Genomic DNA, 288,358 nt, shown 5'->3' with positions numbered 1-288,358 from the left:
AGATATGGAGATAAGCTATGGTCACTGTGAGGTGAAGGAGAGTCTCCCACAACAGGTTATAGTGATGTGCAGAGCTGTTCACCTGGCAAAATGGCCAGAGGGGTGCAAAGAGTTCATTTGCATTTCATTATTTCACTTCTTCTCGTCATTCAGCTCCTCATTCCCTTTGCCATTCATTTGTTTAAATCACATTTGTTTTGTTGTTTGTTCATTAATGTTACATCCACGACTTTACTAAGGGGCATGAATCTGCCATCGGCAGTTTCTCTTATTCCAATCTTAAATTCAATTCACCACTTTCCACACCATTTGCATTTTAAAAAAAGCTTCTCATGAACATTTCACAGCATTTAAGTGTACATTTGTCCTAATATTTTTGTATGCAGTGTAATAATTTTATTCAGATTTGCCTAATATACAAATTTTAAAGCGATTTCCCCTAATAGAATACATTTTAAAGTAGTGTTCATTAGTATAATGTGGTGTGTGTGTAATAGAATCATATAACAGTAGAGCTGGAAGGTACCCCAGGGGTCATCTAGTCCAACCCCCTGCAATACAGGAATTATAGCTAAAGCATCCCTGACAAATGGTCACCCAGCCTCGGTCTAAAAATCAGATATTCACAGCAAAGGAACAAAACAACAACAACAAAAAGGTTAGGTAAAGGTAAAGGGACCCCTGACCATTAGGTCCAGTCGTGGCCGACTCTGGGGTTGCGGCGCTCATCTAGCTTTATTGGCCAAGGGAGCCGGCATACAGCTTCTGGGTCATGTGACCAGCATGACGAAGCCGCTTCTAGGGAACCAGAGCAGCGCACGGAAACACCGTTTACCTTCCCGCCGGAGCGGTACCTATTTATCTACTTGCACTTTGACGTGCTTTCAAACTGCTAGGTTGGCAAGTCCTAGGCTCTGTGGTTTAACCCACAGCACCACCTGCGTCCCTAACAACCTTAATAAATAACAGGCAAAAAAGAGAGATATTCTTGAGCATGTGCAGTTTCAACAAAACATATATACACACACAAAACATTTTGCCAACCTTGATAGAGGAAAAAGTGTCCTTTTGTTAAAGCACAACTTCTTTGGGAATTTTAACTTCAAACAGCTGTGTTTGATTATTTTATGGTTGTATTGGCTGATTCAATTTATATTTTAGTTTGGTATAATGATTACTGTATATTAATAAATAATAGAAAAGTCTCATTTACTTCAAGCGAAATAACCTCTGAGTAAAACATAACAAGGACAACCAATTGTGTTTTCTTCTGTAAAGGCACTGCACTTTGGGAGGGGATGAAATTACGTGCACATAGGGGAAAGTGCTTAACCAAACATGCCCTAGAATCTTCCCCTGTCTAACATCAGGCTAGCTGCAACCAGCCTCTGCTGCTTTGGGAGCCCAAGTCACAGGAGGGTGTGGTCAGCATTTTTCCCCCCTTACCAATTAGCAACTTAGGAGTGCTGCCTACCAAGTGCAGAAGGCTTTGAACTGCCTCCACAGTTTCCTTTCTAACTTTATTTAGCAATGTCCAATTTACTTCTCCCACCACCACCTTAATAAAAGTTGGAAGTCCAATTTACTTCTCCCACCACCACCTTAATAAAAGTTGGAAGTCTGGGAGTCCTGCTGGCTTGAAGTGTGTACCTGCAGTCCCACCATGTTGGTGGTGTTGGGTGGGGCCAGCAAACACTGAACCTCCTGTCTATTCTCACAGATTTATTGATCATGTAGTGGACTTGTCCAAACACACCTACAGAGAAAGATCTATGGACATACAATTGTATACCCTTAATCATAGCAAATGACCAACTGAAGAACTGAGGTCAAGGTGGTTCTGCTGCCAAGTTTCTGGTTCCTCCTTTGTGTACATTTGCTTGCCGTGTTTCTGCCCTCTGAACAATTCTGAAATGTTTTGCGTTTGGAGAATAAGATCGATAGAAAAGGCATCCCAACCAAAATTTTCTCAGAATTGCCCACAGAAAGACTTCAAAGCATCTCGCATCTTGATTATATTGTCATCCTACTGGAATAATTTATCTCTCTCTTTCGGTCCTTGAGCTTGCCTCATAACACAGGCATATTTCAATGTCAAGTTTATTGGGACAGTCTCTCTCTCTCTCTCTCTCTCTCTCTCTCTGTGTGTGTGTGTGTTTTAAATTTGTGAAAAATTACCCAGAGAGAAAGGAAAGTCTAAATGCCAACGAGACCTAATGCACCTATATAAGAGCAATATTTGCATAAGATGAAGACAAACAGTCTTATATTTGAAGAATTGGATCTGCCATATAGGCAAAGTTAGGAAACCTGCTTGATGCACAAATAACATTTTCCTCCAGAAAAGAAAAATTGAAAAGTGGACACCAGTATCATTCATAAATCTTCAGGGACCAGAACTCAGATGCCTCTTCATCAGGTGAGGGAGGCAAGGACTCTGAACTTGAAAGGAAAGGGCATGCTAGTAGCAGAAACATGAACCAAGGATGTGGCACTGCCGTCTTCTGACTCAGAAGACTCCACTTCACTCCAGAAGACTTAGGAAGCTCTGAGGTCCCCCACCCAGAGCCATGGCTAGCTCACAGATACTGCTAGCAGTTGGGCTGCGCCTGCTGCTGCTGCTGCTGCTGTATGAGGGCTCAGTTTCAGCTCAATCCTTCCCAGAGTAACTTCAGAGTCCTGGCCCGAGTTTGGGACGTGCCTTGCTGCACTGCAGAGCAGGACTGAAACCATGGCTGAAATAATTCTGCACATCCAAGTACATTAATACAATACATATTTATTTATTTTACCTGCTTGTTTTATTTCATAAAGTAATAAGGAAGGAGGAAGCCCATGGCTAATTCAGTTCTGCCTGCAGATGCAGTACCCTTGAGAGAAATGCCTTTGCTGTACCTGTTCACCCCTCTGCTGTCATTTGGGAGAAGATTTCTGACAGTGGGTGATAGCTGAGAGGTCTCCAGGGGAAAGGGGGGGAACTGCTGTGGGCAGAGGGTAATTCAGACAGAAATGATTCACGGTTTTCCCTTGATTTCCCTCCCATCCCCTGAGAACTCAATTGTTTCCATGTTAATCTGAGGAAAATAGAGAGAACTCGCCTGTTTCTATTCAGCAAATATCTACTCCATTAGGTTTCCAACTGCCATCCAAATGCTTTTTGTTTACCCAAGCTTCTGGCAGTATTTAATGTGGACATTTTCATGGACGACCCGTTTTATTGCTGTGATTTGGTTTTTATATGTGGCAATAAGATTTTCTGATTATTTTATTTTATAGCTTTCGTTAGTCAGTGTGCTATCGTGAGGACAAACCAGTCAATAGATATGAACTAAATATTTATTTCAAAACCAGTGATCCATCTAGTCCAGCATCCTTTTCACACAGTGGCCAAACAGTTGCCTGTGGGAAACCAGCAAGCAGGATTATAGCACAAGAGCGCTCTCCCCTTCTATAGTTTCCAGCAACTCGTATTCAGAAACATTGCTGCCTCAGGCCTCCTCCCACTGTTGCCTGTGACCCTCCCCACTCATAGGTATGTTTGGAAGTTTCCCCAGAAGTTTCCCATGAGAGAATGTGGCCCTCAAGTGGAAGAAAGTTCCCCACACTTGTTCTACACCTTTTACAAGACCTGCGAGTACTGCCCAACAAGCCAAGCAGTAGCTCCAAAAGCAGGGCCGGCTCTACTGTTAAGCTGAGTGAAGCAACTGCCTCAGGCAGCATATGGGACAGTGACATGGTGCTAGTGGACTATGTCACACTGCTTGTCCTCCACCCACTAAGCTCAGCTGCTGCTCTGTCCCATGGGGGAGGATGCTGCCACACAGCATTGAAATAAGAATGAACTCTCAGTCCCGTCAGCTTCTGAACACTGGATGGGTGGGGATGCCATCTTGTTAGTCGTCTCGGGCAGCAAAATGTCTTAGGTTAGCCCTGTCCAGAAGGGCAATTTGGCTCCCATAAACGGCATAGGTAGAAAGGGCTAACTCCATATGGATGGATGGTGACAGAATTTTTTCGAGATTCGACGACCGACATAAAGAATTACCAACAAGACCGGCGGAGAGGGACTGAAAGAGACTTGAAAGCCTCGGACGTGAGGAACCCAGGCTAAGAACTGATATTTTGGACATGTATTGGGAAGGGACGAAACCGGGGATGGGAGGGAGGGAAGAATAGAATTGTAAAAACACTCAAGACCTTTGGGCTTAGTTAATATGACTCTTATTTAAGACAAATTGGGAAATCAATGGAAGAGAACTTGAGTCCAACTTAGAAAAAATTTACTTTTCTTTATAAAAGAGGCAATTTTAAGATGATCAAGAAGAGAAATACCAATTTGCTGACACAATTTTGGGAATTGGGATGCATGAAGGGGGGTGGGGGGAAGTCAGGGAACAAGGTTAGGAAAGTAGGATTTTCTGAAATTATACATGTTTTTGTCTTTTTTGTGTGTATTTGTCTCTATAAAAGGTGAAAAACCAATAAAAATTTCTAAAAAAAAAAAAAGGGCTAACTCCAGCCCCTTCCCTCAGCACCAGGACTCCAATCCCAATCAGGTTCCCTTAAAAAAAAAAACTACATCTAGCCCATAAAACAACAACTACTACTGCTACTACTGCTACTACTGTGGGACTCCTGCTGCCTTATCAGCTTGTGTTCTCAAGTCAAAAGAAAACTGTTTATGCAAAACAAATGCACAGGCTACATAAGGGAGTGAATTCCCATGAGAATTCTTTCTCATTCTGTATGGGAGAGTGAATTCTCAGTGCCACTGAAGGAAAACAACTTTCCAATCCCCGAGAAAGAAAATAAAAATTAGGTACAGAGTAGTGGCATCCCTGACAATGAGATAAACTTCAAATGTACTCTGTATTTTCTTTCCCCTTTACCAGACCTGTGTAAATGCCTGGGTGAATGCAAGGCCTCTGAGGGCCCACTCCAGCTGACACTGGTTTATTATTATTACTAGTAGTAGTAGTAGTAATAATAATAATAGTATCATCATCATTATCACCATTTCTATATTGCTTTATATTTTTACCAAAAAAAATCTCAAAGCAGTTTGAAACACTTAGTGCCTTTTAGACCTTTTCTGGCCAGGGGACCACATGCCCTCCTGGGGAAATCTTGAGACTACATACCACTTGTGGACAGCACTACAGGTTGGGTGTGCAAGGTTTAAGCTAGTGGCCAATAGCTTCAGCAGGACACAGAGTATTCCAGGGGACACACACACACTCTTTCACTACTCCATTCTCCACCTCCCCACCTCGAGGGACCAACCATCCTGTTTTATGTGGGATTGGGCTTTACTTCTAGGCAGTGCTTTTTTCTGGGGGTACATGTACCCCTAAAGTTTTGTGAATCTAAGTTTGGCCTCATTGAGGGGCAGTATTTCAATAGGAGTAGGAAAATGAGAGTACAGTGGTACCCCGCAAGACGAATGCCTCGCAAGACGGAAAACCCACAAGACGAAAGGGTTTTCTGTTTTGGAGGCGCTTCGCAAGACGAATTTCCCTATGGGCTTGCATCGCAAGACGAAAGCCCATAGGGAAATGCTGGCGGTCGGGAGCAAAGACTTTCGCCCACAGCCGGCCTTCAGAAGAGGACCTCTTCTGAAGGCCGGCGGGGGGCAAAAGTCTTTGCTCCCCCCGCCTGCCTTCCCCCCCCCCGCCTGCCCCGGGCGATCTTAAAATGCTGGCGGGCGGGAGCGAAGCGTTCGCTGCCGACCCCCAGCATTTTAAAATCTCCAAGGGACAGCAGAGAAGTCTCTGTCCCGGGGAGATTTTAAAATGCTGGGGGTCGGGAGCGAAGCGTTAGCTGCCGACCCCCAGCATTTTAAAATCTCCCCCTGTCCCGGGAAGGTTTTAAAATGCTGGGGGTCGGGAGCGAAGCGTTAGCTGCCGACCCCCAGCATTTTAAAATCTCCCCGTGTCCCGGGGAGGTTTTAAAATGCTGGGGGTTGGGAGCGAAGCGCTGCCGAACCCCAGCATTTTAAAATCTCCCTGTGTCCCGGGAAGGTTTTAAAATGCTGGGGGTCGGCAGCGCTTCGCTCCCGACCCCCAGCATTTTAAAACGCTGTTCCGAAGGGGGGGCGGGGACACCTGCCCCAGCCGCCCCACTTCGGAAAGCTGTTCCGAAGTGGGGAGGGGGGGCGGGGACACCTGCCCCAGCCGCCCCTCTTCGGAAAGCTGTTCCGAAGTGGGGAGGGGGGGCGGGGACACCTGCCCCAGCCGCCCCACTTCGGAAAGCTGTTCCGAAGTGGGGAGGGGGGGCGGGGACACCTTCTGAAGGCGGGCAGGGGGCGAAAGTCTTTGTCCCCCCTGCCTGCCTTCCCAGGGGCTTTTAAATCGCCCCGGACAGCGGAGAAGTCCTCCGCTGTCCGGGGCAATTTTAAAATGCCGCCGGCCAGCATTTTAAGATCGCCCCGGACAGCGGAGAAGTCCTCCGCTGTCCCAGGGTTTTTTAAAATGCTGGGGGTGGAAAGAAAAGCCCTTGTCCCCCCCCCAGCCTTCAGAAGAGGTCCGAGGACAGACTGTCCCCGGACCTGGTCTGAAGGCGGTTTCCCTAGGAACGCATTAATTGATTTTCAATGCATTCCTATGGGAAACCGTGCATCGCAAGACGAAAAAACCGCAAGACGAAGAGACTTGCGGAACGAATTAATTTCGTCTTGCGAGGCACCACTGTACCCCAAACATTTTTTTAGGAAAAAAGCACGGCTTCTAGGAATATTCAAGGTAGTCTCAGAAGGCTCATCCAAAGCAGCTGACAATTGAAATCAATAAACTATAAAAGAAACAATAAAAATAACAATACAAAACCTAAAAACAAAAGCTAAACATAATTGCATGTCTGCTTTCGAAAAGGATCAAATATGAACTAACAAAATGCTGAAGTAAAATGTAATGGGATGCCAAATGCAGGCATCAAATTGACAATGAATATTTTATTTATGTCTATTTTGAAATGTATAAAATAAAAAAATTCCTTCCAGTAGCACCTTAAAGACCAACTAAGTTAGTTCTTGGTATGAGCTTTCGTGTGCATGCACACTTCTTCAGATACCTGCATGCACACGAAAGCTCATACCAAGAACTAACTTAGTTGGTCTTTAAGGTGCTACTGGAAGGAATTTTTTTATTTTGACTATGGCAGACCAACACGGCTACCTATCTGTAATTGAAATGTATAGACCATTGACTTTATCAAACAGATCCCAGGGTGATGCACAATAATAAAAATGCAACATACCATCTTTAAAATAATTAAATTTGAATATTTAGGCAACATCTGGTCAACATTCAAAATGTTTTATTTATAAGATTTGTATCGTTGATTTTAATTATTGTAAGCTGTCATCAGTGCTATTTGAGCTCCACGGGTGTTAGTTTATGGGAATAAGGAGTGGCATAATCAAAGTCAAAATGTCCCATTCCCTCACACACACCAGCCCCCCGAAACACACTGGCAAACATTTTCCTACCAACTTGTGTGCATCCATCATTATCATATAAGAGTAGCTAATTATTATTCTTCAAAAGCAATGGAATTGCTGACTAAAGCATTTGGCTCAGACGTTCCTAGAGGAGAACATAGGATATTAAATCAGATGCAACCTGAAATGCGGCTCCATATGTAAATTGGACAAAGATGGGTTACTCCACAAATTTCCATAGTGTGCAGCTTTGAGAGAGGAAGCCTCTCTTACGAACTGGAAACAAATCATTCTTTTTTGGCAGACCGCTTCTACATGGGCTGTCAGTAATAATTCTCTGGTTGGAGTTTGGATGAAACTGGCTTCACATTCAGGCTTAGTGATTTTATTAATGCTGAATACAAAAAGGCTGGGATACAGGCATTTGTATTCAGTGGTGCCTTTGCCTTTGCCGTTGCCTTTGGAGAAAAGCGCTTCTGTTGGCACAAATCCTAGGCGGAAGGCCTCTCCCTGAGACCCTGGAGTAGGCCTGGCTTCAGCATCTGACATAGTGAGGGATTTGCCAGAGCCCACAATGACTGACACACTGCATATCCCCCACAAACTCACTGCTGCTGTGGATGGAGAAATCTGTCAGTTTTGCTGCTCCAAGGTTCTCGTTTTTCCAGTTCTCCACATATACGCAACAATTTACTTTTTTTAAAATCCTCACAAAAATTTACCATTGTGAATTTCTCTTGGTGGCTTCACGTGATGGCAGTGGGGCTGACTTGGGATCCAATAGATCCCAAGCTGTCTCAACGCTTTTTATGATGGAGGACCGCTGTAGCCACCCCCAACGACACGTTCTCAAGATGGAGGGGGAGGGAACAGCTGCAGTCACCTGCGGTTCCTGCGCAATGTTTGCCATCTTGCCAAAGGTTGCAGGCAGCTTTACCTGCAGCAATTGCATGTTGATTGCCCTCTTAAAAGACAAAGTCCAGTAACTGGAGGAACGTGTAGCTACGCTCCAAAGAATTAGAGAGCTGGAGCTCTTCTTGGAAGCAACAGAGAACACCATCTCCACCAAGGAGGAGACAGGGGACTCCCCTGAGAAGGAGGCTAGTTCACCAACACAGGAGCCAGATATATGGAGAAATGTTACTCAAAGAAGTAGGAGGCCCAGGGTTCGCTCTGATTGTTTAGAAATACACAATCGCTTTGAGGTCCTCTCCCCTAGCATGGAAGACGAAGAGCAGACTCCATTTGAGGATCTCTCCCTCATTACAGTCGATCAGGTATATGAAGACGAGCAGCAAAGTCAGTCCTCAGGGAATGTGCAGGCGACCTTGGAACGGACAGCTCACGGAAGAACCCCGACCAAACCTAAGAGGAGGCGTGTAGTGGTGATAGGGGATTCCCTACTGAGGGGAACAGAAGCAGTGATCTGTGGGCCTGACAAGATGTCTCGGGAAGTGTGCTGTCTCCCCGGGGCTAAGATCCAAGATGTAACTGAACGACTGCAAGGAATCATAAAACCCACTGACAAATACCCCTTCCTCTTGGTTCATGTGGGAACCAATGACACTGCAAGCAATAGCCTCCAGAAGATCAAAAGAGACTACGAGGCTCTTGGCAGAAAATTGAAGCAACTAAATGCACAAATTGTCATCTCATCTGTCCTCCCAGTTGAACGACGTGGCCCAGGGAGAGAGGGGAAAATAGTGGAAGTGAACAGCTGGCTTCGCAAATGGTGTAAACAGGAACGGTTTGGATTCTTAGATCACAGACTGCAGTTTCTTGAAGATGGACTTCTGGCAAGCGATGGGCTGCACCTCACAACGGTTGGGAGGAATGTTTTTGCCAAAAATCTCAGAAACCTCATCAGGAGGGCTTTAAACTGACTAATGTAGGGGAGGGAGACCGTGCTCCTGAAGGTAGGAGTCTATCAATTGAGTGGTTTATCTTTTTTAAAAAATGAAATAATAAAGGTAAAATTCATAAATCTGAAGGGCCTATGAAGGGTCACATCTATTATTCCCTAAAGTCCTGCCTGAATAAAAGTCTTTCTAACACATGGCAAAAACAGCCAGCTATTGGTGTAGGCTGCATATCAAAGGAGGCATTTCCCATCAACTGGATGCCTGCAGTGGCAGAGCACCCCTTCCCCTGTGGATCATGGCCACTGTCTCTAACTTCCTTTAAAAACATAGACAACAAAAGAGAGTTATACAGTTAGCATCTCAACAAGAGTGGTTACTGGACCAGAAGGGGAGAAGAAAAACTTGGCTGTACCAGTAGATAATCATATATATGGATTTGGCCTGGTTGCCGTGTCCTTTTGCTGACTGTGAGCCTTTTTGAGGATATCCATTATTGCTAACAACCAGCAATGTATAGTGATTTATTAGACTTAACATCAGAACAGAACGACACTAGGTGGTTTCCAAGAGCTTAATTTAATCATCTTCTTTTTTGTTCTGCATTCTGCATTTACATCAGGAAACAGGCAATGTCTTCCTTGGGAGCTGGATGTGAGGAAAGTATTGCAAGAAAACTGATTTTCTTATCACTGTCGAATTACGATTTCTTTAAAAGATTCTGAAAATATGCCAGGTGCTGTTCAAAAGTTAAATGCAGAAGAAGGTAGCTGCAGACTCACAATGTGAAAAGGCATGAGACAAGAACAGAAAGCCCTTGAAGGGGTAAATGAAACTAAACAAACCAAACTGTAAGCAAGAGATGGATCAAAGAAGTCAAACTGTAAGCTCTATCCATGCTTCAGTCCCAAAATTGCCTGCAAGCAATTTTTCTCAATATAATGCATTTTTGTACATCGTTTTCATTAGCACATACATTTTTCATGCACTTAGTATATGCATTTATGTACACATTATTAGTTGGATAACTGCACTGCAAAAACTGGAAAAGTGCAAATTTCGAAGAAAGACCGTGTTTCGGTTTTCATATTGATTCAGAAAGTGTGAGTGAGTAACACATGACAAGGACTTATTGAGAATCCTGTGTGTGCTGCCTTCCCACATAGGAAGAAAGAAGGAATATAAATACATAGTCAGAGCATAAGGTAAGAAAATACTGCATATCAAAGAAGGCAGAAACTTTTCAAGGCAATTACAGAATGCCCCAATGCCAATGCGAAGAACTTTTCTTTACATATAATTGTGATATATTTTAAACCTGTACATTTTTGCTTTTTGAGAAAATCTCCTGAACTCAGAAGAATCCAGTTCCACTTCAGTTACTTACCGACTCAAGAAGACTGTCAGGTTTATCGAGAAATGTGATCAGTACAGTGGAGGGGAGATTCAGAATGAGAAGCAGAATATGAATACAGTTGGGTAAGCAGCATCTCACTATGAAGAACACAGGGAAAGAAGCAGCTGCAGTTAATCTTTGATGGAAGAAACTGATCTCTGGAATTGCTCAAACATACTAATAATGTTGCTAATTACCAGCTTAGATATATTAAAGAGATGTTTGCAATAATGCTCTCCCTCTCATTAGTCTAACTCAAGGCAGACCTTTTCAATCTTCTCACTGCCCTTTGAGCCATAATTTCTCTCCTTTGATATAATGATCATATTCAAATGTGTATTAAACTCCAGGCATTTAAACTGTGTGTGTTTGTTGTACTTTGACTTCACAATTCAGGCTCCACTAAACAGGTTTCTTTACCTGCCTATATTTCATTAAATAACACTTGCCCTAAACTTCAATCTTGACATACAAAAATTCTCCTCTCTCTCTCTCTCTCTCTCTCTATATATATATATATAACTAACAAAATCAGCTATGAATTCTAGGATGCATTCCATATTGTATGTTAAATGTATTTAAAAAATAAAACTTTTAAATGTCCTGTGATTCTGTGATCACGGTGCTATAGTTTGAAGACAATAATAAATTATGGATTTCAGAGTGGAGATTTTCTTTATTCAATCTGGTGCATCAATACAGGAACAGAACATTCTTTAAATCTTACATAACCAAAGTGGGGGGGGGGATAATAAATACAAGCTGCTTTTGCTGTAATGAACCTGTCATTACCTTTGCTTTTCAGACAGTTACAGCAGTTACAAATTTGAATTTGTCACAGGCTGTGTTAACTGTATAGATGCAATCCATCAAATGACATGTAAATCTCCCTTGAATAATGTGATATTCCTTATTATGAGGCAGCTGTTTTTTTATAACTCAGTTTCTCCGAAACAACACATTACTGGATATAAAGGGATTATGGATCACATCCTGATCATGCCATTTTGTCATTTGTAGGATTCCACCCTATTGCAGTGTTGTTGCTTGCATGTAACAACAACAAACCATGCCTTGGGATGGTTTTGTCTCTATTTTACCAAGCCAAGAAAAGAAGAAAAACATAGATAGGGCATATTCCTTCTGATATCTGGGGGATGCAAAACATGGTCACCCTTGTTTTGGGAAAGGAAACAATTAGTTCAGTTTAGCTGGCATTTTTATGAGACAATAACCCTTACTTGCACTTCGCAAATCAGTATGTGAATTGAAACACAATTATCATTCAAAATTCACACTTCCCTACAGATCTGGAACAAAAAAATAAAGTGTACAAAAAATAACATATAATATAGCATGCACCAAAATGCATATGTCTGTAAACGTAACCCAAAACCAGATTCAGGAGAATCTGTTTGCAAAAATGTGCATAGTAGGCAAAATTACACACTATACTGTATATTTATATATTAATAAATGTGTGTGGAAATGCCTATGAATTTCCAAGCAGATTTTTTAAAAAACTGAGATGGAAATGGGATTAACTAAGAGTGGGAAAATTAGAAATTGAAAAGAGCCAAACTTGATATATACATCTAGCTCTACCCCTTGTTATCATCCAGCATTGGTGGAGAAGTGGCAGCAGAGCCAAATAATTCTAATTATTTCTGCATCCTCCGCCCTGCTGAGTTCTATGGTGGCAACACTGAGACAAATCAGGGAGACGAATGCAGCTTAGAGTGCCTCCCTTGAAAAGTTTATAAGCAGAAACACAGAATGAGGGCAGAGTGTGGTTGGTGGGACAGTGCCCCATTCGCCCCAGTGGATGAGTCTCCACAACTGCCATGGATGGGCAGAGGTGCTTGTGGGACCTGACCATAGTGCATCTTGACTTGGGAGGTGCAATTTGATTCCCTGCCTCAGGTAGAAGAAAGTCTTGGGCCAGCCTTGGTCATAAACATGTGTAGAGTAGTGAGCAAAGACTGCTAAAGTAAACCAAGCTTCTTGGGGCGAGGGGGGATGATGCCCTAAGATACCCTTGTTTTCTAAGGGACCGTCTACCTTGCATCCACAGTTTGCACATTCCTGGTTCTACAGCAGCCCCTGTTAGTTACCATGGCAACCTCCACACTGCCATCCTTAATCTCTCTTTGGTACTAAGAACAGCTTCAGAATTATATCGGCATGTTGTAGCTCAATCCTGAGACTCTGGGGAACTTGGAGGGAGGAGAGGGGAGCAATTTAATCATTATATCCAGGGCAGTTGTTGTTCTGAGGAGTGATAGGCACTATTGTTCCCTTGTCAGTAGGGAAGTGTTCCAAGCGAAGTTCTTTTTCAGGCAGAGATAAAAACATTTGTATTGTTGTTGTTAGGAACATAGCGCTTAAAGTGGAAACACTGAGAAGCAATTCTCCCCAAAGCAGTGGCCAAGAGCCCTGTGGGCTCCAATGAGGAATATGGTGGGGGCAAAGTGTGAGAGCCCCCTCCCTTTGCATCATAGTCCCAATCCAGATCAGAAGGTTCCCTCTGTTGGTGCTTATTTGTCATACTCAAAGTAGGCACACTGAAATTAGAGGTGTGAGCGTTTGTGTTGGGGGGGTGAGGTTTAGAGGGCAAGACTAGTTTTGATGGGCTTAAGTTATAGGAGGTCTCTGCATTTCCGTATCATATGTGGAAATGTGTGGAATAAATATGTGGGAAAAGCTTCTGGGAAATGATCTATAATGAATTAAAGAAAAAGTTTAAAATAATTTTTCTTTAAAAAAAACAGAAGCTTTTTTACTTGGACTGATAGGAACTGAACTCCCCAAAGAACAGAAGAAAATATTTATGTATGCTACAACAGCTGCCCGAATATTGTTAGCCCAAAGATGGAAGAAAGAAAAGATACCGACGAAAGAAGAATGGCAAATCAAGCTACTGGCCTATGCAGAAATGAATAATTATCGGCAAAGCTCAGAGACTATGACAATGAGAAGTTTGAAAAAGAGTATTGTTTACGTACAAAAATACTGTAAACAGGTTGATACATTGGCAGGGTTTTAACTAGCAGAACTTGCAACTAGCAGAAAATTAGATAAAATTAAGGGAAATGGCTATGCAGAAGAACTTGGTTAATATAAGGAACCAGAAGAGGGTATGGAGGGAAGTCCAGAGATTTAAAGAATCTCAAAGAGAAGGTTTGTGAAAAGGCATTTGTATAAATTTAGATCTGGTAGAAATGTGAGCTAATTACTGTTTTTATTTGTAAAAATGTAACTGTGAAAAACTAATAAAAATTATTTACAACAAAAAAAAACCAACACCAGGGAGTCCATGGTACTTAGCTAATTGGGAACCATTAACTTCTATGGGGTGGGTGTGTTCCCCTTTGCTCTAGTTCTTCAAGCAGAGGCTGGGCAGTCAACTGTTGGAACAGGTTTTTAGGAAGTAAACAGCAATTGCAGTTGACTATGCAACAGATTAATGTTCTGCATTTATAGTTTCAGTTTCAGTCTCTTTTTTAGCTGCTTATGATTCATTTACAAATAGCAGCAGCAGCATTCCAGATGGCCTCCACACTACATATTTTCCAGAAATAGACAATTGCAGAAACTACAAGAACTACCCTAGTAAAGCCATCAGAGTAAGCTTTTGGGACATCTGGAACAGAATTTTAAATGAATTTAAATCCTCCCAGCCAATTAAAAAAACCCAAAAACTAGTTCTGCAGGTATTCCCACACACCTAAAGCCAGAAACAATAACAGAAATCTAGTGTTCAGAAGTTGATGGGAAAGATTAAGGCAAATGCAGAATCAGTAACAGAATTAGTCCATTTGCCTTGGGTGATTTATGGGTCATAGTCAGCTTGAAAGCCAGAATTCTTGTGAACTGGCATGGGTTAACAAAAAGAAGAAGGGGGGGCACTGCCAGGAAAATATTGATCAACTGTCCACATGATATTTGAGGAGATCACATCTTTAATTAGACTGGATTATGAGTCTTACCCTTTGGCAGAGCAGAGGCTCTTATCATGCTATGATTTATCTTGTCAGTCCTTGGAAGATATGATACGAAGGCACCAAGTACAGAGAGTAATAAGGAACTGCAGTCCAAACAGGTGTCATTTCATTTCCTTAGAATTCTATGGCCCATAAGTCATCTGGGGCAAATAGACTAAATCCCATTTAATGGTTCTCTATTATTATTTCAGACATAGGAAGCTGCCTTATACCGAGTCGGACCTTCAGTTGATCTAGCTAACTATCATCTGCACCACACCAGCCTGTGGCCTTCCAAATGGTTCTGGACTGCAGTTCCTGTGACTTTATTAATTAATGGTATTTACAGACTGCTTAACATACATGGTCCCTAAGAAGTAAATGCCACTGACTGTTGCCCCATGCCAGCTGGTGGTGTCGTAGAAATTATATAAAGTAAAATAAAATTAAAAGTTGAAATGTGTGTGAGGAAAGCTGAGCAGGTGACAGTTGCAATTTGAAGGTTGTGCTTGCAAGAAAACGATGAGAGAAGGATGGAACGACAAGAACACAGGAGCTGCTGCAATTACTGTTAAGGACAAAGGAAAGAGGGAAAGATATGACGGTTGCTCTGCCTTGAGAGCAAGGAAGCACTGCCATATATGGGTCAGGGCAAACGTCAGTCTGCAGAAAACCCGATTGATGTTTGTTCCAATTCAGAGGTAAACAGCAGGTTTTCCCAGAGGGAAGCCACAGGACACGCAGAAGTGTGAATGAACCATTCAATGGACCAAGAGTCTGACTCATTAGAAAGCAGCTGACTGTGTTCAAAACTGCATATTTGGAGCTGCAGCATAACAACAACAACAACAACAACAACAACAACAACAACAACAACAACAACAACAACAACTTTGTATTATTTATACCCCGCTCATCCGGCTGGGTTTTCCCAGCTACTCAGGGCGGCTTCCAACAAAAGATTAAAAATACATTAAAACCTCAGTCATTAAAAATTTCCCTAAACAGGGCTACCTTCAGATGTCTTCTAAACATCAGATAGTTGTTTATTTCTTTGACATCTGATTGAAGGGCGTTCCACAGGCACCACTGCCGAGAAGGCCCTCTGCCTGGTTTCCTGTAACTATGTTTCTCTCAGTGAGGTAACCGCTAGAAGGCCCTCAGAGCTGGACCTCAGTGTCCGGGCAGAATGATGGGGGTGGAGATGCTATCATGGGATGCTATCATGGTTTCCTTGGTCTTTGAAGACACAACCGTTGGCTGAAGTAGCACACCTCAGCAATACCTTTTCTACCCAACAGCCACACCATGTGCGATCACAGATATACTGCAATGGACTTCCACTAGACCAGAAGGCACACTGGCACATGCTAACCAGCCCCAGAAAAGACCACTGCAGTAGCTGAGAGGAAATATTGGTCCTAGCTTACTTGCTCCTGTCCTGCAGCAGCTATAGCTGCATATCCCAAGTGACTAGCTAATTGCACCTCTGCAATAAACCAGCATCCTAGAGAAGAGCATCAAGGTCTTCTATTCTTCCATCAGACCCTGTTCATAATAGTAGCATAGCATTAAACTAAAGCAAAGGAGAGAACAGTTAAAAATCAATAAGCGAGGAGAGAAAAAGAATGCACTGTGAACTCTCCAGGATTAGAGAATTAAATGGTGGAATTCCTGAAAGAATGACATCCTGGAGGCCAATTTTTATAAGAGCTTGGACACATAAGTGAATAACGAGAATATCCAGAAAGACTTAATAAACAACTATCCTCTACTGTCTTGGCACTTACTTCTTGTTATTTTTTTCATATGCATCTTATTTATTGCATGTCACTACTCCTGCATACCAAAGCAGCTCCTGCACATAATTTTCCACTCCAATTTATCATCCTTGGCCGCAATATTGCTTTGTGGCAACTGCACCAGCTAACGTTTTAGTTTCTGGGCCTAATTTAACACACTTTTTGAATCATTAAGCCCCTCCTGGGCTTTATTTCTCTTTGCACATACAATTCGGTTTGAAAACAACAACCATGTCTTCTCTTAGGTATGTAGAACTGGTGTCTGAAAAGTGAGGTTATCTGTCTCCAATAATCTAATATGTTCAAAAATGCTCCTCTGCAAGCTGCTTCATCACTCTCATTCCTTATATTTATTTATTTCGGCAGTTTGTATGCCATTTAAATACTGCCGTTTCTTAGCAGTGTATGGGACACTCAGTACAATGAAACTGAAAATGAGTTAAAGCTATAAAATCAGAAATCAAAAACCTTCTGGAGTCAAGAAAAAGTATTCGGTAAGCACCAGAAGATCAACTCTATGCAAGAGGTGGTTTGATGCAGGCAAAGCTTGATCTGGTCAGAAGCCCCACATTCCAATATAAAGCTGTTTAAAATGCATTCATCTTCCAGCTCTATTCTCTGTAAAGTGTAATCTTTTGTAAGGAAAGAACACCAAAGTTCATCTTCTAAACCAGTGGCCCTCCATATGTTGTTAGATTCCAACTCCCATTGTCCTTGACTATCGGCCATGTTGGCTGGGGTTGATGGGAGCTGAAATCCAACAGCCTCTGACCATGCTGCCTACCCCTCTCCTCAGATGGGAAAATCTGTTTCTTAGCCCAGGCCACTGGCCAACCAAAACCCTATGGGTGGTGAGTGACCTCTCAGGCTGTGACCTGACACATGCACGGCAAGGTCACCTGCGGACACACCAAGCGCTTCATTTTCACCCAACAGCCTTGCTAGAGAAGTCAGGCAAATGCATGTCATAAGAGAATCAAAGATTCATTTTGTCCCTGCTGGAATGGAATGCAGCGTTCTTTTCAAACATCCATCATCAGGAAACTCTTCTGGCATTCTTTAGCCATTTCTGCAGCCAGATTTGTTATTCAGTAGCTGTCTGATCCCACCCAGTATGAGAGCCAGACACTTACTTAGTTCACGGTTCAGAAGGAAAAACACAAGCTCAGCTCTCTGGCATTGTTTGAAATGAATGCAACTTCCCAAGGGAACCGGAATGTGTGCTTGAAAGTCTATCTGTTTTTATTTAAAAGAAGAGGAAGAAGAGCCTAAACATGGCTTCTTTGCTATTTTTGATTCATTCTTGAGAACTTTAATGCATGTTTTATTTCCACTCGGAGTATCTGGCCCTGTCACCCCTGGGCTGGAATTGGAAACTGGTCCCAATATTGATTCTCCCAAAGAGGAAGAAGAACCAGTAACTGATGGCGTATGTATAAAATCTCTCCATATATGTGCCAGAGTTAAGAGGCATAATCTGGAGAAAATATAGCATGTCTAATTCATGTTGAGATCAGTGTTTAACTGTTCCACTAAGACCTGGTTCAGTTATCATGGAGGCTAATCGCTAAACCATGAATGGTGATCAGCAGCAACCCACAATTATACATATTCCTAATGTTTTTGGGGGGCTCCCCGGAATATGTTGTAAGTCTTATCCTCCTTTAACTTCCATTCAGTGATTTTGCCTAAAGGGGAACCAGTAAATTTGCTTTGTATAGGCCAGCATTTCAGTGGCAACTCCAGAATGATACTCAAGTTTGTGATTGCTTCATCTCTCAGCTTGCCAGCTCAGGTTTACAATGTCAGCTCAAGAACTGCCTTGCCTGCAGTCAGATTGGCCCAAAAGTAGGTCAGGGTATGACAAGCTGTTTTCTGAGTAGCCTACTGTTTCTCCCTCTGCTCTTCCAAATTTCTCCCGTTTGAAAATGAACGTGGCCTAGATCAATCATTTCAAAGAACAGGCACCATGCACACAAACAAACAAACCCAATTTGGTAATCAAATGGATTTGGATATATTTAAATAAACATACTGCAAACGTAGGTAGTCTCTTGCATAAAAGATATAATTTATTATTATTATTATTATTATTATTATTATTATTATTATTATTATTATTAATACCCCGCCCATCTGGCTGGGTTTCCCCAGCTACTCTGGGCGGCTTCCAACAAAATATTAAAATACAATAATCTGTCAAACATTAAAAGCTTCCCTCAACAGGGCTGCCTTCAGATGTCTTCTAAAAGTCTGGTAATCTTCCAAGCATAATGGCACGCACTCCTTGTTTTTCATTCCCTGGAATTGGGTAGCCAACATGGTGCCCTCTAGATGTTGTGGGGTGAAATCTCATCGGCCCCAGTCCACACTGCCGGGGGTGGGGTGGAATCTGTAGTCCTAAATATCTGGAGGGCACCACCATGGCTACCCCTGCTCTAGAACATTTCTCACACAGTGGGCCAGGACCCATAAGTGGACCTCAGCACCGCATCCCAGCTGCTGGCTATGTAGTACATCCCTTTGTTACTCCAAAACTAGTAATGGGACAGAGGGGAAGAGGATAAAATGAGGAGAAACCTGTTCATTGAAGACTTGACTGTGTTTTTTTAAGGGTGCTGAGAGTGGTTAGGAGAACCCTATTCCCATCACAGTGCTACAGTTCTGATAACAATCATTCCCAAGTAAACTCTGGGAATTGTTGCCTGCCAACAACTCCCTCAGCTTCCCCCACACCTTACAATGCAGTACCCATCGAAATCTCTGTGTGGAAAGTAGTATCACAGTGACAGGTTTTTGTCTATTCTACAATTCCACATGAGTGCGGGGAAAGTGGTAATTAATCCGAATTCATAATTTTTGGGGGGTGGGGAGACATGGCTTATTTATATGTTTTATATACCACCTGATATAACAAAGTCTCTAAGTTGTTCATACCAAATTTCAATAAATAAAAACACAAGGGGGAAAAGTTATCTCAAAATGCTATACTGAATTTGTGTTTCAGAAATACTGGAAACACAAAAAACAAGAGGATCAGCTTTCATTCTCTGCCACCAGTCTCAACAGTTTCTAATGCTTATGAGTTTATTCAACTATGTTATTGTGCTTGCGGAAGGATTAGCAAGTGGATTTCCCCCCCTCCCTCCCACTGTGCACTATGGGCCTCTGGGCTGGGGACCCTCGCAACACATTTAGGGGAGGAGGGGCGGTCATTCCATTACACAAGGAGAAACAGAATGATCTGCTTAGCGCTATGTTGAACACAACCCTATGGCTGCAAAACAGACTCAAATGAGTTTAAATGTAGAGCTGCCATTGAATTATGGGATGCACTGGAACCCGATAGAACCAAATTCCAAATTCCATATCTGATCTGAAATAGATCTGGTTTGGGCCCCGAGGTAATTCTAAGCTATTTTGCATAAATATACAGTGGTACCGCGGGTTAAGTACTTAATTCGTTCTGGAGGTCCGTTCTTAACCTGAAACTGTTCTTAACCTGAAGCACCACTTTAGCTAATGGGGCCTCCTACTGCTGCCGCATTGTTGTTGTTTAGTCGTTTAGTCGTGTCCGACTCTTCGTGACCCCATGGACCAGAGCACGCCAGGCACTTCTGTCTTCCACTGCCTCCCGCAGTTTGATCAAACTCATGCTGGTAGCTTCAAGAACACCATCCAACCATCTCATTCTCTGTCGTCCCCTTCTCCTTGTGCCCTCCATCTTTCCCAACATCAGGGTCTTTTCCAGGGAGTCTTCTCTTCTCATGAGGTGGCCAAAGTATTGGAGCCTCAGCTTCACGATCTGTCCTTCCAGTGAGCGCTCAGGGCTGATTTCCTTCAGAATGGAGAGGTTTGATCTTCTTGCAGTCCATGGGACTCTCCAGAGTCTCCTCCAGCACCATAATTCAAAAGCATCAATTCTTCGGCGATCAGCCTTCTTTATGGTCCAGCTCTCACTTCCATACATCACTACTGGGAAAACCATGGCTTTTACTATACGGACCTTTGTTGGCAAGGTGATGTCTCTGCTTTTTAAGATGTTGTCTAGGTTTGCCATCGCCTTTCTCCCAAGGAGCAGGCGTCTTTTAATTTCGTGACTGCTGCCGCATTGCCAGAGCACAATTTCTGTTCTCATCCTGAAGCAAAGTTCTTAACCCGAGGTACTATTTCTGGGTTAGCGGAGTCTGTAACCTGAAGCGTATGTAACCTGAAGCGTATGTAACCTGAGGTACCACTGTAACTTCATTAAAATGATGCTTGTATATGGGAGCTTTATAAGTTACTGCCAAAATTTCCCATTCCTTAACACCCTGGACTTATCTGTTATTGATTGCAACAACCATCAAGCCATCTTCCCAGCAAGACATTGGGGACTTGTTGCAAGCACTTTGAACAGTGTAAAACTACTTTCTGCAATATGTTTATTTAAATACCTAGTTGTTCATGACCTCCTACGGAAGTTGCTTTCTGTTCACTCCCATCTGTGTACAATGTTTTTGAAAAGACATTTCCTTTTATTATTTGTTTAGGATCTTAAACAGAAACCAAAGCAAAACAGAAGACCAAAAAAATCTGATGAGGAGAGATGTATTTTTCTTCGGTATCAAAGAGCCATCTGGTAATTCACAAAATGCAAACAGAGTTACTAGATGTGTGTGAACCCCTGGAGTGAAGGCAGGAACAAGCAGGAATTGTCTTACATCAAGGATTTTATTTTTGTTTGTTTGTTTGTTCTGGAATGCATAATTTTTATGATAGCTTTTTTAAAATCTTTGATCTTTTTCCCTGTGCTCTTTCACATCACTGATTTATGTTAAACCTAACTGTTTTGTCGCAAGAACAGCAAAAAATAAATGCAAAATCTGGCTCATATATCATTTGCTATGTCCTTTGAAATCCTTCAGTTAACCCTTGTGTGTTGGGAATGTAAATGTAAAGAAGTGGTTGGCACAACAAATCATGTTTGGTGGACATGTAAAAAGATGAGGGATTTTTGGGAAGTAATCTATAACGAATTTAAAAAGATGTTTTAAAATCTCATTCCCCCAAAAGCCCAAAGCATTCCTCTTAGGGATCATTGGGAATGAAATTCCAAGAGACTTTATGAAAGTATTTATGTATGCCACCAGGGCAGCAAGTCTTGATTGCCCAGAATTGGAAAATGGAGACCTTACCGACAAAGAAAAACTGGTTGGTCAAATTAATGGAGTATGTGTAATTGGACAAGCTGACAGGTCACATAAGAGATCAAGCAATAAAAAAATTGAAAAATGATTGGAACATATTCAAACAATATTTGAAAGACCATTACGAAGAATTAAAATTTTTGACCAGTTTAGAATAACTCCTGTAAGAAAGAAAGAAAGAAAGAAAGAAGAATGAATGAATAAATAAATAAATATAACTATCTCTCTCTCTCTCTCTCTCTCTCTCTCTGTGTGTGTGTGTGTGTGTGTGTGTGTGTGTGTGTGTGTAGGAACTCGGTTACTGAATAAATGGCTGTGTTAGGAGGGGCAGTCAATTAAGTAAAACTGAGGACCCAAGTAAGAAGGGGAAGGAAGTCAAATTAAAGAGGATCCCAAATTAATCAAACAAACAAATATGTATTTTTGTGGGTATTTCTTTTATTAAGTTTTAAAAATATATGTTTAATTACAGGAAAATTAAGTTGTTACAATGTGATATGATGAATGTATGTCTAAAGAAACCAGAAACCAATAAATATGAACGGGGGGAGGGGGACATTTCCCCTAACACAATACATTGTTTATATGCTACTTTCATTAACGTATGCATCTTTATGCACACTTTCCCCTGATATACACATTTTATAACCTAAACATTTTTGTACATATTTTGTGTTTGGAGAACAGTGCTGCAAAGAGAAAAGGGAATTTCAAAGGCTAGCTACATTTCAGTTTGTGTCCTGTTCCCGGAAGTGTACCTTAAGTATGCACACAGACTCCTCGCTTCCCTACAGCCTGAACATGAAGATTCCATCATGGCTGGCAAATAGCCCTTGACAGACATATCTGTTCTCATACAAAGGTCTGTGTTCGAATGCATCCTTGAGGATGAAAGGCAGCACACATGAGCTTAAAATATGAAAACTCTGTTTTCTTTGAATGGTTTCCTCTCTCAATCTCTCTCTCTCTCTCTCTCTCTCTCTCTCTCTCTCTCTCCTTTCTCACTTTCTTTTTCCAAAAGAAATACGCCTGTCACAGCCCTGACTGGCTTATTACTTAGTAAATCGTCCAGGATTCTTTCCGGCTCACTTTGAGTTATATGTTTATCTCACTGAGCAGCTGCCAAGAGTTATGTTTATGGCATAGGTTGCACTGATTGTAGAGTTTCCGAAAGCAATAAAACATCGAAGGTGGTTTATTTATTCTCACAAATTACAACCAGTCATATTAATAGGGCAATATAATTTTGTCATCATGCATCCCATTCATTTCCTATTTCATCTTAGACAGGAAGAGAAGTAAACATTTTTCAAAGGCTACTTTCTATACATAAAAAAAGAAAAGGAACACAACTATCTAATGAAAGGGTAAGCCTAGGACTCATTCATATGATGCAGAGCTAGATTTGTGAGTGTATGGCTGTTCTTTATTTCCTGCCTTGTTTCATTATTAACCTATGCAACATCTTTCCAGGAATCCTGTGAACTATCTGGGTTATACCTTGACTTCAGTAGGTATACATTCTTCTCCTGTGATGAAGAGGCTTCAATTTATTTATATTCATGGCATTAAAGAAAAATTGGGTGTGATTTACGGCACAGTTGAAAACAAGTTTAATATGAGACCAGCCCTGGAGTGGAGGGGGACCTCAGGAAAGTGACTCTCAGGGGCCCCTCCTTCATCAAAACACCCCACCCTAAACAGGGATGATTTGCCCGTCAGCAGTGTCAGACAACTGAGAACCACCATTTAAATTTCCCATAATGCTTCAGAGCAATGCAAAATTGGTCATGCCAAAACACAGTAGGGAATTAAAAATGGTGGTAAGGATATTCACAGCTGTAGGAAAACTTTTGAACCAGGGTGGGGAACTTTTGTCAGACAGCAAGCTGGATGCCTGGGTCTCTCAACCCTTGCAGCTCATTTTGACCAGTGGACTAATCAGAACTGTGGGAATCTTCAGGGACGCAGGAGAGGATATATTGTTTAATAATAATAAAGTCCCTTTACTTAGCAGAGTGCAGTCCCCTTTTAAATACATAGCGCAGTGTTTCCCAACCTTTTTTGGGCAAAGGCACACTTGTTTCATGAAAAAAATCTCGAGGCACACCACCATTACAGCCCCGTGACGTCAGCGCGCAGCGTCACGCCGGGAGGAACATGAATTGCTAGCAAATTACATAATCACCTCCTTGAGGGCTGGCTCATCTTCTCCGAAGGCAGAACCCCATTAATTAACAGCACAGACTCACACCATAGCCAAGACGAGGGGGGAAAACCTGTCATGCACAGTCATGCACATGTGGGGGCTAAATGAGGACGAAGACCGGGCAGAGAGCAGGGTTCAAATCACCCCACCTGGCCAGGACAATCCCTGGGTGCTCCCTTGGGCCACTCGCCTGACCCACCTCGCAGGGCTGTTGTTGCGAGGATAACACAGGGAGAACCACGCGCGCCCCCAGGAGCTCCTTGGAGGAGAAAGCGGGCGATGAATGCAATGCACGAAATATATGAGAGGCAACCAGGTTTTGCAGGTGAGGGGGCCCCGCCAGCCTCCGCTTCCAACACCCGGCGCAACGACGCCGAAGTTTCCCCCCGGGCTCGGCTCGGGGAGCAGCGCTGCTCCCCCCCAGCTCCCCTTCGCCCTCCCGGCTCTCTCTGCCGCCCACTGGGGACCCCCCTCACCTGCCAAGTCCGGAGCGCCGGTGGAAGTTGCATGCATGCATGCAGGGCGCTGCGTTGCCATTGCATTGCACTGCACTCCATGCAACGCCTGCACGCATGCATTGCCTTGCACGCCCGCCAAGGGGTCTCCCCGCAGTCCGATGCGTCCCCTCCGGCGCGGATGCAGCATTGCAAAAATAACACCCCCCCCCGATGCATCCCTACCTGGGGGGCAACCTCCGCCGCTCCGCCTCCGCGGGGATCCCCGGGCTCCATCCTGCCGCCCGATCTCCGCGGGGGCACAGGCAGGCTGCGCGGGGTCTGCGCGGAAGAGCCCCTGCCCGCCCGGCCGCCGCCGCCACGCTCATTCCATGGCCGGGAGAAGAGCGCTTCAAACAAAACGCCCGGCCCGCCAGGCCACACTGGGAAACGTAGTTTGCACACCCCGCGCGGGCGCGGAGCCCAAGGGCGAGGGGACTACGGATCCCGGCAGCCCCCGCGCCGGGGACGGAGGGGGAGAGGCCGGGTGCAGGGATGGAGGGACGGGTGGGCAAGCGAGTGAGTGAGTGGCAGCCGCCAAGCCTTGGCCAAGAGCCAGGAAGGGCCTCCCCGGAGGAGGAGGAGGAGGGAGGCGCAGAGCGGGAGGGAGGGAGGGAACCCCAGGGGTCATCTAGTGACGGCGCCCCAATCGAAAATTTGACTTTTAAAAAAAAATCTTTCGAATTTTTTAATTTTTCCCGCGGCACACCAGGCAACATCTCGCGGCACACTAGTGTGCCGCGGAACAGTGGTTGGGAAACACTGACATAGCGGTTAGCTTGTTGCAGGCTAGTTTTAGCCTCTCAATATAAGATTCCTGGTAATTTCCTTATATCCCTCTTAAAAAGAATAGAAGAAGAATAAAAAGAATTTACTCACATTCAGTTCACAGATGGATCCCTGAAGGCAGACTTAGGTTACAAAAGTATATACATGTGGAATCTAACCCATAAGGAGATAGTTCCTTTGTCCCTTATTGGCTGAAAACCAACAGGGTATCTCTAGCTGAAGAGATGTTGCTTCTTTGATGAATGGAGTCAGAAAGAGAAGGAGGACTGTGTGCCTGGTCCTTTTGTCACCTGGACAGGTAAGGCGGGAGCCCACCTCTAGACACATGCAGAGGAAGTTTGTCCCAGCCCAGGAAGTTTTCTACTGGCTGGAGCAAACATCCCCTTTCATGTTCAGTCTAGGAATGTCGTACTTGACCGCTATCTGTGTTTTACATTCAACAAGAATGATGTCAGGTAAAGAAGTGAGTGGCAACAATCAGCTCCTCATCAGCACTTGCAAAGGCACAACACTTTGATTTCAGCTGATCAATGGGGCCAGCAAGCAGAGGCGGATTTAGGGAAACGTGACCGGTTTGGTTGCACTGGTCATGGAACCTTGCGGGCGCTACCAGGGATGACATAACTATTGTTAGAATGGAGAATGAGAGGCTGGGGGGGGGAGGATTTTGGCATTGCACAGGGTACCATTGAAATTTGAGACCTCGGGGCTTAAAACTGCCTCAAACCCTATATATATATACAAAACCAGAAAGGTGTATGTAAGATTGCAGTGTAACTTAAGTCCCACTGATTTCAATGAAACCAAAGTGCAAATAACTGAGGTTAAAACCAACCCATTAGTCTAATAAAAGTATCTACAAAATCCACAAATGGCAAATACCATATTGAAAGAGGCATTTCCTATGCTGTGAGACACTATTTATAGTTCTGTTCAAACAATAAAGTAGATCTAAGAAACTTGTATTTATTTGTTAATGTCTTCCCAGTGAAAATCTAAAGGATGGGGGTTTTTTTGGCAGAGTCTTACAAATAATAAAATGTCATTTACAATATAGTCATTAATTAAAAAATTAAAAGGCTCAAGTTACATGAGGACAACCCCACACAATCCAAGTGCCCTTTTTCGTTGTTAAATTCTGAAGGCAGGGTAGAGCGCCATATTACTAATGTTTCGCTGTGTTTTAGGCAAGGCTAAGTAAATAAATAAAACAATCTACGGCACTTTAAATGTGTATTTTGTATTTTTATGTTGTAAACCGCCATGTGATCTTCAAATGAAGGGTTGTATATAAATTTAATATAAATAGATAGATAGACAGATAGACAGAGGGGTTAGGGTGGCTGCACTGACCTGACTTCCCAGAATGTCAGTTGCTGCTGCTTCCCAGAAGGGAGAGTGAAAAGGGCAAGGATGAAAGAAGGTTGGCTCCAAGCACCAACCTCCCCACTCCTTGCCCCTTCCCACACTCACTCCCAGTAAGCAGGAGCTACTGCACTGCCGGAGGGACGCGGGTGGCGCTGTGGGCTAAAGCCTCAGCGCCTAGGGCTTGCCGATCGAAAGGTCGGCGGTTCGAATCCCCGCGGCGGGGTGCGCTCCCGCTGCTCGGTCCCAGCGCCTGCCAACCTAGCAGTTCGAAAGCACCCCCGGGGGCAAGTAGATAAATAGGTACCGCTTGCCAGCGGGAAGGTAAACGGCGTTCCGTGTGCGGCTCTGGCTCGCCAGAGCAGCGTTGTCACGCTGGCCACGTGACCCGGAAGTGTCTCCGGACAGCGCTGGCCCCCGGCCTCTAGATGTGAGATGGGCGCACAAACCCCAGAGTCTGTCAAGACTGGCCCGTTTGGGCAGGGGTACCTTTACCTTTACCTTTTACTGCACTGCCAGGAGGTCAGGTAAGCACTGCGGGCCCCACCACCACCTTCCACTACTGGACTCACTTAAAGCAGGTTAAATACCGTATTTTTCTGTGTATAAGACTAGGTTTCTTTAAGGAAAAATTAGGTTTAAAATTGGGGCTCGTCTTATACACGGGTAGTGCTGAGGGGTGTTTTCTTAATTTGGAGTCCCCCAGAATAGGGGGTGTCTTATACATGGGGGCATCTTATACACGGAAAAATATGGTATGTTGTTTTCTGCACACTTTCATATTCAGATTTGAACTCCTTGAGTATACTTTCTGTTCATTCTAGTCCCCCACAAAGGTGCCAAGGGCAGGAAAATATGCACACACAATTTCCTCTAACAGGCGGGCTTTCTGGGAACCGAATCATAATAAATAAACTTTAATTACTATTAGAAACATTACAGAGAGCGAAAATTTAGCAACATGCGGAGGAACGCATAGTGGTACAAATGATCTGTAATTGAGACTCAAGAAGATATCAAAGCTTCATGAGATGATTTCAATATGCTACTTACACGCTGGCCTGAACACTGGCATTTTGAAGATAATGGTCCCGTTTATAGCCATGTTCCTCCACCCCCAGGCAATGTTTTCCTTTTAGATTTCTGTATTTGTACAGAGCCGAGGTCACATACGGCAGATTCATAATTACAAAATTCATAATTCTAAGCCATAGAGCCGTTGAGTGCTATTTTCTCCCTAGAGCGCCAACTACCAAGTTGATTAAATGGTCATTCCTTTAATTAAAGCAAGGCTTAGCAATCTACTTCAGTATATCCTGATGAAATGTACAGCTTTGCGAGAAGCAAAGCGGGGAGAAACAGAAAAGAAGGAAGGTCTGACTCAGTAGCCGCTCCTATCTATCCCTGTCTCCCTCGGCCTGAAAAGCGAGATGAGCACCGCACCCCATAGTCACCTGTGACTGGACTTAACCATCCAGGAGTCGTTTACCTTTTACCTTTTTTACTACCTTTCCCCACCCCCTGAGTGCTCAGAGGTGGATGGGATTGAAAGGCCTGGACATATGTCTTTCTAAACTTTGAAATTCATGCCATTGTGTTAAAAAATAAAATATATCACAATAGCAAGGCTAAGGGACCTTTCCCAACCCAATGGCCAGATCTCTTGTGGGCAACCATCCGGGAGGCCACATCCCAGTGATGGATAGGGCCAGAGGCAAAATTGGATGGAGCAACAGGTGTGATTCTTCTCTATGTACAGCAGGCCATACCTCAACTACACAAAGCCAGAGGTTTTAGATACTCCCTACACACACACCCCTTTGTATCCTCCAACCAGGGAAGCAAAAGGAACTATGCTGAAAGACCAGCTGCTGCAGTCTCCTCCTTCAACTGTCATCTATAGCAGCCATTCCATCTGGCTGCTGGAGAATGTGGGTAGGAGAGAGATAAGACTGCAGGGCCTCGATACTGGCTTTGGTAGAAGACCAGCAAATGTTGACTCTTGTCCAATTTTAGTCCATTCTTGTTGTTCCTACAAGATCTCTTTAACTAAGAATTATTGCCAGAGCTGGCTTTGTTCCTACTCCCTGTCTCTTTTCCTTTTGTGTTGTGTCTCTTAGACTATGACCCTGAAGGCAAGGACTGTCTTTTCATTAGTATTTGTAAGCCTGTCTCTGGGAACCTTTTTTATTTTTAGGATAAAATGTCAAATTGTCCTCATAGTTGAAGGATACAATTCATCCAGAGCAAAGTACTCCAGGAAAGCAGGAAGCAGGGCCATTTTGGCATAGGAACAGGAGCATATCTTGGGGGGGACAGAGAGAGAAGCCTGGGGGGCTGCATTCAGCCCCCAGGCCTGAGATCCCCCATAAATGATCATTTATTTATGCAAGTGTAACTTTCTAATTTTCCTGCTGATTTTCACACCAATGCAATGCTAAATTCTATTCAGGATAAACCACTTGTTATCATGGAGTTTGGTGAGCAAATTAAAGTCAGTCAGGATTACGACACACCCTTCCATTAGATGCCATGACCTTCCCCTGAAGGAATGTCACAGAGTCCCTCTAATGTATGACATTGTGGTGGCATCCCATGAGGACCTGCAGATGATTCATAAAAAGCTTATGTTTTCCAACCTAAATGTACTGCTCCACACCACATGTGCTACCTTCGCTGGACGCTCAAGACTTGAGTCCTTCTGACTGGAGGGATCACTGATGCTGCCTTGCCTCTTAAACTGTTGTGCAAGAAGGCTCTTTAGAAATCCTTATCAGACCAAGCAGCTTGTTTTAAGATATATGTTCCAAACAATAAATGAGCTAGCTTGCAGGCCATTTTGGCAGATGTTTCACAGAGCAAGCAGCTTCATGCTAGCCTTGTGCTGTCTCCATTGACTCAGACTACGAAGGTCATGGCAGATGGCTAGTCCTGAACACCCAATATCCTCTTCCAAGTAAACATTTTTCCCTATGAAACCCACAATAATGCTCCAGGAAGGAAATCCTGTAGGATTTCTCTGCAGCAAGACTTCCCCAAGGACAATGTGGGGGCGTCAAAGCACTAAAGAGAACTAGTTCAAACAGGAACTGTGAATCTGAAACAATACACCAAAGAGACCAGCACAGCAGGAGGTTGGCAGGGGCAAGCAGTGGGGGTGGGGAGAAAGATGAACTTTCCTAGGTAAAGAAAAAGACTCTTCCTTCTTACTGTCTTGTAGAACATATTTCAGAAATTCAAGACGTAACTATGAAGACTATTATACAAAGGCTATGCTTCCTCTGGAGAACTATATAATTCAAATTGATTTAACAATTGCATTTTAGGAGAACATTCAAAGGAGCTGCAAGTTTTCCACCACAGTAATTCCGAAGATTGAAGTCTACTGAGTTTATAGCTTTCTATTCAATTCAACAGGATCTTTCCAAATAGACAGATTGTTACTTACAGCCCTTTTTACAACTTTCCTGCAAACAAGTCTGGCAAGCTTTGCTTTAAAGCAACGTTTAAGGTTGTTGTACAACCACTTTGAGGTTATTTACAACCAAGCGGTGTATAAATTTTATGAAATAAATAAATGAATAACATCCATTCCTTTCAAGCAATGCTTTAGGGGATCGCACCCACAATGCAAGCGTCATTCAAAATAAAGGAATGAGTTCAAATCTCATATGAAATAAATAATGCAAAGTGGCACAGAGTTCCCCATAAATCGTGTCCTCCTCACAGAGAGCATGTTTTGCAGTGAGATCATCAGGACTGACCTCACTGCTTGCATGGGTGGGAGTGATTGGATAGCCACAACAACCCGATTTGTGGTCTCTCGGTTGCTGGGGTAAATCTGGCCATGGGATTGTTCATGCATTAACCAAGGGACCTATATATACCGCTGCACGTTGCATTGAGATTCCTCTTTTCACCTCATGCATCGGATCACCCGCCCTCCCTCCCTATATTTAGGATTCATTATGACCTTGCTATGCCATCGTGGGTCGTCTGTTTTGGGGACAGGGGCTCAATAGGAATTTTCCCATTTGGCTGATTGGCTGGTGCTACTTGGGTTTCACCTGCCGCGTAGCAAATCATCACAACTTTGTAAGGTTTGGCAGTTAGGCATTGGTTCAATGTGGAGTTGAGGGGAGGTTGTCACACCTGCCCCTCCAATGCACAAAAGGGTATTCTGTTAAAGGAATCCAGGGGCTCACCTTGCTTTTGTCCGATCCCCTTCCAGGGGTTAGGGCCACGCCAGAGCCCCTGGGAACATTTGGGATGAGCTTGAGACTGTGTCTGGTCTAATTCTCCCCCACGATGTTTACCTGTACAGTGGTACCTCGGGTTACATACGCTTCAGGTTACATACGCTTCAGGTTACATAAGTTTCAGGTTACACACTCCGCTAACCCAGAAATAGTGCTTCAGGTTAAGAACTTTGCTTCAGGATAAGAACAGAAATCGTGCTCCGGCGGCGCAGCAGCAGCAAGAGGCCCCATTAGCTAAAGTGGTGCTTCAGGTTAAGAACAGTTTCAGGTTAAGAACGGACCTCCAGAACGAATTAAGCACTTAATCTGAGGTACCACTGTACTGACTTCTGCCGCTGTCCAGTCGTCAGTGCTGCCCTGCCAAGGTCAAATGCAGCTAGTCGGGAACCAATGCCTAAGCAAACCACTCACGATCTGTAATCAATAAAGTTGTGGCCAAAATTACACCAATAACCTTAAATGAAATTCTGTGTCAATTGTGTCTTTATTTATTGGGGGAGGTCTTGGGATCTTAACATGCAACAGTTGTGGCAAATTCCCTCAGCAAAGATGGAAGTGAGGTAACATGACCAGGTCTGGGCGATTTAAACTTAGATACTCCCAGTTAAAAAAAACTATGAATTCAGAAACTTTATGAGTGTGGTAGCACTTACTGTAATTCAGCAACAAGGACTTGTTGTTGTTGGGGTCATGTGACTACTTATTTTATGAAGTGGAAATAATTGAAAGATGAGGCATGATGGAAACAAAATTGGAATTTTATTAACAAGCACTAAGAGATAAAGTTTTCTGCTTTCGCTAGTAAAAGGACAGTACTTTGTTTCAGTCATAACTTCTTTTACAGATGTACTTTTAACTTTCCGTTATAAGACTATTTCTAATAAATCCAATTCCTTCCAGCGGTTTTACGTTGCCACTGAAATGCTTCTATCTCTTTTCTGGGATCTCCTCCTTTCCCTAGGGAAAAATAAACCTGTTGGTAAAGGTAAAAAGGTAAAGCCCCGAACCACCACCCAGCTACTTCCATAGCCAGGCCCTCTCAGAAAGTTAAACTCAAATTCTACTTTTTTGCTCTCCGCTCCCTCCTGATTGGTTGTTTTATTCAAGTGTCCATACAGTGGAACCTCGTGTTATGGACGGGATCTGTTCCGGAGGCCCGTCCATAACATGGAACTGACGCAAGCCAAAGCACCGCGTCTGCACATGCATGCGGCGTGATTTAGCACTTCTGCGCATGTGTGAGTGGCGAAACCCAGAAGTAACACATTCCGGGTTGCCGTGGGATACAACACGAAAACACATAACCTGAAGCGGACACAACATGAGGTATGACTGTACTTGGCAACAGGGTCTCCAGGAGGATGAGCCAAGCTCTGTCTGTCCTACCAGCCAGCACTTCTGCTTAGCCTCTTATACCAGGCTTGGAGCAAAGGTCTAATCTCCTTGACTCAACCCACATCTGCCTTTATATAGCCAGCAGACTCTTAGGTGAGATCCTGGCCCCTTGTGAGATTTCATCGGATGACCCAAGTTCTAGAATTAAGAGAAAATGAATAAAATGTCTCCCCATCAATTTCCCCCACACCATGCATAATTTTATACCTCTCTAACATGTCTCCACTTATGGAAGGTTATAAAATCATGCCTAAAAAAAAGTTTCACTTTTTTTTACAGTCTGAAATCATTGCCAGCTGATATCTGACTAGTTTATACCCCATGTTTCCTCCAATGAGCTCAAGGCCAAATACATGTTTCTTCCTCCATTCCTAGAAATTGATGAATCTGTCCATGTGGGTTCTCTACATTTTCCATTTTTCCAATCTTAATCTGTTTCCCACTTTTCCACAGTAATTAATGAAATAGCGTGTGTGTTTTAAATCCTCATGAAAATTGGTTAGAATTTTAATGCAAATTTATCCTAATAAACATGTATTTTAATGCAGTTTTGACTAATGTGCACATTTCTGGAAAAAAATTCATTCGGACGTGTGTATTTCCCCTAATACATAGGTTTGTCTGCAATTTTGCCTAAAATATGCATTTTCCCCAATATATGAATTTTTGTTCATATTGCTTGGTTAGAGAACTACACTGCAAAATTCAGTTTTTAAAAGGTTTTATTTTAATTGTGAATATTTATTTCAATGTTTTGATGAAATTGTTTCATTGTGCATTTTAATTATGAATGCTGTTTTGTAACTGGCTTGGTACTTGTAAAGTGCCTAGAAGTGGTAATTAATTAGCAATTACGCCACAAAAATAATAATCATGGTTGATGGGCAATATCAAGGCACTTGCTCTCCCTTCTTACGTTTTTTTATTCTTAAGTTTGATTTGGATTGGAGAGCTCTTCAAATAGAAGGCTGTCTTCCATGAAATATGACATGTGGCCACTCTGGCTTCACACATCCCCAATAGAGCAGAGCTATTGCCTCATCCCTCAGGTCCTGGAGATATTTTGGATGGCCTTATTCTCCATCAGAAGAGAAGCAGGTAGCCTCAAAATCTTTTCCCATACTGAGCAGAGCCACTTCCCCACGCGATCGTTTATTCAAGTATTACACCAGTGCACTCTAGTCAATTACAGGACTTCAGGCAACTATCAAAAGTTTGGGTTTTTTTAAAAAAACTTTCTTGGGGCTAAGACTTAATGCATTTCAAGCAAGGGGAAGCAAGAGAATGACATGAACTTGGCTTGGGGCTTTGACTTGTGTCAGCTGCTGCAGACTAGACTGTCACTGATTATATATATTTTTGTTTCCATTGCGTTATTCTGAGTGTTCATGGCTACATTCCTCGGTTCTTTGCCAGACTTCCTCCTCTAAATCTGGCAATTTTCCAGCAATACAATGTGGTACTTTCTGGTTTATCTGCCAAGACTGGTCAAGAACTGTTTCTGTGGGCATTATTTATTTATCAAAGCACCCATTCAGTGAAAACATCATTCATCACCATTCATATATCATTCTTGCATTTTCAAAGCTCTTTCACATACACTATCTCACAAGAACCTTATCTATTAAGAACCTTCCATACAGACTCCCATGGATGTTAAGAATGGTAGAGAGGGCCCTATTGGTAGTTCCACCACCCCTGGAGGTTCAGGAGAAGTGGAAGCACAGGAGAGGGCCTTCTCTGTGACAGCCTGTAAACTGTGGCCTTCCCTCTCCCATAAAGGTGTGTCTAGTACCCTCATGATATAGTTTCCATCCTTTTCTGAAGATGCACCTCTTACCAAGGCCCTTCGCATCTGAGATACATGTTCTTAGGACTTCGTATTTTAAATGGTTTAAACTGATTTTAATGTTGTATTTTAACATAGTTGAAACCTACCCTGGGAACTTGTGGTGAAGAGTGGCTAAGAAATTTAATAAATAAATAGAGTTGTAGCCAACAAAGTTATACTTAGAGTAGACACACTGAAATTAATGAGCAAAGATAGCTTAGCTTCACTGATTTCTGTGTGTTCTGGTAGTGCCACTCCGAGTAAACCCATTAAAATTGATAAATTAACTTATTCAGGTTCATCAGTTTCAATGGGTCGACTTTGAGTAGAACTTCATTGAATATAACCCATTATTAGTGCTGTTATTCTAGGAGGAATCATAACTTGATAGTAGGTTTATCTACAGGGCTGACACCATCTGCACTGTTGTTTTTTGTAACATTAGAAGACTGATTTTGATCGCAAAATAAACTAAGGAGATTGCTTAACAAAACGTCAGAAATTGGATCAGGAATATTCTCTCCCTGTTCCCATCACATTTTGTTCACGGCACCTCAATAAAGCAAAGGTGATATCCTGCAAGGCTGCCAGGGGGAGAAAGGCCAAATCTATCTTCCAGAATAAAACTCTGCAAGAACAGATTACCTCATTTGACGACTGACTGAGCTCAGAGACTGCCACTGCTCCCAGTGGATGGAGTTGTAGCTACCCTGTGACAGCAAACATCCTGTTTTGCAAATTTCAGCCACCTGGCCTGCCACTTTTGAGTGCTTAATGTTGCACTGTCGTACGATACAGCTTCTCCAGATGGCTAAATCTCTTTCATCTTTCCAGTTGTTAATGACAGATGTTTTGGCAGGAGGAGGGGAGTCACTAATCCTGCTAAATCTGTGTTTTGGTGAAATGTGTATAACCTATCCCGTTGTCATAAAGGATCTAAAAGATTGAAGTGTACCATCACTGTCCAGGGGGCAGCACTAGTAAGGGCTCTGGGTCCTGATCCTTGCCTGAACCTCCTATAAAATTGCATTATAAAATCTACTTGAGCTGATTGATAGCCTTTCTTTTAAAAACAGTGGCACGTCACTACAACTTTGCTGCACAGGAAAAAAAACACAATTCCCTCCTCAAGGAATTGGCTTTTATGCAGTCAGTCAGAGTATATGTTTCAAAACATTATTCATGTTAGCAACAACCATATCCAAAGCTGGAGTGTGTTCTTAAGGTTCCAAATTTACTCCACAGCTTTTCTCATGGTGTGTGTGTGTGTGTGTGTGTGTGTGTGTGTGTGAATGACCTCAGGGTTGGCAGAATCAAGTGAAATGGAGATAACAAATCGCTGTTCCCCTTTCGTGAAATATCCAGTATTGCGAAATTGTTGTTAGACTGACCTAAATAGATAAGATGTAAATTTGTAGCACAGGAGGTCAAATGAATACTGGCGCCAATATGTCAGGTATGAAGCAATCTCCTTTTCACTTCTGTTGGGAAAAGGCTGGAGCAGGGCCTTGGGTCGGCATGCTTAAAGGCAGGCTTGAGAATATGGGGGTGATATGTGCACTCCTATTATTAGTCTGATTCATTGCGGTTAGTAAAGGACTCGCCTGTTACGTGTGCAAAGGAGTCCTCTGAGGAAGTGGGGTTCGATTCTTTTGCTCAGGGCCAGACTACACTTGGTGTGAAACCAGGGGCAGCCAACATGCTGCCCTCCAGGTGTGTTGCTGCCCTACAGCTCCCTTCATCCCTGACCATTAACCATCCTGAATAGAACTTAAGGGAGTTGTAATTCACAACATCTGGAGAGTGGCAGGTTAGCTTAGGGTTACCAGGTGTCCCTGTTTCCTTGGGACAGACCCCGGATTTGCAAATAAGTACCCGGACAAATTCTATCCCCGGAATGTCCCCAGGAAACACAGCAACAGCAGTCTCAGCAGCCCGGAGCAGTTGGCTCTGGCTGGCTTCAGGAGCTTCTCGGAAGTCCCCATATGATGGTGGTGCAGGGGCTCTAAGATGCAGCTTCCGGGCTGCCTCCACCTTCCCTGACAACTAAGCTGTGAACGGAGGCTTCATGCTGCCTATCAGAGCTTGTGTGCAAGCAGGAGGGGGCAGGCATCTCTCAGTTAGGCAACGGGAAGCCTCGGTTCCCAGCTGAGGGATCTCCGCCTCCTCCTGCTTGCACGCAAATAGGAATGCAATTGGGGCTGCTCCGATGGAAAGGGAGGCATTGCGCTGCCTGAGCCTCACCACCGCTGCTGCTCTCGGCCCTCCTTCTCCGCCTTCCATACCTGACCCACCGTGCACCGCTTCCTCACCACCACCAAAGAACCAACAACTCAGGGGCTGCCCAGGCTCATGGAGAAAGGAGATAGAAGCCTCAGAGGAAGGGAAAACATGGCGGTTGAGGTCAAGGCAGTAGCCGCCCCTCTGCCACCGCCATCACTGCAGCATCAACGTCCTGAACTTACTTTATTTATTTATTTATAGTGTCCCCGGATTTATTGGAAAACATCTGGTAACCTTAGGTTAGCTACCAGCTCTCTGTCAAACCGTTGGCTTGCGTGGGCTAGACCTTCTCTCCCTGGTGCACCAGTTATTTATTTTATTTGCTGGAAGCTTTTTGCCGTTGGGAAAGCTCAAAATGATGCAGCCCCACCATCGGTCTGAAGTAGCATGCTCTCCACTCCACCAACTCTTGATTCTACCACTTCAGTTCAATGTTTGTATGGAGCAGGAAATTAGAAAGCTAATGAAGCCATCTCTAAGCAAATTGCAACGACTGCTTTAAGGCAAAAACAGAAGCTGGACACAATACTTCCAGTCAAACAAAATGCAGAAATTGCCTTCAAGATGATTTGGACATAGAGTCGGCCCTATCATTAGCCCAGGTGAAGTGCCCTACCTTAGATGGTGGATTCTAGAGTATTGTCCAAGGGCAGGAAAGGGGCAATTATGTAGCTGTTGTTATATTTTTAGCTCTAAGTAGATTCAGAATTTCAGTTTTCTCTCCCAAGTGTACAAAGATTTCTTGGTTCCTTTCTTTTGGGGTATTATTAACAACTAGACTTACATATTTTAAATGACAATTGTAATTACAATTTAATAACATTTATATTAATAAAAGTATGAAAAGAGTTTAAACAACTATTATTTATTATCTTTCATATTTGTGATAAAAAGCATATATCACTATCCATAAAAAGCAGTATGTTTTACAACAATCATACATTAAACCATACAATGAAAACCATATTAAAAAAAAACTATTACAGAAAGGAAATTTCTTAATTGCCAGCATAAACTTAGTGGCATAGAAATGTTTTCAACAGGCATTTACAGATTAAAAGAGAAGGCGCCTATCCCATTAAAGATATAAAAGATAGCAAGCAACATTTGAATATTATTTGTTTACTGCTCAATCCAACCTGCTCTGAGTAGATCCACCAGTGGTAATGGGCATGACAAACTGAGTTTCATTCATTTCGGTGAGTCTACTCTGAGTAGGAGTTAGTTGGCTACAACTCATCAAACCCTGCCCTACTCCCTCCCTTAGGCCTTGAAATAAAATTTTATTGATAGCTTATTGTTGTATTTTTATTGCGATGTCATTTTTCATATTTGGAATTACTGCATTTGCTTTAGTTTCATATTATTGGGAGCTTTGGGGCTTCCTTTTGAAAGAAAAAGCAATGTACAAAAAGGCAAAATGCAATGAAATGAAAGCATCACCTACTGGATGTTCACAATCACATTTATTTGAGGTGTTTACCTAGAAATCTCCAGGCTGAATCTCCAAGCTGTTTAAATCACTCCAGTTGCAGAATGCCTCCTGATCACTCAGGGGAAAGAAAATCCTTCTCCCAGTTTGGGGATTCCATTCCCTTTCCAATTTAGGGATTAGATTTGGCACGCTTCTTTTTCCTCCCAGCCGGCCCTCCCCCACCCCAGCAGCAGAGCGCAGTAATATTTGGATAGAGAACATTCTGTTCTCTGCCACATACAAAACGTTACAGAAATGGGAACGAGAGCTTGCAGAACACAAGGCAGGGCCTCAGCCAAGGGCCATCCTGCTTCCCAGGAGAGGGCTACAAAGTCTGCTAAAATCAACAACGGGCAAAGACGGTTCCTTGTAATATCAGTTACATATCTCTAAGCAATTTTTTCAGGAGGATCCTGTGTCCCTTGTGAATGCACAAAACATGCTCAAGCACAATCTGCAATTTAGCCTCATTTCGTCTGCCACCACAGCCTTATGTCAAATGGGCTTGCAGCCTAGATTAAGTTTCCCTGCCCCTAGCTTCCAGGCCCAGGTGAAGCGTCTCCTGTCCCCCTCTCCCATCCCTTCTGTCAAAATTTAACATGGAGATGGCCCTAAGGAATGGCAGCTGCTCAGAATGCGTTGGGCTGCAACATTTCATGACACTTTTGGGCTGCAGTATTTCCCACTAATATTATTATTTCCTTCATGAATCAAGTGGGAAATAACCAGAGCATGTACCACTCTGGGGAGACAGGGTGCGGGCAGGTAGGGTCTCAGCCTGCGTACCAGATGGAGCTGGTGGACACAGAATTAAGCTGTGCTTCCATGGGTGGCTGAGAGTCCAAAATGATGCCAAGGCTTTGCACCTAGTATTTTAGTGGTACACTTGCACCATTCAAGACCAGGGAGTCCCCCATGTCTGCCCGCCCCGTGTCCCTCAGAAACAGTGCTTCTGTTTTGTAGGGATTCAACCTCAATCTGTTAACCACAATCCTTAACAAACTCCAGCTCCCAGGATTATTTGGAGGGAAATGTTTAAAATGTGCTTTATATGTATGGTGTCGTCACAGCTTCCCCTCTTTTTCTTAAAAAAATAATAATAGTCAAGAAAGTTGCATTTCAAAATACTTTCTTCTTCCTGTGACAATGCCTTTAACATTCGACTCAAAGTACCTTTTCTCTCTATTGCCTAGACTCATTATTGCTTAGAATGTCAAACAGACCAGGATGGTAAATTAACACCTGTACAGCAATGCCTTACAAGCAGTCAGCAATTTCCAACCTAGTTTCCTAAAGTGGAGGTAGTGATCCAATATTCTGGAAAATGAAGAGTGAAATGGGTTGAAAAGTCCCTTCTGTACCAGCCAACAGGCTTCTCCGACACGTTGTTGGGTAAAATAAAGAGTTTGCGCATCTCTGGAGAGCTTGCTACAAACTGGATGATACACAATTAAGTAAAATTGCTGCTGTTATTGATTGCTTGGGGCTAATTATTCTCTAAGGAGAACGGGAGATTTGTTATCTTATCTGTTCTGTTAGTTTTCACTGCTATGATTGCTCCTGACATGAGCTGCTTTCTTTCCAAAAGACTTCCTTTGTTAAATGTACTTCATGTGAACAGGGGGAGGTGGAAATCAGAACTTCTCCCAGATTAAATGAACCAACAGCTGGTTCACGTATACATATAAAGTGTCTTCACTCCTTCTTTATTTGCATTCATGGAGAGTCATAGGGGTGTCCATTCCAACCCCGATCTCGCTGCCCCAACCAATAATAATAATAATAATAATAATAATAATAATAATAATAATAATAATAATAATAATTTATTTATATATACATACATACCCAGCCCATCTGGCTGGGTTCCCTAGCTACTCTGGGCGGCTCCCAACAGAATATTAAAAATAGAATCAAACATTAAAAACTTCCCTAAACAGGGCTGCCTTCAGATGTCTTCGAAAAGTCAGACAGTTATTTATTTCCTTGACATCTGGTGGGAGGGTGTTCCACAGGGCGGGCTTCACCACCGAGAAGGCCCTCTGCCTGGTTCCCTGTAACCTCACTTCTCACAGTGAGGGAACCACCAGAAGGCCTTCAGCCCTGGATCTCTGTGTCCGAACTGAATGATGTGGGTGGAGATGCTCCTTCAGGTATACTGGGCCGAGGCCATTTAGGGCTTTAAAGGTCAGCATCAACACTTTGAATTTTGTTCGGAAACGTACTGGGAGCCAATGTAGGTCTTTCAGGACCGGTGTTATATGGTCTCAGCAGCGATTGAATAGGAGAGTCTAAAGGGGATCTGCAAGCACATTCAGCTGAACACATTGACAATCCTCACCTGAACCTTGACAAGGTCCTGATTGTGGCAAAAATTGCAAGTGTATTAAAGGGTGCCTCTGGACTGTTACTGTTTTACAGAGAATTATTCATACTTTAGGTTTGCACAATTCAAGTGGATTAATGCCCTCTGTCACCTTGACACAACAAATCCACTTTTAAAAAATAAACAGACTTTTGTTGTGCTGGGGAAATGCACCGCAAAGCATGGGATGAACAAATGACTAAGGGGAAGATCTATCAACACCCCACAAGCAAATCAAGATGAATGTGGGATGAACGCTCATTGCTGTATAACTGCCACATAAACAAATCAGAACAAATGTTCAAGGATGACTAGATATCATTTAACCCAGGCATAGGCAAACTCGGCCCTCCAGAAGTTTGGCGACTACAATTCCCATCAACCCTGACCACTGGTCCTGTTAGCTAGGGATCATGGGAGTTGTAGTCCCAAAACAGCTATGCCTATGCCTGATTTACCCTCTGCATAAGCTTGATGCAAGCAAATTGGGGGGGATGCTCAATAAATAGGTCGTCTGGAGGAGCCCCAAGTCCAATGTGCTTACAACCCCACTTCAGACCTTCTTGCTGAATGCCAGGAGGTTAGAGTGGACAGAACAAGGCCAACACACACACAGCTCTGCACCCCTCCATGGCTACAAATTCACCGGAGGAGAGCTATATATGATCATTCAACACTTCATTATGCAATATTTAGGAGTATAAGAAGATCCCTAGGCCTATCTAGTCTGTTCTCACAGAGGCCAACCAGATGTCTATGAGATGCCTGCAAGCAGGAACTTATCGCAACAGCAGACTCTCTCCTCCAAGGTACCAACACTTCTTGGTATGCACAGTGCATTGATTACTTTAAAGAGTACCATATTTGAGGTGAAAAAGGTTGATGCCAGTGTTATTTTTGGCTGACATCAGACATGACATTTGACAAGTGACGGAGACCATTTAATAGCATTCCCACTGCTCTGTAAACAAATTACATTATTTTACTTAGATGTAGAAGAGCTGTGGCAAAACTGGTTCTGCAGGATTTCAAGGTGGTTCAGCCTGAATGGGGAAAAACCAGCTTTGGGAGTTGCCTATTGACTAGCACCCATGCATTGCAAACTCACGTTCCCCATCTCCCAATCCCCAAAGTAATTTCCAGGTCTTTTAAAAATATCGTATTTTTTGCTCTATAAGACTCACTTTTTCCCTCCTAAAAAGTAAGGGGAAATGTGTGTGCGTCTTATGGAGCGAATGCAGGATGTGCAGCTATCACAGAAGCCAGAACAGCAAGAGGGATTGCTGCTTTCACTGCGCAGCGATCCCTCTTGCTGTTCTGGCTTCTGAGATTCAGAATATTTTTTTTCTTGTTTTCCTCCTCCAAAAACTAGGTGCGTCTTGTGGTCTGGTGCGTCTTATAGAGCGAAAAATACAGTACTTCCAAACACTTTACCCTCGGTCTTCAGCTCTCTCTGTCTCCCTGCTGGGGATGGACAGATCACTTTATTTCTAGCCCATGCCAATTTTCCAATGTTCAATTATCAATTACCCATTTCCATGCTTTGACAAAATATGTGTTTTTGTAAACACCCGCCCCCCCCACACACACTACTCATGTTTCTACACATTGGATCATCAAAGAGTATTTCTGTACACATTATCATCTAAACTGTGCATTTTGGCACACATTTTGTTAATTTTTTTGAGCTGAGAACCATGTAACAAAATGCAACGACTGCAGGGTAATTGTGTTCCAATCCGTGTGCAAATCAGGTTGTTTTCCTTAAAAATACAAACTGGTTGAAATCATTGAACATCGCTACTCCCTGCTTAGGAACCAGGACACCCACAGCCCTATTTGGAGATTTCAGGGTCTGAAACTGCGGTCTTCTGCAAGCAAATAGAATGTCTCACTGAACTATGGTCCTCCCCCTTCAGACTCTCTTGGCTGGTTGGGGCGATGCTAAACCATGTCCCCACCCCTGCATTTCCCTGGTGTGGTTTTGGTACAAGTTTACATCAACTCATTTACAATGTCATCGGATTACAGAACTAGAAGAAATCTCAGTTGCCATCTAATTCCCTGAGGAGAAATCCTGGTTTCTAAATGGAATGAGGTTCAACCTGTTCAAACAAGATTGGAAATCTGGCTTGCAAAGCATCAAAACCAGCAAAATACAAACAAGAATAAAATTAAAAACAATCTCTATACAGACATAAAAAGGCACAGATCCACCGACATAAAAAGGCACAGATGGACATATAACCTAGGAAAAAAGCAACCTAAAATCAATATAGAACGAGCCCCTACTCGCCCATCCCCACCAAAGAGCCTACATATATCAGAGACCTAATATACATTAACATTAACTAAGTAGTTATCAAATTTTGATTCCCCCCTCCCCCCCCCGGCACCCCAGGGGACAAACATCAAAATATTAAAGCATTAAATACAAATTAAAATAATAAAAGCATATTTAAGACATTTAAAAACTTTTAAATGTCTAAAAATGTTTAAAAGCAATCACATAATTCAGTTACTTATGTGAGAATTATGTGGGATTATTTGGTAATACTTCTCTCTGAGTAAGTTCAAGGTAGTGGTGGTGGTGCTTGTTTAACAATGAGATGTTTCATCCCTGGAAGAAATTTTGGAATTATTAGGTGGGATCAGACTAGTCCATTTAACTTAATTTAGCTGAGACATGACAATGGTTTTAACCAGGAAATATGGAGGTATAACAGCTGAAACTCCTTTCAAATTACCCATAATAAAATGTATCTCCCATTGTTCTTCTACTAAAATTTATCTAATGCTATTAAACTCATTGAAAAAGGATGATCATTTTAAGGAGATATGTGGAAAATATATAGTACAATTTATTTTACGGGATTAATGGGTCGAGATGTGGAAAAATATTCTATCTTCTAGACTGAGCCCTGCATAACTGAAGGAAAACTTCCACAAAATATATCAATAGTATCTAACGTCTCACAGCATTTGCAAAAATTATAAAACAAACTATGATGTATTTGATTATCTTTGGCCTTCTCAGCAGAAATCTTTGATATATTTTGGACCTGCCCAGTTATTAATCAGTTTTGGAGGAAATTAACTGGCAAATTATTGAGATTAACATAGTCTTTCTCACCAGCTGACCCTACAGCAATTTTATTATGTTATATGAGGGTGATAGTGACAGAATCTGATTTAAAATGAACAATTAATGTACTAAATGTAGCTCATGTCTGCATTGCAATTTCCTGGATGAACACTGTCCCACATTTTAATTTTATTTCATATTATTTCATAAGATTTATATACTGCTTGGTTTTTTTTAAAAAACACCTTGATGTGGTTAACAAAATAACAAAACAATAAAATTATCAGTAAAAGCAGTTAAAACAGCTATTTAAAACATTCTAATAATAATTAAGATCAGTGATAGGCTAAGAACAGATTAAAACTCATGTAAATCTTCTACATATATTTCATTTCATAAATTTTATATATCACTCCTCTGGAAAAAAAAGCACATTATTTCCAAATAAACTTATTTTTTGAGGGCTCAAAAGGAAGTGAATGTTGACACTTGCAGGTTTTTGGAAATGTGGGTTTTATTCACTGCATTCTGGAATGAAAGAGAAACAGAGAATGGACATTGACATATCCTTCCTGTCAGTTTGCATTTCTTAGTGCAGAAAGTATTGGTCCAATGTGTAGAGCTCTTTCCTATTCTGATTAATTCAAGAGGGTTCTGGAAGCTACTGGAAGCTTCTCATATGAAATAAGCTTCTTGATTGTTTGGGTTATACCTTCAGAGAAGCTGAACTGGCTTGAACTGGTTCTCTTATCTCTTCCAATTAACTATAAATATAAACCAGAAGAAGCCTGGGTTTTACTATCTCTTTCTATCTCTCTTCCTTCTGGTGTGGTGTTCTATACATAGTATGGTTAGTGTTAAGGTTTAGTCTTGTTATAAGTTTATAAGGTTTTGTAAGTGCTGCAACTGGATTTCTATCCTGATTGTATTAGATTTGTGACCATTATGCTCATTTGCCTTCAGTTGCAAGTAAAGCTCTGCTGGATGAAGTACAATTGCCTCCTCTGGCGCTGGCACGTCACTTCCATCCCTAACAGCGGTTTTCCGGGGTCTCGGAGAAGGATCCCTTTTCCAGCAACTATTTTGAGATATTGAGGTTTGAAATGGGCCCCTTCAGTATGCAAAGTGTAGACCCTACCACTGAGCCATGAGCCCTCCCTTAAATGTGGCAAAACACAGTTAAATGCAGTTTCTGCAAAGGCTCCAGCATCTGTCTCCTGACCACTGTGTCTGTTGGGAAAGGGCTGTGACTCAGTGGCAGAGCATCTGCTTGCATGGAGAAGGTCCTGGGTTCAATCCCCAGCATCCCCAGGCAAGGCTGGGGAAGATTCCTGCCTGGGCAGCTATTGCAATGAGACAATCCCAAGAAAGGATTAAGCAGCTTCCTAAGACTGTAAATCAATTACACATCCATATATTCTTCAAGACATCTTCTTAGCTCCTTCAAGCCACACCAGAAACATTCCTTAAATTGCCCTATCCATTAAACTTTGTTTCTTGATGGTAGCAATTGTATTAATTATAGCTGAATTGCAGGCAGGGGATATCGTGGGCCCTTACAGCCAAATGCAATTGAGAGTTATCAGTTTGGCCTTCTGTGTGCTTGCACAGCTAGAGAAGAGTAAATCCAGGCATGCTAGGAGCAGTGGCTGGCAGACCTCCAGCAGCTAGCTTCAGATTCTGTAACATCTCAGCAGTTCTGCCAATATCACCAGAGTCCTGAAGAGAGCGGCCTTAAAGGGGCAGGGCAAAATTTTAGACTCAGATCTTGGATTCAAATACAGAAATCATTCCCAAACCTTTGCAGTTCACAGAGGAGCACCTGGATATCACGTTGTTCTCTGCAAAACTCCAAGAAAAATGGTGGTTGTTGTTGATTTATTGCCCACCAATCTCCCTAAGATTCCAGGGCAGGACACAACAATTTAAAATACATTAAATGTAGTTTATGCCATCATTCAAACTTGGGACAATATTAACAGATAGCAATTAAGGGTTATATTGCAGTCTACATATCTAAAGAAATGATAATGATTATCATAATTGCAATAATAAAAACTATATTTATTTAATCACACTAGCAAGGACAAAAGATAAATAAAAATAACAAAATGAGCCTAATTATGAAATTTAATGTGATGATTGAGCCTGTTGGCTTTAGTAAAGACCCTTGATATCAGGTGTGATAGCTGTCAACTAAATGTGCTAAACTGGGTTTCTGTACTCTGTTTTTGTGGAGATTGTAGCTAGAAAATCCAGTATCATGCAGAACTGGGGAAAGGCCGCCATTACTTGATTTCTGACAAGAACCCATAGGTGCATGGAGGAGTTCTGTTCTGCAGAAGCACAGTTGGGGAAGCACTGAAAGACAGCAAAGTGCTTCCACGTGGCTGTTTACTGTGGTCTCGATTTATTTAGCTCGTCAGATTGTCCACAGAAATGGTAAACCAGGGAACAAAAGGTGGGATGGGATGGAATTTTGATACAGGCAATGTTGTACGGATACTATGAAAAACTTGCAAGCATGAACAAGCACCAGCATAGAAGCAGAGTTGAAAGGGATCCTTCCTGGTGATCATCTTGCCCCACCCCTGCAATGATAGATGGCAATAAAGTGTTATGTGGAGGCACAGAGAAAGGGAGAGAGCAAGATTAGTACCAATGAATTACTTGTGGTTACTTTTATATTGCTTTTATTTTATAAGCTGCCTTGAGAGAGTTTTACTCTTGGAAACACAGATAGCTGTCATATGCCAAATCAGACCCAAAGTCCATCTAGATCACTATTTTCTATGACAGGGGTCAGCAACCTAAGGCCCATGGGCTGGAAGCAGCCCACAGAGGTCATTTGACTGGCCCACGAGCTGCCCCCGAACTGAGCTGCCTGCTCGCACACTGCGCTAAATCAGTGTAGCGCGGCATCTGGACTTGCTTCTGCAGCGCCGGAAATCGCATCTGCACATGCACAGACACCGGCAATTGCAGGTGACGTGCTCATGCACGCATGCGATTCGGCCCATGGAGGGATATTTGAAGGACTGATCCAGCCCAGGCAACCTTGCTGACCCCTGTTCTATGACTAGCAGGAGCTCTCCAAGGTTTCAGGAAGGGACCATTCATAGCCCTACCTGAAGATGTTGGGGATTGAAATTGGGACCTAGTTTTAAAAATAAACTCAGGGGGTCTTAAGTCTATCCTAAGCAAACAAAGACCAGCTATATCTTTCATTCTATTGTTTCTTCTGCAGAGGAAGCGGTTTTCTGTGGGACTATTATGATCTGGACATTTTCTTTAATAATTTGTCAATAATTTGCTGTACTTGAGGCGATCGTTTTGTTTTGCTGATTGCCTTGTGTTTTCCAAGGGAAATGACTTCATTCAATAATTCACTCTATTCCCAATGTTCAGGCTGTGAGTACTGTGGAAAAAAGCCCCACCCACATGCAAGAGGGAGGTGTCAGCAGGCTGAGGAGAATGCCAAGGTTTACCCTGGGCCAGTCTCTCTACCACCTTGGCCCTCCCCTTCTCCCTATCAGCTAGCAGCAGCACCCTCATGTTGGGAATCCTGGTAAGCAGCACTGCTGCACTCTGCCAGCTGCTACTGAACACGGGAAACTTCCCAACGCCATAACATTTTGATGCAAGTCCCTCTTGTAAATAAACAAATCCTGTACAGTGCTGCAAATCATCCTTTATGCTTACTTTAGTTACAGATAGGTAGCCGTGTTGGTCTGCCATAGTCAAAATAAAAAAATTCCTTCCAGTAGCACCTTAAAGACCAACTAAGTTAGTTCTTGGTATGAGCTTTCGTGTGCATGCACACTTCTTGAGATACACTGAAACAGAAGTTGCCAGATCCTTCTATATAGTGAGAAGGTGGGGAGGGGTATTACTCAGAAGGGTGGTGGGAATGGGAGATTGGCAGATAGCTGAGATGAGCCTGTTGACGACTCTTAACGACTGCAATAGGTCTTACAGGAAAAGGCAAGGGGTGAGAAGGTGAAAAATGGCTTAGTCATGTATAATGAGATAAGAATCCAATGTCTCTGTTCAGACCAGGTCTCTCCATGGTTTTGAGTTTGGTAATGAGTTGCAATTCAGCAGCTTCTCTTTCCAGTCTATTTCTGAAATTCCTTTGTAGTAAAACAGCTACTTTGAGATCTTGTATAGAATGTCCTGGGAGATTGAAGTGTTCTCCTACTGGTTTCTCTGTTTTGTGATTTTTGATGTCAGATTTATGTCCGTTTATTCTTTGGCGTAAGGTTTGGCCTGTTTGTCCAATATAGAGAGCTGAAGGACACTGTTGGCATTTGATGGCATACACAATGTTAGACGATGAGCAATTAAATAGTCCCGAGATGGTATGTGTGATGTTGTTGGGGCCAGTAATGGTGTTGTCCGGGTGTATGTGGCAGCAAAGTTGGCATCTGGGTTTATTGCAGGCTCTGGTGCCAGTGTCCGTGTTAAGTCTGGTTGTAGTATTATTGTGGGTTAGGAGTTGTTTAAGATTAGGTGGCTGTCTGTAGGCAATGAAAGGTCTTCCTCCCAGAGCTTGAGAAAGAGAACTGTCATTGTCCAGGAGAGGTTGTAGATCTCTGATGATGCGTTGTACTGTTTTAACTTGGGAGCTGTATGTGATGACTAGAGGTGTTCTGTTGTTTTCTTTTTTGGGTCTGTCTTGCAGCAAGTTCTCTCTGGGTATCAGTCTGGCTCTGTTGATCTGTTGTCTAACTTCATCTGCTGGGTATTTTAGTTCTAAAAAGGTTTGCTGTAGATCTCTTAGGTGAGAGTCTCTGTGTGTAGAATTGGAACAGATGCGGCTGTAACGTAGTGCCTGGCTATATACAATGGACTGTTTGGTATGTTTGGGATGGTAGCTAGAGGCATGTAGATATGTTTGTCGGTCAGTTGGTTTACGGTATAAGGTGGTGTCTATGCGCCCATCCTGTATTTTTATAGTAGTGTCCAAAAAATGTATTTCTTGTATAGATTGATTCATTGTTAGGTTGATTGTGGGGTGAAAATCATTAAATTTCTGGTGAAAGGTGTCCAGGGTCTGTTGACCATGTGTCCAGATGATAAAAAATACCGTCAATGTACCGCAGGTACAAGAGAGGTTTGAGTGGGTAGGAGTTTAGGAAACGTTGTTCTAAATCTGCCATGAAGATGTTGGCATACTGTGGGGCCATGCGGGTGCCCATTGCTGTGCTGCTGATCTGAAGGAACAGGTCATCACCGAATTTGAAGTTGTTGTGGGTAAGGACAAATTGGCAGAGTTTGGTGGCAAGGTCCGCTGTGGTTTTATCTGAAATGGTGTTCCTTATAGCTTGTAAACCATCGTTGTATGGGATGTTGGTATACAGAGATTACTTTAGGTCTTTAACTACACTTCTCCCCCCACCCCAAGCATAGGGGAATAGATGGAATATTCAGCAAAGGAATTCCCAGTGGCTGATTTTTAAAGATGCTCCAAGTTTCGGTTGCTTCCAGGTTCCCTCCACCCCATAGTTCAACGACAGCACTTTCCTTTATGCTCTGCAAAAGGGCTTTCCAGAGTCCTCTGACTACTGGAAACAGAATGGTGGGAAGAGATCTGCAGTGGAGAATCTTTGGTCCTTCAGATATTGCTGAACATCAACTCCCATCAGCCCTAACAATCCTGATACACAGCAGGGAATAATGAGAGTTGTTGTTCAGCAACATCTCTGGGGCAGGGGGGCAAAGGTTCCCCACACCTGAACTAAATTGATTTTGGTCTCACCCACCTGGTTCATCCTTATGTTCTTATCCATGGTTCATCCATGACATTTTCTGCCACAGGAGACAGTCATATTTGGTTGATCTTCCCCACTTAATCATCTGATGGGATTGCTAGCAAAGAGTGAAACCTGACACAGAGTACTTTCCTCATCATATAATTCAATTTTAATATGAATTCATTCTTCCACCATCGTTAACAGTTAACATGTCCCATTTCTTCCCAGTTCTAATTTACCATCTGAGGACTTCATTACTGACTCTCTCTTTTTTAGATGCCTTGAAAAAATGAGCTGGTGTTCAAGAAGATAAGAGGCAATATCTCACATTACAGATCAGCTGTGTGCTCTTACAGATGAGATTCTGGCACTAGAAATATTAAACTGTTGTTGTTTGGCAAAGGCTTAGCCATAGGCTGCAGCTGCACTGTGTTTGAAAACCAAATTGATTGGCAGCACACTATATAATTGAGCTTGTTTTCTACTGCTAGGTGAGGGAATATTTTCTCCCTTTATTTTGAGGTTTCTACTTACAAGCAACCAGATCTGCAAGCTGGTTAAACTGAAATTTTTGGCTTTAAACACATGCATACATATTTCACTGTCTACATTTATCAAAGTTTTATACCCTGCTTTTCCATTCCCTAAAACAGAGATAGGAAGCCTGTGGCCCTCCAGATATTGTGGGACTGGAACTCCACTGATCCTTGAACATGCTGGCTGTGATTGATAGCAATTGTCATCCAACCACAAATGCCAACCCCCTAGCTCCCAATCTTCTCTTGCAAAATCTGCTTTTTAAAATGCTTCTTGTTTGTTTTTAACTGCTGTTGGTCTCACAGATTGAGCAGCAATATTCAAGAGATGCTATATAGCATCATCGGACAAGCTTGTATCAAATCTCCAAATCATGTTGATGACTTCCAGCAAATTGTAACAGAACACAGGCCTTATTTGATAACATCTACAATTAATAACTACACACAATCAACATACCATGGCTGGTTTGACGGTCAATGCAAAGCAAAAGTTCTGGCTAAGGGATTGCATGAGAATCCATTGAAAATTTGATCAAAGGTAGATTGGAATACAAGAGTCTGCTCAAAAACAGTAGAGCTGAATATACAAAAATCCAGCAGCAGGAACTGGGACTAGCAGTAATGGAGCAGGGGGGAATACAAATTATGGGAACTAGTGGCTGGGGTTTAAATGAAGTGAGATCATCATTCTTGCCTCTGGTTGGGTTATGTAAAAAGTTCTTCAATTTACGTTGGTGGTCAATCTGGGCAGTCATATGTACCAGCAGTGTGTGTGGATTTCTCAAACCTACCTGAATGGCCACTAGTCTCCTGTAATGAGACAATGGCCTTTATTTCTTACATGAAATCAAATAAAGCTCCTGGAGAAGATATGCTTCTGCCTGAGCTCTATAAGGAATGCATAGAATGGTGAACACCAATCCTGGTAGGCTTATTTACCTAAACAACACAGACTATAAGAGATATTTCAAATTGGTAACATTGACTGCAGACTTCTGCTATTGATCCAAGAACTATGCAGCAACATAGAAATGAGGGTCAGAGTAGGTTTAAATGGTGGTATGACTGATGCTTTTAAAACATCATGAGAAGTGAAGCAAACTTACTCACTTGGAAGTGTCATATGGAGGCAGTGAAAGTCAAAGCACAGAAAACCACAGGGCATTGATGAAATTCTGTTGCAATAAGGGAGGATAGCTGATTGAACCTACTCTAAAGATATTTGGTGGCTAAGTGCTTACTCAAATGCTCTGTGGTGTTGAAATCTGGGGCTCTATTTGAATTCCATTAAAGTTTTGGAAAGTGTGCAGAATAATCTTTTCCCCCCAGAAGCTATACACTCTACCATCAGGAATATCAGCAGCTCTTCCTTCGTTCAGAATCCAGGTAGCCAACAATTCAGGCAAGAGTCAACTGCACTCAGTTAAAGTATATTTTGAAAATAGATACTATGGCTATTGAGCATTTTTCTGCACTGTGCTATATGGAATTGGGCAATAACCTAACATACCAGTTTTGTATACAGTGGTACCTCGGGTTACATACGCTTCAGGTTACATATGCTTCAGGTTACAGACTCTGCTAACCCAGAAATAGTACCTCGGGTTAAAAACTTTGCTTCAGGATGAGAACAGAAATCACGTGGCAGCAGTGGGAGGCCCCATTAGGTAAAGTGGTGCTTCAGGTTAAGAACAGTTTCAAGTTAAGAACAGACCTCCGGAACGAATTAAGTACTTAACCCGAGGTACCACTGTAGTTAACAAGCAATCACTTCTCTGTAAGAATGTGGCCTCCATCTGTGCTGCTACCAGGAAATGGATTATTAATAGCTTAAACAAAATATCTTAATTTGCTCCTCAAAATAATGATAGCAAGACCAAGTCTAGGTCTTTAATCACTGTAATATTCAGGATTTTAGAAATCATGTGGAAGACATCATCCCAAAACTTCCTTACAGGCTAACACTTTAAGCAAAATATCAACCATCCTCAAATGTGACCTGTGTGTTTCATTCAGGTGGTCCAGGAAAGATTGTGTGTCATGAACTGGCAGGACAGCAGTTTAAAAAAACACATGGAAGTTTATTAGTGTTTAAGTGTGCATAATGCAGTTTGTATGCAATTTTGCCTAATATATACATTTCCCCCTTAACAGAATAAATTTTGTATGATATATACACTAATATAAGGATTTATAATGCACACCCTAGTAAATGCAATTTTATACACATCGCTTGAATAGAAAATTATATTGGAGAAGTTCATGTTTGAAAGGATGGCTGCGTTTCAGTACATGTATTATTTTGGAGAGTTCAAATTTGTTAGGTCCTTGTTTAAATGTAAACTAAATCAGATTTCTCTCCCATCCCTATCCCTGACCAATGCAGAATAAAACGGGATGATCAGGCTATATGCTATTGCAAACAGGAAGATGGGCTGCACGGACCTTAGGTCTTGCCCAGCAGTTCTCTTCTGATGTTCTCAGCATTTCAGAAAACTGCCAGAGAGGTCAGACGCTTTCCACGTTCTGTGTATTTGCTGTGACCAATAGGATTGTGAGCTCCCTGCTCTCAGTCTCACACGTCTGGCATCTCAGTACAACATTAGCGGCAAGGGGGCTATAGAACAGGTGGAGAATCAATAAGGACCCGCTGAAAGTTATTTGCAGATGCTGGGGGGAATGGGAAACCACAGCAAGAAATGGCACATACTACTTATTCAATAATAAAAGGACCCTGCTGGAAAAGGAAGAGGAAGCATTTTCTGCAAAGCCTCCAGGTTTTCATGGGGAAGGGATTGTGGGAGCTAACAGCAGCACCAGTTTCCACAGCAGCTACTCAAACATTCCAGCAGGTTTGAAACGGCAAAATTCTGAAGATAAAGAAATTAAGGGAAGGGTCACCATATATCCTACTTTTTGTCCATGTGTTTTATGAATCTACTGCAGCTTCTAAGTTATACTCAGAGTAGTTCCATAGAAATTAATGGACCTAACTGAGCAGGTCTAACATAGGATTAGGGATGGACAATTTTTATTTCTCTCAATTTTTCTTTTTCCCAGTTCTTAAGATTTCTGCATCAGCTTGTGATTGTCCCCACCAAAAAAAAAAAAAACAAAAAAAAGTTCTTGTTAAAATTTGCCAGTATTTTTGTGCAAATTTCTCCTAATATATAAATTATTGCAAGCAGATTTCCCTAATATAATGCATTATGTATCTCTCTATAAAATTTTAACTTATATATACTTTTTATGCACACTTTCCCCTAGTAAGTCACATGATGGACTGTGTGAAAGTTGCTACAGATTTACCAGTGAGTACCTTAGCTAGCAGAGAGAATGCATAGCTATAATGACTCATTCTTCTCATCAAAACCATGCCTGTTCCCTGCAAATGCTCATTTAGCTAAAAGCCACTTTTTGATTCTGGGTTTGTTCAGCTCCATTCTACTCAGGGACTAGCTGGAGCTATTTTTGTTGCTTAATCACCTGCGTTCCTATAGTTGCATAATCAATCTGTGTAGACGGAGATTTGCTAGATGACTGAACAAATGGAAAGAGTTCAGGCAAGTGTATGGGTTTGTAAACACAGCCCAAGAGCAGGCTTGGTTCAGAAAGAAAGAAAAAAGTGGTCACTGGGAGGAGGAAATAGCCACGGAGTGGAACTCACAAAAACACACAGGAAACAAAATCTGAAAGCAAAGGAGAGATTCAAATAAAAGTGATTTTCTCGTTCATTTACCACAATGGACAGAGAAAAGCATCCTCTAACACACTGGTAATATGCTACAGATGAAAATATTCCCACCCTGCATGCACATACAATGTATGGGTAAATTTTGCCTTTTTATTAACATGTGTAGGTGTTGTGTTTTATGATTATTTTATGCTGTTAGGGACATTATTCTTTGTGTAAGAACATCTTCCATCAAGGTTGCCCAGGGACTGCAAAGCTGAGGGGCAGCATGCTTCTACCTCAATCACAAAACTAGGACACCCCTTGCTTCTCAGGAAACCCATGAGGGAAGAGGGAAGACCATGGTGTAACTCAGACCCTCCAAGTGTTCCTATTTTCCAGGGACGACCCTGATTTAAAGAAGCCGTCCCTGTTTCTGATTTGATTCCAGAATGTCCCACTTTTCCTTTAGGATGTCCCTATTTTCATTGGAGAAATGCTGGAGGGTTGTCTGAAGGCAATCCTGTAGAGGGAAGGGCTTTTTAATGTTTAATGTTGTATTATGTTGGAAGCTGCCCAGAGTATCTGGGGCAATCCAGTAAAATTGTGTGGAATATAAATAGTAAAATTATCATTATGGACTGGGATGTCCCTATGCTCATTGGAGAAATGTTGGAGGGTATGGTAACTTCTCCCGTATCAAAGGCAGGAGGATTCTGAATTCCAACTGCTGGGTATCATCATTGGGAGAAGGTTATTGAGCTCATGTCCTGCTTGTTGGCTTACCACAGGCAATTGGTTGGTCACATTGAGAACAGCATGCTAGTCTAGATGGACCTTTGTTCTGATCCAATATGACTGTTCTTAAGCTGTGAGTGTAAGACAATCAGCAGAGGTAACTTACTTACTTACTTACTTACTTACTTACTTACTTACTTTATTACATTTATATTCCACCTTTGCTCCAAGTACTTCAAGGTGTAAATCACGTCTCACTGATATCATACCCTCCAACATTTCTCTGATGAGCATAGGGACGTCCCATTCCATAATTATAATTTTACTATTTATACCCCATACATCTTACTGGATCGCCCCAGCCATTAAACATTAAAAAAAAGAACTTTCCTGTACAGGATTGCCTTCAGATGGCTCAGAGGTTGGATAACTCCATAGAATTCCAACATTTCTCCAATGAAAATAGGGACATCCTAAGGAAAAGAAGGACATTCCAGGATCAAATCAGAATCTGGGACGGCTTCTCTAAATTAGGGATGTCCCTAAAAATAAGGACACTTGGAGGGTCTGTTATCTTCATGATGCCATGTTAAATCCATTTTATTTTGGAAAGCTTGTAGAAATGAGGCCCAATTGCCCATCTAGTCTAGCATTACATTTTCAAAGTGGCCAATCAGATGCCTCAATGGGAAACCCACAAGCAGGACCCAAACACAAAAACACTCTCCCTTTATGCAGTTTCTAGCAACTTATAAGGATTGCTGCCTTCAAATGTGGAGGCAGCATATAGCCATGTTGGCTAGCAGCCATTGAGAGCCTTGTCCCTCATGAATTTGTCTGATCTTCTTTTAAAGCAGCCCAAGTTGACAGCCATCCCTGCCTCTTGTGAGAGTAGATTCCATAATTTAACTCCGCATTGTGTGAAGTACCATTTTCGTCTGTCCTGAGTCTTCCAACATTCAGCTTCATTTGATGTCCCCGTGTTGTAGGGCTATGAGTAAAGAAGAAAAGCTTCTCTCTGTCCACCTTCTCCACTCCATGCATCAAGCTGTACACCACTATCATGTCGTCTTTTACTTGCCTTTTCTCTAAATAAAAATTGCCCAAAGGAAGATGCTTTTACCATCTTGTCGCTGCTGCACTATACATGCAGAGCCCCTTCCCCAAGTGACATTATGCCTGTTTTGAAAGCTGAAGGAGTGGACAGGAACATGGGGGCAGCAGAGCAGACCCCCCAAACCCAATCAACACAGCAACTGTTACAATATCGTTTTCCCCAACCAAGATGGCTCCATTTATAAAGCTGAAACCTTCAATTAAGTGTAATGTGCTAAACCCAGCAATTCAGGAGAGACATAAAATTGTATAGACCAAATCTAACCACCCAGGAGAATTCATAAAGCTAATTATCCCTTGTTGTTCACAGCTCAGATTTGATCTAAATGCAAAATATTTATACAGAAATGTTTTTTTTTTCACTTAGCACTCTTTATGCTAGCTATCTGATTTTGCCAAACTTATTGCTTCTGTGTCATGCAGTACTTTAAAAAAATAAATACAAAAAGACATATCATTTATAAAAATATTGGAGTTGCTTGGGGGGCAGAGAAACTGGGGGGGGACAAAGAAACTGGTGGTTAACGATAGCAGGCGAATACTTCTTTGTGCATATTTCACTGAAAAAGGCAGCTTTATTATGACATATGATGGGAAACAGACAACACAATTTTGATTTTGGCTTTGATTGTATTTACAATTTTGTGTCTATATGCCAAATATTGTCTTTGAGTAATGTACAGGGAGAAGAATGGTCACAATGTGCTGTTTGTTTCTGGAGAGAATATGGAACGGGACATGAAATCTTAAATGTAAGGGGAACTAGGGACTGAAGCATAGAAAGGCAGGGGAAGAGCTGTGGCATAGTGGTAGGGCATCTGCTTTGCATGCAGAAGGTCCCCGGTTCAATCCCCAGTATCTCCAAGAAGAGCTGGGAGTGAACCTGACCTGAAATCCTGAAGAACAAGATGGACCAAGGGTCCAACATGGTATATATTCTAGTTGGGATGGTGATGGTGATTTGGTTGGTTGTTCATTGGAACAGGAAAGAGGATGTACGTAGGTTAAAGAACACCCCCCCCCCACAACCCAAAACCAACAGCAGTGATACCATCTTATTCCCCACACAACCAAATGAATAGAACAGATTTAGCTTAGCACTGAGAAGATGAGAGAGAAAAAGATGTTATATTTGCATCATACTTATTGATCTGCTCAGGTGACCAGTTCATCTGAATGAGAAGCATGAGAAAATAGTGAAGAAGTAGGGATATATTTTAATATAAGCCGATTTTGGTTGCAAATCCAAGCAAGTTTAAATCCCACTGTAAGGTTGCAAGCAGACTAACTGTATTCAGGAGTGATGCAGTAGAGAAGCGCTTGATGAGATGAGGGGCTTTCAGAAGTACATTTTGGCAGATTATTCAGAAGTGCCATCAGGAATGTCTCAAAGTCATTTTCTCTGCCATTTTCCTCATCAGCAACCACAAATCCCCATCATTCATATCAGTTCTCAGGTAAAATTATGCCTTCAGTCACTTTCTTGAGGTGCAAAAAGCTAATTTCTGTGAGCAAGCACAGTGGTGGCTAATGTAAGTGCCTCCCCCCACCCCCCACCCCAATTGGGTCAGTCTCACTGTGGTAACGGCACTCTTGTAGGTATAGGGTAGTTATTCAAATGCTTTATAAGTGTGGGTGTTCTGTTCAGGAAAGTTTTTGGTTGTGAGGGGAGGAAGGTGGTGTCACTGCTGTTGGTTTTAGATTGCATTTTTATATGTACCGTATTTTTCGCACCATAGGACGCAGCATAGTGAAGCAGCAGGAGGCGCTGCACAGAGAGGGGGAGAACTTACCCCCTCTTGTTTTCCCACTCTAAAACAAGGTGCCGTTCAGGCGGCTACCTTGGAAGCCTGGAGAGCGAGAGGGGTCAGTGTGCACTGACCCCTCTCACTCTCCAGGCTTCAGGTTCCTTTCGACCTGCTCTTTGGGGCTGGCGGGGGGAAGCCCACCACCAGCCCCAAAGAGCAGGTCAGGGAGCAGCGGAAAAGTGCAGCGGAGAGGCTCCTGCCATAGCCGTGTGTCACCTCTCCAGCCGGGAGAGGGTCGCGGGGGGCTGCTTTAGCCCCGCGCGCACTCTCCCGGCTGGAGAGGTGACGCGGGGCTGTAGAGGCTCCTGCCATAGCCGCGCGTCACCTCTCCAGCCGGGAGAGCGTGCGCGGGGCTATGGAGTCTTCGCTCCATAGGACGCACACACATTTCCCCTTCATTTTTGAAGGGGAAAAAGTGTGTCCTATAGAGTGAAAAATACGGTAAATTTACTGCTGTATTTTTTCATTACCCCATTATTTCATTATGGCAGGAGCCTCAATAGCCGCACGTCACCTCTCCAGCCGGGAGAGGGTTGCGGGGGGCTGCTTTACCCCGCACACGCTCTCCCGGCTGGAGAGGTGACTCGCGGCTATGGCAGGATCCTCTATAGCCGCGCGTCACCTCTCCAGCCGGGAGAGGGTCACGGGGGGCTGCTTTAGCCCCGCACACGCGCTATCCCGGCTGGAGAGGTGACATGGGGCTGTAGAGGTTCCTGCCATAGCCACGCGTCACCTCTCCAGCCGGGAGAGGGTCGCAGGGCTATGGCGTCTTCGCTCCATAGGACGCACACACATTTCCCCTTCATTTTTGAAGGGGAAAAAGTGTGTCCTATAGAGCGAAAAATACGGTATTTATTTTGTTTGTAGTGGGGTTTTTATGTTGCGTTTATATTGTTATGTTATTTTTTTGCCAATTCTTAGACCACAATTTAAGACACGCATAGCATGGGCAAGGTGGCAGTACACAACCAGTCAGAATGTTTACTGTAAGTAATCAGACGAATGGGTAAGCCAAGGATTAGGATGCTTCGAAGACCATCTGCTGCTTTATAAACCTACCAAGGCCTTTGGAGATCATTGATATGACTGTTTTTACATTGTATGTTGTATTTTATTTTACATTTTGTGTATCACTATGGCAACCTTTGAGCTCTTGTACTGATGTACTCAGGGTGACGGTGAAGGATTTGGAATTTCAGTCACTTTCTCTTGGGCTTTTGGTTGCAAAAGATAGAATATAAAGGGGTTGCTTTTTCCTTTAAGGGCTCTTGTGCATAGGAGGGTCAGAAGATCATATGGAGGTTAAAAGTTCAGTGGGATGTTTTGCTCAGGGAGTTGTTCACAGGACAGTCAAAAGTTTAAGAGGGGATGTTATGCTGAGGAAATTTTGCACAGGAGGGTCCAAAGGTTCATCCTAGGCACCTAGAAATTAAAGAGAAAGAGAAACTAAACCAACACTCTCCTCTCCTTCTGAATCACTAAAAAGTTAGAAAGGAGAGAGTGTGCAAATACTCTATATGTCAAGCTAGAAAAAAGTGGAATAGGTGGAAGGTTGTGGAGTCAGAAGTTTTAAGGAAAAAAGTTGGAATAGTGGAGGGCACTGGCACTGCAGGAAGAAGGAACCAGGAGAAGGTCGTGAAGTGATCCAGAAGCTAAACTTAGCAAAGTGAATGGATAAATATTGGTTTGGTCAGGAAAATAATCTAGTAAAGGTATAACTAGATATGTTTATTTTAAAAATTGCTCTTATGGGTAGCAATTTCCTTGAAAACTGTGTAACGTGTTGTCTTTCTAAATCCCTAAGTAAAAAACTCATGTCTTTGCGAGAGAGGGGATTTAGTCTAAGGCCTTGTTATGCACCCCACACCTATGCACCATATGACTCTACTCACTATTGGGAGTAGGTTGGGTCACTTAAAGACCAGAAGGTTAAAGGGCTCTTTAGTGGAAGCAGCCAGAGAAAAATTAACATATTCACTTGGCAGTGGTGAAGTTAATAAGAAGGAGGTGTTGGTTTGACTGGTTTGCTTGCCTCCCTTCTCTCTTATGATGCACTGTGTAATTACAGTGACTAACAGCATAGGTGTAAACAGTAATAATGAAATACTCAGCTGATGGGTATACGCATGCAAGGCTGTGTATTTTGTATATTGACCACCATGCTTCTTGATCTTTCTTTTCTGCCAAGTGTGTGGAGCCAGTTTCTAAAACTCACTTAAAGATGAATCACCCAGCAGTCACAGAAGGATGAGCTTGCATTAGTCATAAACAAACACAATGGTGTAATTACAAAAAGACATCTAGGGTGAGCAGGAGGAGGAATGAGAGCATGAAATACAGTTATTTTTGTCAGCAAAAACAGTGCACATACATTAAATCAAATTAACGTCAACATTCATAGCCAGCAGAGGGAGCCTGGACAAGTGCTTAACACCCTGAGAAAAAAATTAATAAAAATAAACTTTTTAAAAATGCAAATACCTTCCCCGCCCCTTTGCACATGTCAGGTGCTTTGCTGCCTCCTGTGATTTAGAATTACTTGGTACATCAAATGCTTCATGCCATTGGGAGTTCAATGCCTCTTCCTAGTGTTACTTTTCTTTTTTCTTTTTAAATGATATTTATTAAAGTTTCAGAAAAGATTACAAAAATAAGAAAAAGGAAAAAAGGAAATACAAAATACAGAAAAATAAAAACAATTAAAAACAAATGAATCTTTCCATGTCTTGTCTTTCATTTACTTGTTTCCCTGACCTCCTCACACCTCCCTTTTTTGTATTCCAGTTCAGTTAGTTAATTCAGCAAATCCTTTCCCTCTTTGTTTTTATCTTAATCCTTTATCTTAATATATTATAACTTTAGATTCTCACCTGTTAACAATCCATTTTTACATACTCCTTTGTAACATTGCTGCTAAAACCACTTAACTTCATTCCGACATCATTCTAACATTCATTAATTTTGCAGTATTTCTGTAAATAGTCTTTAAATTTCTTCCAATCTTCTTCCACCGACTCTTCTCCCTGGTCTCGGATTCTGCCAGTCATTTCCGCCAGTTCCATATAGTCCATCACCTTCATCTGCCATTCTTCCAGGGTGGGTAGATCTTGTGTCTTCCAATACTTTGCAATAAGTATTCTTGCTGCTGTTGTAGCATACATAAAGAAAGTTCTATCCTTCCCTAGTGTTACTTTTCTATGAATGCTTCTGTTGAGCTTTGGAAACATAGCTTGATTTAACAGATCAAAATGTCAGTAGACCGGCATAAAGGCTTCTTGCTTTGCTCAGCCCACATTAAATGCAAAGGAATCTCAGGCCACCTCCTCCCAGCATTTGAAATCCCATGGTCCCAAACATGTGGTTGGGCATTGGACCCACACATATTACCCTCCGTTGTGAGAATGGTGTAACATGTAGCTTGATACATATGTGATTACCTCCATGCATATATCTGGCCAATCCATGTAATCTCTCCATTCCACATACTGAGAAGGGAGAATAATGAGATTTATATGATACATGCTTACTTATGTATGTGCATATGTTCCCTGTAATATTTATGCTGTACTTTCCCCAGCTGCATATCAGACAAGTGCTGCTTCTGTTGTCTTCTCAGCACCGGTTGAAGTTCTTGCTTTTGCTACAAGTCTTTTAATTGGATATGGTTACACTTAGATGCCTCCCAAATCTCCAAGCGGTGGAGAGAGTTCAGGGGCACCAGGCACGCTTATCAGGGTCTGTGTTTCTTTTTGGATACTGAGGCACAGCAGAGACTGTGGTGTCTTTATGATGTATGGTTTATTTACACATATACACAACCTAAGTCTAGAGGGGAAGAGGGCAAAGTGTTCACATCCCAAGAGGGTCCTGTTCCTTCCATTCCTGCAGCTTAGATACCAAGAGACCACAAACATTGTGTCTCTGCAGCATAAAACACTCTGCAGCATAAAACAGAATGCCCGCCTTCTGCTCTGGCCCCTCTCTCTCAGACTTGCAAAACTGACACTTTTTCCTGCTCATTTTCATCAGGCAAACTGAAATCCTACACCCTTTAAATCCTTCTGTATCTTCCCACTAACACACAGCTGGAAGAGGGGTTCCTTGTCTTGCATAGTCTTTGCCTTCCTAATGGACTCATCTTATTTCCCTCTCTTTCCAGGGAAGTCCTGGAGTTTGTAGTTATGTGAGGGGAACAAGGGTCTCCCCAATAACTCCCAGCACCCAAGGTTATTTGGGGGAAGCCAGGAGTGCTGAAGTGTTGTCAGAGAGCTTTAAATGTATAATGTCCCTAAACCATGGGTAGGCAAACTAAGGCCCGGAGGCCAGATCCGGCCCAATCGCCTTCTAAATCCGGCCCGCGGACGGTCCGGGAATCAGCATGTTTTTACATGAGTAGAATGTGCCCTTTTATTTAAAATGCATCTCTGGGTTATTTGTGGGGCATAAAAATTCATTCATTATTTTATTTTTTTCAAAATATAGTCTGACCCCCCACAAGATCTGAGGGACAGTGGACCGGCCCCCTACTGAAAAAGTTTGCTGACCCCTGCCCTAAACTGTTTAGTAATATCTGTTTCTATGTTGCTATTTTTATCTACCATAGAATCGTAGAATTGTAGAGTTGGAAAGGGACCACAAGGGTCATGTAGTCCAACCCCTGCAATGGAAGAATCTTTCACCCAACGAGGGGCTCGAACCCACAAGCCTGAGATTAAGAGTCTTGGGCTCTACCAACTAAGCTACCATGTCAGCACCTCTTTCTTAAAAACCTAAAGCAGGATGCTGACATGATAGAAAGGACATAATTCTAAGTCAGAGGTTGTTGGACTACAGCTCCCACCAGCCTTTAAACTATAACTCCCATCTCCCCTCACCATTGGGTGCTATAACTGGGGCTGATGGGAGTTGGAGTCCAGCAACATTTGGCAGGTCACAGGTTCCCTAGTCCTAGTTTAACACTTTGACTGGATCATGTTCTATATTTCCTTATTTCAGTCACTTTATCTGATCTTCTAAGAACCTACAACAGCATTTACTATTAATTCAGGGCTACAAGAGACAGTTAAGAGTTTGATGCCTTCCTTCATGTACTACTATTCTCTTCCGCAGTGGCAAAGCATCAGAGCTGTTCACCCTGAACTGCAAGAAGCCACCATTCTGTTAATGTTCTTTGAAGCAAGGAAGGCAATCCTTACTTTGCTTTCTGTTTATTTGCTGATCACAAGTATCGATTGACAGTTTCTATTTATATAGAGGGTTTGCCAGTTAACTGCAATCCACTTCTAACACCATCCTAGCTTAAGCTAGAGAATAGCTCAATCCATCCAAACATTGGAAATTTGTTTCTATTTGTAATAGCAGTAAATTTCAAGAGCTCTGATTCAAGCTATGGCTGTTAAGAGCATTTTATGCATTGCTATGTTTAGGACAAGAGTAGGCAAAAGGTAAATCAGGATCAACTGGGAGATCACTGAATGATCAGCCACAGGGTTTCTGACTCCCAATTGATTTCCCATATCGGAAATTAAACTTTTTCATCCTTGAGCAGTAGTAAATGTACATTTCTGGGTTTTTTAAGGATTTTATAACAGATTCCATTAGATTCTTACAACATATTACAGCATCAAACGCAACATTATATTCAGCCATTGCCCTGAAGATGGAGTTTATGCAACACATCAAAAATAATGTCCAAATAACAAGTTTTTATCCCAGATAAGCATTTGTATAGAAGTTTATATACAGTTTATGCTAAACAAAAAAATTTCTAATGTGAGAGGAGTCCTCTGTTTTCATTTTTAGCCATGTACATAATAAAGCTGTATCAGTCAGCTGCAAAAGAATCTCTGCTTCAAACCTTGTGCAAATTTTATTTTATTAGTCAATTTTTCTATAAGTGCTATTTTCAATATTTTATTGTATCAGATTGTCAAAGAAGCATCCTCCATATTCTTGCAGTATCTTGTGATTATGAGCCTGGCTGCTTGTAAAAGACAGCATTAAGTTACAGTTCAAACTCCTAATAAATTATCTTCCATGAAAAGACTTAGCAGTGCCAGCTCTGGACAGGTAGAGGCTTTTTGTCTGGTAATTGCTTTTATTTCAACAAATAGTTCCTCCAAGAACTGGGCCATTTTCACATGTGTCCATCACATAAGTTGAATAAAGCTTAGCATTCCATATTCTCTCTAGCAGTTCAGCAAATAGGAGGCAGCAAAACGGGCCAAGCATATAGGTGTGAGATACCATCTGTGCAATGTTTTAAGTGTGACCTTTCATTGAGGTTGTGACAGATTTAGAAGGAAATTTCTCCCACACTCAAGTCCAGACCTCTTCATTGATAGCAATCTGCCAATCAGCTTCTCACATCTGCTTTAGACCAGTATCCAGTCTGTTAAGATTGGTATGCTATGCAGTCTAGACACTAGACCCTGTTCTATATTTTGGGAGTCCAACAAAAATTCAAAACGGGCAAAGTCTCTCAGTGCCTGTTCTGTGGTGTGGGTTTGGCATATAACATTTTCACTTTGGCACCATATCAACCAAGGGATTCTACATTCCTTAAGTTAGGATTTGCACATATTCCTTGGGTGTAGTTGGGGTAGAAGAAAGAAGTTTCTTCTGGCTGCACAGATGCCATTGTTAGGAAAGGTTTGGCTTCCTGGACCATAGTCTCCATTTCCTTGAGGAAGGACTTCTGGCAAGAGATTTGCTGTACCTCACAGCGGTTGACAAGGATGTGTTTGCTAAGAGTCTCACGAACCTGATCATGAGAGCTTTAAACTAAATCCTGAGGGGGAAGGAGACTATATTATGAATCACAAAGGAACACCTTGTATTGGGAATAATAACTTAATTGATGCACAGGAAACTGAGGTGGTGCTACAGAAACCTGCTAAAGGGCTGGAAACTACAAGAAGGAAGCAGCAAAAGGGAATGACTCGTGGATTTGCTTGTCTCTATACTAATGCACAGAGTATGGGAAACAAGCAAGATGAATTTAAGCTCTTAGTACAGGATGGCAAATATGGTCTAACAGGCATTACTGAAACCTGGCGGGATGAGACTCATGACTGGGATGACAGCTCCATGGGTTCTTCATCAGGTAATAACCCAGAGAGCCCCCTCAAGGAGATATTCCCCATCAGATTCAGGGAGTCTTGGCTGCTCCTGAAGGTCTACAATCTGTGGTCAGATCTCTGACGGCTCCATGTTTGTCAAAAAGTCAGGACTAGGCATGACAAAGTATTGAGAATCATTGGATAAAAAGCACCTTTTGTATTTTCCATAATATGCCAGTGGCTTTAACAGGTACTGAGATTTTTTCTGAACAAGTGGTGAAATTCATTAAGGGAGCTTAGAATGTGAGCAACTTGCCCTGAGAGCAACTGACAATGTATTATGACAAGAATGGCATTTCAATAGATAAATTATTAGCCTGTTAAAGGTTACAGCCTGTCCTAATGACCCATGATTAACAGTCTGCCTCACACTATTATTTAGAGCACTGAAGGAATAAGGTTTGCAAAAGGCTTTCGGCAATAAAAGTGCTGTATAAATGATGACAGTAAAGACAAATTTTGAAAGCAATTAGAATGAACTGTTACTTCCCTGCCACTTAAGCTCCAATCCTTTACATACACATTTACCTGGAAGTAAATCCCACTGAACACGGTGGCAACCTCTGATGTGTAACCAGGGCATGCCGGGACATGCCAGGGTGGGCTTGCATAGATGCTTCACCTTCTTTCCAGGCTAAGTGCTCCTGCATTCCCACAAATGTCCGAACATAAGTAATACCAAACATATGGAAAGGAAGTCCATTCTTGTTCCTGGCTTCAGAGGAGGCATTTCTTCATGCTTGATGAAACTGATAGAAGCGCATGCTACTCATCAACAATGTTCTCTCCCAATTAAAATATAAAAGCAAATACCAATCTCTAAACTGCAAATGCTTTCCTCTTGAATTATCAGCAGTAAAATATTGTAGCAAACTAAATAACACAAGATGTACAAATAGTCCCATTAAGTAGTCTCAGAGGTGATGTGTAAATAAGATTATTTTTTTAAATTTCTCATCAAGATTCTGCATGCTTCAGTCCAGCTAATTTGTATCAACTTGGTAGCAGTGGAAATTTAATTAAAGAGATCAATAAATCATGATTTTTTTTTCTTTTTGCAGTGCAAACTTAACTTTAAAAGCTCATTGCAGTCTGAAGCTTCCGCTTGCCGCCAAAGCTGCAGGGGAGTAATGTAGAGACAATATTCTCTTATGCATTTCAGAACGCAGCCTAAGAAGATATGAATGAGGAAATGAAGATAGCCTACTTGTCCCTGTGACCGTGGGACTCGGCGGGCACCCTTAGCACCCCCCCAACCCTCAAGGGAACCCACTAACAGGCTCCAAAGCGAAGAGGGGGAAGTGGCGCAGTGCTGTGAGTCAATTGCTTTTTCCATGGAGCGAAGCCGCATAGCTGTTGCTGGAGAGCGCTGCCTTTTTCCTGGGACAATTTGGCATCTAAAATAATCACCCGTGAGTACTTAAACACTGAACAATTGGTCTGCAAATAAGAACTGGCGATTTGAAAGGAATTGGACTTAAAAATTCACCTTAATTTGGTACTGAAACGGGAAGGTCTAAACAGGAAGTCAGCCTTCCGTTTCCTGGTAAGCCGGAAGAAAGCAAAGATAACGTACACTAGAGCTTAGAAAATCACTTTTAAAGGATCGGTTTTCACCATTTAAAATCGTTGAACCCCCCTTCGGTAGCAAAAGAAGAAGGGGGGTCTTTTTTGGACTGTTTAAACCTGCAGAAGTGAGTTTAAAGTAAAGTAACTTTCCACCATCCTGACCCTGGAGCGGGATGTCAGAATTGACGTTTTGAAGCTCATTGACCAGAGACAAATGTTTTTGACAGATAGTTAAAAGAAGAGTAACATTGTGATTCCACTGTTTCCTTTTGCATTTTAAAGGAACAAATATTGACAAAATATCTTAAAAAAAGAAACTTTGTTGCTATTGTGCTTAAAAGAAAGAACAACCAGAAGTTTTCCCCCTAGAGGGGGACTGTGAAACTGTAACCAATTCTAGGGAGCTTGCAGCTGCCACAGATTACAACTGTGGGAAAGGACTTGTGACCTTGCAGGACAATGTTTTCAGAAGCACTGTTGGGTGCTTTCTGTAAAATAAATGCCCTATTGGATCAGTTAAGTCAGAAGACGGATTTGATGTCTAATGCAGCCAGAGCATTTGAACAGGTAGTGGGAAATTATATGGAGCCCACCCAGGAACTTAAACAGGAGTGTGTCCTGACAGAGCAGATGAGAGAAGAGGATGTTGCAGAATCTTGGGCGCCAGAAATGGAGGGACTTTTGGCCCAGCAGGAAAATGAGCCTTTGGATTTGACAAATGCACTTGGGAAAAGCCAGATTTAGAAAGACAATGTTTGGGTTGATTTGGAAATGGGGGGTTGGACTGACCCCCCTATGCAGGGATGTTTGGACTTTCCGAGTCTGGCAATGGGCCGTCAGAGGTTTGGAGCTGTTGGGACTTCCAATTTTGGAGAGAATTTGAAACATGTCTTAAAATACCACATGGAGTCTAGTCTGGACTATGGGAAAGGGGCTGATTTGTTGAAAAGGGTCAAAAACACTACTAAGCTGGAGTTCCCACGAGTGAAAGGAAAATATGAAGAAGAGCTGTGGAAGGGACATGGAAGAGATTTGAAGGCCTCGGATATAAGATCACCAGGTTAATGTGCCAGACTAATGGGATAAAAAGGACTGACAATCCCGGGACCGGGGGGAGGGGACGCTGGAAGAAGATTGGATTGTTTTTATTTTATTTTTTATCATTAGAAATGTTTTATGAACGTTGGAAAAATGTTGAAATGAAATTACTTGGCTCTTGTAAAAATGTTTAAAGAATTAGGTAAAAAGGTAATGGTTATGAGAAGCTGGTAAAAATAAGATTTAAGTCTTAAGCTTTAAGGTTTTTTATAAGATAAGATGAAAATAGAGTAAGGTAATGTATTGACAGAATATTATGAATTATGGAAAGGATTTGCTGTGACAATTATTAATCAAGATACAAGAGATGGGAGGAGGAGGAGGAGGAGGAGGTCATGGAAAGAAAGTAATGAAAGTGGAGAATTTGAAAATGATGGTTTTATTTTTTATTTTTCCTTTTCTGTTTTTGTCTTTTTTCTTTGTAATTTTGTCTTTTTTCTTTGTAATTTTAAAAAATTCTTTTTTATTTTTCTGTTTTTGTCTTTTTTTCTTTGTAATTTTTTAAAAAAAATTTTTTTTTAATAAATATCATTTTTTTAAAAAAAAATGAAGATAGCCTGCTTGTAAAAAAAATACACACTCTGGACTAAAAGAATATCAGGATCTAAATATAGAGAAACTTAGCATACAAGTTAGACAACATTACTTCACCATAACACCTAGGAATACACCTTTAAACTGCAGTAGACAGTTGTATCCAGCTAACTTTTACTTAGAGTGGACCCACTGAAATTAATGGACCTAAGTTAATTATAAGGGGACGCGGGTGGCGCTGTGGGCTAAAGCCTCAGCGCCTAGGGCTTGCCGATTGAAAGGTCGGCAGTTCGAATCCCCGCGGCGGGGTGCGCTCCCGCTGCTCGGTCCCAGCGCCTGCCAACCTAGCAGTTCGAAAGCACCCCCGGGGGCAAGTAGATAAATAGGTACCGCTTACCAGCGGGAAGGTAAACGGCGTTCCGTGTGCGGCTCTGGCTCGCCAGAGCAGCGTTGTCACGCTGGCCACGTGACCCGGAAGTGTCTTCGGACAGCGCTGGCCCCCGGCCAATAAATGTGAGATGGGCGCACAAACCCCAGAGTCTGTCAAGACTGGCCTGTTCAGGCAGGGGTACCTTTACCTTTACCTTTAAGTTAATTATGTTTCTTAGTTTCAATGGGCCAACTCTGAGTATGACTGACACTGGATGGATGCAGTCCAAGGGTTTCATTCCTGTTATTTTTTTAAAGTAAGGTGGGGAATATTTTTTGGCCTTTTGAGCAAAGTTCCAGAGACTACTTGCTAGTCATGGGCAGAGACAGAGACAAAAAGTGGGTGGAGTAACAAATGTTAATTTTGCCTTTGTACATTACACTAGTTTCCACTCACATCAATGCAGATAAGCAAGAGGCATCATCAGAGTTCAATTACTCATTTCAGGTAGGCCAAAACACTCTAGTGGAGTGTAAGAAACAGAGCCACTAGTGGCTGTGGCTGGGCAAGAAGTCTGCCCTGGGAGTACTCTGAGGACCAGCTAGACAGGATTGAAGGATCACTATGACCCCCTGAGTAGTGGCCTTGCAACGGGGGTTGTGAGGGAGTGGTTCGTCCAGGGTGCCATGTCTGGGGAGGTGACAAGAAGGCACGCCGCAGTGGCTCGTGATGGCATGAGCAGCCATTGTGCCACCACAGCTGCATGTGGAGGATCCTCCATTCGCAGCTGCAGCTGCAAGCAGAGGATCCCAGTGGCACTGGCAAACCGCTATGTACAGCACATGTGTGGCATCACAGGCATGCACTGTATGTAAAAATGACGCATGTGTTGTACATAGCGGTTTGCCACCGGCAGCGCTTGAGCGCCGTATGGATGGCAGTGGGATCCCTCCGTCGCTGCTACAGCCGCATGTAGAGGATCCTCCATTCGCAACTGTAGTGGCACCAGAGGGATGCCGGCACCGTCTGTACAGCGCTGGAGCAGCAGCGCTGGCAAACCGCTATGTACAGCGCATGTGCGGTGTCGCTATGTACAGCGCATGCGTCGTACATAGCGACACCGCACACTCGCCCTATGTAGTGGCGCCCCTCCCCAGGTGTCATGATGCCTTCGTTCGCCCCTGCCCCTGAGTTCCCCACCCCGGGTTTAAAGATGCGCTCAAGGCTGGTTTTAGAGTTGAGGGTTCTCTTGTCCATGTGCCAGCCAGTGAGACCCAAGGGACAGCTGTGCAGCCACCATCTTGGTTTCCCTACCCCCCCCAAAAAAAAAATGCCCTACAAATTCTGTTGTGCTGGTGTAAGGTAAAGGTACCCCTGCCGTACGGGCCAGTCGTGTCCGACTCTGGGGTTGCGCGCTCATCTCGCTCAAGAGGCCAGGAGCCAGCGCTGTCTGGAGACACTTCCGGGTCACGTGGCCAGCGTGACTAAGCGGCATCTGGCGAGCCAGCACCAGCGCCGCACACAGAAACGCCGTTTACCTTCCCACTATAAAGCGGTACCTATTTATCTACTTCCACTTAGGGGTGCTTTCGAACTGCTAGGTGGGCAGGAGCTGGGACCGAACGACGGGAGCTCACCCCGTCGTGGGGATTCGAACCGCCGACCTTGCGATCAGCAAGTCCTAGGCACTGAGGTTTTACCCACAGCGCCACCCGCGTCTCGCTATTGTGGGTAAAAAGCATGGCAACTCACAGCCACTATGTTTCTGTGGTGACCACCATTTCTTCTTGCCCAGAGTGCACTGGGTTGATAGGGCAATAGTACATAGGGAAAACTAATATTGATCCATAGTCACTGGAAGTCTAGAACAGAGGTTCAGGCAGTAGTGGGAGCCAGCAGGTGTCACCATCATCCATGAACTTTGCAGCTCCTGAAGATACAGGATGGTGAAGCTGGGGAAATATATCTCATGCTGTCTATAAAGACTTATCTCTACAGTTACCAGCCACTACTGAAAATTGATATTTTAATCACAGGAATCTTACCTTTCTTCAGTTTATTCGAAACGAAGTACCCCTGTGTCCAGTGGTGCTTCCCTCCCAGGTAAATGTGCAGAGCATTGTAGTCCATGCTGGGGTGTGGGTGTGCATATGTGTATCCCTCAAGGCTTTGCATCCTGATAATAACATTGGCCACACTCCAGACAAAAATGAAACAGTGCCTTTAAAAAAACACCCTACTGATGCTTTTTACGGTAAGTGAGCAGCACACAGCAGTTTTACAGAGTGATGTATTTCCTTTTTATCACGATAGGCAGCCAAGTTTCATGTGATCTTATTTTCAACTGCAAAATTACTTCCTGTAGTGACTTCAACTGCTCAAAAAAAAAAAATTGCAAAGAGCCCAGCTCTGCAGGAAACAGTCTTGCCCTATTTCAATATTTTCTCATTATACAACTTGCTTCCATCCAGATTTCCCCTCCCCCTTCCATTTCCAAACTCTGAAAACTTTATGTGGTTAATGTACAGTAAAGTTTTTCTTTTTTCCCTTTCATGCTTTTTAAAATAATAATACCCAATCTCTTCAAAGAGAGCTTTTATCATACCTGATGAATATTTACACTATCTTTTCCAACATCAGCAATAACAAAATCAGGCAACAATTTCTGGTAGCTTCAGCAGATCTAATGAAATTGAATCATAGAATCATAGAGTTGGAAGAGACCACAAGGGCCATCGAGTCCAACCCCCTGCCAAGCAGGAAACACCATCAGAGCACTCCTGACATATGGTTGTCAAGCCTCTGCTTAAAGACCTCCAAAGTAGGAGACTCCACCACACTCCTTGGCAGCAAATTCCACTGTCAAACAGCTCTTACTGTCAGGAAGTTCTTCCTAATGTTTAGGTGGAATCTTCTTTCTTGTAGTTTGGATCCATTGCTCCGTGTCCGCTTCTCTGGAGCAGCAGAAAACAACCTTTCTCCCTCCTCTATGTGACATCCTTTTATATATTTGAACATGGCTATCATATCACCCCTTAACCTCCTCTTCTCCAGGCTAAACATGCCCAGCTCCCTTAGCCGTTCCTCATAAGGCATCGTTTCCCGGCCTTGGACCATTTTGGTTGCCCTCCTCTGGACACGTTCCACTTTGTCAGTGTCCTTCTTGAACTGTGGTGCCCAGAACTGGACACAGTACTCCAGGTGAGGTCTGACCAGAGCAGAATACAGTGGCACTATTACTTCCCTTGATCTAGATGCTATACTCCTATTGATGCAGCCCAGAATTGCATTGGCTTTTTTAGCTGCCGCGTCACACTGTTGGCTCATGTCAAGTTTGTGGTCAATCAAGACTCCTAGATCCTTTTCACATGTACTGCTCTCAAGCCAGGTGTCCCCCATCTTGTATTTGTACCTCTCATATATTTTTTTGCCCAAGTGCAATACTTTACATTTCTCCCTGTTAAAATTCATCTTGTTTGTTTTGGCCCAGTTCTCTAATCTGTCAAGGTCGTTTTGAAGTGTGATCCTGTCCTATGGGGTGTTAGCCACCCCTCCCAGTTTGGTGTCATCTGCAAATTTGATCAGGATGCCCTTGAATCCATCATCCAAGTCGTTGATAAAGATGTTGAATAAGACCGGGCCCAAGACAGAACCCTGTGGCACCCCACTAGTCACTCTTCTCCAGGATGAAGAAGAACCATTGATGAGCACACTTTGGGTTCGGTCAGTCAGCCAGTTACAAATCCACTGAGTAGTAGCATAGTCAAGACTGCATTTTACCAGCTTCTTTACAAGAATATCATGGGGCACCTTGTCAAATGCCTTGCTGAAATCAAGTTAGGCTATATTCACTGCGTTCCCTTCATCTACCAGGCTTGTAATTCTGTCAAAAAACGAGATCAGGTTAGTCTGACATGACTTATTTTTCAGAAATCCATGCTGACTATTGGTGATCACAGCATTCCTTTCTAGGTGCTCACAGACTGTTTGCTTAATGATCTGCTCCAGAATCTTCCCTAGTATTGATGTCAGACTGACTGGGCGGTAATTATTTGGGTCCTCTCTTTTCTCCTTTTTGAAAATAGGGACAACATTTGCCCTCCTCCAGTCTGCCGGGACTTGGCCTGTTCTCCAGGAATTCTCAAAGTTGACTGCCAGTGGTTCTGAGATCACATCTGCCAGTTCTCTTAACTGCCAGATGCAGTTCATCTGGCCCTGGAGACTTGAATACATCTAAACTAGCCAAGTATTCTTGTACTATCTCCTTAGTTATTCTGGGCTGTGTTTCCTTTGCTGAATCAATTGCTCCAAATTCTTCAGGTCGGGCATTGTTTTCTTTATCGGAGAAGACTGAGGCAAAGAAGGCATTGAGGAGTTCAGCCCTTTCTGTGTCCCCTGTTTGCATTTCACCATCTTCTCCTCTGAGTGACCCCACTGTTTCTTTGTTCTTCCTTTTGCTACGAACATACCCATAAAAGCCTTTTTTGTTGCTATTAACCTCTCTAGCAAGCCTGAGTTCATTCTGTGCTTTAGCTTTTCTGACTTTGTGTCTACACGTGCTGGCTATTTGTTTGAATTCCTCTTTGGTGGTTTCCCCCCTTTTCCATTTTTTGTACACATCCTTTTTTAATCTTAACTCAGTTAAATTGAGGTTCGTGTGAAAACGAAATTTGGATTTTCTACTCTCATAGAGGCCAACCTATTCATTCCAACAGTTTTATAAAATAAACACACTATACACTAGTGACCTTTTTCAACTAGAAGCTTTTTATTAGCTGTATTACATATAGCAGGTGTGGGAGGGAAGAACACGTCCAAAAAAATTTATAACCATGCTAGTATTTTTTATCATATAAATTCAGCTGTTTGAGGAAAGACCAGGAATGGGCGAATCTGTCAATTTGCATTTCTCTCGATTGCTCATTTTTAAAGTTTTCAGTTGAGTTCTTCATATTTCCAAATCAGTTTGTGATTATTTTTTTAAAAGTCCTCGTGAAAATTTATCAGCATTTTGGTGAACATTTCTCCTAATCTGTATATGTTGTATGCAAGTTTCCCTAATATACACACCTTTGCAATACAGTTTTCCCAATAGGGCGTATTTTCTGTTATTTTCACAAATTTTATTATGCAGATTTCACTTTAACCTATGCATATTTTTGTACATAGGGACGCAGGTGGCGCTGTGGGTAAAAGCCTCAGCGCCTAGGGCTTGCCGATCGAAAGGTCGGCGGTTCGAATCCCTGCGGCGGGGTGCGCTCCTGTCGTTCGGTCCCAGCGCCTGCCAACCTAGCAGTTCGAAAGCACCTCCGGGTGCAAGTAGATAAATAGGGACCGCTTTCTAGCGGGAAGGTAAACGGCGTTTCCGTGTGCGGCTCTGGCTCGCCAGAGCAGCGATGTCACGCTGGCCACGTGACCCGGAAGTGTCTTCGGACAGCGCTGGCCCACGGCCTCTTGAGTGAGATGGGCGCACAACCCTAGAGTCTGGCAAGACTGGCCCGTACGGGCAGGGGTACCTTTACCTTTACCTTTATTTTTGTACATGTCACTTTACTGGAGAACTGCATTGCAAAATTCAGAGAAATTTGAATTTTAGTGTGAAAGAAGGCTATGTTTCATTTTACATATTGTTTCTGAATATGCAAGTTAGGTAGGTATGTCTTTAAATGCAAACTGAATCAAATTTCTCCCCCATCCCTAATTCAATTCTCTGTAAAATCTTGCTAGTATTTTTTTTTATCAGATATATTCAGATGATTCTATTTAGGAAGAGATTCAGAGATGCCATATATGCAAACAAATCTTATGAGAGTCCAATAAAAGCAGTTTCAAGCACAATAGAATACAGGGTCCCCTTAACAGCAAAAGTTATATTTAGACCAGATTGACTTTGGAAGCTACCTACTTGGTAGACCAGTTCCCACAAGAGGTTATGACAGTGGTAGCTTTATTAAAGTTTGGTCAATATGGCTTAAAACACTGTTTCATTACAGAGAAATAATAATAATGTCTAATAATAATAATAATAATAATAATAATAATAATAATAATAATAATAATAACCACTCTTTATCTTATTTGAAAGCATGCTAAAAACAGAAGGATTGAGGGATTTGTAGATCCTACATGGAGAATAGTCAAGGTGTTAAAAAAAAACACCCATCTGTTCTTTAAAAATAAGAAATAAAGTTTTTACTGATCAAACCCTAAACTCTGTACCAAGAAATGTTGAATTCTGCATAAATTATGTCATTTCACAAACTTTGCTTCTATATGGACACTATTATTATTATTATTATTATTATTATTATTATTATTATTATTAATTTTAAAATTTGTATGGTACTTCTAAATGCCTTGCATACACTATACATATATTTGTATTTATTTAAAGAAGGTCTGTAGCTCAGCAGTAGAGCATGTGATTCGAATGCACAAAGTCCCAATTTCAATCTCCGGCATCTTTAGGTAGGGCTGGGAGAGAGAACCATGTCTGAAACCCTGGCGCTGCTACAAGTCAATGTAGACAATATTGTTACACTCATATATTTGTATGTACATATTCCTACACTTCAGGCCTTCCTTCATTTAAATATCCAATAAATGCCGCCATCTCTGCAATCCAGCCTGTGTGCAGGATTGGAGCCCTAGACGCTGCCCCTTTTAGCATATTTTAACTCAAAGTAAGTTGGCACAATAAGACCAATTGTTTATTTTCTCTCATTTGTGGCATCAAGATGTAATTACATTACAAGCAAAAAAAAAAAAAGGATTCACCCTCCCTTTTTTCCGCCATAATGGCAAACTCCATCTGGAATTGAAAAATCAGCTGTGTTTTTCCTTTTGCTTGAGAAACATCACTAACGATAAAGATTGTTCATTTGCAACTTGCGTTTCACAAAATCTGTATTCTTGAGGGAGAACAGAAGCCAGCTAGGCCTCCCAGAACAGTGAAAGTAAACTTATTGAGGTGACATTCAGTAAAAGAACTGCATTATACCACAGATAAGATGCACAAATTATATATACAGACACACACATACATCCAAATAAGCTAGTGAAGTGAAATGTCAAGCTTAAATTAAACACTCAATAAGTTCTAAAAGTCTGTTTGAGACCTGGGGCATAATTTCTTGTATACCCTTTGAAGAAAGCACAGATTTGGCTCACTAGGCACAGCATCCCTGGGACAGAGAGGAAGATCCAAGGAACACCAAAGTAGGCGAAAAATGACATGAATTCAAGAACCAAAAGCCGGGAGAAATAAAACTGGCTTGGCATGGAGCTGAAAAGCCAGCAGTGGTGCCAGGTGAGCCTTGTCCTGGTACCTGCATCACCCCTAAATCAGGCTTGAAAGAAGCACTGCGTTGCAGCCAATGGAATCAGTTGGGGTGTAGGATTGCAGTGTGTGTGTGTGTGTGTGTGTGTGTGTGTGTGTGGTGCTCACAACAGTTTCTCCAGTTTGCAGATATTGGCCACCTGCGGCCCAGGACAATCTGTGGCCATTGGGTAAGAAGGTCATGTCAAGGAATGAGCTGTATTATACATTTGGTGAAGTGAATCCATCAATCCATTCATGTCATTGCATTTATGAATTGCCAGAAGGAGCCCAATGTAATATACAATATAAGATAAAACAAAAACATAATCATGGGGTGTATCCAGCTTAGTCCCACTCAGAACAGACCCACTAGAACTAATGAACCTAAGTGGGTAATGTCCATTTACTTCAGTAGGCCTGCTCTACACAGAAATAGCACTGGATACCACCCTGTATATTTATAAAATAACAAAATCATTAAAACACAAGAGAGCACTTACTGCTCTTGGTCTCAGCAGGAAATGTAATGATTTATTTTTATCTGATGATGCTTATACTTCATTTTGTTAGTATCTTTGGGCATCTCTATGTTGGAAATGCAGGTTATAAGCCTACTTATAAAAAAACAAAATAACACAGTGTCTTTCCTAACTAATAGGTTTGTATATTGCACTGAAAATGCTCCATTAGTAATCATATAAAATATTTGTTTCACAGGCACCTAAACTGCACCTTATTTGCTATGATCAAAACACATAGGACACAAACCATGAACAGCTAATGATTTGCTGTATTATTCTCCCTCCAGTCTATGAAATCCTTTCGGGAGTTTGTGATTAATTTGTGATGGAGGACTGGGAATATGACTAACATGCAAAGCTATAAATTGCATCAAAATAAAAGGAGATAGCTGTAATGTTGTGAGGGGGTTACAATTGGGTATTCGCTGCAAAAATATGACAAGTTAAGTGTCTATTAGCCACTAATGTCATCATGAATAAAGGATGTTTCGCAATATATTGTGAAGGCATAGATTTAAACAGAAGTAGTCTGACATGAGAGGTTTTATTTTAATAAGAGTATTCTAGTTTCCACAATAAAAGAATGAATGATATATTATTTAGTGTGGTGCAGTGGTTAGAGTGTTGGACTACGACCTGAGAGACTGGGACCTGAGAATCATAGAATTGTAGAGTTGGAAGGGACCTTGGGAGTCATCTTGTTCAACCTCCTGCAATGCAGGCATCTCAGCTAAAGCATCCATGACAGATGGCCATCCAACTTCTGCTTAGAAACCTCCAAGGAAGGAGAGTCCACCACCTTCCAAAGGAGTCCTTTCCACTCTTGAACAGCTCTTACTATCAGAAAGTTCTTCCTGATGTTTAGTGGGAATCTCCTTTCTTGTAACTTGAATCAATTGGTTTGAGTCCTACCCTCTGGAGCAGGAGAAAACCACCTTGCTCCATCCTCCATATGACAACCTGTTAGATATTTTTAGGTCGCTATCATAGCTTCTCTGTCTCCTCTTATCCAGGCTAAACTAACCCAGTTCCCTCAACCATAAGGCATAGTTTACAGACCCTTGATCATCTCAGTCATCACATGTTCCAGCTTGTCAATATCCTTCTTAAATTTTGGTGCCCAGAACTGGACACAGTACTCCAGGTGTGGTCTGACCAAGGCAGAATAGTGTAGTACCATGACTTCCCTTGATAGAGACACTATACTTCTGTTGAAGCAGCCTAGAATAGCATTAGCTTTTTTGCTGCTGCATTACACTGTTGACTCGTGATAAGCTTGTGGTCTACTAAGACTCCTAGATCCTTTTCACATGTTAGAGTTTATCATGGAAAGTTGTGGTATAAAGGTCAAAAGAAAGATACAAAAGACACAGTTGGTCGATTTATGTGCCTGTACTTGGTCTGTGGTTTTGGTGTGCTTTAGTGACTCATAAGAACATCAGAAGAGACTTATTGAATCAGGCCCAAAGCCTATCCAGTTCAGCAAACTGTTCTCAGAGTGGCTAGCCAGCTGCCTCTGGGATGTCTGCAAGCAGGAAGTGAGTGAAGCAGCACTCCTCACCACCGCCTTTGACTCCCAGCAGCTAGGTATTCAGAGGCTTACAGCCATTGCGGCCAGTAACCTTTGATAGTCTTATCCTCCATGGATTTGTCTACTCCTCCCTGAGATGAGGCATTCTCTGTGGTGGTACCCTGGCTACAGAACTCCTCCAAGGGAAATCAGACAGTCCTCCTCTTAACCTGCATTCAGGAAACATTCGACTTTTCTTCTTATTTTATTAGAATGCAAAATCAAGCATAGAACAAAATAATCACAGAAAGTAGGTAGGAAATATCAAAGCAGAGAGGAAACGGGAGTGGGTGGAGAGACATCCATAATACAGTCCAGTCCTTTAAAATATATTTTTATCCAGGCTCCTGGTCTACAGTTTATGAAGGTTTTACACTGCTGGTTTTTAATAGCTGCCTGCAACATGTTATAATGTTGTCATACATTGTTTTTGTCTGATTTTATCATTGGGAGCTGCTCTGAGTTCCTTAGGGACGGAAGGGTAGGTTATAAATTTGAAATACTAATATCATAGACTAGGAATGAATGAATCTGTCCATTTCAATTCTTCTTACTTCCTTATTTTTCCAATCTTTGGTTCAGATCTCCACATTTCTGCATGTCGTCATGAAAATTCATCAGCATTGTCCTAATATAAACAATTTGAATGCGGTTTTACCTAATACACATTTCTGCACATTTTCCTTAATTTTGCATGTTATTTTCATTAATATACACATTTTAAAGCACACTTTAACAAATTTGTACACAAATTTAGAGAAATGCAAATTTTGAAGCATGTGTTTCAGTTCACATGTGGGAAGTGCAAATTAGGCCAATTCAACTTTAAATGCAGTTTGAATAAAAAATTCCTCCCAGTGTCTGCTCAATGAAAATATTGTGGCCTGTCCCAGTTGCTCCAGGGTAGGCGCCAATTTTGCCCTGAATTGCATCACTCACATAAATGTATACACATGTAGAGAACGTTCAAACAAACTCGATTCCCACCAGTCACCTGCAAGAGAGTGTTGAGGAAAATCTGTTTCTAGATTTTTTGCTAGGAAAAGACACATCCATTTGTGTGCATAGGTCAATCAACCACAACTTGACTGCAGTGAAGAAGTAATCCACAGTTTATATTCTTGAGCACGAGATTGGAAAGCAGTTTCTTGCCAGTAAAGTCCCTCACTTAATTTAGCTTTTTTTTCCCCCATCAGGAAGCATTTCTGGAAAAGGAGTGGCAATTGATGGAGACATTCCATTGTTGTTGCCTCTATAAATTCTTCTCTGAGGGCCAGCACAGGCAATCACAGAAGAGACAAAAGGTGCAGTATGTGCGAGTGAAGGTGAAACAAAGAATTGGACTATCTGAAAGTGCGACAGCCCCCTCTTCACAATTCTTGTGGTATGTTTGTATTTCAGAATCTCTGTCCCCAGTAAATGGAAAATCTATAGATAGAAAATTTATTGTGGGTTCAGGGCTCAGCTCCGAGCTGAAAAGAGGAGGATGTGGAATGCATATGGGAAGGCCAGTGCTGGTGCATGGTGCTTGATAGAGTAGCAGCATGGAAGCAGGTAATTCTCTTACTGGACTGGGATCTTTTAATTTCCAAGTGAGTTCGAAAGAGCCCTTGGCAGGTTTCCATCCAATGGGCCCTGAGTCATTCTTACAGCCATCATAGTTTCCCCAAAGTTCAAAGAAGTTCCATCTTTCTAGGGCACTGTAAATTCTTATTATTTTTTTAAAAAACAAAACAAAACACTATGGTGGCTGTCACAAAAACATGGCAGAACTGAGGCAACAACCTTCTATAACTGAACATGCTGAGAGCCTTCTCTGAAGATTCTATTCACTTTAAAGATACAGTAGTGCATATACATATGGGGTGTGTTCACAAAGGGGACTGCGGAATAAGAGAAGAGGATTCATGTAAGTGGGGAGTGGTCCCTGTGCAACTGGGTGTTTAAAAAGGAAGGAGGGGGCAGGGGGAGTGCAAAGGGGGCTGCACAATAGGAGAAAGGAGAAAGTATGGAAATGGGGGTGAAGTGTATCCACCCAGGGAACTCTGAGCTGTCCATAACTTGTGAGGTTAAGGTGACATTCCTATGTAAAAATGTAATGAGAGCTCACCAGACTGGGGTGGAATCTAGACACATATTTAAAAAGGCTGTGAAGATGCATTTTTTTTAAAAAAAAGGTTTGGAAAAATATATTGAATTTGCCATAGCTCACCATCACCACCTACTGTCACATTTGTATAATGCACTTTACAACACACTTAAAATGTTTTATTTGCAGATCTATAGCTGAGTCCTAGGTATACTTCGTGTTTTCAGTTGTGTGTGTCATTGTCTAATTATGATCAAAAGTGACCAGGAGTAGCTGAAAGCTATGGTTTCCTCTTTATGAATTCTTGCTCTTATTGACTTCTTTCCCTCTCACTTTTCTAGCTGCCATTCTGAGATTTGTACAAAGTATGGCTGAGAGAGTTAGAGAGATCAGAATGATTCACATCTCAAGTGCCCTTGCACATAACTCGTCACACCACCACTCCTTTTAATTACTATTTGCTGTTTGTGTCTGCACAGACAATCTCCACCCACAAGCAGTAATTTGACCCCTTGCATTTCATGTGCAGACGTGTCATTACTGGTGCAAAACTTTCAGTAGGTGTCCATGGGGAAGAATTTATGAAAAACATCTCAACCAGTTTTACCGGGCCAGTAAAGGTCAATGGGTTGCTTATCCCAGTGTCCAGCATCTAAAATGTATATCTGCTTTTGGCACAGAATTTCTTCATATGAGGCATATGATACTAGTGGTGTAGCAGCCAAATTTCTTCCTGGCTTTTGAGGTTCTCAATTATTCAGTCTTGTTTCTGGAGCCAGTTTTTGTTTCTGAATTTTGTTACAAAATGCATGTTCAGCTTGTTATAGATTTAAATGCCTTCCATTCCCCTCTGATTCCTTCCTCCCCCCATTACATTACCTAGGCACATACATACAATGGCAAAACATTCCCCCCCTTAAAAAAATATTAATATGATTTGTACACCTGATTGCATCAAGATTATTTCTGTGAGTTGGGGCAGTGTCAAATGTTAGTTCTACTCAGAGTAGACCCATTTAAATTAATGGCTAGGATGAACTGAGGCCCATGAATTTTAATGGGTCTATGACTCTGAGTTGAATGGAATTGGCCCAAACCCTTATTTCCCATTAGCTGCTAGATTAGCAAATGGAATGAGTAAAAGTACAAAGAAATTGTGGACAGTGGTACCTCGGGATGCAAACGGCATCCGTTCCAGAGCCCCATTCACATCCTGAATAGAACTTAAGATGCGACGGCACGTCTGCGCATGCGTGGGTCGCATTTTGCCGCTTCCGTGCATCATTTTGAGCGTCTGTGCAAGCAGCGAAACCTGGAAGTAATGCGCTCCATTACTTCCGGGTAGCCGCGGAGCGCAACCTGAAAGCGCTCAACCTGAAGCACATTCAACCCGAGGTATGACCGTATTGGGTTTTAAAATTTATTTATTTTTCTTTGCATAAAAGGTATAATTTTTTAAAAAGTGAAGAAAAGAAGAAAGACTATAGTACAGTGGTACCTCAGGTTAAAGATGCTTCAGGTTACAGACGCTTCAGGTTACAGACTCCGCTAACCTAGAAATAGTACCTTGGGTTAAGATCTTTGCTTCAGGATGAGAACAGAAATCGCGCAGCGGCAGTATGGCGGCAGGGGGAGGCCCCATTGCTAAAGTGGTACCTCAGGTTAAGAACAGTTTCAGGTTAAGAACGGATCTCCAGAACGAATAAAGTTCTTAACCCGAGGTACCATTGTATATCACTATAACTACTGCTATCAGTTAACAATTACATTTTTTTAACCTACTGTATATTGTATAAATGAGTTCCAAATTGCATTATCCTTCTCCATGCAAAGTCTACATCTATAAGCAATCCGCTCATAAATGGCAAGTGTAGACAGGTCTTCAATCCACGGAATAAATGGAGCCGTATATTGATCTTTCCAATGCAGCAATATCAGTCTCTTGGCCACTGTAAGGGCATGGAGAATCTATTTATGTTGTCCAGTTGTCAAATTCCATGTAGTAGGTATATAGTTCAAAAGCATATTATCCTCTGTAGATTTTACATTTATCCGCACAGTACAGTCATAATTATATAATCCACTACTTCCTCCCAAAACTTACTAAGTATGGGACATTTTAAAGACATGCTTTCAAGAAGCATTATCCCTATTCATGAGATTTAAGGGTTTTCCTATTGAATGGGGTTATGTTATCGAATAAGATCCTATCAACGCAGGAGGAAAAATTGGGATTTTATTTATTTATTTAATGGCATGTGTATGTTGGTAATGTGGCAGGTGGAGGGAAGGTGCAATTGATCTGAACACTGCAGCACACTGCATGCTCCAATTCCAGAATTAATTTCAAAAATTCTCAGAGTTAAACCAGAATTCAGAAGGAGAAGAATGCAAGTAGAGTAAACTCATAGTACAAAAAATGAACAAAATGGATGAACCCCTTTCATCCCTATCTGACACCAATGGAGGAAATGGCAGGATTATTAAGGATGACAAGAAATGGATAAAATATGGGACACTTGAACTCTAGCTGTTTTGGTCCTCCTGCTATACCATGAATCTGGCTCAAAGTACATTCAACAGATTGTTGCTCCTGGCTTCTAGATGAAGAGTACACTTACCCATTCTTAGTCCATAAACAATAAGTATTTGTGGTCCCCATTACAATAATTGTCAGCCTTTTTTATCACATGCATTCTGAGAATGCAGAGTACATATTTTCCCTGCAGCAAAACCAACTGAAGTGAAAGCTGCACCATTGGCACATTCTCGAAGTGAAACTTGGCTGCAAGGCACAAAATTAGTCATTGAAAATTACCTTAAAATATAGGCAAAGGATTGTTAGGTCATTGAACTACTGTATTTATGCGAATCTAATGTGCCATAGAATCTAATGCGCACCTCCATTTTCAAAACCTTGAAACCAAAAAAAAGGATTTGCTATGTCAGTGGTGTTTTTCAAGCTTGCAATCGAATCTAATGAGCCATCAAATCTAATGTGCACCTTAATTTTTGTGACATAATTTGGCCCAAAAATGTGTGCATTACGTTTGAGTAAATATGGTATATACTGTTGGTTAAAGGAAGAGTTGCTTTCCATCCTAGAATGAAATCTGAAAGACATACGGTATGTAATGTTGAACACAGTAAGACGAAGCAGTTTACTTGGCAGAGACTGCAAACTATTATTATCGAGTCTGGACCTTCCTTTTCAGTTTGCTGTAGTCCACATTGAATGAATATAATCTGGTACTAGTTTTGGGGTCTCACCTTGATCCACATGGGGAGGGGTAAGAAATTTGGTTCAGTTTGCAATTAAAGACAGACCTACCTAACACACACTTCCTAAAGCATTATGTGAACTGAAAAACAACCATCAGCTCTCCAGCCAAACAATGTGTGCAAAAAATGCACCTACTGGCTTACAAAACTGCAATTTAGTAGGTGAAATTGTTTGCATATTATACAAAACTGCATACAAAACTGTAATGTAGGAGACATTTTCACAAAAAATACTGATTAATTTTCATAAGGACTTTTAAAAAAAAATCACAACTTGATGTGAAAATGTGGACTGAACTTCAAACTGGAAAATTTAGAAACATTGACAGTCTCATCCATCCCTAGTTCCAAGGTTCCAGGTTGCTCTTTTGTCTCCTAGGAGATCTCAGAGTAGCAACAAGCAAGGTCAAAATAGGAACTATCAAGGCACTTTGTATGCAGGCCTGCACCAGTTTCTCCAGCTCCAAGAAATATTGAAAAGGGGAAGCCAAGCTTTTTCACCTGGCTGAGTACAAGATGGAAGTAAGGGGGGGGCAGAAGATGCAATTATCAACCTTTCCTCCTCCCTCCTTCAATAATAATAATAATAATAATAATAATAATAATAATAATAATAATAATAATAATAATAATAATTGTTTTACCCACCCAGGACAGGTTACATTTAAACACAATATTAAAAACAGTTTAAAACCATTTGCAATCACAAAAATATGGTGAGTCCTTATTTACAGCCTTCACCAAAAAATGGTCACAGAGCAGTTTGCAAAAAAATAGGGAAACATAATAAGCAAAGCATTATAAGGATTCTTATAAATTGCATAATTTATAAGCCTCCCTGCTGCCTTGCCCTGCCCTGCCCCATCTTCATCCAGATAAACGACAGCAATGCTAGCTTCTGGAAGGAGGCTCCATTGTTCTGCCCCCACCATACCAGCCACTACAGCCTATGATATCTTTTTTATGAAGCAATTCCACACATCCAGGGAAGTTCTAGAATCCTCAAGACACCATATAACTCAAGAATTCACAATGAAGCAGAAGTGTGGATGTGTGAAACTGTGTTGTACTGAATCAAGCCACAGAACCATCTAGCCAAATGCTGTTAACTTTGGTAGCAACTCTCATCCATACTACCAGATTCCTTTTAAAAGCCAGGGAATTAAATCTTACACATGCAAACATGTGCTTTGCCATTGAGCTATGGTTCTTTCTCATATTAATCTCACAACTTGGATTTTTGCGTGAAAGAGCTATTGGTCATCCTGCACAGCTTCCAAATCCAAAATGACAAAATAGGAAATTTTATGTATGTGATGTGCAAAATACTGATTTGAGTAATGGGAAACCATATTGCTTTGCCACCCTTAAACTTCTGCAAATGAGTAACTCTCAGCCAGAGATGCGCTTTCGTAGTTGCCTGCACTCGTCTCCTGGCCACAATCAGGTGACAACAGTGAGTCAGCATTCTTCTTTCCAGTTAACTCTGATCAGGAACGGAGTGTAAGATGACAAGGCTGGCAAGGCATTTCCCTTTAACATATTTTCTCTTTGCAGACTAAGAGCAGTGCTGTGTGGAATGCCCATTGCAGGGACGCTGAGAGGAAATTCCAGAGCTATGCTGCTATAACCCATTCCCTTCTCAAGAATGATTAAATATGCATTGTCAAAGCGTATGATCCTCTGCTGTGGCACTCTGCTAGAAAACTCATATTGATTGGTTTCAAAAAAGAGCCATCTCCTGCCTGAGTCATAACTTCTTATCTGGAAACTATGGTTCCTAATATCAGTCATAAGAGCAGAAGTGGTATAGTGCTTAACGTACTAAGTTGGACTGGGTCAAATTTTTGAGGATGTGGTAAACTGGATCGCTTGTCAATTCCATTCATGCTCTCTAGAGCAGAGATGGAGAACTTGTGTCCCTCCAGATGTTGACTGCACCCCCACCCCCAGTGCTGTCCATAGACCATGCTGGCTGTGACTGAAGGGAGATGGAGTCCTACTGGAAAAATCCTACCATATGTAAGAGGGCAACTTTGCATTTAACCTACTGTCTGATTGCCACAGCAGTTAATATCTGGGAGAAATCTATGGGGTGTCAAGATCCAGGTTTTCATCACATCGAGCACCTAAACCTTTTAGTGACTCTGTGAGATGAATCCATTGGGGTGTGCAAAATCAGGGGCAGGGCTAACAGACATAGTCCCCTTCTCCCTCCGTGTATGCAGGGCTCTATTATGTAACCTGTTTACTGAGCCTTTATCCTGATTCGCTTGATAATTAATATGCCTCTGAATCACCAGTGGTCTTTTAATAATTGATTTGTTATTATTCTATTAAATAGATAACAAACAAGACTAGCAGGGTATTCCAACAAATTCAACAAAAGGTGGGGGAACCAACTGAGCACGGCCAGGTAAAAGGTAAGGAGATGAAAGATATCCATAAAAATATCAGAAGAAATTTGAACAAAAGAGGCAATACGGCAGTATTCCAAGACATAAACAGTGGGTCAACAACTTGTACAGTCAAAAACACTGAGCATTTGTTCCAATTTGTCAGGACGTTATACGGCAATGGGCATTCATCCTGCCTAGGGTGCTCAAGCATCTTCCCATTATTAATTTGTTCATCCTACTTTTCAGCGCATTTCCCCATCCTCGTCCTTGCTGCACAAACTCTGATTCTATTTGAAGTGCATTTGTTGCACTACAGAAACCGAGCACTTTAAATCCATTTTATGGAGCAAACCTAAATTTTGAATCCTTCCTGTAAAATACTAACAGATTGGATGTGCCCATTGTCTATTCATCAAGGTTAACTTGTAAAGATGGCTGAAGAAATGATGGGATGTATTTACTTACCTTGCTTGCTTGCTTACTTACTTACTTATGGCATTTATATCCCAACTTTTCCTCCAAGGAGCTCAAGGCACCATACATTGTTCTTCCCCTCTTCATTTAATCCCCACAACCACCCTGTGAGGCAGGTTGGGCAGAGAGGCAGTGAATGGCCCAAAGTCACCAAGGTCAATGGGGGGGGAGGGATCCCCTGAATGTGCACTAGGCGCCACAATGTAAGGGCCCCTCCAGAGCGCTACTTATTAGTTTTTTGGTGCATTCTGCAACATGTCATTGACACAATAATAGTGCACTAGTGATGAATTTATACTGGACCATACACACATCGTTCTATTTTATTAGCTGTTCTGTGATGCTTACCCAATGTTACTGCATTATTGCCATCGGGAGGCGCACTCTTATACCATAGCACAACAAACACGAGACAAAAAATAAACCGGAACATTTGTGATAGAAAAGGATACGGGATTTGAGCAGGCGGTTACAGGGCATGCAATGACCGGAAGCAAAGCCGTTTGCCTGCCCTGGAACCTTTGCAGAGCCAAATAGTGTTGCAAGCAGGATCGTGTCTAACCACCTGACACCATCATAAGCCCAAATCATAATGAATAAAAAGGGTGTGTTAGAGAGGCACCACTCTAATATGTCTTCAAGGATGTCACCAACAAAACACTGGGGGAAATAGAGTTGGGAGGAATGTTTAGCCAAACTATTTCACAGAGCTATAATGAACGAGCTGATCTCTTTATGTTCAAGTTAGAGTAGCAGGATGATCTATGGATAGGTTTTATGAGAAATGCAATCCATTTGTTTTGCACTGCAATGCTCAGAATGAGGACTGTGTTACTGCAAACTGGCAATATAAGATTGTATAATTTATCTTCTTGTTTTTGCTTGGTTTTCTTTCTTTCTTCTGTGTAATTTAAATTTGAAAAATAAGGGAGGGAGGAAAAGAAAGTACGTATTGAGCGGGGGTCATGGAGTCCCAATTTTCTGGCTGCTGGATGATCCATAATGTCAAACACATCCCAACACATTTCTAAATATTTGTCCCCAGATGTGTCCTGGATTAATTTATTGGATCGTGGCTCCAGCAACAGCCAAGACAAAATAGCTATTGAACCATAGTTTTATGATTAAATAAATAAAAGGCATACTGGAGTGGAAAACAGAGCAATAAGAATTAAAGGTGTTTACTCAGCTCTTAGCAATAAAACAACTCTAATAACTTTTCAGTGTTCAGTTGCCTATACAGAATGCTTGGTAAATTCTGCTCTTCTAATAGAGACCACAATTTTGAGAGATGGTAAGCTTAAAAATAAAATAAAATGCATGGTACCATTTCCAAAGTGCCATTTGCATTATTGATAGTATTATCAAATACTGCACAGCAAAAGATTTACAAATCTGTGCAGTTAATGCAGAACAAACATTTCCTATCCACATGAGTATAGATACTTGTGAGTTTCACTTGTGAGTTTCTCAAGTTTCTCGTTTTAACTAAAGACTTGGTCTGTTCAGAGACAAAATATAAAGAATATCAGGTTCTATTCTTAACAGCACAAAGCACAGGGTTAGCCTTAGCCTAACACAGCCTTGGCACCTGTCAAGGCTTCTACTTTCAGTATGTCATATCGCACTAATGCGAATTTAGAGGAGTTGAGAAGAGATGGAAATGAGCAGGATTAGGCAAAACCAGTTCCCTTCATTCAACTTAATTAAGGTGGCAGTGTTGGGTAAGCAATCCTATGGCTAGAAAGCCACAGACCCCAATCCACAGCACCCAAATCATCCTCATCTCAGGAGAGGAGATAGAAAATACTGGAAATGTCTTGTAGGAAAGACCTATCTTTATTTTACCTTGCTCCCTTCCACTGGAACCAATAGGGTTTACATCTGACTAGACGTGCATAGGATTGTTCTGTTGTTTAATGAGTTTTGTGTCTTCACAACTACCCTTTGGAATCCCCCCCCCCCTGAATAATAGACAGGTACAGTCTTTGTTGGGGTGCGGCTGGCGCTGTGGGTTAAACCACAGAGCCTAGGACTTGCCGATCAGAAGGTCGGCGGTTCGAATCCCCACAATGGGGTAAGCTCCCGTTGCTCGGTCCCTGCTCGTGCCAACCTAGCAGTTCGAAAGCACACCAAAGTGCAAGTAGATAAATAGGAACCGCTCCGGCGGGAAGGTAAACGGCATTTCCGTGTACTGCTCTGGTTTGCCAGAAGTGGCTTAGTCATGCTGGCCACATGACCTGGAAGCTGTACATCGGCTCCCTCGGCCAATAAAGCGAGATGAGCGTCGCAACCCCAGAGTCGGCCATGACTGGACCTAATGGTCAGGGGTCCCTTTACCTTTACTTTACAGTCTTTGTTGTCTCTTCACTGCCTACTGAAGGCCTTTCTTTTCCAACAAACCTTGAGTATTAGAACTGTTTTTAGGTGTTTAAATCATTTCATTGCTTGCTTGTTTGCTCTCCTGGACATCTTTGAGATAAAGAGTGGCATATAAAGTTTAACAACAACAACACATCATTATTACTCCAATTTATAAAACACTTTTCGTTCAACATTTATATTTAAAGGATGGCATCCAATGTTAGTCATACCCAGAGTACACCCACTGGATTTAATGGACATGACTACCTTAAATGTATTAATATCTATGGGTCCACCCTTGACTGTGACTAACACTAGCTACAACTCAACTACATCTGCCTTACAAAGCAAAGCAAGCAGCCACAGTTCAGTAAGCAATTTAAACTATCTGAAACATAATGAAAATGCAGTCAGCAGTCCTGTAATTACACTATAAAACTTAATAAAATATTTATACTAAAACAGCAGAGGACAAACATTAATATTCTATTTGAATATGTGAGTTTTCAAAATTCATTTGAACATGGGAAGACATGAAGCCTCACAGGTCAGCCCAAGGAGCGAATTCCCAAGTCTGGGTGCTACCACCCAAAGGACTCTGCCCCTTGAAAATAAAAGTCCTACTCACTTTATTTGTGTATGAAGGGAAGGGAGTGCTCATTATGGGAACATACTGGTTGAGAAACTGAAAGGAACTGAAAAGTACAAGGAGAATCTTGCTCCAGTATCTAAGAAGGCAATGTTCTAAACTTGTTCCTTAATGATCAGGGTACTACACTATGTTCTGAGAGCTGGATTTTTTAAAACAGTAAACCATAGTCATATCTCTAACATTATGGTTCCATGTGTGGTGAGTGAGTTGGGTGATGTATGTGTATCAGTGAAAGGCTGGTCGACCAGGGCAAATGGTGTTATCTATATAAAATAAATTTTGATGATATGCAAAGTAGTAGAGTAGCTTACAGCTAGGAAGCTAAATAACTCTTTTAGGTGATTGATAGTTTCTTTGTAAAGACTATACAATGTCCAGACTCTTTATATTCAAAAGAACTTTACTTTCATAAGCATATAACTAAGAAGAATATATTTACAATCTCATGCTTATTCAAACATGGGTACATTCTCAGTTGAATTGTAGACTGAAGTCTACTTACTTAGTCTTACAAACAAAATTGTGTTGAGACTTGCACCAAAGTTTTACCTAACTCAGGGCTTACTGAGAGCTCCTGCACAGGTTTCTCCCTATTAATGTTTAGGGATCTTCCGCTATCTGTTTCACATCAGACAGATCACATTGACACCATACCATCCTCAGCAGTATCCTGAGCAGCCTCTCTTAGGAACCATTCTCCCTCACACACATAGAGAGAAGAGAAAGCAGATAAAAACAACAGTTACTGGAATAACAGTCACAATAGAATGGAATGCCTCTCTCATGTGACTCAACAGTCAGCCAATCATATGAGAGCCATTGCCTGAGGGGGGGACGACCCTATGTTTAAAGTACACAGTAATTTAATATAAATAAATCTTCACATTTCAGGAACTTAAATCATTATCCTTAACTTGTCTGTCATTGGCTCAGGCTCTACCTACTGTTGGCCTCCCTCCCTTCTGCCCTTTTGGTCACAATGGGCTCCAATCACCAGTGGAGTGCATATATGATCGATCTTGTTTTTAAGGAATGAAATTGCATGCAAGATGCTTTCCAACACTTGAAAGTGACACAGTAGATGGACTTTACAGGCATAAAAGCAACACAACCTTATTTTTATTTATTTTTTCCACAAGGAGAAAGGGAAGAGTGGGAAATATTTTATAGATTTTGACACAACACCATTATCAGAATGGGTAAACTTTTGAGACTGTGAGAAGACATACCAACAATCTACATCCCTAAATAAAGATCCAGGTATGAAGATGCTGAATCAGATCATTGGTCCCATAACTAAATATTTTGTCGAGTGGCAGAAGCTCTCAAAGCTTTCAGGCAGGGGGTCTCTCCCAACCCTAACAGGAGATGCTTGGGACTTTCTGCCTCCAGGACAGGTGGCTCTTCCACTAAGCTATGGTGGAGGACTGAGTTTTCATCCCCTAGCAACAGAATAAGTCAATAACTAGGAGGGGAGCAAGAGCAACCACAGAAAAGTACAGAGACAACCAGTCTGCACGGCTACATTCATCTCTGGTACATGTTTAAGAAACAAACTTCCCCATACATTTACCACTTGGTAAGTTGAGATGTCTTCACCCCATGTCTCATTACTTGATGAATGCATGTCCAAATACATGAACTGCTTTCACTGGAAAGCATCAGTGCTGATATGAGGTGGCATGAAATTTCTGTCCCCTGTGGTATTTGATTGGCAATGACTCAGTCACACGTGCAACTTGCCATCACCTAATGTTGCAGTCATGAAATGATAGGAAGGTAGTTGTGAAAACTCAACAAAGCTGCTATATAAAATGTTGGTGATGTATTCTATTGGAAAACTGTCTAGAGTGGGAGCCATGTTAGCCTGTTGCAGTAAAAATAAAAAAAAGGTCTTGCGGCATCTTAAATGTATTATGGCATGGGTGCTTAATCAACAGACAAGATCAGAGGGCTAATGCTTTACTGTGAAAATGCGGATTAATTTCACTGCTTCCTACTAGGGAGTAAGTGAGAAACAACATTCTGCTTGGCATAGCATTACCTCTGAACTGGAAAGTGTGACTTGTGTGAACCAACCCTGATCTTGGCTTTCTGTTTGTGGCTTGTTTTAGTGAATCCAACTGCAATCTCCAGTTTGAATGTAATACTAAAGACTGTAGTTGGTTGTGCTCACTAGCGGCAAGCAACAGGGGAAGTGATCAGCACATTCACAGCAATCCGTCAACCGCGGTTTATTGTGACACATTACAGTGATCAACATGCGCTTGGGGTCGCAGGTTGTGTTGTGTATATGGCTGGTCTACTGAGGCCCATCCAAGCTGCCAAAAGATGTTTCTACTCCCACCCTACCCCTTGCATCTATAAGCAGGTGGATGGGATGTCTTTGGGACAGGTTGAATTTGAGACTGGGAGGCAACTGGAAGGAGAGGGAACCAAAGAACCTGTCAAAACCCTAACCCCCCCAGACAAATCTGATCTGAGTTGGTCCTTAAGATGATGGCGATGTCCTCCTTTTGGAAGGTAGGAAGTCACATGACACAGTCAGGCCTCTGGCTCAGATGGCCTAACAGTGACGGGCAGGATGGCTCTCCAGGGTTTCGGCCGAGGTTGGGGATGGAACCTGCGTGCAAAGCAGATGCTCTACCCTGTGAGCCCTTTCCCCTTGGTCAGCCAGGACCTCTGGCGGGTCCCTTTGGAGGAACAGACAAACGTGTGTGCAGCTGCGGCGGCAAAAGGTGCAGGGACTTTTGCTCGTTGGGGGGTTTGCCATGCGGAGGGATCATCAGCCTTCCCTTTTCTGTCCTCCCCGCCCTTGTGCCGCTTCACTAGGGTGGGTAGTGGGGGGGGGGAGTTCCTGAAGGCGCAGACACCCGCGCGCAAGCACACACACACACACGACTCCTTCACACGCATGCAGAGCGCCGCTCTCTTGCCGCTCCACGGCTGCCACTGCTGCTGCCGCCGCCGCTCTTGCTGGTTACGCCAGCCCGCCCGCCCGCCTGCCGCCCGCCCGCCTGCCTGCCTCTCGCCGTCTCCCCTCGCCTCCGATTCTGCGCACACAGCCTGTCATTCTGCACAGCACAGTTTTTTCGCTCCGCTCGGAGAGCGAGTGGTGGAGAGAGAAAACACACACACACACACGGAGGGAGAGCAGCTCAGGAGCCCGGCGAGAGAGCGAGGCGCCCGAGTCCCGCAGCCCAGCATGGCTTCGGGGGACCTTTACGAGGTACGGCGCCGGAGCGGTTGTCCGGGGCTTGGCCGGAGGGCAGCCGGCGAAAGGAGGCGGGCAGGCAAGCAGGCAGGCAGGGAGGAAGAGAAGGAAGGAAAGGAGGAAGGAAAGAGGGAGGGAGGGAGAGAAGGAGGGACGCCCCGGCCAAGGAGGCTGCGGGGGCTTGTTTGGCCAAGGCGTCTTTTCCGCGCGGGGTCTTTCTCTCGGGGGGCGCCGGGGGGTCTCCTTCCCCCCCCCCTCTGGAGTTCCTGGAGGAACTGGGAGGAAATGGCCAAGGTGGAGAGGAGGCGGAGGGGGGTGGCAGATCTGCTGCTGCTGCTGCTGGCGGGAGGGATGGATGAAGCGCTCCCTCCCTGCTTTCTCTTTCGAGACCCCCCCCCCCGCCACTTTCCACGGGGTATGAGTTGAGTAGGCCTTAGAGGAGAGTTAGCGGGCCAGGGGGAGGGGGCACCCCAGCCGGACAGCCCCCGGGGCGGAAAGTCCAGGTAAAGTCCTCTGGACTGCTCCTCCTCCTCCACCGCCCTCGGAACCCAACCCGGTAACAGGAAGGAGAGAGGAGAGAGGGTTGCGCCCCGGCATGCGGCGGCGCAAAGTCTTGGCAAAGAGGGAGGCGCTGCCTGTTTTTCTTTCTCTCGGGGGCTTCCCAGGCTTGCCCCCAGGGGGCGGATGTAAGCCACGGGGGAGGGGCTTGGTGAGGAGGAGCTGGAGCCTCTGGTGGACACCAGTGCATGCTGGGGGATATTGGGGGGGGGAAGGTGCACTCAAGGATGCTGGGGTTGGGAGGTGGGCTGTCAAAGTTTGGTGGGGTCTTGAGAGAGGAGGTCTTTGGGGAGGCAGGTGCTCCTGGATTGGGTTAGCCTGGAGGTCTTCAAGTGAATCTTCAAGTCTTCTGAAGAAAGTCACTGATTCTGTGCCGGTTTACTAGTTTATCATACAGCACTGAAGTGCAAAAGGAGAGAGGGATTTGCCCTCTGCCCACCATGTTAACTTGAGTAGATCCTATTAGATTGTTCCATGTGGATTAGAGGATGCTGCCTGTGTTTGTCCCATGATTTTGGACTAGAGGATGTAAGTGCAGGAAGTAGTACGCCAACTATCTGGTTGGTCAGAGGTCAGAGGTGCTGAATTGGGGCATGGGCAACCCAATGGAAACTCTGGATGACCATCTTTGGATCTCACTCCATGTCAGAATTTTAATGGATGGACTACACTTTGTACCAAAGCCTCTCCATCCAAAGTGCCACCAAACCTCTACCTCAGATGACACAGGGTTGTATCTAACTAAGTTCTACTCAATTGACCCATTGAAACTGAAGGGTCTGTTAGTCAGTCCATTCATTTCGGTTGGTCTACTCTATGGGATACAACCCATAGGGAGTTGCTTTATTTTGATTCATACCAGTTGTTGACACCATCTAGCTCACTATTGTCTACACCAGTGTTCCCAGATGTGGTTGAGCTACCATCTCCCTTGAACATTGGCTAAGGTGGGCTGGGGGTGATGGGAATTGCAGTCCCTCAATAATAGAAGATCCAAGGTTGAAAAACACCGGCTGGCCATAGCTCTCCGGGGCTTCAGGAAGGGAATGCTCCCAGACCTACCTGGAGATGTTGGAAATTGAAGTTGGAATCTTTTACATGGAAAACAAGTGCTCTACCTCAAAGCTACAGCCCTTCCCCAATCTAAATCAAGCAAATTTAATCTCATAATGTACAGGTACACCGAACTTGATATTGTGTAGCTAGCAACAGCTAGCAACCATCAAGGCTACCAATGGAACAAGTCTGGAAATAATAAAACCAGTTTGTTAGAGTTTGACACATAACATGCCTGAGATTTAAATCGGTTCCGATATTGGGTTTACCTGTGGGGCATCTTATGTTCTGATAGCTGTTTTAGACACCACAAAGAAGTGGCAGCAGATGTTCCATAATACAGTCTTGACTTGAGCAATATAGAATGTCCTAGAAGATTCCCTCTTTTTAAAAATAATGCTCACCCTCCACATAAAGATTATTCAGACAATTAGCAGACTTGTTTGCAGCCAATTAATCGATTAATTAACCAATTCAATGGATTAATTAGCTAATTCAAATTAATGTTAAAGTCTTAATGGTGATTAATCCCAACTGGAAGTTTGGAGCCTCTTTTCCTAGAACTCCCTTATTGATAATGTGTTTATAATAAAATGTATGAGTGGTATGTTAATGCCTGTAATATTTTGAAGGTAGTTGATGATGTTACTAGTCTCTCTGGTCTGTAAGACATACAAATTATACTTTCTTTGGAAAAATAATATGTGGCAGAGGTGACAACTAATATTAAACACAATGGTTGCAATTCAGGAAACCATGTATCCCACAGTAGATCTTGGTCAGGCTCCGCCAAGAAGGTCGGTGAACCATTCCCTAGTTGGCTTTGGGAAATATGTAACTGCAATTCCAGAAGTCAAATCACCAGATCATATCTATTGCCTGAATAAAGAAGTGTATATTAATTATCTCCAGCAATGCTGATTTCATACGCGTTAGTGCTGCTTAAAGGCCATTTGTAACACCAGATTTTTAAGCAGTGACTGCTGAACCAGAGTTATTTGCACCAATGAAGCTAAGTTTGTGGTATTGATGGCTATTTTTAATGTGGTGGTTTTTAACTTTGAAGGCCAAACTTTTGCTGGATCAAGTTTAGATGCTTGTCTTGAATTACAGCTTTGTGCTCAACCTTTGAGGATTATTAGGATGAGCACTCTGAGAGGAAGGGCAGACAACAAACGTTAGAAAATGGAACAAATGGATTTTTGTACCTCCTGCTCTCCTTATTTGTTTTCTCTATGGAGCAAGCATAGCTACAAGTTGCTTTATCTTTTGTTGGTGTTTTATGGATGATTTAAAGGCACAGGTGTTCAGATATGGATAGAAGAGTCTGGATGCATCTTTAGCATCTGAGTGCCCTTGAGGAGCAATTAAAGTTTTGACCCTTTGTGGTACAACTTGATTTCTTCTGGAGCAAACAGAATCTCTCAAGGTGACATCAGCTACTCAGAAGTCTGCTCCGATTTATATTGATGCCTTTAGCTTTGCTTGAAGCTTGCATAGGTTTGAGTTTGTAGCCTGCCAGGGAGCTTATTGCATCGGTTTTCTCTCTTCTCCAACTCCACCATTGTTGGTGAAATTCTGCCTATTGATTACTTGCTTGGTTTAATGTGCTTGCTTGGTTTATTGATATAAATATTTGTTTTGTGCTGGGTGAACTTTATTGCAAATGTTTACATTTATTTCATACTCTGGAAACATTTCAGCATGAATACGCACATGGGTGCTAAAAGAAAGCATTCATCCTTCTCCATGAAGCTGGCATTGCATTCATATAGACGTTATTGCTATTCCTACTTTTATTCAGAAATATTCTGAAAATATGTGCACTTCAGGATTGTGCCTGAGAAGATAGGTTGTTGATTATCTTACATTCTTCATGGGACATACAAATAAATATACCAAGCGGAATTTCTACAGGTAACACTATTATACTATTGTAGTGAACAACATTCTGGGGAATGGTTGTAGCTCAGTGATAGAGCATCTGCTCTGCTGACAGAAGTTCCAGGTTCAACCCTTAACATCTCGAGAGAAAGGGCCAGGAGTAATCCCCATCTGAAACCTTGGGCAGCTGTTGCCAGTCACTGTAGACCAGCTTTTACCAGCCTGATGTTCTAGAGATGATCTAGAGATGTTTTCAACACCAGCTCTCATCAGCTCTGGCTGATGGGACTTGTAATCTAAGACATGGAAGGGACCAGGTTGACAAGTTCTGGTATAAACTGAGCTGGATGGATCAATGACCTGACTCTGTAAGGCAGCTGTTACAGGATACTCAGCCAAAATCATCTTAACATCCCAAGTACCTTTACAGTGTTTGACGATCTACCAGAATTGTGGATAGGCAGCTTTGCATATTATTGATTATTGGTTTTTAGGTTGCCTTTTCCCTCAATGGTTGCTTTTACATTAAGTAATATGGAGAACACCTGCATCAATTGTTTGCAAGCATAACTAAAACTTATATTCAGATGGATAACATCAGACCATCACCTGTATGTTGGGCAAACTCTTTGCTTATAGCAAGTGTCGGAAACCTTTGGTTGTCCAGATGCTGCTGAACTACAGCTCCCATTAGTCCCAACCAACATGGCCAGGGAAGATGGGGCACTCTGACGACATCAAACTCTGCGTTTTAAGTAGCTGGGTATCTTTATTTTAACATGTTATACTGGAGAAATGTTTTCACATGTCCTTTTGGTTAGTAATGTCCTTATGATGCCCTGTTTAATATTGGAGATTGTGCTTACAGGCTTTTGCTGAAGTGTGGTATAGATGATAGTCATGATGCTGATGCTGATGATTAGTTTTGTCATAGCCGTAATCTGTAAAGTTTGTAAAATTACTTTGCTACCTATGATTACGGTCTCAGTGATCAAAGAGTCATGACTAAATGGAGCACTTTCAGCATCTGCAGTTCATAATTCATGTTGACTTTTTTGTGGCCTATGTATGAGTTCTCAGGAAAATCAGTAAGAGGAGAAATAGCAAGAGATGCCAAGATTGAATTAGAGTGGCGCAAGATAGGGTTTTGTTGTTGTTTAGTCGTTTAGTCGTGTCTGACTCTTCGTGACCCCATGGACCAGAGCACGCCAGACACTTCTGTCTTCCACTGCCTCCCACAGTTTGGTCAGACTCATGTTTGTAGCTTCGAGAACGCTGTCCAACCATCTCGTCCTCTGTTGTCCCCTTCTTCTTGTGCCCTCCATCTTTTCCAACATCAGGGTCTTTCCCAGGGAGTCTTCTCTTCTCATGAGGTGGCCAAAGTATTGGAGCCTCAGCTTCATGATCTGTCCTTCCAGTGAGCACTCAGGGCTGATTTCCTGAAGAATGGATACGTTTGATCTTCTTGCAGTCCATGGGACTCTCAAGAGTCTCCTCCAGCACCATAATTCAAAAGCATCAATTCTTCAGCGATCAGCCTTCTTTATGGTCCAGCTCTCACTTCCATACATCACTACTGGGAAAACCATGACTTTAACTATACGGACCTTCGTTGGTAAGGTGATGTCTCTGCTTTTTAAGATGCTGTCTAGGTTTGCCATCGCCTTTCTCCCAAGGAGCAGGGGTCTTTTATTTTCGTGACTCCTGTCACCATCTGCAGTGATCATGGAGCCCAAGAAAGTAAAATCTCTCACTGCCTCCATTTCTTCCCCTTCAATTTGCCAGGAGGTGGTGGGACCAGTGGCCATGATCTTCATTTTTTTGATGTTGAGCTTCAGACCATATTTTGCGCTCTCCTCTTTCACCCTCATTAAAAGGTTCTTTAATTCCTCCTCACTTTCTGCCATCAAGGTTGTGTCATCTGCATATCTGAGGTTGTTGATATTTCTTCCGGCAATCTTAATTCCGGCTTGGGATTCATCCAGCCCAACCTTTCACATGATGAATTCTGCATATAAGTTAAATAATCAGGGAGACAACATACAGCCTTGTACTCGTTTCCCAATTTTGAACCTAGTGGTTATTTAATTCATTTATGAATCGCTTCCTGGAAATGATTTCACAATATAATTTTTACAAATTCTTTGGAATAATGTCTCAAAACAGTTAAAACAACTGCATATATATATATATATATATATATATATATATATTCAAATCCAGTATTGATCAAACTGGGAGAAAAATCTCCTCTTAGAGATTTTGTTGAAAGAACCAAGTATTGCTTTCTATTCACTATCCAATGGCCATGTAGCAAATGTGGGGAAGGGCTGTAGCTCAGTGGTTGAAGAAAGTCCCTGCTTCTGTTCTCAGCTTTTCCAGCTAGAAGTGAGAGAAAACCCTGCCTGGAACTCTGGGGAGCAACTGCTAGTCAGGGTAGATAGTACTGACCTAGCTGGACCAATGGTCTGACTACCTATATAAGGCCGCTTCCCATGTTCCTAAATGCATGTGAAGATGACACTTGTAGTAGATAATAGCTGCTACCCCTCCATTAATAGGTGTGGAACTTGTGAAGTTATGCCGTCTACCCTTCCATTCAATAGAAATGGCACATGTTGGACAAATCCAGTTTTTGAGCCTGTGCCAGTAAGTGCTGCTATTGCATACTCTCCAACTAAAATTGTTCTTATTCATTTGAAAGGGGGGGGGGGAATTAAGCACACGCTTAACTTCACAGCTGAAATCAGTGGAACACAATAGCGCTTGATGTTGAATGGATTGTGCCCCGTGCTTTTAATCTTTCCGACTTTATGATATCATGTTTACATCTTTTGAGAGTTGTGTATAGAATTAATGAAAATGCATGGTAAGTTTAAACATATAAAATGACAAATTAGTCACAGCATTTTATGTATATATATTTTTTCTGATGATGTGAAATGTGGTTTACTGTACTACAATTTAAAAATTGTGAGCTATTTGTCATTTAGAATGAGTTTACTTAGGTAACTTGAAATACAGTCCTGAGTTTTCACATCTTAGAAATTTAGCCATTGGCCTTTTTAAAAAAGCAAGTTTAAATCTGCAGAAAGCAGAAAACATAACTTAGGTGTCTAATTAAGACACCTAATGTTCAATTAAGGAATTAAGTCAATATTGTTAATTTAAGTGTTATTTTCAGGGCCAAGTATGGCAGGCTTGTTCTGAGTTTGGTTAGCCCCAAACTCTTTACTGTATTTTGCAGACATTTTCAGCCCTGCTCCCCCTTCAACTATTTCTTGGCAATTCCTTTGTGACTGTCTGCCTCTTGATTTGTATTACTGCCTGTCAATCTGTCTCTCATTTGGATTCATTTCCTCATGTAGCCAAATCACTGAATCAGTACCCTCATTCTCAGCTGACTTCATTTGCCCTCACTTAACATTGTCAGTTTCATATCTCATTGGTCATACCGAGTAATGATGTCATCTTATTCACCAATATGGTTGACTAGAGTTGCCTATGTAACTAAACCAGAAGGAAACAAAGAAGTAAACAGAAGGTGGGATAAAATGGCATTGAAGTAACAGGTGGGGAAGGCACTAGGATAAAACCAGATTGGATAAATGTGCATATTCTGACTTACAGTCAAAGAGTTTTGATGGGTAGGGCTTGATGTGGGGAAGCTATTTCTAAAACTCATTTATTCTGGGACCAAAAAAAACAACCCTGAAAAAAGAAATTATTCATTACAGCCCAAATTCAGGAGCCCCACACAGACCACAACTTCTTGCCTATCAGACTTTGAGTTCTTCTAATGCTAGAAAACTGGTTCTAACCTGAAACCAGCCTTGCTGTTCAGTCCAAAGGTCCATTTATTCCAGCATCCTTTTCCCCATAATGGCCAACGAGATGCCAAGCAGCAAAGACATAAGCAGGGTCTTCTCTCAGCCCTCCCTGGAGATCCAGAGGCTTGAATCTGGGACCTTCTGCATGCAAAGCAGAATTGTGGCCTCCTTAAGAGTAAGAGTGGTTTGACGCTGGAACAAGGTCTGCCACAGGAGGCGCTGGGCTCTCATTCTCTGGGAGCATTTCAGCAGAGGCTGGGCAGTCTATGGTAAGGGATGCTGGCTGCTGCAATGGTCCATTCCAGCTCTGATTCTATGAAAAGCACCAATTTATGAAATTCCCGCACAGAACCCTGGGCAGACAGAGCAAAAGAAAAAGAGAGCAGTATAAATTTCACCATCGGAAAGTTCCTTACACTGTGTTCCACAGACACTGTAACACAGCAGTCTGTGGTTTTTTCCCTACATGTACAGTTTGAGCAAAAGCCCAGTTTTATTTTCTGTGTTTTGTTTCAATAAAAGAGCTGATCCCTAAGTTTTTCCTAGGAATATGAGAAAGCGTTTCTACAGTTGCTCCAAATGGCTGTTAAAGGAACAATGGGCTGATTCAAAAATACATATATTTTTTGTCAACACAAGCAGTCAAATGTCTTCTCCTGTTATGCACTTGTGTGAGAAAAAGTAAATGTCTAATGATAAATATGGCTCGTCGAAATTTCTGTGACTGCAGCTGCCAGAGAGGGCAGAATCATAGCAATGATCATATGTTTCCCTATCCAGGACCATACATTACATTTATTTGCAGAAATGCATGGTTGACGGGAATGTGGATTGTTCACATGGTCAGGAAAGGCATTGTGTGAACTAACCTGTAGGCATTTAAAATAACTATGGCTTAGTTCCAAAGAATTGTGAGCGGAAGGAGAAAACACATTAGTGTTGTTCTGTGAGCTCTTGCAGAAGCGATGTTGGAGACTTCTCACATGGCAGTGCCCTAATGTGTCAGAGTTTGCACTGTTTCAGTGTAAGAAACAGAGAATCAGGAAAATGCAGACTGAAGTGTTTATATACCAACCATGTGAAAGTCTCAGGGTTGGATCTGCACAATACCTTAACACAAGAATTTGCACCAACGGAAGTACACCTCTTTGATTTGGGGGTGCTTTGGTCAGGAAACTGCTGTTCAGCTAAGCTGGAAATCATTCGTAAAGTGTAACAGATCTCTTGCTAGCGATGGCTATTGGAAGGCGGCACTATTGGAAATTCTCACTAATTTCCATTTAGAAAATAATTGCTATGTCTTTTCAGTTTCTTGGTGAGGGGCAGAGTAGAAGGAATTGTGCCCAGTCCCAGCTACGGTATCATTTTTTTTAGTTTCTCCATTCTTTAGTTTTTCTGTGCAATCTCTCTCTTCTGTCCTAGGGGGAAATTAAAAATAGCTTCTCAATGTGAACCAGGAAGTCACCTGTCCAGACAACAGGATGGTTCTTTCTAGTGTGTGTGTGTGTGTGTGTGTGTGTGTGTGTGAGAGAGAGAGAGAGAGAGAGAGAGAGAGAGAGAGAGAGAGAGATATCCTGCTCCAGCCACTCTGTTCTGTTCTTCTATCCCACCTGACAGTTGTTTTCCTTCTCAAGTTTTGTCACTGATATATTTTTGGGCTGTTTTGGGGGGGTCTTTCCCCTCTTAAGTTTTCCTGAAAATTTTTTATGTGTTTATTTACTTGTTTGTATCTCAGGATTACCTTAAGAGTGCTTTTAGTTCTCTTATGTGCATTTGTGGTGTGGTTTTGAATGTATAATTATCACAAGAGTGGGAAGACTTGAATCTAGAACATAGATGACGGCAAAGCTAAGAGCTTTTGAATCGCACTGATTTCAATGGAAGCCCCTACTCAACACCCTTACTGAAAAGAGAGGAAATTGAAGGTAGATCATGCCCAGTGTCATTGAACAAATCAAATGAAACTACTGATGACATTAAGTATCCCCATGAAACCCAAATGAAATACTTGTCAATGATATCCGTCAGAGCGTTTGAACACTCTGTTTTCATCCCATGGAAATACTGTAATCCTTTAAATACTGCTGGTGGTTACTACTGACTGCAGTCAGTAAAAAGGCCCCAGAATGGGCAGGGAGGGGCTGAGTCGTCACAGGGTATCTACTGCTGTCATGTGACAGCATCAGGCTCCATCTGGGAGCCCAGGAAGCCTGTGCAAACAGTTTTTCTGCCCCCACTTCTACCTTGGCTAGCGGCCCCAACAGTGACCCCCTAGCTCCCTTAAGCCCCGCTTGGCAGCAACCAGCACCAGCATTGCACACTTAAGCCATTAATTAAGCAAGCCAATAATTAAGCAAGCGATCCTGGAGAATGTGATGTCATAAGATAGTTGAAGCTAAGCAAATTGTGTCCCTGGTCAGTGCCTGGATGAGCGACTGGTTCCTAGGAGTGTATGTAGGGAAGGTTGTTGTACGTATAATAGATAAATAAGTGATAGGAGGAGGGCATAACCTTCCACAGTTTAATTTTTACAGTTCAGGCAGCTGTTAAGCATGTTGATACAGAGACCTTAGTGATTTTGATGACAAACAGAATTAGTATATACGCTCATAAGTAGTAAATTCCAGCATTGTTTATTGACACTCATTAAAAACCCTTGTTGACTTGGGATATCCTTATGCATTCTCCACATTGTGCTCTGCTCTAGCATGTAAAGGATAATGAACAGTTCAACCTTAAAAGCTCTTCATCAACAAAAGCCCTATTAAAGTTAAATACGGCCTCTGTGAATAGAGGTGCTTGACGATCTCAGAACCAGGCTTAAAACAGAAATGAAGTTCTCGAAGAAATGCATCTCAGCAAGATCAAAGCTAGGGCTGCGATGGATTGCGGAAGTGAAAACAGTGGGAGGAACTGCCTTTTGCAGTCCCAATTTCAAATCTTGCAGTTTTGGCTGGGCAGAATTATATCTGCTCACGTTTTAGCAGGTTGTAGCCACGCATCAGTTTGTTAAATAAATGATATCCTGAGTCCTTTTGGGCACATGTGCTTTGCTTGCTGCCTCACTCCACTATGGCTTTTGTAGCTTAAAGCTATATAAACAGTCATTTTCACATATGCACAGTTTGCTTGTTCCATAATAACTTACCATTGGCAAAAGCACGGCAAATTTTGGAACAGCCGCTAGAATTTCTGGAGCGGAATCCAGTAGTGGCAAGACCCAATCCATTCTGAAAGGTCCTTTATTTTCTCCGCCTCCCCTTCTTTCCCAGACAATCTGTTTTAATCATAGATTGATTTTTAATGTAAAGTGGTCAATTGCTTATAGTGTGTGCCGTATGGAACAGAATCTTGCACAGTTATCCTGTGTTTCAGAAAATGCTGCTACTTGCAAAGGGGCAGGCAGACGTCTATGTGTACCAGACACATCACTACCCCATGAAAAGATATTTAAGTTTTTAAAATATTTATGTTTTATTAAGGTGATTGCAATTAAAAGAAACAAAGTGATACAGAACAAACAACAGCAAAGATACATATAAAAGTGAAAATACACACAAACATACAAAGGCAAAAGCGATATACAATATTCCCATACATTCTTGTATACATTGTTATAGTGTTATTGTCCTAATGCTTACGTAAATGTTAATAGCCTACTACTTTTTGTATACACTCATTCCAAATGTTACCGTATTTATCCGTACAGAGTCTGTGCCTGTAAGCAGTCTGTTCATAAAGTATGAGTGATGTCATATTGTCAGTCCATTGATTGAAGGGTATCATACCTTTATTTTTCCAATTCCTCTTGGCTACCATGAGAGCACGGAAAATCCATTTCCATTGTCCTGTTGATAAGAAAATATATTTAAGTTGCTGATATTACTGTGAAGAAGCTACATAACTGGGTTATGGCAGATGGAGTGGGGACCTCCACAGTACTAGAGCCTCTCCGCCAGCAGAATCCAGGACACTCCATTGAAAGAGGCAACCATCAGCAGAACAGAAAGGGAAGCAATTCTGTGGATTCCCTCTCTGCCGCAGCCCCAAATTGCCTAATAAATCTGCTCTACAGGACCAAAATTGGGCTAGCTTTCTTTAAAGGAGTGGTGGTATTTGCTTTTAAAATACACTATTTTACACTTTTCATGTTTGAGAAGAATGTTTGTTCTCCCTCCCTCCCCCCCCCAAAATCTATCTATCTCAGATAGATAGATAGATAGATAGATAGATAGATAGATGATAGGGTTGGCGATACTTGTTAAAATGTTTAGGTGAAAACACAGAGAAGATTATTTTAACCACGATATAGGGCCCATGCCTTTGTTGGACTCTTATAAACTTGTGATGAGTTATCCACTTGGTGGAGGAGCTTCTGTCTATGAAATAAATGGGGGAAGGGGAGCATCTTTCAGAAAATTTGTGCGCTTCAGAAGCAGGTACAACTCATGGAGACCAGAACCACTGAAAGAGCAAGCATGAATCACTGGTTCCTGCCTCTCCCCCCACTTTTTTTTTTAACATATAACCTTCAAATAGAGACATATGAATATGTTGATTTCGGTTTCTCTCCCTTTCTGATTTTCTGAATGTTCAGAACTTCCCTATCAGTTTGTAGAATGTTTTTTTAAGCCCTCATGAAAATTAATCTGCATTTTAGTGCAAATTTATCCCGTTTTTGTATATACTTTCCCCTTAATTTTTCCAAAGCAATTTCTCCTCTTATTAGGAATTTCAACACCATTTTCACCCACATATGCATTTTTAGGCACACTTTAGCCTAGTATGTACAGTGGAGCCTCACAAGACGAAAAGAATCCATTCTGTGATTCTCTTCGTCTAGCGGTTTTTTCGTCTTGCGAAGCAAGCCCATTGAAGGATTAGCGCTTTTAGCGGCTTTTAGCGGCTTATCTGCTGATCGGATCAGCTGATAAGCGCCTTAGCGGCTTAGAAAAAGGGGGGGGAACCAGCAGGAACTCGCAAGACATTGTCGTCTTGCGATGCAAGCCCATAGGAAATTTGTTTTGCGAAGCACCTCCAAAACGGAAAACTCTTTCGTCTAGCGAGTTTTCCGTCTTGTGAGGCATTAGTCTTGTGGGGCATCACTGTACATTTTTGTGCATGCTATGTGTCTGGATTGTATAGCATTGCAAAATTTGGAAAAGTACACATTTTTAATGTTGGCTGCATTTTGGTTTATGTATTGTTTTCAGTGTAGGTCAGTCTTTAAATGTGTCTTAGGTAAGGTTTTCTTTAAATATGAACTGAACTGAACCCCACCCTCCCCAAATCCCTGTCTGTAAAGCTGCTCTTATTAGCACTGTTACAGGTTGTAGTTGATGCTGCTGCTGCTGCTGCTGCTGCTGGCATCCGTCTCTCTTGGGTGACAATGGAAGAGTTCGCCTTTGGGGGTGAAGTCAAACCGTTGGAGAATTACAGCGCCTGCTGTGACAAGGAGAGAATGAAATGAGAGACGTGTTTTATTGCAGATATAGCAGATGAAGGCGTCCGGTTTTGCTGCTACAGGTGCACCATGGCGTTTTTTCTCTCCACTCTCCTTCCAGCAGTCATTCCTCCTCTGGTCACTGCTGTAGATACAGCAGTGAATTAATTAAAAGTAAATGAATTTCAGTCAGAGTCTGGGGCATCCTGAATAGGGAGCAAGGGCATGAAGTCAGCGTTACCATAACCAACCCAGTATGTCCTCGGTTGCATCTCTTTGCTTTATCCCATACAAATGAATGGCTGCTGTATTCCCCTGTGGTGCAAAATGCAGTACTGTACTGCCCTTAGGGATAGCGGCAAATGACTCACTCAGCACTGCTGCTGATTAATCCCTTCAGGTGCTGTGTGGGATGTGTACAGAGAAGACCTTTCTCCCAGCACAGGAAAGGTGGAGTAACGGTTTCTGCCCGAGGACCACATTCCATTTTGAGCCGCCTTCCAAAGGCCATGTGCTTGTGTTGGCTGGGACCAGAGGCACACGTAGGCAGAGCAATGGGCACAAACGTCCCCCTTAATAGAATAAGCTGGTTTCTACACTCACTCGGACACCCCTCTTTATCCTTCATCCAGACAAGCAAGAGGTGTTATCAGAGTTGACACATACTAGCCAGGCAAACCTATTCAAGGAGGGCCATTGAGGGGTGAGGCCTGGAGAGAGTTCAGAAGGCCAGAGAAGACGTTCAGAGAGGGTGCAGCTTGCCCCCAGATCTGAGTTTCCCCACCCTTGCTCTGCAGAAACACGCATGGCCTGTCATAATGCAGGGCAACTTCCTAATTACATTATAAAAAGCAGAATAATGCAGTGTGTTTCCGGATAGTGACTGCTGACAACCTGGAGAAGCAGACGAAAATTCCACTTGCCTTCATATGCCTTAGCCTCCCAGATTGAATTAGATTAACAACAATATGTGTCTTTCAAGAAGACTGACATAACTGAACTGCAATAATGTAATTACCAGGTAGTACAGGTTGTTTTTTTTACAAAGACACAGCCAATTTTATCGGTGTCAGAAGTAAAGAAAGTGTTAACTGCTGTTTATTGTGCTGGAGTTTTGGAGGGGAAGTAAAGGAATAACTGCAGTAATCTAACCTCTGTTGTGTGACTTGCTAGCCCATTACTGTCAAATGTGTTGGGGGGGTTACAAAATATGGAACATGAAGGTGTTTCTAGGGTGTGACTCAGGAACTATCCTTTATGACGTGTCAGAGTTACCTGTGAGAGCACACCTTGGTGTTCTGTGCAGGGATGGGGAACCTTTTTCGGTTTGAGGCTCACATTACTTCATGAGCAACCTTCCAGAGTCTGTAAGCCAGTGGTGGGCAGGTCCGTAGACAGAAGTGGGTGGAGCAACAAATGTGATTCTTAGCTTTGTAGAGTCAGTGCCTGCAATAATGCCTCTAGGGCTTAGAGTCTAAGGTATATGGACTGCTAAGGAACTGGCTGTGGGTTAAACCACAGAGCCTAGGACTTGCCAATCAGAAGGTCGGCAGTTCGAATCCCCGCAACAGGGTGAGCTCCCATTGCTCGGTCCCTGCTCCTGCCAACCTAGCAGTTTGAAAGCACGTCAAAGTGCTAGTAGATAAATAGGTACCGCTCCGGCGGGAAGGTAAACAGCGTTTCCGTGCGCTGCTCTGGTTCGCCAGAAGCTGCTTAGTCATGCTGGTCACATGACCCAGAAGCTGTACGCCGGCTCCCTCGGCCAGTAAAGCGAGATGAGCGCCGCAACCCCAGAGTCAGTCACGACTGGACCTAATGGTCAGGGGTTCCTTTACCTTTACCTTTAAGGAACTGGCACCTGCTGAACCACTCTATCCATGTTTACTGCAGGAATCGGATTCATTCACTTCCTCTGACCCCTAAAGTAGCAGCCATATGAATGTGCTATATTACTGATTCCATTCAAACATCACAGCGAGCCATGGTTTTTTCTCTCTTGTCCATACCCAGTTGTTGAGAGAATTTGATAAGGATAGAAGACAGACACAAAAGTGATATTGTTATGCTCTAGACTTGCCTAGCCAGCTGGAATTTCCCTGAAATAGATTATACAACTTTCGCAGAGGCAAGTCATAGTAGTAATGAGGACTTTCAGCTATTCTGACATACGCTGGAGGTGTAACTCTGTTCCAAGTAGAACATCCAATAAATGTTTGACTTGTCCTGCTAACAACCTCACAGCTCAGAAGGTGGAGGGGAAGGTTCAGGAGTCCTGCTATCCTGACCAATAAGGCTGAGGGAGTGAAAGTGGCAGGAACCTTGGGGGAAAGTGACAGTATCATCTTGGAATTTGTGATAGGAAGAGATGTGAGAACCTAAGCATAATAAGAGTTTAGGGAAGCAGATTGAAAGGAGTTCAAGGAAATGTTGAGTACGAATTCATAGCTTGAAATTCTGAAGGAGAATGAAGGTTGATGATGTTTGGGAGAGTTTAAAAAGTGAAATTCATTCATTCATTCATTCATTCATTTAATAACCTGAATCTTCCTCCAAAAGAGCCCAGGGCAGTAAACATGTCCATACTAAAACAATGCAGTTAAAATGTCTAAAAACAGTTAAAAACTCCTAAAAGCAATCACTAAACACAATCCAATAATTTCAAGGTTGCCACGGACAGAACTTTTAGCCATCAAATGGCTGGGCAAACTAGAATGTCTTAAATTTCTCCTAAAAGCTAATATTTAATTATTTATTTGGGGGGGGGGTTATATACTGTAATACATAAAAACAACCATACACATATACAATAAAAACCGTTAAGAAAAAACTAAAACAGAGTTCAACTAACTACTGTAGAAAGATATTGATAATAGGGAGGGAGACTGGCGCATCTTGCTAAGGAGGACGTTCCACAAACAGGGAACCACCACAGAGAAGGACCTATCACAGGTCACAGCCAAGCAAGCAACTGCTGGGGCAGTACCACAAACAGAGATACCGAAGGCACAATTACAAACCGTTTCCATGCCCAGTGCGGCTGCACAAGGAGCTCTCTGATGAGCTGAGACTTGGAAACAGGCTTTTGGGACTCTTCCCCACGCCACTTCCCTAGCCACTCACCCTCCTCCCAGGCCATGCCCCTCACTGGCTCTGCTTCACACACCCTTCAGTGTTTTTGCCTGGCTGGAGATAGCTCAGCATGTAGAGCATGAGACTCTTAATCTCAGGGCCATGGGTTCAAGCCCCATGTTGGGCAAAAAGATTCCTGCATTGCATGGGGTTGGACCAGATGACCCTTGTGGTTTCTTCCAACTCTATGATTCTATATATGTATATATATCATTGAATTCTAATAATGGCTCTTTTTTCACCTGCATGGAGGATATGTGGGTGTGGGTAGAAAATAGCCTACTGTAAAATTTACATTTGTTGCTCTGCCTGCTTTTGCCATTGGCCCCTCCCACCATTGACATGTCGCCTGGATGGTTGCCCAGGAGGGGATACAGTCCTCAGGCTGAAAATGGTCCCCCATCCTTCCTTTAAAAAGACATGCATAGGAGATGTATATAGTCAACAATGAGACTAGAATACTTCTATTCTAGTCCCAGAATGAGCTGAGACTTAGATTAGATGCTAAAAACAAGGAGGACTTCTATAGTTATGTTTGGAGCAAGAACAAGAAGGAAGGGTTAGGTCTGTTGCTTGGAGAAGATGATGAAGCCTTAACAGGTGATGCAGAGAAGGTGGAAACTACTCAACTCCTATTTTGTCTTGGTCTTCTCCCACAAGGGGAATTGGGTTCAACCTGGGAAGTGTAGAACAAATGATATCAGGAGGGGCTTGCATCCCAGAATAGGTATGGTGATGGTTAGACACACCTTAAATGAGTTCAAATCTCCAGGGCCAAATGAATTACACCCTGGAGTGCTGAAGGGAGAGGCAGAAACTATTTCAGAACTGCTTATTGTAATCTTCAGTAATTCTTGGAGAAGAGGTGAAGTGCCAGATGACTGGAGGTGGGCAAATGTGGCCCCTGTTTTCAGAAAGTGAAGAAACTACAGAGCAGTCAGACTGCTGTTAATATTAGGCAGAATTCTAGCACAGTTTTATTAAGACTGTCAGCATCTAAGAAAGACTGCACTGCTTACGATTATTTTATTTATTAATTAATTTCTTCCTATGAACTACCCTGAAGCGATTTACAATATAATATCATATATAAAACAGTTGCACGCACGCACACATTTCATAAAATTATACACCACTTGATTGTATAAACAAACAAACCCTGAAAGTTGCTTTAAAAATTCATATTTAAAAACGTGAGTGAGATTTAAACAACAGCAGCACATACATAAAATAAATTCAAATCCAAGAGAGATACCAACTAGGATAAAGATTACTAGAAGCCAGCATGAGTTTATCAGTAGTGCATCATGTCAGAACAATCTTCTTTGATAGACTCTGATAGATCTACTGGTAGACAGGGAGCACCATGGGTTGTACACAGCTAAGTTTTATTCAGTGTTGACCCATTGCTAATGATGTCCATTAAAATAAATGGGTGTACTTTGGTTTTGACTAGCATTAGGTCTGACCCCATGGACATTGTATAGCTTGATTTCAGAAAAGCAGTTGACAATGGAACCCAAGATACCCTTATTGATAACTTGGTATAATGTGGGCTGTGAATGCTGGTTTTGAGAGCCCCAAACAATTTGTACTTATGATGTCATAAGTACAAGTTGATGACTTCAGTGGGGACGTGAGCTGTGCCATAAGCATATAATTACCTCAGACATGCTCAGACATGTCCTGCCCCAAACAATCGTAAAATTCAAATGTAATCAGGATCAACTCCTTTTTTTCATCAAAGAATTGATTGTGACGACTAACTGCTGTGTGTGGAAAAAATGTTCCATTGTCCATTCATTAGCCTTTTAGCAGCCTAGCGTTTTTTGGTTTTCTATAGTTCTCTCTCTCTCTCTCTCTCTCTCTCTCTCTCTCTCTCTCTTGCTTTGTCTCTCTGTCTCTCATTATCCCATGTATGGGGGGAGAAAACACTTCATAATCTATTGTATGACATAAGCATCTTGGTGGTGTCAGCCTTTTTGAATAAAGAATGAATTGTTCTTAATTGTGAAGAGCACAAGAAGCATCAAAGGTTAATATCCAGCCATCTCAATGCATGAAAACACTGGTGGAGCAATGGAAATGCAAGGAACTATTCACATCTGAATAGAGATTCCTGAGAAATCTCTATGTGGGACAAGAAGCTACAGTTAGAACTGGATATGGAACATCTGATTGGTTCAAAATTGGGAAAGGAGTACGGCAAGGCTGTATATTGTCTCCCTGCTTATTTAACTTATATGCAGAATTCATCATGCGAAAGGCTGGGCTGCATGAATCCCAAGCCGGAGTTAAGATCGCCAGAAGAAACATCAACAACCTCAGATATGCAGATGGCACAACCTTGATGGCAGAAAGTGAGGAGGAATTAAAGAACCTTTTAATGAGGGTGAAAGTGGAGAGCGCAAAATATGGTCTGAAGCTCAACATCAAAAAAACGAAGATCATGGCCACTGGGCCCATCACCTCCTGGCAAATAGAAGGGGAAGAAATGGAGGCAGTGAGAGATTTTACTTTCTTGGGCTCCATGATCAGTGCAGATGGTGACAGCAGTCACGAAATTAAAAGACGCCTGCTTCTTGGGAGAAAGGCGATGGTAAACCTAGACAGCACCTTAAAAAGCAGAGACATCACCTTGCCAACAAAGGTCCATATAGTTAAAGCCATGGTTTTCCCAGTAGTGATGTATGGAAGTGAGAGCTGGACCATAAAGAAGGCTGATCGCCGAAGAATTGATGCTTTTGAATTATGGTGCTGGAGGAGACTCTTGAGAGTCCCATGGACTGCAAGAAGATCAAACCTATCCATTCTTCAGGAAATCAGCCCTAAGTGCTCACTGGAAGGACAGATCGTGAAGCTGAGGCTTCAGGAAATCAGCACACGGAGAAGGGGACGACAGAGGACGAGATGGTTGGACGGTGTTCTCGAAGCTACAAACATGAGTCTGACCAAACTGCGGGAGGCAGTGGAAGACAGGACTGCCTGGCGTGCTCTGGTCCATGGGGTCACAAAGAGTCAGACATGACTAAATGACTAAACAACAACATTCACATCTGTGTTGGTTTTACATAAATTAAAATAGCCCCTTACTTCAGTCTCCCCAAAGGAAGCTGTTATTTCAGAACAGTATTATTGTAACAATTTTTTGTTCATTACACAAGCCTTACCCAGTAGGTTGGTTTCATACATGCATCTTTTCTGTTATCCCTTACCAGTTGTAGCATGTAGGAACAGCAAAATGTTGCAGGTTCTTCAGGTAGTTTCATCCTCTCTGCCTCCCGGTTTTCTGTTTGTCCACCCCTTAGAATCAGCCTGAATTCCACGACTTCTGAACACGCTCAGTCTTCATTCGGCTGGGTTTCTTTGGGGTGGGGGCTCCCTTGTTTTTCCTTTTAAAAAATCACTTCTGTACCTCCCCTTTTGGAACACTTACTCAGTACACTTCCAAAGGCTTCACAGAAATGTGTTTTTCATGGGAGAGAGAGATGGTGGTATTCTACAGGTGTTCTGTGCAGGCATGTTTTACCAAGGTGCTGGCAAGCTGGGTGGAAGAACAAGCCCTGCTGAGGGATGGGGCCTACAGAGAAGGGATATGGCTAGGGAGAGTCCCATGGACCAGATCAAGAGGCCCAGAAGACTGCATTTGTCCCCCGGGCCTGACCCCATCCCTACATAAAGTATCCATGACAGAAAAGCGAGTACGATTGCAAACATCATACTTTTGCAACCTTTATACTTTGGATGGAACACCGGTGTAATATTAGGTGCCCAGTGGGTGGCAGGGACTCCCCGCTGCTCCTGCATCCAGCATGCGGAGAGTGTTGCCTCTTTGCAGGTGTATGAATCATGGCCAAGTAAGCAAGCATGCCAGAATTCACAAAGGCGGAAGTGGAAAGAGGCAGATCGAGAAATCTCTCATACAGGACCACATACGGGATTCATTCCAGAAGAGTTGCATTGTTAAACTGGAGCAGCAGGAGCAGGCGTCCAACCCCCAACCCACATACAACACAGAGAGTGCTGGAGCGCATTGGAAACTAGTATGAAATACAAGCATGGATGTTTTATAGATACAAAGTACAGGGTTTGAATAGACATTGGCAACTACTAAGCCTAATGTTCACAGGTTTTAATTTGTGCATTGTCAGGAGCTTTCTAGGACTCGAGAACCAGAGCTCTCAGTTCTGTGCACAGCTGTCTCTGCCCCACCCCTATCCCTGCTTGCTTTGCATCAACAGAATGTCATATTAATCCTGAAACTCAGAAAAGAAAGAGCCCTAGAAGTGTACTCTCAGACTCGTAAGTACCGTATTTTTCCGTGTATAAGATGTCCCCATATATAAGACAACCCCCTTTTTTAAAAACTCAAAATTAAGAAATTAAGTTGTTCAGCTTTTTTGGGGGGGGGATCACTTCCACCAATTGCTCACCTGCCTGCCCGCCACTGCCAATCGCTTGTCACAGCCATGGCCAATCGCACACCTGGTTGCATCCGCCAATTGCCTGCCTGCTCACCGCCACCAACAGCCCACCCACCCACTTGCCGCAGCTGCCAATCACCTTCCTGCCTGGCCACAACTGCCAATCGCCTGCCCAATTGCCACAGCCAATCACCAGCAGGCCTTGCCGCAGCCACCAATCACCCGCCCAATCGATGCTGCCAATCGCCTGCTTGCTTCTGCCATTAATCGCACGTCCCCCCACTCTGCATTCACTATCAGTGTATAAGACGACACCCAGTTTTTGTCTAAAAAAATTTTTTAGCAAAAAGCATCATCTTATACATGGAAAAATGTGGTAATATATGAAAAAAGTGAATGGCTAAAGATAGATAGAATTGACCCTGTTTATTTAAACATTTCAGCATGGGGTGCCCCATCCATAATGTTGGGGAAATAGCCATAGACTTTCATACATGATTCGAAACAGCAAATCAGCAATCTTGAAGAAAGCACCTCCAACTATTTGTTTCAAAACATTGGAACTCTGAAAGCCACAATCTCTCTGACTTGGAAATATATCCTATTGCTAATGGTCTTGGTGGACCACTTGATGATTTTTCTGCCCCTTGTAGCAAATAAAATGTGTTGTGCTAGGTGCTATATGATTTTTAATTGTATGTTCATTGCTTCTTTTATTTCTTATATTGTATTTTATTTTAGTACAATTTGAACTCCTTTCCACAGAATTAAAATTGTAATACAATAAAAGACAATATAAGAAATTAGAGAAGCAATTAAATGCAATTAAAAATCAATGTGAACATTTGATGTGCCATCTCCCATCTTCAACAACAGATCCACAGACATGCTGTGGATTACATAAATGAAGCTCACGGACCACTGGTGGTCCGCAGACCACAGTTTGGGAGCCCTAGTTGGAAGCAGTAAATCTGGGAATATTAGAAAGAAAAAAGAAGTTTTGGAATATAGACTCAAGACTCTTAACAGGTCATGAACGTAATCTGGAACTATATACACAGTCTTTGATTTTCACTTTTTAGAAAAATGTTTAGCTTATGCCAGACTCCTTTAGAATTTTTCCATCTTAAGTGTTCTTAATGGGATTGGATGAAGCTGTCTTGATTTGATTAATGTCTCTTTTATATCTGTTGACCAGCATCCCCACCATCTCCATTATGCACAGATCCTAAAAATGTCACACTTTTAGCATTTTTTAAAAAAAATTGAAGTACCTATTAGGTGTTCAGAGGGCTGTTTTTTTCTTTTTTAAGCTGCTTGGAGAAGCTATTATTAGTACAGTATGGCACCCAGTAAGTAAAATGCCTTTTAAATACTCCAGAAAGGAGCCATAAAACTTAATGTACAGCCCTTCTGGAGAATTGTACAGAGAAAGAAAGATGGATGCCTTCTTGTACCTATTGGCCGGCCATCTTTTTTCCTGTACAGTGGTCCTTGTAGCCTCCCATATTTTTTTCTCTATATAATTCCCCAGGAAGTGACTTTTCATTATGACATATTGCATTTTTATGACAGAAGCATTTTTAAAATGCACCACACTACTTATTAGCTGCTTGACTGTTACAAGAGAGAAAATGTGAATAATTTTGAATATTTCACGCTGGCCCAACTCAAATAGAAGTAAGGAGTACATACCACCTAACACTAGGGAAAAGCTCTGTCAAAATCTCTCCTCAAACAGACATTTAATGTAAATCTCTAAGAAAGCTTCTATAAACTCATTTTTTATTATATTTGACATCATTGTGACTTAATCACATTTATAGCCCAGCAAGTAAACTATGTTAGAGATGCAGTACAATAAATGCAGACATGTTTTCTTGACTTGTCCTAAGATAAATTATAGGATAATGTGATAAGAGAAATGGAAGCAATAACAGGATATATACTCTCAACAGATCCATTAGTTATTTTACTTGGTGTGTTAAAGATCTGGCCTTAACAGATGATAGAGAAATGGTCTCGAACTTGTTCATGGCTTCTTGCTTGACTATTTGTCATAACTGGAAAAAGATAAGAACTCTGACACTTGAAGACTGAGTAACCGAACTATGGGATGTAGTAAATAACATAAAATGGACTAATATGGTCAGTCAAAGAGGAAAGAGAGCCTTATGACCATTTTGTTGAGGAATGAAACATAATCATAATGTATTGGTATGCAGTAACATACAAGAAAATATTAATCCACTTATGTGGATAGATATCTTGTGAAGTATCTGTTGTGTGAATGTTCATATTCCTTCTAGTTGAGATGTTCGTTTGCCATATTATTAATGGATTGTTATAATTTACAACCTTCAAATTATCATTAAATAGTCCTAATATATATTTGATTAAAAAATCCTTATCTGGAACACTGCAATGCCCCTTCTAGAAACCTTTAAGCATCATTGGTTTACTGAGGAGCTCCGGAAAATGAAGCGGGATCTCAGACGGCTAGAGCGAGTATGGCGACGGACTCGTGACGGAGCCTCAAGAACATCTTATAGGACGCTTATGAAAGCCTATGAGATAGCTATGAAAGCTGCTAAGAAATCTTACTTTGCAGCTTCCATTGCATCCGCTAGCTCTCGCCCGGCACAACTTTTTAGAATAATTAGGTCAATAACGTCCTTAGGAGGACAACCAAATTTAAGCACAAATTCGACCCACAGCTGTGAGGCATTCGCGAGCTTTTTTGCGGAGAAAGTCCTGTTGCTCCGCCGTGACCTCCCTGCCAATTTAGATACAGTAACTGAACTGGAGGCCCCTCGACTGACTTCAGGTCCAGTGTTGGACCATTTTGATCGGATACTCCCTACTGATGTGGATAGATTCCTCCAAGTTGGTAGGCCCACCACCTGCCTCCTTGATCCGTGCCCGTCTTGGCTGATTAGGGAGTGTCCAGATGTTGCGCAGACCCCCCTGGTTGAAATTATCAATTTGTCCCTTGACACGGGGACATTCCCAGGGGAACTGAAGGAAGCAGTGGTGCGTCCACTCTTAAAGAAAACTTCATTAGATCCCTTAGAACTATCCAATTACCGCCCAGTTTCAAATCTTCCATACCTGGGTAAGGTAATTGAGAGAGCGGTTGCTGAACAGCTTGGTAGGTTTCTGGAGGAAACATCGGCATTAGATCCATTTCAGTCCGGTTTCCGTCCTGGTTTTGGGATGGAGACGGCTCTGGTTGCCCTAACAGATGATATCCGTAGACAACTGGATCGAGGCAGGTCAGGGCTGCTGATCCTTTTAGATTTGTGGGGATACAGGGCATAGCCCGTAACTGGTTGTGCTCTTTTATCTCTGGTCGGGAACAGAGGGTGGCACTAGGGAGGGAAATGTCGTCACGCCACTCCTTGGTGTGTGGAGTGCCGCAGGGCGCAATTCTCTCCCCGATGCTTTTTAACATCTTTATGCGCCCCCTTGCCCAGATTATCCGGAGCTTTGGGCTGGGCTGTCACCAATATGCTGATGACACTCAGCTCTATCTGCTGATGGATGGCCACACTGACTCGGCCCCGGACACACTGACCAGATGCTTGGAAGCTGTGGCTGGATGGTTTCGTGGGAGCCGATTGAAATTAAATCCTTTGAAGACAGAGGTCCTATGGCTGGGTCGGGATGGTATGGGGATGAGGGACCAACTCCCTTCTCTTGAGGGGGCCCAGTTAGTGCCATTGCCTTCCGTTAAGAGTTTGGGTGTAATCCTTGACGCCTCCCTTTCCATGGAGGCGCAAGTTACAGCAACAGCCAAGGTGACATTTTTCCACCTTCGCCGCATCAAGCAGTTGGTCCCTTACCTTTCCCGCCCCGACCTGGCCACAGTGATCCATGCGACAGTCATCTCCAGGCTTGAGTACTGTAATTCGCTCTATGCGGGGCTGCCCTTGAAGCTGTCCCAGAAACTCCAGCGGGTACAGAATGCTGCAGCGAGGCTCCTCACGAGGTCTCTGCCATGGGAGCATATTCATCCAGTGCTTTACAAGCTGCACTGGCTCCCGGTGGAGTACAGGGTCAGATTTAAGGTGCTGCTTTTGACCTTTAAAGCCCTTCACGGCCTAGGACCCTCGTACCTACGGGACCGCCTCGCCTGGTATGCCCCACGGAGAGCCTCAAGGTCCATAAATAACAACACCCTAGTGGTCCCAGGCCCTAAGGAAGTTAGATTAGCTTCAACCAGAGTCAGGGCCTTTTCAGCACTGGCCCCAACTTGGTGGAACGCTCTGTCTCATGAGACCAGGGCCCTGCAGGATCTGATTTCTTTCCGCAGGGCCTGTAAGACAGAGTTGTTCCGCCTGGCCTTTGGCTTGGAGCCAATTTGATTCCCTCCCCCCCATTTTCTTTTTTCTTTTCCTTCTCCTGCAATGAGGCTACATTTTAATATTTTAATGTTCCATTATTTTAATGTTGTATTTTATTTTTGTTTTTAAGTTGTAATCATTCATCTTGTTTTTATTATTGCTTGTAAGCTGCTCTGAGCCCGGCCTTGGCTGGTGAGGGCGGGGTATAAATAAAAAATTATTATTATTATTATTATTATTGCAAGATGGTGTCTTCCTGGCGTGTGAAACTGGCATAAGTGCTATATGCACAGCGAAGCAAGGAAGGCACTTCATAAAAAAAAAAGATTCTTTGGGATATGATCACACTTGTGAGAGGTGAGTAATGGGACTCACAAGAGAATTTCTTCTAGGAAAAGTGCACTTTTACATCCTAAGTGTCTGAAGACACCAAAGTAACTTGAAGGGCAACATCCAATTCAGACTGGAACATCTTTGGAAAGATCTCTCCAAACTGAGCATCAGAGTAGAGAGAAAAATGGCATCTGCTGGATTCACTTCTATGGAATTGGCTTCAGGACTAATCTGCCTTGGTGGAAAATATATTCCATAGTAGAATACAAAGGTCATAGGTATACCAAACATATAAAATAATCATGAATGTTGCTAAAGAAACTCATATTTGGGGGGGGGGGTGCCAGCTATGAGATTGTTTAGTCATATGAATCACAAATGGCCTCCAGGCAGAAGTGAAGTCGCCTTAATAACGGATATTGGAAAACATTTCACGAAGCAGTTTTTCTAAATAAAACTGTGCCTATAAACTATAAACTTGTGTGCTCTGGGAATAGTCCGAACCCTCCATTTTCCTAATGAGGTTTCATCAAGCTTCATGAAACACTCATCCTATGAATGCTATACCTCAACAAGAATGGAGAAAGACCATTTGGAAGCTACACAACCCATTCCTTCTTAGCAGTCTCCTTCCTTGTCTCTTGTCCTCTTCTCATGCACCACCCTTAGTGAAGAAATGGCTTGTCTTATTGGATTCTGTTCTACATAGCTTTTTAAATGATGCATCAAATCGTAGCATAATGTTGAGTTCTGCTTCACTTCTGGTAAGGAAGCATCTATGGACTTCAACACAAAATATTATGGAAAGCTCCGGTATAAAATCAGATGTGACTTGTCTAGACATGTATCAATTCAGCCTTCAACTCCCAGATGGAAAGGAGGATGGGACCGATGGATAGATACCTGTATACATACATACTATATAGATTTATCCTTCTGAATACCAGTTGCTGAGTGGCAGCATAGAAGTCCTGTTGCCCTCATCTCAGAAGCATTCGGTTGATCATGGGAAAGAAAATGTTAGACTAGATGGACCTTTCATCTGATCCAGCAGGAATCTTAAATGCTTGGGTATGGATTGCAGTGGTCCAAACACACGTCCCGCTCCATGTGATGACCACACATGTTCAGGGAAGGGACCACAGCTTCATGGTAGAGTACATGTTTTGCATGCAGAGTGGGGCTCAGGTTCAATTTCCAGTTAAATGGTCACATGGCAGGACATGTGGAAAACCTCTACCTGTGAATCTGGAGGGCTGATGACAACTGAAATACACAATTTGTTGAGACTGGTGTGAGACCACTTCTGATGGTTTAAATGTAAAGTAATTGTGATTAGAAGAATCAGGTGTGTTTAGGCACATTTACTGGGCCATGTCAAAGTTGTAACAAGTGCTTGGGCCCCTTCCTATATAAGCTTAAATTGTTCTTTTTGTCTTTGATGCAATGCTGTGCCTTCCATCTATGCATTACTGTCACTGCTTCTTTCTGTGCTGTGTTTACAATCACACACAGAGGGAGGGAGGGAGGGAGGGACTAGTGCCACTTACTTTTTGCTGGAAAATGATGTGCTGGTATGGGATCATAAATTCCATGCATAATTGCAGAGTCACCTAATCCTGGAGCATTCTTTGCCTCAGCAAAAGAAAACTTTCATTTCACTTATGACCTTACAGTAGTTGCCACACCTTCTGGATCCTGTTCACTGTTGGTCTATAGATGCAGGGCAGACAAAAAAAAAGGTATTACTTCACACAGCACATACTTAATGGAATTTGCTCCTGCAGAAGGCAGTGGTGGCCACCGACTTGGGTGGCTTTAAAATAGGATTGGACAAATTCATGGAGGATAAGGCTATCAATGGCTATTAACCCTGCTGGCCATGCTCTTCTTCCACGCTCAGAGGCAGTATTCTTCTGAATACCATTTGCTGGAAACCACAGAAGTGGAGAGTGCTTTTGCACATAGGCATCTGTGAGAACAGGGTACTGGACTAAATGGGCCACTAGCCTGATCCAGCGGGGTCTTAAGAATGTTCTTATGTTGGATCCCAGCTAGCTCTGTGGTCCAAAGGCACAGGATTCAGAAAACTATCTAAAGCAGGTCTACCTCTAGGTATGGTGATGCTTCCTACATAAGAAGAGACTTTCAGGATCAGACCAACAATCCATGTAGTCCAGACTCCTGTGTCCTATAGTGGCTAACATGGTAACCTCAGGAAAGCCCACAAGCAGGGCACGAAGACAATTGCCTTCCCCTGTTGTTGTCCCCCAACAAGGCTGGAAATGGTGGCCCTCCAGATTTGTTGGACACCAACTCCCATCAGCCCTAGCAGCCTGGCCAATAGTTAGGGAGTTGGAATCCAGTATCTGGGCTACAGGTTAGCCACCTCTGTTTCTATGAGACATACTCTCTCTAAACATGGAGGTTCAATTTAGCAATCATGATTAGTAGCCATTGATAGTATCATCTTCCATGAGTTTGTCTAATCTACCTTTGAAGCCATCTAATCTTGCTGTTGCAACTGTTGTAGGGAACCCCTACAATATATTCCATTTTCATACTAAAAGCATTGCCCACAAAAACCCAGTGAGGCCCTTTTACTTCTCCTCAACTTTTAAAGCACCTAGCATGAAAAAACCCTTAACCCTTAATTTGTCAAGTTTCTTTCTTGAGGCATTTATCTCATATACAGTGGTACCTCGGGCTACATACGCTTCAGGTTACACACTCCGCTAACCCAGAAATAGTACCTCGGGTTAAGAACTTTGCTTCAGGATGAGAACAGAAATCGTGCTCCAGTGGCGCGGCGGCAGCAGGAGGCCCCATTAACTAAAGTGGGGCTTCAGGTTAAGAACAGTTTCAGGTTAGGAATGATCTCTGGAAAGAATTAAGTACTTAACCTGAGGTACCACTGTATGTCATTTCCATACAGAAAACAATAGCAGATATTAAGCAACTCCTTTTTTAACTGCCCCAAAATGTGCAGGAAAACCGCAGCAGCTATCTTTCTGAAATTTGGCTGGATTCCCCTCAAAAGGGGAATGTCTATAAATTCCAGCTGATTCTGCCAAAAAAGTTATAAATGGTTCATTAAAAAAAAATCTTTAAAGGTGCCCAGCACAAAATCCCTAGACCTGTTTTCCATAATTTGGCAGGCTTTATTCACCCTGAGGAGCTACTATGCATGCAAATGTCATCCGGTTCTGTCAAAAGGAAGAAAAGTTATAGGTATCATTAGTGTTACCCATAGTAGTGAATTGGGGAAGAAACAACACTTCATTTTTTCCAAGTCAAAATTTGGACCTAAACCAAAGCAGGCAGCCTCCACAGTGCTTCAGACTAAATTTGGCTCCAGATTAGAATCTTGAGATCAGTGAACACCTTTACCATGTACTGTCATACTATTGGTCCATCTGCCTCAGTATTGTCTAGACTGACCATCAGGAGGATTCCTAATAGTGGGAAGGCTTCAGCTGAACACACTGAGAAGCCGCATTCAGACCTTTCCTCTCAATGCAGGAAGGTCAGGGTGGAGCAGCCATAGATGAGGACACTGAGGGTTGGATCAGCATGTCTGCGCCTGCTATTCCTACATACTCTATGCCTACACTCATTCAAAGAACTCATGAATAATGCTCACAATTTTTAAAGCATCGTACCAGTTTATCTATTTTTACGGGAAGGTGAATATTGATTTTATATATCTGTATAGTAACTGAAATCAGAGAAGTGCCTGGCATTTTAAAATTCAGAAGGCTTTCCCTGAAATGTGGCCCAGCCATTTAATGTAACAATAACTGTAAAATTGTAGAAATGGTTTTGTTCCCTTTAGTTTCCCTGCATTTTATATTTTATCTTATTTTATTTTATTGTACAGCACTTCAGTAACTTTTGGTTGTGGAGAAGCTTCTAAACCTGCAAATAAATAGTAACAGACGAAAAATCAAGAATTGTTCAAACCATTTTGTGAGGTCTGGTGCTATCTGATAGACTTGACAGCAACGAACTCAGTTGAAGAAGCATGTTAGATTGGCATTCTATATACCAGGAGTAGGGACCTTTTTTGGTCCAATGGGCCATATCTTTCTCTCCTCGTGTGAACCAACCCACCTGTCAATCATATGATGACATAATATCAGGTAGATTGTCCCAACCACCTATCAAAGTTGGCCCATAGGGATGAAAAGCTATTGCCCAAGCAGAATTGAACACCCTGTGCATTGCTTGATGTGTGGAAAGTTCAATCCTGCTTTCTGCAAGTTTGGACACACCAACTGGTTCCCTGCAGGACCTCACTGACTTGTCCAAAACCAACAGAGCAAATATATTTGGATGCTTTTAAATGACTCAAGAGATGCAAATGAGTAAAGCTCCACCAGCTGAGAAATGTTTACTTACATTCCCCATGATCCAAATTAGTCCTCTGGAAGAGGCAGGGAGAAATAATGTATGTGTAGCATTACATATGATGCCATGTTAAATAAAATCCTAACCTTCCAAGCCTTGTTAAGTTCCTTTCAACAAGGACTCGGGAAGAGCTTTGCAAGTTTAAACCTCATTAATAAATTAAGTCTCCTCATTTCCACAAGGTGAGCAAAGTGTAAATAAGGAGCATTTCCAGAATATTAAGTCTTCCGAAACGTTTCAGCATAAGCCTGGTGAACTTCCTTCCTTTAAATAACTGTTTGTACTGGAGACAAGTGTGTGCGTTTTCAGAGTAACAAACTCTCTATTAAATTAAGCATGACTATGAGGCTTATTTTGGGAGTCTCGGGTTATGCATGCTTCGCGCTTGAACTTAGAGCTGCATATTTTTTATTTAAAAAATTGTGATCGTTAACTTTTTTCCTCTTTTAAATGTGAAATCGGCTGCACCAGTGTAAAGGAGGAAAAATACCCCAGTGGACAGGATTGGAATGCCAACACGTCAAAGCCGAGCATTAGGGAGAAATTGAGCTACTGATGATGATGGGAAGAGTCACCACAGAATGATTTTCTGCATCAAATCACACAGTTTCCTCATAGGGCATCACAGCTGTAGAACATCTTCCCTGTAGAACAGGGGTGGGTAATCTCAGGCCAAATGTGACCCAGGGACTTTCCCCTCAGCCCTCACCAACTCTTCTCTGTGCCTTCCTTGGATGTTGTTGCCTGACTAGAACGTTTCCTTGCTCTCTGGCATTCTCTTGCTTCCCTGGATGGAAGGGAGACTGAGTGTGTAGAAACTAGCCTACTGTGGAAAGATAAAATTGGCATTTGATGCTCTGTTCACTTTGGCCCTCCCCACCAATGGCATGTGGCCCCCCAGAAGATTATCCAAAAAGGAAGGTCGGGCTCAAATAGTTATACAGTTTTGTACAAGGACAACGTAGCGCCAACTTTGCTGTCTTCTCAGCACCAAGTCAAAACATTTCTGTTTGTGTAGACATTTTAGATGTTATGTCTGCCCTGTTGTGTTTCACTGCTTCTTAAAATTGCTTTGACTATATACTATGGATTTTAGTTCTTGGTTCCATTTATTTTGGTCTTATTTTGCATACTGGCCTGATACCTAACTGTTAAACTCTGATCACCTCAGCCTGGCTGGGGATAATGAAAGTTGAAGTCTAGCAACGTATGGATTAACTAGACTGGATGCTTTCAATCTCTTTACAGAGGAGAAGAGCAGTAAGGGAAATATGGGAGCCAACAGCAGACTTTGGTTCATTTACGGAGTGCAGGGATAGCCAACATAGTACCCTGCAGATGTTTTGAACTACAGCTCCCATCAGCTCCAACCATTATGACCAATGGGCAGACATCAATAATAGAATCATAGAAGTGTAGAGTTACAGAGTGAGTCCTTTAAAAGAGGCCTCATGGATACAGAGTACACATGTTCCACGGGGCCTCTTTAAAAAGACTCTCCCTGTAGAAGGGACACCAAGGGTCATCTAATCAAACCACCAGCAATGCAGGAACCACAGCTAAAGAATGCCTGACAAATGGCCATCCAACCTCTGTTTAAAAAAAAAACCAGTGAAAGAGAATCCACCCCTTTCCAAGGTAGTCCATTCCAGTGTTGAATAGCTCTTACCATCATAACCACTGCGGGAGGCAGTGGAAGACAGAAGTGCTTGGCATGCTCTGGTCCATGGGGTCACGAAGAGTCGGACACGACTAAACGACAACAACATCATAACCTTATTCCTAATGGTTAGTCAGAATCTTCTTTCTTGTAATTTGAATCCGTTTGTTCAGATCCTATACCCTCTGGAACAGCAGAAAACAAGCTTGCTCAATATTCCATGTGACAGCCCTCCAGATATTTGAAGATGGCTTTCATATCAAATCTCACTCTTCTCTTCTTCAGTCTAAAACCAGCTCCTTCAACGGTTCCTCGTAAGGCTTGGTTTCCAGATCCTTTATCACATGGTGGGACCAAAATATCTAAATGGTACCATGTCATGCTGCACCATGATTTTGTCTTATGCGCCAGTGGAATTATAAGTGGCTGTTTCCTGTGTTACATGCTGTGTCAGCCATATTTGCAAGTTAAGACATAGCATGCTAAGAACAAAAGAAGTGTTTTCACATCACTGTGAGACTGCTTTAGGTGCAGCAGAGATGAAAGGAAAAGGAAATTGTATGCATTCTCCAATTTAAATTAACAAAAATGGGGAATATAATAATGATTTGGTTTATATGTGTCAGTTCCAACTGAAAGGAGAATGGATGGGGAAATGGAAAACTAAATGACTAGTTTCTTCCTTTTCAGAATTGAAAATATATTTTGATTAATCTCTAGTAGCCAGATAATACATTTTTTCTTATTAGCAGAAACTCCCTCAAATGTACTTTGAGATGCTGTAGAACGTAAAAGGAGGTTATTACCAGACTATGAAAGTAGCAAAATACTCACAGATTTTCAAAGCTAGAATAGTGGAAATGAAACTGCTTCTTCGAAGATAATTATGGGTTGATCATTGGAGTGCACTATGAAGAAAAGGGTTAGGTTCATCTCTTGATGATAATCATGTTCTCAGGCTGTATTATGATATTTTCATTGAACCCCATACATGGCGGGCTTGGCACTTGTTCATTCAGCAATCCTACATTGTGGGAGCTACTGCTTTTAGTCAGTAATACTGAGTTTCAGTGGCACTGCTCTCTGTAGCAGTGGTTGTATACCCATGTGCACTCATTCATCCATTTTATTTGTTTGCCACTTTTCCAGACAAAAAAACATACTCAAAGCATCTTACCACAAAGGAAACAGGAATATATTTCACCCAAAACACTACAAAAACAATTTCCTAACATTGCAAAACAATAACATAGTAACAATTTCATAATTAAATAGCACAACAAAAGCAAACATAATAACATACAAAAAACCCCACATTTCAGTATTATAAATATAACAAGAACACTGTACTTAAACAGCAAGCAGCATCCAGTAGCAAAAAAAACTAGGGAGTTTCTCAGTTTCACCTTAGTCCTGGAAACGCCCCTTCCATGATTTTGCCCAGCATCCCTTGCAAGGCTTCCAAGGGCAAGGGGTGGGGTAGCTGAAAACACTCACCTGCCCGCCATGATGTTGCATAAGCCTGCATCAAGGATAGAGCATCTTTTTAAGCCTGAGGGCCACATACTCTTGCAGGGGTCAATCATCTAGGGGCCGCATGATAAGCGTGGATGCGGCCAGATGCGAAAGTGAGTGTCGCAACTGTGGGACTAATAATAATGAATAATAATAATTTTATTATTTATATCCCAGCCACTCTGATTGGCTTATAGCACATAAAAATGGTAAAATATTAGACATTAAAAATGTACTGATACAGGGTTGCCTTCAGATGTCTTCTAAAAGTCAGATAGTTGTTTATTTCCTTGACATCTGATGGGAGGGTGTTTCACAGGGCGGGTGCCGCTACTGAGAAGGCCCTCTGCCTGGTTCCCTGGAACCTCACTTCTTGCAGTGAGGTGAGGGAACCGCCAGAAGGCCTTAGGAGCTGGGCCTCCGAGACAGAGCTGAACAATGGTGGTGGAGACGCTCCTTCAGGTACACTGGGCCAAGGCTGTTTAGGGCTTTAAAGGTCAGCACCAACACTTTGAATTGTGCTCAGAAACGTACTGGGAGCCAGTGTAGGTCTTCCAGGACCGGTGTTATATGGTCTTGGCAGCCACTCTCAGTCACCAGTCTAGCTGCCACATTCTGGATTAGTTGTAGTTTCCGGGTCACCTTCAACGGTAGCCCCTCATAGAGCGCATTGCAGTAGTCCAAGCGGGAAATAACTAAAGCATGCACCACTGGCGAGACAGTCTGGGGGCAGGTAGGGTCTCAGCCTGCATACCAGATGGAGCTGGCAGACAGCTGCCCTGGACACAGAATTGACCTTCACCTTCTTGGAAAGCTGTGAATCCAAAATGACTCTTATCTTTCTACAATAGGCTGCATTGCACCCATGCAAACAGAGGTTTCTGAAGTGTATCTGAAGAAGTGTGCATACACACGAAAGCTCATACCAAGAACTAACTTAGTTGGTCTTTAAGGTGCTACTGGAAGGAATTTTTTTATCAGAGGTTTCTGTACATGTGCACAACTCTCTCTCCAGGTACGAAAGAGGCATTGATTCAATGAAGCATTCAGGGAGGGGATGGACAAGGACCAATGAGGAAGGTTGTCTCTAGGAATGGGCTACAGAGAGTCCTGAGGGCCAGAGCACAGCTCTTGGCCCTTGAGCCTGAGGTTTCTCACTCCTGACCCACAGAGATAAGGTTTTAATGCTCACTCATAGCAATCCTAAAAGGAAGTCAGCCAGGTTTTTATAACTGTCAACCCATCAATAAGACGGAATAGAAAATATGAAATCACAGCTTCCATTATAACCAATCATTCTTATTTAAATGACAAGCTGAGAACTAGCAATCATAGCAGGGCTATTAGAACATTCAGATAGTATGTGAACTGTTTGATAATAAATTTATTGTTCACATCATGGAAGATACTCAGAGCTGTGCTTTTTTTGTGGCAGTACACAACGGTATGCAGTACCAGCAATTTTTGGCGGGGAAGGAGACAGGAGGGCTTTCAGGCCCTCTCAGAGCACTGGGCCTCCTTCCCTAAGCTGGGCAAATGGCTCAGGGAAGGAGGCACAATCCCATGTCCTGGTTGGACAGCATGACCCTGTGGTGAAAATAGGCATGTGCAGTTAGGGTCTGTGAGTACAGAAAAAGGTGTGGTGTTACAGCAAGTCATTTAATGCATTATGCATTATACCAGGATTATACCATGCAATATAACTATATACGCAGATCTTAATGAAGTTCTATTAAAACATGTAATTATTTTATGTGTAATTGTTTTTCCTAGCCTCAAGGAAATTTTGTGCCCAGGGCAACAGCATGACCAGGGGTAGCCAATGTGGTGCCCTTCAGTTGCTGGACCACAACTCCCATTAGTCGCAGTCAGTGTGGTCAGTTGTCAAGGATGATGGGAGTTGTAGTCCAGCAGTATTTGAAGGGCACCATGTTGGACACTCCTAGGTTACACAGGCAGAAAATCTGCCGTCTAAAATCTTTTGACAGTAGAACATTAAAACAGGCCAAGAAAATGGCTCTATTTTATGTAAGCATCTTAAAAATAAAACAGATATGCCTTACATATATTGGAAGAAGCCTAAATCATATCCAACCATCACTAAAAATAAATAAAACTTAAAGAGAAAAGAAACAAAATCCAGTGGATTCAGGATCCTGGGCTTGCCTCTTGACAGTCCTTTGATATGCCAGCCTCGATTTTTGACAGCACAGATAAATCTCAATTAGTCACCACTGCCATCTGTAACTAACACATACTTCCTCAACAAAAAACTCTGAAGTGGAGTCCTCAAAGGGAATTTACGAGCATGGGCAGCTTCATATTTGCCAAGTTTTGGTGATGACCGCACATGACTGGGTTAAATGGTGGGGCGGAGAGTGGATTTCTCTAGAAGCGTGAAAGGCTTGCTTGCTTCCCACACCCTTCCAATATTTTTAATATGTTTTGTGTTTTTCTTATTTTTTTTGCAGAATGTGCAAGCATTACAGTCTGGCTCTCTTAAAAAAATTAAATTCCACAGAGAAGTGGACAAAATTAAAATGCACTAACATCAAACTACAAAAATGGTGTTAAGCTACAGAAGTGGGCAGACTTTAAACTCTGGCCTAGTCATGTGTCGATGACTAGCTGAGTTAAAATTTCCAGCCACCTTGTACACATCTGGGCATATGTTGTTTTATTTTTCACTTTTTCTAAGGAAAGCCTTTCAAGGAGGATGCATTCAGGAACTGTGCTGTGGTTGTTATACTTGGTTAATCATTGAATTGCACAAGCAGCAGTGTGTTCTTAACTTCTAGGTATTCAGGCACTTTCTCTCATAGCCATAAAGGACAGAGCGGAATTGACTTTTATACCCATCTCAGTGAGGCTGTTAGACATTTTGCAGCTGCCTGCATCATTTAAGGCACAGGACACATGCAAACTGGATTCGTCCAGACAACATGGCGAAAGCATGCTTTTGCTGTCAGGAGAGGGATGCGGGTGGCGTTGTAGTCTAAACCACTGAGCCTCTTGGGCTTGCTGATCGGAAGGTTGGCAGTTTGAATCCACACAACGGGGTGAGCTCCTGTTGCTCTGTCCCACCTCCTGCCTCCCTAGCAGTTTGAAAGCACGCCAATCAAGTAGATAAATAGGTACTGTTGTGGCAGGAAAGTAAACGGCGTTTCTGTGCACTCTGGTTTCCGTCACAGTGTTCCGCTGTGCCAGAAGTGGTTAAGTCATGCTGGCCACATGACCTGGAAAGCTGTGGACAAACGTCGGCTCCCTTGGCCTGAAAGCGAGATGAGCGCCGCAACCCCATAGTCGCCTTTGACTGGACTTAACCGTCCAGGGGTCCTTTACCTTTACCTCTTTACCTTTGCTGTCAGGAATAAGCACCCTGTCTATTTTCATTTACTTATTTCTTTGAAAATTTATGCTCCGCTTTTTGAAGAAGTTCCTCCACAAAGCAGTTTACAATCCAGTCAAAAAAACCAACTCCCACTTGCTAACAAAAGATAAAAATAGGAAACGCCCCATTGCAATAAAAACCAGCACAAAAAGTGGAATATTGAAATACAGTAAGAGTATTAAGCATACAAACATAGGAAGAGGCCTGCCTATTGTGACTGTCACAATAATATTTCTAAGAAGGGTAGCCTTGTCTCTGCTCTTGCAGCAAAAACAATGGAGTCTTGTGGTGTGTTAGTCCCCATCTGCACTATACACTTAAAACTGATTCATAGCACTTTAAACAGGCGTGGCTTCCTGCAAAGCATCCTGGGAACTGTAGGTTGTTCAAGGTGCTGAGTGTTATTAGGAGACCCCTATTCCCCTCACAGAGCTGCAATTCCTTGCAAATAGGTTTTTAAACCATTCTGTGGGGAGAATAGGGGTCTCCTGACAACTCTCAGCACCCTTAACAACCTACGGTTCCCAGGATGCTTTGGAAAACCATGACTATTTAAAGCGGCATAGTACAGCAATAAATGTACAGTGGTACCTCGGGTTAAGTACTTAATTCGTTCCGGAGGTCTGTTCTTAAGCTGAAACTGTTCTTAACCTGAAGCACCACTTTAGCTAATGGGGCCTCCTGCTGCTGCCATGCCACCGGAGCACGATTTTTATTCTCATCCTGAAGCAAAGTTCTTAACCTGAGGCACTATTTCTGGGTTAGCGGAGTCTGTAACCTGAAGCGTATGTAACCCGAGGTACCATTGTATAGTGCAGATGGGGCATTGCACATTTAATGTGGCATCATTTCGTCAGCTGCATGAAGGAAAGCTTTGGCAGTTCTGTGAAGGAGAAAATGGTAAGGTGAGTATTGAATGGCAATGAAATGCATAAAATTAAAGTCAGTGATCATTAGAACACTGCTTAACATACATTTAAGCTGGATGACAGACGGGCTAAAAACACAGGCACAGTCAGTACAGGATTCCTCTTTCTAAGGCAGGGAAAGAATGTGATCCATTAAGTGCACTCTCTCAGAATACACTGAGAGAGATGGCCGTTGGGTTGAATGACAACGTGCTCTCATTTTAGAAATTCTCTTTGAATACTGTAGAATTTCTGTGTTGCTTTTTTGCCCTTTATCGCCCAGAGAGAGCCCACTGTAGAGTTTCTAAGATTAGATCCTGTCACACTGTGACAGCGGAATCATATGTTCTACTAAAGTCGGTTTCATGGGCAAAAATAGGGCATCTGTTAAAGGGATTGCAGTCAGTATATAAAATGTATAACTTGGTTGGGTATTTTAGGTAGCAGCCATCTCATTTTATTAGGTGGTAGAAGGTTGAAGGTAGAATCCAGTGCTAGTCCTACTCAGAGTTGACCCACTGAGTTAATGGACATGACCTGCTTAGGTACATTAATTGTAATGAGTCTACTGCCGGAAGGACTTGGTTGGATACAATTCTAAGGGTAGAATCCTAACTTCACTTTCATGGGACTGAGGCCCATTCAATTCAGTAGGACTTACTTGGCTAGGACTACTTTTCTCATATTTTCATATGCCACAGGAAAGAAATACGGAGTTGGAATAAATTTATTGATTGTTATTGAATACTTTCATAATAGAACAGCTTTTCAAAATGCAGTTTTCTTTTTCGTTCATCTAAATTAGTTACTTGTATTTTACAAAGAGAAATATTATTATGTTATTATCTGTGGCTAGAATAATTTACAGGCACCCTCCCACTTACGTGGAAATTGTGTAAAGTGGAGGAGAGCGAGATATTCATGTGCACCGCCAAAGCAGCTACTTTCCCTCTCTCAGAGCTGCTGCCCAGCACACCTTTCCTCACCCCAAGCCTTCCTTCCAATCCCTCCTGGGCAGTGTCCCTGAGTGACTTCTGAGCTGAAGTTTGATTTCCTCCTCCCCTTCCCATTTGACCCAGCTGCTCTCATTGCCCTTGACTTCCCCGATCAGCTCAGCTAAATTATTTATTATTATTATTTTATTTATTAGATTTATACGCTCACACTCTTCCCCCACCACTCATTTTCTCCTCCGCACCCCGATCCCACCTTGTTTGGAGTTGGATTCGCTCCTCTCCTGCTGACCCAGGGCACTGTGGCTAATGGGGCACTGGGTCGCTCATCCTCTAGGCTGCACACAAGAGGCAGTTTATGACCCAGCGGCTCAGCAGGCAAGCACTGATCCCATGTGCTCCTGTCCTTTCCCCCTGCCTGCCTACTGTCTGAAGCTGAGTGGCATAGTAGCGGTGGCCCAGGCAGGGCACACGGGTGGCGGGGGCACTGCTTTCCCACTCACACCTTGAGTTTGGCACTGAGGATGAGCTGGCATGTGTGTGTGAACATGCGCCGCACAGTGCCGGGAGTGGAGATCTGAGCCGCAGATAGGAGTGGCCAATTGATTTGTTTATTTATTGTCCAGAACCACACATACATGTGGTCATGCAGAAGTCGAATATGTGCCAGGGTTAGAATAGTAGTTTGAAATGTTTATGCAAACCCTGGAATACAGTGGTGCCTCGCAAGACGAAAAGAATTCGTTCCGCGAGTCTTTTCGTCTTGCGATGTTTTTCGTCTTGTGAAGCACGGTCCGTCGCAACTGCGCCTCTTCAAGCGGCTTTATAAAAAAAGTGCAAGATGTTTTCATCTTGCGAAGCAAGCCCAGAGGGAAATTCGTCTAGCGAAGCAATGCAAAAACGGAAAACCCTTTCGTCTAGCGAGTTTTTCGTCTTGCAAGGCATTCGTCTTGCGGGGCACCACTGTATTTGACTTCTAAAACAATCTCTTCCTCCAGAACCTGGCAACTGATCGTCAGGTCTTCCATGGTTGGTTGATTAATTGACTAGAGGTCCTTTTAATTTTACTAAAATGGATGCCCACATTTTCATCGGCCAGCAGATTTCAATTAAAGAAGTGTCGTTTTTTAAATACATATATAAATGATTGGCTTTTGTAAAACATTAAAATATATAACACAACAGCCCTAATCTCTTCCGCCTCTCCAGTAACTGGTATCAGGTTATACATTAACATGAGTGCTTCTTACCTATTCATATAGATTATCCATACGTCCATCATATAAGGTCCGGGGGAACAGCAGAAAAACTGTCTTATCTGTCACAGGCAAGTCGTTCCCAGAGAAGAGTGTAGTCCAGGCCATAGTATTTATGATGACCTTATTTGCAACAGTGCTTTGGAGAATATATCCTTAAGACCAGTATCATTTGTATAATAAATAAATAGCACTTGGTTTTCATTCCTTTTATCGCTTTTAAATTATGAGTTATTTTCTCAGTGATCACCAATCACCCAAACATTTTTGTGCCATAAATCCCGGGGGATAGTCTTTGTAAGGCCTTCCAGGCTTGAAATACAATTGAGCAGCTACTAAGAGAAGAGTCAATACATCCTTTGTCTTTCTATCGGCATTAGGCCTTCAAAGCACTATTGGGGTGAATAATCCATGGGCTCCCAAATTATTTTGGATATTTCCAAGGACACAAGTCCCCCAAATGTCTAAATTACTGGGCCATGACTGATAACAAGTCCCCTTAGTACTGCCAACATCATGGATGAACCATGGACAATGTGAACTGGCATCTGATACCACCAATGTACCACTTTTAAGGTGTTTTCTGTTGTATAAGCAGAGGCGGAATTTACCTGAGCCAAAAGCCATAATCTTTTCCATTGTGTCTCAATGGTGTAATTCTTCCAAAATCTCCATTTGGAAACACCATCTTCTCTGTATATGAGAGAGGATGGGGAATGCATTTTCCAACATGAAGCCAAGTGCAGCCCTTATCACCTAATAGCAGAGAAATCTAACCTTTTTTACAACTTGGCTTTTCTCTCTTATGTAAATTAATGTAGATTGCATTGAACAATCAGTTATCTCAACTGCACATAAGCAATTGATCAAGATTTATTTAAACAGGTACATATATTAAGAAAAAATGTACACTAAAATGCACATGAGTTTTCCTGCAGACCTTTTTTTCACAAACCACCCTGGAAATGGGACAAACTGATCTTAAGACAGGAAGAGTTAAAACTGAAGGAAAGAACCGCCAAAAGATTTGTTCTTCTCTACTCAGTGGTAAATACCATTGAATTCAGTGGGACTTGCTCCTTGGTGAGGGTTTTATCCAGCCAAGTCCTAGTCATAGCAGACCCATTGGAATGACTGAACTTAAGTTAGTCGCACCCAGTTACTTCAGTGGATCTGCTCTGTGTAGGGCTAGCATTGAATACAACCCTGCAGTCTGAAATATTTTATATAATAATAATAATAATAATAATAATAATAATTTATTATTTATACCCCGCCCATCTGGCTGGGTTTCCCCAGCCACTCTGGGCGGCTTCCAACTGAATATTAAAAACAGTACAGCATCAAACATTAAAAACTTCCCTAAAGAGGGCTTGTTCCCTTGTTCCAGCTTACCTTTTTTTTCTCTCCACTTAGGTTGAGAGGATCGTAGACAAAAGGAAAAACAAAAAGGGTAAATGGGAATATCTTATACGTTGGAAAGGCTATGGGAGCAATGAAGACACCTGGGAGCCAGAACATCACTTGTTGCACTGTGAGGAATTTATCGATGAATTCAACGGACTGCATGTCACGCGAGAAAAGCGAGCAAAGCACGGGAAGCAAGCCAGCACGCCAAAGTTTTTACGCGAGAGCAGAGCGTCGTCCCTCGACAAAATACCACATAGGCCATCTGACTCTGGGAAGAGCAAAGGGCTGCCCCATAAACGGAAGCGCATGGCCCCCTCATTTCAAAAGCCAAAAAAGGGTTACGCGGCCAAGCCAGCCCCTTCAGGAGACAGGGCTGCTAAAACAGTCTCTTACCGGACTACTCCCAGCGGCTTGCAGATTATGCCATTGAAAAAGCCACACAACGGCTTACAGAATGGAGATGCCGGTTATGAAAAGGATTCTAGACATTTTGGGAACGGCCCCCCAAAGCCAGACTTGGATTTAAATGAACATGAAGCGGAACCTGATTTGCCTGGAGTGTTGGATGTGAATAATGAGCCACCCGTCATGAATGGAATTGGTAGGTGATGTTTGTTTTAAGCATTAATTATTGTCATTATTTTATTTGCACAAAATCATGCCACGTGTATTAGATATGTTATATGTCTGCATATGTAGCATGTTACAATATTGACATGCTAGCATAAATGCAGGCAGAAAAATCTACATGTTATTAATACATTGCTTCATGGTGTAATCCTATGCTTTCGTATGCAAAAATATGTCCCATTGAATTTTACAGGCCTTTCTCCCAGGTTAGTTTGTATAGCAGAGTAAGCCACAGGTTGTTGGACTACAACTCCCATCAGCCCCGCCGAGCATGACCAATGGTCAAAGGTGCTGGGAGCTGTAGTCCAGCAATTGGCAAGCGTCACATTGGCAGTCCCTGGTGTATAGCATTGCCACCTAAATATTTCAGTATGGTATCACCTTAATCCAGTCATATGGACAATGTTTTCTATCCCTTTCCTTTGGAAGATATGTCAGACTGTCCCTTATCCTGTCTTCCTGATTTAAAGCAGCAGCATTTTAACTATTTATTTATATTTTGGTACTTTATATAGCGCTCAATCACAATTATCTCTTAAGTGGTGCACAAGTAACCCAATACAACAAAAATAAAAGTCAATGAAAACACTAAATTCAGGCGTCTGTTTTTCAGCTAGCCTGGAACACCCAAGAGCCTTGAAACAATATTTTAGTATTTTCCATCATCATTGGGGATCACCTTGGCATGTCCATAAATGTGCAAAATTGGAAGCTTAATGACCATCAGTCCTAATGCCTAGTGCTCTTGAAATCTATGTTATGCATATATGATGATGCTCTTTTTATTACTGTTATATGTTCCAATTAGTTCTATTTATGTCCCTTTGCATTGTATGCACAGGTGAGAAGCAGTATTCCTAAATCCCTTCAATTTTCTTCTCTAGGCCACACAATCTCACTATCTTCACAGCCTCCTTATATGGGAGTCTTCTCTGACCTCCAACTATTTTTGCTAATCATTTCTTGAGCCTTTTGTCTTTCTATTATATCCTTCCAGAGATTATGAGATCAGGGCTGAGCACACTGTTCCAATGAAGGATGTCAATGCAATATGTGAGATTCAGTGTGTAGAGTCTTTCATCATCCACCATCTCTCTGTGTCTTTAACGCTTGTAGTGCTCACTCAGCAGATGTTTTGAAATGGCCAGGGCAATCTTCTGCTAGAGTTTCATTTCAGACTAAGCAGTTTCTTGTTTCTTGCTTCATGCCTCAGACTGCCTTGCCAAGGCCCTTTTTAGGGCACAGAGTGACCTAGAGGCTGAATATTCATATGGTCCTCCTGTTTCTTCCCATTGCATCTGCCTTCCTTCCTTCCTTCCTTCCTTCCTTCCAAAAATGTATGTATGCCATACTTCATGGCAAAATTCTCTGAAAGCAGGGTTTCCTCAAAACGGACATATCATATTTTGAAAATAGGGTCAGGACAAACATGTCTTCTCTACTCAAGGCTACGGATGGGGGAGGAGTTTGACTCAGTTATCTATTCAAGGTGAACTTAACCTAATTCACACTTTCCCAAACCACACACAAACGGAAACAGGGCCATCCTTCGAAATTCACATTGCTCCAAATTTTGCAATGGCAGGCCAGATGATGTGTAAGGAAATCCGCACACTGAGGTAAAGTGTGCATATGTTGCTGAAAATAAGATGCCAGATTGTATTATATTAGGGGGGATCGTTTTGCAAAAAAAATAATAAATGTGCATATTGGGGAAAATTTACACTAAAATACTGGTGAATTTTCATGAGGCCTTTTTTTAAAAAAAGTGTGGTGTGGGAATGTGGAGAACTGAATTTAAGACTTGGAAAATGAGGAACAGAAAGAAACAGAAATGGACAGGTTTACCCATCCCTATACAAAGCTGAATAGCCAGGCAAAATGCTTTGCCAAGGGATGTTTCGAGTGTCTTGTGTTGGTGACATTCCCCCTCCCCGTTTGTTGGTGTGTGTTGGTTTTATTGTTTTTTCAAATTACTTTTCTCATATAGTACATAGGAACATAGGGAGTTGCCTTATACCAAGTCAAGCCACTGGTCCCTCTAAGTCAGTATTGTTTACAGCGACTGGCAGTGGCTCACCAGCGTATGACACCTGGGACCTTCTTCGTGCGAAGCAGATGCTACACCACTGAGCCCTTCCCTGAGTTAGCTAGATGTATATCTGCGTGGCTTTTGGGCACACTGACTGACAAAACCCTTACAAAGTGTATTTGGATGGAAGGTACCCCACTTCCACACCACTCCCTGCCCTGCTGCCTTGCTATATTGCACCACTGCCTTCATTTAAGCCTGTACACTTCCATCGCTGTCACCTGCAGCAGCAAAAGGAAGCTGAATTCCTTCATCACTACATCTCTGAGCCTTGGGCTCACCTCTTCTGCAAAGTCTTTGCTTATGAGGTTCGGATGCCAGCCAGTGTTGTTTCGCGCTGGGCAACCATGCACACACACACACACACACACAAACAACACACACACTGCAGCAAAGCTGAGAGAGCAGAGATGAGGCAGTCAGAATGCAGTGGGGGATGGAGAGAAGCAAGAGAGGAAAGGAAGAACTGACTGTGGACCACAGGTTAAAATAATGGGAGTGGGGTGGTTGATACTATAACCATCATGGTAATCAGATTAGAATCATTACAGTATAAGCCCTTTAAAGAAAAATGGAATCCTTTCTGTCAATGCTGTTGCCAAAATGACAGTGACTAGGAAGAGTTGTTTTTTAAAACATTTATTAAATTAGCATTAAGGCACAGGTAGCCCATGTGGTGGCCTCCACATGTTACTGGACTACAACTCCCATCATTCCTGACCATTGGCCTTGCTGGCTGAGGCTGATGGGAGTTGGAGTCCAAGAGAGCTAGAGGGCCTCACATTGTAGCACTATAACACTCTTCCATTTAAGCTGTGTTCCATTTATTTATTTATTTATTTATTTATTTATTTATTTATTTATTTAAAAACACAATTTTAGCTGTAGATGTGTTTCGGTGCTAATTAAAATATTGATTAAAACATCAACAGGGTGATAAAATAGCCCCCACCACAAAGTTTACACTAAATCTTCACTGAGCTTCAAGTGGCCACTCAGCTGAATTGGGCCACATCACACTCACAGGCATAGACAGCATCCTGGGGAGAACAAAGGGCAAAAGTACAATATCCCTGATAGTGTGGAAAGCCAGTTGCAATTCTAGCTTATGATTTTTGCATTTATTGCATTTATATCCTGTCTTTTTCTCTGAGGAGCTCTAGGCAATGTCCATGATTCTCCTCCGGCCGGCAATACTGTGAGGTAGAATAGGCTGAGAGGCAGTGACTGGTCCAAGTGAGCTTCATGGTCCAATGGGGGTTTGAACCTTGGTCTCCCAGGTCGTAGTCCGACAGCCTTACCTCTACACCATGCTGGCTCAGCAGGAGTACAGTGATTGTTTGCATTAGGAGAAACCCATCTCAAGAATCTGGTGTTCCCACCACAGAGAAAGCAACACGAAAACCCTCGAGTGCTTTATGTAGGGCAAATGGGACCTGCAGTGTGGCGTACTCCTGCCCTAGCCCCCTTAGGACATTGATATTCCATTCCCACCCATATATTTTTCACTTGTGGTCACTAGGCGTTGGCCTCATCCAACAGTCTCTTCTTACATTCACAAGTTCTTAAGGCAGTGAAGAGGAACGTGACACAGGTTGTATGACCCAGGTTGCTGTGCGGATGAAATGGGGAGGGGAGAGAATCAGGCATACCACCTTCCGTTCTGAGGAGGAAAATACGTAGCAATAAAAACAATGAGTAAACAAATTAAATAGTTGCCCGTCAAGCTACAACTGGAAACTCTTAGTTCAAGTGGCAAGCTAGCTCTCCCAGTGTCTTGCTATCAGCCAGCAGATGTCAACACTTACCCAGGGTGGGAAAGTCACCCAGCCCACATCAACCAAGCCCTTGATAACACAGAGAACATCTGTTGCGGTTTCACTGAACCCACATGAGCATTCCATCATCTTCCATTGGTGCTTGCTGTCTTCTTTTGTCAGGTTTCTTGACAGCATTATTAAAATCAAAAAGCAATCCCTTATATTTTCCTTTCTCTCTCCGTCTCTATTGATCTAATTCTCTGCACCGTTTGCTAAAGATTGCCCTTTTCATTTAGCTTTACACTGAGTCTTCTGTTTTTTTATTTTTACCAACAGACTCCAGGGATAATCTTTAATTGCAATGCTAGTTTTACTCCTAAGGAAGTCAATGTTTGTCCAGCTAATATCACAGCTAATAAAATTCTACTGTGCTTCTTAAGTTTGAAAGGGTGTGCCTTGTAGGTTAACCATTTTTGTGTCTTTTAAGTACCCTGAAAAAGGCTGCAGACAGAAGGGGAAGACGATGAGTGTGGACAGTTTTTAAATGCAAATTTGAAAGCAAAGTTTTGTGCACTCTGCCTCTTGGAGTGAGAAAATGCTCCAGTGGCAACCATTATACAAGAGACCCCCTTCCAAAGTTCAATTTTGAGATGTGCTTGTGCTGGGTGGATTCAGCCTCAACTGGTGCCTCCCACCTTCCCAACCATTTTTTAAAGATTGCAGGTATTTTCAGGGATCCCAGTCACCCCCTTCTCCTGATATGGACTCCTGGACTGTGCCTTGTGGCCTCTCTGAAGCTGTAGAATCCATGATGCTCCACAGCAGAGGTGTAGAACCTCAGGCCTGGGGGGCCAAATGTGGCCCATGAAACTGGTCCCTGGATCTCTCCTGGGGCCATCCCTCTCGCTGCCCCTGCATCACATTCTCCTTGAGCGTTTTTGCCTGGCTGAACTGTGCCCTTGAACTCTTACCATGCCTCTTCCCTGCCTGGATGGAGGAAGAAAGGCATTTGTGAGTGTTTCTATAGTCTACTGTACAAAGGTAAAAATGTGCATCCATTGCCCACTTTAGCATCTGGCCGCCAGCAGGTTGCCCAGGTGGCCCTCTTGCTGAAAATCCCCCTACGTCCTCCCAGCATTGTCCACCCTCCACCAACACCACCACAGCAGATTTATGCTATTAGCTTTAAAGGTAAAGGGACCCCTGACCATTAGGTCCAGTCGTGACCGACTCTGGGGTTACGGCGCTCATCTCACTTTATTGGCCAAGGGAGCCAGCGTTTGTCCGCAGACAGCTTCCGGGTCATGTGGCCAGCATAACTAAGCCGCTTCTGGTGAACCAGAGCAGCGCATGGTAACGTCGTTTACCTTCCCGCTGGAGCGGTACCTATTTATCTACTTGCACTTTGATGTGCTTTCGAACTGCTAGGTTGGCAGGAGCTGGGACCGAGCAACAGGAGCTCACCCTGTCGTGGGGATTCGAACCGCCGACCTTCTGATCGGCAAGCCCTAGGCTCTGTGGTTTAACCCACAGCGCCACCCGCATCCCTGCTATTAGCTTTAGCCTTCCTTTAAACTCTGCATTAGGAAAAGTTTTGCACAGCAGTCAAAGGTTAGAAGGGAAAGGGGAAGGTGATGATGAGCCTTATTACTTCCCCTACACCAGAGACATAAAACCACCCCATTCTTTCCGTGCTGCAACCTGATACATCTCATCAAATTGCCACTGTCGTGTCATTTTGTGAGAGGTCCAGGAAGCCTGTGTGAGGTTTAGGGCTGCTGCTAGAGTAGGCAGATTAGTGTGTGTGTGTGTGTGTGTGTGTGTGTGTGTGTGTGTGCATAAAATAGCAAAGCACATGCCTGCATCGGATCCCATTACACACCACCATCTCTTCTCTGCTCCTTTTTTGTTTTCTCGCAAATGTGGCAAGAGCTCTCCTGTGGACCAGCCATTGGTTGCCTTTCCCTCTCTCCGCAGAGAGGCTTCGCTTTGCTTGGGGGACCTGCTGTGAGGTTAACAGCCTCTTTTGTCACCTCTTCAACTCGCTTGCTAGGTGCTCTCTTTGAACAAATGAAGAAACAACAAATAATGATGATAACCTGATGGATGAGAGGGTTTATGTTGTGTTAGATTTCCCTGAAGGATTAATCCCCTGCCCTCTTCCCTTACCATCTGCACCTTCAGCAGCTGTTGCTTATTCCTCAATAGCATATAAATTTTCCAGCCCAAGTCTGCCTTCATCCACTGCCCAGGCACTTGCATGTGATTTTTCAGAGTTCCCTGTCCAGACCTACTTGAACCTGCTTAGATCTAATTCCTAACAGACACATGGCATTCTTTTGACCCTGAGCATGATCAATCCTTGTTGGGAGGTTGCTTTTTCGGCAAGGGGGAGAGGTTGCCCCTTTAGATCCCCCCCCCCACTAAAGGTAATTTGTACTTCTGCAAACCTGGGGGTTGCCTCAAGCATTCTGATGATAACTCTCTGTTGTTTCTTACTGGCTCCATTTTGGTTACAATCTGGTCACAGCACTTGCCAGGTGGCTCCACTATTAGAGGGAGTGATTATTATTTGAAGATTTGCCTAGTGTATTTGGAGAAAGAAAAATTATACTCCCTGAGTGGGCTTTAACTGGTGTGCTGGAATAAGATCTGGGAAGACCCTTTGCCCTCGAGGGAGACAGTTCTCAAAACATGGTGAGCAATCTTCAAACAATAATAAATGGTTGTTTTCAAGCAGCAGTCTATGGTTTTGCTTCTCCTTGTTTTGGGCTTTTGGATTGCTACATTTACTTCCACCTGCAGCTCTCCTCCTCTTCAATGCATCCACTGACATGGGAGGTTTCAGTATATATAGAGATCAGTTGGTCCATCTGACTCAGTCCTGTCTATTCCAGTGGGGCCATAACACAGTGGTAAAGCGTTGGCCTTGCATGCAGAACCTTGCATCACAGGTTCAAATCCCAGCATTTCCAGCTAAAAATTGGAAAAATTGTTTGGAGGGGGGCCATAAATAAAACAATACAAATATTTGGCATTTGTCTGTTTTGAGACCATTAGATTGTGTCTTAATGTGTAAAAATAGTATCGGTGTATTAATATCCCTAATTATGAAGAAGGCAATAGGTGAAATATGTAAGGTGAATATTGTTACCATAAAGCACCAATGCTGCAGCAAGCAAAGGCTCCAGCAGCTCAGTCAGCTGCTTGTGGCTGGAAAGCCAGACAGGATGTTTGTGACTGTTGCCATGGAAACAAAGGGGCAGTCCATTCTGTACTGAGCACCGGATGTTAGCTCAGTGTGTGTGTCATATGACCCGTACTGGAAGTACATGGGTGGAGTTTCTTCTTGCTGTTGTCGAGTGCAGACATGTTTCTCTGTACTGATATGAGAGACAGAAATAAAAGATGTAAATAGTTTTCTGTCTGCTTCTTTCCCCTCCTGGGGGACACCAAAGGGGAGAGACGAAGAACGGTGTGTTCCTCTCACACATCTGAGATGAATCGCCGGGACCTCGCCTGCTTATCAGCAGAGTGGAGACGCGGGGAGGTCGACAGGAATATCTGCCGGTGCCTACGCTGTGGCACATTCCTCTGACCCAGGCAGAATTCCAACAGTGGTAGCAGAGGATGGTTGCTGTCCATCGGACATCTGGATGAGAGGCTGGTGAATTGTCCTCCTCTGCTCCATGGAAGCCTGAAGTGAGAGGCTGATTCTCTGCAGCCAGAAGCTGACCAGAAGAAGCTGACAGCCAAGCCGATGCTCAAGGTATGAGACTTTTAAGGGCTTAGAAGTGTGAATGCAGAATGGTTCATTCTCTGCTTCACGGAGAAGCGTGCGTGGGAAAGCAGCTCCAACTTAGAAGAGGCCTGCATACCAGGCATTTTTGTGGTTTCCTGTCCAAGGAAAGGAATGCGCTGTTGCTAGGCAACGTCCTTCAGAAGGCTGTGCCTCAGAGAGGAGAAATGGAAAGTTACTCGAGAGGGCTGGAAAGTCAGTCTATGCTTCAGAGAAGCGAAAGCAAAGTTTTGTTATGACTAGGTCCTCACGAACTGCTGGAAGGGACTTTCCAACGCAGCCAGTGTCAGAGTTGCCAGGTGTCAAGAAAGTAAACAAGCCAGCTATTGGATTTTAGAGGCTTGTGTTTTAAGAGTCAATGCAAGGACTCAAAATGGATGCCAAGAAGGGGGGAGGTTTGCCTTCTCCACCCCTCCTGACCAATGACAATTATTCATCTTGGTCTGTAAAGATGAAGGCCCTGCTGCAGAATCAGAGACTGTTTGAGGTGATTGAGAATCCCATCCCAGCAGCACCAACGCGTGCTTGGGAGTCACAGAATGTGAAGGCTAGAACTGCTATAATTCTGTGTGTCTCAGATGAGCAGCTTGTGCATATACAGCATTTGGAATTTGCGCAAGAGGTTTGGAACGCGCTGCGTACAACGCATCAGAGAGATGCTGGTTCTTCAGCGTTGCTGTATTTTGAGAAGTTGACCAATCTGAGATTAGCGCCTGATGGAGATGTTCAAGCGCACCTGACAGAGATGAAGTACCTGCGTCAACAGATGGTGGAACGCAATTTCGTCTACAGGAGGAAGTGTTTTGCTTCATGATGATAAACAGCCTGAACCGCACCTACAAGGTTGTTGCCAGTCAGCTTGGTTCGCTACCTGCTCAGGATCTGACCGCGGAAAGAGTGTCTGCCGTCGTCCTGAACGAACACGACAGACTTGCTGCACTGGAAGTGAAAGACAGAGGGAGGCAAGAACAGAGTTCAAATCTTCCCACTGCTGATGCTACTGGAGAGCATGCCGTAGCATTGAGTGCCGTCCGATGCTACAATTGTGGACAGACTGGGCATCTACAGCGAAACTGTAAGAAGCCGCGACAGTCAAAAGGAGCCAAGAACAGCTCTACGAAGCCTGAGGCGTCAAGCAAAAGCCGTACCAAGTGCCAGGTGAAACCTGCAAAGGCTATGATGGCGAAAGGAACCACGCCAGATGTTGGGAACGCATTCATAATCGATACGGGCGCCACGAAGCATCTCTGCCCACACAGAGAACTGTTTTCGACGTTGAAGAAGCAAAGCTTCACTGTGAAACAAGCCAACGGTCAAGAACTGGAAGCGACCGGAATTGGAACTGTGTATCTTGAGAGTCTGAACTTGACTATAAGCGATGTTTACCTGGTTCCAGAACTGAGATTTAATTTGCTGAGTGTGTCGCAGATTGCGAAGAAGGGACTAAAACTGTACTATGATGCTAAAAGATGCAAGATCTACAAAGATGGAGAACTGTTTCTTACTGCTAAAGAGAAAGATGGACTGTATTTGTTGACTTTTGATCAAAGTGATTACATGAAATGTAATACTTCTGATTCTAACGAAATTTCTCTTGCAGGTGTGACCAGAGTGAGCACCAAGAAGGTGTCTAAGAAGGTCCACAGAGCTTTTCAGCGGGTGTATGCTGATGTGATTGGTCCTTTAGAACCATCTAGAGGCGGAGCAAAATATTACCTTGTGTGTGTTGATTGTTACACTAATTATTCTTGGGTTTATATGATGAAGAAACCGCAGGAAACTTTAGAAAAGTTTCAGGAGTTTTGTGACAAGGTTAAAAGTATGCATGATGTTAACATTGATTGTCTTTTCACAGATGACAAGCCAGTTTTTCTTTTACAGGATTTCCAGAGGTTCCTGGATGAGAAAGGGATAAGACACATACTTGCTACTTCCGAAGAAGCGTGGAAGAAATGTGTCTGTGTTAGGGTGAACAAAGAATTGCAAAAGGGGATGCATGCACAATTGCTGAGTTCACATTTGCCACATGATTATTGGGCCGAATCTTTAGCGTCCTATCTTCATGTGTGGTTGAGGAAAGTCTCAACAGAGTTGGGATGTTCTCCTTTTGAGAAGCTGTTTAATAGAAAACCTTCTGTTGCCTATTTTAAGGTTTTCGGGTCTCATGTGAGAACAGAAGCTCCAAGTGGGGTAAAGAATGCCAGAGGCATCTTTGTGGGTTATGAAAAAGGTCTCTACAGAGTAATTTTGTCTGAATCTGGTCAGGTGATTCTCACAAAATTTCTAGAAAGTGCTCCTGAACGGGAGAGAGTGATTGTTCAAACTTTTTCCACAGATGATTCTGATGATGATGATGATGAGTTTGATCTTATTGAGTTCAGTGGTACTGATGATGACAGCGATAGCTCAGACAGCTCAGTTGTCACAGTCATTGAGAGGAAATCTCAAATAATGACTAAACCCTCAGAAGAGGAGGATAAACCACTGATTAAGCTTAGTACTGGTTCTCCAGAGTGTTCAGAGGCTGAACCAGAAAGCAGAGAAGAGCAGCAGCTCTTACGAAGGTCTGAGAGAGCAACAAAGGGTGTACCACCCAAGAGGTATTCAAAGGAGTTTGCTAACCTAGCATATGTTGCTGTTGTAAACGATCAAGGACAGATTGAAGCTGTGTCTGAGTCAGAGACAAAGGCACAACAGAGCGTTGTTAACCAAGGAAATGTGAAGTCACACAACCAGAGAGGTACATTGGTAAAACCAGTGGCGGGTAGTTCCAAGGGTGGAACTGAAACAACAGGGGAATGTTATAAGTATAACAACTGTTTGTTTTCTTCTCTGGATGACGCTTTGCTCGCAGCACGCATTGATACTTTAGGGGGAGTATGTTACCATAAAGCACCAATGCTGCAGCAAGCAAAGGCTCCAGCAGCTCAGTCAGCTGCTTGTGGCTGGAAAGCCAGACAGGATGTTTGTGACTGTTGCCATGGAAACAAAGGGGCAGTCCATTCTGTACTGAGCACCGGATGTTAGCTCAGTGTGTGTGTCATATGACCCGTACTGGAAGTACATGGGTGGAGTTTCTTCTTGCTGTTGTCGAGTGCAGACATGTTTCTCTGTACTGATATGAGAGACAGAAATAAAAGATGTAAATAGTTTTCTGTCTGCTTCTTTCCCCTCCTGGGGGACACCAAAGGGGAGAGACGAAGAACGGTGTGTTCCTCTCACACATCTGAGATGAATCGCCGGGACCTCGCCTGCTTATCAGCAGAGTGGAGACGCGGGGAGGTCGACAGGAATATCTGCCGGTGCCTACGCTGTGGCACATTCCTCTGACCCAGGCAGAATTCCAATGTCTGGAATATGTTTATAGAGGCCTCACTGTGTGGTAGGATTAGCTGTCCAATCACAGACTCTATTAACTTTTTTTTCCTCCAACACCCTCAAAAGTACATAATCCAGACCCTAGTGACATTAATTGAAAGACTTCTCTTGCCTCTGGTTACTCCCTGAGAGACTAATTTACCTTAAACTCCCATGGCAGTCCACCAGCACTTTCACTAAGCAAAGATGAAGCCAATCTACAAAACTCAGATCCAGGTCCCAGCTGTACATCTTTTGATTCTGATTGAAATTACACCAGGCTGTCTGGAGCCAAGAAACAACTTTGTTCATTGCAATTCATATATAAGGGAAACAAGAGGAAAGTTTGGATTTGAAAAACATTTATTTGGTTGATTTAAACCCCTTACAAGCAATGAATAGATACAGTGGATTATATCCAATGTGAGTTCTGCTCAGAGTAGATCCACTGAAATTAATAGATATAGCTAACTTATGTCCATTAACTTTAATGGGTCTACTCTGAGTTTTTTTAAAAAAATAGTTAAATGCAGTCCGATACATTGAACAGTGCAAACATTAAAAACCCAACTGGGGATGAACTATTAAAACAGCAGCAACAAACATGAAGCCAAATAAAGCCATCAATAAAAAGCAGAATGGATTTAAAAGGGGGGGGGGAGTTCAAAGCAATGGAGGAAGTTGGACTAGATAACCCTTGTGAACCCTTCCTATTCTACAGTTATATAATTCTATGATTCTAAAATTCACTTAAAAGACAACAGTGAGGGGCCCATTCACACTTCCCAAATAAGGGAAGTCCACAGCAGATAAGGCCCTGTTTTTGTTCCCCTCCAGTCTCATGGTCCTTGGGCCTGGGCAGCTTCATATGCTTAGAAATGCTCAGTCTTTCCTGTCTAGGAATGGAAGAGAAATATACAAATTTCGAAGAATAGTTGTGTTTCACTTTGTGTATTGGTTCGAGGAATTATGAATTAAGCACATTCACATTAAAATACAAATGAAATTGAATTTCTCCTCCACCCCTCGTTACTTATTAGCCGCCTCAAGCTTTTTTTGAAAAGCCAGAATATACAAAATATATATTTTTTGAAAAGCCAGACAAAACAAAAATCCAGTCCAAATCAAACATGTGAACAGCATGATCCTACTGAGAAATCAGTGTCACTGAGTTCACCGGGGTTTGCTCCTAAGGAAAGGAGCATGGGGTTGCAGACTGAAGTCCTAGTGATTTCAGTACATTTAAGCACACACCTTGCTCTTCCCTTTAGCTAGCGCAGTGGTAGGTAACCTCAGACCTGCCAGGTCTGATGATCTGACCCTTGAGGTTCTCATCAGGCCACACTGTTCACAGGCACTGCTCTATGCCTTCTGAGTTCACTTTTTACTGTCTGGCATGCATCTCTGAATTCTTTCTTGTCTGGATGGTGGATGGAAAAGATACTGGGAGTGAGCATTGAAAGCCCTGGTTTCTGTGTAGCCTTACTGCACAAAGGTAGAACCCACATCCGTTGATCTGCCTACTTTTGCCCCAGGCAAAATGCTCACTTTGTCTCTGGCCTCACCTGCCAGAAAGTTGCCTGCAAGAGAAGGCAGCCTGTGGCCTGGAAATGGTTCCCCGTGACTGAACTAGAGCATATTGAGACAAAATATGTTTCACTAAGTATGTACTTTTTTTTTTTAAGGGGCTGAGTTTACTTTCAAGGAAGGCAATAGTATCCATTGGCTTTTGTTGGAGAAACTCTAGCAGTTGCCACTGTTCAACTCCATCCTTTAAAGCAGAATAAGAGCAATTCAACCAAATGAAGAAGGCATCATATGAAGCTGAAGTGCATCAAATATGTACTTCTTGGGGAGAAAGGGGCCATGGCTTAGTGGTACAGCATTTGCTTTGCTTGCAGAAGGTCACAGGTTCAATCCCTAGCATCTCCAGGTGGGCTGAGAAAGATTCCCTGTCTGAAACCCTGGGAAGCCCATGGTCAGTCATTGCATAAAATATTGTGCTAGGTGGACCAGTAGACTGGCAACTTCCTATGTTCCTGTGCTTGTCTCTTGGGGGATTCCTAGAGATAATGACATGTGTCTCTTCTGACTCTTTGCCTTTTGAAAGGTTCTTCTCTGGCAAATGGAGGCCTGAATCTTCATAGCACTGTGAAAAGGAAGCTGGAAGGGGAGAAAGATTACGTCTTTGATAAGAGACTCAGGTACAGCGTGCGTCAAAACGAGAGCAACTGTCGGTTCAGAGACATTGTAGTACGCAAAGAAGATGGATTCACGCACATCCTCCTCTCCAGTCAAACCTCAGATAACAATGCACTGACTCCAGAGGTATGCAGGTGAACATCAAAGCAAAGGGGAGAGGCCCTGTAAAGTGGGAGGGTGATAGTAGCTAGAAAGCTAAAGTCAATCTTAACCTGAGTTTACCGTTGTCCCCTCATCACCCATGAAGAAGCTCCCATTTCGGACTTCCTCTGTTGATGCTTGCAATATTTTTTAAATGAAAGAATAGAATCAGAGGCTGCAGATCTGTAGTCCGTACACAACATTTTTATTTTCCTCAGGGTTTGAATGGAGGCCACAGGAACTTAAATGATGCTTGCATTATGAGTTGATGACTCCCCAACCCCATCATGTTCACATGGCGGCCAGTTGTGTGGGGTGGTGGTTCCTGATTGCATTCCCAAATGGCAAGATATTGATGCTTACTGGTGGGGAAGGACCATAGCTCAGTAGCAGAGCACAGACTTTGGATGCCAAAGGTCCCAGGATCAATCCTTGACATCCCCAGTAGGTCTGGGAATGTCCCCTTTCTGAAACCTTGTAGAACTGCTGCCAATCCATGTAGACCATGCCGAGCTTGATGGACCAATGATTTGATGGTACAAAGCACCTTCCTATGTTCCTTCATCATCTCTCAAGATATTAGAACTTTTGACCATTCTGCAGGGTGAAATAAGTATCAAGAGCTTCCTGCTTCATTTTTTATTATTATTAATTTTTATTCCAAAAAAAACCTATGGGTAGAAAGGTCACCTCAGAGTTAACTGTATCGTGTCACAAAAATACAAAGCTGGGTACAGGAGGTACAATTCATAAAAATCTGGAGATTATTATAATGCTTTAAAAATTCCACTGGAATGACTCCTATTCCCATGGTTTGCCTACAGCCCTGATTACTGATCAGATGAGCCCCTAATCAAGGATCACTTCCCCCAAGCTCCACTTCACATTCTGAAATAGCACAATGTCCTTTGGGGCTTTGTTTTCTGAAGGCGGTGGCTTCTGCTGCTTTATCCTCAATTAATTAAAGGTGCCTCAGAACCTGGTAATTGCATTTCCATTCTTTGCACGGGTTTAAAGCAAAAACAAACCCAGAGCAAATGTTTTGCCTAGCAGAAGACACAAGCTACTGCAATGTAATGTGCTATCAGATTTGTTTCTTCCGACATTCAAGGGGGCAAACAGCAGTTTGAGGGGCACACTTTTATGAAGGCATTTGTCTCTGTTTCTTGTTTTTTTTCTGGTGCTTCAGAGGTTGTTGGACTACAACTCCCATCATCTTTGGTCATTGTCCATGCTCTCTGGAGCTAATGGGACTGGATTCCAACAGCAAGTTCCTCACCCCAGTTTCTTAGGTATTCTCTTCATTGCCCCAGTCCATGACCACTTGTAAACATCAGCTTTCTTAACAATACCTTTAGAAATGGCTTTGAAAATACCGTATTTTTCGCTCGATAACACGCACGCGACCATAACACACATGTAGTTTTTAGAGGAGGAAAACAAGAAAAAAAATATTCTAAATGAAACAGTGGATGTATGATTTTTGTGGTTCATGCTGTGGCCACAGACATGTGATCTGACGGTGAGTTTGGGGTAGCCCAATGCAAAAATACTGAGGATCCATGTGGATCCATGTTTGTAACCATGTTTTTGCACCACTGCAGCCCCAGGTAACAGTGGGTGCGTGATTTTTTTGGTGCAAACTGTAGCCATGGACATGCTGTGTGATCTGATGGTGAATTTGGGGTGACCCAGTGCAAAAATCCTGAGGATCTATGTGGATCTGTGCTTTGTAACCACGTTTTAAGTGGGGAGGGAAGGAAAAGGACTCAAGGGACAAGGAGCACGCATGGAGCAGGCTCTGCTTCTCTCCCTCCCCCCCCCCTTAGTGAGCTGAAAAACTTTGCTGGAGGGACAGAGAGCCTGCTTGCTTTAAAGGAGCCTACCGCACAGGAGCCGCTTACACGAGTGTAAGCGGCTCCTGTCCGGTAGGCTCCTTTAAAGCAAGCAGGTTCTGCTTCTCTCCCTCCTTCCCCCGCCCTTAGCGAGCTGAAAAGCAAAGCGGGAGGAGACTGAAAATCTTTCCTGCTATTTCCAGCAAAGCGGTAGAAGAGCCGCTGAGTGGGGAGGAGGGAGAGAAGCAGAACCTTCTTGCTTTAAAGGAGCCAACCGGACAGGAGCCGCTTACACTCGTGTAAGTGGCTCCTCTCCCCTCTCGCTTTGCTCCTTTAAAGAAGCAGGCACTCTGTCCCTCTCTCCTCCCCATTCAGCGGCTCTTCTCCCGCTGGAAACCAAGGAGGAGGGAAGCATTCGCTCCGTAACACGCACAGACATTTCCCCTTACTTTCTAGGAGGAAAAAAATGTGTGTTATGGAGCGAAAACTATGGTAGATTTTTCAGGTGCTTCAACTGTTCCTAATTTCTCCTAATGAACACATTTTGTATGCATCTGACTAATATACACATTTTTGAAATGCAATTTCCCCTAATATAATGGATTTTTGTATATTATCTTCACTAATAAATTCATGTTCATATGGAGTTTGCCCTAGTTCATGCGTTTTTGTGCAAATATATGGCTGGAGAACTGCATTGCAAAATTAAGAGAAGTGGAAATTTCAAAGAATGGCTGTGTTTCAGTTTATGTTTTTTTACAAAAGTGCAATCAATCATCATTATTACTATTTATATGCTTCCTTTTTCCAGACAGCTTACAAAAAACAGGCAGATTTGCCATTAGATGCAAACTGAATTGAATTTCTCCCCCATTGCTATCTGAGAATAAGGATGGATGGATTTGTTGACTTTGATTTTTCCTAGGACCTAGGTTCACAAATTCCCAATCTTAAGCTTGGCTTTTCCACATAAGTTTGCATACATAGATAGATAGATAGACTCCCCATCAGCCTTTTTGTGTGGCGTTCTACCATTTCTCATACGCACCTTTATGCAGTGTAATCCTATTTGCATGCAATTTGCCTAATATACACCTTTTTGCATGTTATTTTAACTAATATATACAATGCACATTTTCTCCAAATATGCACATTTTTTTTGTTCAAGGGCTACACCGTAAAATCATGGGAAGTGTGATTTTTGAAAGATAGCTGTGTTTCAGTTCATGTACTGTTTCATAATGTGAATTATGAAGGTTCATGATAAAATTCAAGCCAAACCAGATTTTCCCCACATCCCTACCAGAGAGCAAGTTCCCTTGAACATGGTGGGGGTTACTTTTCAGTATGCCTAACTTTGCCCTGTGGATACGCCTGAGCTGCTGATCATAGTAAGGCAAGTTCCACTGTAGTAAATGTTCTATTAAAGATTGTTTGGCCAAAGGCCTCTTTGGTCTGATCTGACACCACTTTCAGAAGATTATGCAGGACAGGATAATTTCTGGGTAAACGAAATGCAGTGTGAAGCAGGCGGGAAAGAACTTTCAGCAATAGTAATGATACTGGGTGTGAGAACATGTTTTTAAAACACACCCAGGAACTTGTTTATTTTATCAAGACAATTTATACCCTGCCCTTATGGTGCAAAGCACAAGACAATCAGTGAAAGTCACAGTGGGTAGCTGAAGCCAAATCAGTCCTAAATCCTCATAAACTAAAAGCCTGCAGAAATTAGAAAACACTGTGTGAGTGCTATATGAATAATCTTAAATTCGTAAGAAATCAAGGATATGAATTATTTCATCTTCCCAAGGCTTTTAATGTTCTCTTCCTTGCAGTATTAAAGTGTCAGCAACCATGTGGATGTACATAATAAAACTTACAGTAGACCTGATTCTCAGAAAGCTTTCCCAACCCTCTTTGATTCTCCCAAAGAAAGAGCCCCACTAACCAAGCTGGAAAGCTCATTTCTTGCCAAAGATGTATTCGTTTTATTGTCACTTGACTTCCATCACTATTTATTTTATTTTTCTAGTTTCCTTTGCCAGTCTCTCCAAAAAGAATAGCCATACACTGTTGGCGATTCCAACAGTGCTGTGCAGCTCATGACATGTACATTGAACGCGTATTATTGAAAATCAATTATCTAGAAGCATAGCACAGCATTTTCCCCTTGGCATATTACTTACACGGGGGGTACACTATGCAGTTGCTGGGGAATGGGACCTAGTTGCATGGAAACATCTGTACACACAGAGGCTTTGTCAATTCAGACATCTGTGCCCAATACATTGATGCCAGGGGTTTTGTGCACTTGGAAGTTGAGACAGGATTAGAGATGTATCCTTGATCCCCTTCATAAGATGAATGTGTCAAGGGGGTTCTATGCCAGGTAAAGTGATTTTACCACCTGTTTTAAATAAAGACAGCTGTCATATTGCTTGGTTTGTTTCTTGCAGGCAGGTATGCACATACACAACTGCTTAAAAGTACAGAATCTGCAAATCACAGAGGAAAGCCCACACTTACACAAAGTGCAGTACTCAGGAGGGACAGAAAAAATGGGCATGATCCTGCTCTTCCTGCAGTGTACATTGGGTTGTGGGTGTGGGTGTTATACTCCCAAAAGTTTCTCCAATTTGCAGCCATTTGCACATCTCCCCTTGGCCCGCAAAAGGTTGGCGAAGCCCTGTTCCACACATTGAGTCTACACAGTCATTTGAAGAGTCTGTACAGTTTCTGAAGACCTGAAAAGGAAAAACAGCTCTTCTGGGGCCCACACCACTGCACAATACCCTTGTGTGGTAATTTAGACAAGCTTTTCTGGAAGAAAAGCAGAGGTTGCAATTTAAAGGGTGGCAACATGAAGCCTTGGGAAGTCCGAAGCAAACCAATGACCTTAAATTTCCTTCCTCCTTATTTCGCTAGCAATACCTTTTGCTTTTGAAAGCTGCAAAGCAACTTATAAATAATGAGTGTAGAGCAGAGATAGCCAAAGTTGAGGCTTCCAGATGTTGTTAGGCTTCAACTCCCAACAGCAGACCCATCCAATGGCCAAAGTAGTATTGAATATATATTTGAAACATGCAGTTGTAGCTGAAACGGTGTGAAGCTAGTGATCACTTTAGCTGTGTGTGTGTGTGTGTGTCAAAGGACTGTTCTTGTTTTTTGGTCTTCACAGATCATGAAGGAGGTCCGGAGAGCACTGTGCAATGCGTCAGCTGACGACAGTAAACTCCTGCTTCTCAGCGCAGTGGGTAGTGTCTTCTGCAGTGGCCTAGACTACTCCTATTTAATCGGCAGGTTATCTAACGATAGAAGAAAAGAAAGCACTAGGATCGCAGAAGCGATAAGGTGACTTTGTCTTGCCTCTGATGCTCAGGAGTTGCCGTGCATGGGGAGGAGGTTTTAAGATTTTAGTTTAGTTTAGTTTTTGTGGTCACTGTACATGTTTATGTGTTTCTTTGCTTAATAGGGTTGTTATTATTGAGTTGTTTTTGTTTTTTATTTTGATTACGTATTTTGTGTTTTTATATTGTGATTTTATCTTGTGAACCGCCCTGAAAACTGTGGGTATAGGGCAGTATACTAATAATAATAATAATAATAATAATAATAATAATAATACGCTTATATGATACTAGCAGCTACTCTGAAGTTTTATTACAATCAAGCGGTGTATATGTTTTGTTAAAATAAATGAGCCAAAACAGAAAAACAGATACCCTCACGGCTTAGAAATCAGTGTAGGACAAACTAAAAAATTGTTGTTGTCACTATTTTACCCAACTTTCACTCTATGGCCCTAAGGTGGGTTACAACATTGAAACACAATATATACAGCAGATGGGACACATAATCAAGCCTGGAGAGTTGACATCGGTCAGGAATAGGGAAGCTGTCAGCCTCCAGAAGTTTGTTGGACTACAACTCCCATCATTCCTGTCTGTTGGCCATGCTCACAGGGGCTGATGTGATCTGGAGTCCAGCAATGTCTGAACAGCCACCAGTTCTCCATCGCTGGCTTGGGCAGTGGTCCTTAGCGGGAGATGTTCCAAGTGCGTCCCCATTTTCAGCTGGGAAATTTGAAAGGGTTGAGCTCACCTGGAGATCACCGAGATGAAGTACAAGTCCTGTAGAGGTTTTGATTGTAGCTTTCCTTCCTTCTGGCATGTCAGATATTGCATTGGGGACTTCAGCATATTCATAAATTTCAGCCCTCATGATGATTCCCAGCATGGCAGCCTTGCTTGATTAAAACAGGATTGTGCAATATGGCTGAGCCTAACAAAGGAGGTGTTCTGCTCTTTTCCTTAGAAGTAAAATGACCTCATTTACATGTAAATGGACTACCAGTGCTAAAATGTGGCCTTCCTTTAATAAGTGTCATATTATTTTTAATAGAAATCTGCCTAGTGTGAAGCACGTTCCTTAAATCCGTTGCCAAACATGCTCCTTCCTGTTTGGAGACCGATCCCAAACTGTTGCCAATTAGTGCCCATGCAATCATGACCCATTTGTGCCAATTATGTTTCTGGCTCGGTGTTTCGTTTGGGAAGGTCTGTAGCTCAGGGGCAGAGGAAAAGGTCCCAGCTCCAACCTCTGACCGCTCCAGGTAGGACTGGCAAGGGCTCCTACCTGAAATCCCAGACAGTTGCTGCTTGTCAGAATAGACAATACTGAGCTACGTGGACTCAGTATAAGGTATCTTCCAATGTGCTTGAAAAAAACTTAGTTTGTAGTGTACCCAAAAAATTGCAAAGGAAATTGCCACTCAAATCAGGGGTGATTTCAGAAGTTGCACAGGCATTTTAAAGTTTCAGGAGGCTACAGTGTCATAAAGCAGGGGTGGGAAGCTTTGCTCATCTCAAGGGCCGCATTCCATTCTGAGAAACCTTTCAGGGGCCACATGCCATGGGTTAGAGGCAAAAGTGAGCAGAATTTGGCCTTTGGTACAGCAAATTAGTTTCTTCACATGCAAGCCCATCCCTCTCTATCCTCCTGTCTAAACAAGCAAGAAGCATGATAAGAGTTCAGGAATACGTTCCAGCGAGAAAGGAACCTTGCCAGGAGAGCGCATAGCATGGCTGCTGAGGGATGTGGCTCAGAGGAGAGTACAGCCTGAGGAGAGTCATGGGGGTTGCATTTGAAACCCCCCCCCCGGAACCTGAGGTTCCCCATCACATCCACGTATCTCAGGATCATCTGTTTTAAAGAATATTTGGGTGTTTCTCTTTTAAGGCATTGGGACGTGGGTGGTGCTGTGGGTTAAACCACTGAGCCTAGGATTTGCCGATCAGAAGGTCCGCGGTTCGAATCCCCATGACGGGGTGAGCTCCCGTTGCTCGGTCCCTGCTCCTGCCAACCTAGCAGTTCGAAAGCACGTCAAAGTGCAAGTAGATAAATAGGTACCGTTCTGGCGGGAAGGTAAATGGCGTTTCCGTGTTCTGCTCTGGTTCGCCAGAAGCAGCTTAGTCATGCTGGCCACATGACCTGGAAGCTGTACGCCGGCTCCCTCGGCCTATAGAGCGAGATGAGCGCTGCAACCCCAGAGTCGGTCACGACTGGACCTAATGGTCAGGGGTCCTTTACCTTTTAAGGCATAGAATCATAGAATCAAAGCACTGTAGAGTTGAGAGGGACCCCAAGGTTCATCTATGCAGGAATCGCAACTAAGGAATCCCTAGCAGTGAGTTAAATGCCCATGCAACATTTTACAAATTAAAGACAGGCAGTCAGCCTGTTTGAAGGAGAGTGACAGCTGAGCCAGCACAGAATTCACTGGCATGTGTGCGCCACTTGTTCAAGTGGCAAAGCCGGCCAGATGTGTAGGGCTCGCATTGCAGCTGAAGGATGCCTTTCTTCACCCTCCATAGACATCAGGAAACCACCCCAAGCCAAGATGGGTGGGGAAAGGCTGCAGCTCAGCAGGCAAAGCATCTGCTTGGCATGTTGAAGGTGAATCAGTACAAACAATGCTGAGTTAGATGGATCAAGGGTGTGTCCCAGGATAAGAAAACTTCTTAGGTGTACTTGCTGCTCCGGGGAGCTATAGATCAGCGGGTAGCACATCTGCTTTGCACACAGAAGGTTCCAGGTTCAGTCCATGGCATCTCCAGGTAGGGCTGGGGAAAAGATCCTGCCTGAAACCTTGGGGAGCCACTATCTGTCGGCATGGACAGTTCTGAGCCAGATGGATCAATAGCCAGACCCATGATAAGGTAGCTTCCTGTGCTCCTATAGGTCGCAAAGGTGAATCCATTTTCAGAGGGAATAGGCATGAGTGATAGGGAGTGGCTGTCTCCAATGGGCTTTATTTGTGAGGTTCTCTTAAGTTATCTGGGACGCAGGTGGCGCTGTGGGTTAAACCACAGAGCCTAGGACTTGCCAATCAGAAGGTTGGCAGTTCAAATCCCTGCAACGGAGTCAGCTTCCATTGCTTGGTCCCTGCTCCTGCCAACCTAGCAGTTCAAAAGCACGTCTAAGTGCAAGTAGATAAATAGGTACCACTCCGGCGAGAAGGTAAACAGCGTTTCCGTACGCTGCTCTGGTTCTCCAGAAGCGGCTTAGTCATGCTGGCCACATGACCCGGAAGCTGTACGTCGGCTCCCTCGGCCAATAAAGCGAGATGAACGCCGCAACCCCAAAGTCGCTCACGGCTGGACCTAAATGGTCAGGGGTCCCTTTACTTTTCCCTTTCCCTTTCCCTTAAGTTATCTGGCTCCCTTGCCAAAGGTTTCACTCCAATCCAGCAAGGTCATTCTCAAGTTTGTTTCCTTTTATTGCAACACTATATATTGTAATCATATATATATTACACATACATTAACACAGGAGGTTTCCAAGCAGGGCACAGCATGCAGAAAAGGGAACAAAAATGCAAAATAACAGAGGTTCTGCACTAAAAAGTGTTCTCAGAATTGCCAGCAATTTCCGGTAATTTCCTGATGGGATGATTGACATTTTTTGGAATGTAATTACAGTAGTAACAGTTCTCCTCCTTTTCTAAAACTGCAGGGATTTTGTCAAAGCTTTTATCCAGTTTAAGAAGCCAATTGTGGTTGCGATCAATGGACCTGCTCTCGGCTTGGGGGCTTCCATTTTGCCGCTCTGCGACATCGTCTGGGCAAGTGAAAAGGCCTGGTTTCAGACACCTTATGCAACTATTCGTCTCACTCCAGCTGGCTGCTCTTCGTACACGTTCCCACAGATACTGGGTGTCGCTCTGGTAAGTCTGCTTCCTGGATGATTTCGGTGGTCCAAATCCAGGCAAATGGCTTGGATCTGCAGGCACAAAGCCTCATTATCAGCTCATAGAGAGACCACTTCTGACTTAACGGAAGAGGATTGCATAAGGAAAGTGAACTGAATCCAGAGTTTCTCTTCTGTTGGGACAAATCCTCATTCAACCATATGTGCAATGTGGTTTGCTATTTCTTCCCCTGAATCCCATACCTTTATGGTTTTAACTCGCTTAATGCAAACCGAGTCCTTATGCTTTTTTAGCCTGAAGGCAGCATCCCCTCATAGCCAAACTTCTGGGGGCCACATGCCAGTGTTGGCTGAGGGGTTGAGGCAAAAGTGGGCAGAGCAAGACCTGTGACTTTTACCTTTGTACCAGAGACTACATTCCAGCCAATCAGAAGTCTGAGGAGGATTTACACACACATTTCAGCGTCTTGACTCAAATATGTTTGGTTGCAGGCAAATGAAATGTTGTTCTGTGGAAGGAAGCTAACGGCACAAGAAGCCTGCAGCAGAGGACTCGTCTCCCAGGTTTTCTGGCCCACAACGTTCGGGCAAGAAGTGATGTTGAGGGTGAAGGAAATGGCATCCTGCAGTGCAGTGGTAAGAAACGTGCAGTCGCTGGGATTGGCTAAGGCATGGCAATGTTCATTTTTGGAAACGAAACTCACAAACTGATATAGGAGTGTGGAGACATGGATTCAAGCTTGGAAATTTAAGAAACCAAAACTGATAGGTTTGCCCATTTGTATAAAAGCATCAGCTACAATAACTATATATCTACGAAAGCAAATATATATATATATATGCTTTCGTAGATTTTCACGGGTACAGGAATGCAGGTTTTGGTGTCTTCGGGTGTCTTCCCGTGTAAGAGTCGGGGTGTCTGTGCGACGTTTCGACGAGGTCTCACTCGTCATCTTCAGGCTGGTGCTTTCGGCTTCTTGTTACTGGAACAGAGCTCTGTTCCAGTAACAAGAAGCCGAAAGCACCAGCCTGAAGATGACGAGTGAGACCTCGTCGAAACGTCGCACAGACACCCCGACTCTTACACGGGAAGACACCCGAAGACACCAAAACCTGCATATATATATATATATATATATATATATATATATATATGGAATGCTTCTGGTTTCTTAACAAAAGTCTTTTTAAACTTTTTTTCAATTCATTATATAGCATTTCCACTACATAAGATAAAATGTACCATCTTTTTCTTTACATTTCCAACAGGTTTTAGATCCCTTTTATACATTTTTGCCACTTTCTCTGGTGCAATGTACCATCTATACATCATTTTCATATAATTCTCTTTCAGTAAGATAAAATCTATAATTTTTAAATTCACCTTCCACATCTTTTCCCAGTCTTCCAATTGTATATTATGACCTAAATCCCTAGCCCACTTTATTTGTGCTGACTTTACCATTTCATCCGGCGTTTCCCCATATAACAGGAGATTATACATTTTTTTAAAGTAATTTCGTATCATTACAATATCCTTAGGTGCTACCTGGCTTGCTCTATTTCTCAGCCTGAAGGGAATAGTTAAGACTTCTTTTATGTATTTACTGTAAAAGCTAATCTCATCTCTTCCAGAAACTTCTAGTTATCAGGATTGTTGGGAAGAATAATAATAATAATAATTTAATAATAATTTAATATACTGTAAACCACCCTGTTATCTTCAGGTGAAGGGCAGTATATACATTTAATAAATAACAACAACAACAACAACATAATTAATATGCAGTGCTTTGAGGACTCTAAAAAACTACGTATTTTGTTATTCTTGTTACTGCTATCTTGGGGGGCTTTTTTAGGGAAAGCTGGCAAGGATGCATAATCCTTTATTCAGGGATGGGGAGCCATGTTTGTCTAAGGACTGCATTATGTGATCGGGGGGGCATGTCATTGGTGGGCGAAGGCAAGGGCAAAAGTGGGCAGAGCAAAAAGTGTAAATTTGAGCTTTGTACAGTAGGCTAGTTTCTACAGACATTCCTCTCTCTCTTCTCAATCCAGGCAAGCAAAGAGGCATTATCAGAGTTCAAGGACACGTTTCAGCCAGACAAAAGGAGAGGGTGTGAAGCAGGGTGGGTGACAGGTGTTGCTTGAGTGGGTGGATGGCATGGGGAGATCCTCAAGGGCCAAACAGAGAAATTTGGGGAGCCTGTGGGTGGACTCTTAAGTCCCGGAATAAGCTTGGGTTGGTAAATAGATGGGTGAACTGGTGGATAGGAGTAGTGTTAAGCACTCTCCCTTCTGCCCACCAGTTTTCCCCTGCAATTTTCTTCCCCACCCCTGGAGCAGGGAATATTTTTCCATGTTGTCTGGCAAACATATGACAAACCCAACTGCATCAGAACAAAAAAACCATTTGTTCCTCCATCCTGTTTCCAACAGGCACCAACCAGATCCTTCTGAGAATCATCTTTGCTAAGCTTGCTTTTTATAATTTAGATACCTAAATTTGCCTTATAATAAGCCAGACCATTATCCTATGTAGCCCAGTGCTGCTTATGGAAACATTGTGGGGCTCATGGTGTCACAGGCACTAACCAATCAAGGCTATGAGCTTCTGCTGCAGACTCAGTTTCTCAGAGAGGAAATTGTTTATTTGCACACACTACATTTGCACAGACTACATATGCACAGTAAAAGTTCTTCAAGAGTAGTCCTGATTTTCAAATAATGTGTCATGTGTGGGATCTGATTTTCTACCCAAAGAAAAATAAAATATTTTCCTCACCTTTTATAATAGAACCTTGTAGCTCTGCCACATACTTCTCCAGCAAAGACAGAGCAGGTACTTGTTTCAGAGGAAAGGTTTGGAGACACAGCAAGGCACTTTTAATTAAATGAATTGCAGATAACATCTCACGTGGCATGAGAACCACAAAAGAAGCACAGACTGAAAAGGCACTGAAGCTCTTGCGGATTGTGCCGATAAGGACATAAATTGATCTGACAGTGCCCCCAGACGGATCCTGCATTCCCCATTGTTGTTTCCATTGTTATCCTTGTTTCTGATTTCATAAGATGATGAAATGTAGCCATGCACATAAGGAAGCCTGTAAAACAAGGATGGCGAGCGCCAGGCCTGCCTGTATTTCTGACCCTCAGGACCAGGGCCGGCCCAAGACATTTTGCCACTTGAGGCAAAACAGAAAATGGTGCTCTGCCACCACTGTCTCTGCTGCTGCCGCCTCCTGAGGCAACTGGGGGCAGCCTGGGGAAGCCCCAGCACACTGAAAGCGACAAGAGAAGCAAAAATTGAGGTCGGAAAGGAGCAGGCAGTGGCAGCCTCACTCTTCCCAGACAGTGGTTGTGGGCAAAAAGCCCAGGAATAGTCCGGTAGCATAGTCCTCAGGGGCCCAGATTTGCCACCTCTCCCAGCTGCCCCGAGCCTGCCACCTGAGGCAACTGAGGATACCCCTCACTTGCCTACGTAGAGGAATGTGTGTACATGTGCAGAAATGTCTGGTTTTGCATGGCAAGAAGGCAACCTGTTGTACAAAGGTATATCATCCTCATAGCTCTACTCACTTTTTTTCTTGGGCTCCACCCATGGCTGGCCTTCAGCCCCAGAAGGCTGCCCATCAGGGAGTATGGCCTTCAGAATGAAAAAGCCCCCATCCCCACTATAACAGAAGAAGAAAGAGTGGTCAGGTGGAGAGTCACGAGCGAAGTTTACAATGCTCAATGAGCAATGAGCAACCTTCCAGGGGCCACATGCCAAAATAAAAAATAAAAATAAAAATTTATTTATATCCCGCCCTCCCCAGCTGAAGCCGGGCTCAGAGCAGCTAAAAACAGTAAAATAATACAGCATTCTAAAATCAATTCATTATAAAATCAGTTCAAATCTAATAATTATAATAATATAATAATATAAAATAAAAGTGGCTGGGACTAGAGGCAGAAATTGGGCAGAGCAACAGGTGTGCCTCTTACTTTGATATCTTAGGCTATATTCCACCTCCAACAAAAGACAGAGGCTTCTACACATACATCTCTCCATCCAGGCATTATTGCGTTTCAAGGACACACTGCATCCAATAAACAGTACGTGGAGAAAGTACAGAGTATGGCTAGTGAGGGTCTGAGGGCCGAATAGAGAGGCTTTGAAGGCCACATTCTACCCTGAGACTCCCCACCACTGGTCTAGCACATAAAATAAAAGTCTGCCAGAACAAAAAGTAATTCAGCAACTGGTGGAAAATGTTGCATAAAGGGGCCAACTGCATATCAAGGGGCCAGGTGGTCCATAATCTGGCTTTAGCCATTGAGAAGACCTTTTCTCTTGTCCCATCCAGACATTCTTCCCCCATAGGTGAGACACAGATAAGGGTCTCACCTTCTGGCCAGAGAACAGAGACTTTCCAAGCTGTATAGGGAAAAAGGCATCATCTTAGCTGTTTCATCCTTTCTCCAACCATCTCTTGTCACCCCATTATCCCACCATCCAACTACAGTACTTGGAAAATGAATGTGTTAGATTTAGAACCTTCTTTGCCTCTTCTCTGGAGTTGTTTGTTTCACTAACATTCAGATGTTTTGTTCCTCCTAAGATCCTAATCTGGCCGTCCTCTTGTGTAGTGACACTGGCCTCACTCATAATGGGTTTTACAGAGTTTCTACCTCAGGAGCACCTACTAACACTTTTGCAGCTGCGTTCTGGGCCAGCTGATGTTTCCAAAGAGTGAATAAATTGAAATGATGAAATGGGCTTAACAATTTCTTTTCTTAGGTACTGGAAGAATCTAAATGCCTGGTCCGGAGCTTCCTTAAATCTGGCCTCGAAGATGTGAATGAGAAAGAATGTCAGATGTTAAAACAACTCTGGAGTTCTTCCAAAGGACTAGATTCATTGTTCAGTTATCTGCAAGACAAAATATACGAAGTCTGACATCCTTGCGCAACTCTGAAAGAGCAGGGAGGAAGAATGTTCCAAGAGTAAAGTGATTTCAGGCGTCACCAGGGTTTGAGAAAATAATATAAAAATCAAACCCAGACCCAGCAAATCCTTCAGAGGAATTTGTGATAGTGTATCTAACATACCTATGGTTGTGTCAGTTTCCTTGTGAGTTAAATAGAGAAGTTCAGTGGCTGTTCCTAGCAGGTTTGATTATTGTTCGACAAAGGAAGAGACAGATGTGTTAAGAACTCCATCTCAATGTACACTTGCCTAGAGAGAAGTGTACATTGCATGTGCTAGAAAGCACGAGTGTACCCCATCAAGGCATACTGCAAAAATCAATTGTTGTCTCTTTTTTTAAATTTAATTTATTTTTGCTACTGTAAGCAACTTATCATTGCGTTGACCCAAGTGGCTCAGTTTAGAATTTGGGCCGAAGCCACGCTTTCAGGGCCCACTTTAGAAATATTTTAATAATTTTGTTTTGTTCATTGAAAGAAGATAACCATGGAAAATAATTAAAAGGGGAGAGTATAATTTATATGTATGATGTAAAAAAAAATATTTTGGAGAAAAGAAAAAGAACCTACTTGGATTTGTGTTTTCCCTGCTCTGTTGGTGAATTTATTTAATTTATTTATTTGTGTCTTGCTCTGTGTGTGTGTGTGTGTGTGCCCATACATACACATTTGATTGTTCGTCTAGTTAATATATAATTATCATTTTCAGATTTCCCTGGATTGGACAACTGTTTTGCACGAGTACACAAGCTCTGTGGTTTACAGTAAACGAATTGAGCTGTGCGTACAATAAAAACAAGATAAAGCAGGAATGCTGTAGGGCATTAAAAAGCAGCAGAGAGTAGACATCATTTTAGATACCTTAAAAAAGCCAATCAAATGCCGAAGCTGTGAGTTTTACACAAGTCTCCTGACAACTTGAGGCATAGGTAGCAGGTGCTACATTTAAAAGAAAAGCTAATGTGTTTACTATTTTCTTATTAGCTCAACATTAATAACAGGGTGACTGGTGCCTAACTTGTGGCACCAACAAAGGATTAAGCATTCCTTTGTGCTATGAAACTTAGAACCTTACCTTCATGAGCCTCCTTCCTCAGATGTGATGTAGTATATTTTGGAGAACGTTGAGAGAGGCCAGCAAGAAGCTGCTAGAGGATCATGAATTAGATGTGGAAAGGCTTTCATACTTCTTTCATTCTCCAGCCCTCGGTGGCCAGACTCTCCACAGGTTTCCCTCAGGACAGTCTATGGTCATTTACTATTAGAATGTGACCCTAATGAATAGATTCTTCCATTTTGCCTCAGTTTATTATGTGTTTGAAGTCTCTGGAAAAATACCAGAAGGAATGCGTTCTTCAGATTAAGCAAAGAAGCTGGCAAGTCCAATCAAGATAAAAGGTGTGGGCTGTTCTAGTGCTTTGTATGGCGGGTCTGCATCTTCCGACGACTCTAAAAAATTATTGTTCTCTTAAGATTGCAAAAAAGAAAAAAAAGGAATCCTGGGAACAGACTGAGGGTTCACTTTATCTCTCAGATTTCATGGAATACAGAGATTGGCTTCCACGACTTTCCCTATCTGTCTCTCTGTCTGTCAGTCTATTTTGCTGCCCTTTCAAGGTTAAGTAGAACACACTTTCCATTTCTTTTTACTTTTCAGAGGTTCCAAATTCAACTACTGGGCTTGGATTTTTTTTTATTTTGTTCCGTTTTGGCAAAGCTCCACCTTCTAGTTAGAGCACATCCACGGGGATCTGCTTACAAATCAATGCAGAGTCTAGCTTCTTGTTCAGATTTGTCTAAATATTTTTGGAAAGCAATATTCAAGGTGGCTTGTGGAACGCTTGTTACCCACAAGTGTCAGAAGCCAAGGCCGCATTCCTCAGTCAAGAGCTGATGCCTCCCTTATTCTCAGTTGTGAACCGTCTTAAGAAACCCACGAATCATTTTCGTCCAGTTGACTTCCTTAGAGTCAACATGTGAACTGGAGTCATAACCTTGAATGTACACTTGCAGGGCAAATAATTGTATAGAAATATATGGGGAAACATCTTTCAAAAACATGCTTTCATGTCTCTAAACAAGTGGTGCAACCCCAAATGATGTGTTAGACATTTTAACGAACCAGTGGGAAGTCCTTGCAGCATGGGAAAATTATTGCTCTGTGTAGACTCTTGGGAGTGCGACATTTTGGTTTTTGAACAGCAGTTTTTCTTAATGTATCTGATTTTTCAACATTGTTTCTTCAACAGCATTTTCAAAACCGTCTCATTTGCCTTGGCAAATTAATAGCTGAACAAAACTGAGTACCATTTCTTCACAAAAATTAACTCTGAAAGCTCTAAAGCTTTTTTTAAAAAAAATCATATCTAGGTGGTTAATTTAATTTCCATTTAATTTTTTTAAGAAAAATGGGCAGTGATTATTTTTTAATACACTTCCTTATTTTGTTTTCTCTTTCTATTGTCACTGGGTATTCAGCTGTATAGGTATACTGTATATATTAGACCGAATACTTTTATGAATATTCACAGTATTTAATTAAAAAATACATGCAAATTTGTTGTTAAGTATGTTATATTATTTCATGTAAATTGTTTTGTACAAATCTTTAAGGATTGGCAGTTTTTGCATTTGTAGATACGGTAAAATGAAACAATTTATTTCTGTGTCTTTCACTTGCATGTACATTTTCGCTGTACATAAAGTGTGGCTTTAGTTGGGTAACCTTCTGTTTCAATGAATAAGCTGTCCAACTTTAATAAGTATATATTTTCAAAAATATAAACTTTTATATTTCCGTGGTAGATTAGGGTAAGCGTTTTAGGCAATCTTTTTCCACAATGGTTAACCATTATTTTAATCTCAAGCATCCTGGGGTTGGTGCCAATTGTTTTCCTCTTAGAATTCTAATACACACTTTTACACTTATATATGCAGGCAGGGTGTTGTTTTATTATTTCTTTTGTTTTTTCCCCAACCTTGAAATAACAGAGTTTAAGGTACAATTTGTAAATTTAGTGCATTTGTGAATAAGCCTTACCACTAGGTTGAATCAAATGTTGTTAACTGCATAAGTAAGATGGAGGGTCCAATTAGATGTGATGGCAACAGACCCATGTTGTAGAACTTTTATTCTTCTTGTTATAGTTGCCATCATGCAGATATAAAAACAGAGGATGGGGAAAACTTCATGCCGGCCACCTTACTTCACACATCTTTTTCCCCACTGAAACTCCCCCCTCCGCTCAAGTTGCCTCCTCCTATCCAGACTCTAAAACCAGGTATAAGCTCTCTAGAGGGGCAAGTTGCTAGGGATAGGTGGTTCTCAGGATAGGAAACACACAGACAGAGAAAGTGTTCAGTACAACCTACCTTTTAAGGAATGAGTTGTGTCATCATCATATCTAATTAGATCTGAAGAAATTTCCTCTAACACCCCCCCCCCCAGTTGAAGCATTCAGACATTTGGCAAATTTAGAATGCAAGGCCTTAAGTTTTTTCCTTGTGATATGGATTAATACGGGTTGTTTCTTTCAAACAACATAGTTTAGGCTTGTCGTGTGTGGGTATTGTTTGATATAAACTCTGCATACTGTCCGCCCAGCCACATTACTCAATCTCAGGCTCTCTCTTTTTTGGTGGCTGGGTCTATAAAAGTCAAATCTGACTGAAGCCAACTCTCTTTAGGAGGCACTAAAGAAGTTTACATAAGGGACTTACAGACAATCTTAATCGTAGTGCATCTAAGTACTCCCTTTCCTGGATGTGTTATCTCTGTCTACCCAATTAACTGTATGTTTTTAAGCCATACTTAAATCTCTTTGCCACTACTTTAAATACCACACGGGAATTCAATTGCTAATTCACTGACATTGTCAACAGGATTTTTAACTTCTAGGGAATAATATATATAAATCTATATGTATCTTCCATTAAAAAAATAAGGACCAAAGAGTTATCAATTATCCTAATGAATGAAGTTAAAAAATGAAGCAGTTTATCTGTACAGCAAAGGGTCGTCTGTTGATTCCCTTTCAACATGCATTTTGTATCATTCATTTCAGGGATAGAGAAAAGGGCAGGATAGCCATTGTGGGTCTATCTGCTTTTAACATGTTGGAACATGAAAGATAGCCAGTAAATGATGGAGTGCCTATTGGTAAGGCTTATTACCAAACTTTGGAGATAAAGCAAATAACAAAAAAAAAAAAAAAAAGCAGAATTGCAAATTTAATCTGTGAAGATTGTTTGATTTCTAATGAGTGTCTTGCACAAAGGAATTAAAACATTTTCTGATTAGGCCCATAAGTTATTTTGTTGTCCAAATAGCATAGAATGAGATGGGAACAGATTCCAATATTTGTGATGAAGGAGAGTGCACAGTATATAACAAATATGAGGGTATAGGGCACCCCTTAACCACAGTGTTGTAAATAATATTTTGGAAGCTAGTTCAGTACTAGTTTCTTCTGATTTATCAAATATTGACTGTCTAGATCAAATTGTACACAATATATTTGTCAATGGTCCTGTAAACTAGTGTATGAACACATTTTTCTGGGTGCCTTAGAAGTTGTATTTTTCATGTGTGTTAATATGCAGTATTTATACATTGTGAGAAGCTGCTTTGAATAAAAACATTGAAACTTCCATTTTCTGACTTTGGGGTTATAAAAATGGTCATGGTGAGTTTTACCAAGGAGTGTCAACGTGTATATCCATTACTGCCAACATCAAACTTAAGGGGAAGGTGCATGCCAGATTTTCAAAGCAGTCACGGGGTTCTTCACTCGTGATACAGGCCTGACATCATCACCTGGCAACCTAGGGAAATTGCTCCAGCAGGGCCTACCAGCACCAACCTCTGCCCCTCCACGTTGGACAGTTGGGTCTGTGAGCCTTCCTTTTCATATCCCCAATATCCTGGCATGACACTTTGGGGCATTGCGATTAATCAAGATACAGATCACTGCCCTCGGCAGAAGAGGGCCTTCAGTGGAGATCTTATCAGGAGATCATTTCTGCCCTCCCATTAGTCCTACTGAGGACCTTGCTCTTCCAGCAAGCCTTTTCAATCCAGATCTTTCCCAGCCTGTTTCTGTGTTGGAATTGTTCTTAGCTGTTTTATCATTTGAGGGTTTGCTGCCATGTGCCCCTTCAGGAGGAGGGCAAGATGTAAATTTAATTCATGCGTAAATGTTATATGGCGGCTCTCACCCACCCTTGCAGTAAGATGGACAGGTAAGCCCATCAAACTCAACCTAAGAGGTGCCTGTCAAAGTTACTTTTCCTAGTATTCCTTCACACTGGAAACTGTCCCTGCACACGTCCAAAGCAGTCAAAGGTAGATGAGTCCATATATCATGGTCAACCACCTTACAAAACATGCCTGTTACAGCCATACCGCATTGTAATAACACACTTCATCAGAGAATGTGCATGAACCTTCTACCTGCATGTGCCATCATTTCTCCTTGCCTTGCTATTATTATTATTATTATTATTATTATTATTATTATTATTATTATTAATTGAGTTTTCAGTTTTATAGTTGCAACATTTTCCATTCTTTTACAGCAGTCATTTTGGACTTCCCACCCAGCGTTCCATAACAGTTCTTTACAAATCTTAGTTGCATATGCATTAATTCCTTCACCTTATTTTCCACATTCTCATAACCTTTATATTGTCAACTGTTGGTCATAAGGTACCTGGAATTTAAATTCCTACCTGGAATTTATATTTGAGATCAATTTATTTATTTATTTTGTAAATATTCCCCTAAATATTCCCACTCACTCCTCATCCATTTGTCATCTTGGTTTCTTATTTTAGATGTCATCCTTGCAAGCTCGGCATATTCAATTCATTTATTTAACCACTGTTCTTTCCCTGGGATCTCTTTGTTTCCAATATATTGAATATACCATACTCACAGCTGTTGTTGCGTATTGAAATAGTTTGTGGGCTTTTGGGGGTAATTCATTCCTAAGCATGCCTAGAAGGAATGCTTCCAATTCCTTGGGATTTGTGAATTTCAATTTTTTTCAAAACTCATACACTATCTCCCATAATTCCTTTGCCCGGTTGCATTTCCACCATAAATGAATAAATGTGCCCTCAACAAAGTTTTGAGCCTCTTTTATACATTTTAGCCAATTTAACCGGTGTCAAATACCATCTATATTGCATATTTTGCATATTTTCTCTTTGATACCATGCAGAAATGTTCAGTGCAAAATTCCATAATTTTCCCCATTCAACGATTCGATTTCAATATTATGCCCAATGTCAATAACCCTTTTTATCATTGCCTCCTTTATAAGTTCATCTTTAGTCTCCCATTCTAACAATAATTTATATAATTAGAAATTAATTTTTATTAGATCCCAAAATCCCTTTTTCAAATTCTGAACCTTCTTTATCTTTTTTCTTTATCTTTTTTTAAACACCTCCTTTGTTTGAAAATAGTGAAACCAGTCAGGTATCCAGTTAGAAATCTCCTACCTATCTCTTAATTTTATATTACCTTCTTGATATTCAAGCAGATCTCTATACTTTCCTCAAGTCCTATCCATATTTACCCATACTGCAACTGCTTCTACGGTGATATCCAACCAGGAGTTTTTCTTTCTAAGGTATCTCTATGTCTCATCCAGACCTTATATAAACTTCTAATCACATGATTAAAAAATCCCTTGTGAACCTTGGTTTTTTTGTACCATAGGTACGCATGCCACCCATAAATCAAATTGGCCCTTTCTAAATCCAATATGTTCACATCCTTCAGTTCAATCCATTCTTTCATCCAACTTAGACAAGTTGCTTCATAGTAGAGTTTCAGATCCGGAAGAGCAAATCCCCTCTCTTTGCCTTTCATCTATTAATATTTTATATTTAATCCTCAGTTTTTTAATGTCTTTTTTCCATTGTGTAAAGCCTTGCTGCAATTAATTCCTGGACTAATTGATTAGTTTCTCATGTCATCCACGCTGTGAAACTATGACTATCAGTTCTGGAACAAACCTGGCTCAGAAAATGCAGTTTGAAGTTAAACGGGTGTCAGCTATTATATTTGAACTAAGTGGACCTCAAATCTGATCCAGTAGGACTCTTCCCATAATAGGGACAGTCAAAGCAAATGGGAAATTGACAACATCTGGAGGACCAAAGATTCTATCTTCTCTGGTGTATATTTGCTTGAGTTCCATTTGATATTCTCATTTGATACATTGTGATACTTCATTTCCAAATCTTAATTTAAACAGTCAATATTTAGCAGTATTGAATAACTAAAACACAATCTTATTTAACATTTGATATGCAATGGTATTTTGTATTTCATAGCCTTTTGCAGGTAGCGTGCAAACACACACACACACACACCCCAACCATTGTTTTTCCTGGAGGGAAGTGAGGAAATGAGGAATTTCTTTTGTTTTTGCAGATGTTCCATATTTCCTGCAGTTACAGGGAATTTTACATCAATGTGCAGGTATAATAATATTTTACCTGTATGCATTATTTACACGCCGACTGCAGCGTGACTTTGTTCTAAAGAAAAGATTGCTGAAAGGTGCTGAAATGTGCTGGAGCAGGATAAACGTATTCGGTGTAATTTCCTTGCTCAGCTCCAAAGGTGTCAAAACAATATTTTACGTTGGTGCTTCCTTTTGTTTCATTTGTCATTCTAAAGCAGACGCTAAATTTAAATGAAAGCGTTGTAAAACATTTATGTGCTATCATAAGGAAATGCTTTGCTTTACAATCATGCAGGCCATTAAAAAAAAAAAAAGGAGTTTATAACGTGAAAACCATTTCATACGAGTGAAGGAGCCAGGGGAACGATTATCAAAATGAAACAACCGGCTCCATCCAGTGCCATTCATGGTGGGCTAGTCCGTGCAACGCTTCCTTGTAGCAGCTACCCACCCCCACCCCCAGCCTCCTTGGGGCCTGTACCATGTGCAGGAGAGTGTCCTTAGCTAACAGAGTATCTCCCTCTGCTCAGCCCACTCTTCCGCTTTGAAAAAAAACTGCCGCCCTGATACGGGTTCGTTATTTCCAGAAGGCTGCCCCTTATCAATCAGCCTCCAAATTCCCCCCAAGGCCCTCCTGAAGCCTTTTAAAGTAGTGTGGTATTATAGCTCCTAAGTGTGAGAGGATTAAAATAAGACACCACACCAAGTTTATGAAACAGCCTAAAGTGTTTTGTTTTTAAGACAGAAAAAAATAATGGAGTTTTAAGGAAAATATATGTGTAAGGGTGGCGCTGTGGGTTAAACCACAGAGCCTAGACCTTGCCGATCAGAAGGTCAGTGATTCAAATCCCTGCGACGGGGTGAGCTCCCATTGTTCGGTCCCTGTTCCTGCCAACCTAGCAGTTCGAAAGCACGTCAAAGTGCAAGTAGATAAATAGGTACCGCTCCGGCGGGAAGGTAAACGGCGTTTCCGTGCGCTGCTCTGGTTCGCCAGAAGCGGCTTAGTCATGCTGGCCACATGACCCGGAAGCTGTACACCGGCTCCCTCGGCCAATAAAGCTAGATGAGGGCCGCAACCCCAGAGTCGGCCACAACTGGACCTAATGTCCAGGGGTCCCGTTACCTTTATGTATAAGTGACAGAAATTAACCCAGTTCAGTCAACTGATTGGTTAATCTAGTTTAGGATTGTCAACACTGACTGACAGCAGCTTTCTGGTGTTTGGGGCTGTGGTCTTTGCCATCACCTTTTGACTGGAGATGCCAATCCTTTAACTACCCAGTCCTTTTAACTTGAGGTGCCAGGGATTCAAGGTATGCGTTCTACCACCAGCCCATTATTTTCCTAATTACTCCAATCCCCTCAGCCGTGTTCTCTCCTTCCTCCTCATCCATTGCTGCCTCCTTAACTCCCTCTCTACATCCTCAGGTCTCCCACCATCTCCTCTTCCATGTTCGACACTCCATCCTCCTGACAATCAGGATTTAGATACCTCCTCACCTTCCAATAAGGCAAGCCAAATTTGGGGGTGGCCTGTAGCTTCCCAGTGCTTCCTGCCAAAGTCACTTGCAGCTGCTGGTGCCTGCAAACAGACTAAGTCAAGACCAGCAGCATCAGAAGAGGAAGGAGAGGGTACACGGGATAGCCCTCAACAGTTGCCAACCCAGACTAGTATAGCAGTCGCAGCAGAAGTTGTTCAGACCCTGGCATTCTTGTTCAATCTATCCACCAGTGTGCTCTGTATCAAATCTATCAGCGTACATACTTGCACACATATGTTTATATGATTCCTTACCAAGTGCTCCTTTCTGATCATGTCAGTTCTTCGAGTCTTAAGAAAACAGGAGACTGCCATACCAAATCAGATCATTAGTCCATTTTGCTGAGTATTGCCAACTGACTGGTGATGGTTCTCTGGGGGTTCTGGGGTGAATTAGTCCCTGCCCTACCTGGAGATGCTGGGGGTCAGACTTGGGAGTTTCTGTATGCCAAGCAGATGCTCTTCCATTGAGCTAAACCTGATATTAATTTCCCTTTAGTTCCAGCTGGCGTCCCCAAAGGAGATTCAGTTACCAATGGTACCAAAGAGACAAAGATGAGGCAAACACACACACATATACACTGTGTGAATAAGTGGACAAGCACTGTCTTGTTAATCAGAAAGCTGTATTGTATGCTAATAAGACCTCCTTATTCTTAGCCTCCTCAACTGCATGTATATATTAAGTTCCTAATATGCTCGAAATCCATAGTGAGTAATTATGCATATTTTCAAACTGGTGCATTGAAACTTCTAAAATTTCAAAAGAAGATGTGTTCGTTTAAGATTTTCTGGAAATGGTTTATTGGATTCCATTTGAATTCTATGAACTTCTCCATAACTCCTTGACACGTCAAGTAGTGAATGATATCTCTGAGTCTTTACTGAGTCAAGATACTTTCCTGTCTGTTTCGATTTACTTTCACCTACTTCAGTCATAGTAACTGTATGACAGGTAGGCAGATGGATAGATACATTAATATAAAGTTTTTTAAGCATTTTAGAAAATTTGAACATCCTGACAGTCAGGATTCATGCTGTCCGTGGGCTTTTTATCCTGCTGTTTGTGTCCAGAGATTGTGTGGGTTTAGGAAACATAGAGATTGTCTATCATATGAGAGAAATCCAATCTTTTTAAGGTTTTTGTGCTGGAGCACATGGCAGAACAAGATGCTCTGTGGTGTATTTGTTTGAATAAAGCTCTTTTAATAAAACTCATCTTCATTATTGGTGCCTGTTATTGGATCCAGAAACATTACACTACCTACTGCCCACAGCTATTTTTAAAAGAAAAACTTAAACAGATAGGAGATTTGTGTATGGATCCTTCATTGTCCCATCTTCTTTAGACCTGTTAGTCTAATTTGCATTGAAATTTAAACTGTGTGGGAACATAACAGTATTTATAAGAATATTCAAATATTCACTTATATCATACTATGACCAAGGTGATCATAGGTGCTTAATAAGCCAATCAGTGATAAATCCAAGAATGGAGGCATCATTAACAGTTCTTATGACTTAACCTTAGCAAAGAGGAGGGAAAGACTGCAAGCAGAAAGACACTTTCACAATTAAAAGGATTTGGGGTGCAGGCTGGCAAAACAAGGACAATTACCGGAAGCCTTCAATTACACAGAAACCCTTAATTGTACAACCTGAATTTGCTGATAGGTGGTTGAATCCAAAAAAAACCAAATAGTTAAGAACATAAAAAGATCTTGCTGGATCAGGCCAATGGCCCATTCTAGTCCAGCATCCTGTTCTCACAGTGGCCAACCAGAGGCCTGTGGGAAAGCAGCAAGCAGGATTAGAGCAAAGAGTATCCTTGCCTCCTCTGGTTACCAGCAACTGGTTTTCAGAAGCCTACTGCCTCTGAATGTGGAGGCAGAGGATAGCTATCATGGCTAGTGGCCATCAATAGCATGAATTGGTCTAATCCTCTTTTAAAGCCATCCAAATTGGTGGCCATCATTGCTTTCTGTGGGAGCAAGTTCTATAGTATGCGCTGTGTTTACAGTCTGGAAGCACCTTCTGAGAGGCGGTCAGCAGTCACATGTCTTTGAAGCAATGACAGAGCCTCTTGGTGGGGGATGTGGTATGTTCTTCTTGAGTTCTTGCCCATTATGAGTCTGGTGGGCAAACAATTATCGAGGAGGAGGTTACGCCTGACTTTCAATCTCTGTCAAACAGCTCACTCCAGCTGCACAGGAGACCAGGAGATGAAGGCTTCGCATAATGCCGCTCTTGACTAATTAGGCATGGGGAGTGAGTTTTTCAGTGATGCCATTATCCATTTAATGACCTCTTATAGAAAACGGATACCCTGGAGCTTGTTTGGAAGGCTATGTAATCCGTAACCAGAAGGCTGGATAGATAAGGCAGTGTACCTCTTCTAATATCTTTGGCTGATATAAGGCTGCAGTGTTTAGTCAATTAATTGGTACAATTCAATTGCTTAAAAACATTTTAATCAACTAAAAGGTACCCCCATGTTTTCCAAAACGTTTTTCTGAGACTGGCTGCGAATTAAATGTTTACATATTCTGTAATTTTAACAGCTGGTTGCCTGTGTTTCCTTCTCCTACCCCACTCCACACATAAACCGTCCCCTTTTCCCTGTGTATGTGTGTGTGTCTTACGGTTTATAAGGCCAAGGGCAGGGACTGTCATTTTTATTTTTATTGATCGGCAAGCCATTATGGAAGCATTTTTGGCTGAAGTGTGAGGCAGAAATGCATTTTTTTTTAAAAAAAAAAGTAATGTTTTAAAATAATAGTTCCCTGATTAAGAAGGCAGAAGATTGGTTTTTTAAAATACATACATACATACACTGCATGTCATCTGCTGCTAAACATACTCAGAGAAAACCCACTGAATTTAATGAACATGGCTAATGTAGGTCTATTAATTTTAATGAGTATTCCAGGTAAAATGGAAAAATATGGATATAACATTTTATCATTTATTATTATTATTCTTTTGTATTATTTTGTGGAAGCAGCAGAGTTTTTATATTAAAAGAGGCATTCCTGCCCATTTTGTTTTACATTGCTGTTTCTATACAACTGTAATTTTAAATGTTGTGGTGCTTTTGCACCAGGAGGGCAGCATATAAATGTACATACATACATACATACATACATGGGATTGCTGATATGAATAAATAACTAAAAAGACAGCAGAACACAGAAGCATAGCAGCAAACCACCAACTGCCTTATTGCACAGTCATAGCTATGCCTGCAAACCCACTGATTTCAGTGGAACTTCCCGTGATGCAAACACGCACAGGATTGCAGTCTTAGGCTACTTTAGGGAAGCCACAGAAATCCCAGTTCCTACACTAGATTCCTCTCTCCACATTGTATGCCTAGTGCAATGGTGGAGCTTCATGCTCCAGCACCGGGGGGGCACAGAACAGGCAGGGGCGGGGCTGGTGTGCGTCCTGGGGCCGTGGTGTCAGGCCCGTAGGGGCATGGCACCCAGCGCGGGCGGGGGGCAGCCGCGATGGCCCCCCGCCGGGATCGTGCTGCCGGGGATGGTGAGCTCCCCCCCCCACCTCTTCCTCCGCCAGGGCCTAGTGTACAGAATAGCAGAAGAAGTAGTAATGCTGAGTTTGTTAGGGAATGCTGAGTTTTTTTTTGGGGGGGGGTATTTTGCATGTGTTTTTTCTTTTTTAAAAAAATGCTTGCATATGCCTATGCTGGTCAGCTGAGTTTGGGCAGCTTTCGAGAAGGAAATTGTGTTTGGCCATAGGCGATGTACTCTAAAACAGGAAGCAGCAGAAACCACCTTCTGACAGGAAAATAAATAACAAAAAAGAGAAAATGTGTGGTAGAGAGAGTGATGCTTTGTCTCACTGGAAACAGACTCGGATTGTGAATGCCTCTGTTTTGGAACGTTTCGGCTCCTGAACACTGAAAACCCAGAAGTGAATGCTCCAGTTTTTGAACATTTTTTGGAAGCCAAACATCTGACGTGGCTTCCGCTTGAGTGCAGGAAGCTCCTGCAACCTATCGGAAGCTGCGCCTCGGATGTTGAACATTTCAGAAGTCAAACGGGCTTCTGGAACGGATTACGTTCGACAACCAAGCTTTGACTGGACAAGTAATCTCAGGACCAGGGGCCAGGGCCAAATGTCGACCTTTCTGTCACTTGGAACTGTCCCCAGACCACAGCTCCTCCCCAGCCCTTCACTTGACTCTGCCTTGCAGCCTCCTTTACCTGGCTGGAATCTGTCCTAAACTCTGACAGTGCTTCTGCCTTGCCTGGGTGGAAGTCAGAAAATGGTGCATGAGTCAATTGATATTTGTTACACCGCCTACTTTTGCTTCTGGCCCCACCCATCCCTGGCACGTGGCCCCTGAGAGGTTGCCTAGAAGGAAATGTGGCCCTTAGGCTGAGAAAGCTTGACCACCCCTTTAGCAGCTGCTGGCAGGACCAGAGTGAAAAGTGGGCAGGGCCAACAGCAAAAATGGGCGGGGCCATAGCTAAAGGCAGGAGGGACCAGAGGGGTGGAAGGATTTGTCAGCTTTCACTTCTGTCAGTTTTGTCTTCTCTTAGCTACTCATTTTTCCCAGTCTTAAATTCTCCACATTTCCTCATCAGTTTGCATTATTATTATTATTATTATGTCTGCAATCATCAGCATTTTAGTGTGCATTTCTTATAATAAGCACATTTTTACATGTGAGTTTCCATAGTATAAGAAATTTTAATGTTATTTTTAAAAATATATGCATTTTTAAGGGACACTTTCTCCTTGTATACTACTACTAATAATAATAATAATAATAATAATAATAATAATAATAATAAAATTTTATTTATATCCCCCCCCTCCCCAGCCGAAGCCAGGCTCAGGGCGGCTAACAACAATAAAATAATATAACATTATTGTACATGTTATTTGTTCAGAGAAGTGCAGATTTTGAAGGACTGCTGCGAATCAGTTTACATATGATTTTGGGGAAGTGTGAGTTAGATGCAAACCAAATCCAATTTCTCCTCCATCCCTATGGATGAAGCCTGGGAGAAACAGAAAGGCTTGGTTGGCCACATCCGCCCCGCCCGCCCCCCCGCCCCCCAGGACTGAGGTTCCCCACGCTTGGCCTAGTCTTTTGACAGTGCTCTATTCCTCAGTCAGCTCAGATAGTGTCTGGACCGACTCAAGTTCCACCTCCAATCTTTGCTTCCCAAACCAATTCATTTGTCTGCGTTCTTTCCCAAACCAGTGGGATCAGGATCTTATTTCTGATATAAAAACATTTAGCAAATGTACTTAATTCATTGAAGCTGGAAGAAAAGATAAGGAAGGGTCCCTGCCAGGCTTCAGGTCAGATGGTGTCACTGGATTACTGGTGAATTTCACTTTATTTAATTCATCTCAAAAAAGAAGATTGTTGTCTCTTTACTTGTGGGTGAGCATTTGTTCCAGTCCCAGCCCTGCTTCAGTTTAATATCAAAACCGGCATTCTCCATCTTACAAGGTAGCATAATATCCTGTGGAAGAGATAAAAGGCAAACGCCAGGAAATTGAAGAGAGAGGGAGAAAAAAACAGCAACATCAGATTAGCGGGAGAAACATAGTAATAAAATGTTCATTGTTAATAGTATTAATTGAAGTTTTGCAACTCTCCTCACCCATCCCTCTTACAAATACAGGCAAAACGCAAGTGTATTATACCCAGATGTATGCTGAATAAAAAGTTTAACTTTGACCAAAAAGATTTTGGCTCTTAACTAATCATGTGTGCTTTGAGGTCTGTGGCTGGAAAGGGGATGGTTAAGAGCACTCTTGGCTTTTAACCATCTTTCCAACTTTTATAGTGCAGGTCTCATTGCAGGTTTGATTACTGATAGGCACAGTGGTGGTTGGTGCCTATTGAAACTTTTAGGGCGGAAGGCCGACAGTAGATGGAGCCTTTGCTCAGGTGGAGGTGTCAACTGATTCTAGTTTTGTCCCCCTCCTCCTCCCTGCTGAGTTCGACAAGGGCAACACTGAGACTAGGAGGAAGCTGGCAGGCAAATCCACGCCCCCTGGCAGGCGGGCGGGCAGGAAGGTGGAGGCATGGAAAGGAGGGCAGACTAATGTTGGAGGGCCAGTAGCCCATTCTGTCTAATGGATCAGATGCCACATCATACATCCAATGTAAAACAGCAGTTGAAACTCTGTTACAAGGTATAATATAATATAATATAATATAATATAATATAATATAATATAATATAATATTATAATATAATATAATATAATATAATATAATATAATATAATATAATATAATATAATATAATATAATATAATATAATATAATATAATATAATATAATATAATATAATATAAATGTTGTTGTTATTTAGTCGTTCAGTCATGTCCGACTCTTCATGACCCCATGGACCGGAGCATGCCAGGTACTCCTGTCATCCACTGCCTCCCGCAGTTTGGTCAAACTCATGCTGGTAGCTTCGAGAACACTATCCAACTATCTCTTCCTCTGTCGTCCCCTTCTCCTTGTGCCCTCCATCTTTCCCAACATCAGGGTCTTTTCTGGGAGTCTTCTCTTCTCATGAGGTGGCCAAAGTATTGGAGCCTCAACTTCAGGATCTGTCCTTCCAGTGAGCACTCAGGGCTGATTTCCTTAAGAATGGATACGTTTGATCTTCTTGCAGTCCATGGGACTCTCAAGAGTCTCCTCCAGCACCATAATTCAAAAGCATCAATTCTTTGGCGATCAGCCTTCTTTATGGTCCAGCTCTCACTTCCATACATCACTACTGGGAAAACCATAGCTTTAACTATACGGACGTTTGTTGTCAAGGTGATTAATAATATAATATAATATAATAAATATAATATAATATAATTGATATAATATATAATTTTGAGTCAACACATATTTGCAATTGCAACTGAGCACAGCAGGAAACTGATAACACCTCAGTGTCCCTTACTGGGTTTTTTAGCTTTTTTAAAAAGGTCACAAAATGTTCTTCCTTGGCTTTCCTAGTGACTGAGTCGTATGATGGTCAGAACTAGGGCAATTACTGCTGTCATACACTGCTTGAATTAAAACATTCTGTGTGACTAGCAAAACGAAACAATTTTTTAGCTCATCCTGCTAGTGTTTCAGTTGGACTTGCCTAGCTGGTTTCAGTTCATCATTATTCTTTCAGTAAAAGAAACATCTGCATGGGACTTCCGGTCGGCGCGAGTGCTTAATGGCGGTCCTTGCCTCGAGCTCCGAGGGAGGACTGCTCCGCAAGTTCGGGTCTGACCCGCTACGGCGAGCGGGGGACCCCTAAAATTACAGACGCTGAAGCCTGTAAGCAAGGAGACTCGGCGGGCACCTTTTGCGCCCCCCGGTACTGTGAAAGAGCCTTTTTAAAGGCTACGGAGCGGCATCGGGAGTGAGCGCGGTGCTGAGAGTCGTCACCCAGCCTGCGGAGTGAAGCCGCGTCGCCATTGAGCAGAGAGCGCCGATTCCTTCCTGAAACTGAATTTGGACTGTAAAACCCGTGAGTAAGATTGACAGACGGAACGGGACATTTAAAATGGGACTTAAAAATTTGGCTGAAAACGGGAAAGGCATAAAGTAAGGAAGTCTGCCTCCCCGGACTGCATGTAAATAAAGCAACGAAAGAACAAAGCTGCATTTAAACGAAAGTTAACTTCTAAGTTGTTTAAAACCTGACATCGGACTTAAACTTCCCCCCCAGTGAGCAGAAGGGGGGGAATAAGAGTGAAATTTACAAGCCTGCTTAAAGGAGTGGAGGAAAGAGATCTTTCACTGTCAAAACCCTGAGTCGGGCTGCCGGAGCAAGCACCTGGCAACTAAACTGTCAATTTAAATTGGATACAAAGTTGGGGTTTTGACTGAAACAAAGTTATAAGACTTTAATGGAGTTATTTTGTGAACATCTCAGATTGAAACTGTAAAAAGTGTTTTGACTATGGACTTTTGGACTCTGTCTTTTGGGATTCTTTGTTCTCTACCCTATGTCTTTCTGACTTTCTAAACTGGATACAACTAAATGCTCCCTCTAGAGGACTTAAAGAAAATTTGTTACTGTGAGAGGGAAAGAGTGGAACTTTCCACTTCTAAGCCTTTCCTGTGAGAATTGACCTTGAGGACATGAGTAGCCAACCAGATGAGATAACAACTAGATCCAAAGCAAAACAAACCCAGCAAACTCAAAAGAAAAGGGGTTCTTTGCAAGGCATAACACCAGCTGGACAGGAAAAAGCACCAACTGCATCTATGGAGTCAATGATACAGGCATTGCTCAAAATAAATCAGTCTTTGGAAGCACTGACAAAGCAGTCAGCGGAGAATACAAAAAAATTGAATGATCTGACAACAAGATTGGACTTGAACACGGCAAGCGTAGCCTCTAATACAGACTCGATAAATAAACTTATTCAAGAAAATTCAGAAACAAGAAAGATTGCCCAAAGTGCAAAAGACACAGCAGAAGAAACTAAGAGGGAGCTTGCTCCAATTACGAAAAAGGTGAATGAACATGATGCAACCCTGGCTTTGTGGGAACTTCAGAGAAAGGAGAAAAATCTTAAATTAAGATCAATCCCAGAGGAAGAGAAAGATAGTCTTGCAGAATTCCTCACAGAAAACATTTTGGAATTTTGGCAGGACGAATTCCAGGAGGAAGAATTTGAAATAACAACGGCCTTCCGACTGGGCAGAAGGCAAGGCAAGAAACCTAGGGACTGCTTGATTACATTGAGATCTAAAGAAGAAAGAGACAAAATTCTAGATCTACATTACCAAAAGGCCCTTGTAATCCAGAACTGTCAAGTTCAGATCTTTAAAGACATCCCTAAATACATTTTGGAGGTGAGGGCCTTTTATAAAGATCTGGTCTACCTTCTGAAGAAGAACAATATACCTTTCAGGTGGGAGTTCCCACAAGGACTGTCTTTTAACTACACAGGAAGGAAGATTAAAATAAAAACAATTCAAGACAAAGAATTGTTTTTGGAAAGAAACCAGGAGGATCTACAGAAAGGAACAGTAGGCACAACAGTGGAGAAAGAACCGACAGATATTGCAAATCTCTCATTTGGACTTTTACCACCATCGGAGGAAGAACAAAAACTCGGAGCAGTCGGAGGAGTAGGTACATAGTACCAAAATGTCTCTGCAACTTCTTAGTTGGAACTGTAATGGTCTAAACCTCCCCAGGAAGAGGCGCCAAGTCTTTCATATTTTGAAAAAAGAACAATTGGACTTAATTTGTTTGCAAGAAACGCATGTGACTAGGATACACAGGAAACTACTTATAAATAAGAGGCTTGGACAAGAATTCATCTCATCAGATAAAGTTAAAAAAAGAGGTGTTGTAATTTATGCAAAAGAGAAATTGGCTCCTAAAATGATCTTTAAAGATGAACAAGGAAGATACCTGGCAATAGAAATACAAGTACAAGGAGAAAAAATTATGATATTGGGAATATATGCACCAAATGAGGGGAAGGCGGAATTCTTTAAGAAGTTGCATGAGACTTTAATGGACTATTTGGACTTTAAAATTATTATGATGGGAGACATGAATGGTGTTGTCTCCACCAATATGGATAAGGCACAGAGACAGACTATCTCCAATGATGGGAGACTTCCAAAGACCTTTTTTGAAATGACTGAAACACTGGACTTGATTGACATCTGGAGAGTAAAGAACCCTCTGGAGAGGGAGGGAACTTTCTTTTCTGAAGCAAAGATGACCTGGACAAGGATTGACCAAATTTGGGTAACTAGTTGTATGGCACCGAAGATAAAAAAAGCAGAAATTTGCCCAAAGACTTGCTCAGACCACAACGCAGTGAAGATAGAGATGAAACTTACAACAACTGGAACCTTTAGATGGAGGATGAATGACGCCCTATTTAGAGATGAAGAGATCTACAAAAAGGCCCAAAAAACACTGAAAGACTATTTTGAAATAAATTTGAGAACTGATGTGGAAAAAAGAACAATTTGGGACGCTAGCAAGGCCGTGATGCGAGGTTTCCTAATACAACAAAACTCCATAAAGAGGAAAAAACAGAATGAGAGAAAAGAAAAACTTTTGGAAAAGATAAAAGAAGCCGAAAAGAAATTGAGGTCCAAACCAAAGTCTCATGAGATTTTGAGAGAAATAAAGTATTATCAGTCACAATACATGGATCTGATGAACCAAGAGATAGAATGGAAGATAAAGCAAATGAAACAAAGAACATTTGAATCGGCGGACAAATGTGGGAAACTTTTGTCATGGCAATTGAAAAAGAGACAAAAATTGAACACTGTGACAAGTTTGGAAATGGAAGGAAAAATTATCCACAAACCAAATGAGATAAATAACTGTTTCCAAAGTTTTTTTAGAAAACTATATGCACAAGGGCCGATTAATGAGAAGGAAATAGAAGAATTTATTCAAAAACATGGATTACCAAAGATCTCAGATCAAAGTAAAAGAATTTTGAATGAGAAAATAACAGGACGAGAAATAGAGGACGCCATTCAGAAGATGAAACTAGGAAAATCTCCAGGCCCAGATGGCTTGACTGCTAGATATTACAAGGCACTGAAGGATTGGTTAATACAACCACTGAAGGAAGTTTGTAATGAAATTTTGGAAGGGAAAAAGGCACCCGAATCGTGGAAAGAAGCTTTTATTTCACTTATACCGAAAACAGAGGCTGAAAAGAACCAGGTCAAAAACTACCGCCCTATATCATTACTCAATGTGGATTACAAAATCTTTGCAGACATTTTAGCAAAAAGATTGAAGAGAGTATTGGTGCAGGAGATTCATAAGGACCAAACAGGCTTTCTCCCAGGGAGACATATGTCAGACAATGTAAGGAACATTATAGACATTTTAGAGTTGTTGGAAGTTAACATTAATAGAAAGGCAGTGATAATTTTTGTGGACGCGGAGAAAGCCTTTGATAACATTGGTTGGACCTTTATGAAGAAGAATCTCCAAGGGATGGGGGTAGGCCAAAGATTTGAAAACGGTATAGGTGCTATATATTCTAAGCAAAAAGCAAAGCTGATTGTTAACAATGTGGTAACGGAAGAGATTCCTATAGAAAAAGGTACATGACAGGGATGCCCAATATCACCCTTACTTTTTATAACAGTCCTGGAGGTTTTGCTGAACATGATTAGAGGGGACCAATTGGTTAAAGGCGTTCAGCTCGGAACAAAAGACTACAAATTAAGGGCGTTTGCAGATGATTTGGTACTGACGTTGCAACAGCCAGAGACTAGTACTAAAAGGGTCTTAGAACTAATTGAGAATTTTGGTCAAGTAGCAGGATTTAAACTGAATATGCAAAAAACTAAAGTGTTAGAGAAAAACCTAACAATGGCAGAAAAAGACAAGTTTCAGAAGGAAACAGGTTTAACAATAACAAAAAAGGTGAAATATCTGGGTGTGAACCTGACTTCTAAAAATGTAAATCTATTTAAAGACAATTATGATAAATGTTGGACAGAGGTGAAGAAAGATCTAGAAATATGGTCAAGATTGAAACTTTCCTTGTTAGGCCGAATTGCTGTCATTAAGATGAATGTATTGCCTAGGATGTTGTTTTTATTCCAGACACTCCAGATCTTGGACAAGATGGACTGTTTCAAGAGGTGGCAAAAAGACATATCAAAATTTGTCTGGCAGGGCAAAAAGCCCAGAATAAACTTTAAGATTTTAACTGATGCAAAAGATAGAGGGGGTTTTGCCCTGCCGGACTTGAGACTTTATTATGAATCGGCAGCTTTTTGCTGGCTGAAACAATGGCTACTTCTTGAGAATACAGACATTTTGGATCTGGAAGGGTATGATAATAGATTTGGTTGGCATGCATATATATGGTATGACAAGGTAAAATTGCATAAAGGCTTTAAAAACCATATTGTGAGGAAAGCACTGTACAATGTTTGGATAAGATACAAAGATTTGCTGGAAAGTAAAACCCCTAGGTGGTTATCACCAATGGAGGCTAAAGAGGTAAAAAAACTAAATATGGAGTCCAACTGGCCAAAATATTCTGAAATTTTAGAACAAGAGGGTGAAAGAGTTAAATTGCAGAGTTTTGACAAATTAAAGTCTAAGGTGCGAAATTGGTTGCATTACCATCAGATAAATGAGGTATTTAAACAGGACAGGAAAATAGGTTTCCAGAGGGAGAGGTCGAAATTAGAAACAGAACTGTTAGAACCCAATACTAAGAACCTGTCGAGAATGTACAATTTGCTGCTGAAGTGGAATACACAAGATCAAGTAGTAAAACCAGCCATGATTAAATGGGCACAAGACATAGGTCATGACATAATGATTGATGACTGGGAACAGTTATGGAACACAGGTATTAAGTTTACAGCTTGTAATGTATTAAGAGAGAATATAATGAAAATGATCTATAGGTGGTACATGACCCCAGTCAAACTTGCAAAAATTTATCATCTGCCCAGTAATAAATGTTGGAAATGTAATGAGACGGAAGGTACCTTCTATCACCTTTGGTGGACCTGCCCGAAGGTAAAGGCCTACTGGGAAATGATCTATAATGAAATAAAAAAGGTCCTTAAATGGACATTTTTGAAAAAGCCAGAGGCCTTCCTTCTGGGTATGGTAGGCCAATTGGTGCCAAGGAAGGACAAAACATTTTTTATGTATGCTACCACGGCGGCAAGAATTCTTCTGGCAAAGTATTGGAAGATGCAGCAGTTACCTACTCTGGAAGAATGGCAAGCGAAGGTGATCGAATATATGGGAATGGCAGAAATGACCGGCAGAGTTCGCGACCAGGGGAGAGAGACGGTGGAAGAAGACTGGAAGAAATTTAAAAAATATCTTAAAGACTGTTGTAAAATTGATGATGCTTGAGATGTTATGGTTATAAGAAATAGAGAATTGCAGCTGTAAACTATAAATTTAAAGAATGTACAAAGAAAATGAGCGAATTAACTGAACGAAGGGTTGCTGAGAAAGGGTTAATATAAGGATGCAGAAAAAGGGAGGTACGGGGAAGTCCGGGAAAGAAGGTTTTAAAAATAAGTTTAAGAAATTATATATGTTTATTTGTTTGTATGTCTTGTAGGGTTTGCTTTGTTATTTGTTTTATTATATGTTTGGAAAATTAATAAAAATTATTATAAAAAAAAAGAAACATCTGCATGAGTGTCTCGATTTAAATGTGTGTGGCTGGTCCACATATGCAGTATCATCACACAATGCCTGTAACATCGTGATAAGTTCCACACATGGACATTCTCACTTAGGCTCCATCTGCACTACACATTTAAAGCAGTATGGTACCACTTTAAACAGTCATGGCTTCTCCCAAAGAATCCTGGGAAATGTAGTTTGTTAAGGGTGCTGAGAGCTGTTAGGAGACCACAATTCACCATCCACAGAGCTAAAATTTTCAGAATGCCCAGCGATGAAGGATTGATCGTTAAATCTGTTCAGTTGTGGGCGAACATATCAGACGTCACAGCGATTCTTCAAACAGCTCTTGTTTATTCCAAAGGCTACAACAGAACTGAATTGAGGAGCTCAGTCAGCCTGCTTATATAGAGCTCCAGAACAGCGTAACTGTTGCAACTTTCTAAAACTATCCAATCACTGAACTTCACTTTTCGATCCTTCATTTGCATAACTATCTACAGTATCCCCCTGCTGGCCCAGGGTGAGAACTTCAGTACATAACAAAATCAATCTGGGAAATGTAGCTCTGTGAGGGGGAACAGGAGTATCCTAACAACTCATAGTTGGACCTTAAAGCCTTTTCTCTGCCTGTTCTGCTTTGCAATCTGATTTCCTAAGCCTAACCATCATGTGGGCTGCAAAATAAGGGAAGTTCTATCACCTCTGGACCCCTTTCCAGATTAGTTTACACCTCTGCTGTTGGTATCACTATTTTTGGCCAAGGGCAGAAGGGTGGTCATTAAAGAGGGGTTTAAATCTCTCAGACGTTGCACTGTTCTTCTAAAGTCATTACCTAGGGAGACTGTTAATTTGGCTTTGTTGTGGAGGGGGGAAATGCCAGGATGAGTCATTATAGTGTTATTAATCTCCGTACCTCCAAGGCAGGCTCTTTCATTCTCATTTCCTAGATCAAATGCTACTTTTTCTTTTCTCAAAAGCGGATTGGTGGTTTTATAAGAAGTATTGCATATGGGCACCTTCAGGGCCAGCCCTACCATTAGGGAGAGTGAGACACTGCCTTGGGCGGCAAATGCTGGAAGGCAGCAGCTATTGTCCTTGGATGCAGTATTGAAATAAGATGTAATGGCTAGACTAGTCACCCTCTGTGTTGTAAAAATCAGAGAAGTGCAAGTTTTGAAGGATGGCTGTGTTTTACTTCACATATTATTTCAGAAAGGGCCAGTCAGGTAAGTTAATGTTTAAATGCACACTGAACAGAATTTCTCCATCACCTTTAATGGAGAATTGCCTGAGCAAGCTGACACTGCACTCATAATACCCTGGGCTGATCCAGCAAACAAGAATGCACATGCATAGCCTTTTAAAGGAAGCTAGAATCCTGCTGGGATCAGGGTGCTCTTTGATTCTTTCTCTCCCTGAACTATGAATCTAGAAGCAGACATTCTATGAGGCTACAGTCAAAGGAGAGAAGGGAATCGGAATTCTTTCTGTCAACACATTTGATTGCAAAGTTCCATTTAGCTGCTTCACATCCTGAACTGCTTTCATTCAAGTGGACAGTAAAAGAACTTAGTAACTTTAAGAATGAATGCCTGGGTTTGCTTGTTTTCTTCTTAGGAACATAGGGAACTAACTGCCTGATACTGAGTCAAACCCTTGGGCCCATCTAGCTCAGAATTGTCTACAATACTGACAGTGGCTCTCTGGGTCAGGAGGCATTCCCATACCTACATGGAGGTACCAGGTATTGAATCTGGAACACTTTGCATGCAAAGCAAATACTCTACCACAGGAGTTATGGTCATAGAACTGGAAGAGACCCCAACGGTCATCTAGTCCAACCCCTGCAATGCAGGAATCTCCTTGCAGTCTCTTCCTCCCTTTTTTATTTTTTGGCCGTAACGTTTAGATTGCAAGTCTACAGGCAGGGCCCATCTTGTTGGGAGGCTGCTTACATATGCACCTCTGAAAAAGAAGATAGCTATTTGCATATGCTGATGTATATTTGTATAGATGCAAACGTGGGAATAGTTACCTGAAGGAGCATCTCCACCCCCATTGTTCAGCCCGGACACTGAGGTCCAGCGCCGAGGGCCTTGTGGCGGTTCCCTCACTGTGAGAAGCAAAGCTACAGGGAACCAGACAGAGGGCCTTCTCAGTAGTGGCGCCCCCCCTGTGGAACGCCCTCCCATCAGATGTCAAAGAGAAAAACAACTACCTGACATTTAGAAGACATCTGAAGGCAGCCCTGTTTAGGGAAGTTTTTAATGTGCAACATTTTAATGTATTTTTAATCTTTGTTGGAAGCGCACAGAGTGGTTGGGGAGACCCAGCTAAATGGGTGGGGTACAAATAATAAATAATAACTACTTATTATTATTATTATTATTATTATTATTATTATTATTATTATTATTATTATTTAGAGAGAAATACACTCCATCCCACCAAAGAAGGAAGACTGTGACCTGGTGTGTCTGTTAGCTAGCTGCTGATGGGCAACTTCAGGACCCTTCCTGATCTCCCTTCTTTTGGTTCTTTATCTTTAAGACAGATTTGGGGTAGACAGTCCTTCAACTACAGGACGCAGGTCATGCTTGTGGGCATCCCATAGGCATCTGCTTGGCCGCTCTGAGAACAGGATACTGGACTGGGCCTTTGGCCAGATCCAGCTGTAGGGCTCGTCTTATGTTCCTTTGTAAAGTAGGACGACTATGCTGCCTGGTTTGTTCTTGATCTTATCTAAGCCACTCTGGAAGCCTTTTCAGCTGAAAAGAGGGATAAAAATACTTTATAAACAAACAGAAACTTCAGGAAGGCTTGCCTGGAACCTACGTCATCATCCTTTGGGCACCAAACTCCCCATGTCTGTTAAGGACTTTTAATCTGAAAAAGATTGGGTTTTAATGCTGCTTTTACCTGTCACTTTAATGAAAAAAATGCTATTGCTGTTGTCAGGGAACTGCCATCAGCTCAGAGGCGAGAGGTGGAAGGGCAGTTGTGTTATAGGGAACCTCCGGAAATCTTGCGAAGCAGTTTCTCCTCTAGTGAGGAGGGAAGCCCCACTTCCAGTGGAGAGGAAGTGGTGGGAGCAGGGGATGCTAGGGAGAGCCTCAACACCGAGCCTGAGCAAACCGGAGGGGAGGGAAGTACCCCTTTGCCAGCGCCCAGTCTGTGCAGTAGGTTTAGGCACAGGGAAGGGAGGAGAAGATTGGGGGTCACGCAGCTGTTATGCTGGAGGAGGTAGAAGGACCGCCCACTCCCAGCTTCTGCTAGCAAGTGAGCCAGACATGAATTGCGACACTCTTCACTGTAAATAGTTTGCACTAATAATAAAGCCTGGAAAAGACAGGTCGGAGTCTTGCCTGTTTGCTCTCGAGCAACCACACCACCACCTGACAGCTGTATTGTTCTTCTGCACAACCCACTGTGCAGAACTTTACAAGCCACAAGGTTGATCTGATTCTCAGGGGTTGCAGGCTCACCTAGTGTCACGGCTATTCGGTAAGAGAAATATAAAGATGGCTCTTTTTAAACTCCCATTGACAATGAATGGTTCTTTGCAATTAATTTAGCCTGGGTTGTGTCCATGGAAAGGAGCAGGAACGTACCCTCAGGGATGCCGTTTAAACAGCAGCATCACCAAGATGTCCATTCAGGGTTAAAAGGGGTGACAGTGCATAAAGGCAAGAACCACATCCATTGCTGTGCTTACTTATGTCTTGGCCCCACTATCCACTGGCATGTGGCCCCTGAAAGGTTCATTAAACAGAAGCTCTGGAAATTCCTGCTAATGGGTAGAACAAAACTTAGGGATAGCTCTGTTGGTAGAACATGAGACAGGGTTGTGGGTTCGAGCCCCACGCTGGGCAAAAGATTCCTGAAGTGCAGGGGGTTGGACTAGATGACCCTCACGGTCCCTTCCAGCTCCACAACTCTATTATTCTGTTCAGTATTGTTTAATTTTACCCAGTTTACATCATCACGATGGGAAATGTTTCTGACACTTAACTAGGAACCATAGTTCTGGAGAGCCGTTGTGGTGCAGTTGTGGGACTAGAACTGGCGAGACCCGGATTCAAATCCTACCCAGTCATGAAACTCACTTGGTGACCTTGCTCCAGTGGCTTTTTCTCAGCCTAACCAACCTCACAGGGCTACTGTGAGAGTAAAATGGGCCTGAAGAAGAACACATGTAAACTACCTTGAGTTCCTTGGAAGAGAGATGCGGCATGACTGTAGTAACTGCTTAAATAGATGGAACTTGCATTTGCATTTATAATTTGTGATGATGCGCTTTCTTTTTTCCTCACCCCTTTATAATCAGGAGTCTTGAAGGCAAGAACGGGAAGCCTTGTCGTGTGGGGAATACGCTCGACGTCTTCTGGGCTCCCAAGCCCGGCAGAAATCAAATTGGGGAGGAGCGTAGTGTCTCTTTCTCTTTAACAGACTGTAGATAATCAGCAAGGTGCCCGCAAGAGACCACACTCTGGAGAAAACCCAACCTATCCCCAATTAGAGCATTTCACTGAGACTATTATTTTCTGAAATTATACACTGGGACTCAATCCTCCAAGGATCCAGAAAAAAATAGTAGCTCTGCAGCAGCCACTGCTTCTCCAGACGAACTATTACAGGTGGTTAGGGATGAGGGACAAATTCAATGGAGTTCACATATAAAAGCCAATCTAACTAATTCACACTTTCTGAAACAATACAGGAACTGAAACACAGAAATCCTTTAAATTCAGGTCTCTGAATTTTGCAATGCAGTTCTCTAGTTAAGGCACATTGTTAGGGTAAAATGTACATAGAAGTGCAAATATTAGTGAAATGAACAAACAAAACACATATATTAGGGGTCATTGGTTTTGGGGGGAAAGTATATTAGCAAAATTGCATGCAAATCTGTATATTAGGAGAAATTAACACCAAAATCTGATGGATTTTCATGAGGACTTTTAAAAAAAACTGATGAGGAAATGAGAAGAACTGAATTTAAGATTGAAAAAATGAGAAACCAAGAGAAACTGCAATTGACAGATTTTCCCATCCCTACCGATGGTGAAAGTGGATCTTATAGTCTAGAGCTGGTAAACACAAAGATAGACCAAGGCTCTATTATCTTGTGGGCAGCCAAGTGCTTTTAGGAAAGCACAAGCATGACAGGGCATCCACAGCCCTTTGCCACTATCAACCATCCCTAACTTGCCTGAGTTTGTTGTCTATGTCACTTTTAAGGTCATCTAAGCTTGTGGCCAACACATTTTATGGCTATGAATTAATTGGACATTGTGTGAAGAAGTGATTTCTTTGATATGTGCAGAAGATGCTGTTAATAATTTTCATTTCAATAATACACCTAGTATTATGGGAGAAAAGGAACAAATTATCTCTATCCACTCTCTCAACACCATGTATGTGGATGTTCCTCCTTTATGACAGCAGACTAGTTTAGATGGCTCTACCAACCTCATCAGTTTTCATGATTCTGTGCTTTTACGAGTTTTCCCATTTTAGAATTGAGCCCTCTGTCTTTTGTTGTCAGACTGTGCAGAAGTTGAGAAATTTGTAGGTGCAGGTAGAATTTCAGTCATCCTCCTTAAGACCACTTCCCACTTTGCATATACAGTGGTACCTCGGGTTAAGTACTTAATTCATTCCGGAGGTCCATACTTAACCTGAGACTGTTCTTAACCTGAAGTACCACTTTAGCCAATGGGGCCTCCCACTGCCGTCGCGCTGCTGCTGCACGATTTCTGTTCTCATCCTGAAGCAAAGTTCTTAACCCAAGGTAATATTTCTGGGTTAGCGGAGTCTGTAACCTGAAGTGTATGTAACCTGAAGTGTATGTAACCCAAGGTACCACTGTACTAACCTACCAACAGCATCAGGGGAAGCGATCTTTTCAGGGGGGAAATTAACCCCTGTTACATGACAAAGCTAATTGGCAATAGAAACTCTACACTCCTGCCAACTCCATCTGTTGAAACCAGATCATTGGGTTGTCCACAACAATATACATTTTGGATTTTGAACGAGGAACAAACATAGAGTGCATACATGTTTTTGAAGCTTCTCCTAACGGGGCTCCTGTGCTTATAACAGTTGCATGACAGATATACATTTTACTGGTGAAACTTTTTCTTATTTGAACCCCAACCACAACAATAACATTTTCAGAGCTTGTTACACCATCCGTTTGACCCAGGAATAATGAGGTGATTTCTACACTGTTAACCCAGCAGCAAATGCAAGAGCAAATTTGGAAGGTTATGGCTCAAGTCGGCTATTCTTATTGCTGATTTTCCAATTTCATTTCTAAAGTGTCTTTGGACCTGCACAGGGAATCCAGGATTTGGTTTTAAACCTTGGATTACAAATTTAAAAGCAAGTTTAAAAGTTATGATAACTTCATCTATTGTTGTTAGCTGATGGAGAATCTTTGCTGGAAAATGTGGACAACACATTGTGTTACATTGTCAATAATGTGTTACAATGCATTGTTCCCCTGAGGATGCATTGTCATTGACTATATGCTGGTCCACTGCGACATTGTAAATCTGATAATGGACTTTAGAATTGAAACATGCACCGAAAGTGATAACCAACCATTGGTGATGTCTGTAAATTTAAACTTTGATTTAGAAATAACTCATCGTAACAACACAAATTATTGTCAACATAAGCAAATGACCCAGTTAAAATGGTCCCAGGAAATGAGTGTAGCAGTGGGGAAAAACTTACAGTTAATTTTATAAACCAGGTAATCTTTAATCTAAAGAACATTAATTCTTGTAGTGACATTCTGGAAGTATACAGTCATACCTCGGGTTAAAGTCGCTTCAGGTTGAACATTTTCAGGTTGCGTCCCACGGTGACCCGGAAGTAACGGAACGGGTTACTTCCGGGTTTCGCCACTCGCGCATGCGCAGACGCTCAGAATGACATCACGCACATGTGCAGGCGCGGCAAAGCGCGACCCACGCGGACGCGGGTTGCGTTCTGCTCATGATGCGAACGGGGCTCCGGAACAGATCCCGTTCGCATCCAAAGGTACCACTGTATAGTGAAATCTTCAAAACATTTGAAGAGCTTAACACTCCACCAAGTCAGGTCACTTACAAACAGAACTAGTCCCTGGTTCGACGATGAATGTCTTCAACTTAAAAGAAAACTGCGCCAAATTTTCAAAAATACCAAACTAGAACCTTTCTACTTCAATGAAACAAGAAAACATCACCTTGTTCTGGCCAAAAAGAAATAAAAATATGCCACCCCAAAATAGTCCCAATTACCTGACTCAATCCAAAACAAAAATAACAAATCATTTTGGTTGATAGTATATGGAGGTCTGGAAGCTGGCAACCAATCAGCTGTCCTACTGCGGATGTTATTTGAATGTGCCGGACACAGTAGAACATATAATTTTCTACTGTCCATTCCACAACCAGCTACGCTGATGCATGCTATCCCATTTTCTGGGTAGTCTAACATCACGGGACAATGAAAATATCAGATTCTATCTTTCTGACATTAACCCAGAAGTAACTGCAAGGGTGGCTGAGTTTTTATCAATAGTATTTCTTAGAGTGGTGAATGGCAGTATTTAGCAGGAAGAAACTCCAACGAAAATCCTCGTTATTACATATTTTTACATGGCTGTTTATTTGTATATATTTTAAAATTTTATATATAGATGTTCTATGATGGGCTATATTTGTAATGCCTAATAAAGGTCTGGCGAAGTACGTACAATGCATTGTAACAATTGTCACAAAGTTCTTCCTAAGGTTTAGTTGGAATCTCCTTTGTTGTAATTTGAATCCACTTGTTTGAGTCCTACCCTCTGGAGAAGAATACAAGCTTGCTCCATCTTTCATGTGACAGCCCTTTAGATATTTGAAGATGGCTATCATATAGCCTCTCAGCCTCCTCTTTTCCCAATTCCTTCAACTGTTCCACATAAAGTTTTGTTTCCAGACCCTTTATCATCTTGTCAATATCCTTTCTCAAAATGAGATGCCCCAAACCAGACACAGTAGACCAGGAGTGGTCTGACCAAGGCAGAATAGAATTGTATTATTACTATTACTTCCTTTGATCCGAACTCTATACTTTCATTTAACAGAATGTCTCTGTTTCGTCTGGCTCCTAAGCAGGTGAATCTTAAATTCTGAAGGGGTCTATTTCACTCAGTATTGTCTACATACACTTACTGGCAGTGAGTCTCCAGAGTTTCAGATGGGAATCTTCCACAGCTCTACTCAGAGATGGTACCTGGGACCTTTTGCAGGCAAAGTGTTTGCTCTACCACTGAGCCAATGAGCCTCGGTCCAATATTTTTTGTTTTTCTTCACGAGGAATGCAGTGAATCAAGGGAAAGCAACCAGCTGTTTATATTAATAGGTGCACTTCACCTCATTACTTTACTGGACTGGACAAGGCTACGCGCAAGCTGAATCCTACATAAGTAGCTCACATAAAAGGAGTATTATGTAGCATATCTATAAATATCCATTTTATTTTTAATTCATAACTCTGCCAGCTACTGGCTGCTGGCCCAGGAATGACGAACTCAATACCAGGCTCCCTCGCAACAATGTGAAGTGTGCCAGCCACTGCTTCTTTGTAAATAAATACAATATGCAAACCGGCCTTGCATGCATCTATGTATGTGTATGTGTGTACACACACACACACAGAGAGAGAGAGAGAGAGAGAGAGAGAGAGAGAGAGAGAGAGAGAATGAATCATAGAACTATAGAGTTGGAAGGATTTGAGGGTCATTTAGTCCAACTCTTTGCAAGGCAAGGAGTAGATCATACAGGACAGATGACCATCCAACCTCTACTTAAAATCTTACGAGAAAGGAGAGTCCACCACCTCTCATAGGAGTCTTTTCCGATGTTGAACAGCTCTTGCTGTCAGAACCAAAGACGTTAGTCAGTTTGCTTGCCTGAAAGCCTGCCCATCTGAAAACCTATCCTTATGTGTCACACATACACATCAGCGAGCAAGTTGGTCTCTCCTACCCAACACACAAGCTTTATAAAGGATATGGGCACACTTCAAGCAAGGAACTTTGCAAGTTGAAACTGTCAGGTGCAGTTACTATACCACATTAAATTCTTGCACATTTAAAGCATCTTCTAAGGACAATTATGCCTGTTTGGGGTGTACAGTGGTCCCTTGGGTTACATACGCTTCAGGTTACGCTGTCAGGGGTTCAGGAGCAGAGACGCAGAGAAGGGAGGAAGCAGAGAGCGAGGGGGAGGAATCCGAAGGGAAAATGAGTGATGATGACGACCCGAGATCTCCAAGCCTAAGCAGTGAGTCAGAGGACTCCCAAAAGGGAGCCCCAGTGAGCAGAGCAAGGGGGGGATCCGGGGGGACACCCCAGGAGGAAGGGAACAGAGGAGATTCAGAGAGCAGCAGCTGGAAGTCGGGACCCACGCTCATAACTGAGGGCGGCAGCAGCTGGAAGTCGGGACCCACGCTCAAGACTGAGAGCAGCAGGGAGGAAGGTAGCCAGGCATCGGGTTCCGGAGGCTGTCAGCAGGAGGGAGGGCACGAGTCAGGGGTGGTCACGCCCTCCTCAGAGAGCGAGGCAACGGTTAAGAGGAAAGTAGAGAGTTGGGCGCGCGCGCCAAGTTCAAATGCAGCGGAAGCTGGAGCAGTAAGCAGTCCGGAGAGTGAGCCAGGTCCTAAAGCCCGCCGCAAGGAGGCAGAAGGATCAGGGGGGTCAGCGTCAGAGGAGAGTAGAAGGGAGGAGGCCCAGGGGGGCAGAAGGACCCAGAGACGTAGGGAGAGGCGAAGGAGGTGGAGCAAGGCTAGGGTATTAAGCTGGTGTGCAAGAGGCGGGGACTCAGACGGGTCTTCGCCGACCTAGGGCAGAAGGTGTAGAGCTGCACGCTGCAGTTCGGAAATGAAACCTGTAACCTAATAAAGACTCTTATAAAGTGAACGCTGGCGGACTTGGTCCTATGTGAGCTGGGACTGGGTGGCAGCTCTGACAGTAAGACCCGTCTCCAAAAAGCTTCGGACACCTGATATCTCGCAGCGGAGAGAGAGGCAGCTGGAGGAGGGGATCGGTGTTTGGGAGCAAGCTCACGACGGTTAGCAGAGATGACGGAAGCAGAGAAAGTTGCAGCGCTGCAACAGGCAGTTACCCAATTGAACGCGGAGGTACTGGCATCCAAGAAGAGGGAGGAGGATGCGGCAGCCGCCTACAGAGATCTCCACGCCAGGTTTGAAGCATGGGTTAAACACGGGCAGCCAGGACCCAGACCGGAGGGGGTTGGGTTGGCACGGAGAGCAGGAGGGCTTGTGGCTCACTTCGATGGGAATTTACAACAGTACCCCAATTTTCGAGCAGACGTAATGTGCGCACTGCAACTGCTGGCAAAAGACTTTAGAGATGAGGAAGAGAAAGTGGGGTTCATACTATCCCATTTGCATGGGGATGCTAAAGCGTGGCTACGCAATTTGTGGAGGGATAAAGATCCGGCGCTTCAGAATGCAGATGCCTTTATCAAAGCGATGGATGCGTGTTTTTTGTCTACTATTGATGTGGATCTTGCCCGACGGGAGATTCATGGACTGAAACAAGGGAGGGCAAGCGTCCGGCAGTACCACGCCCGCTTTTTTGCGCTGGTCAGTGCCTTAGAGTGGGACCGGGATTCGCCCCCTGTCAGAGACCTGTTCTGGGAGGGTCTAAGCTCAGCGGTCAAGGATGAAATTGCAAGGGGGGAGAGGCCCCGAAGCACGCAGGAGGTGGTCCAAAGGGCGCTGACTGTGGGGGTGAGGCTGGAAGAACGTCCCTGGTGCAGAGATGAAGGACGTGGAGGGCGCGAAGCAGCGAGAAGTTTCTCTTTCGTTCCAAGAGAAGCAGCGCGTGCGCAATCCACACCTCCGCCAGGAGGGGGAGGGGAACCGATGGAGGTTGGAGGTGCAAGGGCTCAGTCAGCAGCCAGAGCCCAAGCACCGACAGCAGTGAAAGCGAAGCCTCCTAGAGGGAACAGGAAGTGTTACATCTGCGAGGATCCAGGCCATTTGGCGAAAGAGTGTCCCCGGAGGCTCCACAAGCACACTGCAGCCTCGGCAATGGTGACTGCAGCAACGCAGCAAGGAGAACCACAGCAGGGAAACGACGATGTCTGGCTGGAGACAGAGGCACTGGGGCCCAGCCAGACGCATCAGTGAAGCAGTCCCCAGCGATCTTGCAACCCACGGACCCCCTCCCACCCAAACCAGTAGTGCAGCTCACAGCATCTCTCCAGCTACCCGATGGCGTCACTATCGAAGTGCCGCTTTCTGTGGATTCTGGAAGCAACGCAGACTTTATAGCGCAGGATTTTGTGGAGCAGCACGCTATACAGCTACTGCCTGCCACTCTGCCCCTGCAAGTCGTCACAGTGGATGGCAGAGAGTTGCTAGGGGGGCAGGTGGTGAAGCAAACGCCACCGATGGTGATGCGCCTTGGCAACCACAGGGAAGTCATCAGTTTTAATGTCACCCGACTGTCGGACACGCCCATTGTGTTGGGCATGAGTTGGCTGGACAGGCACAGTCTGACACTGGCTTGGTACCAGAGACAGCTGATCTTCGGCTCCTCTTATTGCGCAGAACACTGCATCCTGCCCAGACAGGAGGGAGAGGAGGAGGAATCACAACTGCAGTTGGGAACGTTGCAAGCAGTCCCCCACAAATACGCGGACTTTCTGGAGGTCTTCTGTGAGAAAGAGGCTGACAAGCTACCACCGCACAGGCAATATGACTGCAAGATTGACCTCCTACCAGGGGCGACGCTGCCGAAAGGGAAGCTGTATTCCATGTCTGAGGACGAATTACAGGAACTCAAACAGTTCATAGATCACAATTTGCAGCGCGGTTTCATCCGGGAGTCCAGGGCAGTAGGGGGCAGTCCTGTTTTCTTCGTGAAGAAGAAGGACACGCCCCAGAAAAGACTGGTGGTGGATTTTCGCCTCTTAAACAAGATGACCAAGCCTTCTGATTTCCCCATGCCCAGGATTGACGACCTGCTAGCGACGGTGCGCAAGGGACGCGTGTTCACCAAGTTGGACCTGCGAGGTGCGTACAATCTCATCCGCATGAGGGAGGGCGATGAGTGGAAGACAGCCATGTTCACGCCTCTGGGCACCTACGAATACAGAGTGATGCCGTTTGGATTGCAAAACGGTTCTCACTGTTTCCAAGCTTTCATGCATCATGTGTTGGCGGGACTCCTTTACAAGAAGTGCATCTGCTTTCTGGATGACATCCTGATATTCTCCGACTCGCAGCAAGCCCATGACCAAGATGTTCGGGAGGTGCTGAAGAGGCTGCAGCAGCATAGACTGTACGCCAAACTGGAGAAGTGCCAGTTCGACACGACGGAGGTGGATTTCTTGGGTTACAAGTTGTCGGACAAGGGGCTAGCCATGGACAGCGCCAAGGTTCGTGCGGTGTTGGATTGGAAGAGCCCGCGCAATCGGAAGGAGGTCCAGCGGTTTGTCGGCTTCGCCAACTTCTATCGCAAGTTTATCAAGGGGTTCGCGATGCAGACGGCGGCCATTACGGACACGCTAAGCTCCAAGAAAAAGAAATTCATCTGGACGGAGCAGGCGGAGCAGTCCTTTCAGGCACTCAAGCGTCTCTTCGCGTCGGAAGAGCAACTGCTGCATATCGACCCCAGCAAACCGATGCGGGTAGAGACGGACGCGTCCGATAGAGCAGTGGGAGCTGTCCTGCTGCAAAGGGACCCACAGGGGGTCTGGAGGCCGGGAGCGTTCTACTCCAGAAAGCTCAGCAAGTCGGAGCAGAACTACACCATCTGGGACAGGGAGTTGCTGGCCATTCATGCAGCTTTCAAGGCGTGGAGGCACTTCCTGATCGGCGCCAAGCACACGGTGCAGGTCTGCACGGATCACAAGAATCTGGAGCACTGGCGCACGGCTCAGTTCCTGAACCAGAGGCAGATACGTTGGGCGGAGTTCTTTGCTGACTTCAATTTCCGAATAGAGTACGTCCCAGGCGACACCAACGTCATGGCGGATGCACTGTCCCGCAAACCGCAATACCTCGAAGAGGCGAAGCCTGCGGCAGCCATGCACATCTTCGCGCCAACAGCGTGGGCGTGCGCTTCAGCCACAGTAGACCTGGATGCGGTGCGGCGGGCGTTGCAGGACGACTCCTTCGCGCGGGCGAAGATGGCAGAGGTGCACAAGGGCACGGCGAAGGGCGACGAGTTCCAGATACGAGACGGCTTGCTCTTACGTAAAGGGGCCATCTACGTGCCGGGAGACGAACTTCGCGCCAGGGTACTGCAGCAGCTGCACGACGCACCCACGGCCGGGCACTTTGGCACGGAAAAAACGGTGGAATTAGTCGCAAGGGACTTTTGGTGGCCCAGACTGAGAGGGGAAGTCGCGGACTACGTGGCGAGGTGCGACACCTGCCAGAGGGCCAAACCGGTGCACAAACCACCGGCGGGACTGCTGGAACCGCTGCAAACGCCGTTTGAACCGTGGGAGAGAGTGGCCCTGGACTTTGTTACGGATCTACCCAGCTCGAGAGGCAAGACAGCTGTACTAGTGGTGGTGGACTTGTTCACCAAGATGGCACATTTCATTCCGTGTGCGAAGGTGGCCACGGCGGAACAAACCGCCAAACTGTTCATAGATCACGTGTTCAAAGTGCATGGTCTGCCGCGGTCTATCCTGTCCGACCGCGGGCGCCAGTTCGTCTCGAATTTCTGGCAGAAGCTGATGAGTTTTCTAAATGTCAAGGTCGATCTGGCATCAGCAAGACACCCGCAGACCAACGGGCAAGCAGAGAGGGTCAATGCCATCATGCAGCAGTACCTGAGATGCTATGCCAATCAACAACCTGCGACCTGGGTGGATTACCTGCCGCTCGCCGAGTTCGCTTACAACAACACGAAGCACGTGTCCACAGGGGTGACGCCGTTCTTCGCCAACAATGGGAGGAATCCCAGAACCTTCCCGGGACGGGAGAGAGTGGGGGACGGAGAACCACAGACGGCGGACGCGTTCGCGTCAGAGTTGCAGGCGGTACACGATCAACTCAGACGGCAGCTGGAGCTAGCTAAGCACGCCTACAAGGTGCAAGCTGACAAGCACAGGCGGGTTGGCGAAGAGATCCAAGTGGGAGACTGGGTCTGGTTGGCAGCCCACGCAGTGCCGACCAGGTCACTAGCCAAGAAGAAGTTGGGGCACAAGCAAATTGGTCCGTACCAAGTCGAAGCACAGATCAACCCGGTAGCCTTCCGACTGGCGCTGCCGGAGGGTTCCAGAATGCATCCGGTGTTCCACAGGTCGGTGCTCACTCCCTACAAGGCACCTCACAGATTCCAGGAGCCAGGGACGGCACCGAGTCCGTTCCGGGAGCGGACGGAGACGCGAGGGGTGACGCAGCAAGACCCCATCAACGAGGTCACGGAGATTTTGGACTCCAGATGGGGAGAAGAGGGAGTCGAATACCTCCTAGCCAGAGAGGGCACCCGGGCCAGCGCCAATAGCTGGGTGCCAGACTACGCTTTGGAGGAACCCCTGCTCAAGGACGAGTTTCATGCCCTTTTCCCACACAGACCCATGCCAGCGAGCTTCTTCGACGACTGGCTGTTCACGCCCACACTTTCTTCCAGCACGTTCCATGGATTCGACTCGGACGGGGAACCCGCACTGAGCACCCGTTCCCCAGAAGGATCGCCGGCGGGTTCGGCGTCAGACACCTCGTATTGGTGGGACGATCGACCGGAGGAGCAATGGCGCCGGAAGTGGCTGGAGATGCCAGGTCGAGCGACCGACGCAGAGACTGACATGGACGTGTTCGGGGAGGACCTTGGGTTCGAGCACGGCGGTACAGAGATGGAAGCGGAACAGGTCAACGTCGGCGACCGCGAGGAGGAAGACTCGGAGGTCTTCAGTTGGCGGCCAACCACGGGGAGCGAACTGTATCCGGCATTCCCTCCCGTGATGATGGAGCACCCAGCACCCACACCTGAAAGCGGGGAGGGGGGAAGGGGGGGCTTCGAGGGGGGGATGGATGTCAGGGGTTCAGGAGCAGAGACGCAGAGAAGGGAGGAAGCAGAGAGCGAGGGGGAGGAATCCGAAGGGAAAATGAGTGATGATGACGACCCGAGATCTCCAAGCCTAAGCAGTGAGTCAGAGGACTCCCAAAAGGGAGCCCCAGTGAGCAGAGCAAGGGGGGGATCCGGGGGGACACCCCAGGAGGAAGGGAACAGAGGAGATTCAGAGAGCAGCAGCTGGAAGTCGGGACCCACGCTCATAACTGAGGGCGGCAGCAGCTGGAAGTCGGGACCCACGCTCAAGACTGAGAGCAGCAGGGAGGAAGGTAGCCAGGCATCGGGTTCCGGAGGCTGTCAGCAGGAGGGAGGGCACGAGTCAGGGGTGGTCACGCCCTCCTCAGAGAGCGAGGCAACGGTTAAGAGGAAAGTAGAGAGTTGGGCGCGCGCGCCAAGTTCAAATGCAGCGGAAGCTGGAGCAGTAAGCAGTCCGGAGAGTGAGCCAGGTCCTAAAGCCCGCCGCAAGGAGGCAGAAGGATCAGGGGGGTCAGCGTCAGAGGAGAGTAGAAGGGAGGAGGCCCAGGGGGGCAGAAGGACCCAGAGACGTAGGGAGAGGCGAAGGAGGTGGAGCAAGGCTAGGGTATTAAGCTGGTGTGCAAGAGGCGGGGACTCAGACGGGTCTTCGCCGACCTAGGGCAGAAGGTGTAGAGCTGCACGCTGCAGTTCGGAAATGAAACCTGTAACCTAATAAAGACTCTTATAAAGTGAACGCTGGCGGACTTGGTCCTATGTGAGCTGGGACTGGGTGGCAGCTCTGACACATACGCTTGAGGTTACAGAGTCCGCTAACCCAGAAATATTACCTCGGGTTAAGAACTTTGCTTCAGGATGAGAACAAAAATCATGGCGCAGTGGCAGCAGGAGGCCCCATTAGCTAAAGTGGTGCTTCAGGTTAAGAACAGTTTCAAGTTAAGAACGGACCTCTGAAACGATCAAGTATGTAACCAGAGGTACCACTGTATTTTTTATCTCCACATAATACTCCTTACATTCATCTATTTATAAAAGTATTTATATACCACAATATCAAAAATGATCGGGGCAGTTCACAACAACATTATATATACAATAAAATGCACTTAAAACAGTACAAAATATTCATTTAAAAAAAGGTTCCAAGATGTGTAAGGCTTCACTGACAGGGAAACATGGCTTTGCAGACAATTGATGGTGCCCTCCAGATGATGTTGGACTACAAATCCTAACATCCCTGACCTTGGCCATGCTAGCTGGGGGTGATGGGAGTTGTAGTCCATCAACATCTGGAGGGCATCCCATTAGCTACCCCGATTTATTTCAAAAGAGTTGTCTGTAACTCCACATCAGACACACATACAGTTCTCACAGTGCCCTATTATAAGACATTTCATTTTATTGCTGTGGATTCCCATTTCAGATACAATCATGAGCTGCAGCATCTCCAAATTATAACCTCACATGATGGCAGTATAGTGCGCCATAAATGCCAATATCTTGATTTAATGTGGTGATCCGGGGAGCATGATATTGCAAGCACCATAACGTAGCACAGCTCATGTATAAAACACCTTTACGATGGGATTTTATTAGCGTTGACATTAGAATTAGAAGCGAGAAACTGACGACGGGAAAAGAGCCTGCGAAAACTTAAGATTGCAAATGGGTTGAGAGAAAGGCAGCAGCCCCAAACCATGAAGTTTAAGGAGAAGAGCTGCAGCTCAGTGGTACAGCATCTGCTTTTTCTGGCAGAAGGCCCCAGGCTGAATGCCCAGCACCTCCGGGTCAGGCTGAGAAAGCCTCCTGCCTAAAAACCCTGGAAAGTTGCTGAAAGCCAGTGTGGACAACACTGAGCTGGCTGGACCAACAGTCCAATTTAGTTTAAGGTAAGTTTCCTATGTTGCAAAGTATGAATATGTTCTAAGTGTGAAGAACCCAGAGCTAGATTATAAGAAATCAACAAAACACAAGAGCTTTCTTTGCAAAAGATGATAGGCTTTTTCATATTATCCAGTTTATAAATACCGTATTTTTTGCACCATAACACTCACTTTTTTCCTCCTACAAAGTAAGGGGAAATGTCTGTGCGTGTTATGGAGGAAATGCCTACGGGTGGCATGCCTACGGATTTTCCTCCTCTAAAAACTACGTGCGTGTTATGGTCGGGTGCGTGTTATAGAGCGAAAAATACAGTATATAGACCAAGCAGGTAGCAACCAACCAACCAAGGGCAATAAGTAAGCAAGGTCAAGCAGTTATCAGTCTAGCAAAAGGCTAGTTTATAAAGGCTGTTTATAAGTCAAACTGTTTCCTGCAGGCAGATGAAATTATAGTGGAACCCTAACCACGGGTGGTATTCAACTAAGTTTTAGTCAGAGCAGCCCTTTTGAAATTAATTACAAAGTTAGGTCCATTAATTCCAGTGGGTCTACTCTGAGTGAAATGGGCCATGCTGTGTTAATATATGTCCATTCATCTTTTTCTTTTCTATTTAACTTTTTTAACTTGTGGATAAACTAAGCACTATTAAAAAGTGTGTGACTTCAGAGCCCATCAAATACTTTTTTGCTGGTCATCCACCGCCCCCAATCCAGTATCATCAGAGTTAAGTTCTTTTCCCACCAAACACAGGAGCATTAATGCACTCAGCTGTTTGTTTGCACCTCCTGCTGGGGTTGCACACATGATGTTTCAGGGTCGTGTTTTGACAGGTGTGCTGAGCAAATAGGATGGTTCTTTATGCCTCTGACCATCTGACTTGATATTTTTTGAAAGCAATTTACAGGTAATCAGGCATTTCTCTAAGAGCTTTTATTTCCAAAAGGAAATGGAGTGAGATCTGAAGCTCCTAACATATCAGTTAAAACCAAGGCCATGTGTATACTCCAGCAAAGAAATGCACTATGTTGTACTGGCTGCAAGATTCCGCTTCCCTAGTCTCTGCTTTCTTGCTTTCTTTTTCAAAGCAGCCTCCAAAAGTCTCAGGGAAAAGCTCTTCCCAGCCTTGCTCCGAAGAGATCCTTTTAATATGAGATACCAGGGACTGAACCTGGGACCTTCCACATGCAAATCATGAACTCACCCACGGAGCTATCATTCCTCTCCGCAGAAAAACTCGAGAAGTGATTATACTCCACCAAGGCTATCAATGGCTTCTAGTCAGGATGGCCACATGCTACCCTCAAGGTTCAAAGCAGCATGTCTCTAAATACCTACTGTTGGGGAGAATGAGTAGGACAGAGTTATTGTCTTGGCATCCTATTTGTGGGTTTCCTACAGACATCTGGTTGGCCACTGCAGGATAGAGGATGATGGAATAAATAGCTTGATCTAGCAGGGCTCTTTAAAAAATGTTAAGTCTCAACCAAATAATTAAAGTGCACTGAACAGTTGCCAACATCGCAGCCATTTTTATTGCAAATGTTTTGGATTTAAATAGTTTTCTTTATTTAGGTACCCAGAAGACATGAGACAACACACTCCTTTGGCCATCCGTATGTTGCCCAGTCCTCAGCTCTATCTATGGTTCTGAAGTTCTCATTTTTCGTCTTATCTCTTCTGCATGTGCTTGGCTCCTGGCTCTCTTTTCTTGATACTGGCAGGAAAAACAAGGCGATAAATGAATAATAGATAAGTCATGTCACTACATTAAAAATGCAGCATGGGTTTATCACTTGAAAAGGAAATACACGTTTTTTTTTGTAGAACACAAATTACATTTGCATTGGTTGGGGTGGGGACCACCAAGAAAGCAGCCCACTAAGGTTATTATTATTATTCTGAAGACAGAAGTGCCTGGCGTGCTTTGGTCCATGGGGTCACGAAGAGTCAGACACGACTAAACGACTAAACAACAACAAGGTTATTATTTAATTTGCATCTTTAGCTACTCCATTTTTCAAAAGTGAACAGCAGCTCTTTCCACGGTTCCATATGCTTTCTGAGACTTCAAGGGAACACTCTGTGTACATTTTTAAACCATGAGGGCTAACAAACCTTGCCAAAGGATCTGAACGATTGCCCAGTATGCATTTTTGGAGCAAGGTGTGTGAGCAGGCTGTGGCAATGCAGGTTCTGTGGGATGGGTGTGGGTGGGTTAAACAAATTGTCTAGATCCTCTCCAGCCTGGATTTTGGCACTGTGGTCCCCCAGGTGGATGATTTCTGATGGGAGACAGCTTAGGGGAATATGGGTTCAAACGCTTTTGTAAAATTCCAGCAGGACCCCTAGACTCAAGAGCAGGGGTTCTCAAACTTTTTCAGGCCATGCTTGGTTTCATAAACTCATCCCCAATGCCCACTACCCAGCTCTACAAAAAGCATCATTCAGAAGAGCTGTTTGCATGACCTACTAAATAGAACAACACCATAAAATTCAAAAGAGTAATAACTAATTTCACATTTATTCAAAACCAAATTAAAACTATTTAGTTCAATTAATTCAATGAAACTGTGGAACTTGATCCAGTGATACCAACATTTCAAAGTCTGTTAGTCATTTACACCTCCAACTTTCCCCTTGCCTCATAGTACCCCCATAGATAATCCCACTGCCCTTCTTGGGATTGGTACAGCCCACCTTGGGAACCACTTGTCAAGAGGAAGGCACAAAACTGAAAGGGGTGTTTGGGAATATTTCAGTGGTCTGGCCTCATTGTCTGTGGCTTACCTCTTTCTTTAAGCATCGCCTCATTTCTTTGTCAAAATCATTGCAACGACCAAAATATCTCATGATGGAGTGCTGAGAAACAGGACCACAGTAATAATAAATTATACAAATAAATACACCAAGTCTTCTCATGTCATTTGTATATCACAAAAAAACAGTATAACAGTTTTGAAGTAATATTTACAAGATAGGATTCATCATTAACGGTCAATGTACAAGTTCTTGGTTTGTGAATTGGTTTAAACAAAAGCAAAAGTGAAGGGGAAAGAGGGTTAACAGGTAACATTCAATATTGCACACCCTAAACACCTGATCTGGAGCGCTTGTGGTTGTGCTTAGATTACGTAAATGTCATTTTTCCTCTTATGTTATCAATGAAACAATATAAAGTGTTGGCGGACATGGGAAGAGTTCAAAGTGAAGATTATAATTTACGTTTAAATTAGTGGTAATGGTAATTCATAATCAGTCACACTGGATTTCCTTTCCAACTCCCCCTCCCCCCCAAAATCTGTAAAATGGAGGTTGTGACACTTCTGACAACATGGGTCAAACCAAGACAAAGGCATTTGTTTCATGACTGTGTACGTTAATTAGCTGACCAAGGCTATGATGTCAGTGTGTGTGTTTTTTAATCACTGCACACATACCTTTCTGCCAAGGTAGTTTACAATTTAAAATATGAAAACAAATCCACAGTACAAAATATTCTCCAGTCTACTTCAGGACCTTAACTCCCTAACCCAGGCTTAACCCTGGGCCTGGCTTCCCAACTTCCAGTTGTCATCACCAACAGCTGTATGACACCATGCTTGTGTTTTTATATTTGTAAACCGCTTAGAAGCCTATTTTGGTATTACGTGGGATATAAGAGACTACTAATAGTAACAGCTACTTATTTTCTTTTCACCTCGTGATTGACACTCCCCCTGCCAACCATCGGAAAGGGAAAGAGCAGAAAGTGGGTGGGGGTGGAGCGTAGGCATTGTTCCTGGACACACATCCCAAGAGAGGCCTTGAGTAGTTGAGCCAGCAGTTGAAAGATTTCCCCCAACCCAAACCTAAAGACTCTCATCCATAGTTGCTGCACCCATAGAATACATAGGAAGCTGTCTGGTTCACACGTCAAACCACAGTATAGTGTGGAAGCGCAACATGCAGGCTCAAAGAGAGCATATTGCAGTCACTTTGCTCTTTCTTGGTCATTTGGCTGATGCACTAAGCTTAATGGGCTCGTGATTTAGCTCTCTCAGTCAAACCATGTATTGTAAACATAGGACAAACCTTGGTTATGCTGCATAAACTATTAAATTTAGTTACCTCATGTCACAGAGCCAGAGAAATGCTTCCTGCCCCCCTCTAAACAGGCTAGTGTAATTTTTACGTGTGCACACACACGTATTCACTGGATTGTTTGTCTGTTTGTTTGTTTGTTTGTTTGTTTGTTTGTTTGTACCACTTCCCCCTCCAATTTGGCTCAATCCTAACCACAACCAGTTCAGTGCTTACTACAGCAGTAAGTCACAAAAGCCTTTAGGAGCCTAGGCACCAGTTCAGTACAGGACTGTATAACTGTTTCAAAATTATTAGCAGCTGCATTGAATTTGTATGCTGGTTTCCACCCCACTTCCTATACTTGCCTTGTATTAATCTCAATAAAAGCATGTTTCCAAAGTCCTAACAGGAAACAATCAATGGACCATATAAGTTAACTAAGAAACAGGGGGAAGTTCTTTTGTAAGTAGTATTTAGAAAATAAAGAAATTTATTTTTGGGACCTGGACCACAAATGCAGATATTCTACTTCCTTCTGCAGGAAACTATTTTCAGCTAATTAACTCTTTATTGTTGCTTCTACATGCACAGCTAGAGAACAGTTAGCAATTTTTAACGTGTCAAATGCATCATCTGCATCTTTATACTGAGAGTAAAAGATCCTTCCTTCCTTCCTTGGCTGTGCTTCCATTTCTCTTCTTCCAGCAATCAAATATAGGTTTCAAGTAGGACTGATCATAAACCACATCTTGTTAACCTATAATTATATGTAACATTTCACCTAGCCTTTCTAAAACATGAAAGGATTAGAGCTGTTCATGAATATTAATTCCGAAAAAAGGCTCCCTTGCAGCCATGGCCAGGCAGGAATGTTACCGCAGATGAATTCTACCGAGCAACAAAAGGCAGCTCTTAATTACCCACCATGGCGTAATTAGGTGGTAGCAGCAGCAGCAAAGTTCTCATTGCTTGAAGAGAACAACGGCAGCCAAGGAGTAGGATGAGCGATACAAGGCCCATGGCTACAGGACACCCTTGCAAGCTGACGTCTCCATCATATTTGAGAATCGTAAGCACCTAGCAACTCCCTCCCACCCAAAACCTAACCCAGCAACTGCCTTCTAGGCAAAATCTCTCAGCAATAATTTTGAAAAGGCTTGTGTGGCAAGCCCAGCACTTTGATTGCTCTTAATGCGCCAGCTGTATTAAGAGCAATAAACCCGTCTGTACGTACCTGCAGTAATATGGATGCTTCTGGATGTTACATTATATTGAGAAAGAAAAGGGTAAACAAAATTGTCTCTTGTGAAAATGGGCAAACTTGCACAGCTGCTGAATCAGTTTAACCTGCTGAACTTTCTAAAGGCACCATCAGCAACACTGTGTGTGCCGCAGAGCCAAGGAGAGAGAGAGAGAGAGAGAGAGAGAGAAAGAGAAAGAGAGTGAGAGCTGCTCTTTAGGATGTATTTAGCTATTTCATGGCCATACTGCCCAAAGGCCGTCTCCTCTATCTGTAGAATTCTGGGATAAGCCCTTTCTATCAGGATACATTTCAGTGTGCTTTGGGTTTAGGCAGAAGTCTTACCTCTTTGTGGCACTCCTTGAGCAGACGGATAATAAGATTGCATTCTTCGCTGTGCAGATGAGGAGACAGATCTGGGTGCATCGCAAATTAAGGAGAGCTCATGGGGAAAATCTGAAGTCTTCCACCTGTCAATATTGTGATACATTTTTATATCCAAGAGAATGCCAGATAGGGCATCTTGCCCTATGTATATTTCTTAGCGAAAAGATCAGAACCAAAGCATGATTATACAGTAAAGTACTATTTGCATTTGGCTCTTAATCTTTTGTAAAATCAGAGAATCTGTAGTGAGCAATTAATTAATCAGTTTAATAATGATAATATTTTTCATTTATTAACTGCTTCCTACAACAGTTACAGATGGGTAGCCGTGTTGGTCTGCCATAGTCAAAATAAAAAAATTCCTTCCTGTAGCACCTTAAAGACCAACTAAGTTAGTTCTTGGTATAAGCTTTCGTGTGCATGCATACACAGTATCTGAAGAAGTGTGCATGCACACGAAAGCTTATACCAAGAACTAACTTAGTTGGTCTTTAAGGTGCTACAGGAAGGAATTTTTTTATTTTGCTTCCTACAAGACAGTTAGGAAAGCAAGGGGTGCTGTGGTCTAAACCACTGAGCCTAGGGCTTGCTGATCGGAAGGTCAGTTTGAATCCCTGTGACGGGGTGAGCTCCCGTTGCTCAGTCCCAGCTCCTGCCAACCTAGCAGTTTGAAAGCACGTCAAAGTGCAAGTAAATAAATAGGTACTGCTCCGGTGGGAAGGTAAATGGCGTTTCCGTGCACTGCTCTGGTTTCGTCAGAAGCGGCTTAGTCATGCTGGCCACATGACCCGGAAAAACTGACTTCGGACAAACGTTGGCTCCCTTGGCCAGTAAAGCAAGATGAGCGCCACAACCCCAGAGTCGTTCACGACTGGACTTAACGGTCAGGGGTCCTTTACCTTTACATGACAGTTTCTTTAAGCAACTTACATTATATAAAATACACAACTGCCTGTGCACAATTTAAACCCAAATACATAGAATAAAACATAATAGAACAGAGATGTATTGAGGAGTTCATCCAACAACAAAAGTAAAACCTGACCCTACTTGTAGATCTACAATACGGATAGGCAATGAATCATACCACAGTACAATGACGATGACAACAACAACACAACAACCAGAACATAATTTAGTTCACATTCTACAATGGGTTGGTGATTTTAGTTCAGCTCATCAACTGAGAGCAATTCCTCTTTTTCCTGTTTGCCCAATTAAAGGTTCTACATAGTGGAAAAACCTTACATACTCACTTATCAACAGATAAAATGGGCCAGGAGCCAACAAATTAGGAAACTGGTTCTGTGAGCTCAAAGAGCAGCAAACTGGTTTTGAAACCTTGGGGCGTTTCATATAGTTTATGATGCATCCAGACACGTAGGGAATGGGGAGAGCATCAGCTGCCCAAGTAAATCAGTCCCATTGGGCTAGTTTAAGCCCCTTGTATGAACCCACAGCTGCAATCCTAATAGGCCCATTTGAACTTAAGTCCCACTGAACTGAGGGTAACTCATTCCTGAATGCTTGTGCAAAAGTCTGCGCTGCAGGACTGGCTCTTTGGATTCTAGCCATAAATCACTGCAAATTTAGTTTTAAATAGAACAGGGTCCTCTGAGCCCCACATACATAATGATGAAGAGAATCAGTAGATTAGGCAATGACTCCTTTTGAAGAAAGACTTTTTAAAAAAAATGGCAGAGAACACAGTTGTCTGATAAAGCGCAATTGGCTCAAAATATGTTGAAATTCATACATCGGGTATCAATATATCTATCCCCAGTATCTGTTGGGCTTCTCTGTGTGTCCCTTGCCCGCCCCCAATGCAGCTTCTGTGGGGTGACCTTTTGCTACTAGTTTCTGCTCTGCCACACCTCAGCTTCCATTAATCAATTTTTCAAAGCTGAAGCTCTATTTCCACCTCATCTCTATTAACTATACAGGAATAGAGCAGCAGTAAATGTCTCAGCTTCTGGCTGCCTGGGTATGTGCACCACTAACCGTGCTTTCAACACGTATCCCCAGGCATCAAGGTGTGCAACTGCTTCAAAAAGTAATCAAGAAGTAAATCTTCCTGCAAGGCTTTCAATGTTGACCTCAAGGGTCTAGCCATAAGCCCAGAGTATCAGAAATACCAAGCCTGAACAACCAAGTTTAATAAACCTGATCTATCGGGTGTTTTTGTGATTGTATAGTATATAGAGAAGGGAGCACGACCTCAGGATAATTTTCCTGTAGCCCATCTTGAAAGCTATTCAGCTTTGGCAAGTTAGAGGCAACCTACAAAATGAGATAAGGAAGGGCTGTCACACCCCTTTGAGCTTTTAGGGTGAGCGAGAAATCAGAAGCTAGCCGGCCAAGAAGACATATACCAAAGTGGTAAATGGAACAGATAAGAATGTAAAAACCTGAGAAGGTAAGAACAAAGGCCTGTTTAGGTTTCGCATTTTGCTTCTCACCCATGCCAGCGAGAAGGCCAAAAGCAAGGCACAAGCACAATGTGTGGGCCTCCGCTTTGGACAAAGCCCCTTTTGAGAGAGATTTTGAACAGACATGAAGGACGGCTTCTATAAAGTAGCCCAAAGATAATTCGGTAGCTCCCGAAACTTCAGACCAAATTCAGAAGGTACAAGAACATAAGATGAATCCTGCAAGCTCAGGCCAGTGACCTCTCTAGTCCAGCATCCTCTTCTCACAGCAGCCAACCAGAGGCCTGTGAGAAGCTCCCAAACAGGACCTGAGCACAAGAGCCCTCTCCCCTCCTGAGGTTTCCAGCACCTGGTATTCAGAAGCATGCTGTTTCTGAGCAGGGGCAGAGCACAGCCATCAGGGTTAGTAGCCTTTGGAGTGGTTAATAGCCAAAGAGCGTCTTATGTTTGAGGATGGGAAAGGAAAAAATATAGATAAACTGGAAATAAAGATAAATATAGATAATATAGATAAAAATATATGGATAAAAATATAGATAAAACTATCACAGATAGATAGAGTATCTATCACAAAGAATTGCTTTGTACTCGGGGCCACCAGGTGGCGCATTGGAAGATGGCCGACAATAACATCTCTCCGACTCATACGAGGTAATTAAGAGGTTGCTATGGGAAGGATGCAGTCTTCCTACCCCCCCAAGGAGATGGCGGGCTGCCTTGCCAGTGGTGTCCACAATGCACCCCCGGATTCGAGAGAAGGGGGTGCAGGTCACTTGGCATGAGCCCTCTATGAGCTCGGCTCTTCCTGACACCAGTTCCAATCAGCGCATGCTGGTTTGCTTTAGCTCGGAATTATAATTGGAAACATATGATTGGAATGAAGCTAAAGCACATACATCAAGCAACGTTCGAGAGATAAGACTGCTGATTAATGGATCTCTGTGACCAGAGTGACAGATGGATAAGTAAATCAACTGATGAACCACCATTAAGAGACTGTATGTTTGGAATGAAGGGGGGGTGGAGGAAAAAAAATTTCTTTTCTTTGCATTATGTGATATTAATAACCCTCCACCCCAGAAAGAAATAAGATCGTTGCATTTTACTAACCACAAGCAGGAATTCAAGAACTGTGTGGAGTGGATTATAGTTAAAGAGATGATCGGTAAACAACGAGAGCGGAGGAAAATTTTATGACGCAGCTTAAAATGGCGTCTCGCTAAGACAGGCTTGCCTGAGAAAGAAAGACGGGTGAGGAGAATCAGGACCATTGGAATGAGAAGGATGGTTGGAATGTGATCTTAACCTGACAGAGCCCTCCTGATATACTTGGCAAGCCTGAGAAAATTAAAGGACAGACCAAAGATTAATTTTTTATGGAAGCGTGGAATGGCGGCTGTCCCTGAGCGATATGATCTTTGGAGTGTACAAAACCCACACAGAGGATGCCTGTCTCTAATCTCTTGTGAAGATTATCAGAGATCGCAAAGAAAGGAATATATGATAACAACAAGAAGATGAAGAAAGTAATAAAGGACTATCTGGATTGCACTGGATAGAACTGTTTAATTAAAGCCGCAATACAAGTGATGTTTGGACTCGTTCGGAGCTTGATGTACGGGTACCCCCAACAAAATTTGGCTGTATAATTTGGAATTAATGTGATTTGGATAATGTGATGTGATTGGCCTGTTAATAAAAATTATATTTTTTTAAAAAAAATGTTTTGTACTCATTTCTCTCCAGGGAGGGAGGTGGAAGAACCAAAGAGAACAAGAAAGAAAATAAGAGCCTGGCTAGGTCAGAACGTAAAAAGAAACCTCCTGGGTCAGACCAAAAGGACCGATCTAGCCCAGTTTCCTGTGTCCCATTGTGACCAATCAGAAGCAATAGCACTCTTCTCTTGTGAAGCCTAAGAACTGCTATTCAGACAAATGCTCCCTCCTGGTACTGGAAGTGCATAGAACCAGCGTGACTATACGGTAACTATCACCATGTTTTTTATATTATTATTTAAAAGGAGATTTTAAGCAACACCTTCAAGCTTAACACATTTTAAGAACTGGTATTAGTAACGTAGATCCAACGCCTGCAATTTATCAAATACAACCATAAAAATTGTAACATTTACACGCAGAAAATAAAATGCACTGGGCTTGGATGCATAGAATAAAGAAGAGAAATATTTGTAGTGGACAGTGCAACATAACATAAAGGACTTCCAGGTCAAAACTTATAAAGCTACAACAACTGGATTTTGGCTCTGTTCCAATAGCTAGCAAACATTTTTTTTAAAAAAGTCATTTGTTTAAGAAAGGAAAACTTAAGTTCATTTTCTTCTTTGGCAGGGAAAAATGGCTGAAGCAGTTTTTATATTGACAAAACAAAATATAAGGTTTGTACGTGATACATAAATACAAACCCCTGATCACCTGTGAAGCTTATAGCATAGCCCTGGACAAATCACTGTCTCCCAGGACAACCTACCTCATAGCATTGTTGTGAGGATGCGTAAGTAATTTAAACATTGGAGAGCTGCTGCCAGTCAGTGTAGGGCAGAGCTTGCCAAACTGTTTGTCATGACACGCTAGTGTGTCACCTGCAATGTGTTGGTGTGTTGCGTGAACGCTTCCCATGCTTCTCCCAGGGCTAGAAAGGGGTTAGTTTAGCCTCCAGTTTGCTAGTAAAATTGAATTACTGTGTTGCAAAATTATGCATGTCTAAAAAGTGTCACCAACACGAAAAGTTCGGAAAGGTCTGGTGTAGGGAATACTGAGCTAAATGGATCAAATGTCTGCCTCTGTATAAGGCAGCTATTTCTAACCTTTGAAAGCCTGGAACAATATAAAAATTAGTACTTACCTGGGAAATCTGACTTGTGCGCCTGCTGTTATCTGTCAATTCACAACTGTGGGGGGGGGGAACATGAATGGCATTTTTTAAAAATCAAAATTCTGTCTGCTGAACTTTGTTTTTAAAAGTTACTGCAGTTTGTGTTCATAATGTGATTTATATATGCTTACTACTGCAAGGACAGGAAGTCAGAATTCAATTAAAAACCTACAAAATCAGAATGTTTACAGAAAACTTGGACCTTGATAAAAACAGGTCCCACTTTATACAACTTGGACTTTGGTAAAACTATGTGAGTTTAAAATCAGATGGATATTTTCAAGAAACGCACATGGCTTGAAGCCAGTAAAGGAAGGAAAGAAGGAATGAAAAACTGTCTGTGGACAAACGTCGGCTCCCTCGGCCAGTAAAGTGAGATGAGCGCCGCAACCCCAGAGTCGTCCGCAACTGGACTTAACGGTCAGGGGTCCTTTAACTTTTTGAGACTAAGGAGACCCAGTTTCAAATCCTCTCTTGGCCATAGAGCTAATTGCGTGACCCTGGGCCAGTCACTCTCTCTCTCCCAGCCAAACATACTTCTCAGGATTGTTGTGAGGATAAAATTAAGCTGGAGACTCTCCTTATTGTCCTGAGCTGCTTGAGAGAAAGGCAAAATAAAATAGTAATGAAATAAATTTGGGAAAGGGCCATAGCTCAGTGGTAGCATGTCTGCTTTGGATGAAAAACGTCTCAGGTTCAAACCCTGGCATCTTCAGGTAGGGCTGGGAGAAACTCCACATGGAACCCTAGACAGCCACTGCTGGTCAGTGTAGACAATACAAGTCTAGACGAATGAACACTGAGCTAGAAGATATTTAGCCTATGACAAGTGAAGGGTTGTAGTTCAGTGGTAGGGCATCTGCACACAGACGTTTGCAGGTTCAGTCCCTGGTAAAACTGGGGATGTGTCATATTTGAAACCCTGCAGAGCCTCTGCCCAGTACTCTGAGCCACATGGACCACTGGCCTGACTCAGTATAAGGCAGCTTCCTATATTCAGATAATTAGTGGTTTATCAGAACAAGTATTATTCGCATTGCATCTACACAAGTGCAGTGGCTGCATCATCCTCCCCTCACCATACAAAGCAAAGGGGGGGACAACAACTGCATATACACACATACACACACACACACACACACACACACAAAGCTTCGTCCCCAGATGTCTGTTTGCACTCTGCTACTGAGCTATTATGCCAGTGCCTTGCTCTAACCATTCTCTCTTTCCACAGTCAAATCATTCTGCACCACTGAGTTCGCAGAAGAAAATGAGCAAGACTGTTCTGTCAAAATTCAAGAGATGATTTATTTATATTGATTACAAAGCAGCATTATCTCGGCTCAATACATTTAACCTCAGGATATTAAGGAGCCCCCACAGAAATGGCATTTCTCTTCTTCCTCAGGAGGGAGCGCTGTTCAATAAATAGTAGGCTGCCAGGGGTTTTTTTACTCTCTTACAGAATGAATGGAACAGCTTTATGTCCCCTAAGGAGACCTAACCGTCTACTCTCAGTATATAGGTTTGACAAAATGGGCTAATAGTGAACTCCTTCTCCGAATCAGGTTCTTTAAGTGGCATAAGTGACACCACAAACACACACACACATACAGAGGAGATACCAGGCACCTTGGAGGAACCTCAGTTTGCAGAAATACAGAAACCCCTCAGACTTATATAACCCAGAAAATATTTTTAAAAACTGCATGCCTCAGACAGTGACACGGGTATTACAGAAAATTTTGTATTGACAATTTTTCAGTCTTCATCAGAACATTTTCTGTTGTCCTACAGGGTGATCTAATTTAGCATGCTTATTTTATTTGTATTTAGTAAACGAAGCTTTGAAACTGCCGAGATTGCCTTGTATATATTCACAATTGCCATGCATTAATCATTACTAACGAAATTATGAAATGGAAAAACCTCCACAGGAAAAGGAAGTACTGGAAGAATTTGTACTCCATGTCACTGGTGTCAGCCTTACATAGTACCATATTGTGATATTTCACTGTGCAGCACAATTGTTACTTAGCCAGCAGTGTTACAGCTGCAGCCAAGCTTTCACCACAGAAACAAGGCAGGCAGATTAAAAATGGATAGTTAGATGTGAAAAATCTACACTTTAAAGATGGGAAGTGTGAAAAAAGCCTCTGAGGGATTGCAGAAAGCCTGACCTGGCTTGGGTGAACAGGTTTTCATAGCAACTTTTTGGTAACTAGCAAGAGTTTTCATCATCTTTTTAAGGGAGATGGGATCATTTCTCACTGAAAATGGCATAAATGTAGGAAAGCTTCCGCCAAGCCTGATTTAACTTCCAGTCCTGGCGTGATTAATATGCACCATTATATTTCTCTCTCTAAAAGCAGGCTGTGAGTTGGTTTCTATTTAAATGCACATAAAAGCTATTTACAAACCCACAGGACAACAACAAAGTGTATATATGAATGACCACAAGGTGGTGCCATGGCCAAGAAAAGCAAGCATAACTATTAAGATGCTTTTCTAGTAACCAACACTATAAAATTCATTCATTCAAAGAGTACTTCTATTCCATTTGTAGAATTCAGCTGCCGGAAAGCTCGGAGTGACCCAAATTTATACATAGGCTAGTTTTTGTTCAATATACAAGGTTTAGCCACACCATAAGCTACTTTAAGATCCCAACCTTTTTCACAAAAACTACAGTTTCAGAAGCCAGTCATACTGTAGAATGTGGTGCACAAAGTGTTGTTGTTGATGGTGATTTTATTTCTTAGCCATCCTTCACAATAAGGTCCCAGGGTGGATTATAGCAACATTACAAACAAATTACAGTCAAGAGAACTGGGTGGGTCCTAAAAATACATAGCTCAGGCACTAAAGGCGAGGGTAAAGTGATGTATCTTCAACATACAATCGAGACTATATAGTGTAAGTGCAAGACACATCTCTGTGGTGAGCTAATTCCACAACTTAAGGGCTGGCACAGAGAATGCCCTCTCCCACCAAAGCCTGCTTATAGTATATAAAATCATAAAATAGTCAATAAAAGAACAATAGAAGGTAGAAGTACAAATCCAGCATAGCTACCCATTTCCCAACACAATATGACAAGGGAGGGGAGAGCTTTATTAGGACAACACTACAATGCAGTGAGCAAGCCTAGTTTGAGATTTTTTGCTGTTCCTAATATTGTTTTTAATCAGAGTTTTAGTGAGAACATACTAGCATACGGACACATCATAAATCTAATCCATTTTCAAAGTATACAGAAATATACATAAATGTAAGAACGAAAGGACTGAAAGTACATTTTCGCACAGCATACAGTCTTGTTTTTTAAGCCTGGGTTTTATAAAAGCACAGCACACAGTTAAAACTATGGAACTATAAAACTATACCATCAACATGGGTAGCAAATTCATGTTGAATAAGGCTACCTACGGCTGGGTTCCATCTCCACTGTCAAAGGATCTTCATTCAGATCCTGCTTTCAGGCTTCCCACAGGCATCTGGATTGCCACTGAGAGAAAATGATGCTATGCTATATACAGGCCATTGGCCTGATCCAGCAAGCTCTTCTTATTCTCTTGAACAGCAAAAAATGAATAAATAAAATCCTGATTTGCTATAACAACTAAAGTACTGAAATTCCAGAAATATTACTACTCCCCATTCCGCTGGGCTGGAGGAGATATGAATGGCATAAATGTGTCCCTCCACTCCATTAATTTCAATGGATCTACGCTGAATATGGATTGGTCAGATACAACTCAATTTATATTACATATATACATTACATAATTTCCCCATGATATAATACAATAGATATAAACGAGCAGTCAACAGAATTCAACATCCTTGCCATTCTTATTCTTCCTCCTCTCTCACATTTTCGCTCAAAGTCACACAAACACCCGCTTACTGAAGACCCCGCTTCACACTTACCTACCTAAGTTCTGCAAAACTCCCCGCACGCCTGGAACAGACGGAAATTCAAAGAAAGGGCAAAACCCGGACGTAAGCTTCGTTCAGACCCGGAAGTTGTTGTTTCTTGACCGCTTCCGTCACACGGAAATCCCGCCTCTTCTCCTGCTGCAGCTGATAGCACACTATACTAACGCTGAAGCAATCGGAACAGGAGACGAGGAACGCTAGGGGGCTTCTCTTGGCTATCGCGGTTCGAGCTCTGCGCAGCCGCCAAGGCGGCGCGTGGCACCGCTAGGGCGGTGATTGGCTTCGGAGGACGAGAAGGCGGCAGCTGATTGGCTGGTTCAAAGCTGAGGGGACGGTTTGGCGGCGGGCGGCGGGAGGGCTTCGTAAGCCGAAAAAGAAGATGGCAAAGAGGCGGCGGCTGGACGCCGGAGATGGGAAGGACGGGGCCGAGTAAGTTCGACTTGAGGGTGGGGGAGCGCCGCTGAGGTAACAGGGGCAGCCCCTTTCCCTCAGAAGAAAGCGAGCCGGGGAAACGGTACGTTGTAAATCAGTCGGTTTATTTTTATCCGGCTCTTCCTCCGAGGAGCTCAGAACGGCCGTTAACATAGTGGGATCCCCATTTCGTCCTGGCGACAACCTGTGAGGTAGGATAGGACCGGGAGAGGAAGTCGCAGCCAGTGAGAGCTTCGTGGCCGAGAGGGTTTGAACCCGAGTCATGGCCTTTGGGCCTGGGGTGCCGGATGTCGAGCCCTCCTGGTGTTTGAGACTGCAGCTCCCATCAGCCCCAGCCAGCAGGGATAAAGGGCATAGGAGCCCCGCCCCGTAGTCCCCAAAGTACCGGTAATGTCAGTGAGTGGGTTGGAGTGTGTGGGGATGTTGCTGCTCATTGATGAGGATATAATAGATCTGGGGGGATCCCTCCCCAAACTCTAGGAATAATTAACTATTGGGAGTTTGATTAAATGGGATGTGGATTAAGACACCAACTTCACAGCTGTGCCAGGCAGGGAATTCCTGGACTGGCAAACCAACCTGGTGGAGCTACGGTACAATAGAGTCGGTTAACAAGACAACAAAACTTCCCTCTTGCCCCCAGGTGTGAACTGAGACTGGGGATTTGGGAGGTTGCCAGGGTAACAGCTGGGTGGGAGCTAGGTGAAGAAGGATAAAAGAGCTGAGATCCATCATTTGGAGTGTGGTGGCTGCAGGCTACTTATACTGCTACCTTTTGGAATGACTATGGTGTAAAATCTGGACTTCATTCAGACTGAAGGTGTAAATAGGTGAATAAACCATATTTCTTAAAGCATGACATTCTCTGCCATGTCTTCTATTCCCCAAAGGGACACAGACCCCATGTGTGTGCCTAGGACCCCATGGGCTTTTGCCACCAAGATGGTCGGAGACGCTCTGTTATTTTGCATACTTCAAGCATTTTTATATTCAATAACATTTATAGACAACTTGATTGTAAAAACAAAATGCGGTACCCTCTTACAAAAATATATCTTCCAACAACTCTCAGAAGAAAGTAGGGTCCAGTGTATGCTTATGTTGCACTGCTCTCACAAGAGTAAAAGGCAGTATAAAGTGGCACTTACAGTGCCAGACTAAAAGCAGGTATCTGATAGTCCCAGATTCACTTCCTCATTCATCCACAGAGCTCACGGAGAGTAACCATGCACCAGTCACTTCCTTTCTCAGCCTGGTTTACCTCACAGAGGTTGTGAGGATAAAATGAGGGGAACATGTATTTGGAGGAATGGCAAGATAAATATAGAATGTAGATGTAATTGAACTACAGCTTGCATCATCCCTGACTATTGGCGGTGCTGACTAGGGTTGATGAGAGATGGAGTCCAATAGGATCTGGAAGGTACCACACGGATTACCCCTGTTGTAATAGTGTGTCCTGTACTGGCTTCTGAAGCAGGCTGATGTAGCCAAAACACAGGAGAAAATAAGTATTTAATATCTACTTGTTGCGGATAGGATGATTGATTCACAGTAGGTTCTACTTTATAGTATGATAGACCTTAAAATCTCAAGTGATGAATATCTAAATTTGTTGTGATTATCCTGAATTTTGGGAATATGTAGCTATACCACTGAGAGGTTTCTCACCTATACTTTTGCCAACATAATTTTGTAAATATTCCTATCCTACCCTCTTAATTATATTTTCAAAACTCCTAAGCTTCTAAAACTTTAGCTCATCTCTTGTTTGGAAGGTGTTTCAAACCTGTAATTATTTTAGGGTTGTGGCTGGGGTTTTTGAAGCTTTGTGATACCATTTTAAGATGAAGACAGAATTGTAACAGGATTCCAGATGTGGCTGCAGCAAATACTTATAGTAGCATTTCAATTCTTGCCATTTATTTTCAATCCCTTTCCTACTAATTCTTAATACTGTATTGGATTTACCTTTTTCACAGCTGCTGCTGCTGCATGCTTTCTATCTTCAGTGTGTAATGCAGGCATCCCCAACCTGCGGCCCTCCAGATGTTTTGGCCTACAACTCCCATGATCCCTGGCTAACAGGACCAGTGGTCAGGGATGATGGGAATTGTAGTCCAAAACATCTGGAGGGCCGAAGGTTGGGGATACCTGGTGTAATGTATCTGAATATTTAATCTCTATTTTATTTTGAAGGGTCTTCATTATGGATGAGAGAGTAGCTGAATTCATTAGAAGAACTGTGCTGCGAATCCCACGTTCTGAAATGGGGAAAATGCTGGCCACATGGGGGTTTCTGTCTGAAACTCAGCTTCAGTCTTTAAACATCCATCAGCTAAAGGAAAATGTGTCCCAAGAAGTAGTTCGACTATGTGAGGTGAGAACAGTATTGGAAGGATCATTGTGAAATTTGTACAGATGTCAGTGTTTTTTCTGCATAAAATAAAACACATGCTTACTGGGAAACATAGCACAGTACTATTTAAGTACTATGACTGTACTATTGGTGGTCTGTGTTTTAAAATTACTTTTAATAGGAGTTGGTCTCTTAATACTGAAATCTTTCTCAAGTGCCTTTAATAGAGGACCCACCAGACCTTTGGTGATGTCTTCACCCAAATAAGAGGATGAGGCAGTGATGTGAGCACATGGGAGCATGTGTGAAAAGTAGTGGTCTTTGCAGTGAGAGAATTTTGAATGCACATTTGGGGGGCACGTTTTTCTTACATTTATACGCCATCTTTTTTCTGTCACTATTATTCCTTGCATGGGCAATGATGTAGAACAGGCTTCCTCAAACTCAGCCCTACAGTTGTTGTTTTTTGGCCTATAACTCCCATGATCCCTAGCTAGCAGAACCAGTGGACAGGGATGATGGGAATTGTAGTCTCAAAACATCTGAAGGGCCGAGTTTAAGGAAGCCTGATGTAGAAAATAGCACTGGCTTTGGCCTTTGGGGTGCATATCTTATTGTTCCAGTTCTGAGAACTGGAGCATACTGTATCTTCTTGCTCCAGTGCTGGAGTGTAGCAGGACAATGTGATGGAGCTCCTTTTAGCACCTAATCCAGAAATCTGAGCACTGTGTAACTGGAACCCTGGGGACAGGGCCACAAACCCCTCCCGCTGACAGTCTGTTACAAATTGTACATGTTGTATGGGAAATGTGACCTTGGAGCAATTGTGGTGAGGCTCAGGGATACTTTGGCTGTAGATACATTTTGATTTGTATAATGATTCTGCAGAATTTCAACAAAACCCATGACTGTTGTAGCCCTTGTTCATCTGTGATGGAGTGCCCCCAGTTTCTTGTCAATGAAGCAACTAATGAATAGCTAATAGATTTTACAGGTTCAGAGCTTAATAATGAAACAATATTATTTTAATACAAATGCAGTTTTTAACCAGATCTGGACATAAGAGTAAGCCATGAACCATGGTTTACTGTGAATGAGTAGCATGCTGGTGCACACAGCTCTTTCACCTCCACCCCCTCCTCCATGCTTGGAGAAGACAAATCAGGGCATAGACTTGGTTTTATGTGGGAACGAATGCTCACACATTGGCTTACCTGTTTAGAGAAAACAAACCACTAATGCTGGTTCGCAAGTAATACAAGGTCACTGTTCTACTTTGTTTTCTCCTAACATGACATGGAGGGGAGGGGGCTGGTTTGAAGCATGCACCAGTATATTTGGAAAAAACTGTGGCTTGCCCTTGTATGCAATTTGGGCCTATATAATATCGTCTAACTTTTTTGATAAGTTGTTCTTATTGTCTTGAAGGAAAACCATGCAACTATCCAGCGTGCAGCAGATCTAGACATAATTTGTAAGTGAAGTGTTTTCTTATATTTTGTTGTTGTTGTGATTAGTTTCTGTTTTGGTATAAATCAGTTAGATTTTGGTTAAGCACTCAGCACTTCCTTTTGATTAGATTAATATTTGTCTTGTCGAAAAAATAAATCATTTAACTTTTAGGTAATACAAGGTAGTTGATCACTCCCCTTTCCTCTTAATTTGATGGTATTGTTTTCATTACACAGTGATACTAGGCCCAGCTATCCATGTACCATCTTCAGAAGGCAAGAGTCCTCTCCAACCCAGTAATTGTGTTTAGCCAGTACTGTAATCGTATTCCCCAATGAACATTCCCAAAGCAAAGAAGTTTCTACTAGACTAAGATTTCATTTCTTTGCAGTATACATAGCTTGAATTACATTTAGAGCCAGATAAGGAAATAGGATGCTCTTTTCAACTTCATCCTCTGTTTATTTACAAGTGTCACTGTTTAATTTGGCTTACTGCCACAAGTGTTTATAGGATTACAGTACTATTAAATGGTATTTGCATAACTCACTAAATACAAGCTTGAATATTTGTCAGAATCTGAAGGTTTGAATTCCATTGTGATCTTAAATCAGTAGTATTTGGTAAACATTTACATTGCAGCTATTTATAGTTTACATTGTGAAATGTTAAAATGTAACTACACTACCCCGGATCATGCATTGATTTCTAGTTTGCTTCAATTTTTGAAAAGTAAATGGAGGTTGAAAGAATCTATATCCAATGTCAAGTTAAGGAACCATAATTTCTCTTCCTCTCATAATTTGGAATAAATGTTTGGGTAAATATTTGATCTTTATTGTATTCACATTTCTTGTAAGCTGCTTTATGGTAGAAATAACAATAAGAAGAAATAACTCAACTAGTCACTTGCAGGTTGGATTTGGCTCCTGAAGAAATTTTGGGCACAAATGGCCCTATGCAAATATAATCAGAATGATATTAAAATTTGCTGACAATTATACTTGTTAAGGAAGTAAATTTTGGCTGCATGAAGGGATGAGGAAAGTGGGAGTATAGGTGTACAGTATTGTTTAGTAAGCCAAAATTAGAGTTATCTGCAAATGTGGCCAATGAGAATAATATGTATCTGCACTATTTGGAAATCTGTTTATATCTTACCATTTGAAAACACATGTCCTATTTCTGTGAAGCTCTTAATTGTTGGGTGGAACCAGTTTTATTATATGGAAACTGATCATCCATGAAAAGGGTTGGGTTGGATTGTTCTAATCTCCAGAATGTGTAATAGATATCAGTTCCCAAGCGTACAGAACTTAGCCATCCTTTCTGTAACAAAGAGCAAAACTGTTGACTAATCAGCAAAATGAAATATGAAATTCCTGTATTGTGTAGGGAGTTGCTAGCTTATAACAATTATGGATTCTTGTGTTAATAAGCAATGCTGTTTATTGTCAAATATTTTTCCTCAGACAACTACACATACAGGGACAAAAAGCTTTGGACTGTTTATCAAATGACAAAAGAAGGTGGGAAGTGTTTATAATTATCAAAAGCATTATATAAATAAGTGAAGTGCCCAGTTATCTGTTATAGTCTTATTTTGCTTATCCTAACTTTAAAGTGGATTATGTCAGCTATCTTATAAAACTTGCTGGAAACCTCTAAAATTTTGCTGTTTTTCTTGCAGACCTTTGACTGTTTAGCAGAGCTCAAAGGGTTGGGTTTTTCTTAATGCTACTTAAAGGCCAAGATATACTTCTTCCTTCCATAATAAAACATTTCCCCCAGGAAATGAACAGAGCAATCTAACTGGGATGTGTGTATGTATGAATCCACCACCATATCCTAAGCCTCACCAACTCATGCCAGCCAGGGTGGCAGATTAGTTTTCATTACACCAGCTCTAGACTTGCTTTGAGGAAAGAGCAACTTTATTATGCACTTTCCATAAACGTCTAAATGTCTACAGCAGCCATTCCATCCGATAGGAGAAGGTACTGCGGGATCTTTCCATAAACTCTGCTGGAACATCAGAAACTTTGGCCCCTTCTCTCCTTGAATTCCTGTAATTCCAGGTGATCATTATAAGAACTGAGGAATAGTGACTAAATTTTATTTCTCTCCCAACCCTTTTTCGTTTTGTATTTCATATTTTTGATTGCATTCCTGAGGGCAGGGATATGAGACCGTCTCAGAAAAGTTTTTTAACTAAAGAGCAGGATTTTAAAATTATTAATAATAAATAAATAATTTGGTATTTTGCATGCTTGAAGTAAAATAATGCAAGTTATGTTTGGAATGAAGCTTATTTTAAAATGTTTTGTTTTATTGGCAGGTGATGAATATGACATTTTTGACTTTGCAGATTTTAAAAAGAAATTTAAAAGAAGTCTTCAATCAGCTTTGAAAAATGTGAGCATAAACAATGCTAATATTTTGGGTTCTCTTAAATGTTTTGTTATCCTGTTGTATAAAAATAATGTAAATTTATAGTAATTTGAAACTAAATGGAGAAATGTCTACCATCTATCCAATTTAGCAGTGATCCTTGGGTTTTTTGTGTTTTTTTTAATGCAGTATTTAGTATCATATTGGAAGGTAATTAGGTGTGCTTCATATCTCATAACTTCTTTGTATACATTGTAGAAACCATTGTGTTAAAGTAGTTCATGATGTGTTTTCTGCCTCTTGTAACACACATATAAGAAACAACTATATCTATACTTCTTGGCCTTTAAATATAGGGTTCTCAGTACTTTGAGTGCCCACTTCTGCCAGCTAGATTGCAATATATATTTTTCCTTTATCTACACTTCAGGTAACTATCAGCTTTAAAGAGTTTGAAGACAATGCAATTTGGATTCGCATTGCATGGGGAACACAGTATACAAAGCCCAACCAATACAAGCCATCCTATGTAGCTTACATTTCACAGACTCCTTATGTGTTCATATCCAGCTCTAGAAATAAGAACTGCAAACCGTTACTTTTGCAGGTAAATACATTATGTCTGGTAAAGATTTGTTTTTCTGTCATCTTCAAGGTAATTTCTAAACTTAGATTTAGTAAGAGTGAATGAACAAGCAACTGGAAATTACTGCTCAGTTGCATGATATCCTACAGAGGTGTATACTCTGAAATTCAATATCAAATTCCAATTCTAAAACAGAAATAATGGAACAACTCTTTCAACTCCAACTAAACTAGCACCTTCATTTTTAATTAAAGGCCCTGCTGATTGCCGCCAGTTACAATGACATCCATGAAATGGACCTCCGAAGCCATTGTTTAGACTCGCTTAAAGATATTTTACTTAAGCGATGTAGCCAGGTGAGTTATTTAAGTATACTATTCTAAGTCAATTTTTTTTGGGGGGGGGTGTTTAAATCTTAGGCCTGCTTCTAAAATTCTCAGGAGGTAAGGAAATTTTCTCCTTCAAAGAGATTGATTATAGTGGTACAGAGCTGTACAGTCTTACAATCAGGAAGAGATAATAAAGGCCAGAATTAGTTTCCCTCCTGCTTTTAGAGCCGTTATTGAGTTTTTATCATTTCTGTCTGTTATCACTTAATCTCAAAATATGCCATTGAACTGCATTGCATGCTAAGCTGAACCTTGCTTAGTCACTTTGCTCCTCCCCTGTCCTGTTTGCTATTGTGCTAAGCCAAGGTTTGGCTTGATGTGCTGTCTGAACTGCAGCTTGTGGTTAAGATCTCTGTTCACTAACCATGAGCTGTAGCCAAGGTTTGTTCTTGGCTACATTTCGTGGTTATTGAAGAGAGAGTTGAGCCAAGGGTCCTTCACTGAGCACTGGCAAGAAGGAAAAATACTTTGTTTAGTCTAATGTTCAAAGCAGAGGTTGTGGTTTGTGTTTCCCTCTAAACAAACCACAACAAGAAGTCAGCATTTTTAATATAAATCAGATTGCAGTTTTGTGATGCTAAGCCAGTGATTTGGTTTGTTTCTTCATAAACTAGAAGGAGGAGCAAAACAGCCCTGATGGAGTCATTAAGCATAATATATAGTTAACAGTTTCTCATGGCATGCAAACTGGGTCTTAAGTCAATGAACTTGGAATATTGGTTGTATACAAAGTCCTACTTGGAGTAGACCCATTGAAATTGATGGACCTAATTTAGTCATGCCCATTCACTTCAGTGGGTCTTTTCTAAGTAGGACAAGCATTGAATGCAATGCAGTTTCATACAATCACTCATTAGAGGCAAAAATACACTAACAATGTTCTATCACTATTCTATCTCTCCATGGACCCCCCTCTTCCAGAAATTTCAAACTCATCACCCACAACCTCAACAAGAACGAAATTGCATTCTGCAAAGAGGTATCCATCATATCTTGGCTTAAAACTCTATATAGCAAAACAGTATATTTAAATATTAAGAAGTCTGGCCATTGTAAGGAGATCCATGTTTACCACATGACTATCTGTTTTGGGGTGCCCATATCCCCTATGTGCGTGTGCACAGGAAGTGGTTCAGCAAGTTGTGCACTAATTGGAGAGGTTTATAAATCTTCTAAAATATTTAAATAAATATTCAGAAACTTAAATAGTGGCTAATATTTGTCTTGCATGCATTTAACTCACAGCTGGAAGTTCATAGCTTTCTCTGGTGTTGATATGTTCACTTTTAGTATGTTTGTTATAGAGTAAATGAATGGGGGGGGGCACTGCAGCACAATTCATATAGTACTTCAAGCACACAACAGTGGACTGCGTGTGTATGTCTTACTCTGTTGCATCATGACCTTTACATCTTTGGAATTCTGTTCAGTTCTGAATGCCACTTTGAAAAGGATAACATTTTACATGAAATTTTATATGGTTCTGTACTTTCAGTGGATCCAAATATAGTTAAGGAAGATAAACTTAAAAAGGAAAGAACTGAAAGAATTAATGAGGAAGCCTTTGGTGATGGTCCTCAGCCAAAACTAGAGTTTGCACAATACAAGGTAAAATTATATTTAATGCATATTATATAATTTTAATGCACAAATATACATTTATTATGTATATGTATTCTATAAAATTTATTTTTGCACAAAACAATACTTAGGGCTGAAGTGTCAGTTAACTACTTAGATTAATTGAATAAGACTATTTGATCAACTGAAAAAGGTGCCATTAATCAGATTAAAAAGAAATATGGGATATATGAAACTGGAGGTAGGCACCATGTCAGGGGAGGTACTCCCCTGTGTAAGATGCACAAACAAGTTCAGTTTTTATTCTGTTTATTCTATTACCACTTCAATCCCATTTGTTTACTCAGAAGTAAGTTCCTATGTTCAATTAGAGTTGTTTGTGGCCTAAAATTCATATTATTGACTAAGTTTTCTATTTCTGTAGCAGCCCTACAATTTTTATAAGATAGGTCAACTGTTAGCGTGCAGATTTCATTGTACTAACTGAAAGAGTATTGATTTGTTCCTAAGTGTTGCATGAGTCCATTCTTATACTGTATAGACTGCTTGAAATACAGTCTAAAACCCTGGGCTTAAATGGCTTACTTTTCTTAAATTAACTATTTTACATACACATGGGATTTCCAGCCGTGCATGCAGATCATTACCCTGTATACAGAATGGTGATATTCCTTTGATGTTGTAATTGATACATCATGGTCTTGAAATGTTAAAGTACTTTTCTCAATTCACAACTACCCCAGAGGGTAGTGTACTGAGACTGAAGTAATTCTTACGCTTTTTAATTGAGCCAATAGTGACAGTAAATTAGAATATGTAGCTTAGTGCAGTGATAAAAATGGAATCAAAATTGCTGCAGGTGTTTTGGGTTCTTTAAAACTATGAATGAGGCTGTTTTAGGCATTGTTGCCTATTTGCCACAGGGGGGCACTCTTTGGGTTTTTTTAAATGCACATCTATTGAACCTGTTTTCTTTAATGTCTTTGTGACAGAAGGCCCAAGTAAAGTGGTACAATACAGGTAGAATTCCACCAGAGTGATATAGTTCTCCATATGTGGAGCTCAAGCTTCACTGATTGGCTGTGTGTGTGTGTATACACACACATACTTAAGAAAGCATAAGTACTTTGGAAAAAACAGGATTGTAAAATCTGAAAAAGTTGCTGTTCCTGTTTGTAGATTTCTTAAAGAAAATGCATAAAGCTCTTTTAAAATGAGGTGCGAGAAAGGATAACTGTTGGATTCTGAGAGCAGATAATTAATGGACCACCATGGTATCTTAAACCAGGATCCTGAGTGTAATAATCTGTTGGCTGAAAATGAAGTGTAGTTTTAGTACTTTGAACTGTAAAAATAATTATCTGCTTATTATAAACTACAAAGAGCTCTTTTTTATAAACCCATTTATTGATTTGACTTACAGCTTGAGACTATGTTCAGAAATGAACAAGAAAATGGTATCTTGAACAATAAAGACCCGTTTAGATGTATGGTCAAGTTTTCTAGTCCTCATCTTTTAGAGTCACTGAAATCCCTAGCACCTGCCGGTAAGTGTTCCAGTCTCTGAGAATGCACACTCATAGCATTATGTTTTGTATGCTTATCTGGTGCATAAGGATTCCATAGAAGCAGTAATTCCTGAGTTTCAGTACCACCACTGCCAAACTTATTTTTAATCTTTTAATGTTTTAAAACTGGTTTAGGCTTTAAATGGCAGCTGATAATCAGACAGCTGGCAAAATATACTCTGTTTCACTTGTCAGTGGAACCTCTACTTACGGACGTAATCAATTCCAGAGGTCCGTCCATAAGTTGAACAGGGTCGCTGGTAGAAGCGCTGTTATGTGCAGGTGCATTCAGCGGCAGCCACTTTTGCGCATGCACGAATTGCAGCAAACCCGGTATTTACTTCTGGGTTTGCTATGGTCGCAACTTGGATCAGGCCCAAGTAGAGGCAGTCATAAGTATAGTTTCTACTGTATTTAAGTGCCAAAAATTGATTTGAGGAATATTGGCTGTGCCAACATTCCAGCATAAGCTAAGATGCAGGCAAATGATTCCATAACATCTTCAGAGCCCTTAAGCACTGCACCTGAATGTTCGGACTTCAGTTCCTATTGCTTGACTTGCACAGGGGAGTGAGAAACTGAAATGTATCAAACTATGCAAGCAGGAGACATTAGGGACTGAACTTGACTAATGGTCCCCTAGTGTGGGGTAGGGAACTATTGGACCAACCCCTATGACATCTAGTAAGTAAGGCAAATTATGAGAGTTGTAATAAGCATGGCTAATTAAGGGTCATCAGTTCTCCAGTCCTGGTCTAGTGTAACATACAGAGGATTATAGACTATTATAGTGATCTAGAATAAAATGCAAGTGCATAGACCAAGTGAAGAGCTGTATTTAAAAGAAAAGGCTTATGTGACCCTTAAAAGACAGGTCCCACCAACTGTTTTGTTCTTTGGACAGCTGTACTTTCAAGGCAATATGGAACCATATGCAAAACTTAGAACTGATTCTAATTTTGTTTTATTCTATTCTAGGGCTGGCAGATGTTCCCCCTTCACCATTACTTACTTGCATCACCCAAAAAGCCAGGAACTATTTTAGAATTAATGAGAGAAAAAGTGCACTATCACAAACCCTTGCAAGCTAATGACATTTTTAGACAAAGGAGTGGATTATTTCTCTTCAGCAAAAGAAAACAACATGGAATCTATTCCCATAAACTTCTTACAATTCAGTTGGTCAGATTACAATATGACATCTTAGCAGGCTGTAGCCTGCTAGCTGGTGTGACCTGTTGACCAGAGTCTGTGTGTACTTCCTGGACAATGAGTAGGTGAACTTCTTTAGCAAATAACTGAAGTTAGATGTGATATCAAAGTGCTTGATTGTTTAACCAAATGAAACTAAAATTCTTACTGATATGATATTAAAATTATAATAAACATGGTGCTTGTAATATTATTTTTAAAATAGCTGTGTGATTAAATAAATGAAAGCTTATAACTGCTTGAGTCCAAGTTTTTTCACAAGAGTAAATAAAGCTATTACATTTTACTGCCACTTCCCATTTAATACAGTAGTGTGCTTATCGAAGAACTGGAATTAGTAATGCATTTCCTTGTTCTCTAGTCCAGTGGCTTACACATTCTTGCTGTTTTACCCCCAAATGTAGTCATCAGTAGTGATAGTGATATGATGTATACAAAACTCAAGCTGTGTACAGTATAATGAGACAAACTCTGAAGCAGCCACCCCCTCTGAATAACAAAATACCCTGATTCAAAGCACTGCAAAGTCTGAGCATGTAACTGGCCCCATTATACTGGTAGTATCTCTTTTATATCAAGTATGTGTGCCTCTGTTGAATTACAATCAGATTTCCAAAGAAGGTTGAGAGACAGCATATTTTAGAGAATCAAAAATTTATTTACTATAGATGTAAAATCATTATTTTGAATTTTTAAAGGTTAAACACTGACATTAATGAATATTTAATCCAACTGCTAACTGTATTCCTTCTTCTTTAATATAAGCCTTTTTTAGATTTTCTTCCTATTATTTAATGTCCAAACCTGTTTTGAAGTTAATTCACATGTTGTGGGGTACTCATTTTGACTTGGAAGAAAAACACAATTTTATAGTTCAAATTGGGAAAAATAAATACAGTAAATGGACAAAAGTACAAAGATTCATAAAACGTTTAGGGGTATGCGTACCCTTGTGTCTCCTCAGAAAAAGCACTGTGTGTACATATCAATTTGAGTTCATTTAACAGGTAGATTTGGAATGTAGAGATCTGTATTCCAGTGTTAATGACATCCATAGCTTCATACATTTGGAAAAATTCATACCTTTTTGCGCTTTGATCCTGTGTAAAATGGGATTGAGTTCATCTGAGGATGTACACATGGGCATCGGCAGGGGTTAATAAACTGAGGATTTGCCCCCTAACATGAAGCCTCCCCCCCCCAACATAAATCCTGGCTACGCCCATGGATGTACACAAGTTGCAAACAAACTTTTGCAAATAACAAAAGAATTTCTACCTATCGGTTCTCAGTTGCAGTCAGGCCTCAGAACCCATATGCAACTGCTGAATTGGGGGGGGGGGTAACCACCACCCTGTTTTGTCCACATTCTTATCAATAAGCCATATTCCATTTTACAAATGGAGAGATAGAAAATGCTGGTCTACTTTTATTTCCAGCCGCGGATAATATCTGGAAGGCACTAGGCGCAAACTGGGTGTGGGACTTGTTTCGTAGAACGCGCGCCCCTCATGAATATGGAAAACGCCAGGTATAAATATGTATGAGCTCCCTGTCAGTCTCTCCGCCGAGTTCCCTTCCACGCTCTTTCTCCCTCTCCTCCCGCCACCGGAAGTGCCCCGCCGGTCGGCGGATCGGGAACGGCCGAGAGCAACATGGCGGCTACGGCAGCAGCGGCGGCGGCGGCAGGAGGAGCCGCGGCAGCAGCAGCCGTGTCCCGGGCGCCGCCCGCTCGGCGGCCCGGCCTGGGCCTGGGGCTCGGCCGCCCTCCGCGCTCGGCGCCGCGCGGCCCCCGCGAGCGGCCGTCGAGCCCGTGGGAGCTGGTGAGGCCCTCGGTGACGGAGCTCTCGCGGGCCGTCAGGAGCAACATCCTGTGCACGGTGCCCGGCTGCGGCAAAGTGCTGCCCAACCCGCCGGCGCTGAGCATGCACCTCAGCAAGGCCCACGGCGTGCAGCAGCAGCAGGTAAGCGGCCCTCCCCTCTCCCGCTCCTCTGGGGACCCAGCGCCTTCCCTCTCCTTCCAGAGGCGCGCCAGAGAGGGGTTTCATTTCAGCCCCACTTTTTAGCTTTCGGTTTCCTTATAAGCTTCCCAGGTAACAATGTACTACTGATGGGTAGCTATCAGAATTCAATTATTTTCATGGATGGCGGCTATCTGAATTCAAATGTTAATGTTAATAACCACTCCCTTCCAGCATCGGTTTGTTCACAAAGTTCCCAAGTATTGGTGGGTAGCTGGCAAAATTCAATTATTAATTATTATATTCAGCCCCTCCTCATATCCCAGGCAATAATTATTAACTGGTAGCTATAGACAGTTATTAATAATAACCACAGCAACAAAAGCCCTTTTCCTATTCCCTGCACCCCACCCCCTTTTGGTTGATTTACCTCAGATACCCCTTTCCCCTCCCTCCCTCCCTCCTCCAGCGGCATTCTTAATATCTTTTTAATGCTCTGTTGTCGTTGTGAGCCACTTTGAGCTCATTTTCTTTGCTTGAAAAGTGGTGTGCCAGTACAATGTTAAATCAAAACTCAGAGACTCCCTTTCCCACTCACAGTTACTTCTTAGCTTTATTTAAAAGTTTCAGGCATATCTAGCAAAGCTGCCAGGATGCCATACAACCATGGTAATAAAATAACTTTTTTTAAAAAGCAAATGTTAGGAAGGGCCCATAGCTAAATTGATGCACATCCTTCGCTTGCACAAAGCTCCAGGTTCAGACTTGGTACAAGATTCGATTTCTGCTAGTTGTGGCAGATGATACTGGGCTGGATGAACCATTTGATCAGATTTGGTGTGAAGTTGCTCATGCAGAAGATTCCTTGTTCAGTACTCAAGGAACTTCATTCCTTGTTCAGTACTCAGCACCTCCAGTTAAAAGTATCTTATTGGGAAATAAATATCCTTGAGATCCGAGAGACCTGTGGCCAGTCAAGATAGAAAATACTGAATTAGATAACCATTGGTGTAAGACTGGGAGTAGCCAACATGGTGCCTCTAGACATTTTGGACTACAGCTGCCACCATCAGCCCCAGCCATCATGGCCAGTGATCAGATATTATGGGGGGATCATAGTCCATAACAACTGGTGGCCACACATTGCCATTCCTGATCTAAGTCATATGAATATGGTATATGAAAGTGCCATACTTTGTCCTTTGAGTCAGTATAATGGGCTGTATCCAAGGTTAGTTCAGAGAAGACCCATGGAAACCCAACCCACTGTAACCTCATTTCATATGCTTTGAATGTAGAAGGTTTCAGGTTCAACCATCAGTATCTCCAAATGTTGGGAGTATAGTCAGACTATACTCAGCCTGAAATAAGTTAGTGAGGGTCTTATAGGGGGGAGGCAAAACACTGGGTTTATTGAAATCAAAGTTAGAGAGGTCTCATACACTCACAAACACTCTGTGATGGTGTGGGGTTTGTGGTGGAAGCTTTACACTGCAGAGATCTTGCCCCTCCCCAAATGGTTCTGTCCCTCTAATACCTTTTATCCCTCAATAACTTGATCATCTGAGCCTCTTCGTCTGTTCACTTAGTACTTCCCAAAATTCGCTAGTTCATAACTTGGTGGATTGGCATCATAATTGCAAGTAACTTTGGCATTATCAGGATGTTTTCTGTTCTTCCTGGGGAAGACTGGGTACCAGCTATCCTTGAAATGTTATTTTCCTCTCATGCTTCTGGAATTTCTGTTAATCATAGGTTAGCCTGTGACTTCCAAGGACTGTGGCTCTTATTGTGGGTTCTTAACTCTGTAGCTTCATGATGATTCTGTAGAGGCAGAATTCTAATGCTTTGTTCATTTGTGATACTCCGCAGTTCAGCTCAGCTGCCATCCTACTTCCTTTCCTTTAGTAATTTTTCAGCAGAAAGTATCCATTCTAACCATTCATTCACAGAGTTGCAATACATACCGTACAGTAATTGGTAATCATCCACCACACATTCTGCTTGACCTAGAACAATGTGTAACATAAGTACAGTGGTAACTCGGGTTAAGTACTTAATTCGTTCCGGAGGTCCGTTCTTAACCTGAAACTGTTCTAAACCTGAAGCACCACTTCAGCTAATGGGGCCTTCTGCTGCCGCCGCACCACCGGAGCACGATTTCTGTTCTCATCCTGAAGCAAAGTTCTTAACCCGAGGTACTATTTCTGGGTTAGCAGAGTCTGTAACCTGAAGCGTATGTAACCTGAAGCATATGTAACCCGAGGTACCACTGTAAAGGGTTGTTTGAGTAACAGGGCTGGGGAAGACTTGCCTGTAATATTGGAGAACCACTGATCTTGCTCCCTCATAGTAAGCAGGTTTAGAACCAAAGCCCGAACTGGAAGTCTCAAGTGACTACATAATTTGAACTGGACCTTCCAGACACTTGCTGCTGCCACCACCTATTTAGCCCGATATGATGATATGTCTTTCTGCAAAAAGGAGACAAGTAGTGGCACCACTAATCTGTGACCCTCACCATAAGCATCTGACAAATCCCCTCACTATGATCCTCCTGTACACTCTCTCACACAAACATATTTACACACTTAAAAGCTTTTTCTGTAAGCAAATATGAGGAGGCGCCTCTTGAAGGGCCAAATTATAAACCCACCCTAAAATCTGTTTCTTAGGCTCTTATATAAATGTACTAGATGCAGGTCAGGGTTTCTTCAAACTCTCAGAATCCTTCAACTACTATGGCCCACTGATACAAGTTGCAGCTTCATTTGGCCTTGTTGCAGCCCTTCCTGATTCCTCACTCCAGCCAAACATCCTGCCCGCCAAGCTGTGCTGTTGTTAAAATCAGGCAAGAGCATCCCCATTTAAAATATTTAGAAATCCCTTCCTAAGCTCTGAAAATGTACTTCATCTAAGCTTTCTAGGTTCAGTGAACAGTATCCCCTCACCATCTACATTGCTTTATCGCAACCTATGTGCTCTTTCATTCCACAAATTCACTCTGTACAGTGGTACCTTGGTTCTCAAACTTAATCCATTCCGGAAGTCCGTTCCAAAACCAAAGCGTTCCAAAACCAAAGCGCGCTTTCCCATAGAAAGTAATGCAAAATGGATTAATCCATTCCAGACTTTTAAAAACAACCCCTAAACAGCAATTTAACATGAATTTTACTATCTAACGATATCATTGATCCATAAAATGAAAGCAATAATCAATGTACTGCAGTCACACAACCAATCAATCAGTAGCTGAACTGGGTTCCACACTGTCACAAAATCAAAACAGAAAAGAGCTACAAAAATGCAAAATAAATAGCAAAAACAGACAGACCTCAGAACAAAAGTGTGGCACTCAAAACAGAGCATGCTCAGCTTCCGAAAAAATTTCGCAAACCAGAACACTTCCTGCTGGGTTTGCAGTGTTTGGGTTCCAAGTTGTTTGAGAACCAAGGTACCACTGTACTTTTCTTAAAATCTCGTGAGTATGCCCTAGGTAAGGACAACTTCATAACCTTCCCAGACCTAGCCTGAAACCCTAGTAACCTAATCACTGTAGCTATGAAAGGCTCACTGTACTTAATTACAGATTCCTTCAGCTGCTCTGTGTATTTCAGGCTAAGCAAGGAAACCTCCTCTCACCAAAGCCAGAATCCCTACCGCTAATCTTTCTTTTCTCCCGTAACTTTCTCTTCTCTTGTGTTTATCTTGAAAATGAGCTTTGTGCCCGAGCCCATGGTGCTGTTTTCAAAATCCTGGTATTTAAGTGAAGTACTCACATCTTTGCTACTGCCTTTATGGTTGGGTTCCTGCTTCTGATTGTACTTTGTTGATAATATTATTATAAGTTTTAATGTCTTTCCAAATTTGAAATGTGACCTTTAATGGGAAGTGGCTGGCGGCTTCCTCCAAATCCCTTCCAGAAGTGCTTGATAAAACCTCTGGTGGGAAGCTGTAGCTATTTAGAGCAAAACGAGCGTTTATAAAACAGTGTCCTCCATCTTGCAGCCAGATACTTTGTTTGGAAAGTACTGACTTAATTAAGATTTTGAAGTAATGTGACAATAATATTGCAACAGGTCCTACTTGGACTCCTTGTAATCTCTCCTCATCCCTTTACATATTGCAGGGTGGCATAATGGCTTGTTGGGCTTTTACCTCAGAGATATCTTTTCAGACTTATTTTTGCTCCAACCAACAAAGAGTTTTCTCAAAATGGTATTCTATATTTTAGTGCCAATATTACAGTAGACAGTTAAGATACCTGAGAGTGCTTTAGAACTATGAGTAAATGGAAATCTGTATACCCTTGTGAGTGAATTTTGAAGTGAGACTTGCATTGTATATGGGGAAACTGAGCTCTGTAAAATAAACAGGAAGACTCCAGTCAATGGGTCTGTGAGCCAGTTTTAAGTCACCACTCATTCATGGATCTCACTAGGTCACCTTGAGGCAGTCATTATTCTTCAGCCTAACTTACTTCATGTAGTAGTTGTGAAGATAAAATGGATGGGTGGAAGCCTAAGATGAAAAATGTAATAAATAAATGCTGGCAGCTTTTTGTTGTTTTTAAAGATTCTTTTGCTTAAGGTTTGGAAATATTTTTCATTCCTAGGGATTTATATATGCTACCACTGCTGTTTATTAACAGAAGGGTAGGGAGGGCCTGAAGAGTAGAGTGAGTCTTCCTGCATTCTTCAGGACTGAATCGTTGCATTTCAGGTTTTAGCATCTCTAGGCTGTTCCCTCACACTTTCCCCACTCCTTTTTGAAAGGGAAGATAAAAAGAAGTTAGAGAAGAGGTTTTGCACCGATGATGAAACTTACATTCCAGCCAGTCTGAGCATGTATCTAATGCAGCTGGTTTGGAAAGCCTTGGATTACGAATGCTTGGGTTCCTTAATGTATAAAGAGAATGCCACACTTTAAAAAGCCTTTAAAAGTTCTGCAGTCCAAATTTTACACCAAGGAAAGCTGTCTCTTTGTATTAATTGAACCACACCCATATACTTCTGCAATCAAACTATTTTGTAATGTTACACACTTAATCCTTGTCCCCAAACTACTGGAATTAAGCCCTATCTCAAAGCTACTGGAAATCCTACTGATTTCCTTCTGGCTTCTGAGATTTTAGGAGCCATATCCACACATATTTCAAGCAAATCTTTCCAACCAGAAGTGCCAGAAACTTTGCATTTTAAAATATAATATTATAGGAAATAATATGTTCATTATTCTGTGTTTTTGTCCATGCTTGCTCTGTATCACAGTATGCTCAAAAACCTGCTCAAGTTCAGCTATGGAGAGACTGGAGCAGTCAGTGGTTCCTTGATCTGGTTCATGGCTCTGACATCACAAGTCATTGGTATAGCACTAGTCTCCTTAGCTTCAGTTTGTTTTGAATTTAATATTACACTCTCTTGCGGTGAGATGTTTGGTTCTAAATCGTTTGGTCTAAAAGTTCAGCATAATGTTTTCTGCAAAATGTTTCTGTTTCCTAAGTGACAGTGATCACTCAATCATATCTTCTTGGTTTAACAAGCCCAGATGTGAATAAGCCTTGTGTCCACACACACCCTTCCCTCCTTCTTGGTGCCCCAAAATTAACCCCAGAATTCTTCATCTACTCTTATTACACTAGCACTAGGAAACTGGTTGTCTCAGGTTTGGAACATTTTCAAACCATGGTTTAAAATCCTGGGTGGTTTGGAACATTGTAACTATGTTACTGGGACCTATCGTTAATTGAAAATTGCCTTGCTTCTCACAGCGTGCCAAGGGAAAAAGTGGCAGCATGAGGATAGCATACCCTCCAACATTTCTCCGATGAAAATAGGGACATCCCATTCCATAATGATAATTTTACTATTTATACCCCACACATCTTACTGGGTTGCCCCAGCCACTCTGGGCAGCTTCCAACATATATGAAAACATAATGAAACATTAAAAAAAACCTTCCCTATACAGTATTGCCTTCAGACAGCTTAGGGGGTTAGATAACTCCATACCCTCTAACATTTCTTCAGTGAAAACAGGAACATCCTAAGGAAAAGCAGGACATTCTGGGATCAAATCAGAAACCAGGACGGCTTCTCTAAATCAGAGCACATGGGATAGAACACATGAGCAAAAGCCTTGTACATACCTCTGCTTATTTAGCCAGGATTGACCCAACTGGGTTACTGAATAATCAACTACCTGTCACATAATCTAGGCAATTAGAGTGAGCTGGGATGTAAACTACCTAAAGTTTTTATTGCATATAGGGAATAACTGAAACATGTACAGAAGTTTCAAGTGGAGAATCTCTTCAGTATGCAGGCAGGCAGGCAAAATGCTGTATAAAGACAAGCTTTATTTGTATTCCAGATACTTCTGAGCCCCAAACATTAGATACAATTTAATAATATTCTTCTCCTACAGGATGGAAAAATAAATCCTGCAATAAGGAAAGACTTGAAAACGCCACAGAAATACTACTGCTGTCCTATTGAAGGTTGCCCTAGAGGACCAGAAAGGCCTTTTTCACAATTTTCTCTTGTGCGACAGGTATGTATTCTAACTACATTATTCAATAAATAGAACAATATAATTTATATGGAACATCTTATTCAAGAGCCATGCATCTTTCTGAATTGCAAGATTTCTGTGTAAATATATTCCATTATAAGAGAAGCTTCATATGAATGTCATTTCATATTGTCAGTTGTCTATTGTTTATGGGATCAGTGTGTTGGGAAAGAGCTCTCATGGAACTAGGGAGCCTGCAGCATCATTGCACAGGTTTTATACATACTACTCTTTTGTTAGAAAATTAAACTTATTAAATGTGCTGAGATATGCCTTCAGTAGCTGAAAATGAAAGGAACAAATTGGAGGTAATTTTGCTGTAGAGCTCTGACTAGTTAATTCAATTACTCCTTTAACTCTCTGTAATATGCCCTCTTTTCACCAGAAGTTCATAACTGTAAAATTTACAATGGGCCTGTGTAGATTATTGAGAACCTTAACTGCAAACTTCATGCAGGTTGCATGTCAGAGGTCTGGATCTTCTAAGAAATGCATTCTCTGATTCTTAATAACTTTTGAAAGAGTGGAATTGCTAAAATCAGTTGTAGTATTTATTGAGTTGAGGTGCAGCCAGATAGTGTATATGGACTTTCATTCCCATGTTATAACCATTTTCAGGAATTCAAGAAAAATCTTGAACCCCCTCTATCAACTCCAGTCAGTCATTTAAAAATGCATGAAAATGCACCAAAAATTATGGAAAATTCAGTTGTTGACAGCATGCTTAAAAGTGCCTTGTCTTGCATAGAGAAGGCTGGAACTGGAACAGCTTTGTGTCTCAAACATAGTACCACTTTCTTTTGTTTGGGAAGGACCATTGCTCAGTGACAGAGCACTGGCATCTCCAGGTAGGGCTCAGAAAAAGCCCAGTCTGAAATCCTGAAGCCGCTGCCAGTCAGTGTAGTCAATACTGAACTAGATGAACCAGTGCTGTCCAAGGCAGTTTCCTATAACTTACCTAACTTTTGTTTTTATATTTCAGCATTTTATGAAAATGCATGCTGAAAAGAAGCATAAATGTGATAAATGCAGCAATTCCTATGGCACCATATGGGATCTGAAGCGACATAGTGAGGACTGTGGCAAGTCTTTCCAGTGTACTTGTGGATGCCCCTATGCTAGCAGGACAGCATTATTGTCTCATATTTATAGGACACAGCATGAGATCCCTGTTGAACATAGGTAAGGGCAACATTTTTCCTTTGTTGACTGTTTCATATATGTGCACATATATTTGCCTTAAAACATTGGAAGGGGGAGGAGTTATAACACCATTCTGTGAAGATCACTGCCACTGACAGCTTCCCTTATCTTACCAACATTTTTTTTTTAAGGATAACTAAAGAGGCATGGATTTTTCCAGGCTTTTATACAATCAATTATTACCCAACATGCTGCCACCAGTAAAAGTGATTCTGTTTGAACTATCTAAGAATTCAGAATGCATTTCCATTCAATGTGGGGAGGCGGGGTGACTACTGCTTTTGAAGTCCTTTATCAAAATGCAGTATTATAGACTGTGTGGAATTGCAGTGCAAGTTTTACTTTTAGGTCAGCATTGTTGGCTGCTAAACTGCTGTAAGATTATTCTTTGGTTGAATAGCCTAGGCACAGAGTTTAACTGTACCTCTGACTTATTTACCCAACAATGCAGTTTTCTGCTTAACATTACCATAATTCAGTGTGTTACTATTTTGATTTCTCTAAGTATGCTTTCAAGGCAAACAATTCACATTATTCTAAATTCTGTTATAGAAATGGTAAAAGTGGTGGGGTGGGAAAGATTTGGAGGGAATGAAGGAGTATGTGCTACAGCTGTACCTAGTCAAAGATTTTGTAATATTTACAGGGATCCACCAAGTAAGAAAAGGAAAATTGAAACCTCTGTATCCAATCAGTTGGTGGGAGAAAAACTTAAAGGAGCTTCTGCCAGTGTCCAAACCAGATGTACTAGCACTAAAGACTTGGAGACCTCTGAGATGAAGCCAGCAGCTTCCTTTGAAGATTCTAGCTGTTCCTATACTACTAAGCAAACACAAACGCAGCCAAAAAATTCACCAAAGTTGCTTCTGCCAAAGCCAAAAGTGGCTTTGGTTAAACTCCCTGTAATGCAGCTTACTCAGTTGCCTATCTTTGTATCAGCACCAGACTCTTCTGTCAAACCCGTTGTAGTTGCTGTTGATGACAAAGGCTCTGTTATGAGTACTGTTCACTTAATGCCTCTGCCGGTAGGATTTATGATACCAGGACTGGAGGCTGAAACACTTGCATTTAAAAGCACCTTGCCCCTTTCAAAAACCAAAAATGCTGGCAGTGTTGAGCCAGTCAGCACAGGTATCCAGGTCAATTTGGGTAAAGGGGCATCAGATAATACAATCCAAGATCTGGAAGCCATATGCTACAAGAACGGGATTTGTTCAACAAATGTGCAGACGGACTTATCTTATATTTCACAGAACTTTGTGACATCTGCAGCTTGGACTCCTGATTCATCGGTGTCCTCTTGTTCTCAAACAGACCTGACATTCAGCTCTCAGGTTTTGTTGCCAATTAATGTGCAGACACAGACACTGTTACCCAGTTCAAAGTTGACTTCTTCCATAGCTGCTCAGACAGATGCACTTGCACAGGCTTGCTTTCAGTCATGTGGAATTTCTCGGGAGACTCAGACCAATAGGTCGCAGAAAGATATTGATGGGAGAGTACAAATGGACCAGGCTGTAATGTGCAATGACATTTTTGACAGTGTTAGTTCATCATTCAGTGATTCAACCACAGTGGGACTTCCAGGCAGCAACTTAATGGCTGCAGGCCTGGGTCAAAGTCTGCTACAAAGAGGAAGCTGCAAATCTTTGAGTCCAGACACTAAGTGTGAGCCAGTTATCAGCTTCAGTGCACAAAATAATATTCTCCCACAGCAGGTTATGACAGACAATCAGACCCAGACAATGGAGTTACTGAACGATCTTGAAACTATTTTTTCGAATAACACAGCGGGTCAGTCATTGGATAACCGTAGTCTTTTGACTGACACTAGCTCGCATGCTGGCACACCCTTGCCTTCTGGCCCTACGCAGAACGCAGGAATTGATTTTGACATTGAGGATTTCTTCACAGCCTCCAATATCCAGACACAGACAGAAGAGACCCAGCTGAACTCTGAGCCAGTCTTGGAGTTGCTAGATATTGAAACCCAGACAGATTTATTTTCAGATAATGCCACCCAGTCCTATAGCTGCAGGGGTAATCCCAATTTCTTAGGTTTGGAGATGTTTGACACACAGACCCAGACAGACTTAAATTTCTTTTTAGACAGCCCCTATTTGCCTTTGGGGAGCATCTTGAAACAGTCTACCTTCTCTATGAGCACAGACTCATCTGATACAGAAACACAGACAGAAGTGCATTTTCCTGCAAAAAATTCCTCTAACCAAATGGCAGAAAGCAAAGTCCAGCTGAATAGTGCTGAAACACAGACCATGGATAGCTGCTTTGAAACCCTTGGCAGTTTATTTCTTACTAGCAATGAGACTCAGACTGCTATGGATGACTTTTTGTTGGCTGACTTGGCCTGGAATACAATGGAGTCACAGTTCAGTTCAGTCGAAACACAGACTTGTGCAGAATTGTGTTCTCTGTTTCAGGGTCCTGATAAATCAAACCATTGAGTGCTGTTCTCAAACCCTCTTTTCTTTGAGGATTAATTTATGTGTGGGTAGGAGAAACTGACATTCAAGTCACCTCCACTGAATGTAATTGACCACATACGGTTGGTTTACAAACTGTGTCCTACTATAAGGTACTTTAACTGTTTTGTGTTTACTAATATGAATCCTGTGTGCATATGTTCACTGCTGTATGTTTGTGTATGTTTGAACACTTCATAACTGGTAGTAATCTTGTGTCTGCCCTCTGCTATGCTGAGTTACATTTTTTTAAAAAAAAAACCCTTTTAAGTTCCAATACCTGTAGTAATACCTGTCCTCTGATCTTGACTATTAACGCAGCAGTCCTGTACTTGGGAAGAAGTCCACTAAACAGAGTGGAGTTCTTGAGTAATCAAACATGGAATTGTGCTGTAGGTGTTTGTTTTTTAATGGACCAAAACCTAGTTTTCTTTAAATTCTGGCTCATTCCCCAAATCCTGAAAATGGAGCTCTTCTCTTTTTTCTTCTTGTTTTTGGAGTTCATCGTTGCAATTCAGCTCTACAGGGGTTACATCATGGTTGTGCCCAAGAATTCCTACACATTCACGCTTCCGCATGTTGCTGTGACATATGCTAACAAGTTGGCAGGAATGTGCCCTACATACTTGCAGCAGCTTGTTGCTTGCTAGAAAACCAACCAAAGTACAGAACAAGTTTTCTTTCTCTCTCTCTCTCTCTCTCTCTCTCTCTCTCTCTCTGTGTGTGTGTGTGTGTGTGTGTGTGTGATCTGAATTCTAATCCATATAAATTTAGTAAGACTTCATACTTGCGACTGTGGGTAGGTGGACAACTGAATATTGATATCACCATGCTAAGAAAAATGTGCAGCAGTACACTTTGGATTCTGTACAGCTAAGCTATACTCAAACTAGGATTACTGAAATTAATCTAATTTAGCCATGTCCATTAATTTTAGTTGGTCTGCTCAGTCTATGACTAATGTTGAATACAACCCAACATGTTTAACATGGGTAAATCCTTGTTGATCATGGATTCAATTTTCTTGAAACAATGTTAGTAGCCTGTAAGACGTTTAGTTTCTGAACAGTCTTGCCAAATTCTAGCAGACAGTTTGGAATTAAGCTCAATGGCTTGCAAAAATCTATATTAAGTAAGGAAAAGAAAGGAAGGCACCAATGCAGAAATGAGAGAGGATACTTCAAATATACACTTGGATATATGTTATTTAATTCAGTGTATTTTGTGTCAGCAACTCTTCAGAGCTGCTGGTTTTCATTGCCTCTGAAAAGGGATTATTGACTAAAATTTCCAATGTACCTTTTTTTCTTTTTAATCTGTCCTAAGAGCTTATGTCAAACACTCACTTTGGAAACATAGCTGCAAGGCAAACTATGAGAAAGCAATGAGTTCCTATCTGCTCAGGACAAGATTACTAGGAAGCTCTTCAACCAAGTGATAAAGGAAATTGTTCATCAAAGTAGCAGATGGCATGTGTTCAACTACAGCTTTTACCTGCTGTTGGACATAAAGTTCTGTTTGTGATTGAATTCTTTAAATTCATGTTGAGCCCTCAGCTCCTCCAAGAACAACTTATCTTTCAAAGAGCAAAAAAACTTAGGGCTAGGATGGAGGATCTGTGGTCCTCCAGATGTTCCTGGGCTACAACTGTTATCATCCCTGACAATTGTCCCTACTGGCTGAGGCTGATGGGAGTTGGGAGTTCAGCAGCATGTGGAGAGCACCATGTTCAGTGGTAGGGCCTGTTGTTGTCTTTGTATAGTGCTGCTAATGGTCTGTCGGCATAGACCCATCACTTCCACACTGATTTTGTGTCTTACCGTCTAACTCTTACCCAGCATACTCTGTGCAAAGTCTAAAGTGCTAGCAACTGCTCAATGTTATCTGTTGATGTTCTTCAGAAACTTCTATTTCCATTTTTTGTTTATTGAAGAGAATATCCTACACTGGATATTTGCAATCTTCATTCATTGTATGCAGGGTTTATTTTTTCTCTCTCCAAGCATTTATTCTGCAGAATTGAGCCTCTATTTCCCAATGAGCCTTGGATAAGCATTTGGAAGAAGAACTCTCAACTGGGTCCTGTACGTACATAACACTTTGGTATGCACCAGCTGAATGCTTCAGCCAAAGAGTGGCAAACAGCTTCAAGGTTGATGCAGGTTACACACTGTTCTTCAATCAGTCTCTAGATTGATGCTGTTTAACAAGCGATGAAGCTGAAATGATGCAGTTTGGTCAGAGTCCCAGGCAGCAGTGAAGTAATGACATCACTAGGGTGCACTCTTTATGTATCATGCAAGTTGTTTTGATCTAAGGTCAATTGCCAGTCAGGAGTGGTACTGTTATTCCTCCATGGTCACATGAATTATTTATTATTATTTATTATTTGATTTATTATTTGCCCTTCCACCATAAGATCCCAGGTTGGTTCACAACAATGTAAAATACATTAAAAAGATAGCACTCCAGAGATTTAACTATACTCTTGTTGGGATGCAACTAAAAAGTCCCTTATCCCACTGAAGCTTAGTGCTCCCCTAGTGCTTCCAGTGCAAAGCTAGTGTCATCCGGCTTGCTGTGGTGTACAGCTTGGTCCTTGCAGTTCAGAATGTAGTAGCCTAGGTGCACTTTTGATTAAAGTGTCCACGGGCACCTTCAATTGGGTTTGAATTGTTGATGCGTATCTGTGGTCAGGGTGTTCAGGCACTAATATGAGTATGTATATTAAGCTTTTCCACAAACAAAACAGGCAGCTGTTCTGGGTCCCCCACACCTTAATCAAAGTACCACTAATGCAGTGGAGATCATGTTGGCATATAATCGCCTTCTTAAGTTGATGTGATTGTCTTTAAGCAGCTACTTATAGATGTGTAGTGCCAGTGCCAATAGTGCAGATTGACCTTTGGGCTCTATTCTGTTACTGGTATCTTATCCTACATAGGGTGCTTATGCAATAGCTTGCCTTGAACTGCTGCTGTGACTAAATCAATCCATGGATTTCTGCTTGTGGGGGAAGAAATGTTCCACACTCCTTGGACTCATAGAAGAAGACTTAAAAGCCATCCAGGAATGGCAGATCTCCTGCATGCCCTACCTTTGGCTATCTTCTTTCTTTAGTAGGAGATTCCAAGAATATATTTGCTATAGAGAGAAAATATTGACTCAGCCTAGTCATATTTGCAGAAAAGATCTGGTCTCTGAACACCTTTCACATTCCTGGCATCCTTTTAAATGAGATTTTGAGCCTGTCTTTGAAATGAATCTTGTAACATTTTATTCTTTGTTTCTATTGATTGTTTCCCCCCACCATTTCATCAGAGTGATTGAACCAGAATGTTGCTCAGTTTGCAACTGTCTGCACACAATCCTTGTATTTGATTAATATAAGCTAATTAAAGGGAGTTTGGTGCATAAGCTACATCTTCTGCCTTTGGTTTTCCAATTCCATAGTATTTTCTAGCAATCGGGGTAACCTACCTGCTAATGAGGGAGCAGTAAACAGATTTGAATTTTTAAAGAATTGGTTTATATACAAGTGTTTAGCATGATTGTCATGACCTAGACACAGAGGGCCCACTTGCATGACACAATAGCTACAGGAAGGTAAGTTTCTGTCAACGTGAACCAGCTGACCTGAATAGAGGTTGATACCACATATCCTCCTCCTGAGCTGGAGATTATCCCTTGTTAGATCTAAACCACCCAGCCCTCCGCAACCTATCAAACTCAGCATGTTGTCAAAAGCAAACTAAGAATGTCCTGCTCAGCTTCTACATATTAATCTTCTACTTCATAGAAGGTGAAAGATGGTAATATACATACTGATATCTTAGTGTTTGTGTGACTAGCCCTGATTGCTATAGTACTAAGAAACAAGAAATGCCTTTCTCTCAGTCTGATGGACACTGATATATACAGGCATGATCTTCCTTACAATCCCAAGTATAATACAGCATGCATGGTGCATATAGTCAACTGACATTTACATCAGCTCTAACTTGAGTCCTGTCTTCTATAGGGAAAGACTCATCCTTGAAATTCTTCACCTTTTCTTCAGTTAAGGGTTAAAATTAACTTGAACTAAAAACCAACCATATTTGTTTTTCGGCAATGATAATAAGGCAAGTACTACAAGTTACTACCCATCTCAGGCAAGCAACAAGAAACTTTGGCAAGCTGTTCCTCCCAGGGTTTGGTTGCTTCCTTTCTCATGCCTGCTTCTAGAGGGATATCTTAGTTGTCTTTTTTGAGCATCTGAAAACGGCCTAACACTCACTGTACTGGGTGAGTTGTTTAGTATTTTAGAAAATAAAATAACTCGTTCACAATCACTGTACAGTAGCCTTTGCCAACCTGGTAACTTCCAGATGTTCCCAAAAGCCCTAGCCAACACAGCCAGGTTGGCAAAGGCAGCGTTAGAGATTACCTGTGGCAGTAGATGCACCCAGGATATTTGCCTGTCATTGTAGCTGGTTCAAGATGGATGAAAGAGTAAAAGAGGATGAGCATGCAGGAAATAGACAACCACCTCTTAATTGTTTGCAAAGCTTATATTAACTTTTAAAGGAACATTCTTTAATATCATTTTGCACCATGAAATAGCACTAGTCTGCTTAATGGATATTTCTAAACTTGAAAACAAAAAACCTGAGTTGCAGAACTTAGTGTGATGTCTTACTCTTGCTGGATCAAAGTATGGTATTTCATTTCATTATGCTTGCTAATTTTCAAGAAAAATTCTAGGTGTGCATACATACACACGCATGCTTCACGTCTGGCTGCAGATTGAGGTGGCGTACACAGACACTGGAAATGAAACTCTGTGAGCCTCTGCATGCTTTATGGGGGTTTGGGTTTTTGGAGGTTGGGGACTTGTTTCTGACTAAATGTAGGATTGCACTGTGAATAAACGTGTCTAGGCTGTGTATGGGCTGCAGATGGGAACACGTATGCTTGATTACACCTCAACCCCCCTGCATTTTTTAAAAAATTCCCTAATACCTAGTTTTTCATACAGAAAATAAGAGGGAATCCTTTTGTATGGAGGAGCATTCAATAATGTGAGCCCCCACCTGCAGCCTAAGCATGGGTATACCATGTCAGAAGCAATACCATGTCATTGAACAATACCAGTGAACTAAGGGGTTTTGTCCACTGCAGGTTGCCTGAAATGTGAAAATGAGTCAATACACACAGTTTATCTATTAAAGGGACAAGGGTTGTATCAGAACCTTGGCATGTAGATAAAAAATCTGAATGACACCATATTAAATTCCAGCATCGATCATGTATATCATTGAACATTTTCTGTATCCAATTCTTGCACTTTATGGAGTTTTTGCAAGGAAACAATACAGTGCTGCTGTTTTCTAGCCTCAAGAGAATGACTTCCATTTCATCACTGAGGGGGTAAGGAGCAGATGGGCTGGAGGGATCCTGAATAAAAATGAAACTGTGGCCTGTTGCCTTTAAGAGGAGGTTGTCATGATTACAGTTTTAATATCTGGCTGGATATGGGTAAGTGAAAGAAAACCTCATTCTCGTTTGCAGCTGCAATTTTTACTACACCCTCCTTTCTGCCATGTTTAGGGACAGAGTAGTCCTCTTTTTCTAGGGGTTTCCTCCCTCTCATTTGTGCTCACTTTGTTAAAGATCAAATGTATCTACCACAATTAAATCTGTTATTCTTTATGGAGCCACAAGCCTCCTTTTTCTCCTCCGATGCATACGTATTCTCTTCAGGCAGCTAATCAAGATGAAATGCCAAAGAGCACATTACTCTTAAACGTGCATGCAATGACAATTTAGACCAACATGCAAGTGCACAGTTTCCTCTGCTTTCAGACAGTAAAATGGTAGAACTGACTCTTCTCTGTCCATTAGGTGTTTGCACACACAACTGCATGCATAGAATTGCAAATACTGTGAGCTTTAAATAAATGAACTCTGTCTTGAATAAAACTGTTCAGGTTAAGGGCCTACCTGTATATATAATGAAACACATTTATGTCACAAAGATGAACAAATAAATGTCTTTCTGCCTTAACTCACCAGTTTTCCTCCCCTGCCTCTTGTTTTACACTAAATGGTTACTTGAACACTTTGCCATTTCATTCCTCTATTGAAAAGAAATAGTTGGGTCTAGAAAGTGGATTATACTGTGAAATAGAAACGCAATGTCACACTTTTCACTAGCCCCTGTCAAATTGCTGTAGTGCAATAGCCTTTGGCTGTGTGGCTGGAGATAGCATTTCTTTTTTATTCCTTGCCTTAAAACCAAAGTAGTGATAAAGGGTATGGTTTTGCCCTGATGCAAGGGGTTTGCAAATGATGGGGCGTGACTGCAGGAGATGTGGCCATGCTGGCATTCTTTTCCCAGGGCTATGCAAGCGTGGCTATGGTTTAATATGGGGTGGCCAACAGTTCTGAATGCAGGGGCTGCATTCCGTGGGGGAAAGGTGGTCAGAGGCCGCATAACGGCAGTAGGCAAGGCTGGAGCCACCGGATAGCCCACCCCTTTTTCCTCACAGCTTTCCCCCATTTCATCAACCATTCCTCCTCACATAAGCCAACCCCTTCCATCCTTACACACAACAGACATGCTTCCATCCTCCATCCAGTCTCAAACACATACATACACAAACCCTCTCATACCAACGATTCTTTCTCTCTTCCATTCTGTTTTTCTGTTCGTTTCTCTGTCGTTCATCATATTATTTTATCACTTAGTTGCTATGTTTGCCTCCCTCTCCATCTACTCTTCTTTTCCCTCACCTGTGCTATGCCCCCCCACCTCTGCATCCACAACCCCATCCGTGCACTCAAAAGTAAATGAAAGGCTTGCTGTATACAGCCTTCAAATCTCCCTCAGCACCTCCTCTTTGTAACTGGGATCCCGTGCTTCGCCACCTTGATCCTTCCGTGGTCACAAGGGGGCCTAATGGGATGAGCTTCTCTGGCTGTTTGTGCTACCACTGAAAGGGGCAGTTGGGAAGGCTAGATGCGCCAACCAAAAACCACCCATGGTGCTTTGGGGCTCCAGATATTGGGAGAAAGAATGACCACCTTAATATATAGTCATTCTGAATTATAGCAAACTACTAGAACCAGCGCCTGCCAACCTAGCAGTTCGAAAGCACCCCCGGGTGCAAGTAGATAAATAGGTACCGCTTACCAGCGGGAAGGTAAGCGGCGTTCCGTGTGCTGCGCTGGCTCGCCAGATGCAGCTTTGTCACGCTGGCCACGTGACCCGGAAGTGTCTCGGGACAGCGCTGGCCCCCGGCCTATAGATGTGAGATGGGCGCACAAACCCCAGAGTCTGTCAAGACTGGCCCGTTTGGGCAGGGGTACCTTTACCTTTACCTTTACTAGAACCAAAATAGCCTCAGAAACCAAGGGTACCCCTTAAGTCCCAGCTCTTTGGCCTCACTGGTTTAAAATTAGTCACTGCCAATTAATTGAGATGATCAGTCCTGTTGAGTTAAAGCTCCCTCATTATTAATGTAATTGCCCTTGCTACTATCACAATTTTACAAGGGCAGCACAAACCATGCAGGTGTTCGTACTGCATTTAGAATAGCAATGATTGGGAAGGGAAGATAGCTTGAATGTAATCTTAATTCAGTACAAAGGAAAAAGTCAAACAGCTTTGAAGACGAGACAAAATAGCTGAGCACCATGGACAAGTCAAAGGGCGATACATGATTTTTGTATTTGCTTTTTCACCGTATTATTCATACCAACTTTTTTTTCACTCTTCTGCTTTACTTTTTTAATTACGTGGCTATAGGAGACTGCGTCCGTGCTGTCCTCATCCTCAGTTCTCTTGACTGCTGTTGCTTCATGCTTTGAAGGAGGCTCCAGATGCAAATTGATTACATTGCCTTCGTCTGGTCTGAAGACCAAAAATGCATTTAAGGTTATACAGCTCAAGCTGTTAGGAGGATTACCGTGGATTACTCTGGGCAGGCCGATTGCATTATATTTCAGGATGTCAGGTTCTGTCTGCCGTTGTGAGTACTTGATTTCATATTCCTTTATTGGCAAGCTCCTTTTTTCACCTAGGAATGTTTGGATAGAGTCTAATTTCCCTCTCTTTCTGTCTCCCTCGGCATGGGCTGTCATCATTGGGACATAGTTGTATGGTTTGATGCACGAAACTTCCATCTTTTTGTTGCTTGAAACTGGTTCTCCTTCAGTAAATTTGTCGTCCATTTTTTGTCTCTCTCTTGCCAACTGTGTTACCCAGGCCATGTTTTTCTTATTAGCAGGCACCATATTCTGGTGAGAGATGCTTGAGACTGTTTTGGTTACTCTTGGTTTCTTGGTCTCTTTTTGGATCTTACAGCATGTGAAAGGAGTAGCTCTCCCCCAGCCTTGTTCCTGGAAGGAAAAAAGGGAGGGGAAAAGATGGTGCCTTTAAATTCAGAGTCTTGCAGCCACACCAAAAACGTGAATCTTTCACTTTCACAAAAAACACTTAATATAATGAATTTCACCAAACCTCTATACAAAACTTGTAGTGAATTTTGGCCAAATTCTTCTTAAACTTTTCAATGTCATGTTAGGTAACTTTTCCATGCTCTCTAGGACTTTAATTTGAAAAATGAGAATTTTCCACTAAATGTTATATTTGATATGTCCTGCTGGTGATGATTTATTGAACCAAGTTAGTAATGAAATCCTATAAAAAAAAACCCAATGTCAGCCCTCTGGGTGCCACTTGCCAAAGTGGCGAAAGTGTAAAAGCAGGTGTACTCCTTTTTTAAAGGCTACATCGGCATGGGAGTCCCGGGAGAATCACCAAAAAATATTCTGGTATAACAGAATCACAGTAGGGTGTCCACAGAACTGGTCAGGTTTTTTTAATGGATATAAATTCAGGAGGGTCTTGGGGTGCATTTGCAGGGGGGGGAGGAATCAAATGATTATTTGTATCTAAAGAAGGCTCTATATTTTTAAAGCTAAATGATCATTAAGTTCTGGTGTAGTCTCACATTCTTTGTGATGTACATTATCCATGCTGTTATCCCCCTATTTTTCCACATTTGATATAATGGTGATTTAAAAAAAACAACAACCCTCAAGTGTTTAAAAGAAAATCAATAGTATGATTTTTTTTAAAAAAACACCACAATTTTTAAAAAAAGAATGAAATCACAGCTAAATTCCACACTGTTATCATTGACAAAGTCCACAGAAGAACTAAGAAAAAAACTGTTAAATATATATGCTATTTTAAAAGCTAGTTAGCAATACACACTTGTGTAATGCTACACACATTTACTTGTGTATGTAATCCTATATACACTTATTTTGGAGCATACACCCTTGAGTATTGGATTGTGGCATCTGTTCTCTTTGTGCAGGGCAGAAAAGGGGAGTTAAAACAAAGGGCATGACCCAACCAACGCTAAGATACTTTTAAAGTCCCTACCTATTTTCAGTTAGCATTATGAACATGCTTAAATCTTTCCCACTGAAATCAGTGGAATATGCAGCCTGGCCCTGGACATACCTACCCAGAAGTGGGCCCCACTGTGTTCAAGGAGGGGAACGAGTCCAGTCGTCTCCGGAGGGCCACAGCCTTCCCCCCCACACCACACCCTCGACTAAGTAATACAAAATTCATACTTTGTTCATTGTGATGCCAAATTGCTTTTTGAAGTTTTCCTAACTGCAGCATCAGGAAGCATGACTTGTAAGTACTATCAAGCATGGCTTTTCAGCTCACTAACTTGGTTTAGCTGGTAAGTAACAAGATCAATCATTTTAAATTCACTGAAAAGTAGCTGCTATTTATTTTGGTTCACTCATCAATGGAATCATTAGAAAAGAAACTTCAAGTTTATTTATGCTCACAAAGAATTAAAATTTATTGACATTTTATTCTGCTTGTAATTTTGAAAAATGAAAACACATATTAATGGGTCCTTAAGTATGACATGTTATTTTCTGTAAAGCCATTATTTCACAAGGTACAAGTCTACATAGGTGAAGACTGACAACCATTTAACTGTCTGTATTTTGTATGAGAGGTAAAACTTTCATCCACTTGGCCTAACAGGATCACACAGGTAACTGACTCAGCAAGTGGTTACAGCTATAGCACGGTTAAGCAACCACTTTGTAAACGACTGCTTGTATCCATCCATTATCCATGTTTTGCTTTAAACTGGAGCACAGAATTTCACAATTCTTAGCAGTAAATGTGATGTGCAATGAGGGTAGCAGGAAGCCCTTCAACAATGTTCACTAAAACCAGCATTTCTACAGAAGTGGTAGTAGGAGCAAGAGGAAGGGTTAAGTCTAGCAGCCAATCCAAGAAAAGGCAATTCAAATAAACAGTTTATAATGGTTCGAGCAATTTTGTCTCCTATAATGGGGGGGGGTGAGGAATTCACACCATTTAATTGGTGGTTCACCCCAAAAATCTTTGCCCCACACTTGTAGAAACAGGTGTGGTTTCTTAAAGATATTGCATGTTTGTTACAACATTTCTGTCAGTCACTGTTTTAATCCTTTCTTTGTAGGCACTGATGAATCCTGAAAAAATGGTCATGCTATTGAACACTTTTGCATTAAATAATTTCATGCCTGTTTTAAGAACAAGAAAGCAAGCTGCTTGTCAAAAAAGTTCATTTTTTCAACTAGCCTACTGTGTTCTTGCAGGAGGTTTATGCACATGAATTCCTGGTGAGAGCCCTTGCTACCATCACCAAAACCAAAAGGAAAAGGCCACTCAGCTCTCAGATTTTTTTTGCATAAGAACTCAAAATATTTAGTTCAAGGACTACGATCAGTTTATGTGCAAACTTGTTTGTTTGAAACTAAAAAGAATTTGGCAAGATTTTATAATAAAACTACTTGAACAAGTTTCTGTACAGTTGATCAAATATAAGTGGATTCCATGAATCATGGGTGAGTGACATTGGGACTCTTGCAATTGGATATCCAGAAATGTCATTACCTTCCTGCTACTCCAAATGCATCAGATAAGGTGTAGGATAATTATGGCAGATGTTGACAGGAAAATCTCTTGGATTGAAATACTGAGGAACATGCTGTCACTGTGCATACAGAAAAGTATTTTATTGAAGCTATCTAGATTATAAAGCAATGTGAGTTACCTAATTTTGCAGAGGGGGACAAGTCCTAGCTGACATAAACAAATCAAGAAGTATATACAGTCAATTCTACACACACAAATATAACTAAATATTAACTTTGCTTCCTTAGTCTTATCTACACATTGTTTGAACATTAAACATAAAAGAAAACTTTAAAAATAAACTTTTTACAACATCTAAAAACAGCTAAGGCTTTGCACAAATTGGAGGGCGCTTGAAAATAGTACATCATTGTGGCAGAGACTACGCAGACAATTTTTGGTACTTTTCTAGATTCCATATGGTGAAGCACTTGGTCTAGGCCTGTACAACTGTACAACTCATTGAGATAAATATAGCTCATGAGCAACTTAGTCTGGCCTGACAGATATTTGACAGCCTTCTATTGCCATCCTTGACAGAGAGCAAAAACAGGCATTGTGGCTATGTATGGCTCGATGACTTCCAAATTGTACGGGCTTAATTTAGGCAAAATCTGATCCCTTGCCCATCTATTCTGAGTTTGGTGCAGTAGTTCAAGTATTCCTTGAGAAGACAAACTACACAGGTCATGGTGCTTCTGCAGTGGTCTTCCCAAGCAAAAGGACTAATAAGAACAAAACAGACCAAAGTAGCTTGCATTTACCATACATACAGTGGGGATTGGAAGTACTGAAACGCTATGCCCAATTTTCTAAATAAGAACTAGCTAGGTGTACTTTTAAAGACAAAAAGTTTTTGTCAAACTGGGGGCATCATCCAGGCAATGCACATTAAGGCTCATCTCTGAGAGCCTGAGTCTACACTGCAGACTCTATTAGTTCAACTAAACATATTTAAGGATCTACTGAAACCATTATCCTATTGTAAGAGGTAATCAATTGGTATTTTAATTTTGTACAGAAATGAGTGGCAGTCAACTCTATTCAAAATAGCACCTATGCAAATTAACAAATCTGCCCAGTCTGCTTTACAATGACTTTTCAGTATTTTTTCTCATTATACAGAGTGCTCCAAACAAATCCATGAATAGCCCAACAAGAAATTACAATTTAAAAAGTCAGGTCAGCCTAAAGGGCAATGCAGCTATTGCAACACGGCTGACCGTTAAGGAAGGGAATAGTCCAGAAAGCAGAGGGATCTCCTGTGTTTTTGACTCATTTCCTTGTTTGGTTCCAGTGTGACTCCTGCTTCTGGTGCAAGGGTCTTGCATCTCATTAACTTTGTTGATTCGCGCTCCTTTTGTATGCAGTAAATGCATGCTGTTGAGATGATTGTGTCTTCGCAGTGCAATTGAATTAGACATGGTTGCCATTTTTGTATCTGGTGCAAATGCACAATGCCAGTAGCAACGATCTGGGTTTCTTGAGATGAATGAAGTCTTGGAAAGCCTTGAGTCAAAAGAGGCTATTTCGTGCATTTTTATTTGCTCCTTCACTGCATTACACATTGTGTCTATTCTTTTTTCACTCTTTTGCTCTTTGGTTTTAAAAACCTGACCATAGCAACTTGTCTCAGAAACAGCATGGAATGATTTTTCACTTGCCTGGGAAGTAACAGTCTTGCTTTTCTTTGCTGAAGGATCCAGGGTGGTTTTGAGAGTTGCATCTTTCAGAGGTGGTAGTACTAATGATGGCTTAACAGTAGCAGTTTCAGTGCCAACATGATTACATATGGGAGGCTCGTAGCCTTTTGTGTCTTTGTATTTCACAGTTTCTAGAGTTTTGGGTTTTCCTGTAGTCAGTATACTATACTCCTTTATTGGCACTGTTCTCTTTTCTCCTTGGAAGAGAGGACTCTCTTTCATCAGAAAAAATCTCCTTTCACTTAAAGTAGCTTGAGCATCCTTTAAGGACACTTTTTTCTTTTCTCCTTGGGATGTGTGACCAGAATATATTTTGCCATAACAATTTTCCTTTTTAGAGTCTTCTGTTGCAGAAGAGTCTATGGTTGCACTCTGTAAAAGCAGAGTCTGTTGTTTTTCTGGAATACGATCTGTGGCAGCACATGTACTTAATTTGAAATCAGTTTTCAATGGTTCTGTACCCTTGGGGTCTTGTTCCAAACTTTTGTCAATAACTTGATTCAGATCTAAGCAGTAAAGGCATCCACTGACAGACTGGCATCCACTGACAGACTCACTTGTCTTTGCTTTTCTAGCTTTCTTCTGTAGCTGAAGATAAGCAAATGGGGCTGTTTTGCCCCAGCCTTGGACCTGAGAGCAAAATGATGTGAATATAAGTTAGTATTTTAAGCAGCAGAGCAACTAGATTTACTGGTAATCTCTTGCTAATTTTAACTGTGGACCAATATGCAGGAAAAGATATTATCTGCTCAAAAAAAGTGTAATTGATATGAGGTTCCTAGACCGTTTTAAAATAATGCCCCATTATCAAGAAAGTCAGATAAGACTGTTGAGCAGACCTTAAATGAGTCATAGTTTAGTACTAAACAAGAAGGTCCAGCACAAGTCAACTCCCGACTTTTGTTTCATACCAGTCTACTTAAATAACAAAGCTGTGCATATCATATTATGGCTAATTTTTAGTCTCAAATGGGAGGACCAAAAGCTATTATTCATGTTCTTAATGCTTTCTTTAGAGCTCTTCACTAACACAGCATTCCTACCAATGGGACAGCAGAAGGCAGAGGGTTTGAATAACTCAAAGACATTTTACTGGGCACATGGTAGCAAAACAAAAAGGTGGAAAGTGTGGTGCTCTTTTTTATTTGTCCTTTCTAAGTGCTTGTCTTCTAAGTTTTTATTATTTCTTTCCGAATGTTTCCAGTAGAAAGGAAAATACATATGTCAGTTCCAAGGCTGACATTTATTTATCTCAATTTATTTATTGGGCAGGGGTGGAGTCAGGGATATGGAAAGGATTTAGATCCAAACCAACCCCTTTCTTTGCTCCAACCAACATTTGAACTCTGACATTGGTAAGACAAATGGCCACAGTGACTTCCATAGTGGCTGGAAGAGGCCTTATGAGGTTCTCCGCCCTCAACTTGGAGATTTGAAACATCCAGTGGCCCCCTGGCACACCCTCCTAGGGACAATGGGATTCTAGCCTCAGTACTGAATTTTCTTTTAAGTAATAGAAAGTATAAAATATTTTATAGAAGAAAGGACGAGACTTGCTTTTTAAAAAAGCAGACAATGGGCTAAAGCAATTATCTGTACTTCAGTGCTCCATAGACACACTATACTGTACTGTACTGTACTGTACTGTACTGTACTGTACTTCAGTGCACAACTGGAGGTGCTGTACCTCTAGAAAACACAAGTTGCTTTTCTCCAGAACATCCCCATTGCCAGTAGTAGGAAGTCAGCTGTGAAGGCTGCGTAATCTCACCCTGGCACAACAAGTGTTCTGATCAATCCTTTCAGGGGTTTTTTTTAAAAATAGTGAATATTATATCTACCATGAAGTTCTCAGATCACCTTGCAGTAAACTCACAAGTTATTTTCAATTCAGTTTTAAGGACAAGTCGTCCTAAGGCAGTGTACCATCACATTTAAACCAATATCCTAAAACCACACCACAATTAATATAAACAACAGAATAGAGCACATGAAACAAATAAAAGCCAGCAACACCATCCCCAAAAAGTTGCACACAACAACAACAAAAACTCTTTAAGGCCCTCTGAAAACTCTGAAGCAGGAGGCCAGGAGGTTCTTATGGGAGGGACTTCCAAAGATGCAGGACTATCACTGAAAAGGCCCTGTACTTGGTGTCCAGAAATCTGATTGGTCTATCTGTAAAGACAGTCATAAATAGAAAGAACTTCACCCAAAGCAAAAAAAGTCTGAATAATCCGTGCCAGGCAAAACACTGAAGCATGGTGGCATTGCTAGCATGGAGTCCTATGTACCATACAAAAGCCAAAATAGGTACCATCACAGCAGCCAGGCTGAGCTCTTGTAAGCAAACCCTTAGGTTATGTTAACTTTGCTTCTGGGAACAGTTATGGTTCTGAAAGCTGCCACCTACTAGTCTGTCAGCATAAATGCCTTCCACAGTAACTTCTCCAGTGGTGCCTGTTATGAGCCCAAGTTTGAATACAAGATGGAAAGTTGGATCATGCACTCCTGACTATGTGAAAGTGTTCTTCAAGGACAGCTTTGCTGTTTGGTCAATAATTCCTGGTCCACTGGAGTAACGTAAACTATATCCTCATGCCCATGAAAGACAACCATTGCATAGTAGCCTACTGTCACATTCCTGATTATGACAAAACCAGACCACACTATGGCAAACTCCTTCAAAGATGATCCAGTCCAATTTTTTTCTCTGAATCAGGATGCATTATCTCCTAACTAGAATCTTAGTTAATAGAACTGAATTTTTATTGTTTTGAAATTGTTATACTTGCTCTGCTACATTGTAAGCTGCTTTAAAAATGTCTTTTGCCTCAAAAAGTAGGATATAAAACAGGCAAAGTACACCCACAGAAGGGCCTTTGAAGAGAATCTCAGCATTCAGGCAGCGGTCCTGCAGATATCTGCAACCTGAGCTACACAGCTTTAAAGGTTAACAACAGCACTATGAATTGTATTTGGAAATAGACATCTAACCACTGAATATGTTTATGCACTTGTGTAATGCGTTCCATTCGACCAAACATATTATGGGCTAGTTGTGGCTTCTCAGTAGTCTTCTAAGGCATCCCCTTCCATCTGAGTCTGGATAGGTCAGTTGATTAGAGCATGATAATGCCAAGGTTGCAGGTTCGATCTCCTTATGGGACAGCTGCATATTCCTGCTTTGTAAGGGGTTGGACTAGATGATCCTCAGGGTCCCTTCCAACACTACAATTCTATGATTCTATGAAGACGCTGCATTAGCTTAACATAAGAGAGTCATCAAGAGGAGGGGTGAAAACTGGCATAGCAGCTGAAACTGGCAGAAAGTGCTTCATGCAACATCTCACTTGGGGATCCAGATATAAGAATAGATCTAAACAAATCTCCAAGCTCTGCACCTAATTCTTCAAGGAAATGCAAAACCACCCAAAATAGACTCAACGTATCAGGCTAAACCACTTATAAACCAATTATAATCAGTACCTCCATCTTGTCTGGATTGAGCTTCAGTTAGTTAGCATGCATCCAGTTCATGCAACCCAGCCAGATGGACAGGGTATAAATAATAAATTTATTATTATTATTATTACTCATTTCAGACATCAGTTCATCTTATCCACCACCACTTCTGAATTTTACAAGAAAATGTCAGCAGCATACGGATGGCACCTTACTCCAGGATCCCAAAGGACCTCAGGATTTTCATACAGAAGAGATTCTAAACAGCATAAGAGACAAAATAAATCCCTGCATAATACAATAGTGATGATCTCTCAGCACCACATTCTGAAATGGCTCTCCACATAGGAACTGAAGCACAATGTCCCTGGAAATATACACCAGAATAATATCATAACTGATGGTAACAAAACCTGCTGAGAAATTTAGGAAAAATAGCAGGATTGCAATCAGGGTTGTGATAATTACCTACTGGGTAGCTTTTATTCACAAATGAGAAATTAGCAACTAATAGATGGAACAGTCTGCAGGTTAAGAGAAGGTACATATCTGCTTCCTTCAAGGTGGCTCGGATTGCTCCCTCTCACAAGAAAGCATCACTAGACCTTGCTGGTCATTCTCTTCCCCCAACACTTGCAAGGTGTTATAAGCTAGGAAATGCAAAGCATGTATACAAGGAAAGGATGGACTCTGGATGAAGCCACTGGCAGGACTGCAGCCCTAAAAATAAGTACCATGTGGACATAACCGCAGGGCTTCTTAATTAGATACAGATATCAGGACACAAAGCAGAGCTCAAAAAAATGTAGTAAACATGAGCCTAAAAATAGAGTAACAATAGCATGGCAGTAGGAAGAAAAGCTTTGACATTTGCTTCACAATCCAAAATACAAGAAAACTGTAAAAGTAATTACACAATTAACTGCAGTCATATGAAGACTTACTTGGGCATAAGCCCCTGTAAATGCAGGCTGACTTATTTCCATGCATAGCGCCAGCTGCACATCTTTAAAATGACATATAATGGGAAAGTGTAGAGTACCCTGAGCAAAGAATTAAAGTATTGCTACATATACTAAGGTAAAGGGGTAAAGGGAACCCTGACCATTAGGTCCAGTCGTGGCCAACTCTGGGGTTGTGGCGCTCATCTCGCTTTATTGGCCAAGGGAGCCGGCGTACAGCTTCCGGATCATGTGGCCAGAATGACTAAGCCACTTCTGGTGAACCAGAGCAGCTCATGGAAACACCATTTACCTTCCCGCTGGAGTGGTACCTATTTATCTACTTGCACTTCGTGCTTTCCAACTGCTAGGTTGACAGGAGCAGGGACCAAGCAACGGGAGCTCACCCCATCACAGGGATTCGAACTGCCAACCTTTCGATCGGCAAGCCCTAGGCTCTGTGGTTTAACGCACAGTGCCACCTATGTCCCAGGCTTCATATACTAACCTGAACCAAATCACAAATACTATAATTATAATAATTTCATCAAAAGCATTGTCTAATTTAAGGATTATATTTTATGTAAATTTAGGAACCCAACACCACTGACTTTAGTCTGGACAGGGTGAAATGATTAATACCTATAATTTATTTTTATTAATTCCTTTGTAAATAGATCAACAAGATTCTTGCCATTCCTTAAAGATTAACACGTTTATCATGGCATAGGTTTTTATGGATTAAAGCTCGGTCTATCTCCTAAATGTTTTTATCACGTTAAATGGATGTATCACAAGAGTTTTGTTTTTAAATATTTTCTTTAAAATAATTTTCTCCCACATCTGAGTATATAAACTTTCTAAGCAGCTAAGAAAGTTTAAGAACTACAGTACAGAAACAATACAAACCGCAAGAATGTCAACAAACGTACTCAGCAGCAAAGGAAATGTTAAAACAATTAATTAAAAATTCAGGAGAATACAGTTGAATACAGGAGAATACAACCTCATTCTAAAGGCTAAGAGTACGTGCCAGTCAATTTGTCCCTGGAGAAAATCTTCCAAAACCAGGATACTACTATCTGATTGCCACCCACTTTCCATCTGAAAGTGGAAGCACCCAAAGCAAGGCCTCTGATGAATGTCTTAAAAATCAAGCAGGTTCATATAGGAGCAGTCAAGCCTTCAGATACTCTGGTCCGAAGCCATATGAGATTTTATATGTTAAAACCTGTCACAACCAGTATCTTGGAAAATCCTTGGAATCAAATTAGAAGCCACAGAAAATTGGCAGGCTACATTCCAAGTGGCTTGTTCCAGTCAACAGTTTAGTTGCCATATTCTGAAGTAATTGAAGATAACAAATAGTTTCCAAAGGCCTCTCCAAGTCCACTAGAGTAGTCGGACTTGGATTTTCCACAGCATGTATGGACAAGGCAAAGCTAACTCTGTCTAGGCAGGGCTATAGGTAGTATTGCAACTTAAGGTGAGGGAAGGTGCATTCATCCACAGCTGCAACATTTATATTGAAAAGATTCAGCAAGAGAGACCTCTATAACTAAATGGACTTCTGCAACGGTATCACCTGATGGATTTGAAACCAAGGATATAATTCTTATATTCATCAGAATGCACATTTGAACACAAGATGCTTCAACTTATACTACATTTGAACCAGCCCCTAGGAGACAAGTGGTGCCCATTTATAAACTACACTATATTATGGCAGATTCTTTTTAATGGATAATTGGTGACTGAGAGTATAAATGTTCACAACATAAAATTCTTACTCACAGCTTCCTCCCATCCTGTTCCATTAGTACAATCCAAGGACCTTTCCTCTTGTTCATTTATGCTGTTACTGATGCTTAGAAGGGTGTAAATCTGATTCCTCTCCCGCCTCTCATTTGGGTAGGTGCAGCGCAATTCTGTTTCCACAATTCTTGTATTTCCAGCGACTCTTTCAGACTCTATTTCCTTTTGCTTCTGTTCAGAGGAAGTCATTACACTTGCTGACTCTGTAGGTTACACGCGCTCTGCCTGTGTTTTAAGGATTTTTTTAAAAAAAGTAATAATACTGCAGTTAGACAATTTATTTTATAATAGCATGAATGAAACAAATTGGTATGTTTATTTTTTTACTGACCAGCTGCTGCTGGGTGATAACAAGTAATTTTTACCTCTAAAATCCTTTAACAGAATACAAGGACATGCTTTTTTACCCCACCGGACAGGAGTCCTGCTGACTCAGGAACTGCATAGCAGCTCTGCATCACAGCACCCAACTTATTTCTAGACTTGTATGATAAAGAAGGGATTGAATAAAATTTTGTTTTGAGATGGGAGCTATGATGGTAAGCATTCCTTAGTCCTATCTCACCCCTTCTAGCCTTGAACAAAGGAGCAGGTATTATTCCTTTCTACCCAGGGCTAATTTCTCAACTCTGCAGCCAAGCTGAATGATGCCCAGGGAAAATCAATCCTGCCCAGCCTCCACTCCTGAAAAGTTTTCCAAATCTAAGTCAGGGGACACTCAGATTTCTTTTTGGAGCCCTTGAAATTCAACTAGCCAAGAGCCAAATATCCACTCCTTGTTCTCCAAGCCCCAAACCCACAAATTACTCAGTAGTGAAAACCAGGTGCCACATTTAGAGCAAAGGCCTACCACAAGAAGCCACAGCAATAGATAAAGACAAATACTTTATTAAGAGACCACAAGACTAAAATAGAATCCTTTTCATACTAAAAATTACAATTTAAGAAACAAAAACACTTTTGGGAATTCAGGTACAGACCAAAAAGAACAGCATTAGCTTGCCTCACACTACCATCAACCCCGTAGTCACAGATCCCACCAGCAAGCTACATCCAGGTCATTGCAACACAATCCTTCATCTGAATGGGGGCCCCCAAACTAAGTCAAAGGCTACTTATTAATACCAAAAAGCCTGGTTACAAGGCAGATTTTTGCCAATCACAGCCGAGGGCCTAGTTTTCCTAACATTAGATAATGTACATATTGGAAAACTATCCAGCTGCTGCTACAAAGTTCATTTTTGCACCATTTCTATGACCTTGAACAGGGGTCAGCAAGGCTTACCAGGCATGTGCCGGATCACTCCTGCGGAGATCCTCCGTGGGCCGGGCCGGTGCAATGCGAGAAATCATGTCTGTGCATGCCTGTGGCACCGGGAATCGCTTCTGCGCATGCCCAGACACAAAAAATCACGCCTGCGCAGAAGCAATTTCCGGCATCTGCGCATGTGCAGAAGCGATTTCTGGAGCCACGGAAGAGAGTCCTCGCACCACGTGGGTTTAACACAGCGCGCAGGGACTTGCCAAGCTGGCGGCTCGTGGGCCTGTTAAACAGCCTATGTGAGCCACTTCCGGGCCATGGGCCTTAGGTTGCCAACCCCTGACCTGGAGCAATCCTGTAGCAGGCTCTCCACACTGGTGGCACATTATACTAATTAACTGGGACCCTTCCCTCAGAAAGACTACACCCAGAAGCCCAAGATGCTTCAAATAGATCAAAGAAATGGGAATTTATTTACAGATATCATCCCTATACAGTGGTACCTCGGAAGTCAAACGGAATCTGTCCTGAAAGTCCGTTCAACTTCCAAAACGTTCGGAAACCAAGGCGTGGCTTCCGATTGGCTGCAGGAAGCTTCTGCAGCCAATTGGAAGCCGAGGAAGCCCCTTCAGACATTCAGGTTCCAAAGAACGTTCACAAACCGGAACGCTCACTTCCGTGTTTGCGGAGTTTGGGAGCCAAAACGTTCAACTCACAAGGCGTTTGGGATCCAAGCTACGACTGTATTACTTTGTCCCCATCTTCCAAAAAAATCCTGTGGTTTGATGTGGGTGTAAGTTGGGTATGTGGATGTTAATGCTCCAGCCCACTGCCGAGACTGGACCAGCCACACAAACTGGCACAAGTTCCCCGAGTATCGCCCATCAGCTACATGTGCCCCTGAGGAACAGTAAGGTTGTCCACCCCTGCCTTAGAATGAAAGCAAACATCAGTTCTAAAGTGTGATGGAAACCTGTTTCCTAAAGTCCAGTGAAAAGATTGCATTGCTAGGCATTTGTCTTCAATGAAGAGAAGAGCATTAAAATTTTCACCACCTTACATAATGCTGGGGTCTGCAAACTATTTTATTAATTTTGGGGATGTTTTGCCTGGATTGGACAAGGAGCAGGGTCTGAGCATTGGCAGTTCTTATATGAAATGGGTAGCATGTGATGCCCATGAGTTTTTCTTCCATTTCCAAATATACTCTCAGGCCCCAAAACGTTGAGTACCCTGCAGTATAATGAACTGCTGTCTTCACCCTTAGCTTCACCTCTGTCTTTCCCTACTTCCCCCATATGTTCTTCCTTCCCATAATTTAATACCATTTCTTTTTCTTTTAGAAGACTATTCCTCCCTCAGTTACACTGTTGTTCAGAAAACAAGCTGTCAAGTGTTCTCACAGCAACCATGCCCATAGCTCAGCCCCTCATTTCAGAACTTGCTGACATGTCCCAGTAACTTGCAGGAGGGTGGATGGCAGTGACTGTGCACGGTCAGGGCCACCCTTGTCTTAAAGCACCTGTTACCTATGGGAAGACATTGGGGCTGGTCAGGAACACCCTTCTTTTTAAAAATCCCAGTTGTGTATGGCTAGCCCAGTGTTTCCCAAACTTGGCCCTCCAGCTGCTTTTGGACTACAACTCCCACCATCCCTAGCTAGCAGGAACAGTGGTCAGGGATGACAAGAACTGCAGTTCAAAAACAGCTGGAGACCCAAGTTTGGGAAACCCCAACCTTTCTCATCCTTAGGTCCACAGATGTTGTACTACAACTTCCCTCATCCTTGCCCACTGGTCTTGCTGGCTAAAAATGATGGGTGTTGTAGTCCAACAACATCTGTGGAACCAAGGTTGAGAAAGGTTGGGCTAGACCACTGTTTCCCAAACTTGGGTCTCCAGCTGTTTCTGAACTACAATCCCCATCATCCGTGACCACTGGTTCTGCTAGCTTGGGATGCTGGGAGTTGTAGTCCAAACACAGCTGGTGACCCAAGTTTGGGAAACACTCGGCTAGACACTGGGGCTGAGTAAGAGTTCCAGTTACTTTGTGGGAGCGCTCTGCGCGCGCTCAGAGGTCCCCCGCCTCGCCTTGCTTTCCCGAACTGTCCCCGTGGCGTGGCTCCAGTTTCGGCCCGGGTCCTCCGCCCCTTCCCCTCCTCTGGCCCCCTCGGACTCACCCCATAATAAGGCCTCCTTTCGGCGTTCCTCGTGCCCCTTCCTCCTCCCCCCGCAAGTCTTGTGACCCGCCTCAGCCTCCTCCTCCTCCGCCTGCCAGTCCCCCACGCGGGACCCAGAGAGGGAAGGAGGGGAACACGGCGACGAGGGCACACCGACGGACGGACCAGGGGGTTGAGCGGCGGCGGCGGCGGCGGCGGCGCTGCTCCGGGAGGTGGGTGGGGCCTCCGCTGCGCTCACAGTCCCCTCGCCGCCCCGCGCCTCTGTCGCCGTCACCCCCTCCCGCCTCAAAGCCGTTGCCCCGGGTGACGGGAGCGGTCGTTGTGAGGGAGGGGAGGAAGGCGCGGCGCGCGGGAGGAAAGGGGGCGGGGCCAAGGGGAGGCGGCGATTGTTTAGGAAGCCAGGCCTGAGGGCGGGGCGGGGCGAGAGGGGCTCATTACCAGCATTTTTCCTTGCATTTCTATCCCACTGTTTCCTCCATGGGATTCAAGGTGGGCCACACGGTTCGCTCTCATTTAGTAATCCTCACAACAGCCCTGCGAGGTGGGTTGGGCTGGTTACTGGCCCGAACCAAGTCACCCAGCGTGTGATTTCCGTGTGGCCGAGTTGGGATTTTGGACACCAGTCTCCCTGCTGCTAGTCTCACATGATAACAGACCGTTACACCACACTGGCTCTCAGCATCAGCATCATCCCATAAGCTCTGCAAGTTGAAAGCTAGCACATCAAGAAGTGAGCCAAGATAGAACATTAAGATAAAGAGTCCCTCCACCATGATGATCTTGGCCAGATTCTCATAGCTGTCAACTTTCAGATTTGAAAATAGGGATCAGCAGCCTCGAAAATAAGGGATCAGCTGCCTCCCCTGTCCCGGGGACCGTCTACGGGATATCTAACAATCCAGGATAGCAACGGGAAACGGCGCTGGGATAAGGGAATTTCCCGCAAAAAACGGGAAGGTTGACAGCTATGCAGATTCTGCGTGTAACACTACTAGACCAATGGCCCTTCTTGGTCTAGAGTTGTTGGAAGAGGGAGCTTTGCAGCAGCCAGAGGAAAAGGAGAGCTCAGCCCTTCCCCTGGCAACTGTTTGCCACATAAAACTGCCCCTCCCTGCTCCGCATCAGAAGTCTGAACATGTGCCTCCATCGCAAACACAGATGGGACAGGCCACACATGCAACAAAATTCAGCTTCAAAAATGTATTGCTACTAGCAGCGAGGGTCAAGAGAGTCACTCCTTTAGCAATTTTCCGCTATGTCGAGATAATCTGTCACCTGGGAGTAAACATGTCAGTTCAGCTTCCTATGTGGCTGACTCATACAGTGAGCACCGTGCACTCAGAAGAAATCAGAAAAGTGTGTTATGAGGTGTACGTTTGAACCCACATCATGTCTATGAAGCCAGCAATACCCTACTGAGAGAAATGAAGCCTTTTGCATGGAGTCAGGACATGTGTCTATTTAAAATGCATATATAGCTTTCACCCATATACTCAGCTAAGAAGTAGTCACACCAGGAAGTATAAACATATTAGTTTATTACACAGAAACAAAAGACAGTGGGTATATGAGTGTTGCTTTGGACAGCAAGTTTTACAGTTATGCAGGTGGCCAATATGATTCATAGTCACACACAGTCTTAAAAAGAGTTCCCAGCTATCCAAAAACCTGGAGCGTGAGAAACAGATTCACACTAAAGAGAAATTAAAGAAATTAAAATAAGAGTCGGAAGTGTAACTGATCTTATGAGCAAGTATAGTGCAAAGTCAAGAATTTGAGATCTGTGCCTTCTGACAGGCCACATTCACACCATACGTTTAAAGCAGTGATATAACTTTAAACAGTCATGGCTTCCCACAAATAATTCTGGGAGCTTCAGTTTGTTAAGGGTCCTAAGAATTGTTCCCCTTCATGGATCACTGCCTTACCGTGGCAAAGGGGCTTGAATAACTCAGAGAAGCTATGAGCTATGCCGTGCAGGGCCACCCAAGATGGACAGGTCATAGTGGAGAGTTTTGACCAAACGTGATCCACCTGGAGCAGGAACCGGCAAGCCACTCCAGTATCCCTGCCAAGAAAACTCCATGGACAAAGACAACAGGCATATAAAAGTTATGACTCTGGAAGATGAGCCCCTCAGGTCGGAAGGCATCCAACATGCTACTGAGGAAGAGCAGAGGACAAGTACAAGTAGATTCAGAGCTGATGAAGCGGCTGGGCCAAAGCCGAAAGGACGCTCAGTTGTGGATATGCCTGGAAGCGAAAGGAAAGTCCAATGCTGTAAAGGAAAATATTGCATAGGAACCTGGAATGTAAGAACCATGAACCTGGGTAAATTGGATGTGGTCAAAAATGAGATGGCAAGAATAAATATTGACATCCTGGGCATCAGTGAACTAAAATGGACGGGAATGGGCGAATTCAGTTCGGATGACCATATCTACTACTGTGGGCAAGAATCCCGTAAAAGAAATGGAGTGGCCCTCATAGTCAACAAAAGAGTGGCAAAAGCTATACTGGGATGCAATCTCAAAAATGATAGAATGATCTTGATACGAATCCAAGGCAGACCTTTTAACTTCACAGTAATCCAAGTTTATGCACCAACCACTGCTGCTGAAGAAACTGAAATTGACCAGTTCTATGAAGACTTACAACACCCATGCACAGCTGTGATCCCCAGTGTTTCCTGTGGGAAAATAAATAATTTTATTATTTATACCCCACCCATCTGGCTGGGTTTCCCCAGCCACTCTGGGCGGCTTATAGAAGAAGAAGAAGAGTTTGGATTTGATTTCCCGCTTTATCACTACCCTAAGGAGTCTCAAAGAGACTCACAATATCTTTTCCCTCCCTTCCCCACACAAACACTCTTTGAGGCAAGTGAGGCTGAGAGACTTCAGAGAAGTGTGACTGGCCCAAGGTCAACCAACAGCTGTATGTGGAGGAGCGGAGACACGAACCCGGTTTACCAGATTACAAGTCTACTGCTCTTAACCACTACACTGCATATATTAGATATACAGTGGTACCTCGGGTCACATAATAATAATAATAATAATAAATTTTATTTATATCCCGCCCTCCCCAGCCGAAGCTGGGCTCAGGGCGGCTAACAACAATCAAAATAGTCCAACATTCTAAAACATTCATTATAAAATTAATTAAATCAAATTAAAATCAAATTAATGGCAACCATCAAGCAAAATTTTGTGTAGATTGCCAGAGGAGGGGGTCAGGCTGCGCCCTGACAAAAGGCCTGGTGGAACAGCTCTGTCTTGCAGGCCCTGCGGAAGGATGTCAGGTCCTGCAGGGCCCTAGTCTCTTGTGACAGAGCGTTCCACCAGATTGGAGCCGCGGCCGAGAAAGCCCTGGCTCTAGTTGAGGCCAACCTAACCTCTCTGTGGCCTGGGATCCTTAGGGTGTTTTTATTTGCAGACCGTAAATTTCTCTGTGGGACATACCAGGAGAGGTGGTCCCGTAGGTACGAGGGTCCTAGGCTGTATACATACGCTTCAGGTTACATATGCTTCAGGTTACAGACTCCGCTAACCCAGAAATAATACCTCGGGTTAAGAACTTTGCTTCAGGATGAGAACAGAAACTACGCGGCAGCGGCGTTGCAGCAGCAGGAGGCCCCATTAGCTAAAGTGGTGCTTCAGGTTAAGAACAGTTTCAAGTTAAGAACAGACCTCCAGAACGAATTATGTACGTAACCAGAGGTACCACTGCATATCTAAAAAATAATAAAAACATAAAGCATTGAAAACCTCCCGATACAGGGCTGCCTTCAGATGTCTTCTAAAGGTTGTGTAATTCTTTATCTCCTTTACATCTGAAGGGAGGGCATTCCACAGGGAGGGTGCCACTACCGAAAAGGCCATCTGCCTAGTTCCCTGTAACTTTGCTTCTTGCAGTGAGGGAACCAGCAGAAGGCCCTTGGAGGAGGACCTCAGCGTCTCGGCTGAGCGATGGGGGTGGAGATGCTCCTTCAGGTATACTGGGCCGAGACCATTTAGAAAAAGCCACAACTGTTTTAAGTCATACTTTAAATGTATGGTGTGAAGTCACCTTGGGCTCTTCCTCAGAATCCTACACCAGCAAGGAAACAGATCTCTCACCTGTTCCTTTGATCTGCAGTCAAGCAAAGGTAAGTAGCAAATGAAGAGTGGTTGGAGCTGTTGCATGGGGTTTAAGTATACTTCAATCAAACCTAACTTCTATGGGAAGGGAAGGGGCTTACCTAGTGAGTGAGTAACAAAACACCAAAACCTTTGAACTGTTGTTTGTACATATCTTCTGGTTTACTGCTACCTTCCTGAGACACAAGTTTGAAATGAAGAGGACACAACCTTTAACCTTACAGTTCCTGGATCATAAATTTAATCTTAAAAGAGATAATTGTCTGTATGAAATCTGGTTTCTGCTTATAGAACGTTTATAACTAGATATTTCTGGCATATACAAAGTTAGGTTCATATTGTTACAAAGTTTAAGGTAAGAATTCACATACTTGTTGCTGTAATAAGAGTCCACAAGCATGTTTTATTTTTATAGCAGATTTGAAAATTGTCCTTTGAACGTCTTACCAAAAATGGAGTGATCTATTCATGATCACAAAACTGGCTTACAATTTAGAAGTGTCTGGTCAATAAAGGTGCTAAACATGTTTCTGTGACAGAGAGTGACAATCATATATTCCCAGTGCTCAGTCCTTCAGTTTTTAAAATATTTTCTTTTATGCTATGAACTTTTATAAACGGTTATGAACAGGTGTGTTCTGCAATAAGGTCATTTCAGTGAACATTAACATGACTGTTATTTACACAGCAGAAAGGGTGTTCCTTGTTTTAATCAAAGCAATGTGACATAATCAAAAGTGAAGTGAGACCATTTAAACCTCCTTGGCTCATCTGTAGATTTTTCTTTGTAAAATCCTGCATGTCTGTCTAAGCAGGAACAAGCCCTAGAGGAAAATGATAATCACCACACTAAGGGCATGAACACAGGACTGCAGTGAAAAAACAGAGTGACTCAGGAAACTCTGAAAGAAGTGCCTTCATATTCCCCTGAGCTAAAGATACATATTATCAAAACAAAGAATGTATTGTAGTCGTTTATTATTTATTTATCATTTTTATAGTATGCCCTTCATCCAAAGGTTGCAGGGTAGAAATGCATACAATTGAAACCAGAAGTTAAACAATAATATTTAAACAAGCCAACATAAATTATGTGTAAAAAAACAGCAGCAGCAATTTTTAAAAATCCAGTCCAGTGTACCTCACCCTTCCCCAAAAGCCTGAGCAAAGAGATGCATCTTCACCCAATGAAAAAGCAAGAGCAATGTCATGGTGAGATGCAGTTCAGAAGAGAGGTCATTCCAGAGGCAGAGAGCCAGTACTAAGAAAGCACACTTAGTCCCTACCCCATGGATCTCACTGGGTGCTGAGAACACTACCACTAGAGATATTTGTGCACAGGCAGGGTGATACATTCTTTCAGAAACTTGGGATTTACTGTAAGTTTGTCACAATCCTCGAATCCAGCAGCAATCCAGACACAAGAGTCAAAGGCTGCTGAGGCATCAGATGAGGAAACCAACCAAGTTGAAGGCTCTGACTGGAGGTCAGGAGAGCACTGCACCCAAGGAGGCCAGATAGAAGCCTTCAGAAGAATATCCAGGACCATCAGAGACACTAGGTATTGAGGCAAGATTCTGGCAGGCACCTTCCATTCAGCCTGGGGAACCAAATGGCTCCCACAGTACCTCAGTGCTCCAGCAGGACAGGGTGCTCAGAAGGCAGAAGGTGATCAAAGGGTGGAGAAAGGCAGATTAGAGGGCTGGTCCTTTAAGAATCTGAAGCCTCTAAAAGTGGGCAAAAAGGTAGTCTGGAGGCAGAGGCTTAGAAGGCCCCAGTCTGTTCTCAGCTTCTGTCAGAAGTTCAGAACAAGTCACCGACTCAGGTCTATCAGTGGTCCTGCAACCTGCCTTGCTCCATGGGAGTGGGTGTCAGAGCAAAACACAACAAATGTAATCTACTGCAGACTGCTTTCTCTGCTACACTAATGTTTCTTTCACAAAGAAACTGTGCTTTCTACCCACCCACCCCGCAAAAAAATTCCATTTTCTACATGAGGGCCCTAGCTCCATGTGCCTACATGAAGTGAGCAGGGACAGAGAGCGGGGACTTCACTGCCATTGAAGTTATAAAATCACTACCCTGAAGTCTGAAGTCACACAGTTCTTGTGATTGTCTTTCAAAAAGGCCATGAAACCCAGCTCATTCCCAAAAGTCTCTGACAAAGTGGGCATTTCTGATTCTGCAAGAATGCACCACTTTTGGCTGCTGCCATTTCTGTAATTTTAAATTGTGTTTTGTTAATATTGTGTTATTTTATTGGAAGTCATCTCAAACTTTTTAAAAGAAAGATACAAATGTTCTAAATGTGTGTGTGTGTGTCAAATAGTTATATACAGAGATTAAATTATTTCTCCAGCTATAGAGGTTTGGCAACAGTGTATCTGACATTGCTCAAGAATTCTGAGAAACTAAAAAAAAATCAGTGCAGTTTTGAAGTCAGTAGTTAAAAGCAATGGTTTAGAAACATTCAGTCCATCATCTTGAATCAAAAGGGCATCCAATCATACCCAAACATAGAACAAATTCTGCTCCTTGATCACAGACATCATCAGGCCAAATTTGGTAATGATGGTTTAAAAGGTGTCCAAGTGCACAGAGAACAGATGAATGGAAAAAACTACTTTCTGAAACAAATAGTTACAAGAACTGAGACAATCTTTGTCACAGAAATTTGGCAACATCCCTTCCCGCCCCCGCCCCCAAAATACAGAAGGAAAAACATAATTACACTTACTTAGTCCTCTCTTCTTCTATATTTATCCAAATTACAGTGCAAGTAAGAGGGGGGGGGACTTTATTAACTAATTCTGAAAGATTTTAACATGCTTTAAAAGCTGCTTCTTTTCTACATATATTGCAATTCCTCTTCTGACATAAACACTAACATTAGAGTTTAGTGGTTTACACAAGATAGCAGCTTTGTAAGTGATCTGAAATTCATTAAAAATTGACCATGTTTCTCAGTGTTTGAATAAGGATAACCAATTGTTTACAAAAACCTAATTAGTTTAATTAGGTATTGTATTGATGTTTGGCACCTTAGGATGCAAAATCCTTTGCCAGATAATGGATTCCACACTTTCAGCAAGCATGCCTTGCTTAGAATGAGAAGTCCCCAAGGAACACTGCTGTTTCTGCCAAAGTATGTGGACATAAAAGAGTTTTCAGACAAAAAACGTTGGCTATTCTTTATCTGAGGATGCATAATTTTACATGAGCTATCACAGGCATCTAATAATCCTAAGAGCCTATGCTTTATTTGTACATGGTGTGCAAATTGCTCTCCTGAGCATTGAAAGGATGACCCTTTTTACAAAAAGTGCAAAGATTTTCCAGATAGCTTCTCCACAAGCAGCTTAAAAACCACCATATCAGAGAGTTAGCTACCATCACCTGCTGAATAAAGAGCAGTTCAACTCTACCATGGTTAAAAGGCCCAAGGTGTGATGTTGAGATAATATAGGTTGTACAGACTCCCCTTTGATCAAACCACACAAGCTGTACTTTAAACAAATGTTTGTTTTATTAACAGAATATATAGAATATCTAGAGCATGAAATTGTATTAAACAAAAAAAAAAGTTACTTCTCATTTCTAAACTTTCCCTACTGATGAATATAGCAGAAATGGATCAGCCTAAAATCATCAATCTTTCCTTCTTCCCTCCTAGCAAATGACCAGCATAAACTTCAGGCAATTGAAGACTCTGAACACAGGATTCGGCTAACCCTTTATAGCTTTTTGTGCAATGCCAAAATTTGACACCCCATATGTACTCCATCCTAAAGCATATTTGTGGCGTTGCCAAGGCTCCACACCCAGTGCGACCAAACTGATCATGCACCCCTAAATCTGCCTCTGATACCTGCATTAAAGAGATCAGGAATGGAGGATAAGAAACTTACTTAGTGATATTCTGGTTTGTTATTTGCACTAGTATAGAAGATAATAATATGGAATTCCTTTGTTGTCACGTCTCTTTCTTCCATAAATATTGCTGCTCTAGCCACCTCCAGAGTGCCTGAATCCTGTTTAATTTTTTTTTGTTCGGTTAAGGGTTCAGGTGGAAACGACAACAACCTTAACTCGGAGAGACATCAAAATGGCAGTGATGCTTGGTCTTTCCTATGCTTAGTCAAGCACAAGTCGCGTAGCTGCTCCCATGCACTATAATACAGAATTAGTTTCTCCGTTATTTATGCCATTTCCATAAATCTCATTCACAAATCAAAACATGGAGGCTGCATTATATTTAACCGAGGAATATTGAACAGGTGACAAAATTCCTTCTGCTCACATTGAACTAGCATTATTTTCCTCCCCTGATCTTCCTTATTAAAACCATAATTAACTTTCTTTCAAGAAAATGGAACCAATCGAGCTCATTCGGCGCCTAATGAGTACCTTTTGTTCCTGACCGTGACTGAGCAGCTCTGCACTCCCGAGCGCGGCCGATTTATTGAAAAATGCATTACATGGGATTAAACTGGATTTCCTCCTTTTTAAATCTACGCTGGCAGATCCGGCGCGCAAGCCAGCTGCATCTCCTCTCCGCCGCGGACTTAGGTTTCCCAGGGAGCCTTTGATTCTGCTATTCCGGTAACAGACTGGAGCGGGGAGGGAGGGAGGCTTCTCCGGGGGAATCCCTCCCGCCGCCCCCTCCCTTTGCTTTGGGATCAAGTACTTAAGGACACGGCAGGGGGGTGGTGAGGGGGAAGAAGAAGAGGAAGGAAGGCGGGTGGCACAATCGTCACAGTTTGCAGGGGGGGCGGGCGGGTTGATCGTGAGCCGAGATGACAAGGAGGGAGGCGGCGGGGGCAGAGGAGCGAGCAGGCGAGGCGGAGATGAAGGGGCGGAGAGCAGAGCCGTGATGAATTGGAAAGATGACACGAGGCCCGGGATGCGTATATTTTGCTGCGGCGGCGGCGGCTGCATGACTCCACGACGTCAGCAGCAGCCCCGGAGCCGCGGCGCGTCACGGTGGTCTCCCCCTCCATCGTGCCGGGGTCTGCGGGAGTAGGGCTGCCACCGCCAGACGCGGAGCTCAGCGGGCAACTCACGGTCACAGCAGCGACGTGCGCGCTCGCTTGTTCCCGCGGCCACGAACGAGAGGGACGTCTTCCCTGCACCGAGGGAGAAGAGAGGCGCCGCGCCGCGCCGGGCTCCGAGCTGGATCGTGACCCGTCGCGTCTGCAAGCCGGCCAAGGTGAGCCCCGCAGCCCAGCCCCGAGGTAGCGGGAAAGGTGCCCAGGCGCGCCATGGCGCCGCCGGAGAGCCGGCTGTAGCCGCCGCCGCCGCCGTGAACGGAGGCTCCTGCCCGACGGCCCCCTCCGAGGAGAGCGCCCCGCCACTGCCGCCGCCATGGACAAGGCCGGCTCCGTGCACGCGTCGGTGCCTACGCCGCCGCCGCGCCTCTACCTCCCGCGCAACTTCAGCTGCAGCGCCTGCCTCTACGGCAGCCTCGCCGACCAGTGCAAGGGGGGCTGCAGCCCGGAGCCCGAGCCCGTCGAGGGGCCGCTGTCGTCGTCGTCTCCGCCGCCCTGCTCCTCGCCGCCGCCGCCCTCCCCGCCGGTGACCCCAGAGGCGGCGGCGGCGGCTGTCGCCCCCCCGAAGCCGCCCCCGCTGCCCGCCCCTCGCTCCCCGTCGCCGCCGACCTCTCCTCCGCCCGCCTCGCCCTCCTCCCGCGGCCGGGAGCCCACGCTGCCGTCGGTGCCTCCCAGCCCGACCCTCCGGCGCCGGGCCAAGTCTCTGCCCACGCCGGGCGAGCGGGGCTTACGGCCGGCGCTGCAGCAGAGCCCGTCCCGCCGCAAGACGGTGCGCTTCGCCGACTCGCTGGGCCTGGAGCTGATCGCCGTGCGCCACTTCTGCCAGGCCGACGTGCCCCGGGTGCCGCCGGCGCCGCTGCCCGCCTCGCCTTTCCCGCTGCCGCCGCGCGCCGCCGACCTGCTCAAGACGCGCAAGCCGCCGTCGCTGGGCGAGCTGGAGCCGGTGCTCTTCGGGCCGCCGGCGCCCGTGCTGGAGCCGCTCTTCCCTCCGCAGCCGGGCGCCAGCGCGGGCTTCGCCGAGCGCGTCCGGCAGCACAAGGTGAGGCTGGAGTGGGTGCGCCCCGAGGCGTCGGGGCTGCGCGGCGCCGTGCGCGTCCTCAACGTGGCCTACGAGAAGCAAGTGTCGGTGCGCTACACGCTCAACCGCTGGGCCAGCTGCAACGAGGTGCCCGCCGCCTACCTGCCGCCGCCGCCCAACGGCCACAGCGACCGCTTCGCCTTCCACCTGCCCGTGGGCGCGGGCACCACGCTGCTGGAGTTCGCCGTGCGCTACTGCGTGGCCGACGCCGAGTACTGGGACAACAACGACGGCCACAACTACCGGCTGCGCGCCAGGCAGAGGCCGGCGGCCGCCTCGGGCCACGAGCCGGGCGCCGGCGCCTGGATCCACTTCATCTGAGGAAGGAGGCGCGCCGGCCGCCCCGCCGAGGTTCTCCGACGGCTCGAGGGGCCTCCTCTCCACTTTGGCGGAGAGCAGCAGGCTCCTTTCGCTCAACGGATATGGCGACACCCAGGAGAGTTTCTTTTAGGATAGAGCGCATGGTCGGACGTGAGGACCGAGGAGGAAAATGACCCGTCGTTAAAGGCAGAGCCGTGGGGTGGCTCTTCTCTGTTACGCTCATCTTTCCTTGTGGCCAGTGGATGTGGAAAACAAGAGTCCAAAAGTCCCCTTTCCAAATTAACCTCCATTGGATTGCAATAGGTAATAGCTTTGTTTCTTTGTGGCTCACTTTGTCCATCTCCAACCACCTTTGAGTTGCCCTCCAACCAGCCTTGATCAAATCTCTCTTGGCAAGGAGGCTTGCAGTTCTAATCAGATATTTAACGGGAGGTAAGCACCATGACAACTCCAGCTTAGTACTCACGCAGAGCAATCTCTGGGTATAGTAACACCTAGTACTGCAATGAAGGCAGGCATGATGGAATGCTCCTGTTTTTAAAATAAGAAACCTCTCCACCATGAAAATTGGCATGTCAGAGAGACATGCTAGTTTTCTGTGTGTAGGGATTTTAAAAAGACACTCCCATCATATGAGACACTCCTGCAGTTTGAGGCTGTCCAGCCCAAACATAGGTTAGTTTCCTCAGTGAGGAGTACAGTAGGTGACATACATTATACCATAAACGGAGAACTCACTGAAGAAACTCACTCAACTGCATTTTGCTTAAGTGTAGAATCTTCTCCCATATCTGGATCATGGAGAACCAGCCTGCAACTTGCAGCAAGAGCTGGCTGTTCTCAGTGCTGATTGGCTGAAAGCTAAGTGACATCACTAGCCCACATTTCCCCTTTTCGCTGAAATAGGTTTTCAGCAAGAAAAAGAAACAAATCTGCTCCTCTTTTTAAAAAGAGGAAAGAGGGAGTGAATATACGTTTAAGCCAATCAATGTGCAAGCAGTGTCTTTCAAAAGATGTCAGGTAGCCTGCCTGAAGCAGTGGGAAAGGGCAGTGCAGATTACTGAATCAGTACAATTGATTTGTCTGCATCTCGAATGGGGGAGGAGGGGTGAGCCAGGCTCAAGCTGCTGGGGGGGGGGTTGGGGAACACACATGATCTGCACGTCCACTTGTATCGCCTAGTGAAATGTGTTTAGGTCTGGGTGGTTTCAGTTCACCATGATGTGAGAAGAATCTGCACAGAAACCCCATTCTGTAGGGATGTGGTCTGTTCATCGCTAGAATTCAGCAGACCACAGCGCTGCTCTCTCAGTTCCACTGAGGGTTTTGTATGTGTCTGCTTTTGAGAGGTTATCCAGTGAGGTTTCTTTCCAGACCACGGAAGACCACCTGACTTACTCAAGCCCCACAGCCTTCTCTTCCTCAAGCTGGTCTGAACCACGGGACCTTGTCTCCTGTTCTCATGCGGGTACCTTCTCCTCTGCCGTTCTTCACTTGCTGTGTCTTGAATTGTAAGATGTTCCCTTATTTATATACACCATCAGATGATATTTTCAAAATTGTGTGTTTCCAGGTTAAATACAGATGGTTTATATTTTATATTTTGAGAAATATATTGGGGGGAGGGGAGGAGCTGTTTCAAGCTTCCGTCAGAGGAACAACTTGCAGGCAAAGTATGAGAAAGTAGTGTTGTAATAACTTGCAAGGGCAACGATTTCTTACACTGTAAGCTTCCTCCTTTTTTGTGTTATGAAACAGCTGCTTGCAGTATAGCAACCTAGGATATTACACCAGACTGTAACAGAGTGACAAGATGTCTAAACCAGTGGCTTGATACTATTTTTGACTACGTGTTTGGAGCAGAACTGGAAAACTATTTCCAATTCCTAAGTGTGTTGCCATTTTAGGTGCTAGAATCAAATTTTGAGGCACTGGCACTGCAGATGGCTGAATAATTATTTCAAATTTCTAAGTGCTTAGGCTACCTGAGATTGTCCCAATTGTGACTGAAAAAGCAAACAACTGTTCTGATATGACACCTAAGGGAAATGGTGAAAAAAGCATACAGCCTAACCTGATTTTTGGCTGTACTTGCAACCTGGGCCTATGTATATGTGTTCTGATGCAAGGGCATTGAGGCTTAGTCTCAACTCAGTGTGTATGCAGACTTAGGCCAAGAATTTGAAAATGAAAGCATGTGTGTTCTAACAGTTCTGCTGATTCCAAATGACTAGAGATTCATGTATAAATCCTGTACCCAACCGATGGTGTTATGTCTTCCTCTTAGCTTGAACACTTGTCCACAGGAATCTGATGCTGGCACTCTGGGAACTGAATGTTTTCCTGAGCTCTCTCAGGACTGGCACCTAACAGTTTGGGTAACTGCTTACGAATTTGAAATATTTTTTCCAGCCTTGCTTTCCGGATCAGCCTATTAAAAGTCCACTGAAACTTAGGTGTTCTCTTTGCGTGTACATCAGTCTTTGGCTTCATCAAAATGTGCACTCTTGGTGAGCAACTAGTATTCCTGTAAAGATGTCTTTGAGTTATTCTGTCACTGCTGAAGCTTCTGTATGCTGTGAACCAGTATTATCATGAAATGCATGCAGTATAGCCATGTTTAAGTTGGATGGGAAACAATGGCTGTGTCTACACATAACAGTAAACCATGATTTAGTGCTACATGGATATGAGTCTCTATGAGCCAGAGTGAAGCATCATGCTTATGCACTCTTCCACCCCTGCAGTTGGAAGGAGCAGTTCTATCAAGTTTAGATTTGCTTTAAAAAACAAAAACAAAAAAAAATTGGCTTAGCTTTATGTACCAACCAAGAATATTGGTCATGAAACTTGCTTGTTTATTTGTTGTAAAGCAGGGTCCCTGGTTTGTACATAACACTGAACTAAGTTTCTGTGGAGGCAAAACAAAACTCAGCAAAAGTCCTTCCACCTGTGTGGGAGAAGAAGAGATGTGGTGGAAGAATAGGATGAGGACAAAATCCAATTCCTTTCTCATTTCAAGGAGAACATACCTCATCTGTACTTTGCACAACAATCTGTGAACCGAAATGCAGCCATCCTTTGAAATTCACACTTTAATGAATTTTGCAGAACAGTTCCCCAGACAAGTAATGTGAACAAAAATGCACATACTAGGGTAAAGTACATCTGTTAATGAAAATAACATAGAATGTATTATAGCAGGAGATTGAAAGAAAGCACTGTCAACATACTTGCTCATCCGTAGGGGAGAGTGCACAAATCCATCATTTCACTCGGGCTCATGACGTTTCTTCCACATAGTACTAAAGCCATGTTTATGTGTTACTTGTGAACTGGACAGGGGAGTATAACACTCAAACCACAGGTCCGAGTTATGTGGATACATGAAAAAAAAGTCTTGACATTTGGAAAACAGAGTGAAAAGGAATTGAATGAGAATTTTCTTTAGGCAAGGGCTTTCCCATCAGATGCCAGATACTCTAGTCCAGTGTTCCCCAACCTTGGGCCTCCAGCTGTTTTTGGACTACAACTCCCACCATCCCTCGCTAGCAAGACCAGTGGTCAAGGATGATGGGAATTGTAGTCCAAAAACAGCTGGAGGTCCAAGGTTGGGGAACACTGCTCTAGTCTATTCCCCTATAGAAATTAGAATCAGAATCTTTCTGTTTGTTTTTAGTTATGTGTGGAAGGACACATAGAAGAAATACTGTGTTGAATTTTCATTTCCCCCCCCTCAGTACAGTACAGAGGTGGTGCAGATGTTTATTTTATGAAAACCCTATTATGGGGAACCTTTGGCCCTCCAGATGGTGTTGAACTTCAACACCCTTCAGCCTTGATTATTGGCCATGTTGGCTGCGGTTGATAGGAGATAGATCTCAGCAACATCTGGAGAGTCAAATGTTCCCCACCCCTGCCCTATATCTTATCAGGGATGTGATGAGTTGTAATCCTGTTGACTCAAGTGAGATTGCTCGGCTCTTCGGGGTGAATCATGTGTGCTTTTCTGAAGAAAAGAGGCCTTATCTTGATTGTTATTCAGGTGTGTTGCAAGATGGTGGATAAATTTAAGCGAGAACTTAAACCTCACTTTAAGTCCATTGACTTAGCTGCAATGGACATTGGTTGGGTTGACTTTATTCCCTTATCAAAATCCCTCCCGCAATGGATGGGCACAAAATATATCCACAAAAAGAGCCAGGGTCACTGACGCTGTCAAGAGGGAGAATAATCCACTGAGGAATTTTCCTGTTGCACTACTCGGAGATGCCGGAGACATTTCAGCGGGGCTGAACTCTCCAGCGGATTGTGGCCTGGGTCTTTTTGTGTTTATTTATTTATTTATGTTTGGGTCACTTCTTTGCGCCTTAAGACAAGAGAGCAAAATTAATGGAATCTTTTAATGGAATGTCATTTTAAAAAATGACATTCAGATTTATTTATTTTTGCAAGCCATCTCCTTTCTTTTCTCCTTGGAACTTCTTCAGCCCTTATTCAGTGCAACTCACTAGCTATTCCTCATGGAGGGAGAGTTGCTTGGCCTTTGACCAAGTCGGCACCACTTCGGATGATGCAGCAGCCATGCATGGCGACCCAAGAGATGCCAAGCAATTCTGCTTGCCCTGGACTGCAGAAAAAGTCAAGCACACGGCAGGCTGCTGTGTTAGCTCTGTGGTAGAGCAGCTGCTTGGCATGTAGAAGGTCTCTAGTCCACAGCCTCTTCAGGAAGGGCTGGGACCCTTGTGTGAAACCCTGGAGAGCCACTGCTGGTCATTGTGGACGGTCGTGGGCTGGATGAACTAGTGATATGACTCAGTCTAAGGCAGCTTCCTATGCTCCTAGGCTATAAGAATAAATAAGTTTGTAAATATTCCTTATGCTGCTATTTTTGAAATTCACCTTTGACTGCTGCCTGTTCATATCAGGACCAATGTTCTTAGGAAGGGAGGGCTTTTGGCTTAATGTAAGTTTTTAAGCAGGGGGGGGGGACCACACATGGTACAAATAATTTGCAGTTATGAGAGGGATATAAAGCAACTTGTAAAGGCAAAATATATTATAGTAGCTTGAGCATGGCTGCATCTTTGGAGCTGTTTTGAAAAACAGCCGTTCTCACAGCTGTTGCTTTGGGTAGGAAGACTGAATGCAGAATCGCAGCACTGCACCATCAGTTAATGCCCAGCAAATAAAATCATGCTTCATGCCGCTGTTTTAAATTCCGTGTTTCCAAAGGGTATCCTTGCAGCATCATTGCCGCCTTTTTTTGTTTTGTGCCTGTGCCTTTAACGCCAATAAGAAATTAAGCAAGTGGTACAGTTCCTGGCATGGCAGCAGTCTGTTTCTGAGGAGTGGGGGGCAGTTGAACAAGATCTTCTCAGTGAGCTGCCTTCTCCACTTCTTCACCACAGTTGCACTGCCCATTCAGTTGCAGCTCCCTCTTGACCCAGTGTATAGCATATTGGAAGGGGCGTGCAGGAGTTCCTGTTCATTCCCTTTGCTCTAGTCAGTGCCAGCAACAAGCAGCAACAGCGAGAAGAATTCAGAGGCTGGGACACGGGCACTAGTAAATGCCCAGTGATATCCTACCCTGATGCAATGATAGGAACAGCTTGACTGCTTAATTTCTCTGAACCTGGCCACCTCTGAAGGCTCAGGAGCAACACTAGGAAGGGGGCGGAAAGGTTGCACTATTTGAGAGCTGTGTGCTGCTCCTCGTGTACTCGCATTAACAGTATCTCTCCAACGCTTACAGTAGCTTTCCAAATGTCGGTGGACTTATGTGTGCATGATAATACGTGGAGCAAGCCTAGAAACAAATATTCTTTTGAGATACTTGGCTTTTGGTCCAGCACATGCTTTAAGCTTGTGTGCTAACTGTATTCAGAGGGGGTGGCAGTGCTTTTCCTCCCCTCCCCTTTTTCTTCCAGAAAGAATCCTCGGACCACTTAGGTTGCTCGAGTTACTTAATCTGGATTGGGTCTCTTGATCTCCCAGTGATCTTTTTTTAGTAAGTGAGCTGGTAGGGCTGATTTCATACTCAAACATGCTCTGAGCCCATGCTTATATTTTTAAGCCTACATGCAAACATTTTCAGGATCGGGTTCCCAGCATGTACAGTAAATTGCAAGCAGCAGTTTTCGAAGAGAATATATGGAAAATGACTAAAAGTAACAGCTAGCTACAGTCTGTATATATTCAAGTGCAGGGCAGCAGGCAGGGAACTGCTGCAGATCTGTGCTTTACTTTCCAGACAAGGAGACCAAAGCTGGCTGACAACATTAATACTTAGCAATCCCATATATTGTATCAGTGACACGATCTATTATTTGTATACAGAGCATTAGTAAAATAGTTTCTTTTAAGCACTGCTAAGAACCCTGTAACACTGACGAGGAGCACTTTTAAAAACAAATTCTGTGTGTGTTTGTGTGTATGTATATCGCTGCAGTCTGTATGTAGTCAAATGCTTACAAGAGGTTGCTGCCTAGCACTGTGATAGATAAATGAGCTAGAACTCAATGGTGTTACCTACAGAGCAGCAAGCAGCACTTTTCTGTATATTGACAGCTTTTCAAGGAGCTGCACTTAAACCTGGTTTTGTTGACTGTAACTTCTGTGGACCCAGGTACGAGCCAGTTATTCATGTGAACCAAATGTGTACAGTACTCTCATAAAGCAAAGCTATAAAGCTATATATTGCCAAGGTAGAGTCTAATATATATATATATAATAGATCTATATATTTTTCCCCTGGGAGGAAACATGAGTGTTTTTAAATGCAATATATTTTTAGAGAAACTGTCTGCTGTATCTGTCTTAATCTTAACACAAACCAGCGCACGCCAATCATCTTTTCCTCATAGCATTAGAATGTCTTCCTCCAAAGAAGAATGTTGAGCAGTGATTTGAATCTGTGAAACCCTTTAGCTTCCTTGGAAGCTTATAAGGGGTTCCTCCATGAAGAGGAAGCAATAGCGGGCAAGCTTCCCAGATAAAGACAGCTTGTTCACCATGACTAATCTTCACTCACACAGCATAGAGCCTCTGAGGAATGCTGGGTATGTTGCTCAGCCCGTGAGGGGCAGCAGCGAGGGCCAGAATATCTGGATAGGAGAGAGCTGTCAGGCCAGGATTTTGAGATCTCAAACCACAGGTGCAATTGGTTCACCACAGTGTGAAGTAATGCACTTTGCTTCTAAAGTGGACTTCCATTAAGTCCAGAGTCTGAAATTACCTAACTGCACCACTGCTGGCGACGACTGAATGTGTGGGTGCCCTAGAGAATGTTCCAGAATCCTTTTGTAGCCAAGTGGGGGCTCTGTAATAGACGATCGCAAGATGCGCCATATTGAAGGTGGAATGTTTGAAATCCATGGGTTTAGCAGGTAGCCAAAGTGTGTGCGTTTCCTCATTGTAGATGCTTTGTAGTTTAGCTTTTGCGTTCATAAGCTTACTGCCAGCGTAATGATGTAGCTTTATGAAATGTGCCATGTTTTATTGAAATGTGCAATATTTCGCCTGGTTCCTTTCATCCATATAGAAAACCTTTAGTAACGCTCTCAACAAATACAGCACTCAGGTAAAAATTTTAGCTGCTCCTTTTTAAACTAAATGTGTTGTCAACCCACGAGCCCTGCTTTTAAAAGAGTGATTAAAATGTAGAGTGCCCCCTCTCTACCTCCCTATATAAATTACACTCTTTAACATGAGCTTCTCTTAGCTATGTAAAAGTGATTTGAGAGCTCCTGCTCTTGCACCCCTATGCTGTTTATCGAAAGGGGAGCTACCCAGTTGCTTTTGCTCATAAACTACCGCATGAACTAATGTTTGTTCATGCATAACATTGTTCTTTTATCAGCCAGCTGAAGCATGGATTGATGAGGCTTGCAGGCAAAAATCTGCAAAATCTATATCCTCAAAAAAGAAGTCAACCCACAGTGAATTCAGATTGTTTAGGTGCCTTCTAAGGATAATCACTACAACATCGGATGTGGTCCTTAAATTCTTTTCTTAATTCTTAAAGAATATGTTTTATGGCTTCAGGATGAGTTTATATCGTAAACACAGAAACTGGACTAGCGTTTTCCCCATCCTGCTGTCAGAACAATGTCCTTTGGACATTTGAGCCAGTGTTTTCAAAAGCCCAATGGGCTTTTAAACTTTTGCTTTTATTGTAGTGAAAGATGTAGCGGTGAGAAATGTCTTTTTGTGCATCTCTATAAACCACATTCATATATTGAGCATAAAAAATAATAATATAGATCATAGCGTAATATATATTTGCACAACTCTTATGCAGATGTATTTTTACACACACACACACACATATGTAATCAAATCTTAGGTTTTTTTATGGGGTTGATTCTGTGCAGAGTTTATTTTACAAATGTGTTGTAATCTTACGCTGCATTGGCACTCCCGGGTGGGTATTATTTCTCTTGCACATTTTTTAGCATTCACACAAAGAGGAAGTTCTTCTCTGAAGGAATTTGCTTTTACATTTTTAATTGATATGCACGACTCTTATGCAAAACTTGAATAAACTTCTGTCGTAAGTGTATCTTGTGTGCACCCTGTGTGTCGTGGGAAAGGCTGAATCACAAGTCCGTTTGTCACATAGCCCATTGCAAGTGTGGTAGCTGTGATCTTGTCCTTTGTAGCCCTTGGGAGGGAATATTTCTTTAATAATTAGCTTAACTTTCTGTAAAGAGTTCATTACACAAACCCATAAAACATTAGCATTGTCTTGTCATTGACTAAAAGTTAGCATGCAAAAAGAGTAAATGTATTTAGAAATATGGTATGTACACTAGCAGTTCCAAAGAGCATAGGTAAACTTTTCTCCATTTAAACGTAATTTGTGCAACTTTAGAATGCTTGGCCTTTGTTCTAGTTAAACATAGTTCCACAAAACATACCATCTCTAAAAATAAAAGCATATATTTACCAATGCTTTTTCTATGCAATAATCTAGTCACCTTCTGTGTTTCAGTTTTTTTATTTAAAAAAGAGAAGAGAGGACTTGAAAAGGACATGACCCTATTGCAATTAAGCACTTTTAAGACTACAGCTCTGTGCATGTATACTTGGTTCTATTGAACACAGGAAGACATACTCCTAAGTAAACTTGCATACAATTGTACAGCAAGCTGTGTTGTTGAACTTACATTTTAAATTTATTTTCTTGAAGTTGACATGGGGTTAAGTGTTTCTGTGTTGTGATTCCCTACAGCAAAGGGTTCAGAAAGCTTAATAGCAGCGCAATTAGTCTTAACACTCAAGCAGACACCAGTAGGGTGCTGTGGAAAACTGATTTTTTTTTCCTCCAGGAAAGTTAAATGAGATCCTTTCTACAATGCAAAATGCATTGTTGCCTTTTTGATAATATGTATTTATAGTCCTATTATATCCTGTGTGTGTGTGTTTGTGTGTGTACTGTGGATAGTGCTAATGCTAGACAAAAATAATCTGGCAATCATCCACTGTTGTAGCAATGACTAAAATTACTAATTTTAATATTGAACACTTTTATATTGGGCAAATAGTTTTTGTTGTTTTTTACTCCGGCCTCACAGGCTAAGTCTTGCAAGCCTATCTCAAGGTTACAAAAGTGTATTTGACAGACAAAGCTAAGGTTGTGATCCTGTATTCAGTTACCTGGCTGCAGGTAAGCCTCATTGGACTCAAAGGGGCTTCCTAATGGGTACACAGGTATTGGGGTTGCCCTGTGAATTTTTCTGATCCAGTCCCATGCCCACAGCAGCTATAAGTTCTGGTGAAGTAAGTGGGATGTCATTCTGAACATACATCCATAGGATTGGACCGCAAAGCTTTGTTTCATTTCCATAAACACAGTCATTTGGTTCTGGGGTTGAGGACAACATTCTGCTATTTGAAACCAAACTAGCCTAGTTTAAAGTAATTATCTCACTAGTCATCATAGCACTGAAATCCTGTGCAGGTCTACTCAAGAGTGGGTCCTCTGGGGCTTACTCCCAGGTAAGTGTGTACAGGAGCATGTTCAGTCCTGAAGCTACTATTCATTTCAGCAGGATTTGCACAGAAAAGCCTCTGGGTGGGTTATGCCCAAATTACTAGCTCTTGGAGAAGAGTTCTTATTTAGCAACATGTTCCTGTGGTGATAGTATAACTTTTTTTGTTATTTATTTCCACACATCTTGACTTTCTTCAAAGTTATTTCTTAACTGCTGGATGCAAACTGGTATCTGAATTCTGTAATGTTTGTACTTGAGATGTTGTTTGGTTTGTAGTTTTTTTCTGATTAATATTACTGGTATTATTTTGGTTAAAAAAAAATACTTCATGTCATTTGATATTAATGCCTTCTACTCTTTCTGAAGCCAGTGAATACAAATGTAATATATCTTGCCTTATGACAACATTACATATCTTGTCTACCTAAAGCATTAGCCAGTCACTGGTTGTACTCTTATGGTGAAAAGTAGAATTTATAAATGTGTCATTACTAATTGTCATTAAACTTGAATGGTGCAAAATGGGAGTGTGATCCTGAGAAAATATCTGTTCTGTATGCGTTCTACGTTCATGGGTAACATCTATATTTAGCCTTTCTCACTAACATATCCATTCAAAAACTTTCTAGATGGAAGGCAGAGGTTCTCTTGGTCAGAATTTCTAAAGCAGGCATGGGGAACCTCAGCCCCAGAGGCTGAATGTATATCCCACTCACTGAAGACCAGTAGTGTGCTGTGTCTGACAATTGGTTCTAGTCTGATGTCCGTCTAAGGATGAAACTATATGTTACGCTTAATGCATCGTGTGCAGCTATATCTTCATTTGGTCTTAATTATATCCTCCAGATCTCAGCACAGGGACAGGGGAGGGCTAACCTTTCTCAACCACAACAGCATCCAGAAAATTGCTCTCCCAGGGCAACTATGAGGGCGAGTTTTTTCTTCTCCTTTAAATATTCCATTTGTGGTCTGTAGGTATGGTGGGCTCTGGAAGCAGAACCAACAGCTGTGACATGCATATTTTCCCCCAAGCCACAATGAACACCCACCATTTTGCAAACCCTCCCTAATTTGCAAATACATCCGTGTGCAAATGCACTTTGTCAGTTCATTGCATCACTCTTAACATGGTTAAGATTCCTTAGGCATGATTTGATGTGATGTATGAATTGAGCTGTAATGGTAAGAGTTCCCATAGAGGTGTAGGCTATGTTTGGGGTGCAGTGGGGGGGGGGCGAGGAGCACCATCACTGTTGTTTAGGCTTCCCTTTCTCCAAAGGTGAGATGAGAGCACTTTCCATTGCTCCTCTTTTCCCCAAGTACAATTTTTGCCATTGCGAGCCGCGGTTAAGGCAACAATGGCAGATGCAGAGATTTAACAAGCAACTGCAGCAGCATATAAAATTCCTGACTCATTCTCTGCAGTAATAAAATGGAGGCCTCCTAAGGTGCTTTGCTGTTAGAATTTCTCTCTCTCTCTCTCTCTCTCTCTCTCTCTCACACACACACACACACACACACACACACACACGAGAGAGAGAGAGAGAGAGAGAGAGAGAGAGAGAGAGAGAGAGAGAGAGAGCCCTGCTTCACTAGTTCAGTGATATATAACCACATTGCCACCTGTTTTCATCCTGATACCCTTTATGCAAATTCCGTGTTCAAAGCTGCCTTTTGCAGTGTATGCCAGACGTATTTTATGCTCCTATCAAGACCCTTCCTCACTCCATTGCTTTTAAAACAGAGCATTGTATATGTTTCCGTATTTGTTGACTTAACATGGGCTATGCTGACATGATACAATACTGTTTAAAGGCTTCTTTTTTTTCATCCCAGAGGGATATTCATGTTAAGTTTTTTTGCAGCAGACAAAAAAAAGTTGAAATGTTATTATGGCACAGTGGCGTAGCGTGGGTTGTCAGCACCCGGGGCAAGGCAAGTAATTTGCGCCCCCTAACCCATGGATTTGCGCCCCTAACCCTAACCCCCAGATGTTGCGCCCGGTGCGGCCGCCCCCCTGCACCCCCCACGCTACGCCACTGTTATGGCATAAGCTAAAGGGAGTGAAAGGCGGGATATCAAATCCAAACTCTTCTTCTTCTTCTTCTTCATGGGCTGGAGTCTACTTGAGTCTGAGGAAGAAGACTCGAACCCACATTGGCATATGCCATAATAATAAATGGCATTTAAGGTGCCACTTTGTTTTTCTAATGCGCTTGTTCTGCAAATGAATGTTCAGGTTACCCTCCTGCTCTTACAATCTTAAATAAATGCTGATTGGCTGTTGAGACCTGCGGTCCAACAACACCTGCAGGCCTGGAGTTTCCCCATTGTAGTCTTACAGAAGCCTTCGCCAACCTGGTGCCCTCAAGATCCTTTGGACTACCACTCCCATCAGCCCTAGCCAGCACATTCTGTCTGATGGGAGGGCACTGGGTTGGCGAAGGCTGCTGTAGAGCTTCAACACCATCTTTCATAACTTTGTTTACTAAATAGACAAGTAGATTATATTGGGAGCAAGGGATGCCCACAGTGGAGCAGCAGATCCCCAGAGAGTGGGAGATCCAGTTCACCTCACAGAGCTTTAGCTTCAGCCAAACTAAACCTCTTTCAGGTCTGTCTGTCCCCAAAATTCAATGTACAAAACCAAAACAAGGCCTGCCTGCTTTTCTCTTGCAGCCTTGCAAAATGCTGGTCTCGGATCCCACGCTTTGCTTATTCATGAGAGCATTGGCTGCCACTAAAGGAACATTAAGGGCATTTCTGTCAAATCATTGACTCCTGTCAGGCAGCACTTCAGGCAAAGCAGTAATCAAATCGCACAAACCCATAACAGTGTCTTAAAAGCATCTGTTATCCTCGCCTGTTTTTTTAATGCCTCATAAAATTATGGCAATATTATTAGCTTGGAGGAGGTCGGCGGAGGGGGGGGGGAGGCCTCCTTCTTCCACCCCCACCTCCTGGGCCTTTTTCCTCTCAGGAAGGGATTGTCCTTTTTGATATATGTACCATGAGACTAAAACCAGAGCAGTCCTCTGGGGGCAGAAGATGGAAATTGTAGCCCCTAACGTCTGGATCCTACCACGCTGAGAAGAGACCTGCATACAGCTGTGAAGCTCATTGGCTGATTCTGGGTTAGTCACTCACTACCTCTCAGGTTGCCCTATCACAGAGACTGTCCATTTATATAAAAAACAAGGCGTCATCATCTTGGACAGCTTCAAAAGAGGATTAAACCAATTCACTGAGGGAAAGGCAATTAGTGGGAGCTAGCCATGATGCTTGTGTTCTGCCTTTCCTCTCGGAGGCAGCATGCCTCTGAATGCCCCTTGCTGAATCCCAGGTGAGAGGAGGGTCCAGCTCAGGGGCTTCCCACTGGCATCTGCTTGGCCACTGAGAGAACAGGATGCTGGGCTAGAGAGGCCTTTGGCTGGATCCAGCAGGGCTCTTCCTATGCTAACTTACATCTTGCTTTTCAGTGTTTTTCTCTCTCAGGGCAGCTAACCATAAAAACAGCTAAATCAGCAAAAACAATGCAAGGGGGAGGGAAATCAAATGTATTAAAGCAGTAAAAGGAATAGAAACGTAAGCACAGCTGTTGTTGGGAAAGCGCCAAAGTGCTGCCCTCCCCCTCCAAATCGATTGCCAGCCTTGAATGTTGAAGTCAAATACAGTGGTACCTCGGGTTAAGAACTTACCGTATTTTTCGCTCTATAAGACGCCCCAGACCACAAGACGCACCTAGTTTTTGGAGGAGGAAAACAAGAAAAAAAATATTCTGAATCTCAGAAGCCAGAACAGCTGCTGCACAGTGAAAGCAGTAATCCCTCTTGCTGTTCTGGCTTCTGGGATAGCTGTGCAGCCTGCATTCACTCCATAAGACGCACACATATTTCCCCTTACTTTTTAGGAGGGAAAAAGTGAGTCTTATAGAGCAAAAAATACGGTAATTCGTTCTGGAGGTCAGTTCTTAAACCTGAAACTGTTCTTAACCTGAGGTACCACTTTAGCTAATGGGGCCTCCCGCTGCTGCTTCCCAATTTCTGTTCTCATCCTGAAGCAAAGTTCTTAACCCGAGGTACTATTTCTGGGTTAGTGGAGACTGTAACCTGAAGCGTCTGTAACCTGAAGCATCTGTAACCTGAGGTACCACTGTACTTAGAAATCTTTCATTTTTTCCCCCTGAGCATTCAACTTCATCACCCAGAGAGTGCAATGCCAGCCTTCTTCTGCCTGCCACCCTTTTCCCCTTCCCATGGTCTGAAGCACAATTGCACTGTGTACATTTTGGGAGGTAAGGGTGACACACCTTCCCTCCCCACATGCCCCCCGTGTCATCTTTAAAAGAAGTATCCATGCCTTTTTAGTCCTGGTTTGTAATAGCAAAAGCTCTGTGATTGAGCTCCAATGACTTTAATTATGGTGTCCTTTTACTTAATTGCTTTAACACAATTCTTCTTCCCTCTCAAAGCCTTTGCGGGGGTGGGGGGAGAATGAAAGAAGTGAGCTACTAATCTCAGTTCTTATTTAGAGAACTTCAGTGCCCTCCTTATAGTTCATCATCTCTCATATTTTTAAGTAAAGCACGAGGAGGGGAGATTACCTCTATTCCCTTGAAGGCAGGTCTCTTAAATAATGGTCTTCAATCAAATGTCATTTGTGAATGAAATATTTTGACCAAGGAAGACCCCTTCTTTCGAAGCCTGTGCTCTAAGCAGCAGCCAGGACTCCTGGAGCAGGAACTTTAAAAGGCATTGTCTAGCTTGCAGCTCAGTGTAGCTCTTAAATAAAATATGGTCTAATGAAGCACAAGTCGTGTAGGCCGGTCATTGTTGGTATGCTCTGTGAAATTAAACTGGCAATTTCCCACTTTGACTGAACATTGGTGTAACATCAAAAATGGTGCCCAGTGCACCAAAACAGATCTGAAATGGATAGAAAGAAAAGGCATTTTTTAACAGTTTTGTTTTTTTAATGCAATCAATTCACCATGAATTGCCCTTCACCATAAGGACAACAATCATCCATAGAATTTGTCACATCTGAGTGGTTTTGAGGGCTTCACATATGCCAATCCTGGGCTGCTCTTTTTAACTTGAGCTTTCCTATAATAAAGGGAAGCACAAAGGAACACCTTGGGAGCCTGCAAATGATGGAAGGTCCATTTTGGATCTCCTGACTCCATTCTTCTGTGGATGCTCTCAGTTGAAGCAGCAGTGCTGGGGACAAAGAGAGGTTAATGCTCCAACCCACTATAAATCTGTGCCCTAGAACTACTAAACTTGCTGAAGAAAAGAAATGCAAGGACATCTATCATGCCCCAGCAGGGTTAACAGCAGTTTAGTTTGTGTGAGAAAGAATTAAATGAGCGATTTAACATACCCGTTGTCTTTTTAATGTAGCTTTCAACAGTATTGCATTACATGTGTATTTATTGCATATATATTCCACTTTTTTCTCCAAGGAGCTCAAGGTGGAATACCTGGTTCTCTCCCTCGTTTAATTCCCACAAGAACCCTGTGAGGTGGGTTAGGCTAAGAGGCTGCAACTGAACCAAGGTCACCTAGCAAGCTTCCTAGCTGAGTAGGGATTTGAGCCCTGGTCTCCAAGGTTTTTTGGACGCGGGTGGCACTGTGCGTTAAACCACTGAGCCTAGGACTTGCCGATCAGAAGGTCGGCGGTTCAAATCCCCGTGACGGAGTGAGCTCCCGTTGCTCAGTCCCTGCTCCTGCCAACCTAGCAGTTCGAAAGCACACCAGTGCAAGTAGATAAATAGGTACCACTCTGGTGGGAAGGTAAACGGAGTTTCCGTGAGCTGCTCTGGTTCGCCAAAAGCGGCTTAGTCATTCTGGCCACATGACCCGGAAGCTGTACGCCGGCTCCCTCGACCAATAAAGCGAGATGAGCGCTGCAACCCCAGAGTCGGTCACACTGGACCTAATGGTCAGGGGTCCCTTTACCTTTACTTACACATTTAACTCATATCCCTCTACCCCCCCAAAAAAAAAGAACTTCAGGAACTGTAGTTTGTTAAGGGTGCTGGGAATTGTAGCTCAGCTTAGTCATGCTGGCCACATGACCCGGAAGCTGTACGCCAGCTCCCTCGGCCAATAAAGCAAGATGAGTGCCGCAACCCCAGAGTCGGCCCTGACTGGACCTAATGGTCAGGGGTCCCTTTACCTTTATCTCCAAGGTTTTAGTCCTGCATTCTAACCACTACACTACACTGGCTTCCTTCCTGCAGCAAACTTTGGTGGTGAATGTCCCCACCCCCCACCCCAGGATTGCATGGCACAAAGCCAATGCTGATCGTAATCAGCCTCCCCACCTCACCCCATATTCATAAAAAACCCCACAACAGAACAGTTTACAACAATTGTACAAAAATCAATGCAGTAAAAACGTATTTCAAAACATAGAATCAGAAATCAAGCTAGCTATTGTGGAAAAACGTACTCTTAATTGCCTGCACAAGCCTGACAAAATAGAAAAGTTTTCAGAAGGAGCTTAAAAGTTGAAACAGAAGGGGTCTGCTAAACCTCTGTTTGCAGAGTATTCCACAGGACTGGGCAAATGACTAAAGGCTTGGTATCTTGTTGTCCAATGAACCACACCAACTCAGGGCATGACCAATGACACTCCTGCGGATGACTTCAGTGATCAAGGGTTCCTGTGGTACCCTGGACCTGAGCTTTGTAAATACAAGGATCTTGGACCTGAGTCAGTAGTAGATGGGCTGCCAGTTCAGATGCTTTAACAATGCTGTCACTTGTTGTCAGCCAGATGCAACCCTCAGCAATCTTGCAGCTACATTCAATGCCAGCTGGAGTTTCCAAAACAGGCCCAAGGGCAGCCCCACACAGAGTGCATTGCAGTAATCCAGCCTCAAGGTTACCGATGTTTGGACTACAGCTGTCAGGCTTTGGACGACACATTCTTTGACTACAATTCCCATCATGCTGTCTGGAGCTGATGAGAGAAGGGCACCAGGTTCAGTAAGGCTCAGTTTTACGTACAGTACAGTTTGGCCAACGAGAGAGAGAGGAGGAAGGAAAATGATGTGGTCCTAGGGAAGGTTAAACACTCCTTCTGCTATGGCTACTGCTGCAATCAAACTCACTCCTCCCTTCCATGGCTCCTTTAAAAAATAAAATATTAAGTGACAGAGATACAATC

The 288,358-nt window shown here is 42.6% G+C and overlaps 6 protein-coding genes and 1 long non-coding RNA gene across 12 annotated transcripts; 4 read left to right on the top strand and 3 right to left on the bottom strand.

Moving 5' to 3' along the window:
• Positions 1-84,624: 84,624 nt before the first annotated feature.
• LOC309537510 lies at positions 84,625-89,005 on the bottom strand. Its single transcript, XR_014221938.1, has 2 exons — positions 87,535-89,005; positions 84,625-86,695 (listed from the first exon to the last, which is right to left on the bottom strand). It is a non-coding gene; the product is annotated as an uncharacterized lncRNA (long non-coding RNA).
• A 484-nt stretch (positions 89,006-89,489) lies between these two features.
• On the top strand, positions 89,490-164,582 carry CDYL2 (chromodomain Y like 2). 2 transcript variants are annotated; one of them, XM_082232322.1, is made up of 7 exons: positions 89,490-89,789; positions 131,937-132,531; positions 145,679-145,896; positions 150,928-151,100; positions 154,764-154,974; positions 155,451-155,594; positions 159,745-164,582. In XM_082232322.1, the coding sequence occupies exons 1-7, from the start codon at positions 89,751-89,753 to the stop codon at positions 159,901-159,903; spliced, it is 1,539 nt and encodes a 512-aa protein (XP_082088448.1). In that variant the 5' UTR covers positions 89,490-89,750; the 3' UTR covers positions 159,904-164,582. The 2 variants fall into 2 exon arrangements, with proteins under 2 accessions (XP_082088448.1, XP_082088447.1); XM_082232321.1 differs by lacking the exon at positions 89,490-89,789 and adding an exon at positions 89,895-91,439.
• Positions 164,583-174,316: 9,734 nt separating this feature from the next.
• CMC2 (C-X9-C motif containing 2) lies at positions 174,317-214,182 on the bottom strand. Of its 2 annotated transcripts, none has more exons than XM_082232408.1 (5): positions 214,044-214,182; positions 210,077-210,122; positions 204,744-204,868; positions 201,884-201,955; positions 174,317-174,457 (listed from the first exon to the last, which is right to left on the bottom strand). In XM_082232408.1, the coding sequence occupies exons 3-5, from the start codon at positions 204,822-204,824 to the stop codon at positions 174,332-174,334; spliced, it is 279 nt and encodes a 92-aa protein (XP_082088534.1). In that variant the 5' UTR covers positions 204,825-204,868; positions 210,077-210,122; positions 214,044-214,182; the 3' UTR covers positions 174,317-174,331. The 2 variants fall into 2 exon arrangements, with proteins under 2 accessions (XP_082088534.1, XP_082088535.1); XM_082232409.1 differs by lacking the exon at positions 214,044-214,182 and adding an exon at positions 213,738-213,761.
• Positions 214,183-214,329: 147 nt separating this feature from the next.
• On the top strand, positions 214,330-226,253 carry CENPN (centromere protein N). Of its 2 annotated transcripts, none has more exons than XM_082232376.1 (11): positions 214,330-214,477; positions 216,680-216,860; positions 218,268-218,313; positions 219,764-219,824; positions 220,631-220,706; positions 221,113-221,289; positions 221,523-221,624; positions 222,579-222,636; positions 223,153-223,265; positions 224,662-224,785; positions 225,785-226,253. In XM_082232376.1, the coding sequence occupies exons 1-11, from the start codon at positions 214,428-214,430 to the stop codon at positions 225,895-225,897; spliced, it is 1,101 nt and encodes a 366-aa protein (XP_082088502.1). In that variant the 5' UTR covers positions 214,330-214,427; the 3' UTR covers positions 225,898-226,253. The 2 variants fall into 2 exon arrangements, with proteins under 2 accessions (XP_082088502.1, XP_082088503.1); XM_082232377.1 differs by having other exon boundaries at positions 214,407-214,562.
• Positions 226,254-226,793: 540 nt separating this feature from the next.
• ATMIN (ATM interactor) lies at positions 226,794-244,287 on the top strand. The gene is made up of 4 exons (XM_082232291.1): positions 226,794-227,982; positions 234,406-234,531; positions 235,535-235,734; positions 236,402-244,287. The coding sequence occupies exons 1-4, from the start codon at positions 227,674-227,676 to the stop codon at positions 238,218-238,220; spliced, it is 2,454 nt and encodes an 817-aa protein (XP_082088417.1). The 5' UTR covers positions 226,794-227,673; the 3' UTR covers positions 238,221-244,287.
• A 1,553-nt stretch (positions 244,288-245,840) lies between these two features.
• Positions 245,841-260,863, bottom strand: LOC309537464 (uncharacterized protein C16orf46 homolog). 3 transcript variants are annotated; one of them, XR_014221929.1, is made up of 5 exons: positions 260,596-260,863; positions 257,135-257,380; positions 250,455-251,564; positions 249,211-249,310; positions 246,485-246,623 (listed from the first exon to the last, which is right to left on the bottom strand). XR_014221929.1 is itself a non-coding variant. In XM_082232327.1 (4 exons), the coding sequence occupies exons 2-4, from the start codon at positions 257,342-257,344 to the stop codon at positions 245,928-245,930; spliced, it is 2,016 nt and encodes a 671-aa protein (XP_082088453.1). In that variant the 5' UTR covers positions 257,345-257,380; positions 260,596-260,862; the 3' UTR covers positions 245,841-245,927. The 3 variants fall into 3 exon arrangements, 2 of the variants coding, with proteins under 2 accessions (XP_082088453.1, XP_082088454.1); XM_082232327.1 differs by lacking the exon at positions 249,211-249,310 and having other exon boundaries at positions 245,841-246,623; positions 260,596-260,862; XM_082232328.1 differs by lacking the exon at positions 249,211-249,310 and having other exon boundaries at positions 245,841-246,623; positions 250,896-251,564; positions 260,596-260,862.
• Positions 260,864-264,254: 3,391 nt separating this feature from the next.
• On the top strand, positions 264,255-272,062 carry LOC309536649 (protein phosphatase 1 regulatory subunit 3E-like). Its single transcript, XM_082230807.1, has one exon. The coding sequence runs from the start codon at positions 270,102-270,104 to the stop codon at positions 271,182-271,184; it is 1,083 nt and encodes a 360-aa protein (XP_082086933.1). The 5' UTR covers positions 264,255-270,101; the 3' UTR covers positions 271,185-272,062.
• Positions 272,063-288,358: the final 16,296 nt, after the last annotated feature.

Source organism: Podarcis vaucheri (genome assembly GCF_965113315.1).
Source record: "Podarcis vaucheri genome assembly, chromosome: 7".
NCBI classification, from domain to species: Eukaryota; Metazoa; Chordata; class Lepidosauria; order Squamata; family Lacertidae; genus Podarcis; species Podarcis vaucheri.
The sequence above is the reverse complement of the archived record's forward strand: the minus strand, read 5'-3'. Positions and strand labels throughout refer to the sequence as shown.

What these genes read in the sequence shown, in the direction of transcription:
- CDYL2 (XM_082232321.1), top strand. Translation starts at nt 90,795, where the DNA reads ATGGCTCTCCAGGGTTTCGGCCGAGGTTGGGGATGGAACCTGCGTGCA. An exon ending in CTTCGGGGGACCTTTACGAG is followed by an intron (nt 91,440 to 131,936) that starts GTACGGCGCCGG and finishes CTCTCCACTTAG; the next exon opens with GTTGAGAGGATCGTAGACAA. An exon ending in TGGCATCCTGCAGTGCAGTG is followed by an intron (nt 155,595 to 159,744) that starts GTAAGAAACGTG and finishes TTCTTTTCTTAG; the next exon opens with GTACTGGAAGAATCTAAATG.
- CMC2 (XM_082232408.1), bottom strand. Translation starts at nt 204,824, where the DNA reads ATGCACCCAGATCTGTCTCCTCATCTGCACAGCGAAGAATGCAATCTT. An exon ending in TCAAGGAGTGCCACAAAGAG is followed by an intron (nt 201,956 to 204,743) that starts GTAAGACTTCTG and finishes CCTGTTTCTCAG; the next exon opens with CACTCCATCATGAGATATTT. An exon ending in GGCGATGCTTAAAGAAAGAG is followed by an intron (nt 174,458 to 201,883) that starts GTAAGCCACAGA and finishes TCTCTTCCACAG; the next exon opens with GATATTATGCTACCTTGTAA.
- CENPN (XM_082232376.1), top strand. Translation starts at nt 214,428, where the DNA reads ATGGCAAAGAGGCGGCGGCTGGACGCCGGAGATGGGAAGGACGGGGCC. An exon ending in AAGTAGTTCGACTATGTGAG is followed by an intron (nt 216,861 to 218,267) that starts GTGAGAACAGTA and finishes ATTGTCTTGAAG; the next exon opens with GAAAACCATGCAACTATCCA. An exon ending in TAGAGTTTGCACAATACAAG is followed by an intron (nt 223,266 to 224,661) that starts GTAAAATTATAT and finishes TTTGACTTACAG; the next exon opens with CTTGAGACTATGTTCAGAAA.
- ATMIN (XM_082232291.1), top strand. Translation starts at nt 227,674, where the DNA reads ATGGCGGCTACGGCAGCAGCGGCGGCGGCGGCAGGAGGAGCCGCGGCA. An exon ending in ACGGCGTGCAGCAGCAGCAG is followed by an intron (nt 227,983 to 234,405) that starts GTAAGCGGCCCT and finishes CTTCTCCTACAG; the next exon opens with GATGGAAAAATAAATCCTGC. An exon ending in AATTTTCTCTTGTGCGACAG is followed by an intron (nt 234,532 to 235,534) that starts GTATGTATTCTA and finishes TTTATATTTCAG; the next exon opens with CATTTTATGAAAATGCATGC.
- LOC309537464 (XM_082232327.1), bottom strand. Translation starts at nt 257,344, where the DNA reads ATGACTTCCTCTGAACAGAAGCAAAAGGAAATAGAGTCTGAAAGAGTC. An exon ending in GAACAGGATGGGAGGAAGCT is followed by an intron (nt 251,565 to 257,134) that starts GTGAGTAAGAAT and finishes TTTTGCTCTCAG; the next exon opens with GTCCAAGGCTGGGGCAAAAC. An exon ending in GACTATTCCCTTCCTTAACG is followed by an intron (nt 246,624 to 250,454) that starts GTCAGCCGTGTT and finishes TTTTCCTTCCAG; the next exon opens with GAACAAGGCTGGGGGAGAGC.
- LOC309536649 (XM_082230807.1), top strand. Translation starts at nt 270,102, where the DNA reads ATGGACAAGGCCGGCTCCGTGCACGCGTCGGTGCCTACGCCGCCGCCG.